Here is a 266,234-nt window from a genome sequence, read left to right on the forward strand (position 1 = left end):
AGCGGGACCAAAGACGAGGGTACCGGCAGGAGAGTTGCCGTGCCAGGTTTGAGAAGTCGACGTTATTAGGTGATTCCGTACTAAACGGGCTAGCGTGCTCCTTTGAGGCTGGAACTCCTACGGAGGTGCGACATCTCGATTTCTTGGCTATGGGGACGCGAAATCGACGACGTGCCCCCAGACGCAAGCTGGAACCAAAGCATGAGCCTAGACGTGGTACTAGTTGTAATTGGACAGTGCGGGACCTCCCATGTGACGTGCGCCTGTCGACAGCCTCCCGGGAGCGTGGCCTCATTGTCACATATTCACGACTTGGCAGGACGGGTTCATCGTATCAGGACTCGCAGACGTAAGCGATCAAGGCCAAGAGATATCGCAGCCTTCGCCAGAGGATGCGCGTCCTTCAAGTGCCGATGTTGAATTAGGATGTTCGGCCGTTGACCCGGAGTATTAAGCCTCTTGCACGCGCCGTTGTCGATCCCGAGCTGATCTCACCCGCAATGCGAATTTGCACACAAACACGAGCGGAGTGGAAACTCTTTTCGTGGCCTTAGGTGGTCGTTTCCCTTCCTGAACCTTCTCGGGGCAATTGTTGATTTGAAGCATCATCAAACGCGCCTTCTCACCGGAACCTTTCTCTGATGACGGGCGAGGAAACATTTTACCCAGCCGTTCACAGCGCGCTCACCAATACCCATTCGGACGGTACACTTCTAGAAGCCCTGCAGTGGTACGCCGCCCAACCTTCTCATCACACCCAGAAACTGCCAACGTTTCCAAGCTGTCAGTAGTCTTCTTGTTTTTAACAAGCTTCGCTCTTGTGGGTCTCGACCACGAGAGTCATGTCTTTTAACTTTCGCTTCATCCGTCACATGCGCACCACAGGCGATATGTGCACCTTTATAGCAGCCAGCCACCTCGCGCCAGCAGCTGCGCACGCATTGAGGCCACAACAAAGCATGTTCGCCGCCACTATACTTAGGCAACCCTCAGCGTGGTTTTGGTGTGACTGCCAATGATTCACGTGCGCCTGTGGCTGAGAGGAGTTTTCTCCGCCATGCAAAGGCATACGGCACTCAGTCTCACGATGTGTTAGTTGATCCCTGTTTGAGATCTGCAAATCCGGAACACTACCTTGTACTGTATGTCCCCTTCACGTGGGAATTGTCATCATATCTGGAGTTCATTTTGCGCCCGCAATGAAACCAAGATCGCAGAGTCAGATTGTAAGTTTGCGCCGAGAGATTTTGCATGATATTGAAGTCAGTGATAGTGAAGGAAAGTGAGCACATTCACACGTGATGTACCGGTGGTACATGTATAGGTGAGCATGCTAATGAGCACACCTGAGATCAATCAAGCTAGCTTGATAGCTTGATTGGAAGATTGATGCCAAGCCAATTCAATCAATCCAGCCAAACCTCATACAAAAACGCAATCAATCCAGCTGAGCTTTTCCGTGAGCTTGATTCAGATTGATAGCTTGATTGCCTTAAGTATATAGTAGATTTCGGTGATGAGGCAGCCCATGAGGCAGCTTAGATAGCTGTAAAAGCTCTATACTGAGCTTTTTTTGGTGTTTTAGTTACGCCGTGTAACATTGAGTAATATCCGATAGCTCCGTGTAACTAGCAGCCAGCGCGTCGTCTCATATAGTATACTCCATCTCCATCTCCATCACCCACAATACTATATACTTTTGGTGTTGCAGATCTATCGCCGTATACCTCACCTCATCGTCGCCCTCATGCCGCCCAAAAAACGCGTCTCTGATAGCGCTCCCTCGCCTAGAAAGCGCGCGCGCGGCACTGCGAGCCAGCCCGTCGCGATCGACTCGCAGTCATATCAATCTCAGCCATCTGCTCTATCTCCGCCGCCTCCATATACACATACTTTCGAGTCGCGATTGCGCGAGTCGCAGCCCGAAGACGCTATCGTCGCGCCCGCCGAGGGCAGTGAGCAAGCTACGCTCGCTCCGTCTTCTGAAGCCGCCGACGACGCTGTAGATGAGGCTTTTGACGCCCATCTCGAAGACAATTATGATGGCATAGATTGGGGTCGCCTTAAGCTGTATACGAAGCCTATCACGACGCACCAACACAAGCGGAGTTGGATCTATCGCCACGGCTATCGCGTCGCTCTTCTCAAAGATCCAACCCGCGTATTCTTCATCTGCCACTGGTGTTTCAAGCACAAGCTCACGGATATTGGTATTGGGATATACAATACAAGCGCAGCAGTCTCGTCAGCCGCGCGCCACCTCAGCGAGCAGAAACCTGGCCATAGGCTAGTAGCACCAGGCAAGACTCCAGTTGCTAGTGTTTACAACGCGCTCACCACTGCGAGAGTCCCTATCTCACAGGCAGTAGCTAATCAGATTAACGGGTTTAGCAAGCAGCGCTTTAGGTTTGCCGCAGTAGACTGGCTCGTCGCGAACAACCACCCCATCTCTGAGTTCGAAACACCAGCTTTTCGACGCCTAATTGCTATCGCCAACCCACTTGCAGAAGCAGCGCTCTGGAAGAACCACAAGAGCGTCTCCCAATACGTCATACGACTGTTTGACTGGCTCAGGCCCCGCGTTGTCCACGAGCTGTCACAATCGCTTAGCAAGATCCATATAAGCTTTGACGGATGGACAACGAAAGGCGGCAAGCGCGGGTTTCTCGGTATCGTCGCCCACTACGTCAACTCAGATGGCAAGCTCCGAGACCTGCCTATCGCGCTGCCTCAGCTCACAGGCGCTCACTCCGGCGATCGATTAGCTGAGGTTGTATTATCAATCTTAGAGCAGTTTAGCATAAGCGAGCGCACACTCGGTTACTTCGTCCTCGACAATGCCTCTAATAACGACACCGCTGTCGCTGCGATTGCCCACGAGCTTAACTTCAATCCTATACACCGACGCCTCCGCTGTGGCCCTCATACGATCAATCTGATTGGGCAGAGACTGCTCTGGGGCAGAGATGCAGACTCATACAACAACGAGGGAGTTGACGAGCTCGCCGACGAGGCAGCGTTTATAAAGGAGTGGCGAAAGCACGGGCCTTTAGGCGTACTTCTCGATATTGTCAACTATATCCACACACCGCAGCAGTACAATCTTTTTGAGAAGGCGCAGCGTACAGCTTACCGTGAGCTACCTCACGACGCAGACGACAAGCTCACGATACTACAGCCAATCAAGCCAGTAGTCACACGCTGGAACTCATACTTCGACTGTTTTGAGCGAGCTATAAAGCTCGCGCCGGCCATCAACGCGTACGCGAACACCCACATACAAAATACAGCAAAAGAGGATATCTACGCCGACTCACAGGGCAAAAATCGGCCTGCTGCTCCACAGTGGATGAGATCAGACGGCCTCACAGCTGCCGATTGGGCTGTTGTTACCGACTATATAGAGGTTCTTAGGCCACTTAAAGAGTGTACAAAGCGCTTTGAGGGACGTGGCGAGTATAGCTTTGGCGCGATCGCTGAGGTGATCCCAACGTTTGAGTTTCTACTCACTCAATTAGAAGCTCGCCTCCTCTACTACGATTGCGTAGTCCATGACGCTCACGACGAGGCACCCGAAGATCACCTTCCTATTAATCTACGCGCAGCGCTACTTAAGGCGAACGAGTACTACGCTAAACTCGACGACTCGCCAGCTTACTACGCTGCTACAATACTCCATCCTCGCTACAAACACTACTGCGATCAAGCGTGGGCTGAGAAGCCTGACTGGCTGGCGCTTAATAATCTTAATTTCCAGGCACTGTGGGCGGATTACAAGTCGCTGCCGTTACCGAGGCCTTGCTACACACGCGCACCGAAGAAACCGAGCAATATTGACGACGCGATTGACGGCATTATTGATCCCACACGCGGCAATACTAAGGAGGATGAGTATGAGCAGTGGAAGCGCGAGCCAATCGTTGGCAAGGGCACCGATCCTATACAATACTGGTTCGGGCTGCGCGATCAATATCCCAACCTTAGTAAGATGGCGCTTACTATACTCTCTATACCCGCTTCAAGCTGTGAGTGTGAGCGCGTCTTCAGTGAGCTCGGAGATCTACTAGAGCCTCGCCGACGCTGTATATCACCTGAGCTACTAGCAGCACTACACTCAGTACGACGATGGAGACGGGCAGGTTTTGGTGGCGGCGACAACGACGATATGGGCCAATCAAAGCTTACCGACGAGCAGATGGACGTTTTGTACGAGCTTAGCAAGTGGGTGGGCGAAGACGACGATCTAGATACATGGGACGACGGCTGAGACTCAACACCAAAAAATATATACAACTTTCCTATTTGGGAATCAAGCACCCAAGCTACCAATCAAGCTAACAACTTTCCGCCAAGCCAATTCAATCAATCCAGCCAAATCTCATACAAACAGCCAATCAATCAAGCCGGGGGCTGTCAGCTTGCTTGATTGATTGATCTCAGGTGTGCTAATGAGGATCACCTGGGTGACAGATATCTGCCAACTAGTATACCTACAAAAGTCACTGTAGGCGCCAGAAATGCCTATCAGTAATAGAATACTGGGGTTCACCCACACTGTCGCTGTCAAGTATTGTGTGTCACCCATATGGACGTTTTTGGAACGTGACGTCAGTGTTGGTGGCAGGTGGGGGCGAAGCGAGTCGAGCGGTTCCGCTGCGTCTACCCCGCATTGAAAAAATTCCGACATCCGCCTGGTTGTCACAATACCTACACACCAGCATTTTAGCACCATCAAAATTCAGGATATTTATAAAAGTAGTTTAAATCATTTCATCACAACAGGGCTCGGTGGTGTAGTTGGTTATCACGTCAGTCTAACATGCAGTTAGATCCACTGAAGGTCCCGAGTTCAAACCTCGGCTGAGTCATGAAAGCCGGAGCTCGTAAGAGCTTCATTCTTTTTTTTGCTATTTTTTGCAAAAATGAATTGATCATGCACCCTGAACGCGGAGACCAAGGAGGCCACCTGGGGGACACCTAGGTGTCATGAGATACTTGACATACTAGTGTACAAAGACGACTGTAGTCGCCAGACATGTTATTAATTGCTGTTTACCCACACTGTCAAGTATTTTTATGACACCTAGGTGGTGACATGAAACCTTAATACTTGACAGCGACAGTATGGATGAACATACATGGGCAGCTTAACGCGTTTGCGTAAAACGTTTTAGCTTAAAACGTTTTAAAACGCTTTAACAGCTTAAACTGTTCACGCGTTTAAGAAAATCCTTAAACGCGTGAACGATTTAAAAACGCTATAAGAGGCTTGGCGCCAAGCACCCCACCTTTGCATCTCAAAAACTCTGCAACCACTCCCCACTAACCTGAAATCTCAACAAATCCATTATCTATAACATGATCCATGGGCGAGCGGCGCACACGGGCGAGCGGCGCACCCCACCAACTTTTGCAACTTTAAAGCGATGCATCTCAACAACGCGATAATATTATTGCTAGATATTGATACAGTAGATTACTCTATATTAATAGTATCAGTCTTGCATGTGCGCGAGTTGTGCCCAGTCTCCTTGCACCTAGTGCAGCGCCTTTGAGCCCGCTGGCTGAGGCCTGATCGCGCTCCTCCTTGACGCTCTTCATGAGCAATCTGCTGGTCAGCCTCATTTTGAGCCAGTATATCCTCTCCAGCTCCCTTTGTGAGTACTCCATGCTTCTGTATACGCCTTTTAGAGCGCCGCCTACGCTCTGAGGCTGCGCTATTGGCCTTCTCAAGACTAGAGATCCGATCGCGCATCAGCTCAGCAGAGAGCATCATCACCTCGGCGCCCTTCTTTAGCTGGTCAATCGCCATAATAATTGAAGCTGGTGATGAGCTCTTGTGCTGGCGCACGCGCTCACGTATTAGGCTTGACTGAGCCTCAAGCTCACGCGCGTTGCTCGGCGTTTGAGCTACCCAGGGAGCCTCTGGCAGAGCTGCTGGAGGAGTAGGTGTACGCAGTTGTACATCTACCTTTGATAGAACAGCCTCTGGTTGTAGAGGAACAAGGCCTGCGCCGCGGAAGGCTGAGCAGATATTGGCTGGCGTGAACGCTTGATCAAATGCTGCCTTGAACGCTGGCAGAAACTCTAGCTTGGTGATGTGGTTGATGTGGTTGCGCATAAGGCTCTCCACCTCACGGCTGTACGCGCGCTTCAATGGCGAGAAGCAGCCAACATCAAGTGGCTGGAGTAGGTGAGATGAGTGAGGAGGCATACAGAGCGTATGGATATTGTTCTCCTTGCAGAGCTCCTGGAACTCTAGAGATTGGTGGCTCTTATGGCCATCAATAATAAGCAGGCGACGCGCGCCTACACTACGAGCCTGCGTGTGAGCGTTGAAGTGCTTTAGCCACTCAACTCCAAGCTCATTATTCGTCCAGCCATTATCGCTGACTGCGATCGCCCAGTCGCGTGGGATCTCAGCTTCCTTATACCAGGCTGATAGGTAGTACTGGCCAGCGAAGATGAGGAACGGTGGGACTGACCAGCCAGCAGCGCTGATAGCAGCGATCAGCGTTACCCACTCGCGATTGCCTGGCTGAATACTCTTCGGCCTGCCTCTCCTCTCTGCTCCTGTTATAACTAGCTGCGTTGTAATCTTGCCCATCATAAAGCCAGCTTCATCAAAGTTGTAGACGTCCTCATCGCAGATACCTAGCTCAGCCTTTGTCTCTTCTACAAGCTTAAACCACCTCTTTATTAATGTTGCATCCTCACAAAGAGCTCTCTGCCTATCGTACGCTTGGTTGAAACACGTCCGAAGACTGTCTGTACGCTTAACAAAGGTAGATGGCCAGTTGACTCCAACCTGCTCTCCACCACGCGCAGCCAGCAGCTTATCAGCCATATCACGTACAGCTGTGTAGGTAGGCGCAAATCCACGCAGATCTAGCTGAAGTATATAGCTAATAATCACCTCCTCTTCTCTCTGGGTAAGCTTCCTTGAGTTGGGCGGGCAATCGCGTCGGGCAGGTATACCAGCGCGTCGGCGGCGGAGCGTTGTTTCGGCTACGTTGTAGACTACTGCAGCAGTACGGGTACCTTGGATCTGGTGCGCATTAATAGATGAGATAGCAAGCTGAATATCTGCTTCATTTGATAGTAATTGAGTAGCGCTGCGTTGAGCCATTGTAGATTAAGATCAGTAAGGTGAGTAAAGTTGGTGGGGTGCGCCGCTCGCCCGTGTGCGCCGCTCGCCCATGGATCATGTTAGCATCTATTATCGTTATGTCATCGAATACCTTGTCAGCAAGTGCGATATCAACGCCACCGTCGCGAAGACCCGCAACGCCGCCACACTTTGACGCTGTTATACGAACCGAAACTGTCTGTAACACCAGCAATGCAAAGCGCCAGCGTTTGAAAAAGCAGTATGTGTGCAAACGCTGTCGCTCATGGTTTAGCAGTCACCGAGTAAACTCTATCCACCATGTTCTAGCATATCATACAACGTCAGAGTCTTCTCAGCCCTCGCAAACTTCTTCTTCGTCGTCGCAACCAGCTATCACTTCAGTGTTTAGGACTGTCTCTGATCAGACAATTATCCGCAACGCCTTCAATGAACAAGGGTATCGCGATGCGCTTGTCGGTCTTCTGACTCGACGTCGAATAGCCTTTTCATCAATCGAATGGTCTGAAATGAGGGATCTAGCGCTTGCTTGCAATCCATTTATTGAAGACCAGCTTATCACAAGTCGACGTACAGCCGTACGTCTTATCGCCTCGAATTATCAGCTTTATAAAGGCCATGTAATTAAAGGCAGCTTATCGACGGCTGTGAGTCCTATCCACATATCAACAGATCTCTGGACATCACCGTTCCGTTCATCTCTCCTTGCTGTATGCGCACAGTGGGTCGATCACGAATATAAGCTTCAGAAGGCTCTTTTAGGACTGCCAGAATGTCGTTACAGCCACTCTGGAGAACAGCAAGCACACTTACTTCTTCAAACCCTCGAGGAATATGGGATACAGTCTAGAGTTGGCTGGCATACGGGTGATAACGCAACATCTAACGATACCTGTTTGGAGCATCTTGAAACCCTCCTTCGAACTAAGCACAACGTAAGCATGGCTTTTAATATAAAAATCGGCCTTCGCTGCTTAAGTTACGCGATGGTGCTAATATTAACAAGGTTAAATTTACTGCTAAAGAGCGCCGTATCCGATGTATCGGTCATATTATCAATTTATCCTTGCAGGCATTCCTGCTTGCATCCTCTAAGGAGGCTCTTACCGCTGCTCTCGACGCCGTAACGGATGTTATGGGGGAAGAGCTTCTCGCAGAGTTTTCAAGCGTTCTTACTTCTCGACAGAGAAACCCTAGAGCCCAAGCCCAAGCTGTTCCACAAACCTCACAGAGACAAAGGTTGTCTCGCCGAAGACGCAGCGTTGATAGCCATGGGTCTGTTGATGAGGACTTTTGTGGTATTGAGAACATCTCTACACTACGCAAATTACATCAACTATGTGTCTGGCTGCGCAACTCAAGTATACATGCAGCAGAGTGGGATCGCAAGGTAGGCCTCCGCTTAGGGATTGACAATCAGACTCGGTGGTCTTCATGGTACTCAGTTATGGATCGGGCTATTAAGAAGATGGCTGCAATTAAGGTCTTTATGCACGATAACGAGAAACACCTTAACGAGATCCGTCTTACTTCTGACGACTGGGATATACTACAAAAAGCACATACATTTTTACAACCATTTGCATCAGCAACGCTATACGCGGAGGGAGATAAATCGTCTATCTCTCAATCTCTTTTGATTATGGACTCTCTTTTAGTCCACTATGAGCAGCAAAAGGTAAGCATTAACGTGTTATCCGAACTTTAAGTCTTCGGTTAACAGCTTTATAGATACATTACTCTAAAGATGAAAATGAGGACCTTCGCATGGTTCGATCGATCGAGATGGGCTGGTTCGTACTTGAGAAGTACTACAACATGACTGATCAGGTTCCGGTGTACGCTTCCGCTATTCTTCTAAATCCCGCAAGTAGAGCAGCATATCTCAAGAAGAACTGGCCAGCCGAATGGTACGAACCAGCTATTAACGCTGCTCAAAACTTTTGGGTGAATGAGTTTAAGGACGCTTTGCCTTTAGCTAGCCCTACAGCTTCTCAACAAATGGCTCCTCCTTTAAAGCAACGCGGTGCCGTTCTCGATCAGATTCTACAACAGATGTCAGTTGCGGCGGCAGATCAATCAAACAGCGACGATCTTAAAATTTTCGCAGAAAGTCCAGTAATACAAATCGACTGTAGCCCTCTTGAATGGTGGTGCCGATCGGAGCAACGGCAGCGCTACCCTAGGCTAAGCAACATGGCTATCTCTATTCTTTCTATCGCTGCAGAGTCGTCCGAGCCAGAGAGAACATTCTCAGGTGCAAGAAGAACCTGTTCATGGGATCGGTCGAGGCTCACTTGCGACAACATTGAGAAGATCGAGTGCATTGGCAGTTGGCTTAGGGAAGGCCACATAAAACCGTGTTCTCTCAACGGAATGGGTCTACCAATGGAACCAGAGCAAGATGACGAAGCAGAGATGATAAGGGATGAGGTAGAGGAGATTCTAGAATGGACATAACCCGGTCTTGGCATGATGTATCTTATATCGTTTTTGTATCGTTTATATCGTTAAACGCTTTAACGTTATAAGGATTTTTGCTTAAACGCGTTAACGTTTTAAGGTTTGCCAAAACGATTTAAAAACGATTTGCCCATGTATGTGGATGAACCCCTCTATGTCATTTCTAATAGGTATATCTAGCGCCTACGATAATTCTGGTATACTAGCGTGTCAAGTATTTCATTTCATGTTCATGTCACCCAGGTGAGACTTTCTTTTGGCGGGATGAATCGAACGAAGCATTGGCTGTTTCCTTTTTTAGAGATCCACCCACACGATCTGAAGAACGCAGCACGGTCGATGACACAGCCAAGCCTTTCCCGGATTTGACAAATAGCCTTTTTTGTAACGACAATGAAGCGGATGAACGAAGTTGTGTTGCGGCTAAGGCGACAAAAGCTATAATTGATTGTAAACAGTAAAATGTGTTTTGCATGAGAACGTGGTTGACACGTTAACTTAGTGTCTCTTCCTAATGTCGCGTCTCTCGTACGAATCCCATAGCCGTAACAGATCCACAAAGCTCAACCGACGAAAAGACCGAGAAAATTTGCTATCCCGTATAGCGATATTATTGTCGCTGTTTCAGTGCATTTTCGAGTGATTCTGAGATAGATTTGCTGTGTTCAGAATATTATTCGTGGTTTGCGGACATGCGCAAATATATGACAAATTGTGTCAATAATACAGGCAAAAGAAAGAAAGCTCCCAAGATGACGAGTAACGACATAATTCGTCTACCGGCGTCTTCTTGACTCACTGACACAAAACATCGCACAACGCCAGTTCGAGCAAACCCCACATACTTCTACTTAGTGCACCTTTATCCCTCTTCTCCACAGCTGGCTGTGGAGATGTAACTAAGAACTAAAGAGAGATCTAGAAGATCTATAATAATTACAGGACCAGATTATACACAATCTCTTGAAAGAGTACTTAATCTTTGTTTAGCAATTAGTGAAATTCAAATGCCGGATTCAACGACATAAGTTTTTTAGGGCACAACGAAGAAACAGATAGAGTACTTCCACCAAAGAGTTTCTAGATGCTCTAGGAGCTCAACCTCGTAGACTGATAAATGAAACGATGTGCACTTATGAGTCAGAGAAGATTAAAAGCAAGTAGGTGATAATTTATATACGTGCTACAGCGTGTATATAGAGGCGTAAATATAAAGAAAGAAGTTATCAAAGTTCTATCGTCGCAAAAGACTCGGCCACGTCGTTTCTCGTGAACCGGATAAAATACATCAAAACATCACAAGCATTAGTCAAATGAAGATGGTGCTTACAGTAAACTTCTTGCAAAAGTACTTCTATTTCTATTTCTATCTTTAAATCAAGTATCTTGCCAACTAGCCCAGGAGATCCAATCGACAATGGTGCTCTACCGTAAAGTCGTGGTTTGTTGAGATAGGTAATAATGGAAAGATGCTTGTAGTTCGCCCGAGTGGAAATGAGTGGACACACTCGTGCTTTACATGGTTGATAATACCTATGCGTGTCCAGCGGCGGCAGAGCCGGCATTCTCAGCTCCAGCATCTGCATTCGCGGCTCCACCCTTTCCCATTCCACCTTGTGCACCACCGGCTGCTGCAGCTCCACTGTTAGCTGCACCAGAGTCAGCAGCGCCTCCAGCATCTCCTCCAGCAGCGCCTCCAGCGGCGGCACCACCTTCTGCACCAGCACCGGCTCCAGCTCCAGCTCCATTGTTCTTGCCCTTACCAGCTCCCTTGCCAGCTGCATTAGGAGCGCCAGCGTCGGCAGCGCCTCCAGCATCTCCCCCAGCGGCGGCGCCAGCTTCGGCACCGGCACCAGCAGCAGCCCCGTTGTTCTTGCCCTTTCCAGCCCCTTTGCCAGCTGCATTAGCAGCGCCTCCAGCAGCGTCGGCACCGCCAGCTCCAGCTTCGGCTCCAGCTTCGGCACCACCAGCAGCAGCTCCGTTGTTTTTGCCCTTGCCAGCTTCTTTGCCAGCTGCATTAGCAGCACCAGCGTCGGCACCGCCAGCACCAGCGTCGGCACCGCCAGCTCCAGCTTCGGCACCGCCAGCAGCAGCTCCATTGTTTTTGCCCTTGCCAGCTCCTTTGCCAGCTGCGTTAGCAGCATCTCCAGCTCCAGCTCCAGCTCCACCAGCAGCTGCTCCGTTGTCTTTGCCCTTGCCCTTGCCTGCAGCAGCTCCGCCCATGGCAGCATCTCCGGCTCCAGCTTCAGCTCCACCAGCAGCGGCATTTCCGGCTCCAGCTCCAGCTCCACCAGCAGCGGCTCCGTTGTTTTTGCCCTTGCCCTTGCCTGCAGCAGCTCCGCCCATGGCAGCATCTCCGGCTCCAGCTTCAGCTCCACCAGCAGTGGCATTTCCGGCTCCAGCTCCAGCTCCACCAGCAGCGGCTCCGTTGTTTTTGCCCTTGCCCTTGCCTGCAGCAGCTCCGCCCATGGCAGCATCTCCGGCTCCAGCTTCAGCTCCACCAGCAGCGGCATTTCCGGCTCCAGCCCCAGCTTCGGCTCCAGCTCCGCCAGCAGCGGCTCCGCCCATGGCAGGTGCAGTGGCGTTAGCAGCACCAGCAGCGGCATCTCCGGCTCCAGCCCCAGCTTCGGCACCGCCAGCAGCAGCTCCGTTGTTCTTGCCCTTGCCCTTGCCCTTGCCCATAGCAGCTCCGCCCATGGCAGCATCTCCGGCTCCAGCTTCAGCTCCACCAGCAGCGGCATTTCCGGCTCCAGCCCCAGCTTCGGCTCCAGCTCCGCCAGCAGCGGCTCCGCCCATGGCAGGTGCAGTGGCATTGGCAGTTCCAGCATTGTTGGCTGCATTATTGGCGGCTCCCTCATTGTTTGCACCTCCAGCGTTGGCAGCTCCGCCATTCGCCTTTTCACCCTTCTGAGCGCCGGCGGCGGCGGCAGCGCCGTTGGCAGCTCCAGCATTGCCGTTGGCGTTGGCAGCCTCTCCAGCGGCTGCAGCACCACCGGCGGCGGCGGCATCACCACCAGCAGCACCAGCAGCACCTCCGGCAGCAGCGTCGCAAGCAGCTATGTCTGTGTTAGTTCAAATCGCAGTGAATGATGTTGGTATCAACTTACTCTTCTGTGCTGTGCACTGATCCACTGTCAATGTCGCATCACCACCATTTGCCGCGTTGGAGCAGCCATTGAACTGTTGATCACAGCTCCTCGCTACCGCAGCAGCCTCCTTCACAAATGTGTCACCCTTGACTTCAAAGCCACGGGTAGCATCGCCAGTGGCAGTGACGGGGGTGGCTGCGATACCGCCAAGAGCACCTGTGAAAGTTTGGACGTTACCACCAGCCTGACGACGATAGACAGCCGGCGCGCTGAAAGCGGAGCCAATAAGGGAAGCGGTGATCAGGGAGTATCTCATCTTGAAAATGGGTTGAAAAGATGAATGTAAGGGTGAAGACACCTGCTTCGTTGAGAAGAAAAGTTGGTAAGGGATTATAAAATGAGTGACCAGACTCGACAGAATAGATGCGAGATTGGAGACTGGATAACTTGGTAGTTGTTGATGATGGTAAGATATGATAAGGTGATGGTGCCTGGATACTTATACCGCGACCTGAGGTTCAAGCTCGCAATGAAGCTGCTTAGTCTGTACGCTTTGTTAGCAACCGTCCAACAGGCGTGTGCGACGCGCCGCGTGGTCCGATACTATTACGGAAGGCATCTTGGTAGATGAAACCACTGACAGCTGCCAGAACCGCCGAACATGCTTGTGACATTTCTCGAAGCCTCTCCCAACTCTTCAGCATGATGGACGATCATCTGGGGTATCGTTGGATGTGCTTCGCCCAAACAGGTTTGAGCGAATGGTATCGTCGCTCGTTGTAAACATTTAGTCCTGATCATTGTTTGAGAATCCTTTTCAGAATCGCATGAAGATGGTTTCGATTACGCGTGACGTTTCGTGTGCGCCCGTGAACGACCGAGGTCGATGGCATGTAAATTCCCAATACTTCTCAGCGATGCTTTGCGCAGTAGAGAACTCCCACTGAATAAGGTTGTTGTAAACCACGAGATGAAGTCCCTGGGTATTTTCCTGTATCACAGTGTATAAGATTCGTGTTGTATAGTCATATCGACAGATTCTCTGCGGACTCGGAGAGCTTGCGTAAGCCGGGATCCCTGTAGCAATCAAGCGCATCCTGATACAATTGGTGAAAGAGCTCCTGGCTGGCCGCAATGCCTTGCATAATTAACCAATGGCCTTCTTGGGAGTGATGACAGCAGGTACTAAGAATATTGAGAGGCTGATCAAACGCATGATGCCATGGCTTGCCGTGCCTCAAGCGATCGCGGGCGATCGTTTGCCTAGGTTTGCGGATTCCGGGCTTTCGAGCAGAGAAACCGGCAAGGCATGCGTGAAAAGGGCCGCCAGAGGTCGATACTATGAGACTGAATGAAGCAAGCATGTGACGAGAGATTGCTACGTTGGATGCGAGTGGTACGTAAACAGTCGATGGCTGGTGTAGAAGCGACGGGTTGAAAGCACAAGACGTGGCCCATGCATGCCAAGCCCTCCCCGCGTCCTGGTTTCCGTCTCCACCAGCTGACGTTTTTCTCCTCACCCGCTCGTGCCAGATGCTGTTAATTGGAATTGTCTCACACTGTTTGGAACAATCACGCTTATGATGCCCGCATAATGGCAGATCGTCAATAGTGACCGTATATTGTTCCCTCTAGCACCTATAACGCGTCTGTGTACCTGTCTTCTCCTTTATGCATTTCCTATCTTAGAAACAACTAGGGACAAGTGGTCAGATTGCTCATGCAACTCCGACTCTTGGCATAGGATGTCCTACTGGTCCGTCTCCATCATGCCCGTGTTTCGCAATCAGTGTATTCCACGGCATACCAGCACTCAACCTGACTCATCATCTCTCCCTACCATAGATGGCCTAAACTCGAATAAGCGAGGAATTCCTGAAGTTCAACCTTCATATCCGACAACGTGGACTAACAATCTATAATACGCTGCACACAAACAATGGAGGTTGGAAGGATATCTCAATTACGTTATGTATTACCTGGTATCGAGAAGTGTGTAGTCATCATAGCTTTTTAGGAGATCTAAATTGGTGAACTTAGATTTTACGGGAAAAATAAGATTGTGAACTTGTGAACATAGTGAGCAAGCGTCCACGCCGTGTATACATGGATGCCGCTTACCTGATTGCGTCATCAAAGGGGATTCCGCCAACAATTTGGTTTCCTTGATGACATATTGCTGCAAAAGTCAAAGTATCTATTAGCAAATCAAAGCACAGCAAAAGCGTATACTCACAGTCACGATTAATGGATTGCTGTTTAATGATCGTGACGGTGGTAGAGAAGGCAGATGAGGAGACGGCAGAGGTACTAGCGGAAGATCAGGTATGGCTGCTACCACTAGGATCGGATTCCCCGCTGCATCGCGTCGAAGGGGCTATGTCTAATCGCATGTCGTACAACATCCCGCTCACATGGATATATCGGTATGATATCACGCCCTGGTGGCAACCCTGGTAGAGCTACCGCGCCTCAGTGAGCTTCATAATAAGCTACGATTTCACCATCGCCTTCCAATATGGTATCAATAGTGGTTTCAACTATGCGAGCGTTCAATATAGTCTGTGTATATTCCGGAAAGCATGGGTGTCGCGGCGGAAGTATGGTTTGTGTTGAGACAAAAAGTGGACACTCTTTGCCACTGCGTTGATTGGTATAGATACCTTTCTAACAGTTTGCCTGTTTTCCATTGGGGAACATTTGGATTCTCTTGTACCATGATCGGAAAAGAGGAAGACGTTAAGACTGATTGTATGGTAGCTTGCAACTTGAGAGAGAATTAAAGATTATGGATATTGTAGGCTGCCAGATCGCACATGGAGCCAAGGCATACTAGAACTTCTACAAAGAGGACGTATGGTGATGGAAACCCGGCGGTGATACTTATCAAAGCGAATCTTGAAACTCATCATGTCTAGCACAGAATAATGCAAATCGTTTCATGCCAGAATACGATTGTTTTTCCAAGTGGCAGAGGTCTGTATATAGCGAGGCAACGTTGAAGGATCGATCATGGTGCGCTCGCGAAGCGTCAAAAGGGTCCAGAGAGCATGCAAAGATGCATCGGTGACAAAAGGAGTTCATAAGGTCTCGATACATCAATAATATGCGTCTCTCTAGCCTTGGAGTTTCCTGTCTCAACAAGGATCGGTACGCGTTGTAGATGGAGGTGGAACTGAGCCGTGACGCGTGACATCATCGTGTCTCATATCACTGCTTATTAAGCAGCCTAGCGCGTACTCTCAGCCTCGGCCACGCTTTCATCCGACCGTTCATCCCCCACATGCACACCTCTAATCCTAGCGTCTCACGGTTGGCCCAGTACTTGATACGAGATACGGGCATAGAAAAGCCACGCCTACCCCTACAATCACACCATAAATGACGCAGCACGGACTCAACCACTCAATGGAGCCGACCTCGCATACCGTTCATGTCGCTACAGCGTTATCTACCATTGCTGCGCCGCATAATAAAAAAATGCTTGATTGTGATTGCTCGTGAAAAGAGGCCTACCAGTGCCAATATGTAAAGCTGGCAAGGCTATGCGTTGCTTGCAGCGAAGGACCTCCAACGACAAATCAAAACAGACGAGGCCACGACATCGATGTGAAAGCGTGTTTGCCTGATAAAAATCGTTCACCGGTCCGTTGCAAACGGTTGTAGCAAACGGAATGCTTCTCTGATTGGTGCCCTCAGATATGATCACACCAAGGCAGTTCTGTGTCATTCTAGCTCTCTGTGAACCACTCCTCGTTAGCATCCAGTTTGGTACGAGCTTACACCACCCCATCCCGCCATAATGGCCACTCTCGAGACGCTACAGCGAGCGCTACTCAAGTCAGCAAGCGAATTCACACCGGCAGACTCCCCTAGACAAGCTTTATCGGACGAGCAGTATGCCACCGGCTTCTCCGTCTTCTCCCAAGAGCCCGGGCGCTCAACATACAGCGAATTCATCATACCCGAGCTATCCTACCTCCTAGCGCCTCTCCATGATACTGAACCCGAAACACGCATCTCGGTGCTGGAGATAGGACCGGGCCCAAAAAGTGTTTTTGGTGATCTTCCTCAGAGCTTGCGACGCAAGATCGAAACCTATACTGCTTTCGAGCCCAATGCGGTCTTTGCGATACAGCTGGAAGATTGGCTCAAGGGTAGTGGTGGGATCGAAAACAAAGCTCCACTTCCCGGTCTCAAACGGGTTGCTGTCCATCCTGTTGAGTTTTCCGATGTTAGCGATACAGAGAAAGACTATCGGCTCAAAAAGTATGACATTGTTCTGTTTTGCCACAGCATGTACGGCATGAAACCGAAGAACAGTTTCATTGGAAGCGCTCTGGGGATGCTTGTTGAAGGGGGGATAGTAGCGGTTTTTCATCGGGATGGCGCCCTACATATCGAGGGCTTAGTATGCCATTACACGGTTTCATTCCCTACTGGAGTTGTCGGCGTTCCAGACCGATACAAAGACTTGAACCAGTTCGCGTCTTTCGTGGCTGGGTTCGGCATGCAAGACGAGATGGCGAATACCGCAGTTCAAGCGCAGTGGAGAGCACTATGCCGTTCGATGGGTCGTCGGGACGGAGCATACCCAGAGTACCTTATTTTCAGCGCACCCGAGGTCATGACAGTATTTAATGAACACGCCGACAGTTTGCCAGAGTTGATGTGGCAAGTACCGCAAGGTCGGAAGATAGTCAAGAACAAAGAGGCTTGTCTGCACAGTCCGGCTTATGTTGCTCGACCAAGGGATGTCAAAGACGTTCAAATTTGCGTTCGGTGGGCGCTACAATATAACGTCGGCTTGACCGTTATCGGGGGAGGCCATAGCACGCACTGTCTCAGGCCTAACGTTGTGGCGATCGATATGAGCGGTTTCGACTCGGTACACATCCTGAGAGCCGTTGGAGACGAAGGCAAGCCAGATCCTATCTCTAATTCATTCGTCATCGCAGGGACTGGGTGCAAGACTGATGGTCTCATAAGCCAAGCCATGTGCGAAGGTTTGACAGTGCCTCTGGGATCGCGCCCAAGCGTCGGTGCAGGTTTATGGCTACAAGGAGGCATAGGACACCTTACCAGGCTCCATGGACTAACTTGCGACATCATCGTCGGTGCTGTCATGGTCAGCGTTAAATCTGGCGAAGTCTTCTATATTGGTAATGTGCCAGAACAACATCGGCCACCTGGCGCCTTTCTTCCCACGGACGAAGCCGATATCCTTTGGGCGATAAGAGGTGCTGGAACAAACATGGGGATCGTGACGAGCGTTACGTTCAAGGCTTTCCCTGCTCTACAATACCTGACAAGGAACTGGGTGCTACCACTCAACGATGAGATCGACGCACGGAAACGACTCAATCAGTTCGACAAAATAATCGCTGGACGACTGGGGCGATCTGAACGCCACTGTTCAGCAGATGCGTATCTGTACCATGAGGCTGGTCAATTGAGACTTGGAATGACCACATTCGAGCTAGTGGAGCCTTCTTTCAATGTTTCAGCTATCAGACATGAACCCATGGGAGAAATCTGGGGGCCGGTGACGGAGTCTAAAGTCGTTGATGGTTTGGAATTGTTCGAGGAAGAGATGTACATGTCTGGGATGCATGGCGGGCATGGTGGCGGCAAGACTTCTTCGTTCAAACGTTGCATACTCATGAAGGATATCTCGGAAGAGGGCATTGCTGCCCGCTTGATATCTGCTGTGGAAACTCGTCCGTCGCCGCTATGTTACCTCCACTTACTACATGGAGGTGGAGCGGTTCGCGATCTCGCAGCCACTGCTGTTGCCTTTGGATGTCGCACGTGGAGTTTCGCATGCGTCATCACCGGCGTTTGGCCACGCGATGAAGATGGCACTGCACTTGCTAACGCTTGTGTGCAGTGGGTATACGATCTTGCAAAGGACTTGTTGCCCTTCAGCAGCGGAGCTTACGGAGTTGATCTCGGACCGGATCCCAGAGATGCCGAACTCGCGGTCAGAGCCTTCGGACCAAACGGATCGCGACTAGGTCGTCTGAAACGTGATATGGATCCGCATGGGATGCTAGCGTATGCCTGTCCGTTACCTAAAGCACCACCACCCAAGCTTGTCGTCCTTGTCACTGGCGAGAGTTGCGCTGGAAAAGACCACTGCGCACATATATGGGCCTCCCTGTTCTTGCAACACCGGAACAATACGGAGTTCTCTGCCCAAGGCCCGAATTCGCGCGTTATGAGCATCAGTGATGCCACGAAGCGTGAGTATGCAGCGGCTGTTGGGGCTGATTTCGATCGCCTGCTGGAAGATCGTGCCTACAAGGAAGAGCACCGCGCACCATTGACAGAATTCTTTCAGCAACAGGTGCAGAAACGACCTCAACTACCCGAAGAGCATTTCTCGAGCACCGTACGCGATGCCACAGCCGCAGATGTTGATGTGCTGTTCATTACGGGTATGAGAGACAAGGCACCTGTCGCATCCTTTGCTCACCTGGTGCCCGAGAGCAGACTGGTTGAGATTCGTGTAGAAGCCAAGGAGCACACGAGAATTGAACGTGGAGCGGATACCAGCAAGTCCAGTATGAAGGAGCTGGAGCATCGGCCTAGCCTGATCTTCCAGAACGACAAGTCTGCAAATGAGCCTGCCGAAAGCTTCGCCAGATCCAATCTCATACCTTTGATTCACGATGACTTGCAGCAACTTGCAGACATGGTACGCTCAATACCCAGCTTCCCAACCCCAGGTATCGAGTTTCGCCACGTGCTTGACATCGCTCAGCAGCAGGGTGGGATGCGTCGATGTGTATCCTTATTGCAGACTCTGTTTTCTGGTAATTGGGACAAAGTCAAAGCCATCGTGAGCGTCGGAGTAGGTAGCCTCGTCTTTGCGTCTTCTTTGACCGAACGGGTTGACAAGCCTCTCGTTCTGGTTCGCGAAGAAGGGAAGCTTCCACCACCGACCATATATACGTGCAAGCCACGATCTCACATCTCTTTTGTGTCGTCTTCGAAGCAGAAGGTTACGCGTATCGAGATGGAGCGAGACGCCGTCCCCGTTGGCGCATCTGTTGTCGTGGTGGACGATGTACTAGCAACAGGTGAGACGCTTTGCGCGGTGTTGCAATTATTGGTTAAAGCCGGCGTTGCTCTTGAGGATGTTAGTGTGATGGTCGTTGCGGAGTTCCCGGTTCATCGCGGTCGCGCGTTACTGTATGAGCGCGGATATGGTAAGGTGAATGTGCAGAGTCTATTGGTGTTTAACGGAGTCTAGGTGGTTAGCTGGACAGCTACATCACTAGATCAGCGAGAAGAGCTTCTTAAATAGAGTTCCGGTCGCAAAGTACCTCTATCAGAGGTTTGGGTGGTCTGAGACTTGGCAACGTGATGGAAGGCGCGGCGGGAAACACGGGCCATGCCATGACATCATCGTAGATTTCCAGGCGCAGATGAGGCTATCTAAGAATTAAAGAATCGAGAATATCGAGAATTGAATGACTAGTTCAAATCCACTAATCTGGCTTGGATGTTTAGCCTATCTCGTGCTGTGGACTAGTCACTTGGTTCTGATGACGATTTCCAACTGTACCTAGGAGATGTAAGTGCTCTTTAGGTGGAATATGTAGTTAGACTTGGGCATAAATACACTCGCACTGTCATTGGGGAACGTGCGACTGTGATTGGTTCCAAGTGGTTCGCTCATGTTGTGAATTGGTACTAGAAGACCTCGGTTTCATCTACAGTCTACGTAAAAGTCATGACATGTACTTTCCAAGATTTCCGGCAATGGAAGACATTTTACTCTCAACCACCAAGCGAGCCTGTCTTGGCTTACTGCACAGGTGGGCAGTTTAGATCAGGGCTGTTGTTGTCAGAACCGGGATCGCAGCCATTCGGCCACTGCGGACGCTGACAGCCAGAGCCTTCATACCACTGCTCCCGGATCTTCAAGCTCTGTTTGAAGCAAGGAGAATCGGCACAGAAGGTAAACGGAAGAATCTTGTCCTTGGGCCATGACATTGTATCAGCGAGGCTGTCCCGATTCTCTCCCCACATCAGAGCGTCGATGGCGTTTTGAGTGGTTTCGCAATGAAAGCTGTTGTGTGGGGTTTTCTTTTCCCAAGTGAGCTCGACGTTGAGAACACCAATAATTGGACCGCCATTTGTTGCAAAAGCTAGTTCCAATTTGCTAGCGACGTAGCAGATCATGGTGCGTCTAGTGCCCGGGAAGTCCCAGTATGCGCAGTTGTTGTTGTCGTCTGCCATTGTCTGATAGATCTTTGCGACCATTCGGAACTTTAGGACGTCAGTCACTGCCGTTGATATGTGAATACGTCTGCACTTACTGCGAGATCCTGAATGCCCGGGTAATCTTGGTTGTTAAAATACGAATAGTGCACGGTGAGACTCGTCTTTGAATCCGCCTTGTACGTTGAGTGACCGTTACTGTAGACGACGTTGTAGAGGTTGCATTGCTCTTTGCATTCGGGTCGAGTAGTCTCGCAGTAGCCCGGGATAGAAATGCCTTTCTTTGCTATGCAGCAGTCCTTCAGCATACTGTAGATCCGGTTGTAGAGTCGCTTTCCACGGAAAGTCCCAATGTGGGTGGGGTTTCGGCCGATACGCAAATCGACGGCGTATCGGCCCTCCATGTTCGGAACCGGTCCATCGTCCCCGTCGTTGTTGGCGAAGCCTCCTTCTGGCGTACTCGCGTTTGAGTATAGACCCACCGACCAAGTCACGTTCTCACCGGTCTTGACTGCGAGTTCAGCAAGCAGGTCCTCACCACTGACGTACTTGTTATCAGAGCCCAATCCCAGTTGCGGATTGGATGTCACTGGCCTAGATCAGTAACGTGATTGCTTGCTTAATTGCCCAAAGTCACTTACCAACGGGGCTGGTATCAATCGTCGCAAAAGGTGGGGAGAGTGCGGAGGGCGTGGAAGCGGAGAGGGCAAGAGCCGACAGTAGGGCTATCAAGAAGAAGAAGGCGCACTTCATGTTGGCTAGACTCAATCTGTGTTGCACGAAAACACCTGGGCTGAAGGAATGTGAGGAAGGTGTGGTTTGAGAGAAATCAAAGGCTGTCGGAGCTGTGCAGTTATAGATGGCGGCAAGCGCTAGTGCCCCTCCACGACCCTACAGTTGGGCGAGTGAGAGTGAATTAGATGCGCCAAGACCATGGAGTCGGGGTCAGTGCAGGCACGACCTTCAGTGAGGAAGGCATGGCATCTTGTTGAATGCACACTCAGCTACGTACTCTGTGTCGAAGAACAAGGACACCTGCGAGGCATTTTAATATTTGCTGTTATCTGGAATATAGTGGGGATTGAGGCGGAAGTAGAATCGGGCGCATTCACCATCAAAGCACGCAACAACACCGTCCATTCTAAAAAAACATCAATCTTTAAGTAGCCTACTCCAAAAACGACCTCGTTCGATGTCATTGACTGTACAAATGGTCCACGGGTGATTTACACATGTCTACGACGCGTGGTTCAAGACCTGTCAATGGCGTACCGGCGTATCTGGTAGTGGAAATCGGTCTAGGGTAAACGCTTCTGCTATATCGTCTTGGATTTGCAGAGGATGTGTTGGTTATGTTGCACTCATTGGAAGACTGGAAGTCTTGTGCCTCAAGAGAACATTGGAGACGCATGCTTAGGTAAGCTGGGCAGATCAGTAAGCTGGGCACCCTACCGAACCTGACCTGACGCTCTACGCAATTGAGCCACAACAACGCAATAATATTAGATAAAATTAAGAGATGTAATTAATTATCTAGCTATGCATGAAGTTAGAGTATGCCCTTGAACGTGGCACTTCGTGCACGTCGGCGGCGCGCGCTGACGTCGCTCACCAGTCTGGTTCTGGTTACCCCCCATAACTACCCTTTCTGCCTCTGTAGCTATCTGCTAAGCCTGTTAGACCTAGAGCACTCTACTAGAAGCAATATATTGACGCTGTTGCTCCTAATTTTGTCGTTGGCGCTGATTATCTGCACGTAGCTTTTTGTTCTCCTCTGCAAGAATTACTGCTAATTACATTGCAAGCTAAGCGCTTTTAGCAAGCTGGCGTATCGCAACGCTTATTAGGCTCTCTGATTTCCGGCGTAGCCGCTCTTAGAGATAGCGCACCTGCTGCCGAAGCTCTGCTACTGTATGTGTTGTCTCTATCTGCGCTGCAGCGTTATTATCTATAGTTGTCTGTGGCGGAGACGGTGTCCTGGCTACTGTAAGTGACGACAGGATGCGATCGGGACAAGGAAGGACAAGGCCTGTTGCTTGGAAGCCTACCTAGATGTTCTGCTGCGTAAAAACCATTAGCCGGATCTGTTGATAGACTGTAAGGAAGTCTATCTTGTCAATGTGGTAAACGCCTTAGCAGGCGAGCTTCTCAATTTCACGTCCGTACGCCCGCTTGAGCGGCGAGAAGCAGCTAACATCAAGCGGCTAGAGAAGATGCGACGTGTAAGGCGGCATACAGAGAGTAATAATCTTGTTCTTAGCGCAGTAATAGTCGAACTCTGGCGTAGCGTAGCTACTGTGGCCGTCTAGGACAAGGAGACAGTATACCCTAGCTGTACGAGCCGCTGTATAGTAATTAAAGTGCTTCACCTACTCTACGCTAAGCTAATTAGTTGTCTAGCCGCTGTCTAAGACGCTAATAGCCTAGTCTAGTAAGAGCCTATTATACTAGCTGCTTTGGTGGACCTTGCTAGACAGGATCACTAACGGTGGCAGACACCAGCCAGACGCGTTAACGCACTCGATCGCTGTAACCCACTCGCGATTGCCTAGCTGTACGACAACTGCTCGGCCGACTCTGTTAGAGCTTGTGACTACCTTAGACATGCCAGCGACGCCTATCGCGAACCTAGTCTCGTCAAAGTTGTAGATATCTTGGTCTAGGACGCCGTACGTCTGGCGCGTCTCTTCTACTAGCTTAAACCAGGCTGCAATTGCAGTAGGGTCCTTATAGTCAGCCCGCTAACTATTAAATCTCCTGATCTACTTTGTCTAAAGCTCTGGGTAGCTCTAGACAAAGCGCGACACCTACTTCTTGCTAATAGGTTGTGGAGGTGGATCTTGGCCGCGCGCAGTGAGTAGAGCGTCTGCCATTCGTCGTACGTTAATGATATGAGGCGGAAAACCGCGTTAATTAAGGTCTAGGGTCCACTATACGAGAGACTGCCATTCAATAGGCGATAGCTTGCGGTTGACAGAGACTGTCTCTGATCGTGGCTGGACACCATGGATATGCGTGTGTAGTGTAGATTGTGGTATATCAAAAGCTTTCGCGAGAGCACGAATAGACTGTTTTGGATTATTATGATAAGAAGCTATAGCAAGGCTTATTCTGCCTTCACGAGAAGTCTGTATAGAGCGTTGTTGTCGCGGCATTGTGGTGGTTGTGTAGAGTGTCGGGTCAGGTTGGGTGGGGTGCCCAGCTTACTGATCCCGCACGTTAACTACGTTAGTTAGCCTCGGTACGAAGCCAACCGTGCTCATCATCTTCCCGTTGACAAGCTGCAGGTCGCCAATCGCGTTTCCCAACATGCGGTTATCGTCTGCTATACCCGTCTGGTCTTCTATATCCGGCGGGGAAGCCGTGACAAAGTAATGTGCGTGTATGCGCATATGTCCAGCTCCCTACCATGTACAACCAACCCCAGTACTTACCATGTCTACAGCTCACCTGATGCCTTCGTCGCTCCTCCGGGCCACCCAACTGTTCAGATGTCGCCCACAACGCGTTGAATTGCCTCTTCATCGTGCCCTAGCGACATCTTCCAGGGCCTGTCAAGCGTCCATCACGACAGGCGCTCGCGTGGACTATGCCGAGTCGGACGAGAACCGTACAGTGGCAGCAATGGGCCGCACAAAGTCGGGCACAGCGCTGAAAGTGCGTAAATACCCCACTTTCTTGTCCCTTGAAGATGAGCGCCTCTATCGCAAACAACATCTCGCAGCTGCATATCGCATATTTGCCTTGCGTGGCTTCGATGAGGGTGTTGCCGGCCATATCAGCGTACGCGATCCGATCTTGACCGACCACTTCTGGCTCAACCCGCTATCTGCCCACTTTTCTTTGATCCGTGTGTCTGATTTGATATTGGTCAATGAGGAGGGCGAGGTCGTGGAGGGAGACCAGCCGATCAATGCTGCTGCATTTGCCATTCACAGCGCCATACATAAACGGAGACCTGACGTGCATGCCGCGTGTCATGCGCACAGCGTACATGGAAAGGCATTCAGTGCCTTTGGGAGGGAACTGGATATGATCACACAAGACAGCGTACGTTTCTACAAGAGCCACGGCGTGTATAATCAATTCGGTGGCGTTGTATTAGCAAGCGAGGAGGGAGAGCGGATAGCCAAAGCGCTCGGTATGTACTCTGCTGCTATGTTGCAGGATACGCCTTTGCTAAGTAACATTCTTTCTAGGCGACGGCAAAGCAGCTATCCTGCAAAACCACGGCATCCTCACCGTAGGCGGGTCTGTCGACGAAGCGGCCTTTTGGTTCCTATCGCTCGATAAAACCTGCCAAGCACAACTCCTTGTAGACGCGGCGGCGGCTGGGAGCGGACACAAGCCCAAGATTATACCGGACCGAGAGGCGGCCGAGACGTACAAGCAGGTAGGAACGCCCGAGAAGGGCTGGCTGGCTTTCCAGAGCTATTATGATGAGATACTCGCCAAGACCAAAGGGGAATTTTTGGCCTAAGTTGATATGTCAAATCGATCACGCGCGGAGCTGCATGACTTGAGCTTTGCCTGATCATAGTCTGCGAACCCTGCATCTAAGCGTAGGAAACTTTCTATCCTTCTCCCACGTTCAACGGGAGGTAAGTGTGAGAAAGCCCTGTAGAGCTCTCGCCAAAATCAGGTAATCGATGGTTCTTCAGTTTGGGACGCCAAGGATGGGTACTATGGTACTGTAGAGGAGATAGAAAATCTCCGTTCAACCGGACCTCATCTGTATTGCGTATAGCTGTTCCTTGACATTCGCAAACTTGCCACGCCTTTCCTTAATACTTTTCGAGAGTCTTGTCGCAGTCAGATGGCTGGTAGTACGGACTAGATAGAAGAGCTCATATCTTCAGACAACACCTGTTACTTCGTGGTACGGTATTGCTGCGGCCACTGGCATGGTGCTGTTTCGGCGTGGTAATATTTTCCTGCGCGCGCCACCCTTGTACGATCATGTCTACTTCCTTCACCTCTCTTACATCATAGACGCGCAAAATATACCGCGCAGCCGCAAAGTACGCTAGTGGCTGAGCGCTGCCAAGGTGGTGAAGCCCTGTTGTGCTACACTATTCCATTAATCCTTTACGCTCACTTCCACCACAGGCTCAATTCTGGCTGCACACGAGAACTCGATACGCCTGAAAACCGCACCATGTCGCTCCTTGCGCTCTCAACCGAGATGGATATGAGAATCATCGGATATCTCGACAAGATCAGTTTAATCCGTATGGCGCGAGTCTCCAAGTACTATCAAAGCATCTGCGAACGAACCCTGTACAAGACTATTAAGATCAACCCAAGAGAGACACCCCATGGACTTAGAGTACTACTACTCACTCTTCTCCGTCGAAAGAAACTCCGGCTGTTAGTTCAACGCATCTCGGTATCCCTCCCAGAGCCGCACCAAGGAATTTCAGACCCAAATTACCGCGATATATCTTATCCCGAAGATCCCAAGGGGAGCCATCTTTACGATCAGCTTTGGAAACACGTCGTAGAGATCCGGGATGCTATAGATGCGCTGGTACTCCACCAACTTGCATGTACCCAAGAAAAGACCATTTGGCTCTCCAAGATCTTCGAGCCTTATCCACTCTTCGACGGGACGCTGTCGCTTATACTCTGCTGGGCCACAAACCTGCGTACTCTCCATATGGAATTATGCCTGGATCATCCGCTGCGCATGACTCGCCATATACTCCAGGACATTGATTGGGATTCTTCAGAACCAAGTAAAACCGGACGGCCATTCGCGAAACTCCAATCGCTGTCATTACAGGGCAAAGGTCTCTCTACAGTCCCGCTTGAGCTCATGGTTTTACCCAATATGAAACACTTGGTCGTAGAGGGGGTCAGCTCGCCTACCGCCCTATTGGTATGCCCTCAGCATATCGAGACGGGCAACCTTCGTAAAATCAAGCTAGCCAATGTGAATATCAATCCCGAGATAATCACACAGGCGATCCAAAATTCGCGTTACCGTGATTTAACCTGTCTTTACTTGAAAGGTGTCGGATGCAACCCCTGGGAAGAAGGTGGCAGCTGGGAAGTGTACGATTACCGGAAACTGAAGCTTGCGATGCTCGAAAACCTGCCGCTTCTGCAGGATTTCTCCTGGCAGAAGATGGAATGTAACGACGATCCAGATTTCACTGCTTTTGGGTCCTTCGCCGAATTCAAGAACTTGCTGTTTCTGAGTATTGACTTGCATCTGCTCACAGCCATACGTCCCGAGAAGACTCCTGGAGACAAGACGCCATTCCTGGAGGAGCTTCGTCAGAATCTACCATCCAAGCTGCGAAGCCTCCGCCTGTTCAACATCAGATTCGCCACCGTTCGAGCCCTGTACGCAGACTATTCGGCATTGAGGAACATAGAGAAGGTAGCCGTGCTCAACGAATTTGTGCATGCTATAAACTCGCACAGTATCCAGGATCTGGCGCTCTGGATCCGGTTCCAGAGGTTTTGGCAAGTGCGGGATGCTCAGACGGGTATTGCCCGTTATGAGCGACAGATCAATGTCTGTGTATCCGTCATGGAGTTTCTCCAGGCCGCGGCCGACGCAATGGATTACAAAGTACGGTTGGACTTCGTGTACGTTATGCATCCGGCGTTGCGTGAGAAACTTATTGATCTTGGTTTCGATGTCCGCGAATACTGTAAGATGGAATGAGACGGACCAGCTACGGTAGGACGTGCAGACGATGGTGATGATGGAAGCGGTGTGGGAGGGATTGAACCATCAATAGTCCTTTCCGGCAACACGTTCTGTACCTCACCGGGCTTACCCACTGTACGTGCTCACGTTTTGGTCTTTATGAGATCAGTGTAGAATGAAATTATAGCGCATACATGCACCTTATTGGAACGGCGCACGATGTACGAAGACGTGTACTTGTAGGCTCAAAAGAATACTGGCCCCTCTATAAGCAAATCAGATAGAAACTCGCCCATTATCAGATACTAACACACTTTTTCCGGGGTTCTAAGGGGATTTCTATAACTACAAAAAGTGTACTCTGTATTTAGAAAGGCAGCGCGCCCACCAATCCATACTCAGAAGCCAAGACAAGAATATGAAGATCATGAAGAGGAATTAAAACAGTGGCTAGATCTGCTGGCCCTTGGAGAATGGGTGTCGCTGGGCATCAGCGCTAGGTAAGGTCCAGAACTCGGACCATCGTCGGATAACTTATATCGTTGAGGTACGGTTGCTCACTCTTCGTGTCATCTCAGCACTACAGCTCCTTTGATCTCACCATACTAGCCAGGGGAAGACCGTGAGAGATGAGACCCTGGGTATAAGAACCTTCATGTTACCGTTTTTTTTTTCACATCCTTCTGGCTCATTGTTCCGATTTCATCTCATAAGCCTTTACCGACTCACCCCCTGCATCTTATTCCGTGTGGTATCACCTAGCCACAATTATGCGTTTTACAGTCGCCACCCTTGTTGCCGTCCTTGCATCTCTCGCAGCTGCTAGGACTTCTCCTCCAGGACTTCCGGACGGATGTACAGATCTCTCCGACGCCTGTAGCAAGGGCACGTCGTCCACTTGCACAATATCTTGCCGCAAAAGCGTTCCCCCAACCGATGAAAATCGCCTTACGACTATTGAATTGAAGGCTGGCTTCGGCAACTGTATCGGGTACGACCGTTTATCACAACTTTAGTCTCTTCGCTAATTCACTGCCTAGTTACTCGGCTAGGGCACAACAGCGATACAAAAAGAAGGGATATTGCTCTCCAACTTGGATTCAGGATTAGTTGTTATTTCAGAACCCTTATATCAGCAGTCAAACACCTGAGCAGCGCGATGGGCGGTTAATAACGCATCGACGGGGTGATGGTGGAAGCGATGTAGATGGTCTGGACAGTCATGCTTGGCAATACTGTTCGGTGCGTCCTCGGGATTGCGAATTGTATTCATTTCTTGGTCTTTGTAAAGTTAGACGGCGAAGCCATGTTAGCGTAGAGCGAATTTCAACCAGTGTTCAGCGAATTACCTCCAGCTTACTGGAACTTGGCGGATATGCTCTTGGCACATAAGCAAGCCAAGAGCCATAAGCCCTCTTTGACGAAAATCAAACGAAATTATCGCTTCCTCCAAGTACATGTCATCTCTCCGCGTACCTCAGCACTACTGTCCCCCTTACCCCGCCATACTAGCCAGCATGAGACAGTGGGACGTGAGACACGGGTATATAAACTTGCCTGTTGTTTTTATATTCTTCTTACTCTCCTGCAAATCACTCAAGCTCACTACTCTTAACTTATTTAAAAACCCTCTGCGAAATCAGACCTCGAACCTCATCCCTGCTTATCTGTGGGGGATAGTGGGTGCTGGAAGAATTGAAGGATTGAACTGAGGTTGTATTGTCTGAGTCTACAAACTGTATATGTAGGTGGGTGACCGTAAACAGCGCTAGTCCCAGATAGGCATTGGTCCATTACAAAGGTAAGTTGCGACTACAGGAGCAGAGCAGGAGAGACCCCAAACCGTGACATTATCACATCATATCCTGTGTGGTATAACCGAGCCAGCTATGCATTTTACAGTCGTCGCCCTTCTTGCTATTCTCGCACCTTTCACAGCTGCTCAGAGGTCCCGCTTTCTTCCAGCTGGATGTAAAGTGCTTGGTCCAGACTGTCCAAGTCGACAGACATCGTGTACGTGGTACTGCGGAGACCCCAAAGAAGTTTTCAAGAATGCAGCCACAAATGTCGGGGTTTGTTACAAGTACAGCTCTCTATGCCAAATCTCAGCTCTGGGCTTATGGCTAATTCTGTACCTAGCTATGGCCCTGCTGGGCGGGCAAAACCCGGAAAGACAAGTTATTGTGGCACACAATAGTAGAATTAGCTACGGTATCGGCATCTGGATGTCAGCAAGAAAGCAATCGCGCAGCGCTTTAGACAATTGACATCGCATAGAGAGGCGTAGAGAGGCGTATCAAAGGCCAAGTTGGAGCCTCGCTGCAAAAATACTGGTGTTGGTTGTGAGCGGTGGTTTAGGTGGCTAGTTGGGCAAAGAGCGATACACATCATGATCGATTCGAATCGTCGTATGCGACAACCAGTCATCGTGTATATAGCTCTCGGTCTTTCCGTTTTTGATTATACCGACATTTGTAATAATTCCAAATACGCTTCTGTTCCAACAACATAAGCTCGGCGCGTCCTCGTATTACCCCTTGAATTGCGGTTCGTCTCCCCGTAGAAACCCCGGAATGTGGTTCGTTTCCTCACGCGTCCTCTCAGCACTAGTATTCCGCTGAACCCCCTGTCCTAGCAGCGGTGAGAGATAAGCATTGGGTATATGAACATGCGTATCGTGACTGTATCTAGTTTTCTCTCAATCACAATTCAACTTTACGACAACATCTACCTCGGTTACGGGTACCACCTCTATATACTACATCATCTTTAGCCTGCTGCAGGACGACCAGCTATGCGTCTCTTCATCGTTACCCTCCTTGCTCTTGTTGCACCTATTTCAGGCCAAACATGTAGAGGAGGAGACGTTTCACCGTGCCCCACGTCCTGCACCAAGATGTGCTGGGATTCAGCCAAGGTTGGGTTCAATAGCGTACCGGGCAGTTGTCATAAGTATAGCCTTCCATCTTTTCTTTGAGCTTTGAGCATGTTCCTAATGTAGTGACTAGAAACGAGCCTGGAGAGGCTGCCAAGACGGGACGAGAGTATCAATGCAAGTAGCAGTTATTCCGGATTCCGATGTTAGGAATCAGGGATCAGGGATCAGGCGCACAAGTTGAAGCCTCGCTGTAGAAATTTGTTCTCATCTGGAAGCGAGGGGTGGTTTGAATGGCTAGTCGGGTCAGTAGGGAGAAACTCCCGAGGTCAGGTCGAAAAAGCTCGGTGGGGCTTTCGTCAAATCAGGCAATCGATGGTTTCCTACTTGATCTATCATTAGCCATGCTTATCTGGTGCTTCTTCTGCTACTAAAGGTATCGATATGTAGTGATTTCTAATGCGCTTCTCTTTCACTTTCACACTGCTTTCACTTTCATGATGATTCTATTGTGCCTCGCACCAACGCGTCATTGTTAAAACGCCTATTCGCTCTGCGATAAAGTCATTGTTTTGAGAGGAACCAGGTCCCCGCAGCCTAGATACTATAGCTACTCAACTTTGCGAACCACTCTCAAGAATCATCTTCGTTTTCCAACCTAGCAGATGTTCATAGTGGTATCATCTCTACTTCAAACCCATGTTTTCATACACAAATCTACAATGTCACCCAAGAAACCCATCAAAGTAACGGCCGAAGCCTGCCCACATCATCATCTCGACCACTCTCGCTCAGGCTACGGCGATGCACACGCTACAACAAACTATGCGCTACTAGTAGAACATGCTGTTCACCTTGGAACCGCCGGTTTAATCGATAAGATAATGGTAGCTGAGTTGACGAAGCCCATCGGAAAAATGCGTGAGCAAGGGATCAAATACAGTCATCGGTATCTCACCGCTCATCCAGACTACACGGGAGAAAACGCCGATATAATACCGAGCATGCAGCTGGCAATGAAGCATCAGAAAGATAGAGACGCGGCGCAGGAAAAGCTGCTTTAGGACTACCTATCATGCGGGGAAAGTTGACATCTCGGGCTGCCGCCTAGATGGGCATGGGAGCGGGATATCATCCTCGAGCAGCAGTGATGTGAGCATGTCAGATCGGAATACGATGGATCGAATGGGTGACATCAGCCTTTCTCACATCGAAGAAGACATGATGAGCGGCACTACCGAGTCAGCTGATCGTTCCTTTGCGGAATCGTCACTTCCCACTCTTCCTAACGAGGCATTTACGACAAGCTCGGGCCATGCTCATCCTTGTGCGGAAAGCACACACTCCGATGGATTCGGTAGTACCCAGCTTACCCCCACATCGTCGCTCAGTTCCCCCGTACAAGGCCGTGCCTTCCCAACCGTCATCCCAATCCCACGGCACCCACCCCTCTGCCTCCCTACGAGCTCCGACCCCACCCTCCCATTAAAATCCAGTCCACCCAGGAGTTCCCAGCTTGTACCAGCCATATCATTGTCTTCTTCTTCTTCTTCTTCTTCTTCTTCTTCTTCTTCACGCTCATCTAAGCCGTCTTCTCAGCGCACCCGGAACCGTCATACCCGCCATGTCTCGCCGCTTCAACCTCTTCTGGGCAACCCAAACTACGATGCAGTTGGCTACTACGAGGCCGCAGCTTTGTGCCGCGAGCGCGGGATCCCAAGTGGCGGTAACGTGAAAGAGGTGAGGAATGCGCTTGTTCAGGATGATACAAATGTCAAGTTGGGATTGGCGAGGGCGAAGGCGCCGTCGCATCCAAGGAAGGGCCATAAGACTGTGGTGCCAGGCAACGGGGAGGGGCATTGAGGGGGTGAGGTGGGATCAGGAGATGAGCAAAGAGAATTGTACTGCGTTTGCGCCTGTTTTTGAACATGGCAGCCATGCCGATGGATTGTAGGCGTGATCAACGATGAGGTTCGAGGTACCACAGCTTTGCGGGCGAAATAGCAGAGAAGGCGTGGCAATTGAATGGAATTGCCATATATACACATATCAACAAATTCCAAAAATATACATTAAACTTTCAGATCTTGTTGCGATGCCCGTCATGCATGTACCACAGCATTTTGAGCCGACCGGGATGCAAGAGGGAATGGCGACTGCCATAGTTGCAACCGCTTAGGATATCAAGCCAGATCCTGGAAAGTGATCAGTTGCATTTGCAATACTGGAGATGGCACAACAAGAGAACCAGGATGCAAGAGGGTGGGTACAATGTGAATACAACCCAGTAGAGGGTGTTGAGAATTGACATGAGAGGATGTAGATTGAAGGGATCGGTAGCTACTTCGACCAACTTCCCAACATTGGCATTGGACAATTTACATGAAATTCCACATCATCACCGCTACACCAACCAGTATCTGAAACCACCCCACACCAACTCCATGAGATCTCCCAGCATTATTGCCCGCCAAAGGTCCACTATAACTACCGTTCACTGGACGTGGAGTTCCTAGTCCTACGCCTGCTTCGAGCACAAGGCTGTCAATACCGCCGTCTACTTCTTTTAACGGAGCAACGAGTGCCATCTGACTCCAGCTGAACAGTGTGTTGCGCCCTCCAAATACGAATACTTCAAAGCGGCCTGCAAACTTTTCATCAATCCAGACACGACTGCCGTTCAGTATGTCTGTCTCAATACGCAACATGGCAGGGAGAGTGACGGATACAGGCTCATGCGAGGATGTAGATTGGTTCGTCCAGATACGACCTGGATGTCCGGGGTCGTGTCCATCATCTGAGGATACAGAACGCAAAGGGTATGGGAATCCGTCCGCGGTGGTGAAGATGAGTGTAGTGATGTCGCCGCTGGTGTTGGTGGAGAGCTTACTGAGAGAGAGCGAGGTGTCTGGCCCAGAAAGATTGAATGATGACGATACACTCATGGCCAGTGTATACGGCGGTCCATAAGAGCCCATTTCCAAGATTTGTTTCGAGTTGCCAGAGGATCCCCGTTTCCACGACACGAGTGGCGAGGTTTGCGACGGATTCTGCGCATTCGGTATCCGGCGATCGAGATTTTGTCCAGGGGCTTTGGGTGCCTGAGATGTCCGCGCATTAGCCGCTGATTGAATTACATGCGTTTTCCATGCATACCAAAAGTGCGGTACTATCCGATAGCTCTCCTTCGACGATCTTTTCGCCCCGAGCTCCAGCCCAGGCACGTGCGGCCATGACAGGTATACCTTCGCGCATCGCATAGTAAGCTTCAAGCTGCGTCGTGGCATCTGCACCGTTATCGTTCCAAGCTGCCAAGATAGCACCCTTGTTGCCGATAGCGTTGGGCTGTAGCTGCTCCGTGGTGTTGATGGGATTGTAAACCGAGGGTTCCCATTGCCAGCTTGGTACGTTCGCAAAGTTCACTGTCCGTGTAACATTGTAGAACTGCGGGTATCGAGCTGGTAGGATAGGCATATGATCATTTTTGAGACTCATGTATGCCCACCAATCCTCTGAATTGATTAGATCATAGCCATCATTCTGAAGCTCCACAGGATCCGATTGACCATACTGCCAATGCTGTACGATGACTTCCCTCGAGATGGTGAGGTTTTCAGAAGGTTCATGTGTACCCCATATACGCACTCGCTTCTGCGACGTTGTGTTGACGAAGTCTGCCATCTCGTTCACAAAGTGGATGTAATCATCTGCCAGAGTAGAATCATATTCGTCTGCGCCAATGTGCACTTCTTTTGTCTGAAACCAGGGAAGGAACTCTGACCAGATGGCTTTTACTGTGGGGATCGCGTCCGGATGGCTGAGGTTCAACAAGTCTTTTTTTGCAAGCGCAAGTTCTGGTTTCCATTTCGTAATCGCCAAAGCGTGGCCTGGTGCTTCAATCTCTGGAACGATTGTGACACCTCTTTGTGCGCAATGCCGCTGAAAATCTTCGAAATCGACGCGCGATAGTGTTTCGTTTGGACGTTGAACCAGGCCTCGAAGCTCGGTATTCTTTTCCGGGTACAACGAGAAATGAGAGAATACATCCTGCCACGTCTCATTGTGACCACGATTAAGCGGATAGTTGTCGCTAGAGTGGTAATGAAACTCTGACATCTTGAAGAATGACGCGTAGGAGCAAAGCTCTTTGAGGAAATCCTTGCTGTACCATTTGCGGCCTGCGTCTAGCATGAAACCACGTGTAGCATAGGCAGGCGCATCTACCGTCCGACCGTGTGCCAGAGATCCATTCCCAATCAACAACTGTTGCAGCAAAGTTCGTGTGCCCCAAAACATGCCTCGCGCACCGGTTCCGCCTATGTAAATGCGGCCATCTGTAACTTCGATTTCATATCCTTCTTCTGTCGCAACACCATTCTCGTATGCCAACTGGCTTTCATCACCCCGGAAAGACCCAAGATTGATACCGTCCGACTGAAGGCCATCGACGCGCTCCAACTTCCAGTTTCCACCTAACAGCAATGAAATGTCGGCGCGAAATGTCTCAGCAAATTCATAAGCTGATGGCGGGATGAGAGTCAGGCCATTCGCATCTCTTGTATCCGCAAAAGCGCTGTCAATGTATATCTTCGTGGATAACGTGTTGATCGAGATGTCAGCGCCATTGCTGCTGGTGTTCGATGCTGGCACTGGTGGGAGAGGTTGGAGAGCAACCACGAGCTCAATCAATAATACCAAAACCAAAAACCACATGTTGGACACGGGAGGAGGGAAGACATGATGGCGAGAAACAACCAAGGATGTTTATCGTGATACGACAGCCAAGGCATCCTAGTCGCTGTCAACACTCGCTTCGCCCCGCACCTGCGAGACCGATGTAACCTTTGCACCGACCAAGTAAGCACGGAATACGATAAGGCACATCGGACCTAGTACAAGAGGAGGGAATTGGAAATGGAGATGGCGGTAGCATGATGCCGATGAAAGTTGGTTTAAAGATGCTGCTTGCTATGCGTAGCTTGGGGCGGGCATAAACATGTGGAGTTCAACCCCCGGTCCTAACCAATACAGGATAGCGCGGTCATCTACTCCGAAGCCCTGGAGTTATCACTACGTCTTCGAAACAAAGACAAGTAACTTAAGATTCTTTTGAGCAGCAACCTTTATTTATCTAGGTATATGGCATGATGTGTCGTTGGTATAAGTCGCTGTTTATGTCTACGAGAACATGCATCCCTGAACACCCCTTAGTACGTCTTCAATCCGACATTTCGACACTTGAGCTGACCACAAGGCCCAGCATACCATGCCTGGGAAAAAATCCAAGACTTCTCTCTCCTCCACCAAGCACTCATCATTCCTCATCCTCATTCCCTCTCCCAAACACCTATCACAATCACATCCGACTAAGTCTCTCGCCATCCCCCTCTCCGCCTCCATTCCCATACTCATACCTGGCCCGCACATCCGCTTCCAGACCCCTGATAAATTCCTCAAACTCCGCCAGGAACTTCTGAAAACGCGTAATTTTCTTCTGCATGAAGAACAACTCAGCAACTCCATCAATCACCTTCTGCATGTCATTAAACCCGTTCCTCAGCGGAATAAGCTCATGGTAAGCTGACATATACATCCTATAATAAGAGACATATTGGGTCGTGAGCATGATACAGTGCGTGCGTAATATAATCAGGAGATCGGGCGCGGGCGCAGACGACAAGGACGGTGTAGTTCGTGGATGAATGGAAGTCGAGAAGCTTCGCGCAGCAGGGTTGAAACGCGGCATAGCTATGGTGTGTTGGAGGTGGAGGCGCTTGGGTTGAGCGGCGAACAGGTTTGGACTCTAACGGTATAGATTTGTGACGGTATTTATAGGTAGAGAGATGTGTGTAACGCGATTTGGGGAGTTGCAATCAAATTTCGCCTTATAGTTTGGTGGGTGAGGCGGGAAGTGAGTGTCAATGTGTGCAAACTCGACAGCACGTTGTTGGCGGTGATAGCCTTATGATGTTCAAGACTATTTGTTTGGGGTGGCGACACTAAATAGGCGAACTTGAGAACCATGAGTGAACGAGGGTCCCACTCAGAGATTAGCGTATGCGTTCCATGGCTGCAGCTCTCTACGTTTTATGCCCTTCCCGCACTTGACCTCGATACTTGAAATCACCAGACGTTCTTATGTAATTGTGTGTAGTTTTGCTGAGCTTTTTGTTACTAAGTACTTTGATGAGACACCAATTTGCACAAAAAAACAGAGCGATTACAGCTACAACTCCACCCTGATCCGAGATTGAACACCTCCACCAAACTTGAGACGGCAATTCGAGTGGTGGTAGACCACAAAGTAACTATAATGTTTCATTTGATAACAACCAAAGAACATTTGGACTCAAGGAATAATTGTATTAGTCCTGCTGTTGGATATATCTTTTGGACTTGTCTGAACAAAGTCACTCATCTTGATTAGGAGGGCCTCTTAGAACCCCACATTTGCAGGCTGTTATGGCAACTGACTACAACATCGACCAGGTACATTGTCACCACCACATCAACTTTGTTCTCAAACAAGAGACCGAAAACTTATGGCAGCGTCAGAGCAACCGATAACTACATTACCAATCGATAGTATGGTTTGAGTTGCCGAGAGAACACAAGCAGATTTATTTTGGAGGAACTTCATGGGGTTAACATTATCATATTGTGTACATGCTGTATATCACTGCGCAACTGAGAAGCTATATCCTAATCTTCATATCAAATAGCTAGATATCCATACCTCTAAACACCAAAACACCTTACGAGTGGTAGCGACTGACAGCTTCCACTGCAATCACCAGAGTGCAGCATCTTTATCGAAGCGTACAAGCTCCTTACCCGCATCTTGAACGTCTTTCCTCGCCTTCATCCGCATGTAGAAGATTGGGCAATCCTTCGAAGCACAGATGACCTCGCAGTGAACACTTCCCTGACAACGCTGGCATTGCGTCCAAAGTCGAGAGAAGCGGACCTCCAGCTCGGACACCTTGCTCAGTGTCTTTGTATATAGCTCTCCGATACGAGGTCTGCAGTTTTCACACACGGCGCCATCCTTTTCGTGTGCGGCGACAAGAGGTTTCTTGCAACCCATGCATGTCGATGTCTTCTTTGCAAATTTCATCAGACCGCCCATGGTGGGTGCGGCAACGGTGATGGAGCGTGTGTGGTCGCCAGTAAGGAGCGAGGCCGCCTTCTTTTCGCCTAGAATGGGCTCGAAAATTCTGCCCAATGGTTTGGCGAGTTGATTGTCGAGATAGTAACGCGTGTCAATGGGCAAGTTGTTCTCGAGAACGTAGAGTGGGTCCTCTGATTTCTCAAAGTTCTTTGCACCGGTGGCGGCCCTAATCATAACATATGCGACACGGTCACCTAGAGCAGGGGCAGAACCCGCGTCACGCTTTTTCATGCGTTCTGCCAGTTCCACGTGTGCCTGCTTGTTGGCATAACCACCCTTGCCGTCCTTGTCTTCTTGTTTCGTGAGGGCTTTGGTGATGACGAGGTTGGACATGTCGACCTTGTTCTGCAGAAGATCCGCGATGGTTTCTTTGACGAACCTGGAAATGTCAGCTTTGATGCAGCTGCTGGGTAGGCTTACTTACGCTTGTGCACCCTCTGGGTCTTGATCGATCAACAACATGCGTAAGGAAGTTTCGATGACCGTTTGCACCAGACGACAATTGTCACGACGGACTGTCTCAATACCCTTGGTGTCCATCTTGTCCCACTTATGGGGATTTGTCCAGTAGAGACCAGCGTATCGCTTCTTGTTGATGAGCAGGTAAGGGAAGTAGACCTTTTCAAACTCCAGCTTAATGGGCTTGAGGAACTTGGACGTCACGTATGTGGCAGCCTCCTCACCCAATTTCATAGCTTCTTCAAGATTTGAGGTACCGAATTTGACCATGACAGAATCTGTGTCACCATAGATGACCTCCGCGTCATGTGTGTACCCGTTGGCAATGTTGTATTTGGCCTCAACCTCAGCCTTGGTCCTTTCGATCATCTGACGACCGAAACTGGTGGTACTACTGGCAATAGCAAGACAGGGTAGCTTACCATTGGTAGCGCCTGTTAAACCGTAGACGGAGTTTGCAGTAACCTTCAGGGCTAATTGACGACCGTTCAGCACAGCCTTCTTGAAAGGGTCGGTCTCAGTCGCCAGCTCTCTCTTGGCTTTCTTACGTGCGCTCAGCACTTCTTCCAGAATTTCTGTCAATAGCCCTTTCCTCGTCTTTGCTGTACAGAACATGTCCCCGTGTGGTGTAACAATGTAGTCTTCGTCTTTCTTCATCTTCAGCTTCTCCACTGTCTGCTTATCGAGCCAAGTTGTGTAACAAAGGTTGTGAGCTTGCATGATACTGGGGTACAGGGAGGCGAAATCCAGAGTTGCGACAGGGTCCCTGTAATAACCACGTTTAGGCTCAATGACCGTGGCACCTTCATACTGATCATTGCTGTCGCCTTGGTTGGGAAGATCAGGTATGATGAGCTGATGATCGAGGGCTTTTCGGAACAGTTGACTGATGAAGCGGATTTGTTGTCCTCGGGAAAGAATGTAGTTGAAAGGCACACCTGTAACACGAGCCATTTCTGTATAATTGACCAGACACATCAGTTTGTCGAGCAGTCGCTGAGGTAGGTAAGCATCCTTCAAACAGTATACAGCCAGACGCCTCCGTGAGTTGCAGTCGCCGTTGAACAACTCTGTGATCATACTGTGATGTACGTCCTCTTTCTGCTCCTTGAGGAAGTGAGCGCACACTGAGTTGAGCGTATAACTTCGCAGATGATGGTCTCGCTGGATGAGTTGAAGCAGGTCCAGTTGCAGACGACCATTGGTGTTTGTCGTCTTAGTATCTCGGTTTCCCAACTGTTTGCTCGAAAAGTGCGAACTTTCAACCTTGGACTGCACAGTCTTGAGACGGGTCCAGTAAGGGAATTTCTGTAGCTTGAGATGCTTCGCCCGGTCGAGCAGATACGGAAAATCGAAGTTGTTGATGTTGTATCCGATGATGACGTCCGGATCGACCTGCTCCACGAAGTCGCGCCACTTCATCAGCATCTCGCCTTCGCTTTGATATGAAAAGATCTCCGTCGAAACAATGGGGCTGACCGTGTCCAGACAGAACACGTTCCTGACAAATGGCTTCTGTTCACCGTATCTTGTAACGACATTTGCGATCTGGATGACAGGGTCGACGTTCGCCTCTGGAAAGATACCCTTGCGACCAGCACACTCGATATCGAAAGAGAGAACGCGGAGGGGTGCGAGCTTTGCCCATTCGCCTTCGGATGAGTGGGCAATGAGATCTTTGTAATGCACTTGTGCCTCGAACTGGCAATTGGAATGTCGCTCGCGGGGGTTGATCATCCTGTACTTTGATGCGGGGGCCTCAACCCAACACATTCCGGTGACCGATGTATCGATCATAAAACGCAGCACGTATGCAATATTATCGAATGTAAGGATTCCGTCCTCTCTGGCAGGCCAAAGCCGTTTGTAGTTGGCGTTGCCCTTTTGTACCATCATCCGCACACGGTTGATCATCTTGGGGTCACAGACGGTGATCTTGAGATAGGGGCTCTTCTGATTGCCCTGAAATCGCAGGATGTTCTCTCTCATGCACATCTGCACTGATGCTATGACAGCCGAGTGTTGGTTGAAGTTCTTTTGACATTCACCCTCGAGGAAGAGCTTGTAACCTTCGCAGTCTTCCTTGTGGAAGTCGATGGGAGCGGCAACGTAGAAGTAGTGCTGGAAGCCTGTAACGTGAAGGAGGACGGAATGGCCATTCTGTAATGTCCGAGTTAGCATGAAGTCATCTACATGTATACAGTTTGCGCACCTCTGTCACACCAAACAGTTTTACTGTGGCCCTTCCGCCATTCAGCACACCCTCTTCGGCGTCTATCTGCTGAAATGTGAGGTTATGTGTCATCTCACTAAAGTCTTCTGGTATCGCAGGCCGGTGCCATTCCTGGTCCTTCTCTTTGTTGCCCTTCTTCACTGACTCGACATCTTCTGCCATCCTCTCCAGCGTTTCCTCAAACTGGCTTGGTGCCGGCTGGCTCGAATTGAAAGAGCCATTTGCTGTCTTGATTGGCGCTCTGCTCCTCTCATTGGTATTTTCGAGTTTCAACTTCTTTGAGGAGCGGGGCGATAGTTGCACGTTGTTGCGCTTGCCAGACGTTTCGGAGAGGGTGCGCTTTGACGGCGCTTTTGAGTCTGTACCCGCCATTGTTGTAATATAGCAGCAGAATTAATACTACGCGGTTGTGATATGCCCACGGCGATGGATACAATGTTTGTTGTGTGGAGTAGATGTGGAAAGTGCCTGTGGGACAACGCGACCGCGTAGAAGGCGCGACGTGCATCCCTGCTAATTGATTCCGCCACGCTAGCTTCGCCTCCCGTCCCATTCCGCATTAGCTCCTACACTCCACCATGCCCCTCCTCATGTCTCCCTTGGGTCTCCCCATGCTCTCCATTCGCGCTAGAAAAACTGCTCGGCCAGCCGCGATACACGTATACTCATGTTTAGAATTAGTTTATCGTTACGTAAGTGACGACGCTCATCGCGCTGGCCTCACCTATCTTTCATAGTGAACTCAAAGCATCGTGGACATCAGTGCCTCGTCCACGTAATACTCTGTTCGGATGTCGTAGCTTTGGTCCGGCCCACTCCATGATGAAGTTCCGTCGGCCTTGGAACTTTTCCACAACCACATTATCAAGATGTACGCTCGGCCAGAACAAGGCGCCAAGCCTTCCGAGCAGGGCGGCCGCCAGGTGACGCCGTTATGCCATGTCTATAAAACCTACTAAACTCCTTCACTCTCTGCCAAACACTACTGCTCTATTTCCCACTTAAATTGACCTGACTCTCCAACATACTACCGAAAAAGCTTCGGCAAACAACGACTCTATCCCCACCATGGCTACTGAGAACGACCAAGTCATCGTTTCCCCTTTCGAGACTGAGAAAGATGTCGAACAAGGATATCACTGTATCTCTCAAGCATTCGGCGCTCAGGCAAAAGACGGACTTTGGATGATGACGAACCTTGGATGGGACACCCCAGAGGGAAAAGACATCCACACAAAACGTTTGCTGCAACGATGGCAATCTGTCAAGACGAACAAAGATGGAAAACCCAACACCGTTTTCCTCAAAGCAACCCTCCCTGATCCGAATAACCAGGGCGAGAGACGTGTCGTTGGAGTTGCCATCTGGCAGCAATTTTCCTTTGTCGACGGCTACGGCGATCCATTCGACAGCGATGTCTCCGAGCATCTTGGCCATTTCGGCGAGCAAGATGGGCGTTTCGTACAGCAAATGACTCATTCGCTATACAAGAGACGCATCGAGTACATGCGTGAAGTCGAAGCGTCCGGTCGCAACCCTCCTGCAATCTTCACTTTGGACCTGTGCACCGTAGACCCGGCATACCAACGCCGCGGTATCGCTGGTAAGCTAGTTGAAGCAGGTCTCGCCGAGGCAAAAGCACGAGGCGACCTGGAATGCACTACAGAGGGTAGTGCCATGGGAAGAGCACTATATAGGAGAATGGGGTTCAAAGACGAAGAGGGTAAGGGTGATATCCAGTTTGAAGTGGATGATGAGTTCAAGACGCGGAATATGCCGCCCAACGTCTTTCTGAGGACCCGTGCTTGATGAGGTTTCCATGTATAGCAGATTCGTTGCCCCGTTACCGCGGCTTCGCGCATATAGTATACAATACGACACACGAGTATGACATGTTTTGCTCGCGGGCATCTCCGTCGACCATGGCTCCATAGCTTGTTGCCGCTTGGGGAAGGTGGGATGTCTTGCTGCCGTGAAGTGGGGGCATTAGGAACGTCGAACAGCTACCCCGCCAAGTATTGGAATGTTATGAGACATGCAGCTACACCCAGCCCCTTTCTGAATTATCTACTTGAAACTTCGATATAGTTCCCGGGGCGTCTTCACAAACCTCTCCCACCACTCGCTTTCACCCTGAATACCTTCTCCATTCTACACAGAAGAAGTGACGTACCCCGCGTCCCCAACCACCCACCATGCCAATCGTAGACATCCACACACACATCTACCCTCCAAAATACGTATCCCTCCTCCAATCCCGCACAACAGTCCCCTACATCCGCACCTTCCCCGAAGCCCCCAACTCCCCACGCCTCATCATCCTCCCGGGCGAAGACGATGCCTCCATGCCCTCAACCTCGCGCGGCCGCCCCATCGGCCCCGAGTACCACGACATCACACAAAAAATCGCCTTCATGGACCTCCACAAAATCGACAAATCAGTAATCTCCCTCGCAAACCCGTGGCTGGATTTCCTGCCTGCGGAAGAGGCGGCGGCTGCGGCGAGGGAGATCAATGATGATGTGGATGGACAGTGTGCGAGATATCCGGGGAGATTGTACTTTTTCGGTACATTGCCGTTGTCGGGGACAACGGAGAAGATTGTCGCGGAGATTGAGAGGCTGGGTACGTTGAAGTACGCAAGAGGTGTTATCATGGGTACGTCGGGTTTAGGACAGGGGCTAGATGATGAGAAACTCGATGCGGTATATGCGGCGCTCGAGAAGAACAAACAGCTCATTTTCTTGCATCCGCATTACGGGCTGCCGGCGGAAGTTTACGGTCCCCGCGCCAGCGAGTACGGACACGTGCTACCGCTTGCATTGGGTTTCCCGCTCGAGACGACCATTGCGGTGACACGCATGCTGTTGAGTGGGGTATGGGATCGGTTCCGCGGGCTGGATGTTTTGCTTGCGCATTCCGGGGGTACGCTGCCGTTCTTGGCGGGTAGGATCGAGAGTTGTGTGCTGCATGATGGACATCTCAAGAAAGCGGGTAAGACTCAGAACAGGAGGGATGTATGGGATGTGCTCAAGACGAATATTTTCCTGGATGCGGTTATCTATAGTGAGGTGGGGTTGAAGGCGGCATTGGAGGCGTCTGGGTCGGATAGGTTGTTGTTTGGGACTGATCATCCGTTCTTCCCGCCGTTGGAGGAGGGAGTCGAGGAGTGGCATAGTGTTAATGCTAATTACAAGGCGATTTCTAAGACGTTTGGCACAGAGGATGGGAAAGCGAAGGAGGTTTTGGGAGGGAATGCGGTGAGAATATTGAGGTTGGAGTAGATGGGCTTGGAGATAGAGTAAAAGATTTGCATAGGGTTAATACTAAAGCTCTCTGGCCATACCATATATGTTGAGGGAAACAATAAGTGAAGTAAAGGTCAACGTCATGCTTATGTGTTACCAAATTGACACTAGGTTAGTTCTTCCCATCACGCTCATTTGGCAGATATCACGATTGAAACTGTTGACTGTAGGCGTCGGTTGGGCTGGAGAAGAGAATGTTTGTTAGCGTGTGCTCTAGATTTTATCTACTTGTTTTTTGTTTACCAATACCCGGCATTGGTGAGATTTCTTGATGCCCGCAACCTGATCAGACCTCATGCCGGGTTTCTTCCTCGTAACTAGCATTTCCCGAACAACCATACCATATGGCTCACCAAACTCAAGAATCAAGTCTCACACCCTACCGTCCCTCCTCATACCTTCTCCTTCCCCTCCGCAATCTCCACCAAAACATCAAACAACGCCCTCATCCACTTCTCCTCGCTCTTCGATGTGGCACTGACAACGCGAATGACATACTTGCCATCTAACACCGTACTCGTCAAGAAAAACTCGCCCCTCCTGTTAACCTCCTCATACACGCTCTTCGTCCTCGCATTCACCGCCTCCCGATACTGGGCTTCAGCATCGGGTTGGAAGTCGTTCGTATAGGCCTCATGCCTCGGGTCTGGCTGATCCGCTTTTGCGTCCCGCGGCATCTGTGGAAGGATCTGGAAGCTCACAAGGCCAAATGCTGGTTTAGTCGTGATTCTGAACATCTCTTTCTTCGATTCCAACAAGTCTGCAAAGTACTCTCCGAGCTGAATGTGCTTGCGAATGAAAGCCTGCAGTCCGGAGACACCGTAGCTCCTCAATACGAACCAGACTTTCAAACTGCGAAACCTCCGCCCCAGTGGGATCTGCCAGTCGCGGTAGTCGGTTACGAGGCCTTGGTCTGAATGTGGGTTACGCAGGTAAGACGGTGTGATGGAGTATGTGTCCATGAGGTCCCTCCTTTTCTTTACGAAGAAAGCTGAGCAATCAAAGTTGACCAGCAACCATTTGTGTAGATTGAAATTGAACGAGTCAAAGCTCGAGATTGGCTTGCAGAGATGCTGGTACTCTGGACACACGAGCGCAGAACCAGCATACGCAGCGTCGACGTGAATCCAGATGTCAGGGAACTCCATTGCGAGAGCCGCGATGCCTTCCAAGTCGTCAATAGCGCAGGTACCCGTGCTACCAATTGTGACGGTAAAGTAAAAAGGCTCCAGACCCTTTTCACGGCAAGATAAGATAGTTTGGCGGAGAGAAGAAGCCGTGACGCTGTAATTCGTTGATTCAGGAGCAGCGACGTTGCGGTACCGTACCCCAGCTATCATGGCCGCTTTCTGTGTGGAGGAATGTGCGTGCTCGGAACCTAAGGCTACTAGCTTACCCCGGATATCAGCCGCTTTATCCATTCGGTCTTCGCCCTCTGGCATGTCGCCGAGTTTACGTCTGATGACGCGTTCGCGGGCGGCGACGAGTGCAGTGAGTACGACTTCACTGGCGGTACCCTGAATGATGCCGCCGCCTTCACCGTCACTGAGAAACTCTTTCGGTAGATCAATCAGCTTGGCAACCCAATCCATAACAATAGTTTCAAGCTCGGTGACGGCGGGCGAGCAGATCCAATTGAAAGCTGCGGCGTTGAAGGCCCCGCTATACATGTCGCCGAGCATGGCTTCGAAAGATGAGTTGCATGGGAAGAAAGCCATGAATTTTGGTGATTGCCAGTGGGTAAGGCCTGGCATGATGACGCGATCAATGTCTCCTTTGATGGTTTCCCATGATTCGCCTTCGGAGGGTGTGCTGGTGGGGAGTAGAGGGCGTAGGTAACCCGGGCTCACAGATGGCAGGACATTCCGAGATTCTAGCGTGTCGTAGTAGTTTGCGACTTAAGAGATGTTAGTATATGGATTTTGAGGGATCAATGGTGACATTTACTTTCGTCAATGGCTCCTTTTGCCGCTTCTCGGAACTGCGAAGAGTCCATGGTGGGGTGAAAAAATCGAAATAGATATTGAAACTCCAATCAGAAGAAAGGAAAAAGAAGATATTGATATGAAAACTAAAAGAGATTAAGAGACCAAGTGTGAAAAGTACATATATATGCCTCCACGTGAAGTTTACGCCCACGAGGGTACATCCACGGATGACGCCGAACTGCCGATGTCGGTATTTCCGCGCTAGCTAGATCGAGGATTTCGCGCCCTACGGCTTTAGTAATAGACTAGTTTTGGGGGCTGCAATTGCGGAAAGACTACCGAAGGGCGGAACGGAGGTGAGACATGGCAATACGATGGTGGATATTGATGAAGGCTGACGGAATAGTTGCCGTGTATACACTTCAGCCGATGATACTTGGGTATACCTAACGCCTTGCTAGAACTACAATTGATCTGAAAGTGGTTTATCCTACTATTCCCTTAGTACCGCTTACCCACTTCTACGCCGAGGTTCTCGTCCGGGTTCGCAAAGCCACGCGCCCTAGGCGTAGCTTTGCCTGTCACGTCCTGGGGTGCCTCGCCCTTGTACTCCCATCCGCCGTCTTGGGAGAAGAAGTCGACTTCGTCAATAATGTCCCAAACAACGTCTTCAGCAATTTGCTCCTTGTAGCGATCGCCAATGGCCCTCAGCTTACGACCATCGGGAACCTGCTTCTCAGTTGAACCACCGTTGGCCATTTGTGTGTCCAGCTCCCGCTGCTTGATCATCTCTTCAGGCGGACACCAAAAGTCTGGACCAAAGTTGACCTGGGCGACACCGCCGTTGAAAAGGGAGATGGCTGGAAGGTAGCCCACCATGCCGTCGTCAAACCCAGTGCGTGCGCCAGCTTTGATGGCCTCGACGGACGGGATGCTTGCTGGTGGAAGGAAAGCCAAAAGGTTCTCGAAGGCGATGCCGACTTCCTCGCCGTTCTTGTAGACTTTGATGTGCGAATGTGGAAGCGAGCGTACACTGACGTCCTCATGGTTCGGCGAAGGATGTATCTTGGGAACGGGACCACGGTCGTGATAAGCTTCGACCATCTTGGTGACTTGGTAATCGAGCTGTTCGAAGTAGAAATTGCCCTTGTAAGGCACTGGTATACGATCGCGAATAATGTCGATGGGCCTATCGAATGGATCCTGATTGCTGACAGTGTCGAAGCCGTCACCTAAATCTACAGCGGGGTTGTAGATGCCTTCGACAACCTTGCGATGCATTGATAGCGATGGTAGTTGGATCTCGAGGCCGATGACGTCGCCTTCTTGGACATGCTGGTCTACAACATACTCAACCGGCATAGGCTTGCCATGAGGAGGTCTAGCTTTCATGTGCTTGCTCTTTGCGTTCTTGGGTAGTGGCTTGAAGATCTTGGAGGCACGCGACCGATGTTGAGCTTCGAAGCGGGCGTCGGTGATGCCATAGCTGTAGCCATCAAACCCCACAGGTCCATCTAACGGAGCCTCTCTTCTCGCCCATCCCATCCTCACGTGAGGGCCGGGCTTGATCTCTCCCGTCTTGGGATCAACGGGGTCTTTTGGACCGTTTACTGGTATGCCACGTAAGACCTTGACCTCATAGTATATCCTGCCTTCTCTCGCAACCACGTTGCCTCTTCCCATGCGCCAGCCCTTTTCCTGTGATACAATGGTCGCGGTCTGGTCAAAGTGAAACCATCTATCACAATCCTCGTGGCTCATTCTCGGTCCATATGGTCTGGAGTCGCTCTGCCTGTAGTATTGCTTGTGACGGAAGAGTGGGTCGGCGACGCAATGTGTGTACTTGTAGCCCTTCTTGTTCCAGGCAATATCGTGCGGTTTCTTGAGCTCAGTGACGCCGTCGGGTGCATACATTGGGTTCGGTTCGTGTGAGACCATGGCACTGTCCTTGGGCGCTTCGTAGTCGGTTGGTCTGGGCTCTGGGATTGAGTATCTCATGGGAGAGTCGGCGGCCGGACGTTCTTTCTTCGGTTTGGCATTTGGAGTGTTTTGCCGGGTACTTGCTGAAGCTTCACGTTTCTTAATAGTCTCACGCTTCTCCCTCTGCTCACGCGCAGGAGCTTTCGGTCGGGCACGCGCTGCAGCATCTGGATTAGGGTTGAGTGGAGAAGACACAGCGGGCGCATGATCTTCCTCTAGTGGTCGCCGCATTGGGGGTACGAGTGTAGGCGTGTTGGAACGCGAGGGAGGGTGAGAATCGGCCATGTTTGGGTGGATATAGCTGGTGTTAAGTCGCTACAGCTATGTTGACGGAAGTCGCGATCGGCCGCTGAGATGTGCAGCTTCTACGGCGGGCCATTTGCACGCGAATGTCAGACCCCACCAAATTTTTGGCTCCCGCATCTCGAACTTTTACGAATCACCGCGGCGACTTTCAGACGTGCAATCTCTGGATCACAACTTCACAAATTTTTCGGAGGAAAGTGTCGCACTTCTAAGAAACTACCCACGACTCTCTTGTAACCCATCATGCCGAAAGCACCCAAATCGCCCGCTCTGCGCGAGCAACGACACAACCCTCTAGCCGAAGAATATGCGCCCTCGGACCCATGGAAGAACAAGGCGCCAAGACGACAAAAGCGCAACAAGAGCGACAATGAAGACGACGAACAAAAGTATGTCGACTCCAAGAGTTCGCGCAAGATTCTGGAAATAGGAAGAGAACTGGAAGAGGAGGATGCGCGGGAAAACAAGGCCCGAAGGCCTCAAGAAGCGAACCCAGCCTTTGACTTTGAGACACGCATGGGCGAGGATGACATGGGCGGCGACGATTTGGTACAGGCCGATGATGACGAAGCATGGGGCGACGACGATGAGGAGGTCGAGGAGGTTGAAATTGACGCCAACGACCTGGCAGCGTGGAACAAATTCATACCCACGGACGATAACCCTATCGTATGGCCGGGCGAGGAAGCACAGCCCTCAGGACCAGGCACAGATCTCGCTGCGCTTATTCTTGAGAAGATTGCTGCACATGAAGCCGGAGGCGAAGTACAAGAACCACATATTCAAGGCGGTGGTGACCGAGAAGACGCCATTGAACTACCAGCCAAGGTGGTCGAAGGTACACCACACTCATTGCACAAACTGATTACACTGCTAAGCTTGCACAGTATACTCAAAGATTGGCTTGATCCTGAGCCGCTACAAGAGCGGGAAACTGCCCAAGCCTTTCAAGATCCTCCCTACAATCCCCGCCTGGGAAACCCTCGTCGCAATTACACGCCCCGATGACTGGACTCCGAACGCTACCTTCGCTGCCACCCGAATCTTCGTTTCAGCAAAGCCACAGACGGCCCAGATCTTCATGAACACTATTCTGCTTCCGTTAGTGCAACAAAACATCCGGGAAACACACAAGCTGAACGTACACTTGTACAATGCGCTGAAGAAGGCCCTCTACAAGCCCAGCGCCTTCTTCAAGGGTGTCGTCTTCCCTATGCTTACCGATGTTTCCTGCACACAGCGCGACGCCGTCATTGTAGCCTCGGTCGTAGCCAAGATCTCCGTTCCCGTCCTACATTCGGCTGCCGCCCTGCACCGCCTCTGTGAGATTGCCGCCGAGCAAATGTCGTCTGATCCCGATGCCGCCGGGCCCTGCAATATTTTCATCAAGACGCTGCTCGAGAAGAAGTACGCGCTGCCCTTCAAGGTCATCGATGCGCTCGTCTTCCACTTCCTGCGCTTCCGAGGTGTGGGAGCAAGCAGCGCCGACGCCATGGATACGGAGTCTGTAGCCGGCGATCTAGGAAACACGGGCAAATTGCCAGTCATCTGGCATCAGTGCTTGCTCGCTTTTGCCCAGAGATACAGAAACGATATCACAGAGGATCAAAGAGAGGCTTTGTTGGACTTGCTGCTTACGAGAGGTCACAAGAGTATCAGTGGCGAAGTACGGAGAGAATTGCTTGAGGGCAGAGGAAGAGGTGTTATGATTGAGCCACCAGCCGTTGGTATCGACGGCGACGACACGATGATGATGGCTGTGGATGCATGATCCAAATGCTTTTCATTTTTGTTATGAAAGACCACGAGCATTTACCGGCGTTATAGGAGCACTCTGTGCTTGGGAGAATTCATCATTGTTATATTCCACACCTTGGATTCTTCACGTGTAGAAGATTCTCAGGTAGGCATGAGACCAGTCCAGTGTAAGTTACTGTCGGCGCAACAAATGTTCCGCCGTCCGACTAGACCTGGCTCGGTGACATTCTCCAACGCCCGCGGAACCCCGACATCTCACGTGTCAAAATGTAAGCTCAATGGAGGAAGTGATGATGCCATTGCCTGCGCGTCACCCCGCTCGAGCTTACCTATCGATAAAGCTATATAGTGGGTTGAGACAAAAGCAATCAACGACACTACAAACAGGCTACAAAATATAAAAGCATAACTCGACCCGAGTTGCTCACTTAGATTCACAACCAACCACTCATCCATCTTAGCTTACTGATTCTCTTTATACATTTTCTGTGGTTGTCAAACATACACAAATAAACAATATGCCTCACGCAACCGCAACCGTAAACGGTGTCGTAGTCGCAGAGACCGATACCTGGGAGGTCGTCGACGGAAACATTTATGTTAGTCTGCCGTCGTCATAACTCCCCCTCTTTCATCAAAATTCCATCTTTAATCCTCGTCCCCCCTGACACCCCATAGTTCCCACCCGATGCCATCAAGTCTTCCCACTTTAGCCCAACGTCGACCAAAACACACTGCCCTTACAAGGGCGACGCAAGCTACTACACAGTGACGACGAACAAGACCGAGGTGAAAGATGCGGCATGGTATTATGCGACGCCAAAGGAGAGTATGAATAAGATCAAGGGGTTTGTGGCGTTTTACAAGGGGAAGCCTGGGGTTGAGGTTAAGAGCGAGTGAGAGAAATGATGGGTGGATAATATGGGATGGAGAGAGTCTGGGATGTATTAGCTGAAATGGAATTGAATTGGATCCTAAGAAACGATATTGCAACGTGTTGGTGATACTAGATATAAAGACTGAGGAAGATGCCTGCTCTACGTGCACCCGGGCGAAGTTCGGAGTTTGTCCTGACAAAGTTCGGACTTACGAGCAGACACCTCGCATCGTAACCTTTACTGCAAACCACCGTCGCAAGTAGGGACATTATTCGGTTCCGCATACCCTTGAATCTGGCTCGGGTACATGGGCTGTCTAGAAATCATAGGCGGATCAAAGGATACTGAAGCGACTTATTATCTTCCCTGTTCCCGTCGGTGCCTGGTACCCGGATCCGCACGACTTTGCCTGACGCGATGCCGAGCCGCAACAGGCCCAGCCAGGCCGTGACATGTTGAGCTGAGTAATGTGTGCGCAACTGCGTGGTGTGCAAAATTCTCCGTGGCGTTGTTGGAGTTCCTCGGACGCAAGACGGGATGAGGTTTGGGGTACAAGACCACCACGGTATCACGAATATGAGCATCAAGGCGTGGGATTGAGCGGGTGATCAGCCACGATAGCTTACATTACTCCCTGGCTTACGGCGCGCACACGCAAATTGTTCGCGTGTGGGCGGCTTACGGCAGGTATCGCTTTAATTGGAAAAGGCTTATCTTGTGGCGGACGAGCAAAGACCCCTGGTGGGAGGTCTCGGTAGGGCGGGCGTTCCGTCATCGCTAAGAAAAAGTTGACTTCCAGTCAGGGTACATGCCAGACAGCCATTCCTCAACACCTTTTGTTCGCCCTTCCTTCCCTATCAATTCCACTTTGCCATTGATTTCCTGAAGCTTGCTCGTAGCTTCGTATACAGCAATGGCATCCAACATGAGGCCGCTCGCCACCGCCAATGCCTTTGCGCAGATTCAGCTCGCTGGACGCAGGACCTTCACCACACAGCGCCCGTCGCTTATCGCCAACAGGGCACGATGGACGCCCCGGCCTACCCAGCATCAAATTGTGCAGCGCCAGTCTGTCCGCCAGCAGTCGAACGGAGCGCCCAAGCCGAAGCCCAAGAGGTTCCGTATGCTGCGCTGGACATGGCGTCTTGCCCAGTTCTCTGCTATTGCCGGTCTTGGATGGGTCGGATATGGCATTTACGAGACACGCAACCCGGCCGATCAGCCACCGCCTGACCCAAGCAAGAAGACGCTCGTTGTTCTGGGTGAGTAATGGCTCAATGGTGTGGGCGCAATTGAACTATGTCTAACACATGACAGGTACCGGTTGGGGATCCGTTTCCCTCCTGAAGAAGCTTGACACGGAAAACTACAACGTCATTGTCGTGTCGCCGCGAAACTACTTCCTCTTCACTCCGCTCCTCCCTTCATGCACTGTCGGCACCATCGAGCACCGCTCCATTATGGAGCCCATCCGCAACTTCCTGCGCCACAAGAAGGCCCAGGTCAAATACTACGAGGCTGAAGCCACCAAGATTGACTACGAGAAGAGGGTCGTCTACATTAGCGACGACTCGGATATCAAGGGCGATGTCTCTAAGACCGAGGTGCCTTTTGATATGCTGGTTGTCGGTGTTGGTGCCGAGAACGCCACCTTCGGTAGGCTACACGCGCATTGCCATTGTATTAAACTGACAAAGAACAGGTATCCCCGGTGTTAAGGAGAACGGTCTTTTCTTGAAGGAGGTCGGTGACGCCCAGCGCATCCGAAACCGCATCATGGACTGCTGCGAGACGGCTACCTTCAAGGATCAGTCCGAGGAAGAGAAGAAGCGTCTGCTACATATGGTTGTCGTCGGTGGTGGACCTACCGGTGTCGAGTTTGCCGGTGAACTCCAGGACTTCTTCCACTCTGATCTGAAGAAGTGGTTACCCGAGATTCAGGACAACTTCAAGGTCACCCTCGTTGAGGCTCTGCCCAACGTCCTCCCCATGTTCTCCAAGCAGCTTATCGACTACACCGAGAAGACCTTCAAGGAGGAGACCATCACCATCCGCACAAAGACCATGGTCAAGAACGTAACTGAAAAGTTTATCGAGGCTGAGTCCACTGGTCCCGATGGCAAGAAGCAGCTCGAGAAGATTCCCTATGGTCTCCTCGTCTGGGCTACTGGTAACGCTCTCCGACCCATTGTCAAGGATCTCATCAACCAGATCCCCGCTCAAAAAGATTCGCGCCGTGGTCTTGCCGTCAACGAGTACCTCGTGGTCAAGGGTACTGAAAACGTCTGGGCTGTCGGTGACTGCGCTGTCGCCAACTACGCCCCCACCGCCCAAGTCGCCGCCCAAGAAGGTGCCTTCCTTGCCCGCATGTTCAACAACATGGCCAAGACATCCGAGATTGAGAGCGAACTCAAGCAGCTCTCCATTGCCCAAGAAACCGCTCCCGGAAAGGAGGCCCGTGACAAGGTCTTCAACGAGATCAAGGCTCTGCAACAGAGACTGAGGCGCATCAAGCAAATCGGACCGTTCGAGTACTCCCACCAGGGTTCGCTCGCATACATTGGCTCCGAGAAGGCTGTTGCCGATGTCTCGTGGTTCGCCGGCAACATCGCTTCCGGTGGTACCATCACCTACATCTTCTGGCGCTCTGCTTACCTCAGCATGTGCTTCAGCACCCGCAACAGGATATTGGTCATGCTTGACTGGGCAAAGGCCAAGATCTTCGGACGTGATGTGTCACGTGTCTAGATGAGAAGACATCAGTCTTCCTCGGCATCATCCCTATCCTGTTTCCTTCTTTCCCTACCGCGCAGATTCCTTAAAAGTTTCTACGTCTCTGTCCTCAGTGCAGTTTGGGTAACTTGTTCTTTCTCTCCCTTTTGAACCTGTGAAATATGAGCCACTCTCCCTACGTTCTCTTCCTCTTTTATTTGTTTGTTTAGTTGTAAGAGTAGAGTATACTGAGTGGGTCTTTTGTTTCTGTTCCTGTCTTGTCTTGTTGAAGTGTAATTACCTAGCAGCGGACTCTTCGGGTTCTTCGGTGTCCTTTCCTGATAGAGCCCGGCGTTTCGGTAGGGGGTTCCATTTTGCATAGCGAGCCATTCTTGTTATTCTTCTTTGGACTTGCGGGGCTATAGACGTTTTGTATAGCTTATATGAAAGAGATGAAGATTAAGAAGCCGTGGAATAGATGTATTTCTGTATCGTATGAGTGTGATATTTATATATTCACATATGTATTTTTATTTGAAGTGTTTGCCAAATTGTGAGTGATGGCTGTGCATTGACGAGAAGAAAGTGGAGTAGGACAGGATTGAAAGTATAAATGAGATTTGGTTATAACTATCTAATTTCGTAGATGTAGGATGTTGGAGACTTCGTTATAAGTAAACGCCTGTCGTGTAAAGACCTATTCAACAATGGACATGGAGAGATATAAGAATGCCGCATAAAGAAAACCCCCATCATACATCAGAAGATGGATATGTAAACCCCCATTCATCAATCAATCCCACAAAACGCCCATGATGCATGCAAACAAGTCAACGAAACGATGTGCTCATCTAAGATCTACCGTGGACTACCCACAGCCCCATAACTCCTCGGACTAGCATGTCTACTCGTGCCCAACAACGCCCTTGCCTCATCCAACGCACTGCCCCTGCCCTTAATTGGGATACTCTTACTACTCCCACCGCCACCACTAGATGACGATAGCGAGCCCTTGCCACTCACAGGGCTCGTTTCCTTGGGCGTGTCTGCAGGCGTATGTGTCCGACTAACATTCGGTGTCGCCGCCACACTAACCGCAGGAGCCCACCCGCGCATCCATCCACTGACTCTGCGCCAGTGCAGACTCCTGCGTACCAGCCTCCCATGGTCATCCACGGTGATGATGACCTGGTCTTCATGGCCGGGTACAACGGACCGGCCCCTAGGCTCCGCATCACCGAAGAACCAGAATTGCAACCCGACCGCTGCGTCCATGATGAGGACGCCGGCGGCGCCGAGAAAAAAGGGTGCGGCGCGTAGGACCCAGGCGTCGCGGTCGCTGCCGGTGCTGGGGTCGACCCAGCCGGCGCCTGTGCCGGGGGCGTACGAGTACCAAGCACACGGGTTTGTGAGGAGTGAGGTCGAGTAGAAGAGGTTGCCGAAGAAAGCGGCGGCGAAGAGGGTGGGGGGAGAGGCCGGCGGTGGAGCGACGGATTTGGTTCTTGTAGAGTTGGGGGAGACGAGAGCCCAGGTACAAGAATGTGCTGGACCAGGAGAAGATTTTGCCGGCGAGTTCGGAGGCGCTGGTTGTAGAGGAGGTTGTGGAGACGGTGCGGGCGCGGAGAAGGGCCGGGGCGAAAGGGCTAATTGGCGTGGCGGTCGTGGGGGTTGCAGAAGACGGCTATGAGGAGGGTGATGTAGAGGACTGTTTTTGGTGAGGGCATTGGGGAGCTGGATGCGGCTACGCGGCGGACATGTGGGTTTGGCGATGCGCCTGAGGGCGTGGTACCGCCCTGCCACGATGACTCCTTGGGCGCAAAGTCTGGAATTCTGAAAGAGCCTTTTGTATTTGGGCGCGGCACGTCTTTCGCTTTACTTTCCGGACGCTTGCTGTCTGCTGAGTCCTGCGACTTGTTGGACGGCGCCTTTTGAGGGCTCCCTATGCCTACGCCCTCGAGAACCTGATGCATGGCCGCACCCCCAGGGCCTGAATTGCCGCTCGCGCCAGAACTACTCCAGCGTCCCCAGACGGGGCGCAGAGGCCGTCCGTGATGTAGCATCTCATACCACACCCACTGCGAGCACAGGCAGCAGTCGACAAAGACATAGTACCCTGCTATGATAATCTGCCATGACGCTTGCCCTGTGAACAGACATCCCAACAGATTTGTCACATCACCCAGCAGCCATTCGGTCAAGAAGAATGCGCTCAACCCCGATGTAGATTTCAACTTGTGGTTCTTATATATTTGAGGCAGCTGTGCGAACAGCCATGATATGATACTGCACGTGCCGAGTAATGTAGAGACGAGGGCGAGATTCGTAGGTACGCAGGTATGGAATGTCGCGGAGAGATGGTAGAGGAACGCGTTGGCGGGTTCGCACGCTGCCGGTAACGGGGGCTCTGCTATGTGTAGGGGGGATAGATAGGGTGGCATGGTGCCATAGATCGGTGTGGGAAGCTGGTGGGAAGTAGCGATACGGATTTCACGCGTGGTTTTCTAGGGGTTTGCTGGAAAGTGCTCCCCAGGCTGCGGCTCTTCTCGCCGTCTCTTCTTCGCGTCGTGGCAGTGTAGGCACGGCGATTAAATGGTGATTAAGTTGGTTGGAACAGCCACCGGGGCGCAGATGCAACCTTGGACAGCACAGTCGCGCGCTCCGTCCAAGAATGGTAGCGAAGTTGGGCTTCTACGACGACTATCTCGGAGCCAATAGTGCGACTTGAAGTTGGCTTGTTCGGCGGAGCCCTGACGTCGGCGTACCGATGGGTGGTTGAGAGGGCTGGGGGCACGAGGACAGGATGCTTCGCAAAAGCAAGCACTCGAACAATGCAAAGAAGGAAGTTGAAATGTGAAGACGAGTAATAGAGAATGAAGCGAGTCAAGACGTCAAGAAGCAAAGACACGCAGCCAGTCCCTTGGCCGTCAAGAGTCATCAACCCCAGGGCCAGCCACCAGTAGCAGCCGCAAAGGAAGCTCTCCACACTGTTAGACGACGCCCCAGCGGGCTCGCATGACCGGACACGACGGCGGGCATGGCTAGGCCAGGCAATCCGGGAAGCGATAATGGGTAGTGTGACTTGGGCGTGTGGGATGTCATGGCCGACAGATAAGAGCTTATCTCGAGACCAAGACAGTGCACACACGATCAACTGTCCAGGGATCTGGGCGAAGTCGCTTTTCGTCCATTGCCGCCGCTCGCGGGCCCTGGAGGGCTTGGCCATGCAACTCATCTCAGCCTGCGTCGGAGCGGAACAGGCACCGACTGGCTCCTACGACTCTAGAGTTGCACCGCCAGATCTTCGTATCCCGACCTTCGGATGGAGTTTCTTACTTGAGTCGTCATGTTAAGGGTCCTGCTGCTCCTGCTCCTCCTCCTGTGCAAGGCCCACCTCCGCCATCGGGCTGATCCTTCGCTTCGGCCTTGCTAACGCTTAAATCAACTAATAAATACCACTAACATGGCCTCCGAAACGTAACAAGAATCCGCCCGTTGACCGCTGACGTACCGACATGTGCGTGAACCATGTGGCTACTAGTCCTCACATGTCTGTTGTAAGCATGCATGTGGGTGGCTGCACTTGTAAAGGGCCATTGCACACACCGCACGGGCTTGGAAACATGCATGATGACGCCTCAAGGTAGAAATACTTAAATTCGCTTGTGATTAATAAGTAGGTACATTCGATGCTATCACGATATGAGCGTGTGACCATTGCACCTTCCCCGCCGATGGAAGCCCAACCTCCAGCGTCTAGACAGTATTGCGATCATCTTCGATCCTCGAATATGCGCCAGCCTGCTTCTGAGCCTTCCATCGGGGACTGCTTTCCATCAGCACAGTTTGGTATGCGATAAAGGCCAACCCAACCGACTTACTAGAAGAAGTTCTTAAAGCCCACAATGCCCGCCGCCATGGCCGCATATCCGCCCAGCAGCCTCGACCAGTTGCCCTCTTGTCCGACAGCCAACGCAACGAGATCGTATACCAAGCATCCGCCAAAGATCCAGTCGCTCATGCTTGCTGCCGCGGCAAAGCCTACACCAGTCGCGACCTGCACGAGCGAGCTGGGCTCAACACCAACAAAGTAGGCTGCCGATGTGTTGTGAAGGAGGTCCAGCACACCGATACCCGCAAACGTCTTTGCGACAATATGCGTTAGGAAGTTGGGCGTTGAGCGTGTGTCGAGCGGCTCGAGAGCCGTAGCGATATAACCGACTTGTGCAAGCGTATTGATGATGACGAAGATATTGGATGCCTCGAGATTGTTCGCATTCCAGAAGAACATCCAAGCTGTGTAGTTGTCAGTATTTCGATTCCCTCACAGGTCGCATCCAGGTAAACGTACTTCCGATGCAGAAATTGCCCAAACTATACACCCATGCGAACTTGTTCATCATGGCGCACTCCTGCGCATTTCCATCTTGCTTCCATAGCTTCCACAGCCAGACCAGCTGGAAGATTTGTTGTGGGAAGAAGAAGGCACCGATGAAGTATGGGTATGGAGAAAAGGCCGCAAGATTCCGGTTGTGGATATCCATCATATTGGGCGTGGAGAAGATGCCATATTGTTGCAGTGCAAAGTCGTACACAAACGATGCTGGCGCAAGGTAGCGCACCGTGGATTGTGTGTTACCCATAGCGGTTGTCGTTGTCGTTGTTGTTGTGAGTAGGTATTGGAAGAAAGTGGGTATCACGAACAGACTCAACTGCAATAAGTAGCTAGAGTTTTAGAAAATCGATGTAGGGAAGATGGGAATTCAAAAATAGCAGATGCAGCTTGTGCTTCTTTGTACAATGTCTGCGTCGCGCGTCTTTGCTGCGCGGAGTCGAAGACGTCATGCTTAAATGCGCCATCTTTCCAGGGTCCGGTAAGCCCGATCCGTCGCCCACATCGTGGCCATCATCGTCGGTAACACGGCGCAATGTTTTGCACCGACTTTGGTTCGGACTATTCGCGTATTGTTGATGTGCCCGGGGATGGAGGCTAGGAATGCCGAGGCCGAGTGGGCTACCTACGTACTTCTAAGGAGAGTCAGCGTGTTTGACGACAAGCTGTTGCTGCTCCTGCGACGCATGATGCACACGCGTCAAGATGAGCTCAACCCATGGCACCAGGTGTGTATAAACTGATCATTTGCTCCCCTGGCGACATCTTGAGTATAGGGGCACCTGGCTGTCATAATATACTATCCAATAGGCATGCCTGGCGACTACAGTGGCCTTTGTACACTAACATGTCAGATATTATGTCACCCGGGTGTACACGTATACCCGTCGCCTTCACGCACTTGAGTCTGCGAAGACTGGGTAGGTGCCAGTGGTACTCAGTGCTACGATCCTGCTTATTGTGGTGTGCAATACTCACAGCTTCCTCCGGTTCGCGAGAGGCAGTCACACAATGCCTCTCACCAAGATGACATACATCTCTTCCTCAACCAACACGCCCACGGTACATCCATTAATACCTACCTCAACATTCGCACAACAATACATCCGTTATGAGTCTATCTTCTATGGAAACTGGGAGGGATAGAGCTGACAGCTCGTCCGTAACAACTGCCATGGACCTAGTAAGATTAGGCCATGACGAAGATATACCCCCACAGTATTACAAGATATCCACTGGGGCACAGGCAAAGACTGGTGATATCGCCTTCTGTCTTTTGAAAGCCGACATCCAATCTTTTAAAGGGCCGGTTGATGCCCAGGCGATGCATACGTTGAAAAAGAGTATAGTCGCCGTAAAACGCATACGAGGCCGCAACAACGGCAAGATTGACGAGATCCTGGCATTCTTACGTATCAAGAAGTATCTCTCTGCACAAGAAGATAGCATGATGACTCAAAGCGTTCGACACAACATTGTAAACTTGACGGGCCTAGACAGGAAGTGGAAAGAAGCCAAAGACATCCGAAACTGGACTTGGCTCGCCATGGAAGCCATCATTCCTGGCATCACCATAGAGGATCTATTCCAAGGACAGCACAAACTCGGCACAACAGTCAGAAAATACATACCTCACACATTTGCGCTGGAATTCTTCCTACAAATCGGCCAGGCGCTCGTATTCCTTCACGAAAAAATGAACTATGCACACAGAGACATCGGACGCGAGAATATACTCATCAGCATCGCACACCCAGCACAATGTGAGGCTGAGAATACGGAGCTTTGCACGCAACATCTTCCGATTGTCAGATACGTCCTGGTTGACCTCGAAGCCTGCGGCAGAACCGAAGATTCATTTCGAAATATCTGCAATAAGCAAGATGACGTCTTCACATTTTGTTACTTGGTCAGGCAGTTAGCTGATCATGGGGCTGTAGAGGGAAGTGATGAGTGGATTGCATTCCTAAAGTCTATGAGGAAATTCCCGCAACACAAAAATATTATCGAGTTAATGGTGCTATGGGTGGAAAGGGTGAGGGCTATGCGAGACGAACAGGCGGAGGTCGAGAAGGAGGACGTGGCAAAGGTGTTGGATTTTGTAAAGGAGAAAGGTGGGGAGAAGGAGGTATATGAGAAGATGGATGTGGTTTTGAGAGAGAGGCGTAGTGAGTGAGCTAGGAACGTTGTCGGGGTTTTTATATCCGGATATCCTATCTTTCCTGACCATCGAACCTTTTGGTTTCGGAACAAAACTCCCAATTTATGACATCCGGATCCTCTAGCACAGCATTAATTTTAGTGCTACCTGTGGATAAAGTGCCACGCCGAATCGATGCTGTGCCATGGTATTTGCATCGGCATGGGGTAAGCATCTGGCTCGGGAAGGAGCTAGCCCCGGGAGCCACTGACTATAACTACCGAGAAACCAAGACTTTGCTCAAGCTGATACACATGATCTTTCGGATCATCGACAACATCAACAAAACAGGTAAGCCCGCATCTCCCTTGTGCTACTCTAATTCACACCTACTGATCACAATACAAAGTAAAAGGATGATACCTACTATAGGTTCGACCATTGCGCAACCTGAGCATGAGTTGTATGCTCGCACAATCAACCTGAAGTCTACCTACACACGCGAACGCCTACTCCGAGCGAAGCGAGCTGCTGCATAACTTTTGTGAAAGCGTGGTCAGCTGTATCTCGTTAGGCGCACAGGCCTTTCTAATGTCCTGGACACGGGTACACGAGTTCACTTTCTTCCCGCGACTAGGTACGTACCATGCATCCCATGTACATATATGTAAGCTCAGGGCAAGAGAAGATGACTAACAGGATGCAGTGGAGCCTTCAAGCCCAGGCCCATGTAATATTTTGACGTCACACTACATAGTTATCGCATGTAAAACAGGAAAGGATGAATTCGAACATCTTACTGTCCATCATTGCCCTGGCTGTAAGGTATCTTTCTAAAAACATTAGGCGGCCGCTACCCAACTATCATGAGCCTGAACAGGTGAACAGAGATATTGTGAAAATAAACTACCTGTGTCAAGCGGCCAAGGACAGTTCACTCCCGTTGCTTACACGGTATGGCCGCTGGAGAGCCGCGCACAGGTACCGGACGGTTCCGGGGATGAGGTATACGGAAAAGGGATGAAATCAGCACTAACCACATTGATCCAACAAATGCATGTCAATTATTGAGCCTAATATCTTACGGATGTACTGGGACAGGAATCTCGGTCGAATTACAAGAAGCTAATATAAAAACAACGTGCTTTCCCGTTACCGGGTCGCAGCCAGCATCGACATAAGCACAGAACCTGCTGCCATCGTTGTCAAGCAGTTTCTCGTCGCATCGCAGCCCGTACCACATTTCATCACACTATGAGGAACCTATTTCTATTTGCCGCCCTATCGGCGAATGCACTGTCAGAGGCTACCTTTGAGCCGTCACACTTTAACGTCACTGAGGCACTGCTTCGAAATGGCGTCCATGCGTCGGTCATACCCAAAGCTTAATGTAGCTGCTCCGTAGCCGTATGTTATTGAATTTCTACCGGAAATCCTAGAGTGTACTAAGAGACCTTCCAGTGTGAGACCTTGAACCGCATCTTTGGTGATGATCAAGTGGATATGCAATCCGAGTCTGTATACAAGGCATTTGTTAGTGCCTACTGGTCCGACCAGCAAAAGGTCATGTCGCCCAAATGCGTCTTCAAACCGCAGAAGTCCCTAGATGTATCCACAGCTATTCTCGTCGCTCGTCTTACGGATTGCAAATTTGCGGCGAAAAGTGGTGGACACTCCGCAGTAGCAGGAGGATCGAACATTCAGGATGGAATCACGATCAGCTTCGAGAGGATGAATCAGACAACACTGTCTGCTGATAAGAAGAGCGTATCATATCAGCCTGGCCAGACTTGGGCTCAGGTATATGACAAATTGGCCAAGGACAACGTGGGCGTTCTTGGAGGGCGAGTTGCTGACGTTGGTGTTGGTGGATTGACCATGGGCGGAGGTAAGAGCTACATCATGTCAAGTTCATAATCAAAAGTTTCTAACATCTCACTCTAGGCATATCATTCTTCTCGAGCATGTATGGCTTAGCTTGCGATAACGTCATTTCGTACGAACTGGTTACTGCCTCTGGACGCATAATCAACGTCGACAAAACCTCATATCCCGATCTTTACCAGTGTTTACGAGGTGGTGGCAATAACTTTGGTCTTGTCACAAAGTTCACTGTAGTCGCCATTCCTAGGCAGGGGAACATGTGGGGTGGAGCGCGACTCTACCCTGCAGCCGTGAGCCCTGCTGTTATCAAGGCTTACTACAACCTCGGTATGAGCGCAACAAAGGACCCAAAGTCCCATCAAATCGTGTCGTTTGGCGTCCTTCCCCAGGTTGGTCAGGTATCCCTTGTCCAACTGGACTATGCCGATCCAACTGGCAACGCTTCTGTATTCTCCGAGTATAACGCGATCCCAGGAGCCATACAGGACTCTACAGGAATCAATAGCCTTTCGAATTTGACACGTGCACTGGGTGTCCAGCCTGACTCAGGGTCTCGACAGTTGTTCCGCAGTTGGACTGCCAAGCTGGATGAGGACATGGCGAACACTATCAAGAACATATACTTCGAGGAGCTCCCCAGTATTCTTAACGCAACAAGAATTCTTCCCGCTCTAGCCCTCCAGGTTCTCACCCAACCGATTATAGAGAAGACTCATTCGAACGGAGGCAATGTACTCGGTCTCGACCCTAAAGGTGGACCCCTTTTATTGGCCTTGATCTCGATATCTTGGGCCGATAGTGCCGACGACGAACGGCTTCACCAGTTCACAGCGAGAGTGGAGAAGCGCGCCGTCGCCGCAGCAAAGGCCAAAGGCAAACATAACGACTACATTTACATGAACTACGGAAGCCAGTATCAAGATGTTGTTGCTGGTTATGGTTCAGCTAACAAAGCTCGAATGATTGCCGTCTCTCACAAGTATGATCCGCATGGTGTGTTTCAGCAGCTTCAGCCGGGTTACTTCAAGCTCAATGGTGCGCCACAGCTTGGGGCTTGAGGGCAGTCACACTGAGAGGTCTCGGGGTGAATTTTACATGCTACAGATAATATTAATACACTCCGATACATACTCATTATCTAATCGACATGTTCAGTGGGGTATGTCTTATACCGTGACCTGTAAGGTGTTAGTCCTCTTGCGATTGCGAACTTGAATCTGTAATCTCTCGAGTTGTCTGTGTGCGCGCAGCTCGTTGAGTCACCTTCACTTGCAATGTCCTACTATCATGTTTTACACAACCTGGAGTTTACCGGTGAGCCAGCCCAACGGCTGAACATTAGCCAATGAGATCTAATGGCAGCACCGAAGTCATAGTGAAGCTGTATCCAGAAAGAAGAGTCATGCCGCCTTTCGCGAGCGTTTGCAAACGCGCACCGAGGCGCGTTATCTCCCGACTCTCCACCTGGACCCTGGATTTGCTCTAAATTTGGATTTCTAGTGCCCCCCCCCCCACGCGCAATTCAAACACCAACCTCTCACCTCTCACTTCACATCATCCTCAACTTTTTCAATACCACAGTCGACTCCATCTCTAAGCCTGCCGCGAGTCTCGACCGCCGCCATCTCAGTATGTGAACCCACGATGCTCAATTAGTGTTTACTAACCTTGTCTGGAATTGTCATCATGTCTGCGCAACCGGGTCACGACCACGTCCTCAATGGTGACAGCAACTTCGACATGGGCAACTTAAAGACAGAGATGATACTATTGCAAAAGCAGTTGTCAAAAATCAACATCAGCTCCTTGGTAGCGGAAATGGTCTCCCTGGAGAAGAAGAATACAGACGAGGCCGAGCAAGGACTTGATGCCGAGCTGAAGGAGGTGGAACTTTCGATAGACGCTCTTCACAAGGCGATCGCGTAACTCACCGTCGTTGCCGCTGCTTTGGCCGCTACTAGGACCGCGGACGAGGAAGAACAGAAGGAGTCGCAGGATGTGACCACGGTCGATGAAGAAGAGGAGTCGGACGGTAGGGCCTTGTAAGGCTTTACCCACTACGACAGGGCTTAGCCATCTATTCTAAGTATGTGTTCTTGGGAATGGACTGCTTCGGCGCATCAAGAATATTAAGGATACTGGAACAGCACATGATATAGTAGCCTGGCACCTGGCTGCCTGATGCAATACCAAAGTCGAAAACACCTATGCCAAATACATTAGTGGAATCTTCAGATGCTTGTCTCTCGCAAATTACGCTACCAGTACTTCTAAAGCACCGCGAACCTTATGCTTAGAAGGTTTCTTCGTATCCTTATCGCCGTCATGGCTCGTGTATACTGTGTTCACGTAAGGTTAAGAATTCACATGTCATCATTGACTGGCTACTCTCTCACCTGCCAGTACCCAAAAGGCATTAGTACGTCTAGCGTTACACCCACTAAGGTATATATACCGTTCTTTGGCCATCCACTCTCCTCCTCTTCTTTTTCTTTTCTTGAGCTCAGCGTTCACGTCTGCTCCCTTTCGGTTAAGCGATGAAGGGGTCTACTCGCAAGCTTCGCAGCTCTTTCCAGTCTATCATCATTTTGACTCTGAACATACATTCATTAGATGGTTCAGAGTTTCATTGCGCATCGCGCAGTAAATTAACAGGAGATCTAGGGATCTATTAAACAACTCGGTCTAATCTATATGCGACTATTAGGCGCTACTATTAACTTTGTTCGTTCGCCAGGGGAGCGGCCTCTAGAGTACGTACTACCCAGGGGATACTTAATCTTCATAGATCCCCTATCACAAGCAGCTTTAGTTGTTCGTGAGCTACAGACAAATTTGGAGTGCTTATAGCACCCTTGTGCGTCGAGCAAGAGACTTAACCTACACTTCGGTGAGGATCAGGTTAAATCTGAGCTGACTCGCACCCTCATTCTTTTTTCGTTGATCTCCTTGCCTTTTCGGCGGGAATTGAAGAATAACAGATCTTTTGCGGTCGCATGTGTGGAAGACTGTATTGTTCTTCTCTCACTTGCTTCTTTGGTGATTGTCGAACATTGAGATGAGCGTTCTCTTTCACACATTGAGGACTATGTTGCGCCTTAATAGGCGTGCTATTATACAAGATCCAGGGTGTCATAATCACGGACTACAGTGCATTTCCGACATGTAGAAGCAATGGGTACAAAGCTACTCTCTCTGGAAAGTTTCTCATGACTTGGTAAATCATCTAGGTCTTTCTCATATTCCCTAGCTTACTTTGTGACTGCAAGTGGATGACTACTGTTGATTTCCATCTCAGCATCTCCCTCCCCGGCCACCCCGGCCAAATCCACCACCGAGACCGTCACCGAGGTCATCAAAGAGCCCTGCACCGCGCACTCCATAGCGACCTCCAGCTCCGCCAATGCCTCCTCCAAAGCCTTCAACAAGCGGCCCACTGAGCCCAACAGGATTTTCCTGGCGATACTGTCCTTGACGTTGAAGAGGCTGACGTCTACCAATCCCCATATCCTCGCCGAAATCTTCCTCTGCGAATCCCATCTGACCATCCGCAGGCATCTGTCCGCGGTATAGCATGCGAAACAGTTCAATTCCTCTATTTACTTCATTGAGAACGTCTTCGAAGTCCCCTGCTGTGTAGCGCTGTCCATAGCGGCGTCTAGGACCACCGATGACCAAGTCATTCATATCCACCCCACGGCCGACACCACTAGAATCACCAAGTCCGCCTCGGTGGAATTGGAATCCTGCTTGGCCTCTAGGGAAGGCGTTGGGAAGATCATGATGGCGCGACCAGCGATCTGCTACTGGTGGACACATGGCTGCCCCTCTACTTCCACTCATCGTGTGCGGTCTATCAGTACCGAACATACAGGGCCTGTAGCTTCCATCGTCGAAGTCGTATAGGCTGTCGCTGTCTGAGTCGTCTTTGAGGGGAGGCATAGAGCGTCGGCGCTGGGAGTTGAAGATATTGCGGCGGTCGGAGGAGTTGGTGTTCTGGTAGGGGTTGAGGGACATGTTGGTTGTTAGGTTGAGAATTGTTGCTTGATTTCGTTGATGCTTATTGTTTTGAAGACGGTATTGTAGATGTGAGTGAGTTTTTAGGTCATGAATAGAAAGAGTGGTAAGATTCTGAGAGAGGTTTTATATACGGGCTGAGGGGCGGTTTGCAGGAGCGACATGTGAAAGGAGACATGCCACCGGGCTACAACAGTGTACACGAAGTAGTTATTCGTAACCATGTTTAGGGTAGAGACAATACATAATCTGTGAAGGCCAAAACGGGAATCTTGAACGCGACTATCGTTGTGATGGCGTCTTCCAAACACAGCAACATGACAGCGCACAACACGAGGAGAAGGGGTGTGAAGTTATAATTGTTTTGGAATCAATATCATCAACAGCTCACAAAAGGTCATAACAAGCAATCATGACCTCAAGCCCTGATGATTAATCACTGCCGACATCAGCTTGCGCCGTCACTCCATGGCCCTTTGTCACAGGAAATGGCGTCATCTAGATCAGTTTCAATAACATCAACTCCAGCTAGACCCTCGATCAACATAACTTGACACATGTGGCAAACTCTTCGATATCACAAAGAAGATCACATACTTCTGCTCGTGTTGAACGAACAAGACAGCCCCTCAGCCAGTACTGCACAACTACTCGCTCCAACTCTTCACGTCTGCCATACCATGAATACTAGAATAAACACAAAACCGACCCACGCCGAAATTACAAAGAAAAAAAATATAGATATAGAGAAAGCTCAGCCATGAATGAAAGGGTTATAGGCATACTCCCAAGACAAGTCAGCCTCGTCTCCCTCCCTGCCTCCACAACCCAACCCAGGAATCCAGCCTCGTGCGGGGTCAACGCACTCCAACGCACCCAACCACCCAACACTCACACAGTCACCCGCACCACTGACCGGAAACCCCCTGTATACACACCAAACCCAGAAAAGAATGCACGACCCAGAGTACAGATATGCAGGTCGCATCACAGTGCAGCAAGGCAAACAGAATCCTGTCAGGGCTATGCGCCGCCGATGATGGTTTGCGCACCGTTTTTGTTTGCCTCGTTTCTTGGGTATGCGGCTCTGCTGTGTACCGTACCCGCAGACACGCATGCATGCCCTATATTTTTTTTGTTAGAATTCTTAGGCGACGTATGAGTGTGGGTGTATGTCGCGAGTTCCCGGTCAATAGTCTAGCAACACGTGCCTTCTCTGCAGCGCCTCTCTTGACCAGGCGACCAGATCCATGGCGTTGCAGGACTGGAATTCGCTGTTGCCGCAATGGCCGCAGCATCATCAACTATGCCATAATTCGCAGAGGCCGACGCTGATGCTGATGCTGATGCTGATGCTGATGCTGATGATGATGCTGATGCCTTTTCTCCCTGCCCATTAACCCCTACCGCCACCGGAAACCCGCGGCTGAAGTCCACAACAACAATGCTTCCGAGGGCGCTGTCGTCACCGGAATTGTACGTGCGCCCCGGCTTGACCATGTAGATGAAATAGTTGCCATCGAGGACACCGGTGACGCTTTTGGCAAGTGGTGTATTGCCGGATGGTAAGGCTGGGTTCATGATGGTATGCAAGTGCTTTGAACAGGGGCAGTGGGATGCTGGGGGTGGCCACATGCGGATTGGGGAGTGACGATATCGGGTTGCGTTGTCGATGAAACCAGGTTGTTGGGGGTGGATGGGGGCTTTGGATTCGGCGTTGTTGCCGCTGTTGCTGTAGGTGTATTGAAGGCCCATTTCGCGTCTTGAACCTACGCGTAACCGGAGACAGGGTGGTTGGGAGGGGCTGTTGCAGCAGCGATCATCCTCTACAAGGTCGAGGAACGATGTACATGCGTAGTTGTATGCTCTGAATTTTGTCCTTGCGAGCATGAAAGAACGGCGGGTCGTGTCTGTGCTGGAGAACTCGGGGTGTTGATTCCAGCTGTAGAGGGCTGGCGTAGGCTTCCAGTGGGGATGGTTTGATGAGTCTATCAAGGGGACGAGTGGCTCGTTTTCAGGTAGTAATTGTTCGTCGAGCATGTCCTCGAAGTCTTCACCGAAGTTCAACTTAGTGACGTAAAATGTACGGGATTGTCGCGAGGATGCCTGTACCCACTCTCGTCGTGACTCAACAATGACAGTATCGTTTGTGCATTCGTCAATTTGCAGTGTTAGATCGGTCCATGTGTCGTGGATAGGTCCTTCTTTATGCTGTCGACGGTAGAGACGCTCATCTTTCTCCACCTCATCCGGCAATGGCGAGTTGAGCGGGAAGCGAACCACATGGTAAAAGGAAGTGTAGTCAATCTCCTCGACCTCAGAGGACTCTTGATTAGAAACAGCGTAGAAGTGGTTATTGTGTATCTCGAAAGCGATGGTAGAGCCAATGTCAGATCCGTGAAAATTTTCGAGCAACAGTGGACGTTCACGTCTCGGTAATGGAAAGTTAATATCTAGAGAGATGCCTTCGATTTCCCATTTACGCTCCCCATCATCACCTCTACCAGTATGCGTAACATAGTAGAGATAACGAGAGTTGTGCCTGACAAGAAGCCTATCACAAGCAGCAAGTGGTATTCTTTCAATGACTCTTTTGTCAGTTGGACAGTCGGGCGCGGTATTGATAGCGTAGATATAGCTGGTTTCCGATCCCCTGATCTTGGTGCAATAGATGGCAAGAACTCCCTCGGAATAGTTAAGAAGCCGAATCTTGCATTCTCCGGGGAAGATGGGATATCTTTGTCGAATAATGCTGACCAGATCAAGAATACTACTCGACTGGGAACGTAGATCCGAGACACGAACCACCTCACCATGCAGCACGCATATAGTCCCTTGTCGATACGCAAAGGTGTTCCCGTGACCCAAGCTGCGAACAGAGAAAGGATGCGCAGTTGACAAAGCGTGTCTTCTGTCATAAAGAGATTGAAGGGCTTGTTTGTAGGTGATCTTTTCTGCTCGTGCTAACTCTGCCTCTTTCGTATATGGATGGTTGATCTTTCCAGCAGCGTCAGCACTTGATAAGCATGATGACCGATAACGGTATGCTTACTTCGACTGTACGCCTGGCGATCGTTCTTTCGTCTAACGAAGCTCTCAATCGCCGACATGTCTGGCCGATGTGGAAAACGTCTTCAATGTCCAAATGCGAGACAACACAAAATATCAGATCAAAGGGGAGCTGATCGAGAGAGACAGTCATGAAACGCGGACAAGGGCTGGGGATGAGGATGTGAATAAGGCAAAGAGGGCAAGTATGCAGGGTGTATGTAGGTGATGGGCAAGAAGAGGTATATTATGTGTACATAAGAGCAGTATCCGAAACTTGCATGCATGGACCTTAATCAGCCGGTAGTACTTCTCGGGAACGCGCTGCAGACACAGACGTTCAAATACTCAATGTCTGCGGAGCCCCATCGCATTCCAAGGTTCAGAAAGGCCAGACCGGAGCATGTAAGGGCAATGCATAGTTCCGGCGTCTTGTGGACCAGGCTGAGATCTGCGGGGTTGAGGCTCTGTGTTCAACTAGGCCAGCCCTACGTGCCGTTAGTGATACAATCAGGCGAATGAGATAGAAATGCAAACAGATCTAAAGATTTTGTTGAGACAAAAAGTGAACACTCTTTGCCCATGCATTGATTGGTACACATACCTTTCTAACAGATTTGACCATTTTAGCGTGGTATTGAAGCTGTCCGGCTGATCAATATTCGAGCCTACCACTATAAGGCTCTGCTCCCTAGAGCTAGATACTATGTACCAAGAGAGACTAGCGTACCTGGGAAAAGTTGTAAGTTAACCCCCACTATGCGGCTCTGCAGCGGCGCAGCTCCGGCCACGACGTAATCTGTTTGTTGTTACGTCGGCCTCAGCCTTGTTGTCCACCGGATTTAATGAAGAAAATGGTAATCAACCCTTTAAAATTTAGATTATTGAGAACATTCGTACTTTCTATAGCTGTCTACTCTTGTTTCCAAAGCTATCCATGAATAAATCTTGTCAGGTTTCGATTGCTGCTCCAAGGCTAAGCCGCGCTTGCCAACACCCAGCCCACTAGAGCCTGCCATTTTCAGCCTGATAACATAACCGGTCATAATATTGCCTTCTATTCCAATACTATACAAGTGCATCATGTATGCGGCGTTCAGAACCCCGCTCTTGGATTAGGCGCGGGTAACGCCCTTTGCCCTGGATATGTAGTATGTTACGAGCCCAGACTTCGTGGAACCGGTTCATCCATCGAGGTGGGTCATCATGTATCGAGTGCATCGATCCGGTTCCGGTATATGCAGCACTCAAGCAGACTGAGAGATCGACTGACAACTGGTCCACCAGGAAGCACACGGAGCACACCGTTGATGCGATTGACTTGGCTTGGCTCACACAACCAGCTCTTGTAACCAATAGAGCCAATCCTGTTGGATGAATCGATGTATTGGCAGCGCGGGAGATGCATAAAGGTCCAAGTAAAAAAAGATGTCGTGTGGTTGTGCGCTGCTCTGTTGCACCACCACACGAGCGTGACCAACTGGCAACGACCAGGCTGGCTTGCACCACGTTCAACAACGTTATACATCGTAATATACAGCGTCGCGCATGGTAAGCCAACAGAGGTAACCGTTAAACTTGTGTCGGGCTGAGATACTGAGGGTCTGTCAGGAAGGCGATAGAAAGAAAGCGTCCTAAACCAGTTCCTCATTGGCTCCCATGAACGGTAGTCTGCCAGGTCAAAAAGAAGGACGTAGGACTATACCACATCACTCTTCAGGACCAGCTCGTTGGCGAGCTTGGCCCTCCCAGCCACGGAGTGGCCAACCGTTGGGCAAAGTCGAGTATGGCGGCAGGATATAGCGTCCTTCGCAACTTCCTTGGTCTTTACATTGCAGGTCACATAAGCCGAACACTTTGCAGTAGCACTCCTCGGCGAAAGGGCAGTGGACGGGGGGCTTGCCGAAGATGACTGTTGGAATTAGTACACAGTACAATGGGTGATGCAGAGGAGACCAAAGATGGAGACTCACTGTGCCAAGAGTATTCAAAGACGCGTCCACTGATGGCATCACCTAGCCCAGTCTCCATGATCCAATCACGATACCTTACATAATCTTCTTTCTTCCTCTCCCTTATCTTCTCCTTGGTCGCAGCAAATTGCGCGCAACAGCTCACGCCCACTGCGCTAGGAACCTCCTCTCCAGGAAACAGGTGCTGGAAAGCCTGCTTATAGTCCCCACCAGCATGTACAGCCTCCCTATGCTCGCCTTCTTCCGCAAGCGGCTTGATCTCGGCCGGACAGCCCAGCGACCATGCGCAGCGTATATTCACATAGCCTTCTTTCTCGAGATAGGGCAACTGGAAATGGCGAAGCATGGGTAGGCCGTCGTAATCTGGGTCATCGTTGTGCCATTGATAACGGTTGGGATGAATGAAGAGTACGTTGTCGGGAAGGGACGCGTAGTTGTCTATGATGTAGCTGGCAATGTGATATTAGCTTGGCGAGTCGCTATCGGGGCTTATAAGAGGGACATACGTTAGGTAGACCATGCTCTCTCGCCCCTTATTCTTGGGTACCGTGAGCGGTGCATTTGGGTCGTCGACGCGGTATATGTTCTTCTCCCACTCTGGGAAATATTCCTCTAGCCACGTTGCGTTCTCAGACTGCTGGCTAGCGACAACAATGGCAGTACGACGTAGTTTTGCACCTTCATTGGCCTTGAGTGGTTTCTTTTCGACAGTAGGCGATGATTCGTTGGTCTGTTGCTCGTCGTACAGTTCATCGGGTAGGTGTGTCAGACTGGCGGATCCAGCTGCAGTTGCGCGTTGGTCCCAGAGCTCGAACTTCAAATGAATGAAGAGCGCAGTGAGCACGACAATATTGACAATAACGACAACATTTCGAACAGTTATTAGACGAGGCATGGCGCCACAAAGTAACCTCGGTGCTTGCACTACGGTTTCATGCGGAAGCGTTGCATCTGGGGAAGTTCACATGCGCGCCAGGGGAAAATCGGCGCTAAAATCGAGCGCCAGTCATCATACGGTTAGTCAGGGTCCAGAGACCGCTCCCCACCGCGAACTCCACAATCTTTCCAAGCTAAGGTACTACTGGGCATTTGTGAGTGGTACTGGAACCGTACACTTTGTGTCATGCTTCATCATTCGTTGGTTGCTCCATATCTAGCCTATATTTTTCCATCTCTCGAACCTGTTGAGGCTCACACTCGACACATTGAACTAGGTGTAGATCTCTTCGGTGAGAGCGTTCAGTTCGACGCCTTCCTTCGCAATGTCCTCTTCCTTGAGGAAAAGCAAAGGCATCTCAACGAGTGTACCCTTGATGGTGCTGAGTACCTCCTTGACCTCACGTACACCCTGCTCGCCCTGACTGAAGTTCTCTGCAACAACATGGCCCCACTTGTACAATGAGGGCTTCTTGTTCTCCTTGGCCTTCTGGTCTTGTCCGAAGAAACGGGAGTAGTACTCATCGTACTGCTTCCAGTTCCTGACTTCGTCCGTGGGCACTGGGTGGAACACCTTTCCGAAAGCTTGTGTGTTGGTGTGCGCCCTCCAGTTCCACATGCCCAGGAAATCGTCTGACAACGGGTCGACGACTTGTCGGTCCTCATCCGAACCCCAATCGTATTTGTTGGGTATGCCGATTGGTTCGTAGTTGGCGTCTGGACGCTCCATATCTTGGGGCTTGAGTAGACCGAGGTGCTTTCGGAAGATCTCTCTTCGCAGACTCGCGGCAAACTCCGACGCGCGATATGGCTGCCCATTCATTTGCGAATCGATGGGCTTTGGATCCTGGATGATAATAGCGATCTCAGAATCATGGTCGCCCAATTGAGAGCGATCGTTGAGATTAGCAGATCCGCAGATGACAATCTGGTCATCAGCAATCAGAAGCTTGCTGTGAATGTACAACTCCTCAGACACGAAAGCGTCCATTTCAGAATCGGGGCTACCTTCCCAGGGCACATTGCGGATGTCTTCGCCGCCAAGCATGTAGCACTCGCTGACGGTATCCCAACGCCCGTCGCCAAGACCCTGACGACCTCCGACCTTGCTGGCCTCTTGTTGGTAGCGTTCATAATCACCTTGATTGCCTTGTTGAGCTAGAGGAGGGGCTGAGGAGCCTTCCATCTCGTAGACACCATACTCCTGCGTCGGCGGTGGGCGATAGGCTTGATAGTCGCGGGCACTGTCGTGTACAGCGTCAAAGCCTTCTTGGGCTCGGTTGTACGAGACACCGCTGCGCTCTTCAGTTTCTCGCATGACCTGACTGGAGTTGATGCGATCATAGCTGCGAAGGTTGTAGAAACGGATGTAGTCCATGGGGTTGAAGCCAGCCTTGGCAATCTCTTCGTAAATGGAATGGCCTCCGCGGTTGATCGAGTCATACTGGACTATAAGAAGATTTCGTTAGCAAAGGATGCCCAGAATATATAGACGACTGCGGGAATGATGTCTTACACTCCATGATGGCGCGAGTACCAAGTGCCTCGTCGAGCTTCAGGTCGCCGGCGAATGCAGGTACCGAAGGAATCAGAATAATCATCTTGTACTTTTCGCCATTTTGAGCAGCGCGAACAATGCGTTCGACGATGGCTGCGCCGATTTTGTTTCTGATCGGCTTCTGCTGGTCGCCAGTAGCAGTGATGAAGAACTGGTTTTCAATGTACACAAAATGCTTGCTGTTGCGAATGACCTCGCAGTAAGCGTTTTGAATCGAGTGCTAATTATAGTGTCAGACGGACATTTTGCAGGGCATGACTTATTACTGACCTCAGTGTTGACCAGATTGTGACTCCATTTGGCAGCACTACGCGCGATTTGGCACTCGACGCCGCCTCTCTGAGCGCTGTGCTCGACGTGAGACTGTTGCTGACCCTGACTGGACCCATGTTCGTACTGTTCAAATTTGCTTTGCATCTTCTGGCGCAGTCCACCTGTGCGGCCGAACAGTCCTCGATCGCCTTCTTCGCCACCGAATCCGCGTTCGCCCTCCTCTTCGCCCTCGATGCCACGCTGCTGCATGGGAGGGGGAGGGTAGACACCGCTCTGTTGAGCTCCGCTGCTGGTTTCGGGTAGTCTGGCATATCTGGTAGCCTTCTTGCTATACTTCTCGTCATAGATGAAGTTCCAGCGCTGCGAGAAGTGTGTGCGAAGATCCTGTACAACGGGGCCAGAAAGACACAAGGCGACATCAGACCATCCCATACGAGAGCTCTCTGTTCTGTCAAGCTTGTTGTTCTCCCAGTTGGACACATCTTGGAAGTCTATCAGAAGTTAGCGCCATTGGACATGTGTATTTCTGCCACAAAGACAAAGGGTAAGAATCAGTCTAGGTAGCTTCTGATGTTTAAGATCACCAATCAAGGTAGGTATTCACTGATATACTCGACCAGCTCCACATGGTTACGCCAGAGAGAGCCAAACTTACCGAGCATGCGGGCGTTGTTGAAATCCTGGCCCGGGAAAACGATTCGGTCGACATTGCCGGGATGCGCGTCCGCGATCGAATGCTGATTTGTGTCCCAACGTCCATAGCAGAGGTCCAGCCCTCCCATAAAAGCAGTATGACCGTCAACTAGGCAAAGTTTCTCGTGATGTGCCCAATACATGACAGTTCCTTCGTGTGCTCCGTAAAGCGCCTTTAGGCCGTCTCCCGGAAGCTGTACGAGCTTTGCTGGTGACAAAGACATGTTCTTGAGGGAAGCGAATAAATCCGACTGTAGTACGGCCGCGTCCGGCAAATGGTCGGGATGTCGGAAAACACCGATATTGGGGTGGAGATCTTCGAGATGGTGCTTCGTGTGGGAAGAGGAGACTGTAATGGGTGATGCAATCAGCGGATCTGTTCTTTCCCACTCTTCAAGAGACTTAAATATGACATCTAGACCGAGCCGTACAAGGCCTTTGGTGAACCAATCCGTCGAGTTTGGCAGGAGAGAGTGAAGGTAGTTGGGCAATATTGGGTTAAGTAACTTACGGGTCAGGGCTTGGGTAACCTCCTTGTATACAATGATGTTGACCTTCACGCCGCGTTCGGCTGCTGCGTGCAGCATTCGATCGACCCGGTACTGTTGGTTCTTGGCTGGAGGTCGGCGAAGATAGAGCTCTGGTGACAGCCACCAGTCTAAGATCCATATCGACTCCTTGGCGCGCTCCAGTGCTATACTAACTGCATACATGTAGCTACCTTTAAAGTGAAATACGAAGTCAGTATACTCCTCAATTCCAATTCGTTGCTAGAGACTACTTACAACCATCGACATACCATTTGGCCTCGTTACCATGTCGTTCAGGTGCGAAGCTCAAGAAGCGATGTTGTTCATGGTACTCTTGCCCTGGCTGTGGCTGTCCACCCTGCTCGTATGTAGTCGCTGCTGCCGGAGGTTTCTGTGCGTGATCGTCACCCGAGATGGCGTCCTTCAGGTCGGAGACGAAGCCATGAAGAGGGTCGTGAATCTTCTTGAAGAAAGACATGCCGCCGCTGCTGCCTTGGTTCGACGATGAGGGTTGGGATCCGGTATTCTATAAATTCACTGTTAGACGCCTGGTGGTAGTAGAAAGTCAATGGGTTAGAAGGGCGGATGAGGAGGGTAGGCGCGGGTAGTCAACGCTTGGACTACGGTAGTGGGGCAATTGCAAGATTCCAGAGCTCTGCTACGCGTACACTGTACCATGACCGCATCTATGTACCGGTTGCATGTTCCAAAAGAAAGTACTGACCTCTTTCTTGCCAAAGCCAAAACGCCGACCCACGTCGCCGAGTAGGCCGCGGTCACCCTCTTCACCTTCACGCGTGTTGTAATCGCCGTACGCCAAATCTTCGTCTCGACGAGACATGGTGAAGGTATTGTAGTATTGTAGCTACCACTTGTTCGCCGCAAGTCGGTGGATATACGAGTCTTGTGTTGCGTTGCTGTTGACGCGCAGAGGCGGAGGTCACGGTGCTCAGCTAACTTAGACCCCGCTTCATAGCCTCAGTGCAAACGGGGCATGCAGGGAACTTGCCAGCTGAAACAGACACCAACACCAATTGATTGCGCCCACATCCGTTGCACTCCGTTGGCGCCCTGTCGCTGTCACAGCGCTTGGGTTCGGGCAGCATCCAACGCGTGTCAAGGCGTACTGTAGCCCCCACTACCCCTCATAGGTACATAGCTCTTCCTCGTATCGACGCCATTCAGGGTGCTCTAGTTACGCCTGCCGGCCGTTTGCAGCAGTTTGCAGGATATAGTGTACTACACATGTTGCTACACCAAGCTTAAAGCATTCTACCCAAGTTCAGATGCTTACACATCTTATGGGTCCGCAACGGCAGTGCGGCACGCATGTGCATGACGTAGTTGCGAGCCGTCGCCTGCTCCAACAGCTCCTCGGCAGCTCGAGAGCTCCTCATCTTATCTCCCCGCGCCGTTACACACACGATTGACATAGTTACTATATATCGCCCTCTATATACTACATAATGGCCTTTGCTCCTCGTCTTGCATCCTCTGCCAGATTGGCATCTCGTGCATTTGCTTCTGTACAACTTACAGCACCACTTGTAGCTTCCCGGGGCTTCCATTATACATCCACTACAATGGCACAGCATCCTATTGCTACCCTGAACGTAGGTTTTGTTGAGTAAACAGTGAGTGTTGCTGACTCAATTGTAGGAGGAACTCGTCCCCCGCCTTCCTCCTTCTTCGCCCACTCTTTTCGAGGCCAAGAAGAAGAAGAACCTATCTTTTGAGGCCATTGCGAAGCATGTTGGGCGTGATGAAGTTGCAATTGCTGCTCTCTTCTACGGACAGGCCATGGCCTCAGCACAAGACATCAAGAAGCTCTCAGAAATTCTAGACATTGATGCCGGAATGCTGGAGTCGCAATTGTCTGGCTTTCCTAATCGAGGCAGCACTCTCGACATGCCGCCAAAGGATCCCACCATCTACCGTCTATATGAGATTGTACAGAACTACGGACAAGCGTACAAAGCCGTTTTGCATGAGAAGTTTGGCGACGGCATCATGAGCGCGATTTCATTCAGCACTAAGATAGAGAAGGAAACGGACGACAAGGGCGAATGGGCCAAGATTACGCTGAGGGGCAAGTGGTATGTAGATCTAGCCACATACTGGCGCATTGCTGACAGTTATGCAGGCTGCCGTACTCCCGATTCTAAGTGGCTTGTAGTTCCCATGGGATGAAATCTGTATTGCTGTTCTTCAATCTTAGTAATAGCCCTCAAAAGATAGTTGCTCCTGCCATGTCTTCACCGCAGTTGAGGTGATGTGTCCATGCCATTGGCCCTTTATGTACTTTGCGTACATGTAGGCGCTATCTAGGCACGTGATGTTAGCATTGGTTTTAGTATACTGTCATATCTCTTGGTTGACTGGCATACTTGCTACGCAAAGCCTCAACCTGTTTCTTTTGTGCCGTTGATTAGGTGGCGTCGATTGTGGGTAATACGGTAACCTCGACCGTCCACAGTTCTTTCCTCTTTCAAAGCCTCCTTCACCTGCTAAAAAGCCTAACCTCACTCACGCCGCCCTTATGTAATAGTCTATAACCCCAACAATTCTTCCCTTATCTTCTCCACACCACCAACACCACCAATCCCACAATCGCTTACACGCCTAGATAGCCAAGCTCTCGCTCTTCGTCCACCTGCTCAGCAACTGCTTGCTTCTGTGAGCAAGCGGCGGTAGTTCCGACGATCGCCTTATTTCCGCTTTCAGTTGATCACTATACATCCTACATTCACTCGACAGACAGCTGCAAGATCGCGTGAGTTTATAGATGCTCTCAAGCACGCCAGCTGTTGCCAAGACCGGTTAGTTGACAAAGCTCTAGCATACAGACCAACCAGCTACATCCACGGCTGCGTGCGCTCGAATCCCACGAAGTCACGATGCCCGTCGTCGTCGAGCCCACGCGGCGCTTCAAATGCACCTATAAAGACTGCAACATGTCCTTCGACACAGAGAAGACCATGAGAAACCACAAGAAGAACTCTGACGAACACGAATACTGCGTCAAGTGTGATGAGGACTTCGACTCCTACGAGGACTTTGCCATGCACAAGGTGTCGCGTCCTTACGAGCACGGCAAAGCATGTGGCATCTGCGGTGACGAGTTCAAGAGCAAAGAAGGCCTGCAGCGCCATATCGAGATTACTCACAAGGTCGATCAAAAGCTCGTCTGCATCGGCTGCAAGAAGGCTTACTACCGTGCATGTCTCTTCATCGAGCACTTGGAATTTGGTCATTGCAGCGTCATCACAGCATCACAGTTCCAAGGCCACGTTGTTCACAAGTATCTCATCACTGAGCTGTTGAACAACAACAGTGCATTGGAGCGTTTCAGGCAGAAGACTTCAAAGTATGAGGCGGCCGTTGACTACGAGGAAGAAGGTGGAATCGATCTTGACGATGATCCATTGGACGACGACGGAGAGATGGACAAAGTCATGTTTAAAGCTATGAAGCCCAATACACCCGTAGATGCACCGCCTACCTCTGCCTTTGTTGGTCAGTACCCGCCCTTGCCTAGTCAGGCTGCTGAGTTCGAGATTGCGTCCAGCCTTGGTGGCATGTCTCTGGATGGCGACGACGTGTCCGATACGTCCACAGTCATTGGCTCCCAGACCGCTCTCTCTCGTGCAGATTCAGCACGCAGTACCTACACTCCAAGAGGTTTCTCTGCCGCCGGATCCAGTGTTGCTTCCGATCGGGAGCCCAAGGTTTGGGGTGATCGTAAGGGCAAGTCAACTATTGCAAAGCTCTTCCCGAACGCTAAGCCCAAGCCTACACCCAGTGAGTTCTCCATCATTGCACATGACGAAGCTATGGAGCACGAACACGGCATCAACATTATGCGCACACGCTTCTGGGATCCTATGAGCAGCGACTGGAACCCCGACAAGTTCTTTGACTCCTTCATCAACAAGTACAACTGTCCCTTTGTCTGCGAGTAAGTCCAGCATCCCAGACCCAATGCTTCCAAGTAATACAAAACTAACACATGTAGACAAAAATTCGACGCAGTCTGCGATCTCAACGAGCATATCCTCGGAGACCATCGTCTAGTTCGTACAAAGTGCCCGAAATGCCTCAGATACTTCAAGTCGGCCACGGCGCTCATGGCACACTGCGAAGCTCGCGGCGCTCGTTGCAACGTCAACAAGTCGGGCGACTTCGGCACGTTCCTTGATCGCATGTCAGGTGGCTTTCTGGGTGTTGAGGAGAAGGTCCGTCCTGAGCACCTCAACACCCAGCCCTTGATGCTGAGAAACGAGGAAACGGGTCATATGGAGCCGTATCAGCCGGTTATCGCTACTTATCTACAGTACTCGGTCACCACACCCCCTGATTGGAAGGATCCTGTTCGTCCGTCTGTGCAGATTGGCGGTATCCCGGTCACGTCTTCATGGTAGGAGGGCGAACGCCTGTACGTCGGCGACGATGGGTTGAGGCGGAGCTTGGGGAAGGAATTTCGAGGTATATGGAATCGGTTGCATGTAGGTGCATGCTTCCCGGGTCTCAAAAGTTAGTTCACTTCACGGTACTCTCCTTTTTCATGTGGCAAGTGCCTTTTTCAGATCACTGTCTTATGACAGATAGCTCCTAATCAAATGATATGAGCTCTATCTTCTTCCCTCTTGCAACGCCTGAGTGACATGAAATACTTGGCATACTAGTGTACAAAGGATACTGTACGCGTCAGACACGTCTATTAGGTGCTTACCCACACTGCCAAGTATGCCATGTCACCCAAGTGCTTGAAAAAGAAAATACTGTGAATTCCAGATGATGCAATGCTGTGGTATCGAAATGCCCCCTTTCCTTTTCAACTCCAGCCGTTATATCATACTTTGTGATACGAGTAGAAGAAAGAAAATAATTAGTCCCTTCTTTCATTGAAAACGCGAACAATTCCACTATACCCTGTCTCATGCCCGCGCCGCCATCTGACCCATTTCCCACGCCAAACTCAGCGGCTCCAACGCACGCTTATTGGGCGTCGTCGACGTAGTGCTGGTGAAGTTTAGACTACCCATGTCGCACCAGTTGACACCATTTGTCTTGACGGGCTGTTATCAACAACGTTAGCAAAAGTACACACTTTGCCATGATACAGAGGAGGACTTACCAAGCAACTCAAATGCTTACACCAACTACAAGTATTCCTCCACTCATAAAAGTTCCTCAGCAGCAGTATAAACCCTATAAAGACAGCGACGAGCCCGCCAGCCCTAAGAACCCACCACGCCCACCAAAGCGGCTTCCTGCCCTTGAAGAAGCCCACGGGCTGTTTGGCAAAGGCGGAGATTTTGGTTTTACTTTCCTCGGCTGTCGGGGCTAGGGGCTGGGTGTCCACTGTTGCGTATGGCGGCTCGTTCATACCGGTTCGCGCACGCAGACTCTGCGGGGAGTGGATGATGCAAATACCCAATACCAAGCCCATGCAAAAGCCGCCAATGTGGGAGAAATTGTCGAGACCGGGGAGGAGGCCGATGACGAAAGCGATGGCCATGTCGAGGAGGAGAAACAGCAAGTCTTTTACGGGACTGCGGCGTGTGGACCAGTTGTACAGTAGATCCAACATAGTGAGAGCGAGGATACCGAATAGCGAACCCGAGCAGCCGACGGATGTGAGGCCTTCAGGTGCGTAATTTCCACCGAGGACGAAGCCAAAGATTCCAGCAGAGAAGTACACGAGGAGGAAGCGGAGGGGGCCGATTTCTTTTTCCATGTCGCGGCCTAGAGTCCATTGGAGGAGCATGTTGAAGCCGATATGTATGAGTCCGGCGTGGAGGAAGATAGGCGTGATGAATCGCCACCATTGGTTGGGCTCGCGGCTGTGGTCATCGAATCTTGTGATGCCGGTTTGGTCGGGGACACCGCTACCCATGCCGCAGAGTTCCGCGAGGGTGCATTTGGGTGCGTCGGCGTTGATGGTTGTGGTGTTGGGACAAGGCCATTCGAGGACGGGTGGGTTGGCTTCGATTGCCTTTCTGATGTTGTGCATGCAGGGTGTGAAGCGGGCGCCCATGTTGATGAGGACGTAGGGTGAGGGGCCAATCATGATGTTGAAGGTTGGTTTGGTTTGGATGGGTGATCCTGTTAGTATGCCTGTACATGTTGTCAGCGCCTGGTTTTACTTTGCCCTTGTTTGCCCATGTCCACACAAGTATGTTGACGTACCATTCTTTACCAATTCTCCAATGAAGACGCCTACTTGTACGGCTGTGAGTATGTATACAACCCACGTCACTCGCCCACTAAATAAGCCCTTCTTCTTTTTGCTCTTTTTCCGTGCAGGTTGTACGCCCATGCCGTAATACTCGGGATCGTTATTAAATCGCAGTGGGGCGTCTCCGTCATTCTTGTGTTGATTCTGTTGATTCTGCAGCGGTATTGCGTTTTGGTCGGCAAACGGATCTGGTTGTCGCGCGTACGGGTCGTTGATATGTGCGGTAGAGTCGTATTGTGTCGGTTGTTGATAGGATGTGTTTGAGTACGATGTATCGATGGGATAGCCGCCCAGGGCACCACTACTATGTGTTTGCCCTGGGTATGGCCGGTCGTCGAAGGGCGAACTGACGGGGGAGACGGATTGCTGTGTGTGGTTGCCTGGCGTGGGCGGTAGGGGCGCATCATTTTTGTGTTGCGGCGGGCCGGAGGGATTGAAGTAGTCGTTGGCCGCCATGGTGGATAAGCGCTCGTAGTCGTGAAGTTATGGAAAGCGTGGGATCGTAAAGGAAGTCGCGCGAGGGAAATGCGCAATGAATTATGAGTGCGACACTCGTTGAATGCCGAGAGTGTGAGTTAGATGGACTATGACTGCACCGCTACAGGTCGCGGGGATGGAGAAAGGATAGAACCTTGCGCTGGCTGAGGCGACAAAGGTGGCCACGAACAAGTCCAGGGGGTGGTTTGACGTCTCAGAAGGCTAGAAGGGCCAGATGAAGGGTTCCAAACCGTGTTAATCATGCGGGGGCGACACACACGACAGCAAACGATTACAGTGAAAACGAGCGTGGTGAATGCGAGGCTGAGATTGAGTTTGCGTATTCGATGCCGAGTGATGTGCAGCTCAGCCCCAACTCACAGCTCGTGTTGAAGACGGTACGCTTGGCCTGACTACTAAGCGTCGATGTGTGGCGCGGGTTTGCTAATAATACCCGTCGTGCATTAATGTGGACAAAGGGTGACCAGTATTAGGGTAAACATTAGGACTTCTGTGGCAACAACGGGCACCTGAAGGACTTCTTGATTCTACACAGCCTCGAACAAGCTGTCAAAAGTGGGTGTATGCCGGGGCAGCGTCTCTTCCGCGAGCCCCTGGAGCTTATGGCAGTTACCGCTAAGGCCTCGGTAGGGCGGGGCTTAACGATGCCGCATGAGCTAGCCATGATGCGCTAACCACGCTCGCTCCACTTGTATACGCGGACTCTGGCTGAGACATGCGTCACCCCTCGAGGACAGGCAGGGCAGAAAAGTCAGACATGGATCAGCAAATCGAGATTACCTTCAGATATGGGAGAAGAGATGGTATTGGTGTTTCTATCTACAATGGCGGCAGACTCTCTCTGCAATTCGGACACATTAGTCGATACCGCATCCACCCTTCCAAACACCCGGCATGGAAAATGTGTCGACAAGGCGTAACCATGTATTGTCGTCTCTGCAAAATCATGCTCGTGCCGCCCATGCCCGTAACACTGGCTTCATCCGCACCTGCAGGTATAATCGGAACTTCAATGTCGTTGGCGCAGATGCTGCAGTCGAACACTTTCTTGCCTTTAGACCTGGACTCTCCCGATGCTTTGATTGAATCGCCATCTGCGGCCGATGATGACGGCGCATCGATCGTCGAAGGCGAGTCAGGAGACGTGGAGACGTTGAGTGGCAGAGCAGCGCCTTCTTCGTCCTCGCGTAAGATGGGGTGATAGTCGTAAGCCGGTGGTGCCCATCCTTCCCTAACGAAGAATCGTGGGCCTAACACCTCCTGGCTTGCCAGAACCACAACCTGCACCCAAACCCACCCCACCAGAACACCCATCACTCTCCAGTCTGTCCTCGCAAATAGTACGTTGTCTTCTTTCATGTAGAAATACGCTATAGGCATAATCCGTGCCACGCTCGTTCCAACAACATAGTCCCAGCGTAATGCGCGCCGACAGTTCCGCATAATGTTGCGGTAGATTTGTGGTATCCAGAAAGATAAGTAAATGAAGGAAACTACATCAAAGTAGATGGCACGGTAGGTTGTGCGGGCCGTGGCGAATTGAATCGTGATGAAGAAGAGGACTATCAACATCAGACAGAACCGGCTATAGAGTGCGCCAAGTTCGGCCCGGGGATTCGCGTTTGCGTTGTTCGTGTTAGCTGTTGTTGTGGTATTGTTCGCAGCCGGCGCAAGGTCTTCATCGGGATCGTCCTGGTCTGGTGCAATGATGATTGGAGTTGGCGGACGTGGCCGAGCTGCGGTTGCTGGTAGTGGCAATCCCTCCTCAGCAGAAGGTGCTGGAGTGGCAGTCCGAGATGCTGGAGCAGGACTTGGCGTGGCTGCTGCTTCTTGTCTTTCCTGGCGAGCCCTTTCTGCAGCTTGAACAGACCAAATATCCATTAAGAAGCGGAGGTGGGTAAGCACGGAGAAGAGGGCTATGAAGGCGATGCTGTACAGTGCCAGCTGTGCAGTACCAAGGAACAGGTACATGAAGATGAGGATCAGGAATGTAAACCCATCTCCCAAAGCCATCATCGCAATGGTGAAGAAGCTGACTCTGCTACGCATCGATGGTGTCGCTGTCTCCTTCATTTGCTTGATAGTGAACGAGAGTTGAAAGGCAAGACTAATGGCAAATGCAAGAATGCTGTGTCTTGCCCTGACGTTGAAGTCCTCTGTCTTCGCTCCAAGCAGATGTTGGGCTTCCGACGGTGGGAAGTCTGGGGGACCCTTGGACTCAATGACGAAACCACAGTCTGGCGAGAACCCGACCATAGACATGGCGTGTAGAACATGCTGAGAGATGGGCGCTCCGGTAGGAAATCGTAACTCGTGCTCAAACCAGTCCATATCGACGTTGTACTGACTCGGCAGTTCTTGCAGATACAGCACGAACTCGCAATGATGGCCTTGAAACAAGCCCTCGTTGGTCCCTTCGGCTGCAGATGTCCACGGATTCCACAAAGGGAATGTTCGCTTTTCTTGTCGTTCGATGGCTTCATGTATGGTCCAGTTCAGGAACTCTTGCGACGTCGAATACATGTATGGCGACATCTGCATGTGGGATAAAGCGAAGATGCCTGCAAACCTATCGCTCGTAGTAGTTAGAACAGCAGTCCCGCTCTTCATGAAGTGAACGCCATGTGCCACGAATTCCCACCAGTTGCCTCCAAAGCTGTCTTTATCGCCAATGACCACCTTCGCGCTGATCTCAGATATGGTCTTGTTCTCGTTTCTCCGCATCTTGTCTTCCAGCTCTGTAATGTGCATGCGCAACGGCCCACCTGTCCCTGTCAGGTTTCTGTCGTACTCTATGAGGTGTCCGAATGGATTGTCTGGGGTCACCGAAGCATTGCCCATATCGCTAGGATGTCGTATGCGACTGAGCGGCGAGCGCGTCCATTCGCCTTGCACATATCCAGACAGGTTCCTATATACCGGCATCACGGGCTCGCCTTCCTCGGGCGGGCCATCCAGCATGCGTTTCCACCTATCTCCCAGTATCCGCTCTGACTGTACTCTTGCCTTCTCCCTCACAGGGTCCAACAACTCCCATGCAAATCCATCTTCGTCGCGCAACCCAGTGACATTTAACCATTTGTTTTTATCCGGCTTGAAGTCGCCGTATCGCGTCGTATTGAGCACGCCGAGTTCGTAGTACTCGCGGTCGATGACCTCTCGGAATCGTGAGCGAACATTGAACGCAGGCTGTTGTGGTTCGGGCGAGTTGATGAGAAGTAGGAGGACTATGAAGAAGAGGAAGGACCGGGGGTCTCTTCTTACTTCCATCGGCGTGATTTCTTAAGACTGTGAGCCGCCATGGAGTGGCGCGTGTTAACAGATGTAGGTAGGCGTAGAGGTCAGTAGCGCTCCCGAGACCAAGATGACGTGCGCTAGTTCCGAGGCGCACGTCCAAGACCCCACTCCTGGGCAATGCACCGCTTCAGGTTATATCAAAACTGTTAAGAATATGTTAGGTTCAGTCCAGGTCGGCGAGGTGAGGTTCGTGGAGTAAGCCCGAGCAGAAGGACCGACGCGGAATGATGATCTGTCATGTACGTCCTAAGATCATCATAACAACAAGTAGATAGAACAATAGCTCTTAGTGAAGTTCAATCCAATACAGGGTTACCTTTCGTACCTCTACTCGGTCGCCTATGGTAGTCATACCACCAGAGGAGACCTTGTTCTAACAGGTTATGAGCCCGGTTGCCTAACCCAACGTTATTGTTTTCAAACACCTACCCGAGTCACGAAGGACTCAGATTCAAGAAGGAATCAAAACATCCACCCAAGTCACGAAGGACTTAGATTCAAGAAGGAATCAGAAAAGAAAAGAAGTCGTGTACAACGCGGTTAACACGCAATCACACTTAAATACACCGTCTCTACACCCGAGAACCGATAACGACTGCACCGCCCGCAGAATATCACCCGGATCGCCCGCATCGCCCGCATCGCCTGTATCGCCCGCATCGCCCGCATCGCCTGTATCGCCCGCATCGCCCGCATCACCTACACTCTTAGCATCATACCACGTACCTTGCTCGCATAATAGTCTCACCAACTCAAAACACACAAGATGGCTGTAGAGAAGGAAGAATGGAAGATTCCCCAACTTACAGCTGAAAACCACGATACTTGGTTCCGCCGAAACAAGGTCAAGCTTAAGGGGAAGAAAGTCTTCTATGTCTGCGAGAAAAACCTGGTACAGCACTGCCAAATAGCAATAGCCGGTGAACTAACGGAGGCTATGGAAGAGTTGGAAATTGCTGAAGCAGACAAGCATACTAAGATCCGCGTCAACATTGAAAAAAGAGACAAGTACCTAGAAGATGAAGCCACTGCAATCGATCTCTTGTTTCGGTCGCTTACTGAAGATGACCAAGCCCTTATTGACGAATACGACACTGCCTTCCAGTTCTGGGCCTACCTACAAAAGAAGTACACCCAAACTGACGCCACAACCGCCAACATTTACATGACCAGAATTCAAACGTTCACATTCAATCCTGGGAACACAATTGTTGGATCATGGGAAAAGCTAAAGGAATACCGACGCAAACTCGTAGCAGCAGACGCTGACACCAACGGAGCTTACAAGGACTCTGCACTACTACTCGTTCTTATTAGATCACTCCCGAAAGAATTTAAGACTACGATTGACACCTTAAACGCCCAACTTAACCTTACGGTTGAACAGAAACTTAAGTTTCTGGAAGAGAAGGAGGTTCGAGACCAGCAAGACGCCGACGAAAAAGCTCTCCCAGCATTCCGGAAGACGGAGAAGTATGTTCCGCCTTACAAGCGCCGAAATCACAAGAGCTCACCACTATCGTCTGACTCCGAATCTGGTACTAAGTTTATGGTCCAATGCTTCCTTTGTGACGGAGCCCATGGCGTACGAGACTGTCCAAGACGTGAGAGAGCTCGAAAGCTCCTTAAGGAATACGACGCTAAGAAATCATCTAAGCCGCCTATTAAGACACTCAAGCAAAGGAATTCTCACAAAAAGACTGGCAAAGCATATGGAGCCGAAGAAGTCAATTCAGAGTCAGATGAATTATCCGAGACCTCAGACTCTGAACCCGAGGAAATTGAGACATGCCGTCTCTCAAAAGACATTGTCGGTAAGGCCTCTCCATCTACTTGGGCTGCCGACACTGGCGCCTCCTCCCACATGTCTGACCAACCCTCATTGTTTAGACGAATGATCAAGATCAAGCGAAGACTAGTTCGCGTTGGAGGGGAGAATTATATGCAGACTGGAAAGGAGAAGCTCAAGTGGTGTGTAAAGACGGATCGTCGACATGGTTGTCAGAAGTACTGCTTGTACCTAACCTTGGAGTCAATTTGTTATCAGGGAGAAGAATTTGCGCAGCAGGCCTGAAGGGTCGTTTCAATTCACACGTACTATGCTTCAAACTAGGAAAGGAGATCATTATTAAAGCAACTATGGACGACGGCCTCTACGTAGTGTCACACATTGCCGATGGATACCACGAGACAGCATTCCTAGGCACGGAACCCCATACACCAGTTAAGAGCGAGCTTAAGGTTAATGAAAAGGAGAGATACCTGCTGTATCACAGACGTTTCGCACACCTAGGACCTACAAAGATTGCCAAACTCCACGAAGTTACAACTCTCCAGAAGAAGATTCAAGTTCCAGAGAAGATTGAAATCTGCGAAGTGTGTTCCCTGACAAAGATGAAGAACAGCATCCCTAAGCAGCTAAGAGAGCACAAGGCCACGAAGCTAGCCTTAGTACAGTTTGACATTGCTGGACCCTTTCCAACATCTCTACGAGGAAACAGGTGGTTCCTCCAAATTATTGATAGCTACACGCGGAAAAACTGGGTTATCCCGCTGAAGAAAAAGGGAGACGCACAACGGGAACTCCGAATCTGGAAGACCTTTGTAGAACATCAAACTGGCGAGAAAGTCAAAGCTGCTGGAACCGACAATGCACCAGAACTTCTACAGCAAGCTGAGGAATGGAGAGTTACACAAGGCGTGGAAATTCAGCCTACAACAATTGCTTCCTCACACCAGAATGGACCAGCCGAGCGAAACATCCAAACTGCTGAAGCTGATATGAGAGCAATGTTGAAAGACGCTGGTTTACCAATTGAGTTTTGGGATGAAGCTGTCGAAGCAGACGCATACCTACGCAACCGTACAAACACAGGACCTATGATCAATGGAAAGCAAGTCAGTCCTGAAGAGGCATTCACAGGAACGAAACCATCCATTGACCACATCCGTGTATGGGGGAGCAAATGCTATTCGTACATCAACCCTAAAACGATTCCAGCAGACCAACGACATGACAAGCTCGTGGACCGTGGCAGAATTGGAGTATTTATGGGATATTCTGAGACAACAAATAAGCAGTTCAAGTTCTATTCGCCAGAGCTTGGATACACCTCAAGGACAAGCCGATTGTCAGTGGACGAATACACCCCTGGAGGGAAAGTTGAACTACGACTGCGAAACATACCAGCTGGACCACAAGGAACGCAGAATACGATGCCAGACCGAAAACCAAGAGGAAGACCTAGGAAGGATCTAGAATTATCTCCTGCCGAACGAATGGAACCAACTCCTACCGAACGAATGGAACCATCTCCTGCAGAACCAATGGAACCATCTCCTACCGAACCAATGGAACCATCTCCTGCAGAACCAATAGAACCAGTTTCCGAGAACCTAATGGAACCATCTTCGGCAGAGCTAACTCATGAACCAGTGAAGCGTCACAGAGGAAGACCAAGGAGGCTAACTACTATTCCTCCTACTGCACCATCTGATGAGCGGGTTCCTAATCTTGTGAACGAAGAGGGGCCCGAAGAACCGTGTACCCAGTCTGTACGAGAAAAGGAGATTCCACGATACTTCACTAGACAAGCCAAACGGAAGAGGTCTAACGAAGAGATTGTTGAGGACGAGAGATTTAGCAAGATCGTTAAAGCTATGCTAGCCCAAGTTGGCCTTACAGAAGAGCAAACACGACTATCTGAGAAGGCTTTCGCAGCAACCGAGATCGCAGGAATCCAGATCCCCCAGACACACGAGCAAGCTATCAACGACCCAAAGTATGGAAAGCAATGGAAAGCAGCAATACTTGAAGAGATAATCGCGTTAATAGAGAATCGAACCTGGGAGGAAGTTCCAAAGCCAAAAGACGCGAACATGGTTGATTCAAAGTGGGTTTTTACAGTCAAAACGAATCTCGACGGGACTGTTGAGAGGTTTAAGGCACGCCTTGTGGCAAGAGGTTTTACGCAAGCACACGGAACAGACTACAACGAGACTTTTGCCCCGACAGTCCGCATGGACACCTTACGTCTGTTTATGGCCACTGTCGCAGCGGAAAACCTGGAATGTTTCCACTTTGACATTAAGAATGCATTCACAGAGTCGCACTTGAAGGAAGAGATCTTTCTTAAGCAACCCCAAGGAGTAGAAGTCAAAAAAGGATACGTCCTTAGAGTTCTCCGCAGCTTATACGGACTCAAACAGGCTGCTCGCGACTGGAACTTGTTGATAAAGAAAGAACTTCTGGCATGGGGATTCGTACAAAGCCTCGCAGACCCGTGCATGTTTATCCACAAAGAAAAACAACTCCGTATCCTCGTCTACGTTGATGACATTGCTGCTGCTGCAAAAGATCGAGCTCAAATTGATTGGTTCTACGAGAAGCTTTCTGGAAGATTCAACACCAAGAACCTGGGGGAGATTCATAAGATCCTTGGAGTACGAGTTACGCGAGACAGAAAGCGCCGCACAATCTACCTCGATCAAGAACAGTACCTACACGCAGTACTTGACAAGTTTGGAATGTCTAGCAAACAACACAGAGACAAGAAGATTCCATCTGCAGATTACACTTCATTTAGGCCAGCCACTGACAACGACACCCGAATCGACATCACTGAATACCAGCAAGTGATAGGGAGCCTTATGTTTGCTATGGTTCTTACACGTCCAGACATTGCATTCACCCTCGGAAAGCTAAGCCAATACATGAGCGATCCAGCAGAACACCATGGCCATGCGTTGAAGAACCTGCTACGATATCTAAGGTCGACAGTGACATTGAAGCTACGCTACGGACCAGGGGAGTACACTCGCAATTTGTCATCTACTCTGATGCTGACTGGGCAAGCGACATGGTAGACCGAAAGAGCGTTTCAGGGAGCACTGCAATGTTCTACGGAGGTCCAATATCATGGTCTAGCAAGAAGCAACGGTCTGTTGCAACGTCAAGCTGCGAATCTGAATACATCGCACTATCAACATGCTGCAAGCAAGGCCAGTGGATTGCTCAAATGTTTAGAGATCTTGGGTTCCCAAAGTACATTGGAAAAGACACCAACAAGGTCCAGATGCTAGGAGACAACCAGGGTGCCATTGCACTTACAAAGAACCCTCACCTTCACGAAAGATCAAAGCACATCGACGTCTGTTATCATTTTATCCGAGACCTAGCAGAACAAGGCAAACTCGATGTGGCCTACGTTCCAACTGCAGACATGGTGGCTGATGGAATGACAAAGCCATTGCAGCGAGTCGCATTCGAGAGATTCAAGAACCAATTAGGAGTTGTCCTTGGACCGGACCTGCCCTGAGGGGGAGTGTTAAGAATATGTTAGGTTCAGTCCAGGTCGGCGAGGTGAGGTTCGTGGAGTAAGCCCGAGCAGAAGGACCGACGCGGAATGATGATCTGTCATGTACGTCCTAAGATCATCATAACAACAAGTAGATAGAACAATAGCTCTTAGTGAAGTTCAATCCAATACAGGGTTACCTTTCGTACCTCTACTCGGTCGCCTATGGTAGTCATACCACCAGAGGAGACCTTGTTCTAACAAAAACACTTATTTGCATTATTTGCAACCATTCACGTTTGTGAGTATAACAAGGATAGATCTGTAGATTTTTTTTTATCAAGGGGAAAGAGGGGTATTGATCGAATTGTATACAGAGGAAAGCGTCCAATATTGCTTCTTCATGACCTAGCCTAACACCTGCAAACGCCTCCATGCTTCTGAGCCTGCAACTTCGTACGCGTGAACCATAATTCTTCTAAAAGGGCATGAGAGCTGAAGTGAAAAGCCTACTGCATACTACCAATCACGGGTGGCGCCGACTCCAGGTCAACACGTTGGACTGTCTGGAGCAAGTCGTTGCTGTTGCGGACGAGGTTGCCAAAGTACTTGCGGGCTACCTCGGTTTCTTCCCTAGCCTTGCTCGTCTCCTCCTTCTTGAGCTGCAGCTTTTCAACATTTCTTTGCAGACCGATGCGAACGTCGTTGGCGGGACCCTTAAGTGCGCGGCGAACCTCGGAACTGATGCGGAGGGCGTTGGAGTGCGTGTAATCGATTGCTGCTAGTTGCTGAGACAGTTTGGCGCTTAGTCGGTGAGGCAGTGACTTTGGCACTGATGCCAGGACGTAAGACACACCGAGGGCAACTGTTAACGTTAGCATTAGTCCAACTTTGCTCGAGTTATATCCACTTACCACCAGCGATGAGACCAGGGATGATCAGTCTCCGTATGTTGCTTGTACCCATGACCTTGGCAGCACCAAGGGCGCCATCCACCCATCCGACACCACCAACTAATCTGCCACCTACGACACCAGCAACAGTCATGGCCATACCAGCACCTGCAGCCTTTTCTTGTCGTTCCCAGAGGCTCGCAATGTCAAAGAAGTCCCACAGATCAATGTCAATGTCCACCTGTCTAGCCAAAGCATGCACTGACTTCCTGAACATCCGCTCAGGGCGGAACATGACATCGGCATACAAGTTGTTGCCAAGATGCAGGACACCCAAGTTTTTGATACCGTTGTAGCCCTGTACGGCCTGAGCTCGCGCGTGCTCTTCGCATAGACGAACGCTTTCAGTGACTTCGTGTAGCATGGAGTCTCTGATGTCTTCGGCATACTGGTAGGCTGAGAAGAGTCCAGGGTATTCAATGCCAAGGTCTTGTTCTGCCACCTTTGCGATGCAGTTGTTGAGCGTATCCCGGGTATGGCCGTAAACTTCCGAAGTTGTGTCTTCCACCATGCGATCCACTGCTTCTCCAGCTTGTACCCGCGACTTCTTTGACTCTTCAAATTCAGGCTCGAGCGCTTCAATCTCTTTCTTTACGCGGTCCAACTCACTCTGGGAGACGTCTCGGTTCACTGTAGCGAGATTGTTCATGTCTCCCAGTAGGTTGAGAAGATAAGTCTTCGCTGGTGCTAGTTTTGAACGTGCCCTCTTCTCCAAGACGAATCGTCGCAATGAGGCCTCTAGGTCAGCGAAATCCCGCTGCTTCTCTGCCTCCTTGCCCTTTCCTTTGTCGTTGGGGTCGTCGTCACCATCGCCATCTGGAGGTCCGCCTGCACCCATTGGGATCGCGTTACTGGAGACAAAGTGTACGAGTTCGCTGGACTCCTTGAAAGTCGCCGGGCTAAGTCCGTGTACCTGCTTTAGAATCATCTGCTGACAACGCTTCTGGTCACGAATGGTGTCGAAACCGTTGACGACCATGAACATGTAAGCCTTCTCTCGCGCTGCAGTGAAGATGAAGTTCTTGGCAGATTCAGTGAAGTGGTTTGCGGCGGAGACAACGAAGACGACGACATCGATTTCCTCTTGGCGAGCGAAGACGGCAGTTGTTTTGATGGAGTCGGCGTTCAGTCCCGGGGCATCGATGAGGGCAATGTCGACCACGCCGTTGTTCAGGAGAGATTCGTCTACATCTCGAATGTCCTTGATGTAGATCTTGCACTGCGAGAAGTGGTCACTGTCGATGACAATCTTCTCCAAGTCCTTCAGGTCAAAGACAACATAGGTGCTCTCGTCATTCCGGCTGTACGTACAGCCGATGGGGATCGCGTGTACCTCTTCAACCATACCGTTCTCCCGGAAGTCAAGAACCTCGCAGAAGATACTTGTGCATGGCTGCTGGTCCTCGGGCAAGACCTTGCGTCTGAGTAGAGCGTTGCAGAAGGTGGACTTTCCCGCATTCAAATCTCCGGTAACCAGGACTTTGCTCGAAGTGTCTTCTATGCGTTCCTTGAGAGAGAAGAGATGGCGTATGCTCTGTTGAATTTGGCCGTCCAGAAGCGAGGCCACCGAGTTCTTCTCCAGCGAGTGCACCAGGTCCGACTGTGTCCGACCGCCCATGCGCAGCTCCAGCTTCAGGACAGAAAAGTCGTGAGCCAATTGTGGGGTGACCAGTCGAGGCTCGTCCTTGCGTTTGTTCTCAGCCGCTGAACTCGACTCGGCCATGGGGTCGTCTCCGATGGTCGTGCCCGCTCGTCGTGGACCCCGCGGTCGTTCAGGCGAACGCATATCCGGGTCGAAGTCGCCTATCGCAGACTGTGTGTGGTGCAAGCCGGGCCGTGCATCGTCTCGGAGGAGTGCCTTTTGCTTTTCGGTCGCCTGGACGGAGGGGTAATGTGCGGGCCACTTTAGATTCATCTCTTGGAAACTTTTCAATGTCTCGATGGTACCATGAATTGCGCGGCCAAGAGCATTCTTGTTCTGGTTGTATCGTAGTTGGAGCACATGGCTGCGCTGTTTCTCATGTTCGGCATTGCCTGGTCCGCCGGACAGGATGGGTGTGGGTGAAGGCCTGTCCTCGCCAATGTTGGAACGCCAACTCATGCCAGAACCCTCGCCGTCCTGGACACTTCCACCATAACCCGAGTCCTCGTCTAGCATAGATACGAGGCGGGCGGCGGCATCGCTGGTAGTGTTTCCGCCGCCAACGGTCATGTAGCCGGGGCCTACATTACGCCGCGGGACAAAGTCATCGGACACTCCACGGCGGCTCCTGGACGACTCTCCAGGCGTAGAGGGTCGGCTGTTGCGGCGGTCGGGATTCATCGGGCTATGTTGGTATTGTGCGCTATAAGGAGGAGCGCATATCGTATTGTGAAGGCGAGAATGCTACGGAGAGGGAGGGAGGCGGTCTGGTGAAGAATATGCGGAGAGAACGTCAGAGTTGGTGGTGCACACGCCACCACAACGGCAGGGATTGGCTGGCGTGCCAACAAAGTCCCGGTATGTATGAGCCCACTATGCGGCGGCTATGCCATTCGTACGCATCTATTACACGTGTGAGTTGTCCAAACCAGATATATCACTTGGACTTGAAAGTTGTTGTGCTTGGCTCCTAGTATGGTTGCGTAGGCATGCAAATTCTATAGCAGTGCAGTCCGACCAAGGCTCGGCATCGCGATAGCAGCGAGTCTGTCTGCCTAGAAGCACATGCCAGTAGAACACCAACTACCTGACGTTTACCGACTAGCTCGCAAATCATCACATTGAATAGAACACAGTGAATCTGTTGTATGCATTTATTCACGAGCTAGTTCGTATTCGAGAATTTTGCAGTCTATCCTCGTACATATCTCGTTGGACCGAGTAGACGTCAGGCGCTACGTGCTGGGTCCCACCTCCAGTCCAGATAACCTCTTCCGACGACGCTTCTGCGCGCACAAGTCGCCGTCATGAACGTAAGCCGTAAATCCTGGCTTTGAAAGTCTCACCAGCTGATATACATCGCAGATCGTAGAATGGGCCTTCGGAAAGCGCATGACGCCTGCGGAACGGTTGCGGAAACACCAACGCGCACTCGAGAAGACGCAACGAGAGCTAGACCGCGAGCGCGTGAAGCTTGAGAACCAGGAGAAGAAGCTGGTAGCCGACATAAAGAAGAGCGCAAAGAATGGCCAAATGGGGCCGCTCCGAATACAAGCAAAGGACTTGGTTCGGACGAGACGGTATGCCAGCCTGCTGTGTGTTGCGCTGCTGTCAATGTAGGGCTAACACTTGCTCAAGGTACATCCAGAAGTTCTATCAGATGCGAACGCAACTGCAGGCTATCTCTTTGAGGATCCAGGTATATCTATTTGTATGGATGCGCCTGAGAGCATGTGGCTAACACTGGGTAGACAGTTCGCAGTAACGAGCAGATGATGCAGTCCATGAAGGGCGCAACAAGTAAGCGCATTTGCCAGTCTCTCTGATATCATCTAATACCCGCTAGCACTGCTTGGAAGCATGAACAGGCAGATGAACCTCCCTGCGCTACAGCGCATTGCCATGGAGTTCGAGAAAGAAAACGACATCATGGACCAGCGACAGGAGATGATGGACGATGCTATTGACGACGCCACTGGCATGGAAGACGAGGAGGAGAGCGAGGATGTTGTCAATCAAGTCCTGGATGAGATAGGCATTGATCTTGGCCAAGCTGTAAGTGCAGTGGCATTCACAGCTGCGCAATGGCTAACGTCACATAGCTGGGAGAAACCCCGAGCGGATTACAAAAGAACGCAGTGCCAGAGGCCAGGGTCGCGCAGGCCATTGGGGGTGGAGGTGCTGATCCCGACGACGATGACCTTCAGGCTCGATTGGACAGCTTGAGGAGGTGAGGATGAAGTGCTCGGCACATGATAAGCTATGGTCGCGTTGTGTTCAGGGCTACATCTGACAGCATGGGTGTGAAGACTGAATCCATGTGACCATGTTCCATATTCAAGAGCGTTGCGGCCAGGCGTCTTGTGCAGAAAGTCTATCATTCTGGTATTTGACCCAGTGTTCAATTTCAAAGGGCAAACATTGCCCATGACCCATGTGTTGTCCATGACTGCGTTGGAGGTAAAGCCGCCTAGTCAGTCTCCAAGCCGGCCCCACGCTACGCGCCGGCGTGCATGCATTTGAGCCTAGATCTGGCTGATCTTGCCCAATGTGCTGGAATTGACGAGGCCCTTTGGGCAGCCTCGGAATCTCGTATTCGAGTTATAACAGCCGTCACAGGGTCTCTTCGCTGCCCGTTGCCCACTGCCAGCTTCATTCACCACAGCTAGCGGGGTAGAGGGGTTCGCCTTCTTTGATAGTGTACAGCACAGTGTTCCGATCCCCGCACGTCAGCCAGCTTGCTTCGCAGTTGACACGGCCACACCTACGCCTGCACAAGTCACAATCTACCTACCCAGTACCCGCTACCACAATCACACTATCCTTAGGCTCGCCCAATCTGCACCCTGGACCCTCTCCGCGCGCGTTGTGATCTTCAACTTGACGCCTTCCACTTGCGCCAATTGATATTTGCGGTTGCCCACCCCGCCGTGAACCTTCGACGTCATCACGCCCTAACGACGACCTCTCTTGCAACGCTCCCCTTGCGTCTGTCTACATCCTACAAGACTTTAATATTATTGTTTTTCGAACCTCGCTTATCCCAGCTCCTCACATCAAACGTCCCCACTCGCATCCCCTCCACCGCTCCCCGGTAAACAAGCGCTATCGCGATCCACTCAAGCTGGCAGGCAACAGGCGCCGGAGCGCCCAGGGAGGCTTGCTCTCGAAGATGTTTGGGAACGCAAAGGAGGATGAGGGTTCCACCGTCGAAGCATCTACCCACAATGACGCGCCCAAGCCCGCGACTACCGCGTCCGACAACGGATCTGCAGGAGCAACCAGCACCAACAGTAACGGCTCCTCCTCCACGGACCGTAAGCCGAGTGACGGCTCTCAGCCCGCCGAACGGAAACGACGAAGTAGTGGAGTGTCGCGTGCCCGTGACATGTTTTCCAGCGCAAAGCAGTCACTACATCTCGGCTCTTCTCCCACCTCCCACTCCAACAACGCCATGTCCGAGAAGCCCGCTACTCAAACCCCCATGCAGAAGCTGGGTAAAAGCGATGCTGCCCTCAGCGTCCCCCAGGGTTCCCTCAACAACTCTGCCGGTGAGTCCGCGCCCGGCCCGCGCTCGACTTTCCGCGTCGGTGTCACAGAGGACAAGAACAAGAAGTGCAGACGGACAATGGAGGACACACACGCATACCTGTACAACTTCCTGAGTACCCCGGCACCCTCGTATGGCGCTGACAAGGTGCGCTCCGTATCCGACGCGAGCTCCACTTTGTCGGATCCCTCGTCGCAAGCTGTAGTCGAGACGGACAATGGATATTTCGCCATCTTCGACGGACACGCCGGTACGTTTGCCGCCGATTGGTGTGGAAAGAAGCTTCATTTGATCCTGGAAGAGACAATCCGAAAGAATCCCAATACCCCGATACCCGAACTCCTTGACCAGACCTTCACTGTAGTCGACCAGCAGCTAGAAAAGCTTCCTCTGAAGAACAGTGGTTGCACCGCCGTCATTGCAGTATTGAGGTGGGAAGACCGAGTTCCCAATTCACAATCGTCTACAGGCTCTGTTCTCTTTGCTCCTGCGGCAGTATCAGCTATCAAACATGCAGGCGAAGGCGAGGTCAAGGACGGCGCTGATGCTGCTGCTTCAGCTTCAGCTTCAGAGCCTGTAGCTGAACAACAAGTAGAGGCGAGGTTGCGAAATGAGGCGAGCCGACAGCGCGTCTTATACACGGCCAACGTAGGCGACGCCCGCATTGTCCTCTGTAGGAATGGCCGTGCACTTCGTCTCTCATACGACCACAAGGGCAGCGACGAGAATGAGGGACGCCGTGTCGCTAGTGCTGGTGGCTTGATTCTCAACAACCGCGTTAATGGCGTACTTGCTGTAACACGAGCACTGGGTGATGCGTATATGAAGGACTTGGTAACCGGGCACCCGTACACCACTGAGACTGTCATTCAAGCCGACCAAGACGAGTTTCTCATCCTCGCTTGCGATGGTGTAAGTACTGTACCGTTTTGAAAGTAGAAGATGCTAACAATGGTAGCTCTGGGATGTCTGCTCCGACCAGGAAGCCGTAGACCTCGTCCGTCAAGTCCACGACCCCCAGGAAGCTTCGAAAAAGCTCGTCGATTACGCCCTCGCGCGCTTCTCAACGGACAACTTATCTTGCATGGTGGTTCGCTTCGACAACAAGGCACTCCGACAGCGGAAGAATGACGCCATGATGGGCGTGGACGGTGACCAAGCTACTATGAAAGGCGGAATTACCGAGGCAGACGCGATTGTGGCACAGGCAAGGAAGACAATTGGAGAGCCAGAGATATCGGTTGAGAAAGCAGCAAAGGAGATCATCATGGAGGAGGCTGAAGCTGAGCCCGGTCCCGAACTGAGCATGGATGCTGCGAAGGCGGCCAGAAAACATGACGTGTAATTGGCGAGGGCCCAGATCTGGAGCATGGATACACAGCTTTAACAAGCCAGCGTGGGTAAGGTTAGGGGGGAACAAGAAGGGCGTATAGTATTTATGCAAAGGCTGGCGGCAAAGTATGGTTTCTAGCGTACATGGGCTCTCCCTAGGTACCTCTCTTCCGTACACATTTTCTTAGGTTAGCCGTATCTCAGGTCTGAGCGTATGTATTCTATATCAAAGCACAGTAGAAATGCAACTACAACATTGGAAACGAGTGAATTGCTCTGCTAGCCCCGCATGTTTGCGCATTGACTTAAACTGCGCTAATGACGATCGATCGTGGGGTCTACCTCCACCACCTTCGCCAGCCCAGTCGAGATATTTCGCGTTCCGTTAGCCCAGGCCCCGCTGTATCTACATCCGAACCCGAGATAATTGGAGTCACAAGCTCCATGCGGCTCCGAGGAGCATCGCTGTAAATGACCATGTCAGGCGCCGACGCAACAGATTCAGCGACCAACGCCCTCAATAGCGATGCGCGCCCGGCCTTCGTGACGCCCAGGGATTTGCTCCGAGCTCCATTACCACCGAAAGAACAACCGCGCCAACTGTCGGCTATAGATCGCGAGCAGCTCGACGGCCTGGTACGCAGCCGCCCAGACTGCGATTAGACACGGCCATGCGCTGACACGAGGCTAGAAAACCATCAGAGCCTTCCTCAAGGCCAGAACCAGCTATGACGTCCTACCCATAAGCTATCGCTTGATTGTCTTCGACACAGCCCTGCTGGTTAAGAAGAGCCTGAACATCCTCAATCAGAATGGTGAGCCTACCGTCGTCGCCATGTGCACGTGGCAGGGTAGAGCTAACCGCGACTCAAAGGCATAGTTTCCGCGCCTCTATGGGACTCCAAGTCGTCCACATTCGCCGGACTGCTCACTACATCCGACTACATCAACGTCATACAATACTATTGGCAGAACCCAGATGCTTTGACAAAGGTCGACCAGTTCCGCCTAAATAGCCTACGAGGTATACAAGCCGGTCATGTCTTGTAAAACATTTCTCACATGAACAGACATCGAGAGATCGCTGGGCGTCAAGCCCATAGAAACCATATCGATACACCCCGACCGTCCCGTCTACGAAGCATGCCGCAAAATGCTCGAATCGCGCGCCCGGCGGATACCCATAGTCGACAGCGACGACGAAACACATAGGACCATGGTTGTTAGTGTCATCACACAATATCGTATATTGAAGTTCATTGCGGTAAATGTAAAGGAGACGCAGAAGCTGCGGAAACCGCTTAGGGAGCTCAATGTCGGTACATATGAAGATCTTGCGACTGCTTCGATGGACACACCCGTCATGGACGTCATTCATATGCTTGTAAAAAAAAGCATATCGAGCGTGCCCATTCTAGACAAAGCAGGTAGGTGATCGCATGATCTTTTTGGGAAGTAATATTTACAAGAGCAGGCACTGTCCTGAACGTTTTCGAGGCTGTCGATGTCATCGCGCTTATCAAGGGCGGTGTATACGATGACCTAAACATGACCGTTGGCGATGCGCTATTGAAGCGCTCAGAGGTATGTGGCCCGATAGATGTATATGGATGCGCGTTTGACACTTTCAGGACTTCCCTGGTATCTTTACATGTTCGCTGAACGACAACATGTCAACAATATACGACACAATACGAAGGTCGCGTGTGCACCGCTTTGTTGTAATCGACGAGAACAGCAAACTTAAAGGAGTTGTAACTCTGAGTGACGTTCTCGAACATACACTACTGGAAGGCATGGAGGATGAGTAGGATGAATCAATTCATGACCTCTTGTCTGCCTGGCAGTCGAGGTGGCTGGTACTCCATGGGCAGAGGACGAGGCGCTGCGACGACTGAAGCCCACTACCAAAGGGAGCTGAGACTTCACACTATGCATTACCAACAACGATGCTAGAGTCAAAGGTAAGTGGGACGTTTTGTAGAGGAACAAGGACAACTTGAGAAGGAATGTATGCATCAGAGGTGATCAAACCACTGGTCATCGAGTGCAGTGGGTGGCAAACAATAGATCTGTCCATTGATTGTTCAGAAGTATTATAAATAACTTTGAATCATCATCTCCATATTCAAAACCTTGATTAGAATACACGTCCCTGTAGTTCACATATTTGAGGCCAGACATCTGATCATATCTTGGTTTTCATTACAGTCGGTTCTTAGCAGCAGTATGCTACCTCCAATAAACTCAAACTCCTAAATTCCTTCCGGCTTCTTTTGCCATCAAAGAGAAACATACTTTCAGAAATCTCAAAACGCCTCAATCCCAGCCATCTTAACAATTCTTGCACCCCTGCTCTCCGAAATCTCACCCCTACTCACACAGGCTCTCATGTACTCCACAAACCCCCCCTCCTCCATACTCTCTCCTCCCAGTTCAGGAAACAACTGCGTTTTAACTTTTGCCACAAGCGCACCCGACACCTTTCCCATTTCTTCTTGCATCTGTAAACCAAGGACGTGACGTGTTTTACAAATTAGGTGCTGGTCGGAGAGACTCCAGAAAGAGAGCTCCTGATACAGTGCCATGACGAGGGTTTGGGAGGGACGGTGGCCAGTTAGGGCGGCGTAGCAGTGGTGGGGAAGGGAAGGGGGGGTTAGTGGTGTTAAGAGGATGGAAGGGGACCGGATGTGGACTGTGGTTGGGGAGGCGGGGTTTACAAGGACGGGGATTGCGGTGTGGTAAGTGACTTCTTGGGGGAATGTGCTGTGTGTGTTGTCTTGGGGTGAAGGGGTGTTGTTACATGGTGTGGGTGTGTTGACGTGGCGGCGCCAGGTGGTGAATGAAGACGAAGATGAGCTGGAATTCGAGGAAGGGACGGGGGTAGATGCGCCTGTTGGGTTCGCTGTGGGTGACCAGAGGGATGTGGAGCTAGTCGCTCCTAGTGTGGTTGTGGTTTTGCTCGCACTGTGGTTGTGTAAGAAGCTGGATATAGAAGGGAAGTTCAAGGTCGGGAGGGTAGGCTGAAGATGGGGTATTAGTTGTCGTAGGGAGATGGCGAGGGTTTGAGAATAAAGATAACTTACAGCAATCAAAGATACTGAAGCAGAGGTACGAGGTGTGAGAAAAGGGTTGACGATTTCAGTCGAGGCTTGACTGCCTGTGTTTGCGGTCTGACGAATAGGCTACAATCCTTGTTAGCAAAAGGGTTCCTACATCAAGTTTTGGGAGAATAACATACAGTAGTCGGTCTATCCTCCCTGTCCCCGTTCGATCCGTAATAGATCATATCAACACAATCCTCACATCCACTCTTTCCATGCTCTTTGCACACCGCTCCAGTGCGCCAATTACACAAGTAAGCGATGGTCTCTGGAACATCGCACTTCTTACAGCGCTCATTCCGGAACTTGTGCTTGCAAGTTTCAATCAGCTTATTTGAAGGGTCCTTGGACTGGAAGAAGGATTTAACGGTCGTCTTGATGTTACAGTAGAAACCGTGCTTCTTAGGCTCTTGGATGAAGGGGACAAGTGTAAGTTCAGTATGACGTTGATTCGAGGAATCTTCGCGATACTCGTCGGCACTCGCAAGTGAAGGGTCGGCACTCGCGAGTGAAGAATAGAGCCATTCTGGGTGTGCAGGCCGGATAGCTTCTGAGACGGAATTCGACTGTGACAAAGACGACGAAGACGATGATGATGACACAAGAGATGCAGGTGGTGTAGCCAGAGTTTGCGCAGGAGCTACTGTGTGGGTTTGGCAGTGGTGGACGTCTTTGTATGGAAATACTGGGAGTGATGTGGAGTCTTCTGTATTGGGGAATGTGAAGTCATAGCGCAGTTCACCCTTACGATCATCCAGACTCTGCCCTTGAACAATCGGCTGATAACGCATATACTTGCGCTTGTGGTTAGGGCGCTGCATTTCCTTCAAAGCCTGTTTAGCAAGGCCCTCACACAGCTGGTGGCGTTGCACTTTGCGATTGGTCATTCTCTAGAGGCGAGTTCGTGGGCAAAGAAGACTCGATGCTTCTAAGACGGCTCCCTCAGTTGGGGCAATAGGGTAGAGGCCCTGGTAGGCTGGCTGTATCTGGGTTGTTGAGTTGACCATGCGCTGCTTGGTGCGTTATCGAGGGAGTTGAGTAGAGGCGAAAGTGAGTGCGAAGGCGGACTATAGCTCTGCTAGACATAAGTAGCTAGGGTCCACGCTAACGCATTTGTACGTAGAGTGTAGCTTAAGGTGCGACTGCGCATGTTATGGGGTTTAATCACTGTAGTAACGAGACCCTGTTGCATTTGCTTTCACCAGCCTGTGGCAACCTAAATACAACGAGAGAAGAAACAAACGCTGTACTAGTCCTACTTGAACCACTTGAGAGCGCTGTTTCGGGTCCTCCATCTTTCATATTTAGATTATGCGTCCCATTGTTGATTTTATTTTTGGAAGACGTGACCACTTTTGTTATGGTGGTCTTCTACCGCACGCATCTTGTAGCGGAGCATGCAAATGACAAAGCCTTTGTTTGACTCGATATCTCGATATCTTGATAGTGTAAGATGACTCGAAAACCTGTATAACTAGACCCTGAATGTGTCTTTATTAGGTGAGGCTACTTAGTAGCAACTTATTAATACATATCACAGTTAAAGATAGTCGGCATGATTATAGTAGCTCTTTTAATTACAAAATGTAAAACGCCTATATAGAACAAAGTAGTATTTACCCTTGGTCGTGATTGATATATAGCAGTACTCCTGAAATGTAAACTTGTGTACTAGACACATTTATTATTATAAAGACAGCTTTCAAAACTATAGCACAGGGTATCTATTACGTGATGTTAGTTAGTATATTGTACAAGTTAAGGTGCTTAGTATCCTTGTTATACTAGTAGACTCCTTTTTTCTTATATTATGGGTGGTCCCTTTAAACAGCTATCAACTTCATGATACTGTCGTTATATCACCAAATAAGGTTCATATGGTACCCGGAAGCAATAGATAGAGGACACAAAGCTCAGTGGACTTGAACACGTGAATGACTGCCATGTATTACAGTTGTTAGGGGAAGATCAAATATTGCCTCTCAGTTTCCATCACCGAGTTCCCAGACTGTGGCAATAGTGATGAGGCACACCTGTGGCTCAGTCTAAAAGCTCGCTGCAAGCCCTGGTCAATTGCATGTGCTTATGAAAAGCGAACTGTCTTACATGTATGCAGCTGTACAACCGCCGTTTGCTTTTGCTTAATCAGCTACCGCCTCAGCATGTGATGAATTCTACCTGACAATCTCCTCTTACGTGCGTATCTGCTCGCCTCGGCTTGTCTCTACCATGTCTTCATTACGTTTCCCTCAGTAGAGATACGGGATAGAAGCACCACCAACTAGTCGCAGCCATGAAGCGCACTACTAAGCTACCAAAAGCAAGTTGAAAACATTGTATGGACATCAAGAGGCCACGAAGATGCGTCTTAGACGTATCAAGCTCATGCCATGCAACCATAATGCACACAACATCGGACAAGTGTCTCCATTGATCCTATGTCCCGCATCTGCATGCATAATCTATATATAGTGCCCAATGCACTTGTGCTATTATGAATCCTTAGAACAGTCTAGACTCGAAAGCTGCGTCTGAAAACATGTGAAATGTAGCAATGTTCCCGGTGTGCTGCTAAGATATTGCCATGTAAACTCCGAGCTATGAAAGTTGACAAGGTAAAAAAGACCAGTCGGTCCGATGGTGGAGAAGTATGTACAGTTGAATTGAAGTTTGTTTGCCACCGCGTAGGAGAAATAGTGGAACGGTATGATGTAGCCAGAAAACTCTGGCTTACCCAGAGACTTCAGCAAATTGTGGTCATGGCGAGAATTTCCGGTGAGAATGGTGGAGTAGATGAGCTTGCGAGAGTAGAAAGAATTTGTTGTCTGGACCCACTCGGTTGGAGATGCAAGAAGTGACTGCTTACGGCCGAGTTTAACCGGCAAAGTTGTACTTTTAGAACCGCCAGGCTATGTTCGTGTTGAAAAAGTAGCCTTCAGCATAACCATGTGATTCCATGCCCAGGTCTTGTGGCGAAATTATAACTCCATGCCGTCGAGATCTCGCATCACGCAAGCCATCTGTGCTCGTTTCGCAGCCTCGGCAAGGAGCGCAGCCTGGTTGAGGTAGTTTGTAGTCTCGGCTGCAGTTTGGCCTGCTCCTGTTCGGTTTGGCTGGTACTCAAAGCTGGGGTGTCGCTGTGCCTGGAGGCGATGTTGGGGTTGGAGTTGTTGCGACTGCTGGTTCAGGGAGCCAAAGTACTGTTGGTTCTGGGGACTCGTTGACGGAGAGACGGGTGGGGCAGACGCTGTTGACGAGCGTGAGGCAAGGCTGGAGGCGTTGCTGTTGTAGCTTGCGGTCGAAGTACTTGATGACTGAAGGGCAGTGAAGGCAGGTCGAATGGGCGCGCCATATGATTGCTGCGAGTAGTTGGACATGTTGGCGATTATGGGTTGTACACGTGTTTGTCGAAGAAGTTGAGGGGTGGTGAGGAGCGGAAGGGTAAAGGGTTCAACGACGGGTAAGGTGACAAGGTGGGTTCAGGGTTGATTAAGTAGACAGTGGTGGAGCCGTGGTAGCGTAAAGGGACGGTCGATATTACCCAGTATTGGCGATCCTCGGCGTGAACCTGGTACAATCACAGCGTGCTGGTCTAGATAACGGCGGAATGAGGCTGAAATCGGCAGAGCGTGAGCAGAACAGGATAACGCCAGGAGCAAGGAAAACTCGAGGAGAGCACCTGCAACTTAGGGCACCAATGGGTCGGTATTACTTGTACCGCGGCTCGGATTTGCTAGCCTGTGGATTTCGTCACTATCAAATCTGCCGACGTATGTACCCTATGCCATCGCGCCAGCCACAAGCTTTCCTTTAGTTTGGTCGGATTACCCCTTCTAGTCAGACAATTACTCGCCCTGTTCACATCATGCCCGTACGTCCTCGTCGCACCTTCCCCAGACTCGCTACTGACGCATGACGGCAGCTCGTCCTAATTTCAGGTTCCACATTCCCCCCCTCCATGCTCCCCCCGCCAGATTTCGCTAACCCACCAAAGGCTTCCCTTCTGCGGGTAAAACCACAAGGGCCGTTCAACTGAAAGACTACTTTGAATCAAAGATTACCAACGCTCCTGCTGATGCGCGTGTCTCGCGACTCAAGGTGCACCTCATAAACGACCAGACGCTTGGTGTGTCGCGCATCGTCTACCATACGGCCAAAGCCGAGAAGGACGCACGTGCGGAAGAATATTCGGCCGTGAAAAGAATCTTGTCGCGCGATGACATTGTTATTGCTGACGGCTTAAACTATATCAAGGGCTTCCGGTATCAGTTATACTGTGAGGCCAAGGCCCTACAAACACCGAGCTGCGTTGTCAGTATACTACGGCCGTATGGGGAGGCTCATCGCTGACAGTCCTAGAGCTGCACGTAGGTACACCAGCCGACAGATGTCGCGAGAACAACAAGAAGCTACTCGCCGACAAGGAAAATGACGGTGGATACGACGAAGAGGACTTTGAGAACCTGATCTTCCGATATGAAGAGCCCAATGGCATGACAAGATGGGACAGTCCCCTCTTCATTGTAGTAGAGGAAGACGAGAAGCCGCCATGTGACCAGATATGGGAAGCCATGGTAGGCAGTGACGGCAAGATGAAGACTGTCAAGCCGAATCTGGCGACGGTACTGGTACGTACCTCTAGCGTCCCCGACCACACCACCTTCTGACATTTCTTAGAAACCCGCGACAGAGCAGAACTACCTCTATGAGCTCGACAAGACCACGTCCGATATCCTCGCGCAAATCATGGTATACCAGAAAGACCACGCTGGCGAAGGAGGGGGCGAGATAGCCGTTCAAGACGTCGAGAAGCCAATTGAACTGCCTGCGACACCAATGACCTTGCCGCAACTCCAACGCATCCGTCGCCAATTCATCACCCTCAACCGACAACACAGCTTCTCGAAAGCGAGGATAAAGGAGGTCTTTGTTGACTACCTCAACGCCGAGTTCCTTCGCTAGAAGAACGCTCCCCAACGAGGATGCATATAGGAGGAGAGAGTCTAAGCGGATCCGGTCACGACGCGGAGAACGCTTTGTCGCTAGGCCGCCTCGGAATATTGGACAGATATTGGGTTCATGGATCTTTACGTCTACCCCCGTTAGACTTCGTTACATGAATCGCGCTGTGGATCCGCGAGAAGACGCCTGCAACACATAAACTCTGCCAACAAACAATTCTTCACAATCATTCCCCCGAAACATTCCGACCACCACCCCCACTATACCCCGACTTCGCCCTCTCAGTTCGTGCTGATAACCTAGCCATGTATTATGTACCCCGCTCGCGCGCATGGAATGACATCGCGTGATACTCCAGCACACCCCGCATTACGCCATCCCGAGAGTCTCTCCTTGTATACGCCCCCAATACCACCCCAGCGATCTCGCTTCGCGACAAAGTCTCACACGACAGCGCTGAGGATCCGCGGCGCCTTTTCGAGGGGACAGAGATGTAGATTACGCGATTGGGTGGGATATGTGGCTTGGGATCTACCTATCACGTACATGGGCATAATGCACTGTGTACCGTAACTGTTATGCCCATGTCCTTGCCGTTACTCCCCAGGCACAACACATCGAGATGCATGACGTGAAGCCGTTTCCACATATGATCCTTGTGATGCCTGATTCGGTCGTGATGGGGTATGGGATTGCGAGTGCTTCTCGTTATAGGCTGAGCGGTGTTGATCTGCCGAGTTAATCCAAGTATTGATTACGTCTACTGTCTAGATACGTCGTTATCTGTCTGTTCCTTTCTTAGCAGGTTTCTGTTGTCGCCCAAGAACCCCGTTCTACATACTCGATATGCTGGCTGAATCTGACCATTCCCTATTGATCACTTGCACCTCACATTATGTAAACACGCCACTTTTACATAAGAAAAAAAAGGGTTCCAGAAGCACAATCTATCAGCCCCATCCCTCTTAACCCCAGACTTTTCCCAGACCCGCATTATTTCTTCCCCACGTGCGTACTATGTGGGTCCTTCCTCTTCCAAGATTTTCTTCTTTGCCTTTCCTGGTGATCCGCACGTCAGTCCACACACACACGCTAGACTGGGTGCGGAAAAAGTGGGTGCGTGCTGTTGCAAAGCGAAAGCTTAATCGTTTCTTGGGGGCTTTCCTTTTATCCGAGCGTTTCCGAGGAGCGGCACAGGGTTGGGGGACGGGTGAGACGGTGACGGGGTTGGGGACTCAAAGCTGGGGTGAGATGGGGATGTGGCTGAACTGGTGGAGGGCATGGTACGGATCAATTCGGGGATTTTTGGTCGGTGGGTGGAAGAAGGGGGGATGATCTGGGGTGCAGGTGTGAGATCTGTGGGTAGTAGCGATGGAGAGCTCGATAGTTGCGCACTTTGTAACATGTTTTATGGAAATTCATTACATTCAAGAATAGCAGACAAAAAAGTGCTGCAAGACTAAATAATGATAGAAAACGTTAATCAACCCCTGCCTCATTTCGATAGCGACTGTTTTCGCTCCTGCAAAATGCGTGGTATCTCAAAGCAGACTGTGTGGCAAAACAGTATCAAGAACAACAAAATGACACCCCAAAGCAGTATATACACAAATCCCTCGTATCGTCAATTTCGTCGTGAGATTCGTCATTGACATGGCAGTTACAAACCGCAATAAGCTCCATCGAGCGCTGCTAGATTCGCCGTGGTGTCGTAGTCTCCAGGAATCATGATGCCAGGGTACAGTCGATCGCTACCAGGCGTCGAACCGTAATCGCAAGCACCGGTGCCAAACTCTTCGCCGCTCGTAAGGCTCTCGTCGCTAAAGCTGAGAACACTTTGTGGTGGCGGGGCTTCAGAGCTGTAGCTGCTCCAGTTCCAGACAGTGGGTGACCACGTGGCATTTGCGGATAAGGGAGCAACATCCAAAAGTGCGTCGGCTCGTGGGCCTCCATAGATGGTGTCGTAGATGTTTGTTTGGCCATTGTCTAGCGATGAGAGCATACGCTCCCAGTCCGATGTTGAGACTTCGGTCTTGATGCTTGGGCCATTCTGAAGAGCATAACTCGCCGATGGGTCACTAGCAAAAGATAGGTAGTCGATATTGCGTTGTTGCTGCTGTCGCTGTTGCTGCTGGTGCTGCTGCTGGCTGGCTGACTGACTTGTTCGACGCTTGTTAGGCATGGAGAAGGATGCACGATGCGAAAGAGGGCTCAGTGTTGGTTCTGAGCGGGCCACAGGTGGCTCTGATTGTATGGAGGATAGGCTTGTAGACGATGGGTTGGCATGTACGGCCAGATTGGGTGAGATGGCAGGAAGGGTTGCTCGACGAGGCTCGTGAGCTTCCTGACGAGAAGTCTTCATCGCACTTGGCGAGAACCGCGCTGCAAGGGCCTTGAGTGACTTGTGGGTAGCACGGAAGGTGTCCAAAGGTGCTCCCATATGGCTTTCAGAGTTGTGTCGCGATAGAGGGGGTGCTGGCATCGGCTCCATAGGAGGGACAGCTACGATGTCACAACCCACCCACCGAAACTCGACATAGCCAGCAGCGTTTCCCTGCTCGAGCATGTCCATGACAGAGCAAACAAGGCGGTTGCTGTCCCTGATGAGTTTGCCTTCGCGGGCAATGTTGACCATCTGAAACAGGAGGCCAAAACCTGCTTGTACAAGCACCTCATTCCGGTTGAGACAAAACGAGAAGCTCAGCCTGCGTTCGTCTAGGAGCTCGACGATCTGAACAATGTGCTTGCAGGCATCGCCAACGGCTACTACAGCCGAAGAACCCCTATCGCCAAGGTTGGCAGCAACTGCTGGGCGATACACCAGCGCCCTGATATGGTGGTAGGCAAGGGACTAGTCATGTCAGCATACCGGGCATACAGTGTGGCGCAGTAACACATACCAACACAGGGGCTCTGCTACTGGTCACATTGGTACTTGGCTTGTCTTGTGCAAACGTCAACTTGAGATGAGGCGCGAGGTTAGTTTGCCAGTCCTCAAGCTCGTCTGCAAGCGCTGCGATAGTGCGGAAAGATATTTCGTGTGACGCAGATCCGGGGTAAAGTTCCGTGATGACCTTGGAGAGAATACGTGACAAGCGGAAGAGTGCCAGTGCGCTCGAAAGCTTGGTGTATTCCCCCGGGAGGGTCGGCAGGAAGCCCTTCTCGGTGACGTATTCGTCATCGGCATCTACCGGATACTCGCAGTGCACATCGTCCTCTCGGAGCAGCCTCGGGAGGCCAAGGTGTGCAGCGGAAAGACTATCAAAGATCAGCAACACGGCGGTGAGGTTTGAGGGGCAGGCAACCTACCAGTCAACCGTGTATAGTGTCCAAAATACCTTCTTTCGAGTTTCGCTAGTTAGCGCATCAAGTGCAAAGCGTTTCTGGGACTGATGTAAGCCAAGACGTTGTGACAGTCCTATAGCCAAGCCCTTGTATTTGAGCAGCCGAGAGTAGTCAGCTCTCAGCAGGCAGAAAATCTGGGCAAGGATAAGGCACTGCAGCGTTGTGATGTCATTTTCCATAAAGAAGCTTTCAATAGCACTCTGCCATTGGGCTTCGAAGGATTCAATGTCTTGACCATCGCGTGGCTTTTGGTGGGTTAGTATTGGCTTGAGACACTGCATATGGGTGATACGTACGTCACTGGACAGCGCAGCGATTCCGAAGACGAGGTTGAGTTGTGCGATTGCCTTCTTGTCGCTCATGGTATCTGGACTGGCAACATATTGCTCGTAGAGGATAAGGAATGCCGGTCGATGAAGGATTGGAAACAAAGGCGCCCACTCCTGGAAGAAGATGTTGATCATTTGATCTGAAATGAGACGGGGAGGGGCTTTGAACGAAACAATGCGCTGAGAATGAGTGGGAGTTCGCTTTGCGCCTGCGCCGAAGAAGACACTCGAGTTGATATCAGTCGACAGTCTGCCTGTCTCTTGCGCTTTTTGTTTGAAGGCCTCTGGTAAGTGTTAGACGATGCAGGTGATGTAAAGTCGTTAGGAACCGTACCAACAAGTGTTCGCCCACTCGAGTTGCCTACGAAGAACGAATCGTTGTTCAGATCATCAAGCAGGTGCGGTGCCTGCTGCACTTTAAACGTCTCATCCTTCTCTTGTGATGCCTCCCGGATTTCATTGGAAGCAGGTGAAAGTGTCGATGGTCGGCTTGCAGCAGAAGGCGCGGATGGAGAATGCGAATGAATACGCGATAGCATGTCAATCTTCTCGTCCTTTTCGTCGAGCAATTCCTTTAGTTCGCGGACCTCTGCCTCTAGTACGCGCACGCGCTCCTCCAAGGATTCCGTATACCCTCTAGGGAAGGCGCGACGGCTGAGCTTATCGCTCGTCTTGCACTCGAATCCGACGTTAGTGCATTGGGTGCAGCTGGGGCGGATGCCGTCGCATCGTATCTTCTTTGAGCGGCAGCGGTCACAAGCCTGGGCGATGCGGCTCTGACAGCTTGAGCCGACTTTGATCACTTTCATGGGCAAAATTCCAGGCATGGTGGCGGTTGTTGGTTGTGTGTCGGCAATACGGTCATACTATTCGTCTGAGGCCCGATGGGCGGTTCACTGATCAGTCGTGTCACGTTCTGTCATCCGCTGCGCCGGTGCTCGAGTATGGATGGTCGCTGGCCGTATAGTTGGTCAAGTTGGGCTTCGTTCCCGACAGGCGCGTATCGTCGTAAGCGTACCAGGCTCGAAGATGGCAACCGAAATCAACAGAGCGAGTGCATGCGATTTGCAAAGGCAGAGAGACAGACGGAAGAATCGGGGACGGCCTGGCAAATGTACTGGTAAGCTGCTAACTGCGACCCTGGCCTAGTCTTTCTCTGGGGAAATTTGTGGGTGCAGGTGGCTGCGGGGCGGAAGGGCGCCATCCCATCATGGAACAGACGATGGGCATATACTCGCCGACACCTCTTTCGCCTACTATTGGCCGCTAAACCTTAACGCTGACCCTGCTGCCATGCGACATGCAGGAATTGCCTTACTCGTCAGATTTACGACCGTCTTCTTCCGCGTCTATCAGCACCTCCGAATCGCGGACACAGGACAGACTGGAACGAACGTCTTGCGGGGTTGTGGCTTCAGCGACAAAGAACGCCTAAGCATCGCCATCATATCATTGGAGATGCCGGTCCGACCGCTGTCATTGCACCACCTGCCCGAGTGAGTCAACGAGCCTCGTCTATGAGGACTATCAGCACGGCAGCCAGCCGCTCGTTTAAAAGGATGGTCCTTTTTGCCGCCCGTATGATCAATGAACACTTTACACACCACATGTGCTGATTGTTTCCAAGACACCAGTACGGTATAAACTAGTCTAACACAGCCGCACCCTAATTTTTCTAGAAGCTGAACAACGTCGACTAGAGACCATAGGTAGTCTCCGGTCTTGTGGAACAGGCAGCGTTCGTGGAGGATGCAGGCTGCTTATATATATCGGCTGGGGGCGGATCAATGACGGGCAACGCGGGAACCCGCTTATCGCGCCTCAGCCCCCAAACGTGTTGTAACATCTTCTTCTCAGCCTGATGGATAACTTCTTCGCGCATCAATACTCCTGTATCGAGAGACCCTGTGTATAGGGCTTGAGGTAAGCATGTTGGACGCCCTCAACAATGGCCGTTGTTTCGGGATGGCGGCCACGCGAGCCGTGTGATGCTGTGCCACATGCTTCATTTAGAGTCATCGCAAGCAACATCTGTCAAATTTGCAATATTATACGGCAATTGCAGTGGCCAGATATATACGCCGAGCTTCGGCGGGTCTTCCCATGTTTGAACTTCAGCATAGTTGCACAGATAGTCAAGTATGTACATGCGATGATTAAAGAAGCTGAAATGAATGACCGGCGGGCGATGCTTCTATTGATCTTCTACGATGAATGAGCTTCATGTCGTGTTCCTGGCCGTTACCGTTTTAAGGCGACTTGCATGAACCTTCGGGGTTGTGTGGGAACCAGATTAATTAGAAGGGTTACACGACGTTATATGAACTCGTGCCGTAGACCCTTGCGAATGTGCAAATGTGGTGTTCACCAGGCTTTTAAGAAAAGTCGTCTTCTTCATCTTCTGCTCCTTCGTCCATGCCTAGATAATGTATAACGACCTTTGAGTCTAGGAGTTTAGCTTTCTGTATCCAACGTTAGTCTAAATCATGTATAGCTCCGCAGATCACATTCAGGGACAGAAGTATAAACGTCTAGCTTGTCAAGCACACTGCCGGTCTTGATGCGACACCACATGAGCTAGCAAAGACGTTCTTCGGGCTGCATCACTCATCCCAAGGCAGCCCGACAAATGCCATACTGCTGTCCGGGGTACTTGTAATGCGGGGTATAGGGAATGACAACGCTTACCTGCCTGTCAAGAGTGAGTAGGGCTCGCTCTAGCATATCTAGCTCCAGACTTCGGAGTCGCTCCGCCAGTGTCCACGGCACATCCCGTATAGTAGCCTCGCGCTTAGTGCGTGCCGATCCTTTGAGCGTCTCGATCTGCGCGTCAACGCGATTCTCCAAAAGTACTGTTGCGCGTAGCTGGAAGACATCCCATGCTGGGTCCTCTTCGAGTTGTACACGTAGCTTGACAGTATCTAGCTCCTGCTCCTTCCAGAAAGATTGGATTTCTTTCTTGCCGTCTATTGTCTGTCGAATCTTGAAGTCTAGACCGTCTTCTTCGTTCACTACAACAAGCCATACATAGTCGCTTTCCCATTCTATGGCGCCGTTTTGCTCAAAGAGGCGGAAGCCAGGTGCGGCTGTCGAAACATACATCTTGGCCGGTCTTAGTGGATCATCGTCTGGGATGTCAAGGTCCAAGAAAATGACTTTGGCAGTCGTCATTGTTTCTTCAACGAAGCCATACGAGAAGATGTTTTCACACGCTCCCTTGTCATCGCCGTACCTAAGTCTGTTAGGGAGGATACTACCATGCTGATGATGACGTACGTGATGGTAATCTCCCCGCCTTGCGCGATGTTTTTGCCATCTCGAAGCAAAAGCAAAGCGTTCCCGTCGCGATCAGTCTCGTACAACGCGGCTGTTGCATCGCCCGATGCGTGGTTGGCCATATCGATGCACGGTACCATGCAGTCACCGACGTCTGGAAATTCTAGTGCTCTAGATCTATACATGGCGTCCACACGCATCCAGTCATCGAAAGTCACCATGCCGCTGTCTTCGTTCCACCAGTACTTGGCACACCAAGGGATAGACTCGGTAGCGGTGCGCAGCTTCTCGAACTCGCGCAGTAGACCATTGAGTTTAGCGCCAACAGCAGGCTTAAGCGTGGTCCCTACGAGAAGTTCAAGTTCCTCTTCGGTCCAGAAGGTGGGAAGCAGCTCATCTGGGAGGAACTTGACGTATTCGGTAAGAGGGTTCAGAACACCGATATCCTTGGTGTCTGGACAACAGATGGTTGCTTGAAACAGTAGAAACGTGAGCACGGCACCTCTTGTTGTCTGCTACTTGTCAGTCTCATATTTGGGACTTCAACACCGTAGAGGTTTGTCACACCCTTCCAAAGTCACCAAGAGAATCGAGGAGGTCGTGAAGATGGTGGTCCACTTTTGCAATAAGCTCTATGCTTCGCAGAGATATGATCAACTCCTTGGGAACAATCAGGAGAGGCTCAACGTTGCCAGCTTGGAGGGCTTGGCTGGCGACGACGGTCGATCCTCTGTCTTCATAGCCTGGTAAAGGGCCGACCTTGACGCCATTGAACTGGACACCGTGGAAAGTGGCCCATGTAGGCAAGGCGTCGACGGGCTGCTTGAGCCATCCCTCTGTCCTGCCTCGTCGTATCATAGCAAGGACCAAGATTGTGGTCAAGTGTCGGGGGTGGATATGCGTCTCCCCTACGCAACGGCTGTGTTGGCAAGGCTAACCAGGTGGCACAACAGATGCAATAGCGGCTACACGGCTGCATGCAGAGGGCACGATCGTGATGTGAGCTGGCCCTTAGCGTAGTGATACAAACAAGTCTACGATTACAGCATCAATCGAGATGCCAGTAGCCAGTATTCTTTTGGACCCTGTGAGGTCATGCAGCTGAACAGCTACAGGGAGGTAATCAAGACACAAGACGTTTCCTAAGAGACGAAATCAGTCACTATTCTATCTGGGAGAGCCATGAAGTTCCAGGCCGCAGCCGCGCATGCATGAGCACATGACGGGCCATGCGGCGGATGTTGAGCAGGGAGAGGCTCACGTCGTGCCGTGTTTTGATTGCGCTCGGGCCAGGATGTCTAGAGTTGTTGTTGTGGCCAGGGCGGTCATCCCGAAACCGTGGAGTGGAGCTAGTGGTAGCGTCCGTGCGCGGTTGTAAACAACAACAACATTGACATCTGCTTAAACCTCGAGCCATCCGCTGGTCACACATCTTTACAGCTATTGTTTCCCCAAAGCGCAGCAGGAGACGCAGACGGCATTCACGCCCACAGCTCCAGTCCGACAGCCTCTCCTCAATTGCCCTGCGCTGCCGCCATACCGTGCATTTGTTCCAAGTACCTAACAAGTCACGCCTCCGCACCCGTCCCACCACGACATCATCGCAGGTACCGGTCGACCTTTCCTCCACTGAAACACGCATTCCGAGAGTCGCGCCTTCTTCTTCCAAATGTCTTCACCACGCGAGCGAGTAGGCAAAATGCCCCGCGCTTCCACGACTAGCTACGGCCAGGTCATCGAGGTGAGCATCACAACAAAGGCCCAAACAATGCGCCCTGAACCTCCCTTCTGATGCATGCGCAAATTAGTATATCCAAGACAGGCTCTATCTCGCATCTTACACATATGCGCCTGATGCCTCGACACCCTTCCCGTACCCCAAGCAGAGCCAGTCGCCTTCCAAGCGGTCGTCGCGGGCACATGCAGGCCCCACTGCTACTGGCCACAAGGCGCATCCCCCCGTCTACTTCAGCATCGACAAGACGCTGCTCTACAATGCCTTCCACGGTGACTTTGGCCCACTTCACATTGGTCACCTCTACCGGTTTGCTGTCCAGCTGCACGAGGTGTTGGGAGACCCCGCAAACGAGGACCGCCCAGTAGTCTTCTGGAGCGGTGCCGACTCGAGGAGTAAGACCACTCCGCCCTAACCACTCGGGTGCCGATATTAACATGCATAGGTCGCGCGAACTCGGCCTGTATCCTGGCATGCTACATGGTACTCATCCAGTCTTGGCCACCGCATTTGGCGCTGGCGCCCATTGCCCAGATGGACCCGCCGTGCATGCCCTTTCGTGACGCCGGCTACAGCCAGGCCGACTACGTTCTGAACATTCAGGATGTCATCTACGGTGTCTGGAAGGCCAAGGAGGAAGGTCTTTGCGGGCTCAAGGACTTCAGTTTGGAGGAGTAGGTCCGCCATGTTGCATCCACTGAACATTACTAACATGCTCAGGTACGAGAAGTTTGAGCGGGTCGACATGGGCGACTTCAACTGGGTCACCCCCAACTTCCTGGCCTTTGCGTCACCACAGCAACAGCCCACCCACGAGATCCCGACTTCCTCGCCCATGTATGCGACGCTTCCATCCAATATTGCCGAAATCCAACGATCTGGACTCCCTGGCCCTTTCAAGAACGTCCTCTCTCACTTCGTCGCTCGCAATGTCGGCCTCGTAGTCCGATTGAACTCCGAACTGTACTCATCCTCGTACTTCACCAAGCTCGGCATCCAGCACTTGAACATGATCTTCGACGACGGAACCTGCCCACCTCTATCGCTTGTTCGCAAGTTTGTCAACCTCGCACATGAGATGATCACCGTGCAGAAGCGTGGCATTGCCGTTCACTGCAAGGCTGGACTAGGGAGGACTGGCTGCCTCATTGGAGCTTACTTGATCTACAAACACGGCTTCACTGCCAACGAGATCATCGCCTACATGCGCTTCATGCGTCCAGGTATGGTCGTTGGACCTCAACAGCACTGGCTCCACCTTAACCAGGGCACCTTCCGCGAGTGGTGGTACGAGGATACCATGAAGGCCAAGTATGCGCAGATGGTGCCATCGACACCCACCAAGTCACCACACAAGCAGCGCCTTGCTAGCAACGGGCAAACCTTCACCCCACCCAACGGGTCGCAGAAGCGTTCAGCGCTCGGTGAGATTGAGTCGAACGAGCGAAGCAATTCAGGGCACATTGGCGTGCTAGAGGATAACCTGCCTGCACCCACACCAGGGCAGCCGCGGAAGACTAGCAAGCTTTACGGCAGCGTGCGACAATCACCTCAGCGCATCGATGAGAACGAACCCTTTACAAAATCGCACACAGAAGTCAGGGCAGACATCACTCGCTTTGATGGCGAGTCAGACGAGGAATTCCACCTCCGTCAGATCGCGCGGCGAACATCATCGCGCTCACCAGCACGGTCACCAACCCACAAGGAGAAGCAGCGTCGTGCTTTCAGCACCACATCCGTCGTCCAGACCTCGGTAACGCATACCTCTTTCGGCTTTGGTGACGAGAGTGACCTCGAGAACACTGCACCAACTGGCCGGCCAAAGACACCCAAAGAGAAGAGCGGAAACGGCAGCATCAGCATGAGCAAGATCCGCTCGAGCCCTGCACGACGAAGCACAGACGGCAAGTCTGGTGTGCGAAAGACCAGCGGTCGTGTTGGCAGCGTTGGCAATGCCATCTCTCGCAGCACGAAGTCATGAGCAATGTTTCTGGATCTCACCTTCCCATCTTAATTCTGGAGTTCTAGCATGGCGCCTTGGAGCACGACATCCTCCATGACCGTTGTTCGTTTTTCTTCTCCTCAGCCAGTTTCCTCGTCGATCAGCATTCCCCGTGGGCTCGACGCTACATATGTCTGTGGGCTGGCGTTTTTTATCTGGATCACCAAAGTGTGTGCATAACGGTGTTGTTGGGCTATAACCTTTATTTTGGAATCTCCTGGGGCGGTGGGGGCGCATGGGTGCTTAATGTCTTTTCTTCTCTTTTCCCATTGTCTGTCTCGTTTTTCACCAGTCACTGTTTCTTGCCCACCACTACATTGGTTGACTCTTGTCTTGTCCCTTTTCGCGCGGTAATCTTGGCCTGCGGATATGTTCATGACGTGTATGAGTTAATGACAAACAGAAAGCATTGTTAGTTTTAAAACTTAGTACTATTACTTTCCCAACTACGATACAAAAACAAAGACTTTGTTTACACACACACACACACACACACACACACACACACACACACACACGTCTAGTACTGTGCTGCTTATTTAGTCAATTAATAGCTGGATGATGGTGATCTTCGCCTGGTTGCCAGAACAACCTGACTAAAAGAAAAGGAAGTTTGGTTTGCAAAAAGAAAGTCTGGACAGACTAGTGCATCTTTGGAAAGCATGAACTTGATAGATTCCCATCAATCACCCATCCGTCTTGTGGACGACCAGCACGCGACTCGAACGCGCAACCTTGGCCTTAGGAGGGCCACGCGCTACCATTGCGCCAACCGGCCGAGTTGTGATTCATGAAGGTAAGTTGTGGGGTAGGATGTATATGTAGTTGGATGTTTGTGTACGACATTGCACACGTGCAGCGTGCATCGTTCTCAGTAGATATTCAAGAGAATGTGGATTGGTAGCAGTACAAAAGACTTTATTGGGATTGTGTAAAATTTCTCTCCTTGGTACAGGAAGTGGAGTCAGGGTTCTTTTTACACCATGGTTTTCGTTCAAGGTGGGGATTGATGGATGAGTTTGGCCGAACGATGCAGGTAGAGACGAGGAAGAATACCAATACATTCTTCCCTAGATGTCTGGAAAGGGCTTGTTTCATAATGATTACTTTATGTATATTAAGAACACTGGGTTTGGCTGCACTCTATCGTCGTTCCTTTATTGTATTTGTAACCAGACGACGAAAATTAGACGATGACGCCATCTTCAGTAGCTTTTTTGGGGGATACGGAACGCGGTCCTTGACTTATGTGCATGCCCGGCTGCCGAACACAAGAGAAGAGTCATACAAAGGTGTACATAATATACAGATCCAAGACTGTCTATCATACAGAAGTATTTTCGTTACAAGAAGCCTCGATTTGATCGTCTCAGACGTTGCAAAATTCATCTGTGTGCGTTGCATTTGCCATCGTGACCGACCGGGAAGCATCGGCGACTGCGGAGAAACAGCCGAGGAAACTGCGTTCTTTGTGTTTGTAGGTGTGGAACACTGAGAAAGCACATTGAATATTTTCGGAGTTTTCAAAATGGTATGTGGGCGGCGTGTTGGACGCGACGGTTGATTGACTGGTGTGACAGGTGCACGCGGACTCTTCCAGTTTTGCATCGGGCATGAGTAAAAAGGAGGTTTATGCACAAGTCCTCGAGCAAGCGAGGTCACTGTTCGATGGACAGAGGAATTGGGTAAGGAAACGTCGTTTTCTAATGTTATAGGAAAGAGCGTGGAAGTATGAGTTTTATGGCTTTTGTATGCTAACTCGTCTTCGCAGGTCTGGTAAGCCAACGTCTACACTATATCATGACTGGCGCGGTCTTTGTTATTTATATCGTCTAACACACATGCGACAGTAACTTCTCAAATACAGCGTCTCTGCTCTGGCACGCTTACCACTCCCTCCCTTCACCATCATCATCGGTAAACTGGGCTGGTTTCTACTTCACCGACCCAGCGAAAGAGACGCGCCTTCTACTAGGCCCTTTTCAAGGGCAGGTCGCTTGTCAGAGCATTGCGTTTGGGCGCGGTGTATGTGGGACTGCAGCTAAAGAGGCGAAGACGCAACTTGTCGAGGACGTAGACAAGTTTCCAGGACACATTGCGTGTGATGGGAAGAGCAGGAGTGAGATTGTTGTTCCTGTTGTACAGGATGGGAAGGTGAGTTTAGTTGGTTCAATTCGGGGATTGTGGAAGGAAAGTGCATAGATCAGAGTTGCTAATAAAGTGCAGGTAGTGGCAATAATCGATATTGACTGTGCGGAACTCAACGGGTTTACGGAAGAAGATCAGGAGGCATTGGAGGAGTTGGCAGAGTTACTTTCTCAGTCGTGCGACTTTTGAGACTGAGCTATTCTCGTAATTGCGCGACCTCTGAATTGGAGGGATTTGGGTCATTGGGTCTATCAGACGGAAGGTTTTGGGTGTGTCTTTTGCTCCACGGGTTTCGGGAGGTCTTCTGCGCCAGGAAATATTTCAACATGGTGTCCTGGCGTTGTCCGGCTTGGCGGAAGTATGTTATCATCGTATTCTGCGCATACTGCGTTACCGCTCTTCTGTCACATGTCTCTGTCAAAGCGTTACGAGCTACGTAGGGTTCAACAGTTCTCACAGCAATGTTCGTATGAAGTTGGGTACGCTCTGGCCTCCCAGTTCGAAATCGGCAATGCAAAGCCGACCCGTATTCGATGTCATCCACGTTTCGGCGGTGGTCCACGGGATACGCATTTCAAAGGTCGCCTATCTCGTCATCGCGGAGGTTCCATTGTAGAATCGTCACCGCAGGTGGGGCACGATAAGTGACATACACTGGTGGTCTCTGGCGTTGTTGTATCTGCCATGGATGGGTACTGGTGAAGCTTGGAGCAACGGGTGCCAGGGGTTCGGCCCTTGTGATTATTCTAAAGTGATAGTCGCTGCGATTAAGTTATGCATCCCCGTGCTCGGAGACGTGTCGACTCTTCGGTACAATGCGGTTAAATAGTAAGAGCCGAAGAACGTGCGAGATAAGCTGTATTGCAAATCTTTTGTCGACCGAAGGATGGAGTAATCTTGAAGATTGATAACTGAATAAGACGTTTACATATTACTCGTACGAGCTCGTGATGATTGTCTTGCAGTCGTACGACAGGCCGTTAAGATGGATGTGTCAGGTTGTTGTCCTTAATGCGCAAACAAAGCCATCTTGAAAGTTTCGGTGAGCACCTGAGGTCAGAGGAAATATTTCTGGGTAGGTTGTCGATAGGCTGTTGTTACCAAAACGTCGATGCTCCACTTTTGTCACATCACGTGCGGACCCGTTGGTTGATCTTCGCGTGTTCATGCAAGAGCAAGCCCACAATCACACCGTCACTCCACCACGATGCCATCTTCAGACTACACGGCGGTGGCAGGTGGCGCGCTGAAACTCAAAGGTGTTGGGGTCGACAAAAAGAAGAAGAAGAAGAAGGCTAAGCCCGCCGCGGATACGACCAAAGCCAGCGAAGAAGCTCCTACCGACGTCGCGAAACGACCCACGTCAGACGAAGACGCGTCCAAATCCCACTCGGGTACGCCAGGTCGCTCTCTATCACCCGAGTCTGCGGAACGATCGATAAGAGAGGGCGGTGGCAGACACAAGACCGAAGCCGAGAGACGATACGATGAAATGCGACGGAAGAGGTTGGAGGAGAGGATGAGGAAGGAAGGCGTCAAGACCCACAAAGAGAAGGTGGAGGAGCTTAACAAATACCTAAGCGGCTTGAGCGAGCACCACGACATGCCGAAGATTGGTCCTGGCTAAAACGCGCTCGGAGCTGGGTGGCTGGAAGCCCTACACAGCTTATATACTGTACACAGGCCGGCAGCCAATGGGAACAGAGTATCCTGGATATCTACCACAAAAGATTCCCCTGACTAGGCCATCCGAAGACGCGGAAAGAACGGCTTATTGTCTTACAGCACATGCGTATGCGGGAACGTCGAGGGATGCAGTTCATTCTGCATGACTCGAACAGCACGGGTACTACCAGAATAGGATGAATGGAATTGATAAATGGACACGTTGCTTAGTACGGCGCTGATTGTCTTGCCTTGTTTAAAAAGTATGTTTGTATACAACAATGTTGATGGAATTCATCCCGTGATCTGATGTCAATACCAGGGTTCAATTTCCGCGATTTGGGCATTCACAAGGGTCCTGGACTTGTATGCGGTACAATTCTTGGAGCTTGCGACCGTCCCGTTGGTGACTACCAGATGGTAATCTTCACATCGGTCAGCTACCGGTATGCTTACCGTCCGTCGTATGTGAGCCGCCCAGGATGGCTTGAATGGCACCCCACAAGCCAGGCTCAATACTCACATGCGGGCGGTCTTTCTCCGAGAATCTGGTAGGGCCGGGACATGGCGCTGTTTGGTTGTGAGCACCGTCATGTGGGTGGTACAGCGACTCTCACCGCCGAACAAACACGGCAAGAAATCCGCGATGTCGTGACAAGACTCACACCAGCGTGCAGGAAACTGTGATTGGCTTGTAGCTTTATTATTACACATGATGTGACTTTGAAAGCCGGTTCACGGATAGGGTGGCGGGAAGGGCTAGGTGCGCGCTTCCTTAAACTACCAGATACGAGCACCTTTGAGAACTGGCTATCTACCAACAACGCTCGGGTCACCCACGATACGGCTCCGGCATATGTTCCCTGAATCTTGGCTTCTTTATTGGCTAGACATGAGCTGCATGTCTGTACGGGCTACCGGTAATCTGCAAGCCTGTGAAAGCTACTTGATCCAAGCGTCGCAGTGTGGCGACATTCACTCCGCATGCCCAGAGTATAGTGAGCAAATTGACCACCCCGAGTACAGTGGACCGCAGAGGTTCCGACGCGGGGTAACGTTACATACTCCTTCAGACACACACACACACATGTGCCCATCATCATTTTCCTTCTACCTGCTGCATTTTCCGTATCTGGACTAATATACTAAACGGCCTTTGTTCACAAGTGTCGTTCTGGCGAAAGCCCGAGGCCATGGTCAGATGCCAAAAGTCAGGATAGTGGTTCGCACGAGCTGCCAGTCGCGGCCCTTTGTCGGGGTCTGCCTGCGCTAGGCATTCTAGAAACACTCCTCATCTGGACACGCTCCGGAAAAGTCGTCAGCCTGCGATAGTGGCTTGCAGTATGATGGGCTGTCAAGCATGATCCACCTGCCCAGATTGCTTAGCGCAGCGCCAAAAGGCTCGATAGCTGCTTGCTTGAGCGTCAGCGAGGCTTGTCTCAATGCCAAATCTCACCCTTGAGCGAATTGGGAGGCCCAACGCCCCGTATCACCCTGTCGCGTGCTGCTCAAGTGACATGCCATCCGGATGAAAGCGATTGCAACAATAATGCTGGGGAAATCTTAGGGACCATACCCAGCCTGCCCGGCGTCAGCGTCACCACGACAATATGGCAATCAAGCGGCTCCAAGATCGTCCGGAAGCAAGCGGCTTGGGAGTGAGAAGCAACACCCCACGTCGGCTTGACGGAACTGCAGTCATAGTAATAACGAGATGCCGAAGTTGTGGTTGTCGCTCATCTTACCCCAGTCGCATGAGCTCACCCTTATCATGCACCCTGGGTGAACTTTAGTCTGGCAACGGCATCGCCGCTGTCCCTGGGGCCCTTCTATTCGCTAGTCAATACACATCTTACCACCAGCATTCCAGACGACCAGAGCTATGCCCCATTTAGTCTGCAGCCTGCTGTTTGCCGCTAGGGCCTAGCCCATGTTCTGATGTTGTGCTCGGTGGCCGGGGTAAGTGAAGGCGCTCGAAATGGTTGGAACACCGTCACGGACCTGATAATATAAAGATCATCCTGGTACTGCCTTTTACCTGTCTACTGGGACAGTCAACTTTCGCCCTCTCTTTCGCACCTTTGTGCTTGCCGTGCTACTACGCACTCTTCCTTGGTAGACCCAGGCTCAGCCCTATCATCTGCCTGTCCCTCCATACTAGGCGCATCGAGACCCCATCATGCAGGCCCACGACAACGAGAAGCAGCAGTTTGCTGTCGCTGGCGAGTCGCCCTCCGACCACGGTGTTGGCGATATCCACGACACAAAGGATCATGCCATAAATGAGGCTGCCGGTGTCTACGGATCGGCCCAGCGCGCCGAAGAATACGGATACGTGCAGCGAGGTCTCAAGTCTCGTCACATCCAATTCATCGCTCTCGGAGGAACCATCGGAACCGGTCTCTTCTTGGGTATCGGTGGTGCCTTCGCCAATGCTGGTCCCGTCTCTGTTCTCCTCGGTTACACTATCACTGGTGTCGCAGTCTTCGGTATGATGCAATGTCTCGGAGAGATGGCCACATGGCTTCCTCTACCCGGTGCTATCCCCCAGTATTCCGCTCGTTACGCCGACCCTGCTCTTGGTTTTGCCGTCGGTTGGAACAACTGGTACAACAGCTCCATCACCCTCTGTGCCGAAATCTCTGCTGCCGCCCTGTTGATCAACTTTTGGGACACGGAAGAAAAGTAAGCAAGGCCCACTCAGGAGCAGGGCAACATATACTGACTTCAGTCGCCAGATACAACCCTGCAATCTGGATTACCCTCATCATCCTGCTCATCATCGGCCTGAACATCTTCGCGGTGTCGATTTACGGAGAGGCCGAGTTTATATTCGCTTCGATCAAAATCATCACAATTCTAGGTCTCCTGATTGCCGGTTTGGTCATCATGTTGGGCGGTGCTCCCGACAAGGACAGACGCGGCTTCCGGTACTGGAAAGAAGGTGCGATGAAGGAATACGTTGGCACGGGCAATACCGGACGATTCACTGGTCTCTGGTCCACACTCGTCAACGCAGCTTTCTCGTACGGTGGTGTTGAGATGGTCGCCGTTGCCGCTGGTGAAGCTGCCAACCCCCGCAAGAACATCCCCAAGGCTGTCAAGCGTGTCTTCTGGCGTATTCTCTTCTTCTACGTCCTCGGTTCCTTCGTCATCGGAACTACTATCAGCTCCAACGACCCCCAGCTCACTGCTGATGGTGCCAAGGGTGCGCAGAAGTCTCCCTGGGTCATCGCCATGAAGAATGCCGGTATCCCCGTTCTGCCCCACATCATCAACGCTGTTATCTTGACATCGGCCACATCATCCGGCAACGCCTTCTTGTACACTGGCTCCCGTTACCTGTTCGGTATCGCACAAAACAAACAGGCTCCTCAGTTTCTCCTCAAGTGCAACAAGCAGGGTGTTCCCATCTACTGCGTTGCAGTCACAGCCTCCATCTCTTTGCTCACTTACATGAGTGTCAGCACTGGCGCCAGCAAGGTGTTCGCGTGGTTCCAGAACTTGGTCACAATCGCCTCGCTCTTCACCTGGTGCTCCATCTGCTACACATATGTCTGCTTCCGCAAGGCTCAAATCGCCCAAAATGTGGACCGCAACGAGCTGGTGTTCCGGAGCAGGTTCCAGCCATACACTGCATGGGCCGCTTTTGTATACTTTGCTCTGATCATCTTCTTCAACGGTTTCAAGGTCTTTACCAAGAAGAATTGGGGCCCAGACGAGTTGACCGACTTCTTCACCGCCTACATTGGCATTGCCATCTTCGGTCTCCTCTTTATCTTCTGGAAGGTCTTCAAGCGCACCAAGCAGGTCAACCCGGCCGAGGCTGATATCTGGAGTGGAAAGGCTGCACTTGATGCCGAGGTTTGGCCTGAGCAGATCCCGCGTAACGCTCTGGAGAAGTTTTGGTTCTGGCTTTGCTAGTCGAATGTTGTTATAATCGGTTTTGTAATGTCGATATTGGGGGTTGTTCCTTTTTTCTCTTTGCACGAGAGTTATGAATAGATGTGATAAGCCTTGAGCTGTGGGACACGAATCAATACATGTATGTACTCCATGCAACTACAGATGGTAATGTGAAGAACGAAGGAGAGCTTCTGAGTGCGAGGTGATGAATCTCCACATAGTTAGTCACTCGTGCGTAGCCACGCCCTATGGTTTTGCCGACGGCAAACTATGGGGCGCCTTACGGCATGCTCTCCACTGACATGCCAAAAGCCGACGCGATGATCGCCACACTTGTACCTTGGTGACCCATCACATGTTCGGAGACTTTCACAAGGCTCTTGACCTTCTAATGCCTTCACATGCAAATGCAAAATGCAAAATGCAAAATGTAAAATTCGGGTGATTGCTTTGCGCACATGTGCGCCAGCACTTCATTGGTCTAGTGCGTGTGGCTGGGTGCGGCGTGTTTCCGCGACACAGGTTCGTACAATCTCTGCAAACCTTAGATACGCCACGGTCCCAAGCCTTTTCCAGCGACGTCGAGTTATGGCTACTATAATGAGACCTCGACGTCGCAGATTATGCACGAAGACACGTCCAACGGTGAAGAAGACATGCGTCGCACCAGACTGCCACGAGTACCTGGTCCGTTAAGGCCATTTATCCTCCAAATCGGTGTTGGCGCGTATTTAAATTCCGCCCTGTCGGCATCTTCCAGGCACCAGTCTTCGTACATCAACGTCTTCTTATTAATACTGTACTTTTTGGTCCTTGTCCGGACTATTCGTCTTGTTATCGGAAAAGAACACGCGACCACTAGCACTTTCCGTACAGCTGTCGTGCGTAAGCCTGAAGCCCGGAAACTTCACTAGCTGGTCCCGATAACTATACGCTTCGGTCCTCGCGCTAACCGGACGCCTTGATGACAAAGATGGAATTGCACAGTTAGCAAGAGCAAGGAAAGTTCAGAGACGTTATGCATGGGCGTCTACATTCCATAGACTATTCGAGAAACTGTGCGCCCAGCTTTACCCATAACGCTGCCGCCACGAGGACCCTGAAACACTATGACAGACCGGACGAATGAAGCCAGCGACAAACCCGGCGCGCGATGGAACTTGTCCGACCAACTTGTCAACAGCCCGGACTCTGAGCTACCCAAAAAACCACAGGACCAACCCTTGAATCGCGCTTGTGAGGCATGCCGCATCTCAAAGGTTCGATGTCTCATGAATCCAGACACGAGCTCGTCGCAATGCCAACGATGCGCCAAGGCCAATCGGACTTGCGTTTTTGCGCCGCCTGCTAAGAGGAGACAACGAAAAAGAACAGATGTGCGAGTAACGGAATTGGAGAAGGAAATACAGCAGATGCGCAGTCTCTTGAAGACAAATACCACCAGATCATCCAATGACGTCAGCGAACATGAATCTGAAGACGAGTCAGACGACCAAGCACATACAGGAGAAAAGAGAAAACCCCCGAGCGTCCAAAGTCAATCGGCTGGGACGACGTCGACGTATTCTGTATTTACGGCCCCCGTCAGCACAGGACCAATGGCCGATGCTGCCGTCACTGGCGCGCCAACAGACTTTTTCGGGTCTTCTGAAAACGACATAATCGATCGCAATGTTGTCTCTGAAGACATGGCACGGGAGCTTTTGACTATCTGGCGCAATGAGCTCGTTACTGCTTGTCCGGGCATAACCATACCTAAACATTGGGATGTCCTCGATCTTCGGTCAAATAAGCCGGCACTGTTCCACGCAATCATGGCCGCAGCTGCTCACTCAAAAGGCTCCGCTTTGTCAGACAGACTCCATGAGGAGACAGTTCTCTTGTACGCTCGATCTGCGTTCATCAAAGGGGAGAAGTCAGTCCAAGCTATTCAGGCGCTGATTGTCACTGTTTCTTACTATTCGCCTTCAAAGACGCCTGGCCACCTTCAGATTTACCAGTGGGTTAACATGGCAGCATCAATGGCGCTCGAGCTGGGCTTGACTTCCAAGCCCAGAACGCACGAACAGCTGCCTAAACGTGCGATCAGAACACTACACAAGATCTCCTCACCAGAGGAACTACTTGAGCACTGTCGTACTATCCTGTTGCTATACATTATCAGCGCGGGCTTTTCGATGAGATTGAAGCGACCCAATATCCTACTCTTCAACAGCTGGATGGAAGAATGTTCCAACATTCTAGAAAAGTCGAAGCTTTTGGATGACAAAAGGATCCTCGCGTGGCTAAAACTACAAAGAATAGCTGATGAAGCTAATACCGCGTTTGGCTTCGACGATGCGAGTACTAGTTTCACTCTCTCGGAACTGCGGATGCAAATCATCCTGCGCATCTTCGATCGGAGGATGCAAGATTGGAGGAAGTCGGTCCCCGACGATGTCATGACACGTAGGTTATCTAGACAAGCTTCTTAGGTGTGCTTTGCTGACCTGTTAGTGAACCTCGAGCTAGAGTATCACGCAGATATGCTTTCCATGTGGGAGTTTGGCATGGACGGAGGCCGCTATGATGGTGAGTCGTATGCTCAATTGAGCACCTTCGAGACTAATGTCATATCCTACCAGTCATCGAGTTCAGGAACAGATACGTCACTCTGCCCGCGTTAGACGACGACTGTGTACAACCAGAGTCCCTCCTCTCCCGATCAGCCCTCCAAATCAACGCCACTACCAAATGCATAAGCGCAGCACATGCCATGCTAGACAGCTTCATTGCAGTCCCAACCGACAAATTACGAAAATCACCAAACGCCCTCTACGTCCGAGCGGTTTATTCGCTAGTCACATTGCTGAAAGCCGACTATGCCGTCGGAACCGACGCGGAGATGGGCGAGTTATTCGAAAGCCAGAACCTCAAAGTGCAATTTTATCTTGATACGGTGCTGAAGAAAACAAAAGAGGCAGCAGGACCGCAAGAGTGCCGAAACCCAAGTCACTGGAACTTTTTGCTCGAAGCAAAACTGAAGAGCTGGTGGGACGAATACCGGGAGTGGCGGAAAGAAGGTAGAGACCAAAAACGAAGAAAGACAAAGTCAGGCGACGATAGCGATCCAACGACTGGAAACCAAACACCAGCGTTTGTAGAGCCCAGTTCACAACATGGAACAGCATCCCCAGTCAACCCATCGCTTGTCACCACATCACAACAACAACATCAACATCATCCTCATCCCCCACAAGCACTACAAATGCCAAATTTCAACATCACAAACTCGTATCCTACCCAGCCAACGTGGAATACGAACGAATTGGGCCTCGACACAACAACCCCAGCACAACAACAGCCTGTGGGTGACCAAGCAGCATACACACATGAAATGGGAGATTTTTCAGCCGCGTTTCAAAACGGCGATTTGTATCTTTGGAATGATCTCACGGCTGATAACTTTAACGGGTGGGTTCCGCAGAATGGGCCATACGGGGGGATGGGATTTGGGGGGATGAATAGTCAGGGTTTCTGAACAATATCCTCGTGGAGCGGTTCATTTGACGAGTTTCTTGTAGAAGTAGTTTTCCGATTTAGGATTGTATAATTTTACCGTTGGAAATTATCTGTGGAGTTCCTCTTGCTCAACTCATTTAGGGTACAAGCACTATCTTGCGTTTGCTTTCTTTAGAATTTCTTTACTTTTCTCAAAAGATCATGTTTTAAATAGCGTACACGTATGACTTGACAGTTGTCAGGTACGGTGGAGTTTCGCAAGAACAGCCGCCGATCATGGCGTTGTGCATTCTGAGATTTTCAAATTTGCCGAAGATTCTCCACACAGACATGAGAAGTTTTGCGATCAGTTTTTAGTCCATGCCGGCTTGATGATGACGTTTTTAGAAAGAAAGAGTCCGTGGAATAGGAAAGTGGAGGAGAAGGAAAGTACAGCTTGCAGCAGAGGATATATATACACTCTGCCAATACATCTGTCCAGGTCATCAGGATGATTAATATTGCATTTCCAAGATCTCGGAAAAGGGACATAGGAGACGAGAGACTTTTTTAAGAACCAGAGAAAGTCAGCATCGTACCTTCTTGCGATCTTTTTTTCTGCATTCATAGAAGATATAAGTTTTCAGTGCTGTGTAGAAGAGATCAGGGGAAACCCCTAGGATAATCGGTTCATATACGCTCAGGCTGGAGCTTTGTAAAGCAGAACACACATATCCATAGTGCGAGATTTTTAGCCGGACTGGGCAAGGAAACAGCATGCCAGGAATGTCGATATGGTTGAGTATCGCGGGAGTGGAGCCTAATATTTGGACGTTGGTGACTGTCGGATCGTGAGTATCGGTAGAGACGTCGGCTGCTGGACACTTCGGCCCGACTTCGGCCCACCTTGCGCAGAGCTTAGGTATACCTTCGTAGCAGCTATGTTCGTAGACAATCAATCACCATCACCGAACAGAATGCATTCCTAGTTATCGTTATTTCCTTTCAGCACTAGTGCTATAGACCTTCCAACAGTGACAGACTTTTAAGAAGACGAAGAAGAAAAGGTTACAGATAAGGAGGAAATCAGGAGGACTAGCTGTCAAAGGTATTTTATCCACATGAACCTCTCAAATCATGTAACGTTTCGTATGAATTTTCTGGAACTTAGCTCTATAAGAAGGGCTGATAGATTATTTCAAGAGTTTCGGAATGTTGTATAAGTTTATAGTGGAAGTCGGAGAGCACGCCAGTGGGCGTGATATATTTCTAACACCCTGCTTTCCAATCATGAATCGTGTTTATGTTTTTTTGGAACTTTGACCCGATCTCCAAATATACTATTGGAACAAGGTCCCTCTAGTAGTATGACTACTATGGATAACCGAGTGGGAGGAGGGACAAGGCGGGGTGGCTGCAACGTACTGTATTGACTATCGTATTAAGTGTCGCAGACTCACTCTGTTGTGGTGGGTGCTATTGCCCACCGAGCAGTGCCTGCCACACCAGCATATCATGTGACTCCCAAGCACCTTCTACCCTGGACTGAACTCAGATATTCTCAACATATACCAATGTTTTAGAAATTTCGGAATGTTATGAGGATTTATAGTAGAAGTAAGAGGACAGCCTAGCGAGTATAGTATATATACACACAAGCCTTCCAGGCCATTGCTTCTAGTGGTGATTGTTTTGGAACCTGAAACCAACACAGGTTTATCCGGTTCATGTTTTGGAAAAAAGTAGAAAAAGTAGGAAATAGAAGAACAAGAGGTAGGCGAATGCGCTTTATCCATATCAGCCCTCACGCCATACATCATGCAGTCGTTAATTTTCGAAACCCGTGCCTCACATAGTCTCTTTGACACTGATTCTTTAAAAAGAAGTAGTAGAGATAGACATAAATCAGATAGAAGTAAGAAAGATAGAATATTAGAATATATTTTTATACAGCTACGGTGGCGTCCCTGGCCATGATCGCGTATACTTACATTTTGTTGAGAATATCTGGGTTCAGTCCAGGGTAGAAGGTGCTTGGGAGTCACATAATATGCTGGTGTGGCAGGCACTGCTCGGTGGGCAATAGCACCCACCACAACAGAGTGAGTCTGCGACACTTAATACGATAGTCAATACAATACGTTGCAGCCACCCCGCCTTGTCCCTCCTCCCAATTGGTTATCCATAGTAGTCATACTACTAGAGGGACCTTGTTCCAATACATTTTCAGTTTTCTAGAATTCGAACCCAACATTTTGAGGATAAATGGGATTTTAGATATAAGGAATCAAAATAGAGTATGTAGAGGACAGGAAGAGGGACAGACTACCACTATATATTTTAATCTTCACACGACAGGCTCCCAGGTCATCAACCTCGCCTTTTTTTTAATCTCTGGAACCCAACCCCAGCATGGTGTACGAAGCGTCCTCTTTTTGGAAAACAACAGATATAATTTTAGGAAAGTGGAGCAAGAAGGATAGATTTGCGCAGAGAGGCGAGGTTTATATAGCTTAGTAGAACACCTATCCAGTCATCGTTTTGTCCGCTCTGTATTTTAGGGAAAGTTAAAAGATTCTAGAAAGTCTCTCAGACAGCATAATTCTTGTTACTTTTCTTTTCTTTGTGTAGACAGAGTAGGTCGGGCTAAGCCCATAATTGCATCATGCCCTGTTTTTTTGTACGCACAGCTCCAGCTCTTCCACATAAGAGGTATGTCCTGAAGTTTGGAATATATTGTTGGTAGGCCTTGTACGATCGTACGGGGTGAATAACAACAACGAGGTTCTTCTGGTGACTGGTATTGGTATTCATTTGTCTACGAACATAGCTGCTACGAAGGTACACCTAAGCTCTGCGCAAGGTGGGCCGAAGTCGGGCCGAAGTGTCAAGCAGCCGACGTCTCTACCGATACTCACGATCCGACATATATAATTTTTAAACAAAATGCACACTTCAACCTCCCCGTGGGGTGTAATTCTCTTCTATTTAATTTCGAGGCCCAGATGTTGATACGGCTAAGGTATCGGAATCACCTTCGTTGCAACGAGTTGAAATGATTGTGATTGTTCTTGTTGTTCTATGGAGGTGGAGGGAGGTCGGCAGTAAGGCAGCAGCCAGAGCTCGGACCACACGGCTTAGTCAGCCGTGTAATCCAAGCTCGTGCATGCAGCAACCAGCTGCCTTATCTACCGCAGGTTCGATTCCCAACACTGACTATCTTTTCTTTTTGTGCCGGGAGATCAGATCCGTCCCCAAATCCTCCAAATCTGTAATAATATCCTGCTGCCGAAATGTAGCTAGTTGCCTATCTCGGCTAGCGCTATACGCCTTCCTGTATGCCCTTATGTCCTCCTCTTGTGTCCTTCGTTATCGCGCACACGTGCCCGTTGACTACTTGGTGCCTTCAAGGTTGCTGAGCTCGGTGCTCTCGGTCGTGGGCTTGGTGTTGCGATCACGGTTGACCCACCCTTGCACTCGGAGGTTGAGCTCGTTAGAGTTGATGAGGTTCTCTATCGCGGCGTTGCAACCTGCCTTTGTCATAGAGTCTGCTGGGTTGTCGCGACCGTCGATCCATCTGATATCCATGAGTTCGCTGCGCTCGTAGGCTTCGCGCATTGCCATGATGTCAATCATAAGGCGTTTCTCCTTGGTGGTGCCGAGCTTGACAAGGCAATCGTATAGCGATCGCGAGTCGGTGCATACCACGATGGGACCTTAGGTAAGTTGAGTCGTTCCATGACCATATCAATGGTGCCGCCGATCGCGACTGCGATATCTACGCCGTGCGCCATCGCGTAGATCTCGGAGGCGAGGACGCTCCTGGTGATCCGCTTGCATTTGACTGAGGACCAGTGGACGATGTTGCCACGTATCCCGAAGTTTGTGTCGCTTGAGGTGACTTCATTGCCGAGTACGATGACGAATCCCATCTGGGAGCTCATATCCTTGTTGTTGGCAAAGGACGCGTCGACTAGGGTAAACAGCTTGAGGTTGCGTATGTCCAGAGGTACGTAGGTCAACCCATGGCAGAGGTTCTTCTTTTGCCATTCGATGCGTTTGTTTAACTTGGATATTTCTTCTTTTGTAGGCTCACTCGCTTGCGCAGCAGCGGCGAGGTCGAAGCTTGCTTCGGGTTGACAGATTGTCGCGATGTAAGCGCCACGTGCGCGTTGTTGAATGTACGTCTTCTTGTCAGTTGCGATCTCCAGTTTCTCACCTTGTTTCTTTTGGCGTAGTGTGATCACGCCGTCTGTTGTGAGACTAACGACGCACCCGTTAAAGTCGATAGGGTTGTTAGTAGTAAGAAACTGCTTCTCTTTGGCGCTGAAGCGCAGCTCCTTGCTCTCCTTATTGGCAAACACGTCATCGGACAGACCGAGCGTGTCATCAGTTTGCATGCCGACAATACCAAAGCCTAACGCCGTTGGCTTGGTGATTAAGAGGCACGGGTCATAGGTTGATGTTTCCATCCCGAGTGTCGTGGTATGGTGTTTGAAGTAGGTTGACCACCAGTACGCTCCTGCCTCGGCGATGCCGTACAGCGGCTTCACGACCACCATGATGGTGCCTTTGGGGTAGACATTGCGGAGTTGCGTGGGAAGATCCGCGATGATCGTGCGCTGGAGATGGTCATCGGCTTGCGTGTACGCCTGCGTGATATCTCGAAGCCATAGCGTCATGCCCATTTGAAGCAGTGAGGGTGCAAGCGCGATAATAATGCGCTGACTGGCGCGCTGGATCGTCGGGCTTTGTGTGAGCACAATCCGTTTTCCATCATCGGCATAACCCTGAACAACGAGGCGCGATTTCTCGTACGGCTTAGTGGTAGTTTTGCCTTTGACCTCGTTGACAATCCGTGACTTAAAGACGCGGATGCCACCATGGCGCTGAGGGTCATACTCCTCGAAGCGGAACACTCCGCGAGTGATCAGCGCGTCAATCTCTGCCTTGGTGGATAGTTCGAATGGTTCGCCTAGGGTTGTGATCTTGCCAGTGGCACGCAGCTTCTTGGACAGCACTAAGTCGTCCTCCTCGCGTTGCGTGAGGTTGACGTCGTTGGTCTCGATGGGAGCTGGTTTTGGCTTGTTTTTGGAGCCTTTGGGGCGACCGCGCTTTCGTGGAGGTGGAACTTCTGTCTCTGGGATAAACTCGTCATCGTCCGCATCCCCGCAATTGTCGTTGTCGTCGTCGTCGCGCGGGATAACGGTGGAGTTGTTGCGGTGGTATGGCTGCACCGATGTGACTCGAAATGTCGCCTGCCTGCCGTCGACGTCGACAATCGCGGCGGTTAGGTCGTCGTTCATGGCGATGAGGGTATGGGGACCAGTCCAACCGCGGTTCTCGCGCCAAACCTTTACGCTGCTCTGGATCGGGAGCTGAAGCGTTTCAATGACGTTCGGTCCGTTGCGTGTCGCAAGTGCGTCGTTCACCTGGCGTTTTGCTTTGATCTTGCGGACCTCCGCCATCGCGTTCTTTATCGCTTTCGCGCGCGCGCTGATGGATGGTGATGGCGGCGATGTCTTGGATAGGCGGGGGTAGGTGCCAAAGACGAGGAGAGTAGGCACAAGGCCATCTGGACCAGCAGTGTCGTTGACGGCTTTCACAGCCATCTGGAGGAGGTGTTCAGATGACGTGTCGCTGTCTATGTCGGCGGAGATGACTTCGAAGGCACGGCGGATGGCCGCATGGTACCGCTCCACCTTGCCGATGGAGTTATGCGCCTCGACAGGCACCTCGTCAACCTCGATGGCCATTGTCTTTGCATTGTTGACAAACTCCTCGCTCGCAAAGTTCTTGCCAGCGTCGGTGGCTATGACATCAGGCGGACCAACGTACATATCGATCCACATGGCGCGGAGTGTGTCCCATGTTGTGCTTGCTTTCATGTCGGTGAGAAAGCGCGCTGCTTGGAAGGCAGTTGCTTCGTCAATAGCATGAAGTACTGGCCTCTGATTAATGTACATCACGTCGACGATAAGTCGATAGTTGAAGTTGATATCGTCGCGGAGGGTAAACCGAAATCGTCCTGGCGCCTTGCCAGTAATCTGACATTGGTGACAGAACTTGTTGATCTTTTCGATGGTCGCCGCATCGACTTCGTCATAACCTGCTCTCGCGAGGACCTTGTAGAGTCGTCCCGCAGCTGGATGACCAAAGCGCCGATGGAGTTGCGCAAGCTCTACCTCGGTGAGGTAGTGCGTCGCGGTCTCTTGGTCGTCGAGCAGGAGCCATGGGTGTCCCCATTTGCGCACAATGGGGTACTCCCGTGACTCGTGTACAAGCACGTTGTCAACATTGTTGAGGTAGATCCCGTGGCGGTCCATGTCTGCAAGGCACAGCAAGAAAGGCGTGTTGGTCGGCATCACCGCAAAAAGTATAACGCCGAGCGGGGTTTTGACCTTCACCTCGCCAAGTGAGAGACACTCTGGGTTATCTCCAAATCGAATTCGGTGGCGACCTGCCGTGGACTCATTGATCGTGGCCGATGGCTGGAGGCGTTGCAGTGCCATGACCTGGGTCTTTCCTGCAGTGGAGACTCCGGCCGCGCCGGTGTCGGGCATGATGCCTTGGAAACAGTGAGCACCATATCGGTGATCGAAGGTGAACATGTGGGTGCCTCCTTTGCAGTCTCCGACGCGTATGGGTCGATCCCAGTGATCGCGTGGGTCGCCGCGGCGTCGTTGAGGTTGATGGTGAGCGCTTGCCCGTCGATGGTTCCGCAAGCAGCGGTGTTGAATTGTTCATGTTGGAAGTACGCATCGAGGTCATCAACGCGGTTGCCGTCGTCGTCCTCTGCCTCGTCATGAAGCTCGATGCCTTCGAATCCGGCGAGGAACACGTCGTAGTCGTCATCGAGATCGTGGTTTTGGACATAAGTCTTGAAGCGTTGGTGCGACTCATTGCGCTCCTCGTGTGAATGTCGCGTTGACCAGCATCCTTGTTTGCCGCACACATAGCACTTTTTATCGTGCGAGCGGCGGGGAGGGTATCGCGGTCGTGACAGCGTCGGTCCGCGGTTGAAGCGACCGGTGCCATAGCCTCGGGTCTGTCGCGAGGTTCGTCGTTTCGGTTGTATCGTCGGTTTGTGTAGAAGATGTCATCGTCTGTCTGTTCATTGTCATAGTTGAACTGCGTTCGAGCATGCGGGTGACAGCGTTGCCAGTTACCGACGGCGTTGCGGAGCTCTGAAGCGACTGCTTCAAAGGTCGACGCAGGTCGGATCAGGACTGCGCTGCAGGCTTCGACACCCTGGCATGCTGACACAAGTTGTCCGGTGAGGCTTGACTCGCTGAGTCCATTCTGCTGAGCCATCGCTTGGTACAGCTTGTGGAGCTTGTCGATGAGCAAGTCAAGGCATTGCGCAATTGTCTTGTCAGGATTACTTGCGATGACGTCCTTTAGCATAATGGTGCGCCATTCGTTCAAGAACAACTGGTAGTTCTCGGTAGTGTGGAAGTAGGCGCCCAGTTTCGCGATGATGTCTTCGTATCCAAGGTCAAGTGGAGCGATAGATTGGTAGTAGTAAGTTGACGCTTTGCCAGTAAGCATAGTGGAGATGGCTAGCTTGTAGCGGTCAGTTTGGCCAGGTTGAATGCCGACTTTGGCGCAAAGCTCTCGAAAGATGACCAGTTTGTGACTGAGCACGTCATACTTGTCACCACTGAACTTATCGTTGTTATTGTACAGCTTCGCGAGGTTTGTGAGTGCTGTCACGTTGAGTTGAGCTGGCGACGGTGAGTACTGTGCTTGTGGGTATCCTGTTGGTGGCTGCGGAGGGTTAGGGTAACTGTAGTTGCTGTTTGTGAGCTGTCGACACTTGAAACCGTCGACGAGTCGCATAAGCTCAAGCTCGTCGTCAGGCCATATCGGGCACGACGAGAGATGGAGGAGGTTGTACAGTTGCGTTATTACTGTGTCACGACTGTTGATCTGGATGTAAATCCCTCGGTGTCGGAGCAATTCCTTGACTGCTTTCCGGAGCCGCACGTCGACCGCACTTATGATATCTTGAGTCCAATCCTCGAAGGACTTTTGGAACTCCTGGAGGATGAAGAGGTCGAACTGTCCATCGTCTTCAACTTGGACGACCCAATCGAGGACGACAGTGTTCAGTTTGTCGGTGTTTATGACTGTGTCGGTCGGGTCGAGTTCCGCGTTGACATACTCACTCTTGTGCATCTCGGAGTACCACGATCGGTACTTGACGCTCTTGTATGGTGCCATGGTGCTGAAGTCAGTCGATTGTTTGCTGTTAGTTGCAGGCGTTGTCAGTTGTTTTTGTGCGTGGTTGACGCAGATCTTTTCGTTCAAGATCTCCTTCAGGACTGTCGGCGAAAGCGCTACCTTGATAGGTAGTCTCTGCGGGCGGTGCTGTACTTCGCACTCCTTGCTACTGTGAGGTAGGAGGAGTCGCTTCTTGGCCAAGACTACACAGCAAAAGAGCTGATGGGTCTCCTTGTCAGATATCTAGCCGATCTGTGGTGTAGCAACCACTGATCAGTGTTGATACGGCTAAGGTATCGGAATCACCTTCGTTGCAACGAGTTGAAATGATTGTGATTGTTCTTGTTGTTCTATGGAGGTGGAGGGAGGTCGGCAGTAAGGCAGCAGCCAGAGCTCGGACCACACGGCTTAGTCAGCCGTGTAATCCAAGCTCGTGCATGCAGCAACCAGCTGCCTTATCTACCGCAGGTTCGATTCCCAACACCAGAAAAGTCGCACACATGGCTTGTTCCCATTTCTATTTTTTGACACTCCATCATCTACTAAGTTATTGAATTTTTGAGTTCAGAAAGCTCTAGAGATATAAATAAGAAGAAAGAGGAAAGAGAGAAAGAAAGGGTCAAATAAGGTTTAATTACCGTATCCTAGCCCTTGGTAATCGGTATCTGTGCGCTTTGACTTCTCCCCAGCCAACATTGCCATGACTGGTACAGGGTTTAGTATCAAAGAAAGTCTTTATGAGTAAAAACGTGGAAGAAAGCCGTGCCATACGGTATTCAGAAACAGTTTTATGTTATGATTTAGCAATTCTAAGATCCAAGGACCATGGGATTTTGGTGAAGAAAATTTGAAAGTAGGCTCATACCAACGCCAGCGTGTAGTTTTTCATTGACTTTCAGTTTGCAGTTTTATGCCACCACCCAAACCCCAGAGCTCGGCAAAGAATCATACTTCGATTTGTTGGTCATTTTAGTTTCAGCACCAGAAAGTCCGCAGCCATTTCTCGTAGCACTCTTTTTTTTCGGAACAGGAAAAATTCTTGGAGCCTGCTAACAAGCAGCGTATTTTGGAAGAAAGAAAGTGGTACAAAAGTTGGTCAATTAGTAACTCAAGAGAACGGCAGAGACATCTAAGACAAGGAGATGACCTGTTTAGAAGGGCACATCGGAGTGATCCACGATGTTTTTAATCGCAAGAAAAGAGAGTTGTGTGGGTGTGGGTGTGTAAAGCAGGGAAGAAGTAGAACAGCAGAAGACAGATATACGCTTGATCTGCTCGTTTGCGGCAGCTCAGAACATGAACGATACAATCATGGTGTTTTGAGAAAGACACATGGACCGTCAATTTCGGATTTCAGACCGCCGAGTGGGAAAGAACAATGATTTCATTTCCCCGCCGCGCAGACACCCACTTATGTCTGGGGCCACCATCACCTTTGATACCATGAAGTCGCTCTTTGGAAGGTCCGAGCGGCAGATGAAAAAAGGGCACACAGGGGTACAAACATGCTTGAATCATCAGCCGTTTGACATGCGTTTGCGACTTCACAGGCAGCGGTCACGCAACCACAGTAGTGACATCATTGCATACTGATCTACAAAATCTACAGAAAAGCAAATATGTAATTACGGATCAGTCCATTATCGGTCTGAATATGTCATTACCATAGAAATGTAATGTACAATTTAGAAGGTTTACATCTTCTTCATATCACCCTCAACCCAATCGATAACCTTCTCCAGCAACGCAACATCAGCCTTGGCTTGTTCTAGCGCCTCCTTGCCCTCGACCACAAGCGAACCTCCACCCGAAGCTAGCTCCTTCTGAAATCGCGATGCCACCTGCTTCAGCACATCCAAGTAATGCGACTGAATGCCGTGGTTCTTGTCTAGATCCTTGATACCCAGCGTATGGTGAAGATGTTTAGCCTGAAGCAACAGGTAATAGAAGTTGAGGGCTGCGACATAGAAGCCCAACTCTTGGCGGAACTGCATCCAGGAATCTTCTAGGTTGGTGCTGTCGGCATAAGTCTTTGACAGATCGGGCCATAGGAAGGGAGCAACTGTGGAAATTGCGACCGGGGTTGCGAATATGTTTGTTTCTTCATGTTCGTCATCTCCCGATTGTACCCGAGGGCCGTTGGCTTCCAAAGTCTCGCCTTTTAGCCACGACACCGCACTTGCTTTCAGGTTCTCGTAGGGACAATGCTCCAGCGTATCACGGATGAATGTCAAGCGAACGAGATCATGTGGATGAGAGCGCAAAACGGTGGTTGTGAGGTAATGCGCATGGCCTCGTAAACTCGGCGACGGCGAGTTTGCCGAAATTAGTGAGATCGTCTGCAGATATTGGGCAAACGACTCGTCATCTTTGGGCTCTCCCACGTTGTTATTCTCAAGCGCAATCAGACCAAAACTAAGGACCGTGTCAAGTAACGGCTCCGGCTCCATGCCGACAGTTTGAGGTCCTAGCTTTCCGATAAAGTTGCTTAGTATGGTTGCGTGTTCCGGGAAGATGGAAATTGATGACGACACATCCTGCTTGGCTGAAGCATATAGTTCTTGTTTAACGTTTTGAGCGGCAATGAGTAGCAAGGCACCCGTTCGTGAAAGTGGGATGTCTGCTGCCGTAGCTGGTGGCTCATCCTCCGTCCCGGGAATACCTCGCTTTTCGTCCTCAGAATCCATTACAGTACGCAACAGATCCTCGTAATTCAACCCAAGGTCATCTGTCAAGGCTAAGATTTGTCCAAGTATCGCGACTCTTGAAGTCAAATCCTCGTCGTTGGCGAAGCGATCTGCATATTTCTGATAGTTTGGTTTATTGGGTATCCGACCAGGTTCATACTTCTCCATCAGCCTGCTCGCCCATGATAGACCTGGCACATCGTCGTCTGATGTCAAAGAAAGTACATAGTCTTCGAGAATATGCGTGAGGAAGGACTGTAATAGGCGATTGACCAATTCCGTCTCTTCGCTACTGGGCGTATCGCTCTGTGCTTCCGGGTCTGGCTCTGACTGGTTAGTGTTTGTTCGTAGTAGTATGCCGCTACTCCGTCTTGATGGCAAATGTGGCCTCTTAGTGCCGGACAGCGTTTTGACGAATTTAACGGCCGACAACGTGAGGTCTTCGATATGCGTGTTGGCCCTGTTGTAGGCGAGCAGGACGGCTTGTAGACTGGTAGAGAGGAATCGGCTTGGATATTTGGTCTTAACACGTCGATGTAAGGTCGCCAGTATATTTAGAAGTACTTCGAACTTCAGTACGGCAAGTGGTGGGACGATGGTGGCCTGGAAAGCAGGACTTGTGCTTGATTCACCAACTCCAACCTCTGGTACTTTTAGCGTACTTTCGCTTTCGTCCTCTTCGTCCGTAGTTTCCCGGGGTTCTTCAAACTCCAGTATTCGCAGTGCTTCCGTCACCTTGAGAATGCATTCTCTGGGGTTGCCCTTGGCAGCAATGTCCTGCAGACACTCCTCCGACAAGGGCAGCAATGGAAGCAGCAGATGTATCAGGTCCCAGCCAATTGTAGATGTGAGTTCGGCATCTTGAAGGACCTGGTGTAGGACTGGAAGGTTCTCCTCGGAGAGATTGTACTCGATAATGGTAAGATAGGTGATGGGATCCGTGACCGGTGGGCGTGAGGCTAGAAGCGGATGTTGATCCTTTTGGGCAGGATCCGGGGCACTGGCCATGACTCGTTCTCTTCAATGGATGCTGTAGTGCAGTTGTGGTGACTGCCAAGTAGCCAGGTGAGATTGGGTGGTATAACGTGTGTCTAAAGTGATGTTAAGACAGTAGATGTCAGGCAGTGAGTGTACCTGGAAATGTTGGATGGGGCTGGGCCCTGACGCAATGCCTGCCGGATTCGCATACTAGCCCCCGCTTCTGCCAAGACATTCACTCTTGCCAAATCCACCGCGACACGATTCGCGCAGCTCCGAGTATCGCCAATCGCAGCGACACTTTGCCCGCCATGGAAGAAAAAGAAGAAACCAACGAGCCTCTCGATCTTGTGCGCCTCTGCATTGACGAAGTTGTCATTGTGAAATTGCGCGGTGACCGTGAGCTAAAAGGAAGGCTCCATGTAAGTCTACGCGAAGCTCAGCTACCTGCAAGAGAAGGGGGACTAACGAATCGACGCAGGCATACGACTCGCATTGTAACCTCGTTCTTGGAGACGTTGAAGAAACGATATACATGGCCGAAGAGGAAGACGACGACCAGGAGCCCCGTGTACGGACAGTCAAGAAGCAGAGTGAGATGCTGTTTGTAAGAGGTATGCTGAGTACACGGTGCTTGGGAGAGAAGGCAAGGCTGACAGTACTATAGGCGATTCAGTAGTCCTCATTGCACCGGCAGAAGGAACTTCGCAATAATAGTGCCGTATAATTACTGGCCGAAGCAGAGTATGAGGCATGGGCAAAGACACACTTGGCGCACGGCATCAGCTGCCGTAATAAGGCAACGACCGGAACACAGACGCTATTGAGATACCCGAATATGGAAGCACCTGGGTGCACTCCTTGGAGGTTACAAGCATGACCAGGAGAATCGGTAGGCTGCATGCTGGGAAGCATATACCTCGTGTGAAAGCACTGGAGCAAGTCACTTGGTTCGCGTGTTACCTTGTTCAAAGAGATTCCCACAAATGCAAACACTCGTCTTTCAAAATGCACAATTCCATCTCAGAACTTACCCTACAAGCCGCGCGGTTGGTTGATTTCTGTCACTCATCACAATCACAAGGACAAAAAACACATTCTTGAAGATGCAAGTATTAAGCGCTTTTCATGACTACTGAAAGGTCAAGATTACGAGCTCATCGTGCCGCCGTGAAACGCAGATAAGAAACCCATCATGCACATAGTGCGATACCGTGACTAAACTCCTGTGCGTCCAAGACCCACCGATTGCCGAAACCCGACCATGAGAAGTGACCAAGGAGAAAAGAAAGAAAAAAAGACGGCCACCGAATGACGGTGTGCCACGTGAGTTAGAGAATTAAGCTAATAGATGGGAGTGAGTGTTCATGACCTCGTTTCATCGTGATAGGGTCCGCAGACGCTGTCCAATGCAAGAAAATACAGTCGAAGTGAAGTTGGTCCGTTGCGCTCCTTCACCCGTCCATGAGAGGGGAGGATGCAGCAAACGGTAGGGTGTGGGATGAGAGGGTCGAACGAGCCGTTGACGGCCATGGAAAAGACTTAGGCCGGATAACCATAAACACCATGCGCCGGATGTCCGAACGAAGGTTGGACCGAAGAAGACTGATGTTGAGCGTGTTCTAAAAAGCCGCCAAAGCGCCGTGTGTCGGAGAACAATAAGCAAGAATGAAGGAGATTCCGGTGGTGGCCATGCTGATGCTGGGGTTGAGCCGTAGCCGGCCGGTGGACATGGACTGCTGTGGCCTTTGCTGACGGGTGTTGGTGGACCATCTCGATGAGATGCGATGTCACACGACCCCTATGAGCCTTGTTAGAACGCAGTCAAGTCAGAACCACATGCAGACAAGTGTATTCACTTTCGCCTCCAGGTTTGACTCGCAGTGCTGTCCCTCGACAAGAAAGGCAGCGAGAAGCCCTTTGAAATCTCCGTCTCGACAAAGACGGAAGCACGCTTGTAACGCTTGTCTGTGTACTTCTCATACACAGCAGCATGGTGCTTCTGAGGGTTCTCACAGCACTCGAGGATGACCGAGATGAGCTTTCGGAGCTGACCCAGTGTGTATCCTGAGTAATGGACGTGCGCTTGCGACTAGGACGAGTTAGTGTGGTCAAGAGTAAAAAAGCAAATATCGACGTACCCAGTCACCCTTCTTCAGCATGAGGCGGGCGAGGCAGTGAGCACCGGCCGAGAGGAAGCTTGGGGCACAACCCACGAAGCGCTCATCCATGACGGTAATCTCCAAGAAGTACTTGGACAAAGTACGAGTCTCCAGGTCATAGTCGTCCGCTTTGCTGATGCGGCGAAGGAAGCTCATTGGACCGGGCCATCCAAGCTCGAACTGAAGCATGCTAAGCATGAAACGCTCTGCCTTGAGGACCTCGTCGGCAGTGTACGCACCGTCGACCATGTAGACAATCTCCTGGACCGACGGGCAGTTGATCTCTTCATACTTGGCAGCAACGAAAAGGGCAGTGGCGCCAACTAGTTGCAGCTTGCCAAGTGAGACCACCTTGCATGACAGGAAGCGGTCAACGTAGTTGACGGCGAGGAAAAGCGTCTCAGGTAGTAGAGTGAAGCGGTTGTGTACCTGAACGAGCCAATCCATGAGGACTGATCGCATCGACCACTGGATCTCAGCCTGGTGGTCCATGTATGTGGCGTTGGGCTTCATCTTCTCTTCGAGAGCATGCATATACTCGAAGATCTCATCGCCATACTCAGCAACCATGGATGTGTCCCACTGCTCATCCTCAATGTCTTCAGCGGAGCGGTTTGCCTCGACAAATATCCTAGCAGCTTCCAGCTCGCGTAGTGTCTTTGCGGTGACCCTCGGCGCAAGGACGGGGTTGACGCCGCCAGTTGTGTTGTCGCCGCGTGACCGACCGGTGGTGGTGAAGCCTTCTGTCTCATAGTATGTATCGGTCTCGTCATCCTCCTCGTCCCAGTACTCGTCTTGGTCATGGCCAGTGAGATCGTTGGCTTTGGCGAGCTCCTCGTTGCGCTCTTCTTCAAGAACGCGTGCCTGCTCTTCAAGAGCATCGAGATACTCGTGCCTGTCCTGCGCCCCGTTCTTCGACTCGACCTTGTCCTCCTTTTCAGGGATAGTCACGGACTCTTGGGACTGTGCTGAGGCACGGTCCATTTTGGGAAATGAAGATGGCTGGGTCTGGCCAGGGAGGGCCTGTCGCGAAGATGCAGGCGCAACTACCGTATCGACAGTTTTTGACTGGGTCTCTTGGAACACGGCGGTGGAGGATTTCTTGGAGAGAACTTTGCGGGCATTGGCTGCGGGCAGGCTAGCGTCGACGGTGATGTGCTTTGGTACCGAGGACACGACCTCACTGGTCTCGATTGTTGTGTTCGCCTTGGAGATGATGTTCGCCATAGGACGCTGCGCTGGTTTCAAAAGCGCGTTAGACTTTGTGACGTCCTTGACAGAGACTACAGCGGTATCCTTCAAAATCTCAAGTCCCTTCTTCTTGCCATTGACCTGCGTGTCATCCTTTGCTACGGGCTGGCGCGTAGTGTTGCTAACGTCACCGAAGACGGTTCGCTTGGCTGCGGCCGCCTTGACGCCTCCGACTTGCGCCATGGCCGACAGTGCTGGTGTTGACTTGTTGCGCGAGTGCAGAGTTTTGCCGGCGGGCAACTGGGGTTGCGCGTTCTCGTCGCGTATGCGGAGAGCCCGCAGAGGGCGTTGCGGCTGTAGGAAAAGTCTGTCAGCAACCATGGCAAGGAAGGAGCGGAGTCCCGTGCAGCTGAAATAGAGCTGAAGACAACGGCCGCGCGTAGCAAGTACAACGTGACGACGCTGACAGGCCAGGTAAAGGCGCAGGAGGAGTTTGTAAGCTTACCTTTGCATCCATTATGCGGTTAGTGTGTTGATTAAAGACAATAGTCTTGGGATGTATGTTGTGATGAGTGACCGTTGCAAGAGACGTTGTGTGCGATAGGGGGCAGCAGGGGACTGAGCGCTACAAAACAGTGGCCGATATAAAGAAACTATCCATCTAAGTTGGCGGCGATGAGATAGACGGAGGCGAGGTCGTCGAATGGCACGAAGAGGGGTGTTGTCGACAACAGCTTGGAATATATACGGAGCTTCGAGCGCGATGTTTTGATTGTTAGTAAATACAGCTAGCCCGAGCTTCCGTCCAGGATGCCGGCACGAGCCCAGCGACGGCCTAAGCGACGGGCGCTCGGGTCGCTCCTGACGTCGCGTCATATCCGAGGCTCGACGCGGGACCCCAACATCACCAGGAATCCATCTCTTTAATGCGCCGCACCGCATGTTTGCTTTGCACAGATGCAAACTTGTCGACATGATCGCAATGCACTCAAAAGCGCCCCGTGTGGATTTTAGCATGTCCCTACAGCTACATGTGCACTTACGCGTATGTGCCTGGAGTGCCTGATTTCAACGCGCCAAGACGTCATTGCCTCAGACTACCACACGAAGTCACGTGCCGGCTGCCCGATGACGGCCCTCTCTGAAACATGTTGTTTACTGCGCCCATTACCATAACAACATGGCAGATGAGTCTGACGTTGTTATTCATGCCCTCGAATGCGGCCGCGACCATTGTGCTGGTCTCGACCGCGCAGAATGGACCCGCCGCCCGCCGCCCACAGCCTATGGGCCAGCGCACTGCCACGGAATATCAAACGGCAGCCTACCCTTAGTCTTTGTTAACGGCGCCGTTGCCACAAGGGATATGGATTAAATAAGGTAACTTGTCTGGAGAAGGGGGGGCCATGGGCCTTGGGCCTTGGACCATGGGCGCGCTGGCTCCCGGCTTGTTATCGCATGTTTCCTTTGCTTTGTCCCCGCCCTGCGTACTGGCCGAGGGCCTCACCGACAAACCCATGTGGACCATTGACACACGTAGCGAGGTCGCATGGAGCCAAATACGCACACAACGTCTTTTCAAAGGGTCCGCGACCGGGGTTCCGACTGAAACTTCTTTGCGCAAAGTGCGGGAGACGTACAGTCGTTGCTCGACCCCTCATCGTTCTAGAGACTGTCCAAGCTTCACGCCGCCACGGGTTTGCAAAGGTCGCATGTCGCGCTACGTACGTCGCTCGTGCACATGCAGGGTCGCAAATCCGGAGCAGAGATAGCCAGCAGCGAGATACGGTGAAACCATACATGTCCAGAGCGGCGCGCATATGACGACTATGCGCCGACGGATTACTGTACTTTGCGCTACCATCGTCATGCTAGGGTGGGTCCGAGGCGATCAGACGCTGTCGAGGGGGGAGGGGGGGCACATGTATGTAGACATAAAATCAAAAGGTCGCGTATTTCACAAAGCGCACAATTCCTGTCGGAATCTTGCGGCGACTCGTACAGCGACAACTGTGTGCAGTGGGAAACTACGCATGCAGGTGTGTGGTGTTGATTGTCGCACGAAAGATCTCTCCAATAGACGCCCGCCATCAACTGCCAACGAATCCACAGCGCTTCATCACCGGCGCTGGGCACCGGAAAGCTTCTTTAGCCTTCCAGCCATGTCTCTGTGTGAAGGCGATCCAGAATATGGTGACTTGAGCAAGTCGTCAAGGTTGCGCATTGTGCGGTTAGGGTGCCAACGCTGCCATGGCTCGTCCGCTTGTTGTTCACATGGAACGTACGCATGCATTCGGCCACCAAAGCAGCGTATCAGCTTATTGGCCATGTCTGATGTTGAGCAGCAGGAGTAGCCTTTACCAAGTGCTACCGTCATCCACAAGCGATTGAGTTGTCCTGTAGCATGCATCCTAGGCTCATTCAACAATTGGGCGCATAGCTGCCGCCCGGAGTCATCCCATGTTTCGACATGGCAAGACAGCAGCACATGGAAGACTACGGGCATCTGAAGCACAGTATGAATGCAATGCCTTTCTATGTCCATTTGCGTGACTGAAGGTTGCACGTACCCCGTAGTGGACCACTAGGTACATAGATGCCAGTCGGGTACTGAGGCGCAATCGCATATGGCGAGAAAGGAGGATGCGCGGTGCAGTGTAAGCCATTTTTGGACATGAGGATTTCATCTCAATTAGTTGTAGATGGATGGGCAAAGGCCAATTCGCGGTTTGAGGCGCATCTGGAAAGTGCGTCGTGACCTTGGAGCGGTCCTAGTCGGGGTTGTCTTTAAGTGCTTCGCTTCGGAGCCATTGCTCAACCCACCTCCACGCTTCTCCGTGCCAGTCCAACACCACCACCTCCCTCTCGTAAGTGCCCAACCTTGTCATCAGCCTACTATTCCATCTGGGTTCGCGCTTTAGCACTCAGATAGTCTCAATCCTGCTCTGCGCATTGCGGCCGCTAACCTGATGCTGGCAGCCAGCGGCGGTTCACGGATTCACATCGAAGCGTCCACATTGCCTGGCCAGGTCTTTGAGCACTACTACTGGTATGTATATCTCTCAATAGGGTCCTGCGACCGACTTGAGTTGTACATCTTGTTGCGACGCGGCCCCTGAGTCCCCAGCGCTGCCCTCCCTGTAGCCCGTCACCGGGCAGCGGTGACGACCTCCCCAACCAGCTCAAGCCCAGCCCAGCCTTGGTGGAACAACATCAGAAGCATCCAAGATGCCATCAAACATCATCGAGAGCCATCTGCTAACTCGCCATGCTACAGATTCGACGCCCGTTTATCCTTCCCCGACCGCCATTCGTCCCAAGTCGTCTTTTGCGACACCGGCAGGATCGGTGCGCCCCCAACCACATACACCCACAAAGACTCTCTTTAGAGGCTTTGGAATACAAGACCAAGACCGGACATATCGGTCATGCAAGTTCCCAACATGCTTGCTGAAACCCGGGTTGCTGGTACACGCTTCCCTGAGGTCGAACAGCTCATAGCGGGCCGACACCACGACGCCATGCAGTCGCCTCCCGACTATGACATGATGGCTCAGCGAGAAGACTCTGGCATCATGGATGTATATCCGAGTACCGAGACGGGCTCGGCGCATGGCTCCTTGTCGCCCTCTAAGCAGATGCCCAAGAAGCACGTCAGCTTCGAGCTACTGCTACCCCAATCGCCAGCCCACAAGGCTCGTTTACCGATGCGAGTTGATATCTACCCCCATGATACGACAGACTCCATCATTACCACAGTCAAGAACTTCTACGGTCTGTACGAGCGCCGAGGCGTCATCTTTGAGGACCGCCATGGCAATACGCTCATCGCGCGCTTCGAGAACTTCGAACACGGCATGACTATCTATGTTCGCGTCTCTCCAGAGAGTATGGACGCCGAAGACTACTCTCCTGATCCCAGACAGCAGACCATCTCGCCCCGTCGCCCTCGACTTCATCTTGATGAGGCCTTCCAGATGCTCCCGCCCCACCATCATCAGCAAGCGGGCTCCAGATCAGGATCCCGTCATGCGCGCCAAAGTCACTCACCTCAACCAGGTCGTGGCCGAAGAAGCGTCTCCGCCAGTAAGCGTATGCGCACTTCTGCAAAGAGTCGCGCAAACAGCTCGCATGGAAGCTTCGCCAATGGTGACGACTACAGCGATAGCGAAGGCGAGCATGGCTCTGTGACCAGCTCGCGTCGCTCAAGGAAAGAGCCCCTTGCAAGTGCTGAAATCAGCGTTGACAACATCGTTGAAGGCGGCCGCCGAAAGCGAGCCAAATTTGACAGCTCGGTAAGTACCTACAGAGGGCATGTATCGTACAATAGTCTGACACCCGTTCCTTCCACAGGAGCTGCCTCTGTTCGTACCACCTCAAGTTCCTATGACTGCTTCCTTGTCGTCCGTGTCTCCTCAACGGCGTATCAGCGGCAATACCGCTGGTTCTCCATACTCTGCCAATCAGCAGACTTTCTCATACTCGCATCCACTGCCTTCGCCGCAGAGTTTTGGCCAGGGAGAAAGCTCCTACCTCCAAGGACTCGTCACACCCTACTCTGCGTCTAGCAGCCAGGCACAGGGATACAAGTCACGCGCTCGAGGCTCAGGACAACACGCCCATTATCGCTATTCCGGTAGCGGTGGAGCTCTGCCCACACCCGATACCACTCTTGCGAGTATTAGCGTCATCTCTGACGAAGACGTTGCCCGCCAGCTTATGCGCTTGGGTGATGCCTCCAACTTCTCCAATCATCGTACTTCCACTTCCACGCTTGACGATGCCTTCAGCGGAAAGGCCGATGCAGCGTCATCCAGTGATGAGAGCGCTGATGGCAGTGACGATGACAATGAACTTCCCCCTCTTCCATACATGGCTCGTACAATGCACGACCACACTCGTGTTTACGACGGGGCCGAGAGCAGTGGGGAGGATTATGAGGATGATCGGGACGGATCCTTCAAGGGCGCCAGTGACGAGATGATGCCCGATGAGCACAACAACTATCGTGTACAGTCTGGCGTCATCAAAGCTCGTTCCGTGTCGAGCAAGTCTGGCAAGCATGGCAAGCCTCGCGCAGTCTCGAAGAGCAAGAGCAAGGTCAATGGCACCAGCAAAACACCAATGTCGCCCTCTTCTCTTCCGTCACAATCAAGGAAGGCATCTAATGCATCATTGAACTTCCAACACCAGCTCGGTGTCGATGAGGAAGACCTTTCCAGCAAGCCTCGTTGCCAACGCTGCCGTAAGAGCAAAAAGGGCTGCGACCGTCAACGACCCTGCCAGCGTTGCAAAGATGCCGGTATCAGCGCCGACGGGTGCGTAAGCGAGGACGAAGGTAACGGTAGAAAAGGCCGTTACGGACGCCACATGGGTGTCTCAGTCAAGAAGAACTCAACATCGTCAGCGACGTCAATGGCTCCTCCCCCAATGTACGAATACAACATGCCGATGGACGGTGCACACTCGATGAGCATGTCCCTGGACAAAAGCAAGAAACGCAAGAGGTAGGGAGATGTGTTGCGAAGACAATCACGTTGGGGTGTTGGATCGGAGCGATGTCGGCTTGGCTTGGTTGCTTCTGCTCATCCCGTATCTCCCTGCACATTCATTTTGGACATTACTGTTAGTCGCATGCCTCTCCTCTCTGGAGTCTTGGATAGCGAAGCTCCGCGTTGCTTTGGCGCCTTCTTGTCCCGCTCCTTGGCGAGGGCGGTAAAAGTGTTTTTTCGCGCTTTATTTCTAGCAGTACGCACCAAGGAAGCGAAGCGAAATTTGAGATTGTCACGGTGTTATAGGATAAGACCGGGCTGGGCTGGTTGAGAGGCATGGGTTCCTAGGGGGCAACGGCTGGGTTAGAGGTTCTGGGTGTTGGAAGACGGGTTTGGGTCATCCATGCTGTCCGCTTTGGCGAGCGTTTTCATATGTTCACTCCTTTACGACTTCGGTTGGCACTGTAGCGAAATCTAGTCGACGATATTCAATGATTAGCTTATTAGAACAAGGCGGTCTCTGATGTGACAGGAGTGACGTTCAACCCACTTATGTCATCTGTATGTACATGTGCGGCACGACCCCCTGCGCCGGTGAGGATTTGGTAACGGTTGCACAACATTGGTGTGATTTTGAAACGCCACAATCACACCAAGCTCCCACAGATGCATGATGCAACAAATCACTGCACTATTGATATCATTTCGATTTTCTACATAAACGGCTCCAATCTTCCAACAGGCCCGCACTACAGTATTGGTCCCAGAACACTGTCAGGCTATTTTGAGACGAGAGCCCCAAGCTTAAGTCGGCAGGAACGGGCTCGAAGTGGGGCGGGGTGGCTGACAGGGATCGGCGCGAACCAAGCTGGCCTTAGAGGCTGTGCTGCCTGCAAGCAATTATCCCTCGCAGTAAGGCGTACGACGCTTTCGCTCGTAAGACGCAGCCTCGTCACCTCGTTGTCTGCTCCGCCCATCTACTCGCCCTGTCGCCGGCTTCTCTCTTCTTCACTACCAGGCGAGGGGAGGTTGCGTGACGACTATTGCCATTGGGAGCCGATTACCTCCTTATCAGCCACAGCTGACCTCTCGGTGCCCCGACCGCCGATCCCCCCACTGAACGCGAGCGCGATGGCCGAGGGCTCCATCAAGTCCAGGATTGCAGCCCTCAATCTCGAGGAAGTTCACACGCCTGTACCTGGTACAAAGCCAATCTACAGCTATGACGCTGCTACTTCCAAGAAGAAGCCACCCCCGCCCCCACCCAGTGCGCGCCCACCTGCCTACTCGCGCCAAACCGTAAACAACCCACCAGTGCTCAGTAATGCTCCTACATCAGCGCGACAATTGGGGAACCAGCCCATGATTGGGAATGAAAGCCCGCAACCAGTCGCAAAGGTTTCTCCGGCACTGCCTCCCCGTCCACCTCCCCGCACTTCCGGTACACCCAAACCGTCACCCGCGCTGCCTCCGCGCAAAGCCTCAGAAACGAGTGTGCGCCGGCGCGAGTCTTCTGAGTCTATATCCACGGTCGCGTCGGGAATCTCAACACTCTCCCTAGGCTCTGCGAAGACCAATGGCACCTACCACAGCAATGGCAGTACGGGCACACTGTACCAGGTCAGGGCTCCTGCCTTCGATCCTGCTAAATTGCCTCCTCTGCCGCCAAAGAGAGCGCCTGAGGGGGAAAGGAAGAGCAGCGCGACGTTGAATGCCATGAAGAGTAAACGGGACTATGTACCTGCCCAGGCCCTTCCCCCAAAGCTCAACACGCCGAGTAAGCATTCAATTTACACAGAGAGCTGGTCCAAAGAACTTGACTGATGTGCACTATGTACAGACCTTCCAGCGCGACCGTCGTTGCCTCTTAGACAGTCTACCGTTTGCGAGCAATCACCTCGGCCTGTACCCGCCCTACCACAGAGACAGTCTTCAAATGAGACATCACAAAAAAGTAGGACAATCGCCCCACCACCACCGCGACGCTCAGCGTTGGAGATGGGCTTCGGTAATAAAGCACCTTCCCCTCCTCCGGTACCCTCAACCCGGCCCCCAGCAATTACATCAGACTCTGTGCCGACTCCTGGAGCACCACCACCCGTTCCACGCTCATCCAGACCCAATCTCGAAGCCATCATGGCCTCCAAGCCCAAGCCGGGTGCCGTTGCGAGCTGTCTCAAATGCCGAGACTTCTCAGGCCCAGATAATCATGCCGCCCAATTCCCGCGTACTCAACTTCCATCTTCGGATGTAGGTTGGCTTGCTCACCAGCTTTGCGCCCCATTTACATCTCCAACAGACAAGGCAAGGGCCATCTTCACTTGGCTACACCACAATGTTGATTACGATGCTCACTCGTTCTTCAATGGCACTGTTTCGCCTACTACTCCAGAGAAGACCATTGCCTCGGGTCTTGCAGTATGCGAGGGATATGCCGGCCTATTCGCTGCTTTGGCTCTGAAAGCCGGCCTGGAGGCTATGGTTTGCTCTGGTGCCTGCAAGGGCTATGGCTATGCCCCACTCGAGCCCGGACAGCCCGTGCCACCCTATCAATCGACCCACGCTTGGAATGCCGTCAAGATTGACAACGGAGAGTGGAAGCTTGTTGATCCCTGTTGGGGAGCTGGGCATCTGGGGTGTCAGATGCGAGGCGAAGGGTATGTCATACCGGTTCTGCCGTTTCCTCTTAGCTTCAGTTCTTTACTAACTTTATTTAGATACATACGGTCCTTTAACCCGAGCCAGTTTATCATGGACAACAACGAGTTTGGGTTAAAACATTTCCCTGGGGAGGCATCCCACCAGTTCCGTACTGACGGGCGTATCGTCTCATATGAGGAGTTTATGCGGGATGATCAAGGTGGGCGTGTACATGTCTTCGGCGATGCATTCAAGGAACACGGTATAGGCGAGCGAACCTTTGAGCCATCACAAGCACAGATCAAGGTAAATGATCCATACGCGCCCGCGGTGGTCCGTTTCCAATTCTCAACCATCTGTCCGCACTGGGATAACGCCCGTCACGGCAAGGGTCCGCCCTATCTTATGCTCCTGAGTATTGCTGGAAGAGATGGTCGCAAGCCAGACTACGTACCTTTCAACACTGACGGACACACGTGGTGGCTTGACGTAGCTCGAAATGAGCTTGGTGCACCCGGCCAAAAGATTGGACTTAATGCAGTCACGGTTTTCAATGGCAAGGACGCTCGGGGCATGAGCGTTAGCACTTGGAACAACAAGACAGCCTACTCATGCAACTTTGGCTGCGTGGCGTCGTGGGAGCTTGTCTGAGACCCATAGTCGTCAGTCTCAGCTCATGGACGAAAACTTTGTTCAATGGCTCGAACCGCGTCCACAACATACAGGCTTCAGGTTTTGAGTGCGGAGCCTTGAATGACATTGACGTCGGTAAATTTATCAATTCATATACCCTGGTTTTTGGTTCATGTTTGGCAGTTTGTATAGGCTTGTTGTAGTTAATTAAGTTTCTATGTAACGTGGGAGTTTACCAATACATAAACGCAGCACAAATGTATCACAGCATGTGAAGATATGCAGCCTTACATCAGCAGCCGTTAGTGGCTGATCTGTGGCTGAATCCTGGTGCCTTAGCTCGATCCGCGAAATAGTGCACCCAGGTCGTGAGGTAGGAACAGGGTTCGCGCGCACGCACTCGCACCCTCGTCCTACTTGTCCAACATTCGTCCGACCCAAGTCGCCTTTCCCTACGAGCACAATTTACCCAGGCCGTACTTTTCATCTCTACTTGTCAAATCCGCCACATATTGGCCGCTCCGTCCTCTGGGAACTTTCACTCTCGCGTTGCAAGGTCCCCGCCCGTCGCAGGGCCTGGGGAAGCATCGCTCGCTCTCCTTCGCAAACATGGCGACGGGATTTGTGGGCCTCTCAGTCGCGGTGACGCTACAGAATCCCCAGGGAGCTGTTTTGGTGGGCGTAGTCAGTGGTGTTGACCCGCAGACGTCTACTCTGACGCTTCAAGATGGTATGTTGCTCGGTCTTGTATTTTCCAGTCCAGCTCATTTCGAGCTTGAGGCAACATCTCACCATGTAGTGCCGAGGTATACGAGCATGTTTTGACCGACTATCACCATGTACTAATAGACTTTTAGTCTTCTTCCCGAGTTCTGGCCACCGTTTGGCTTCGTATAAAGTAGAGGGGCATATGATTGCGGACATCAAGGTCAACACCCCTGCGCCTGCTCCTCCCCAGCCTGCTTCGTACTCTCAATATGCGCAATCACATGCGCAGCAAAACCCACAAAACATTGGCCAGCCAATGCCGCACATGGTCAATCAACCGTCGTCAATCCCGCACGCTCACCAAACCTCACGTCAAACCGTCCCCCAACCAGCTCAAGCTGCACCCTTCGTCGATCCTGCCATACTCAGCATGGGAAAACGTACATCCAGGGCTTCCTCTCTCATCCAGCCCGTGGCTGCAGCACCGCAAGAAGCTCCCGCCACGCCTATTAAGCCTATGACTGCTGCGAGCGCCGCCACTGTATCGAATAAGAAGCATCACAATATCCGAAAGCCAAGTGCGGCTACGCTAGAAGGACCCTTTTCGTCGCTGGATATTGCGGATGCTGAGGAGGCAGATACTGAGGCAAAGACTGCTCAAGCTATGGCTCGCAGGGTGAGCATCAATACGACTAGAACTGGTAAGCCTATGGATGATTCAAGTCCACAAAAGAACGACGACGCTGGCAAAAAGACTCGGAGAGGGGGCAAGTCTCGTAAGAAGGAACTTGCCGCTCAAGAGAGGAAGAACGGATTGGGCCCAGATACCAGCAGGAAAGGGTACGTGCGATTCTTAGATATGGGACAGGCAGAACGAAAGTATGTTCCACAGAAGCTAACTGATAATAGCAAAGGTAATGGTTGGAGGAATACCCCCATGCTACAGGCTGCCGAGCAACCAGAGACTAGGACACCTGGTGTTATTGGCGGACGGGTCGGCCTTGCAGCAGCAAACGCCTCGAACCGCAAAACGAAACGGCAGCAGGCTCTTGAGGCAACCAACGGCTGGGCTACAGAAGACGCAACCGATATCCAGGAACTCCCCGAGTTCGACTTCCAGAGCAACCTCTCCAAATTTGACAAGCGGACTGTGTTCAACCAAATTAGAAATGAGGATACGACTGCAGATGAAGATAGACTTGTCAGCTTCAATCGCTTAGCCAGGCCTGGAACACACGGCGGGAAGAACCTACACCCTACAGAGAACGTATTGGACCGAAAGCTGAAAAGCACAACCAATACAAGCTCCGAAGAAGAGTCGGAATTTGGTAGTGGGCGCAACTCTAGACGAGCAATGTCAAGGGCTTCCGTTAAGAGAGCACCAACAAGGCAAGGCAGTGCTGTCGGTGTACAAGCAGACATGGACATGATGGGCTCTGGCGTGCTCCGTGCTAATCGCTCGTTTATCAACCGACCTTACGCATCTTCTCATGCGACTGGTAGTCCTAGGCCTGGACGTGTTGCTACGCCTCCCGACTCACCTCTTGAGTCCAGCTCAAAGGGCTGTCTACGTCTTATTTCGAATAATCGCAAGTGTTTTGCCATCACCCCTGGTAGCATGCTGGCGGTCGAAGAGACCGCAGAGGTGGAGTTTGGGCTTACGGAAGATCTCATCGCAGAGAGTTCCGGCCGAGGTATCGCTGAAGTCGCACTGACTGCCATAAACCCTGGTGGCAGACGACTCGCTCGCGACAATCCCAATCCCAACCCTGTAATAGTTGTGCTGGCAGGCAATCACCGAGGAGGCGCGCGGGCCATAGCAGCAGCACGGCAGCTTGCTCAACGCGGCCCGAAAGTCATGGTCGCCCTTCTCGGCTTCGAGCGCAACGCCGACTGGGACAAGGACATACGGCGACAAGTTGAGCTCTTCCGGAAATTCGGGGGTTCGGTGCGCGCCTGGAAAGAGACGGAAGAAGCTCTCAAGCGGCTCCAAGCACCACCCGAACTCATCATTGACGCTTTGTTAGGTCGTCACAAGGAGTTCGAAGCACTTGGTGATGGAGACCAGCGAGTGGTTCTAAGCATTGTAGGGTGGGCGAATAAGTCGCGTGCTGCCTGCCTCGCAGTCGAAACGCCATCAGGCTTAGGTGGCTTAACCGGCGAAGTCTCCATTCTTGAAGGCGAGCCGCTCGAAGTCCGCGCAAAGTACATTGTATGTCTCGGTGCGCCGCGAACAGGGCTTCTGAGAGCACTCCAGAATGGCGCCGGACGGGATCCTGAATGGAACATCTGGATCGTCGATATTGGGGTTAATAAACCCTGGCGCAGCGCTGGTATCAGTGGCGGCAAAGGCATCAAGTTCGGTGAGCAGTGGGTCGTTCAGGCGAGATTCGAAGAACCGCCTGCTCTTGTCGATGGCGGTCGCGCCTAGCACGTCGATACCGATGAGCCTCCCAAGTTGGGGCCCTGGAGCCAGAGCGACTGGAGAGCAGAGAGGCCTAAAACAGCCTCTTCACACTCTTCAAATCGCCTGAAGGTAAAGAAACTCCTTCAACAGGCTGTCCTCAAGAAACCCACCGGAGAACCAGTACATAGTTTTCTGGAGTGGATGTCGTTTCTTTGTTTGATTATTGTTATGCATTGCGTGGGCGTCTATAGGTAGGCAAGCGGATGGCTGGGAAATTCGTTGGGTTGCCTAGGTGGTAGGCTTCCCAATTTTGTTACGATGACTATGTCGGGATGAGATGGGATGGGGTTTTCATGGGCTTGTGGAATATGGATACCTCCAAAAGTAAAAGGATCATCTTCTGGCTGTTGGGTAAAGTTGAGATGGCAACTAGCTAGCTACTAGTTCAGCAATTGTAGCAATATATGCATTGGTATAAAATGTCTTTCTCTTTCTCCTCCAGTTTCCAGTGGTACATGTATGTTTTCTCGCTATTCTAGGGGGTTTCAGTTACTCAATTAACTATTCCTATCTCATAGAGAGTCATTTATGATAATCAATCTCGCTTCCTCTAACCTTTCCCACGAGAAGATTAACATATCAAACCTCTTTCTGTTGCGCGACTTCATGTTCGCGCTTGCGGGATAGCGAACGACCTAGGTGGGCGGCTAGATTCGGAGCAACGAAAATGACAGAAGTCTATATATGTTGGTGGTAATCTCTATGTATCATAACATGCTCAAAACATGCTCAAAAATTCAAAGCCTAGACCCAGCACTCTTCCACCCCCTCTCCTCCTCCAAACCAGCAACAAACCCACATACCCTCCTCACCAAATCTTCCACCACATCCTCTGGATCCCCGTCTAAATTATGATGTGCACCCTTTACCACACCACCATCCTCATCATCCACAACCCCACCTCCCTCGCGTATAATCCGCGTCCATCGCTTTAGCAAAGCCGCCCTATCCACCTTCTCCGGTACATACGGATCCAGCTCGCCTAACAAAAAGCACACGGGCGTCGTCGCCGGTATTCTCCCAAACGTGCTCGCAAAGTGTTCGTCTGAAAGGTCGCTGGAAAAGTAATCGTCATCGCCACCTTTCGCCAGTAGAGAATACGCTCGATACGCAGTCAACGGGCCACCCATTTCTTCCAGCACACGATTGCCCTCACGCGACAAAACCTCACTCCCCTTGCCTTTCTCCACAAACTCCCTCGTCTTGCTAATCGCATCCGCCAAATCCTGTTTCGCCTTTCCTTCTTTCCCGAAATCCTCCCATGCCTCACGGTCACTGACGCCACCCTGGAGTATCACGCCATCCAGGCTCTCCCGCTTATCATAATCTTTGCCTACGAGGTACTCCATGATATCCTGACAGCCGGTTGAGTGGCCCATGACGACGACCTTTTTCCCTGGTCGGAGGTTCTTGAAGTACGAAACGCATTCGTTTAGTTCGCGGGCGTCGCGTGCGAGGGAACCTGTGCCCCAGCCTTTGTATGAGGAGGAGAGGAGGACTTCGGAGAGGGTCCATGTTGGGGGGAGGGATTTTGCGATTTGCGTGGGGTAGGGGACGGTGAGGAGGCCGTCGGTTAGGCCGCCGACCCAGAGGAGGGTATTTGGTATGGTGGTGGAGGAGGAGGAGGAGGAGGAGGAGGAGGGAGTGGGCGCGTGCTCGAATGCGATGCGACGTTTGGAGTACTTGTGGGCGATGCCTGGGTGTGCCATTGTTGTGGTTACTGTGTTGGGGGTGGGTGTTGGATAGTTGTGGGCATAAAAGGAGTTTACAAAGCTGTAGCGGAGGAATTATCAAGGAGTAATGACAGAGTAAGGAGAGGATTGAAAAAAAAGCAGCTCGTGTTATGAAAGAGAGACGCGTTGCGTACTCAAGTGGGGCATTGGATGGTGGGGTAGCTCCTCCAACGCCAAAAAGTCTTCGTTCGTTCTATGCTTCGTGACTTTAAACGTGTCTAAGTTCGCTTAGTTGTGTACATGTAAGTTAGCGGCAAGTATTTCAGAGCAAAGCATACAATGGCACCACACATGTTGAGAAATAATTTCCATAAATCTAGCAACAACTTTAGTATGATTTCAACTCTTGCGTAGTACATCGTCTCCAACGAGCCCCCATGGGATCATGAAAGAGTGACAGGAATCAGATTCTCATCTCATCCTGAACATACCCGCACTGAAGCTACAGTGACCCCTTCTTGTATCGTCTCCCACACTCCCAGTATAGACTAACATGGGGTGCGAGATTTACGGAGCCTGCATGCGCTGATATGCGAGCTGATTACTGGCATGAATCCATGCGACGGTGCCTGAAGAACAGTGACTAATGCAAGTTACAGCATGGGATGGACCATTTATCGATATCGGTGCCAACGCACTGGCGGTCGCTTTCTCTGATCTTGTCGACCAGACATGCCGTAACCGGACGGTTGATGGCGACGCATGTCTTGCTCGGTCGTACGGAAGAGAGTGGCTCGCAGCCAAAACGTGTAAATTACCAGTAGGACTTGTCCCTACGGTATTATGAAGCAAAGGATCAGTCATAGACGTTGCTGGTGCCGATCTGGCTGGCGAAAGCCGTGGACACGCTACGAGCGTCATCATCCTCGAAGCCACCTAGTCCAGCACGCAGACCACGACTAGCACCAAATCCAGTGCCAACGTTCGGACCCTGGCGAGTAGACTCGACAAATCGGTTGAGGCGGTCCGACTGACTGAGAGATGTGGGCTTGTTGTAGTCGTTCAAGCTCAAACCAGAAAGGCTGATGCCTCCAGGCGCATCGCTGCGAGTATCCGTAAGCTCGCTAGCAGCAACCGACTCGCCAGCAACGCTGGGAGGTGCGCCATTCTTGCCCTTGCCGTTGGGACGACCCGGGAGAGGCCACGACTCCTGGAAATTGGAGAACATGGGAGGGTAGTTGGTGGGAACACCGACACCACCAAGCGCAGAGGAGTGAACCGAGGACACATCGTCCGGAATATATCCGACAATGGAACCGTTGTCGTTGTACTCTTGGCGAGGCTTATTTCCGTTGAAGCCAGTGGCGGGTCGACCAGATGTCATGGCATTGGCGTGTTGGTAGGCCATCTGGTAACGCTGAGGGCCACGGTAGGTCTGCTTTGGGCGGCTAAACTGCAGAAGTGAGACCTGCAGGTTGGTCAAAGGACCTTCAACCAGGCAGTTGCGCTCCTTGAAGTGGAGAAGAAGGTAATGCCACAATGGGTGCTTGGAAAGGACTTTAGGATTACCCAGGATGACAAGACCGTATTTCGCACGAGTAAGAGCGACGTTGAGACGTCGAGGGTCGCTCAAGAAACCGATGCCCTGGTGATCGTTGGAACGGACACACGACAGGATGATGAAGTCCTTCTCACGGCCCTGGAAAGCGTCGACCGAGGCAACCTCAACTTCCTTGTAATTTTCCTTCTTGAAGCTACCCGTTGCCTGCATGGAGCTGACAACATAACTGCGCTGACCTTCATATGGGGTGATGATACCGATATCGCCAGGCTGTACACCGGCCTTGAAGAAACGAGTGACAATCTTCTCGACATTCTGTGCCTCTGTACGGTTAAGGTAGGAGGTTCCAGAGGCTGATATTTCCTCTGCACCGAGGTTGGACCAGAACATCATGGGACTGTCGACAACAGGCCAAGGAAAATCGACATCACGACGAATACGCTCCTGCATCGTGACACCATTCTGGAGGGAGCCTTCGTAGAACATGTTGGAAGGGAACTCAGATAGGCATGGGTGCATACGATACTGAACCTGGAGTCGGATCGGAGAGCATCCCAGGATAACAAGACGCTCGAATAAAGACTGGTTCAGTCCAGCGGTGGCTGCCTTCTTGTTCATGATGACGGGTCCCAGTTGTTGATGGTCACCGACAAGTACGACCTGCTTACATCCAAGTACAAGTGGGATCATACACTCTGGCTCTGCGGACTGTGTAGACTCGTCGATGAGGACAGTGCGGAACTTCATCTTGGAGAGACGAGGATCACCAGCACCAACACACGTGCAGCAAATGACATCGGCTGCCATGAGGATCTCACGTTCAGCTGCGCGAGTGAGCTGCTTGAACTTCTTCTCATCCTGACTTGAAAGCTCGCCCACGTCGCTCTTCAGCTGGTTCAACTTGTTGAGCTCGACGTTGGTGTCGTTCATGCGAACCTGCTCATGGAGGGAGAGGAAGCCAACAGGAGACTCGACATCCTCTCTAGACTTTGCCGTAACACGAACAGTCTTCAATCCAGTGAGATGAATACGTTCGCACAGCTGATCAACAGCGACGTTGGAAGGTGCGCAGACCAGGACTTGGCTTTGGCTGATCTTGCACAAGTGGTAGATGATGGTGGCTGAAGTAACCGTCTTTCCTGTACCGGGCGGGCCTTGGATCAAGCTGAGCGGCTTCTGGAGAACGCTCTTAACAGCATTGATTTGACTAGCGTTCAGCTCGGGAAGACCTGGGACGCTGAACTTGCGAGGGATCTGGATCTTCATGGGCGCAGCTGCAACCTCGTGACCAAGGAGACGGTGGAAAATGTAGCCAGATACGCTCATCTCGTCGATGGCAAACGTCTTCATCGCGTGCTGCATTCGGTCGAAGGATGTGGCCTTCCAGACGTAGTCGGCACTGAAGTTGTGGGTACACTCAGTAGGGACTGACTTGTGATCGCCCTTGGTACGCAACTCAATTGTAACCTCGTCAGACTGGTTGTTGGGGATCTTGATAACGTATCCAACGCCTTCCCAGTGAGGGCGGAGTTCTCCGGTGTACCGCAATCGCATCTCGTCACCAACTGCAAGCTTTACGTCGCCCAGTTCGAGTTTAGGGAGGATGAAGCTAGCCGTGTGCTTGTTGTTCAGGGCCATGTCCCAGCGAACTATGAGGTTATCCTGTGACTGCGATTCCTTCAACTTGCGGTCATAGTCGGCCTCAATCTTGACCAGGGGACCGAAAACATTCTGGTACTGGAAAGCGTCGTCATAGCGGAGCAAGACCTTGGCAATAACCTCCTCTTGGCCAGCGCCCTTCTCCAGGTCCGCAATGGTGGCGTTTGCATTATCTTTCCATAGCTCTTCGAGTTTCGCAATGGTCTGGGGGCTGAGGTGGCGGGCACGGAGCTGCTCTTGGTCGGTCGGGGCAGGTACGAGCCAGGGGAGGAAGGAACGATCTTCAATCAGCGGCTGCCAACGTGACGTGTCCCAGTTCATGTCCTTTTGCGAGGGCATGGCAGCGCATGGCTGACGGCAGAGGAGAACAACAACCGTGTCTGATTTGGCGGGGATGAAGCCGAGGAGAAAGACATTCTTTGTACCGCAGTTGTAGCATTCGAGAGTTGTGTCGCCGAGAGAGGAGGCGGGGTGCAACTGGACTTCCTTGTGACGGGCGCGGACGAGATGGTTGATGATGTGCGAAGACGACGAGTTACCGCGGGCACTACAGAACCACTTGCTGCAGGCAAGGCACTTGACAACACTGCCGGCATTGTGAATACCACAGTATGCGCCTAACACAACAAGTTAGTATGGACATCCGACCGTATATCTGCCACTTCCAACGTACAGGCATGTGCCGGGAGTTCGACCTCAGCGTCCTCGGCCCGCATGGCAGACTGGCCGTTCCTTCCACCGACAGGCATGCTGGCCATGCTCTCCAAGTCATCTTCGTCGTACTCTTCGTCGTCGTCGGCGCGTCGCCTGCGTGAAAGACCGCCGCGGGCGAGGTCGCCATCCAAAATGCCCTCGTCTACATCGCCGGCGTTAATAGTGGCGGCCGAATCGGATACCAGGTGGTTGCCCATGTGCGTGAAGGCGCCCTCCATGGTGGCAGTTTGCGCCTAGGGCTCCCTCTAATTATAGATATTTCCTATCTTCGTGGGGTTTGAGTCTTTGTTGGCGAGGCTATCGCTGCCGAGTTTATCGGGGGCTGGAGAAAATATTTAGGCTGAATGTTCACACCATTTCCAGCGCGAGAAGATGTTGTTGCGCGTGCGGGTTTGCGCGCGAGATTTGTTAGTGTGGCGGCGAAAGATTGTGTTGCAGCGAGGCCATACCGAAGTTCAGCGGGGTCGGAGGTCGGAGCACAGATCCCTTAGCGCCGTTTGAGCCTGAAGCAATCATCCAGCCAATATCTCTTTCTCTCTCACATGGCCGAGCACTCAGTTACTTTCGATTAGTTCCCTCCAAGTCAGTCTGATACTCATCAATTTCGAGTACTTGATTCATTCTCTAGTCCTTGAGTTCAAGACTGTGATTGTCGTGAGTCCATGGTTGCTGATACTCACCTCGCTTTACCACATTCTCTCATATTTCACTCCCTTCATTGCATTGCTACATATAGCAGACAGCAATGAAATATCCTCCGTCCGGGAACCACTATATCGGTGGCGCTCAGCTATACATCATATGCCGCAGAGCCGCATTTGTGGATCCTCTCACTCTGGTACAAAGTATCTTCGAGCGACAGCTAGCCGTATACGCCATCATACTTCCCAAGTATTCACCAGCTCTCCATCATGCAGCATCTTTCTCCGCGCCATCAATGCTACAGAACCTGCAGGGTTTGTCGACAACCCCGAAACCTTTAGTCAAATGACCTCCAACCATTCTTACTAGGAATCGCTAGCATAAGATAGCCATCCAGAGTACATTGCATCTCTTACCGAACCCATACTTGTTCAAACTGTATCTCCCCTCTCTTGAACCATATTAGTCACTACACAGAGGACGGCATCGAGATTACGATATCGGTATACCGTATCTGGTAGAGCGAGCTTACAGTTTCTAGGAGAATCCATCATGTACGAAAGCATGAAATCAAGCTCATGCAATCGAAATGCAACTCATTATCCAAGCGAGGACACCCCCCACGCCTGTGTAACCGAATGACAGTATTTTACCTGTATCATACAAGGCGCTGTGCCTACCCCTCCATCATGGATTTCCGCAAAGGCTCCTGCCGGCGCTACGAACACACAAGCACTCGCACCGGAGAGCATTCTGATGCCCCACATCTCTTCTACATATTTTGCAGCCACTGCAACATCAGCTTAGTTTAATTCGTTCCGGGAAACAAGGTAAGAGCGTGCCGTGCGGGACTGGCCGGGTGATCGATCAGGACTCGTCTATTTGGTGCGGGGTGCAGCTCTCGCATGCAACTTCCACCACTGACATCTGTCACCAAACTGGATGTCCAAGTCGACCAATCAGCCATGCAGCTTGCACAAGGATGGTCCTGGTGAAAAATACGGAAAGAAGAAACTACAAGTATCAAATGGATTGTGTTGAGCATCTCGCGGGAAATGCGGGCCAGATGATAGAACAGTTCGTGTATGCATGTACTCACCCACACTCCTTGACGCTCGCGCTTCCTGATAACAATTCAATCATATCAACCAGGGATACCCAAGTTACGAACGGTGTCTTCAGACAAGACAAGACCACGCTACGCATCGAATTGGTAGTCTCCGATACCTTCCTCATCCGATTCGCTGTATGGCTCAACCATTGGGCTAGCCTTTGGCCATTCGATGTTACCGAAACATCGATCCGAAGAGAGAGGACCGCTTTCCAGCTGGATTACCAGGGGGTATACTGTATAGATGCTTGATGCATCGATCGTCAGTGCCATCACCACAAGTATCGATTATCTTCAAGCCGCCTTGAGCGCAGTCACTGACGGCCCATTAGTGCGCATTGAAAGTAACTGCCGGCTTTTGAGGTGGTCAGGCATATGTCAGAGTACAAATTCGTCCACATTGATGCTTGTCTTATCCTGCCGATGCGACCGAAACTGGTCCAGAACCTACATGCATCTCAGCTGCATATCCTGAGAGATTCAGGAGCTCACTTACATCATTTTGTAGGATATGCAATCAAGAAAGGTATTCATACGCGTCTATCACTGCAAGAAGTGCATGTAGCACGGGCAGAAGTCAGTCATTGTAAGAGATGGAGCAGCGACGATCGAATAGCAGAATGAGGCTTCATGCCTCCGCATGCATATGCATCTCCAATGACTTGGAAGTACAACAGGACACCGATGTCGAGCGCTACAGCTGTCATAAGACGACGCCTTGCATCTGGACCATGCAAATGACCAAATCCGCAAAATAGAAGGCCTTCACCGGAGGTTTATGAGGCTGTGGTACCATCGGCTATCAGTTCATGCGGAGCCCCCACAGCTTGTACCACGTTGCTCAGCGTCTTTCCAATGCAGGTTCGCATGCTCGCTTGCGACTCAGCCGACCTGTTGCGAGATATGGCGACCGATGAAAGCGTAACCTTCCGCAAATTGCGCAATGATTGACATGTATGCAAGTGAGCATGCAGCTTGCTCGCAAACTGACTCGATATTCGGCCAGAAAGCAGCAATCTACCTAAACGAAAAGGCGGACCAGGTTGAGACGACATACGGCGTCCAGCGCGCTTATCCTGCAAATTGCGGAGTTTACCAAAACCGCAAGTCCTTACAGAACAGGATTCCGCCCCGCACAAGCGAGCCATGCCCCAGAAACGATCTGCTTCTATTCTTGTGTAGGCGAACACAAATGACTTGCTTACAGAAGCAATAGGCAGCAGCCTCTTTTTTCACAGACCAAGAAAGCACGGTGATACAATCTGATCTAGGTCAGCTTGTCACATTCTCGAAGCGGAAAGCCTGCAGTGCCAGCCTCAGCAGCCATGCATCTGCAACGCCTGTACCACGTAGCCTCAGATTGTGCCAATCGGCCCTACTTTATGTCGTACAGCAACACGGACGCAAGGCACAAGACCCATGCCACAACACGCGAAAGTCTGTCGGTCATCTATCCGAGGAGATAAGGCTTGCGATTAGTATGGCGCAGACTGTCCACATACCATGCCCGCATCACAGCGAATCCTAGATACAGGTAAAAACACGCCGTATATCCATCTCGGACCCCACCACGCTTGCCTCGTGCTCGGACAACGCAGCTAGACTAAAGAGTAAAGGAAATCGCACACTAGCCTAGTAATGATAGCATCACTCGCATATGTTCTGCATGGAGACATGCGCCTCATCTCCGATTTCCCACACAAGTAGGAAATTGATATTCGTGTTATCCACGGCGAACAGAAACTAGAAGCCTCATTTTCTTCGTACTGCTCTCGGCTGGCGCGCATAGCTTGAGAAAACATGTCGATACTGCAGTAACTGCCTTGACTTCTTGCTAGTGACCGCGCAGCTAGGCACGCCTTATCATCACCTAGTCCCGCGTATGCTGTCAGACAAACAAAACGCTCGGACCGCATCTTGCACGTTTTCATTGACGTGCATGCTGTGCAACATAGCATGGCCCGAGCACGCAAGCACGCACGCTTAGACGAGCGGGGGAGGATTGCATGGTCGGCCATGTGATGTGATGGATGTGGTGGCTGCCGTCATGACTCGGTACATGGACGTTGTGGTATTGTGTTACGAGACTAGAACGCCCCAGCCTGCTCCGTAGTAAGTCGGATGGGGGCAGAGGGACAGAGCACAGGTAAATAAGACAGGGGTATTATTTTGGATATGCGACAGGGAAGAGGGAGAAGCGCGCACAGCCTTTGCTTACGGACGACTGCAGGACCGGAGTCAGGGTGATTGCGGAGGTTTGCACAGCCGCAGGTGTTTGTTGCGAAGGGGGCTTGCGGGTGCAGATGGAGAGAGAGCTGTGCCGTGGAAGGCGTATGGAAGGATGACGGGGTCACGGTCGTAGCCGTGTTGTTGACCTCATTGATCTCATACTCACTTAGTTTCCCTCTACTGTCAGCTGGATAGCCAATTCCCTTTCCCATTCACCGCCCCTCACCTACGCCTGATTCAATCCACAACAGTGACAGCTTCTATCTAAACTACTCACCGCTCCCACCCGCTCCCCCACCCGTCCCCATTGAAAGAAAACCCTTCGCTCGTAATCACCCCTTTAACCTCCGAAGGAAAGAAAAGTGAAGCAAGCCACAACAGACCCCTCCCCCATAGAAAAAAAAACTCTCCAGAAGAAATCCCGCTTCCACGGCCAAACCTCCGGAGCCTCGCCCACTCCAGCCCAGCCCAGCCCAGCCCCTCAGGGGATCTCTTCCCCGTCCGTTCCTCTTTACCCTTACGCCGCATAATCGAGTTTTCCGTCCGTCTTCCGTTTCCCGTTAGAAATTGCGTGTACCTACCATGCTAGCCCAGCGATAATATTATTGTCTGTGCTTGCGGGGAACGAGATACCCACTCTTCCGCTGCCGCCACTGCCCGCCCGCAGCGTTTCAGCGCACGGTACGCAACGCACGCACGGCTGGACATGGGGAGCGTGTGTGCGTGGGCTTAGCGGAGCGCTGTTGGCTGCTGCTGCTGGTTTTCCCCCCCGAAGCGGGTGGGCGGTTCCCGCTGGATGGGAAAAGTAATGTGTGGATGGATGTTTAAGGAAATGACCGGTTGGGAGGGGAAGGGGAGGGGGGAGCTGCTGGGAGCGGGGGGGAAGGCGGTGGGTGAGGCGGTGCTGGGTTTTGGGGTGTGGTAATGACGGTGAGGGTGTTTGGTGGCTCTTTTGGTGTTGTTCGTAGACGTAATAGAATGGACAGATTACCTATGCTATGACGCTCTGTTCTACTGTCTTCCCTCGGAGACGTTGTTTACTGAGTAAATCGGGCTGTCATCTACCCACACACATACCGTGATAACAAAACCCATTATAATCCATTCACACCACGTCTGTCCGCCTCTCACCACGGACATATTTTCCGTCTCCTCTCAAGCCCTCTGTTCATAAATAATCATATTCAAAACCAGCATAAAGCTGCCATCATCAACCTTCTGCATCAAATCGTGCCGATACAATCGCCTCGGCTCGGCAGACCGACCAAAAAGCTGCATCGCTCGTGTGGGGTTCACATTCGTCTAACCATAACTCTTAAGCCGAGGGAAACGTAGCATCACATCATGCGCAATGCGCAGCGCATGCATCAACTCACGAGAAAAAAAAGCCCGTGTGTGAGCGCGTGAGCATCGCAACAACAGCCTTAGCAGCACAGAAAGATGCGCTGGCACTGTCTTCACACACACACACCTACCTCCCTCTCGTCTCAATCAGAATTGCAATTGCCGACAGGGACAGCACGGTAATCATCCACCAGCGCACGTACACGAAACATCACACATGATCACCAGAAAAATTGTCGGTTCATCATCGTGTCCCCAATCCAAGGCTACGGGCACAAGAACCGAGCTGGCCTAAGCAGAAGCGTTAGTTGCTAAATGCGCCGAACTAGCCTAACCAACCAGACTAAACAAGGCCAGCGAATTGCCGAAACATGTCAGAAGTGAAGCTTGGGGTTAGATACCTAACTAGACAGAAAGAGTGACAGCACGAGCTAGACAGAGGACGTGCAGCATCCGCAGGTGCCACGTCAACGAACGTGGATTTCCATTTTTTTTCCTCTGTGTGGTGTGTGTGCTTGCTCCCAAAAAGAAGACTAAGAGAGACTTTACTTGGGTAGGAATGTTTCACACTAGAGCCCAGCTTGCTTACCACATGATTGATGTTCTTTGCGGCTCCGAGACGAAAATGGGGTTGGGCAGGTTTACATGTTGCAAGGCGCTTGCTTGGGTATGGGCGGCGCACCGCGTTCGTTAGCTCTGCATGTATGCGACGGCTGTTTTCCTTTCGTAGCATGGATTGTTGGAGGGGGGTTCCATGCAGCTTTCCGGCGCAAAGGAACTGACGTACTATCTGTCTGTTCACTTGGGAGATGTCAGGTCATCACAGACAGAACACAGCAACAAAGGAAGCGTTGGAGACAGTAATTTGAATGTCAAAATTAAAACTTCGACTTGACGCATCGCTGCGCGGAAGCTTATGGTATCATTTCTAAATGTTGAGTGGTATCTTCCTGATTGTGTGATTGTGTCCCCCGCCTTGTGATGATCCCATGCAATGCCACGCCGATGATGACCCCATCCGTATTTCCCAAGCCACAAAAGAAGGCAACATTGGCCGATGCACCCATTTCCTTGCAAGCAAACGAAAAATGCCCGGCCCGGCCCATGTAAACGATTTAGAAAAGAAGCCCCCAAACCATGTCCTGCATCGAAGCTAACATTGGCCTACAGCCTATCGCATCCCAACAAGCACAGGTCCATTGGGATGCGATGAGAAAGGTAAGTTGAGAGAAAAAGAAAGGAAAAAATAAAAACAAGATCAGCACCGCACCACCAAAGTCCCGCACGACGGGGCCGAATGAACTACGCAAATGCTTATTTGTCGTAAAGTCGTAAAGCTGCCAACAGAGGAAACAAAACAAGATGTTGGAAAAAAAAGGTCTGTACAGGGTAGTGCTCGAGCAACGAAGCTCCATGAGGAACAAAGCAAGTCTATAGGATATCGCCAAAATGCAGTGAAATAAGGTTGCTCGCCGGCAAACCCTGTAGAATCCCCATAGTGTTGCTGCGCCGATGACCGATCTGAAAACAAAGTGTTGGTCAAGAAAGGGTATATGCTAGAATGGAAGGAAAGAAAATGAAGCGATCGACGTCCAGTAGGACGATAATCTGGGATAACTTTTATGAGCTAGGCGCCGAGACCGCGATGGGTCCCATGTCAGGCACTGTTGTTCGATGGATTCTCGATAGCCGTCGGAAGGAAGCGCTCTATGCAGAGTCGTTGCGTAATGTTTCAGTCTCCGATCCGCGGTTCGCATTTGTTGGTGGTAGGGAACGGAATTAAAGGCCGTATCCCTGGCTGTGCCGCAAGGCCAGCCCGAAAGCAAGGAACCCAAACGCCGTAGGTTACCAATACAAGTCGCTGTAGAAAATGATGGTGTATGGTACAAATGCAGCTGACAGAACTTGCCGAACGGCCGCGTGGCGGCGTCGTCAGCTGGAAGAGTGGCGTCATCCTACAAGCTTTTGCTATCGCTCAAAGGTACTCGAGCGGCTAATTGTGTCAAAGTCGGATTCGCGCGACTCGCTTCCGGTGCGCTGCTGCTCATCTTTGCGTCTTCTGCGCTCACTGGGCGCACGGCTAATCAAGCGCCTGACAAAGTTGCGGCTCGATTTAGCGCTTGTAGGCTCTTGAAGCGGGCTGGCTGGCTCAATGGACGATCCGCAGGAAGCGATGCCTGAAGGTTCGGGTGCATCGACAATGTCTTGCTTCTTGATTTTGCAGAACAGGGTGGAGAACAGGTATTGCTCGCCATTGCTGTCGTAGAGCGGGAGATGGCGGTAACCCTGTTGGATGCTGTTGAGCTTGGCGGTAAAGGTAGCAAGAGGGGCATGGTTGGTTGTGCGTGCATCGAGCGAGTTCCAGACAGTCCAGCGGACGAAGACAAGACTGGGATACCTTGTCGTGACTGTCATATCAATTTCGTTACCAAACTCGGGGTTGTACCCATTGCCCTCGACGATGCGAGTACGCTTGCGCAGAGGGTTGCCGATCCCGGAATGGCCGTTGCGAGCTGACGCATCCTGTCCACCAACACCAGTGGCATTCGCACCCATGTCTTCTGCACAGTACATCTCAAACTCGACATACGGGTTGATGTTAGCTTCCTGGCCTAGACCGCGGGGGCGCGGTAGCTGTTGAGCGGAGATGATCTGCACAGTGAACTTGACTTCCTTCTTGGGTGCCTTCTTGTGGTCGATGTTGGGTGACTCCAGACGGAGCGCGGCAGGCTTGAGGACGTAGCCCGTGCGGTCGTCACCACTCGCAAACATGGCTTCGTTTAGCTGTTGGCCAAGATCGTACGTTTGCCAGTTCAGAGCAGCCATCTGAACACCGCGACGCCAGCACTTGAGAGGATCAAAGTTTGACGAGTTGATGCGGAAAGCGTGAGGGTATACACGCATGAGGCACCGCATGTTGTGTTCCTCAAGCAGGTGCTTTTCGCGAGCTCCAGGCTTGGTAAGCTTATCGAAAGCTCGCTCGTTGATCGAGAAGACGTGGTTGTAAGTGTTTGCACTTGCACTAGCGAAGTCGGTGAACTTGACTCCTTTAGTGTATACACCGAGATTGCCAAGCTCCCTTGTAATGTTACTAGTCTTGTTCTTCTTCGGCTTGCGTCGGTCATCTGCAAGCTCGGTGGTTTCAGCGGTAGTCACATTTGGGCTGTCGCTGTCTTCAGCTGAGCTAACAACGGCCGAAGTGGGCAGCGTGTTGTTTGAAGTTCGCGGTGTCGCCCAAAACGTAGCGGCTCGCTCTGGCGGGCTAAACGAAGAGGGACTGGAAAGAAGAGGCGAGTTCGGAATAAGGTTGTCGTTCAGATGCACTGGTCGGGACCAGGGAGAGCTGTAGCTGCGCTGTCTTCGGGACGTGATTTCGCCCACGAGAGCCCTGGTATCAAAGTCTTCACCAGCTGCGGCCTTGACTTTGATCAGAATTCGATGCTTCAGTTCCTCGGGGCTAGGAAGCGACTGTGACTCAAAGTCCAATGGCTGAAGAACCAGCTTGTCGCCGAATTCTTGGATCATGATCTTGGCCATGGCGGATTGCTGGATCGCGGAGCAGTGCACTTCAAGCGAAAGAATGACCGGGTAGGGCGACTCTGTAAAGGCGTATTTGTTGATGACCTTGATGGTGTCCTGGAACAGGATGCTCTTGGTCAAGGTGCGGCCGTGCATCACAACGGGGATGTTGTCAGCGCCGTCCCAGCAGTCAATCTCGAGGCACCGGCAACCCTTCTGAAGCGCGGTAATGTAGGCCTCAGTGCTTGACTCGCCTGCGACTTGTCGACCAAGAAGGTATGTGTTGTGAGAGCTGGAGATGTAGTACTCGTTCAAGGGTCGGTTCAGCTCTTGCTTCTTACCGACCGACCTGAGGGGGTGGTTGGCAGCAGATGTGAGGTATGTCTGGAAGCCAGGGAAGTTCATCGACAATGGTAGTGGGACTTCACCGCCTTCGGTTGGCGTGGCAGTCGCCCTTGGCCTTGTAGCGCGGGCAAACTTTTCAAAGGTGGCCGTCCAGTAGTCGAGATCTGTGTTGACATCGATGCCTTGCTCTTTCTGCAGGAAGGAGAAGAAGGTGACCTTGTCCATTTCAATCTTGGATCCTGAGGTGTAAGACTTGTAGATCATCTTGATATCCTTGCGCTCCTTTAGGCGTCGGACAAAGGACAGAAACTGGGATTGGTTAAGTTTTCCGGCGTCCAGAGTATCGGCCTTTTGGAAATAGGCGCGGAGTGTCGCTTCGGTGCAGTTGATGTGCAAGCTGCGGCACAACTCAACAGTGCTAGGGAAGTCGAGAGATTCTTCACTCTCGCCTCGCTTCTTCATGGCACGTTGCCAGACGAGCTTAGCGCTCTTGTCAGCAAAGCCAAGGAGGCCGGCCATGAGGTCAATGCGGTTGCGTGATACTGACTCGAGCGTCTGGGTCCACATGTTGAAGATGCCGACGTCAGGTGCAATCAAGTGCATAGTCCTTATGCGGCCTTTAGAGCGTGTGGTATCGGTGTAGACGATGGTAAACCAGTAGGGCGCCCAGTTCTCCGAGAGACCACACTCCTCGCGGTAGTGCTTGGCCTCTGGACCTGAGCGGATCTCCTTTACATCATCAATGTAAAAGGCCTTGGAGGGTCTTGAGGGGTCCCAGAAGACCTTTGCGGATTCAAGGTCAAGGCGTAGGTTGATTTCCTTCTTCTCTTTCTTGGTAATCTTCCTTAGGACGGTTCCTTGTTCCAGGCGGGCGTTGCGTACGGGGGCGACGACGGCGGCGTCTGGGATTGAGCTGATGCTGGGGGTCGAGTTGGAGATGCCAAGGCCAAGGCAGGGCTCAAAGGGATCTTCAATGGCCTCTTCCTCCTCAAAGGCGTCAAAGTCGGAGAGGGGGGCTTCGGCGTCGGCGGCAGTCCTGCTGTCGCTGCGACGGCGCATAATGACGGGACCAGAGCTCTTGTCGCGCTGTGTGTTTGCGTTGCCGCGACGGAAGCGGTTGGGGATACCTTGTGCGCCACGGCTCACTCGTCGAATCAGGCCAGGGCCCTTTCCGAGAGCTTCGGCCATGGCCGAAGGCGACGAGGTGGGAGCTGGTGAGGCGACGGGGGGCGGTAGTAGCGACTCGGGAAGGGTGTAGGAGGGAATGGCAGGCAACGAGGATGAGACGGGGACGATGCCTTCGGGGGTGGATTGGAGGGAGCCATTGTAGTAGGAAGCAGTCAGAGCCGGACTGGCACGGGCTGGGATGGTGATGGCGCGGTGGAAGGAGGGCGAAGGTGAAGGCATGCGCGGTCGCGCATACGAGTCGTGGAGTAACGACATGTTTGGTGACAGGCAAGGCGGAGCTTCGGGTCGTGTGTGCTAGTACTTCTTCATGGCGTGGGTGGTGATGACGGGGAAGGAGCGTGTTGGAGGGCGGGCGCCACTCTATAATAAAAGCAGACAGGATCAACAGCCTGCTGGGTCCTGGAGGTGTCGCTCAGGCTAAGAGCTGGTTCGCATCGTGAGACTGACGGAATGAAAGCGGCTATGACGGACTGGGAGTTTGAAGCGCGCGCTGCGCGAAATGCAGACGCAGGTCAGCTGGGATTACCGTCTCGTTGACTTGCATGCAAGACGCATGGGTAATTTAGGATGGAGCTGGATGTCCTTCGGAGCAGTCGTGGGGGTTGGCAAGCGATTGGGCAGACTGGGGCGGGCCCGTATAAGCAGGCTCAGTGGGTGCGGTAGTATGCGGTATGCAGTCTGCAGTCTGCAGTCTGCGGTATGCGGAATATGCGGTCGTGTGCGGACAAGGCCTTCAGCTGGAGGGCGAATGCTTGGACTTGGTGCGTGTTTTGGCCGTAGTAGTAGTCTAGTCGGCAAACGTTGTTGTTGTTGTTGGGTATGATTGTGATTTGATGTGGTGCGGAATGGCCTGAGGAGGGAGAAGGGTAGTATATGGGCAACGGTGACGCTTGGCGGCCTCTTAATCCAGGAACAGACAAGCCGCACACCGAATTTTCAGCTAAATCTTACAACCACACGCCTCTACCTGGGACTCCTGGTCGCTCGGGCTCACGGCCGCCTCGACGCAATTCGGGCTCCGAGGGGCCTTCCCTGTTTGTCTCCTGTACTAGCGTTCCTCAGTGCGCGCCGCGACACTGGTTAGGGCCCCACCGAGCAACGGTGTCTTGTATGACGCAGCCGGCTCCTATAGCATGGGGCCCGCCAATCATGACCTCTTCGCACCCACATCGCTGCAAGTCACAATTCGCTGCTACATGCACTCTGTCCAGCGACAGCGACAACGACAGCGTGCAGCAGAGGTGGTGATCAAGGACGGTGTCGGCGTCGAAAGCGACATGCACTGCCCTGCCGGGTCCCGTGGTCAGGCAACGACCAAGTCGCACCACCAGCACGCAGTATTACAGCATTTCCAACAAGCGCGACACGGTATTGTCAAAGTTTGCCGTGACATCCGGCCAACGGCCCTGATGCTGTTCGTTGTGCGCTGGCCCTGCTGCGAAACGATGACTCCCCAGCGCATGCCCGTCGCAATGAGTCGCTCTCGAGCAATGGGCAATATCCAAGGTTCTGCCCAGTAACGCCGACGCTCAACCTTAACAGCGAGGATCAATTGGTAATTGCCGCCTACGGCCGATGCGCAACCAGAGCAGACGATGATAGCAGTGCACGCGATGGCGAATTGTGGTCCGCCCAGTGCCCAACAGTACCGCTGACTGGCTCTGTCAACAACGATACGGTGAGTGCTGGTAACACGAAAGCAGCAAGCAGGCTGAGTAGCAAGTAGCGGTCATGGCTACCGTCCATGACTATGACTATCAAACAAAGCGTCCATCCACTCGCAGACGCCGCATGTGTGGCTGCCCTCGAGCTTCCTACACGTGGCGCGCGGGAAAGTTGAAACAAAGTGCGAAGCCGGCACTACGGTACGATCATCATTAGACGGTTGCTGACGGCGCAAGAGCAAGGTCAGGGATCCGCAACTATGCCCGTCCAAGCCCAAGTTTCCCTCGCCTTGGCTGCTTCACAATTATAGCACGTCCCGCACATGCTCCAACAACTGTGAGTCGCCATGGCGCGACACACTGCGGTACGGCTAATGCTCACATCCGCAATGCTCTGCCCTGCCACCAAACCCACGTCGTCCGAGCGTCGTGTGATTTGCCCTGGACACCGTGGGCAATCTTCTGGAAGCACTGCGACGCACTGAGCCGGCAAGCCCTGCAAGCCCTGCGAGCAAGCAAAGCACTATGCCCCTGAGCTCCGACGCCCACGCGCCAATCAGCCCACCGCGCCCCCGCACCGCAACGCTGTCGTGCCGCCTTGCTGGACTTTTCCACTTTTCCCTCCTCATCCCGAGCCTGTCCATGTGACCTGGTGGCGGTGTGATGCCTTTGTCTTCATCCTCGAATCCTGTCCAATCGCTTCTTTGACCAACATCGTCCTTCTCCAGCACATAGCTCTCGTGCCTTCAAAGCCTTGCTCGTGCCTCGTAAATTACCCAATTGCACATGTATGTATTCGGACCTTGGGCGCCAGCGACCGCTAACCAGCAATCACTGCCGTCCGCTAAAGCAAGGATGCCCGGCACTGTCTTGTCACAACTGTTGGCTCAATCCATAGGGCTCCCCCAGGAATATTCCGTGCACGCAGCTATGCCTGCTCTGAGCCCCCTTCGAAACATTCGCAACTGATGACATGCATAGCGGTAAAGGTGCGCCGCATTAAGTATCGCCGTTCGCATTGCACCGTGTCAAGGCATATTACCTCCGCATATTTGTGTCACCGTTACTGTGTAGCCTCCCGCTTTGACCACGTCCATCACTACTGGGAGCTGCACCACTGCCAAACAGGTGAGTCACGGGCGATAAGATTCCTACCTAGGTATTCTGCATATCCTTTCTGAACGTGCTTTCCCAATGTGACACAACTGCTCTTCTCAAACGAGCGCCGCCAAGAGACCAAGAGAACCACCAGCCTCACCACCACACTACATCCGCTGAGGACTTCACATCCCAGCATCATCCCACTCCCGTAGATTATACTAACCTACCAACATAGCACCACCACCACCACCACTATACACACAGGCCCTACTGATTCCCAGTCATTTGACACATGCAAGGCCTAGGAGTGGATTAAGCTTGTGGAGCTACAGTCTAAACACTCCCGTCTTCCCTTTGAAACGGCCGCCAGGCGTGCACCTATCACGCTCATCACCGTTTGTTAGGATCAACAATGTCAAGGACCTCGTCATCGGTGGCCGGGGTATCGTAGAATGAACAAGACCCTCTGAAATTTCGGATCACGTTGTGCCCGCCTGAGCTCGTTGTATCTGGTGGGTAACAGGGTGCCCGTGCACGTGTGAGCCGCTCTAGCGTACTGCGGGACGTTGTGGTGGTATCCACGACCCTGGAAGAGACGAGATCGTAGGATGCGTTGTTTACCAGAGCTGCATGTGTTGCCGACCGCCTTTCGAACGCCTTGGCCTCAGTCTCTGCGGGTCCCTGCTCGCCGCTGCTCAATTCGATGCGGCTGTGGAAGGCCGGTGAGCGTGCGTTGCGGAACCTCGGTGGCGCAGGCGGTGCTTGCTTCTGTGCGTTGTGCCTCATGTAAGAAGCGAATCGGACTTCCGTATTGGCCGGTCGAGGGCTGGCAGTGCTGACAGCCCTAGAATGTCGGAGGTACATTGAAGAGGCATCCTCTGAGTAATCCACCAAGTTTCCACCCGCAGCATCATGTGCCGATTGTACAGTTGACTGGTCGTCACTCCCAAAGACAAACGTTCGCCAATTCAGCCCATCATTATCCAAGGTTTGAAGAATCGTCTGATTTTGTATCCCTTGGCAATTGGCATCCATGTCGATGCGTCTTCCGACTCCCCGCTTCAGAGAAGGCAAAGAGGCGGAAATTGAGGACGGACTAGCGCGACTTCCATCGCCTCGACTGGCAGTGGCGTACTGTGACCAATTCGCTGCAGCTTCACTATCATTCCTGGCTGTGGAGATAGCCTGCAAAGTGATGTTTCCGGGCTGTGTGGCTGTATCAGAGTGGCTTGATGTTCCATCAAAAATGGCGAGGTACCTTTTCCAGGGTTCTTCATCGACGATTACGAATATGGCCGAAGCCTCTTCAGCACATGATTGCTCCATCTCAATATTGGCCTGATGCATATGCTCTGTTCGGGACATGGGTGCCAAGTCTGATTCGTCAAAGGTTTGCGTTTCACCGATCTCGTGGTTGCCGGGCGCGATACGAGTACGGCCACCTGCAGGGCCCCCGAAGACGAGACGCAAAGGACGCGCATCACCATGACCATAGTGCGTGAGTCGATAACCAGGCGTAGAGTTCTCGACTGATTTAGGTTCCACTGCAGCATGCTGAGCATGCAGCTCGAGCGGGTTGCAAGCGAGCATTCCTTGCTCAGAAGCATCTCGACCTGGAGGACGTCCATGGTGCCAACCAATGTGGCAGTACTGAGCATTCTCACCGGTCAATGGTGCAAGGGGACTGTGAATAATCTGCTCGGAAGCATCACATGCTGCATGAAGCTGAAGGTTGACCGGTGATGCAGTATCCAGCTTCTCTGGGTGTTGCAGTGCAGGTGGGCTTTCTTGGTCGAAGAGCATAGGGTCTGACGAAGCATGAGATTGCGCATGCTCGTCCGCTTGGGTAGAGTAAGTGTTCTTCAATGCATCTGCGCCGATTCGGATTTTGATGTCCTCGTCTTTGCCGTGCATGGCACCACCACCAAAGGGCCTGACAAAGGCCTCGCCCACAGCATGAGGCTGTCCTCCACCGAAGTCGTCATCTTGTCTTCTTCTTGGAATAGCACAGTGGCTTCTTGATTTTCTCCTACGTTTACCGATCTTATCGTCCTCGTTTGATAGGAATCGTAGGCTGACTGGTTTAGACGGATCGATGCCGACCCAGTCTTGCTGTGCCAGAAGTCTCTTCCTCTTTTCCTCGAGTAGTTGGACCTCGGGATTAGCCCTTGTAGTCTTGCGTTTCCTGCCACGAAAACCTGTCTGGTCATTGTCTTCCTTCACGTGACCTGGACGACCATATAGCAGTTCGTCACGACGGACCTTTTTAGTACCCTGTGAGTCATGTGACCAAGCAGGAGGCCTATCGATGGAACGTTCAAGAGATAGTCCATGGGGTGGCCCTCGAGAGTGTCCCATAGTGGAACACGCGCCGTTTGGCGTAAGGTCTGGTACCATTCTCCCACTTCTGTGCCTCGCTGAATGACCAGTGTGTCGGACCGAACCAGTGCCAAACGAAGATATCCCTAAGAGTCCAGGATCCTCGCTTTCGCGCAGATAGTCCGGGTAAAAGGGCGCAATAGGCGAGTTAGTCGCATTGTGAAGGTGGGTTCGCGCTTTTGCGAAGTACGCTCTCTGTTGCTGCAGGACGCCTGAGTTAGCTTTCTTGGTGCGCTGCAATGAACCTCCCGTCCAGTTCATGGTCGCGGCCTAAGAGGTGCTATGGGAGGTGGGCAGGATTCCACGTAGGCGCCTGGTCTTTGTGGAAGCTGGTCCTCGTGCCTGCCTGCCCATCACAATCAGCTCCTTCCCCATCCCCTTCAACATCAGCACACGCACTTTGTATTTTGCACTGCCTACCTACACATCTTCCTCGGGAGGTTCTGCTTAGGCATCACGCGCAATACGTGCCCGGATATGGCGTGCCGGTCGCAAACCAACCACGAATGAAGGGGCCCACCCACCCTCTTCAGCTTGATCGGCATCTGCGTATCTCCCCTCCGCAAAAATAGTGGAGCGCCGTAGATGAACCGAGTCCCTGCGACGGGAACCCCAGGACGTTGAAAATCTTTCACGTTCACGTTCGTAGTGAAGGGGGCGGAAGCAGGGACCGGATGGGCGTGGCGCCGCCATTGCAACGTCAGACACGTGTAGCAACATGTGCGCCGAGTCTTCTATCTGTGTAGTACCGAGGTCGCCCGCAGTTGAAACACTGGAACCACACCTGGGGAAAACGTGGAGACGTGGAGAATACTGGGTTGACAATCAGAGGTCGACTCTGTCCCCGGATCGCCACGCCGAACTCCTTTCATCCGTCTCTTTGCAATCAAAAGCAATCCACTCGGTTGCAACAAGGGCGCTCGATACATGCCATGGCACTACCTTCTCGGCACCATTATCGGATCACTGCTCCATGCAGCGCGGATTCCCGTCTTCCACGGGGTTGCGGCATGGGGAAGCGCCTCTCGCATATAACGCCTGACTTGAGTCGTTGCCAGGCGTATTCTCCCAAAGCGGTAGTGGTGTTGCAAGCACCCATATGCCTCAGTGCCTCTCTCACTATGGCAGTTTCATGGTCGTTTGCAGGCTGTGGGAAAGTAGGTGCAGTCGCAGATATTGTAAATACGTTACACCTACTCAACCTGGCGGCCTGGTCAGGCCCTGAGAGCTGAGCGCATACCTGCTGCCGCAGTCGATTCCATACCAGCTCGGTAAGTTGCGGTGTATCTCCATGTACAGTTACGTCAAGCGTGAAGTGTTACAGGCTGTGACTCTTGTTGTGGATACTCCTTCTGCTGGCGACCCACTGCATGTACGCTGGATACTACATATGGCTCATCGCATGCGCCTATTGTACTCGGGCAGCATGTGAAAAACAGTGACAAAAATAGTGCCCAGGCTATTACACATACAGGCAATTGCTGGGTGAGTATGCTTTTTAAACGCAGCTGCTTGATGAAACGTGCCGGCTCCCAAATACGAGCGTCTTCGCCAAAAGGGTTGGCACGTCTGCCGAGATAGCCTATGTTTGAGCCTCAAGTTGCCTCATCCAGTTCCCGAAGCTTGGCGAGAACGACCGCCGACTTGTTCTCGCCGGCGACTAGGGACAATCGATCCGCGCTCATGCTAAACTGCACACATCGGGTCATATTCAAGGTTACCCTCAAGGCTGCCCTGAGTCCCTGAGGCTCTTCATTTGCGGACAAGGCAAGCCGATGGTGATGACCACTCTTGAGGCGCAGCGGCCATATGCAAGCTAATCATCGCTGACATCATAGCGCCGAAGTTCCTCAAAATTCTGCAACACCGTTCCACACGAACATCATCAACCGCGGCCGTCTACCACATGGCGCGCATAGCACGGCAAGAATCCGAAACGGCCTGGTATGCACGAGGTCCTGAGCCGCGGCCGCATACCCACTGTTATGGCAACCTGCCTGGGCGTGCTTATCGAGTGGCCATCGAGAAACATGCCACAATCTCGTGCTTGTTGAAAGCGCACGCTTAGGCACAGCCTACCGCTATCCAACTCCCATGTCGCAAGGCGGCGTCCCTTGCTCTGATTGTGACGGATGACGACATCGAACTACGCAATTCCATCCAACAGAATCCTGAGCGATAGGCGCTCTACTCAGGGTCTTGCATTGGGACGTAGACGTGCAGAGTCTTGCCGCTAGAGTTGCCATCATATGGCTAAAGTGCATGTTAGCAAGAGATAGCCCTCGTTCCTTGAATATAAAATATCTCTGTATTCTTCGCAAAAACTTACTCATCCATCAATATACCCACCTCCGCATATCCACATACCCACATATCCACAGTTCTCTCCACCTGATTGAGGGGTTTTCTGGAGAACCAAACTCTCTGCCGGGCTCGACTGCTATAAAGGCCATTAATCTTCCCACGTTTTCTACCTCCAAGCCCACAAAGCAACAGACTTGTCCACTTGCCACGAGTGAACACTGCTCAAACTCTTCGCTTTGCACTATCACTGTCCTATCAACTTTCACCATGTCGACAGCTTCTCTTGCAATCCCTTCCACAGGGAGTCGCTTCGTGCGTCGCCTCTCATCCACCGAAGCCACCCGCGAGAACATCAAGATGGGTCCAACCGTCGTCGTTCCCCCTCAACATCTCATGGCCCCATCAAACGCAGCGGAAGTTGCCAGCGGCTTCGAGACGGCTAGACGTCATCTTGAGACCCCTGGATCACCTGGCTACACACCTCCCGAGACTTCAGTTACCGACAAATACGCATTTGCTTTCGGTAAGCTAGCGGAAACACTCTCTGACATGGCCCATTCTAATATGCCACAGATATCGACGGTGTCCTCATCCGAGGTGGTCGTCCAATCCCGGAAGCCATCGAGGCTATGAAGATACTCAACGGCGAGAACGAATATGGTATCCAAGTACCGTACATATTCGTAACCAACGGTGGTGGCAAGACTGAAGCCGAGCGCTGCGTTCAGCTCAGCAAGCAGTTGGAGATGGAAGTCTCGCCGGGACAATTCATCTGCGGTCACACTCCCATGAGGGAGATGGCAGAAAAGTACAACACCGTTCTCGTCGTCGGTGGTGAGGGCGAGAAATGCCGTATTGTCGCCGAAGGTTACGGCTTCAAGGATGTGTAAGTTTACTTTGCCATGCGCTCGCACAGACAGACACTAACAATGTTCTTAGCGTCACTCCTGGAGACATCATCAAGGACAACCAGGACACTACGCCGTTCCGCAAACTTACAGAGGAGGAGTATAAGAACTCGCGAACCCGAAATTTTGCCGAGGTCGAAATTGAGGCCATCTTCGTCTTCGCCGACTCCCGCGATTGGGCTTCAGACCAACAGATCATTCTGGACCTGCTCATGTCAAAGAAGGGTCGTCTTGGCACTAGGTCAGCCAACTATGACGAGGGTCCACCAGTCTTCTTCTCACACAACGACGTCGTCTGGAGTGCTTCACACGACCTTACTCGCATTGGTATGGGTGCTCTCCGCGTCTCTCTCGAAGCTATGTTCAAGGCCGTCACCGGTCGCAACCTTGAGACAACCGCCTTTGGTAAACCTCAGATCGGCACCTTCCAATTCGCTACTCGTCTCCTCAAGGAGTGGCGCAAAGAAACTCATGGCATCGACGCGGCTCCTTCAACTGTCTACTTCGTTGGTGACACACCCGAGTCCGACATCAGGGGTACCAATGAGTACAACGAGCACACCAAGGACGCCAACTGGTATTCGATCCTCGTCAAGACCGGTGTCTTCCAAGACGGCACCCAGCCCCGCTTCGAGCCCAAAGCTATTGTCAACACCGTTCTCGATGCTGTCAAGCATGGCATGGAGCGCGAGTACAAGAAGGCTCTCAAGGAGAGTATGATTGCCACTGGTGTGCTTGAGGACTAGGCTGGCTGTTTTCGCTTCTTCGTTTCTTCTCTAGTTTCTTTTTGCATAGCACTGGCGCATGGGTAGTACCTCGTTTGATTTTCTTTCAAGTGCGGCGGTTGCTGCTGTAGATCATAGCTTCTACAAACGTAGATACACTGCACACTTATGATATACCATACTGGCATTATATGCCACGTCATTTCAATCGATCGTATGACATCTCTCACAGCTCGCTCCCTATCACTGCAGTTGCTGCCCTCGTGCTTATCCATATGCCCCTATCGGCGGTATCAACCCCACGTGACAACCCTCCACAGCAACCTGACGTACCAGCGCCCTTGCACATAGCAACGGCAAGTCGATCCGGCCATACTCTCCGGTTGCACCTGCCCCTCGATTCAACCGCTACCCCCGAGGTAAATACCGCAGAATGTCGATCTCCATTGCATTCGTGCATGCGCGTGACAACGGCCGCGTTACCCGGAACCTTCCATACAACACAACAGCACCAACACCAGCAACCCAGTTTCTTTCTACGCCGCAAAAAGCTTAATCGGGAACCAAAAGTGTCTGTCCAATCGGCCCGAGGTTTGCTGCTGCTTCAAATTCCGCCGGCTTCTCGTTGGCTCACGGCTCATGACGAGTTACCCACCGCCATAGCCATCTCCCATTGTTCATCATCGACATCAGGCCACTTTTGTTGGTTGTGGGTTTATTGGTAGGTTTAGTTTCGAAATTTGCTTGCCGTGAATATCCTCGCGGCAGATCAAGATTGCGCACTTGAACAAAGCGGACCAGGTAGGGAATAGTTTTAGGTGGGGTTGGTTTTTGTGAGCGTGAGTACTAGTGGTGGGGGATTCACGTCGTTGAACCTTTCCTATGCTGGACATAGCTACGTACAGTACAGTAGCGGACTAGACTAAACGAAACTAAACTACATGAGCAGTAGGCGCAGATGCGTGTTGGTCGGTTCCGCACGACATAAGCGGAAGTTTGTGCAAAAAGAAGGCCACGTTGTATCCCGGTTTACCTTATTCAGAGGCAAGCTTTGGAAAGTCCCATGTGAGTTTGTCTGTCTGTGTGGATCCTGATCAAAAGGCTAATGAAAGGACTGAAAATCTACGTTGTGTTGGTTGTTTCAGATGGATGTGAACCTGACAACGGTCAAGGTCGGCGGGACAACATACGTACGTAGATTACGACGATGCTAATGTTAATGATGACCATAGACGGGAAGAGATAGAATAAGCAAATTACGGGCATCGCAAATCGGGGACTCAGGACGGCAGGAGGGAAGGGGGGACGGGGATCCGTGCCGTAGGGCAAAGATTCCCAATCTTGCGGTCATGTAATTGATCGTGCACGTCGCAAACATGTCGCTGATGTCTCGGACCCGGGAAGAACACAAGCCCGCTAGGTCGACTAGTTCCCAAAAAAAGACACTCGTCGCACGTTAACCTTCGGCGCAGCGTCGCCATAGTTGAAACTCTTGACACGCCTTGTCAAACTACCTAGGTACTTTGAGACTTGGTGCACGAGTCGTCAGCCAACCCTCTTCAGCTCCTCTATATTGCGATGCACGCGACAATTACTCCAAATGCGCGAGTCGGGGGCAGAAGAAGGGTGATGATCCGGGGTCAGGATTACGGGCTTCTCGTCATCACCAGGGTTTCTCCTCGGAAAATTTCTTCTCTCCAGCGCACAGACGGGGAATAACCCTGAGTTTCATTAGACTGGGTGGTATGTGCAACGAGGATAGCTGGTCATACCTGAGGGTCCAAATTGACAGGTGCAAGGGCCCTGGACCCCGTCAATCCTGTCCATCTCTTTCCCGGCTCGTCGAGCGAGGTCGACTTCCGCTTCCCCGCTGTCGCGTTCGTGCTGTGGTGCGGCTTTAACCCAAACCGACTCCGTAATAAAGCCAAACTGGTTCTCCTTAGGAGCTTCCGGACGCGCGAGGAGCTCCGGCTGGGCGCCACGATTGGGCCTTGTTGCATGCGCGTGAGAGGTTCACAGTAGTGAGGGCGTAGATAGTAATAGATGGGGTATCTGAAGCGCCCCAGAGGTCCACAATGGAGTGTAAGAAATATCTTCTATACAGACGTCTTACCTTGGCTGCTGCGCTTTCTCCTGAATGATTGTCGCGCACCATGTGGGCTTCCTGGTCCTTGTCCGACAGTAGTTATTTCTTTCGCTTTTCGCTGACTACTCACCTGCACCTTGCCTATATAGCATACCTTGCTTTCTTAGCGTAGTCTAGCCTACAGGTGCCAAAAGAGGAATGAGGGCTAGACATGGTGTTGGGTTGTTGGAAAGATGAATAATTTTGTGAGACGCCATTCTGTATCCCATAGACCTCTGAAACCACCTCAACCAGATATCCTCTGCTTGGCTGCCCCCTATATGTGCTACAAAGCACTGTATCTGAGCAAAAAAAAGTCTGATACTGAGAGCTCCCAGACGGGGAATCTACAGCTGTTAGTAAGAAGAATCGAATGGAGAGTCTAGAACTGCACTTACCGAACCCCGGCCTCCGGCGTATCGTCCTGAGATGACAAGCCGAAATACTGACCACTATACTATCTGGGATGTGGTTTCCTGTTTGATGAAGTAGAGGAGCCACTATTAATATATAATGAAGTGAGAGAATAGAGACGCAGTTCGACATTGATGAAGTGAGGGAACGGAGACACGGTTGGACATTGATGAAGTGAGAATGGAATATATTGATATATATGTTATTACAAGGTGATAGATAAATACTATTAGTGGGCCGTTGAAGTCTACTTTAATAGCCTGTTACAAACGCCGATATCGATATGTTGACAGACTTGCTGAATGGCCATATGGTCGATTGCTTGAGACCATGAATCTATGAACTGGTCTCCCATTCAGAGGTCTGGTTGTACGCATCTAAACTGTAGAACCAATCTAGCTTCTTGTATATCGCTTCCTCCGTATAGTCTTCTGGGTTGGCATCTTTAGGTCGGAATCGCGGCTCCATGGGGTCAATGAAGATTGTCGAATTGTCGTATCCCCACTTCTCCAATTGCGTAACGTTGAAGGCCACCAACATGCTTTTTTCTTGTTAGCATTAGAATTGAAGAGACAATATGGAAGCTTACTCATGGTCTTCGTGGATGAGGTTGTGACAATGAAACATGTATACACCTTTCCATGGCGCATATCTTGCCACAACCCTGACAACCTCACCCGGAGCGATCCAAATCACGTCCTTCATTCCCGCTGCCTCATATGGCAACACCACATTCCTGCCACCCTCGCGAGACAAGACCTGGAAGTCAACAAGATGAATATGAACAGGATGGGATGCATTGCCCCCTCCGTGTCTGAGTTCCCAGATCTCATCCTCGCCTAGGGTCGGCCTTGTCAGGATACGGTTCTCGATATCCGCCCAGCCCACGCCGTTGATGACCCAATCGCCATCAATACGTGAGAACGTAAAGTTCTTGGTGACAGCCGTTTCCGGTGCGGGCGGAATGTACCGGAGGTTTTCTGGTATTTTACCATTGTTGGTGCAGTCGGTCATTTGGTCGCCAACGATAAAGCGCATGATACGATCCGTTGCCGCGTAGTCGAGGTTTCCGGTCATACCGCACTCGTTAAGCATGGTGATATTCTTGCCCGCATAGCTGGCAAAGTCGACAATGATCTCGTAACGCTCACCATTGGCGATCCCAATGTGATTTGTGTTGACTGGGTGGGAGAAAAGACCTCCGTCGGATGCGATGACATCAAAACCGATAGTCTTGTTGTACTCGTCTTCTTGGAGGGACAGATCGAAAGCTTTTGATGTTAGCAAAATGATCTTCACTACAATGGTACGGCAGAGCATACATCGACTAACGGCACCGTTGAGCAGACGGAAGCGATACTTGCGTGGCTCGACGTTCAAGAAAGGCCAAGGCTGACCGTTGCTATCTGAGAGTTAGTCGTAGAATTGGAAGTGCTATAAGGTTTGCTTACACTTGGAGAACATCACCCCAGAGACCAGTGTGGTTGTGCTCTTCGTCTACGAGAGAGCCATCGGTGGCATATTGCTTCGCGCTCAAGGACAATGGTATATCGTAATCGCCAGCTGGAAGGTTAAGGGCTTGCTCCTCCTCGTCGGTTAAGATATAGAACCCCTCAAGGCCCCTGTATACATTTGTGGCAGTCTGATACTCGGTGTGGTCCTGAAAAACCGTCAACGGATGCTCAAATAGGGTACCTAGATACAATCGGGTGCTAGGGGATGACTAACATGATACCAGATTGTCCGGGCATTCTGCGCGTTGGGATAGTAGTAATCTTTGTACTGGCCGGGTAAAGCATAGTCCGCGGCCCAACCGTCGAAAGGAGCACGGTTGTACTGGCCGTGGACATGGACTGAAGAGTTTGTTGGGCTGTTATTGGTGAATCGTACCACAGCCTCTACAGGATGAGGTCAGCGCTGACTTGCAGGGGCGAATCATCTCAGGCTTACGTCGGCCTTTTTGCATCATAAACGTCGGTCCAGGTTGTATGCCATCATATGTGTATAGGGTAGTAGCAGGGAGATCAGGATACACCTGCTTTTCGATAGCCGTGACTTCGACCTCGTAGTAGTCGATGACGGCACCAGTTTCATTGTTTGTGTAAGTACTATTTCTTGTTAGAGATGAAACGAGCTGCCTTACGTCAGTTTCACTACTCACAATTTCGGTTCTTTCACGGGAGGTATAGGCAAAGGATGATCAAACATCCACTTATATTCCGGGCTTTTCCATTTAGTTGTTTCGTTATTTGGAGGGAGTGTGTCTGGTGGGTAAGGAGCGGCATGTGAGCTTATTACTAAACAGCTAAGCAAAGCAAGTAAATGAGTGACTGTTGAAGGGAACATGTTGAGATGGTATGCCTTTCAGACTGAGGGCATCATCAAGGCATTTCCAAGGCTATAAGAGAAGTTGGAGCAAGACATTGTGTGGAGCCACGCCTATTGATCGGTAACGACATAAGATATCGAAGCCGATCATTCAAAAGACACAGCCAGCTGCAGGGCACGCGAGTGTGGCAGAGTGAGGATAAAAAGCAGGGGCGCTTGTGGCTTGCTCGAAGATGTTCGGATGTGGTGCTTCCGCTCATAGAACCGGGTCCGTAATCTCGGGTGAGTACCTCTGAAGTGGACAAAACTACATCTTACGGGAGGCTCATCTGAAACCAATGAAGCTAAGTAAAAAAGGAACGCAAGGGGACATGCGCCATTGATTTCATATAATAGGGGTTACGAGCAGGTACGCCGATAATATAGAATATAGTGAGACCATCTATACATGACTAGGTGGAGAGCGTGTGATGGAGGGTTAACAGCTGTCGTGGCTGAAAGCGTGATGACGCCTCCCCCCACTAAAGGCATCGTCTAAGCCTAGACAGGATGCGCTAGCACAGCCTCCGGCCACGCTCCTTGCTTCTCGACGGTCTTTCTCGTCGAAACCACTCCACGTATACATGATCCAGATTGCCACCACTTTTCTAGATACACACCATAGAGCCTTTAAGCATGCCGCCGACTGTTTGCGTCGCCGACCTGTTCCCTCAACAGTACAACTCTAGATGTAGTGGTGAAAGAAGACGCAACACTTGCTTTCTGCATGCTTTTCTTTGCGGATTTGCTTAGTACCCACCACGAAGTTTTCGATATCAGAAAAAATGAATATAATTAGCAACTCTACGAAAAGCCTTCTTGCGCCTCTAGTCAGCCATGCACAAGGTGATTGCCAGACATCGGTATCCCTTGCCGACGCGTGGTTGCTACGCCTGGTGCTACGGCCTCGGATACCACGTTTTGTGCGGGCGCACAACATGCTGTGTACACAGGATCTGCGCGATTCCCACTTTATCTGATGCAGTTTGATAGAGAAGCTATAAATTGTCATGGGATTTGATATCGTTAATCGGTAAATATGTAGATGTCGGTCGGCCAGTGAAGACTGCCAAAAGTTTCGGCTCGGCTCGGGGTATTTGCACACTCTGTTCGACTGACCACACTATCGATCTATGCGGTGTCACTTTGGAATATGGAAATGCATAGAAAATCAAATCGCCGGCCCAAGTATCGAATCACGACAAGGAGCTTGTAAAGCTTGCCGACTGGCTCATCAAGGTAGTGCAACTCCCCAGCATTGTCTCGAGCAGCTGCCACGGGACGCGGATCTCAACGCATGTGTCACCTGTATTAGAGCTTCCACGCATTGCAAAGGCTTTTCCACGATTAATCAAATTTGAGACGATCAGAGCCACTATGGAAGTCCTGCACTAGCAATCTCTAAAGCAGTGCTGTAGTTTCGATCTAGCTATACATCCGACTGTTCACCAGGCTCATCTACTTCTGGTACCCCAGACTCGTTCGCCCCTGGTCTGCTAGACTCATCTGTCTCTGAGGTGTTAAAGCCAGCATTTTCAAGAGCCTGACCGACTTCCTCTTTCCAATCGGAAATCAGTTCATCAACTCCTTTCTGTTTATCTCCCAAAAACTTCTCACGTTGCTCCCAAGGTCGATCCGAGAATTCAGTCCAACCTGTCTCAAGATTCCCTTGGAAAGAACCCAGCTCCACACCTTTTGTAGAGCAGTTGTTCAGTAGTCCGGTTAGGATGGTTTCGTTCTCAGATATTTCCTGTAGTAAAGGAGCTGCCGCTGAGGTATTTTGTATTTGCTCTTTCCAACGGTCGCATGCGAGCATCCAGCCTTGAAGCATACCAATGGACCTGCCGATATGGATCCGCATGTTGACTATGTCATGCTGTACATCGAAATATTCTCGGTCTTGGCGTATTCGGCGGGTGCGTTCCGATAACTGAGCTAAAGTAGACAACATGATTCAAGAGTATGATGAGAGAGGAGAGTGAAAATGTTTGGATATGATGCGTATTAATATATGCGGATATTATTGATTGTTGTTTGCTACTTGCTGTCATGGGCACAGATGTTCAGATTTGGTCTGAGGTCATCTGCTTATTGTCAGTATGGAGTCTTCGTTCCCCGTCGTTTGCTTTGTCATATACCTCCAGGATGAAATTCATCAGCTTACCACTGTTCATCTTAGTTTGAATTGAGACAGGGTATGGCATTTCTCTCGAGATTTTGTTCTTTGAATCAAGTTCATTTAATTATATCAATATGTACTATCGTTACTCTATGTGATAGATTGGTAGCAATCTGAAGGTTGTTAGGGCGAAGCCTGAAGCGTGGTGAAATGGTGGTAGTGAGAAGGCCGAGGTAGTGGTTTCGCGCTAAGTTAGATCGGCCAAAAGTTGGCGGCGCGTCATCTCTGCTCACATTTCCAACCCTTTGCGCCTCTGCTCAACACGACTCGACATGGGCAAGGGAACCGACAAACTCTACATTACCCACTCGGAGTGGTCGTCCTCGGACGCCTTTGGCAACGCGCGCGGCGCCAACAGCTCAAATAGGATCTCTGCTGCCGGCCTCTCGTCGACGTTCAAGCGCCTGCCCTTCAATTACTGCGCCGTCTCGCTGCAGCCCTTCACAGACCCCGTATGCACGGCGTCGGGTACCATCTTTGATCTTACCCATATTCTCACCTGGCTGTCGAAACACCCGGACACAAACCCTGTCGATGGAACACTATTGAAGCGCGCCGACCTCATTACACTCAACTTCACCAAGAACGAAGACGGCGAATATGTAGACCCAGTGACGTACAAGGTCTTTACAGACAACACGCACATTGTTGCGCTGAAGAAGAGCGGCAACGTGTTTGCATGGGACACTGTGGAAAGGCTGAACATCAAAGCGAAGAACTGGCAGGACCTGGTTAGCGATGACGAGTTTACGCGCAAGGACATCATAACACTCCAAGATCCGCAGAGTGTCGAATCCAGAGATTTCAGCTCATTCAAGCACGTCAAGGATGGAGATACTGTTGTGGCCGAGGCAGACAGCGGTGTGAACAAGGAGGCGCTGGGCAACGCGGCCAAGATTCTCAAGGCGAAGGAAGCTGTCGCAAAAGCGCGTGAAGCCAGAAAACGAGGCACAAATGCATCCAAAGCCCTTGCAAACGTCCCCAAAAATGGCGCCGCAGCGTCGACCATGGCAGCGCCCAAGAAACCCGCCTACAACGCGGCCGTCTATACCTCTGGTAAAGCTGCGGCATCCTTCACGTCGACCGGCGTCACACCACATACCTCGGGCGAACGCGCCCTCCTCTCCGATGAAGACTACATGCTCAAGCCGAAGCGTGTCAAGAACAAGGGTTACGCGCGCATATCCACCTCTCTTGGCGATCTCAACATTGAACTTCTTCCCGAATATGCACCGCGCGCAGTATGGAACTTTGTGAAGCTAGCACAAAAGGGATACTACAGCCACACCATCTTCCACCGAAATATCAAAGGCTTCATGATACAGGGTGGGGACCCCACAGGCACAGGAAGAGGCGGCCAGAGCATATGGGGCAAGCCTTTTGAAGACGAGTTCGAGGGTCCGGAGAGGCATAACGCGAGAGGAGTATTGAGCATGGCAAATAAGGGCAAGGGTACCAATACGAGCCAGTTCTTCATCACGTACCGCGCGGTACCGCATCTCGACCGCAAACACACAATTTTCGCACGAGTAGTAGGCGGACTGGACACCACCTTGCGCTCCATGGAGATTGCAGAAGTCGGTGAGAAGGACAAACCAGTCGATGATATTGAAATTCTGGATATATCCGTCTTCGTAGACCCCTTCGAGGAGTGGCAGAAAGAGCGCAAAGACAAGGAAAACAAAGAACTAGAAGCCGAAGAGATCAAGAGGCAGGGTGGCATTGCTGACGATAAGACAACTTGGACGGGCAAGCGCATACGTGCAGATGGCACAGTTGACAACAGCAGCGGGGAAGGCCTGGGCGTAGGCAAGTACCTCCAAGCCGCGAAACAGGAGATACAAAACCAGGGTGATGATGAGATAATCGGCTACGTGGATGAAGAGGAGGATGTGGCGCCCGTCAAGAAGAAAGCCAAGACTGGTGGCTTTGGTAACTTTGATGCCTGGTAATGCTTCACGGACCAGGACTTTGGTAGCATGCTACAAATGATACCCCACGATGTCTTTTCGGATCCAACATGCGAGGCCAAGCAAATATCACCGTTGAGCAGCCAATGAGACGCGAACAAGTCCGCCGAGTATGCATCACATCAGCTGCGGAAGCTGACTATTCGAAAGAGTATGTTAGGCAACAATTCACGGCATGCGGAATTACTGCTCTTGACTCCGTCGGCGATAATGTAAAGCCTAAGGCATTACACGAGGCGGCATGAGAACAGTAAGCCCAGCCCAATGAGCGCGAGGGTGGCGGGCTGAGAGCTGCCGAAAGGATTGCATAGACGATGATGCATAATGTAGATAATCGCTGGGGGTCGTAGGCTCATATCCTATCATATCCCGAGCGCATTGCTTATACATCGGTGACGTACATGTAGTCGCCTGTGACTACAAAGCGGGGAGCATACCGATAACAACAATGATGTTGTAAACTGATGGTGGGTGTAGATAAACAAAGAGGCTCACGCCTGACTATGACGATTGCCTCCCGCAGTTAAATACTGAGAATATCCTCACCATCTGTGGTTGTTGGCACTTGCATAACATCGTTGCTTTTCTTACTTGTCCATAGTAACACACTCTTAACCTAGCCAACACAACCATGCCTTCAGACATGCCCTCTACTTGTCGTGCGGTGGTATTAGAGAAAGTCGGCGCACCTTGGACTATCAAGGAAGTCCCTGTCTCCAAGCCCGAGTCCGGCGAGGTCTTGGTTAAAGTACTTGCCTGCGGTGTCTGCCACTCGGACAGCTTCCTTCATCAGGGCCACCTCGGAGATAAGGTGTTCCCCCGTGTTCCTGGGCATGAGGTGATTGGGACGGTGATTGCCGTTGGCGATGGGGAGAAGAAGTGGAAGGTTGGGGATCGCGTTGGAGGAGGGTGGCATGGCGGACATGACGGGCTATGCAAGGCGTGCAATCGCGGTCTGTTCCAGATGTGTGAGAATGAGCTTATCAACGGAGTTAGCAGGGACGGCGGATGTAAGTCTTTGGTTCCCGGTTCCCACTTATGCACACGCTTGAAGTTTACGTTTACGAGAACATGGCTGATGCGGGTCTAGACGCTGAATATTGTACCCTCCGCAGCGAGGCTGCAGTACGTATTCCGGCCGATGCGGATCCGGCTGAATACGCGCCTCTACTGTGTGCTGGCGTAACAGTTTTCAATGGCATACGCAACATGCACATTCAGCAAGGCGATACTGTCGCTATCCAGGGTCTTGGTGGGCTCGGTCATTTGGCGCTCCAATACGCACGTAAAATGGGCTACCGCACCGTTGCACTTTCTTCATCTGCCGACAAGAAAGACTTCGCGTTCCAATTGGGAGCAACTGATTACATCGATACGTCCAAGGAGAGTGCGGCAGATGGGCTCCAGAAGATGGGTGGGGCAAGCCTCATTGTCGTCACAGCGCCCAACCCCGAGATCATAGGTCCATTAGTCAACGGCCTAGGCCCACTAGGCAAACTACTTGTTCTCGCACCCGTGGGTGACGTGCCGATCAATACGGTTAGCCTGGTTATGGGAGGACGCTCGGTTCACGGGTGGCCGTCTGGCCACGGACTCGATAGCGAAGAGGCGATTGATTTTGCAGAGAAGCAAGGTGTAAAGTGCATGATTGAAAAGTTTCCGTTCGACAAGGTGGAGGATGCTGTACAGCACATGCAGAGTGGCAAAGTGAGATTCAGGAGTGTCATCGTCATGGAATAATGGAACAGTCTACCGTCTAGGCTGAGATTCTGGGCTGGAACAGGTTCAGTAGTAGTTTGGATGATGGAAACATTGAGCAGAACCTTACAAGGCTGGAATGAGACCAGGATGAAGCTTGCCAGAACAGAAGTGACAGCAAACTATAATCCACACAATAAGGAAACAGTGAAACGGTTGTTGTTCATGCAATGTGTCGTACCGGATTGACCATTTGGTCTAGCTAAATGGCGGAAGTTCGGGATGAAGGAAGTCGTTCGCCATGAGCGGGCGCGGGTATCGAGAGGCTCAAGCAGCATCCGCCAAGGCGTCTCTGGTACAGTGTATTTCCTATGAGCATGGCAAAGCCAAGACAAACAAGACACACAGCATTGCCGCCGAGAAAGCTAAGTATTTGCATTGCACTGTCACCCACTCTGGGCAAGCCCCACGTGAGAACGCACGCAGGCCTCAGCCACGCAGCCGCCAGCAGGCTTCGCGCCCGGAGCCGCCGAGCTTTAATATATGGCTGCGCGATACGTATCTCTCACTAATAGCTCCTGTACGACTCCGCGTACCTGCATCTGAAGCGCGGTCGCGACATGTAACGCTTGCACTGCATCGCTGGGCCAATGAGTGAACCAAGGGCGCGGCGTGCACTAACGCTGGCAAGCTCCGTTGTTTCAGAAAGTGAAATGTCGGCCATTCGCGACACTAACACAGGGTCTGCCGGTCCCGAAGTGAACCTGCCAATTGCTCTGCAGAATTGCAAAGGATTAGTCGACGGGGTAAGAAGGTGGGTGATGAGGCAAGGCTGGCGTTCCTTGTAGATCTGGCTTAAGATGTACCGCGTCCCCGCTGCAGGGCCGCGCGAACGAGCCTTGGTTGTTGACCGACTACACCATCAACAGCTCTCTCCTTTCTGCTGCTTCTTGTGCTCTTTCTTTTTCCTTCTTTTGCATCAACACTCTTGCATAACGCTGCGCGTCCTATTTTTAACCCTCGTTTTCGACAAGTACCGCTCCTTGCAGGCCCGGCGCCAGAAAACAAACGTTTAGGCTTCGGTGTCATCATTCACTTCCTTTTACAAACGTCGTTCGAGAAACGCTTTGTTTATTTGGTACTAGTTATACCTTTGTCCTCACAGTCACACTGCCGTGTCAGAAGATTCTTTTCTTACCTGAATCGCACCGTCCGAGTGTGGGCGTAACACCACTGTCGGGAACGCTTGACAGGAAAAGGGTCCGAAATTGGTTGTCCACAGCAACGCGCTAGATTCAGCCATCGCAGCCTCACATCAATCCAACATTCCGGTACGATTATTTGAGATCGACTTTCCAATCTGTACACAACGCAAACGGCCCGCCAGTCTCGAAAACGTCATACCATACATTCAAACACCAGTCGTCTCAGCACACCCGGAAGATCTCCTTGCCTTTGCAAGGACGCCCAAGCTTGGGGAAATAAGCCGCTTGTACATTGGCATTAGGAGCTTGCACGGCTATCTTTCAGCCTTGGGTTCATCAACCTTCTCTTCACATTCCCACACAAAACCTTACCATGCTGCCCACATCATTACGCGCAGCCGTGCTGGCTCTCGCCTTTGCATGCAGCACAGAAGCAGCAACCGTTTCTCTTGCATCTTTCATCCCACGGATCGATAACCTACCCACAGCCTGCAACACTGTCTATAGAACAGATATCTCCGGATGTACCGCCGATGACTTCAAGCCTGGCGCAACATGCACAGATGCATGCGTGCAGGGTCTCTCCAAGATTGGCGCGAGCGTGAGCGACAAGTGTGCAGGTGTAGATGCCGGCGAGTTAAGCATCATCGGAGTGTTCCAGAATGGCTTGGGCATTCAGAGTCTTTGTCCAGGCGTCACAATTCCCGCCATCAGCTCAAGTGGCGCGAAACCAAGTACGAAGAGTTCGACCGGGGCCACGACTACACAGGCGCCATTGCGTACAACTCTCACAAGCTCGGCAAGTACAGTAACATCGACTACGTCAAGTTCAACCGACGATGGAGATGGGGATGGAGATGATGATTCGACAAGCTCAGCGCCTGCACCAACATCGACTGCAGATTTGACCCTGGACCCCAACACGAGCGCGGTACCGCCAGCATCCACTGCGCAAGCTGGATCGTCGTCATCAGATTCAACGCCAACCAGCGCGCCCAACGCCCAATTATCAAACTCGGACTCGGGCGGTGGGTCACCCTTTGACGTTGTAGCCACTGGTTCGTCTTCTCAACGAGAAACATTCGGCACAGCAGCGGTAGCCCTATTCGCAACAACATTCTTATTTGTCATGTGCGCATGATTGCGCTGCAGCGTTTGTTTCTTTTGTTTCTGCATGGCTCATGTGGCTCACGACATGGCGTTTGGGATTTGCATGTTTGTACTATATACCCGCATTGGTGGAACGATCAGAGGACGATGATCGGAACATGACAGCCAGCTGAGCATGTCAGTGATAGTGGCAAAATACTCGTGTATATGCCAAGGAGAAGAGGCAATGTCTAATGTACCGTGTACATAGCAAGCAAGGGGGGCACCCATGGGCGAGTGTAATGTGATTATGAATTAAATGCACAGCCATAGTACCGCCTCAGGCCACAACTTGGCGTCTACTTTACCTGCTTCACCGATACATTGATTGTTTTCACACTACTTGCTTGAAGTTTATGCATCACAAGCCCACGTGCGGGCTTTCGGGGATACGACGACACCGACTAAGTACTAACATCATCATCCCTGCGAGGTAAGCGAGTCCCGGAAGCCTAGACGTAATCGACCTTTTCTTGTGGTTGCACTCTTCCTCAGCCCTCAGCCCTCAGCTAACCTGGCCCCACCATGCAGGAGCACAGTCGGGGACCATGAGGAGAACATTATTGTTGTGTTTCATCCACGGCTTCAAGGTATGTTGTGTTTGTGATGGTGTATTTGATCAACTACGTCATCGCGGGGCCACAGCACCATGTCTCGGCCCGGCCGCTGCCCCGTCCGAGAGTAACAGAGGCGAGATGAAGGATAAGAGCAATGCTAATGGCGCATTCATAGGGCGGAGACGAAACGTTCCGAACATTTCCCAGTCATGTGAAGGCGCTGCTGCAGCACGCCCTGCCAAAGGTCACCGTCCTGGCCATTACCTATCCACAGTTCGAGACGCGAGGCGACTTGCACGAGTGCGTTGGCCGCTTCAAAGAATGGCTACAGAATAAAGTCATAGACCTCGAGGTCGCCAATTCGACGCCTTCGCCTACAGTCGACCCTTCTGTGCGCACCATCCTCGTCGGTCATTCCATGGGCGGCATCGTTGCGGCTGAGACACTTCTCTCTATTCTTGCCGACCAGCCCATTCACTCGCAGTCGAATTCGCAGACGGCGGCAGGATCCACGGGCTCGCTATCTGACCACTCGACGCTTATGTTCCCGTATATACAGGGCATTCTCGCCTTTGACACACCATACTTGGGTATAGCGCCAGGCGTGGTTGCACACGGCGCGGAGAAGCATTGGAATACAGCGAGCTCGGCGTATTCAGCCTATAACAGTCTCGCAGATGCTTTCGGATGGGGCGCTAAGGATACTGCATCGGGTGCCGTCGATACAAGTAAGATGCTTCCTGCGCCCTCGGCATCTTCCACCGCAGACGTGGCATCGGCACCACTGTGGCAGAGATACGGCAAAGTGGCCATGTTTGCTGGAGCTGCGGGTGCGATAGCAGCAGGTGGTGCAGCAGCCTATATGAAGAAGGATCAGATCACCCAAGGCGTAACGTGGGCAACATCGCATTTGGAATTCGTCGGAGTCCTGGCCCGTCCCGAGGAGATGCGGAAGCGACTAGAGAAGATTGTGAAGATTACCACGACCCAGGACCTCGGTTTCTGTAACATGTACACCACCCTCGGCCATGCGGTAAACAGCGAAAACAAGGAACACGGTTGGACCGGAAAGGTCGCCGGAAAGGACCGTACCTTTTGCAATCTACCCAAGGGGTCGCTCAAGAATTACTTCATGCCCGCCGTCAACGACAAAGCTACGGCAGAAACCTGGGCTCACATGTCCATGTTCGAACCCCGTAACAACCCAGGCTACTACACATTAAGCGAGACAGCCAAGGAGAAGATTATCGAGTGGACCGAATCGACCGACTGGTACGAAGAGAGCGAGGGCCCATTGACGGGCGAGGTGGGCGAAGAAGCAGAGATTGTAGAGCGCCAAGAGGTGGATGAGCAGATGCAGAAGGAGGCGGACAGGAAGCAGGCTGAGGAGGAGGAAGAGGCAAGAAATAAGGGAGATATTGATGCATTGGAAGTGGACGGCGGGTTTGTGGATCTGAAAAAGGGAGCTGAGGCTGCCGAGTGGGAGGATGAAGCGAATAAGAGAAAGGAGCTGTGAAGGAGTGTAGTATACGCTTTTATCCTACGACTTATAAAGTACGGAAAGCTGGTCAAGTGTGAAGAGATGCTGAAACTTGTAATCCTAGTCCAAAATAACATGGAAGGTTCTCAAATACGTGTCAGCTGAATACAACGAAATGCTCTGGATAACCGTTACCCACTCACGGTCGCCTGGCTGGATAAGGTCAGGTCGAGTACGTCTCTTGGAACCTGTGACGACTTTCATGGACCCGATAACGCCTATCTGGAAGCCTGTCTCGTTAAAGTTGTGGATGTCCTTGTCGAGGATGCCATACTTGGCTATGGTCTCTTCAACCAGCTTAAAGCACGCGCTAATCACCTCTGGGTCTTCCTGCAGCACTCTCTGCCTATCCTTTGGGCGATTGAATGATATCTTAATCTTATCTGAACGCGTTACGAAGCGCGTAGTCCACTTCTTGCCAACAGGCTTCCTACCACGAGCACTCATAAGTTTATTAACCATATCTTCCACCTCGCACAGCTGGGGCGCAAATCCTCGCGAATTAAGGTTAAGAATATACTGGACAAGCGTCTGCTCTTCGGTAAGAGTGAGATTATGGCGGGGGTTGCGTAAATCTGGTTTTGAGCAAATTCCGTTATATCGGTCAATTAACGTAGACTTTGGGATTTTAAAGGCTTTAGCAGCGCGTCGGAGGCTTGAAAATTCGTTATTCTTATATTTAAGAAGAGCTAAATCAATTTTACCCTCTTGATTAGTTGTATTCGCATGTCGTTGTTGGGGCATAGTGTGAGAAAGATAGTTAGGGTGGTCTTGGCAAAACTGTCTGGGTCGATGGGGTTGTCCGGGTCGATGATCAACTACGTTGTATGGTTTTGATTTTAGGTAGACATGGTATAAGGTAGAGTAGAAGAAGGAGAGGAGAAGAAGAGGATGAGGATGGGAAGATATAGAACCTGCCAAGGTCTCATTTATAAACTAGATATTTTCAGGGCGGGAGGAGAGACGCATTTATCGTGTTCTTCTCTTCTTTTAGTAAGAAAAAAGAACGGAAGAGCAGACATTAAACGGTTTATCGGGGCTTTTGTTATAGCAGGAGAGCATTTTGGGTCAGAAAGGAGAATAGGAAGGAAGAAAGGAGGAAGAGCCATATTACTCGATTGTGAGTGCTTTCTTGTAAATCAGATATAATTTTGAGAAAGAGGAGACACATATGCTAGAGCGTCTGTGCCTTTTAGTAAGAAAGAGAAGCGGAAGAGAAGACATGATAAGTTTATATCGTAATTTTCATATAGAGAACCTCCAAGGTAGAGCAGAGAAGTATTAAAAGCAAAATAGGGAAGAAAAACCATACTATCGTCCACTGTTCATTTTGGTAATACTAGCTTTTTGAGAAAGAGGTAAGACACACATGGTCATGGTGGTGGAATGTTTTAATTAAGAAGAAAGGGCAGGAAAGCAGACATGTGTTGGAGAATGTCAACTTTTAGAATTGAGATCATTTTTAGGCGCAATGTTGTGGAGAGAAGAAGAGTAGAGAAGCAGAAAAGTAGAGTGCTTTTATACCGTTAGAACTAGCGCCTCCACGGAAACCAGGGAAACATGGGCCAGTCAAGATAGATTTTAGATTTAGAAATTGTTTTAGAGCGCTGTATGTAGATAGAGGCAAGGGGAGAAAACATAGATGCCATTTTCACCTTTTTAAACCAGCTGTCCTTTTCACAAAAACAAAAAACCACACACAAATTGGCATTGAAAGATTTTAGTAACTGTCGGATCGTGAGTATCGGTAGAGACGTCGGCTGCTTGACACTTCGGCCCGACTTCGGCCCGACTTCGGCCCACCTTGCGCAGAGCTTAGGTATACCTTCGTAGCAGCTATGTTCGTAGACAATCAATCAGAATCACCGAACAGAATGCATTCCTATTTATCGTTATTTCCCTTTACGCACTTAGTGCAAAGCCAACCAACAGTAACAGTTGTTTTTAAGCATTTTTGAGGTAGAGGAGGGGAAGGGAAGCCATAAGTCTGAAGTAGTTAACGTTTAGGAAGAAAAGACACACATGTCCCAAGACGACACGCTATTTTAGAAGCCCATCTTTTTTATAAGGAATTGGTGGAATAGAAGAGGAGAGACAGCATAGAGAGAGGCTTATATACGCACTCTCCGTCCTCTTCTCTAGGGAGAGACGCGGGAAAGAAAACATATAGGTCCTTAACCTTGGTATTGTACGCAATGTTTTGACGGAGGGAAAAGCTCATAGCCTCAGAGTTGGAGGTTTTTTGTTCCACAAGGTGCTCCGCATATGCGACGCAAACGCTTTAGTTTTTATAGGAGAAACATGGAAAACTTTTTGCAGTAAAGATTTTAGAGCCCACAGGAAAGGGGAGAAAAGGGCTGGACATGGGAACATCCAAATGCTGATTTATTACCGCACCGCATTTGGTGGTGTAAAGCGACAACGAGAAAGAGGGACAGACGCTCCCGGGAAAAGTTTTTATACGCGAGCAGTCGAGACCGCAGAACAAACCCCATGACTTGGTTGTCCTGTATTTTTGATAGCATGTAAACAAAAGCAGAGATACCCAGCATGTTACGTACTTCTGCAGGTTTTCAGAACAACAATCTCCAGCTAGAGGAACCGTCCTCGGTGTTGTTCAACGTTTTCACCTCCTCTCCAGCGGCATAGTCAATCAGTACGTCCTTTTTTGCGCAACATGCGACCTTGTTGTTATCATTTTAGTCGCTTCTCCACACATAAGAACATGATTGAAGTTGTTTTTGCGGGCGACAAGGACACGGTCATATCGCCGTGCTCTGGCATGTTTTGGAAATCGAGGTTGAATGGTGTTGATAGAGGAGAAGCGATGAGGAGACAGAAACGTTTAGAGTAGGGGATTTAATATGTGTGGGGTGTTTGGCGAAAGCCATTTGGGACATAGAGGATTGTTTCAAGTAGGTCTGACAGTGAGGTAGACAAGAGGTCTCAAACATGTGGGTCCAACTCTTGGTTTTGATACCAGGGGAGAGACGCCGTCATTTTATTGTTCGCGGTTGATTTTAAGTCACCGGGTTTGTATTTTTAGTGTTCGAGAACGAGAAAAGAGGAAAAAGAGGAGCATAGTATGTAGAGGGTATGAGTTTTCACATCGTGCGTTTCACTTCACACGTACGGAATCATGTACGGCTGTAAACAGCAGAACACACTTCCATGGGCAAGGACTTTTTCGGTTTAGAAAGAACAAGTATTTTTTTTTAAAGAAAAGGTAGTTTTACACACTTCAGCTACTCCCACAGCATCCACGTTCACAGCTTTTGGAAATACGCACTTTACAAACACGTACACGCGAGCAGGAAGGAGAAACCCTCCCGTTAACCTCCATCCGTAGTCTTTTTGAAAACCATAACCCTAGCCAAACAAGTGCACAAGAAGATCAGAGCCAAGTCATCGATGACAGCAGCTTTCAATTTCAGAACGCGTAATTTTAGACTAAAGGACTATGTGGTGAAAAAAAGGAAAGACTCCAAGTGTTTTGGCAAAAGTAGGCCGTGAAAAGGCCAGGGAGAAAGCCATAAGATGGGCAGATTGCGATTTTAGAAATACAAATTTTGGAGTATTAATGTGTGCTGGAAGAAGGAGAAACACATCGTTTAACACATACAGAACCAATTTTCGCAATGCGGTCTGCGTAGTATATATGCGTAAAGAGGAAGCAGGAAATGTTTGGTGTGCAAGCATTTATATGCGTCCTGGCTAGCGGTGGATACTCCGCTATGACCATGTTCCCCGCCTTCTGCGTTGGCTGGTAGTCGCTGCATTCACACGTGTGCATCGGGTCATTTGCTTCACGTACCAGTGATACAGGTTCTGGGATGTGTGGCGCCGCTCTGGCATACCACCTTTCTTTGTCCTGTTCTATAGAGCTATTCGGCAGGAGTGATGCCTCGTCTCAAATAATTTCCAATCACTTTGCAATGGAAGTTCACGTTTCAGTTGTAGTTGATTGCACTTTTTAAAGTAGATACACACATCGAAACCCAAGCCAAAGTAACATCCAGGACCACATCAACGCCGACTCATGCCCATCACCCCTACAAACACCTCGTCATGCACCAACGCTCTAATCTCCAGCCGTGCACCGTGTATGGGAGTAGAACCAAGGAAAGTAAGAAATCGCTCAAAATACTAGAGTCTGGCTTTCGCACTTTGGTCTTGGGGGCCCGAGTGTAGTTATTCGCGCATGTTGACGACGCAGCGAATGCAGTCGCCAGCCTTCATGTCACCAAAGGCCTGGTTGATCTTGTCGAGTGGCTGTCGGTGAGTGATGAATTCGTCGACCTTGAGGTCGCCCTTCATGTAGTCGGACACGAGGCCGGGGAGTTGGGTGCGGCCCTTGACACCACCGAAAGCGCATCCTTTCCAGACACGGCCAGTAACGAGCTGGAACGGGCGAGTGGAGATCTCTTGGCCAGCAGCTGCGACACCAATGATGATGGACTCTCCCCAACCCTTGTGGCAGGCCTCGAGAGCGGCGCGCATGACATTGACGTTGCCTGTGCAGTCGAATGTGTAGTCGCAGCCGCCATCGGTCATCTCAATGAGCTTCTCCTGAATGCTCTGCTTGCCGAGCTTGGTAGGGTTGACAAAGTCGGTTGCGCCAAACTTCTTTGCCCACTCCTCCTTGGCGTCGTTGACATCGACTACAATGATCTTGCCAGCCTTGTTCTTGGCGGCTCCTTGGATGACTGATAGACCGACACAGCCAGCACCGAAGACGGCAATATTTGAGCCTGCCTCAACACCACCCTTTCCGGCAGTAATGACGGCAGCTCCGTAACCGGTGGTGATACCGCAGCCGAGCAAGCAAGTGCGATCCATGGGTGCGTTCTCGGTGATAGCGACGACTGAGATGTCTGCTACGACGGTGTATTGCGAGAAAGTGGAAGTGCCCATGAAGTGGAGAAGGTCCTTGCCTTTGCACCTGAAGCGCGATGTGCCGTCGGGCATGACACCCTTTCCTTGTGTGGCGCGAATCTTACCGCATAGGTTGGTCTTTCCGGATTTGCAGAACTTGCACTCCTTGCATTCTGGAGTGCTGTATATTGTTAGACAGTCTTCAGTACTTCTGTGGGTGGAATGGCGTACTATAGAGCGACGACGTGGTCACCGGGCTTCACATTGGTGACGCCCTCTCCAACTGACTCGACGTAACCAGCACCCTCGTGTCCAAGGACAATGGGGAAGGCACCCTCAGGGTCCTTGCCAGAAAGTGTGTAGGCATCTGTTGGTGTTAGAAACTACTACTGAAAACACATGGTGAGGGCTATAAGCTCAACATACCGGTATGGCAGACACCAGTGTAGTAGATCTGGATACGGACTTCGTGTGCTCTGGGGGGGAGGACCTCAATCTCCTCAACCGAGAGGTCCTTGCCGGCTTCCCAGGCAACAGCGGCCTATTCTCCTGTCAGCTCTGCTTGTTTCTGACGTCGTATGATTCCGTCTCCGTTTCGACATGGGACCCGCTGCTCCCGCTATGGACCGAGTTTCGCAAAGCTTCTGCGGGTCCGCATGCCAAGCTTCCCATGCGGTCATAGGAGTTGAGCGACAGAGATTGGAGGACGACGCGACTTGAGCACCTTGAGTACCACGCCGAACGTACCTTGCAGGTAATAGTCTACAAGAATGCTTGTTAGCCAATGATCATGGTCGAAATAGGCGGCAAAGTAGGTTGCGGGGTCGTGGGGCTTGCCTACCTTTCCAACAGTGTCTGCGGACATAGTGATTGTGGTTTGAATTGAAAGGGCTATCTCAAACGTGTACAAGGACTTCAATTAAATAGAAATCAGGCTGAGGGGAAGTACAAGCTACTCCGTACTGCGCGAGCGGCTCCGGTAGCTTTTATGTGAGCATGTGGGGTTGCGCCGATAGCACAGCGTCATTCTGCGACGCAGCCCCTCCATGCCCCTCATTCGCGGGCGCGGTTCGGTATACATCGCGCGATGCTCGCCCTTGAGGCTCAAACTCGTAGCTGGCTCGGAAAAGTCTGGTTGTCACGGCTTCTAGACGCGTTTGATGACTATTGGCCGTGCAAGACCGGGCATCTTAGCCACATGTGGAGAAGTGGCAGCTTCCCATGCCTCAATTGTTCTTCGGCAGTCGCGCTGCGGACCTACTTGCCGCTTTCGGATGATGTAAACGAAAGACTGATGTGTAGACCTACGCCATTCAGCAATCCATCTCGCACCGCGATACCACGCTTTCTTCACCTTGGTGGCGCCCGTGCCCTGATACTACTGGCATAATCATGCGTCTGGACCAAAGGACATGACACGTCCAGTAAGCATAATGTCTTGGTATAAAGCTAACCCTCATAATCGAACCCCTGCACCTCGCTCCAAAATGCTTCATACCTTTCGCCATAGCCGCTCAAGCCGTAGAGTGCCCTGCAAGTTGCTTAGGGTCCTCTTCTACAATCTTTTCCGGCGTTGCCGCCCTACTACCGTCTATCGAAGAGTCCTGGGTGCTCTTGCTCCTACTTCGAAGTCTTCCCCAACTCATGACCCTCTTCCGTTCTTTCTCCTGCCCTTTGACACCGTGACTCCACTTCCTCCGAATAGGCGGCCGTGTGCCATCCAGCCCGATCAAGTTCCTCAGTTCTGACACCTCGGCATGGCCTCGTGTAGTCTTCATTCTATGCGCCCATGTGCATTCTCCGTTCTCGAACATGAACTCTCCGCCAACCTGCTTAAAGTCGCCGCCCTTTAGCGCTTTTCTGCCTGTGCTGAGGCCTTGAAATATTGATTGAACCGAGTTGATGAGCAAGTGAGTTTGCATGTATTGGGGCTTCGAGCCGAGATTATAGGTGCGTGTCATACCCAAATGGTCGTAGAGCTTGCGCGTAGGTTCGGCGTAGATGGGGAAGGGACAGCCCGTGGCCTCAATGTACATGGGTATGAGATCGGGCCTGCCGCATCCGATGACAGTGATGGACGTAGGTGTGGGTAGCGCAAGGAGGTCTTCGGGCTTTACGGATGAAGCGAGCGTGCGGATGTATTCCTGACAGTTCTGCAGCCTGTCAGCCCTCGTTACCCGTACTTGGTACCCGTGTAACTGTAATACATACCCCACAGAAAAAGTGCCGTATGAAGATGATCAGCTGTCGTGACGCGACATGCGGTGCCTGGTAGATATCCTTGAACGGTGTGCTTTTGCCTTGGGCGTCCAGTATGAGGAAGTCGCCGACGGCGCTCAGGTCCTTTTGTGTCGGTATGTCGTTGTTGACATGGGCGGTACCCTCAAACTCTTCCTGCTCTTTCTGCAGGACAGGTGTCTGGCTCGAGGGTGAGAAGGGCGGAGTCGTGTTATCGGAGACATCCATCGAGGGCTTGGGGTCGGCCATGTGGTCGGATCGTGAATGTGGTGGTGAGGGTAGTTGTGTGGGTGCTGGTCGAGGTACTGAAGTCACAATGGGTGGAGGCACAGTCGCGGCCGTGTTACTATCTTGAGACTCCATGCTGAGCTGGCTATGGAAAGATAGGGTTGTTTCTACGCTCGGGCATCTAGGTATTATACCGCTTCAGCTCGTGGACGGAAGCAAGCTGGGCCGAGGCTAGAGGCTGTTACAGGATCGATCAGCAGCCGCGATACGGAGCAGCGTGTGTGAAGGAGGTAGTGTACAATCTGCAGCGTCAGCTTTCACTGCAGGAATGTACATGTCCAGGCGATAGATATTTCAACAGAAGAAACATCCGAAACATGCTACACTTGCGACACGCTCTGAGACACGTCGCCCAGGTACGAGCACATATACGTCAGCGGCTCTCCAGGCCTGCTGTTAGCTCCCGCTGTAGTGTCAGTGTATATGCGCGTCTGGAAAAACGCCATCCCTCCAGTATGTTTGGTCATCTGTTCTTTTCGCGAGCGTGGCTGCTATCCGATGTCTGAGTCATGGCTCAAGGCGTGCGCGGGTGTATTACGCTGTGCGGCTGCGGCCTGTGGAGATGTGATGCCCACCCTGTCTCACTGTCACGCTCTTGCGCAGGGTCTGGCGCTAACCGAACGTTCCTGAAAGGCGCGCGACCACCATTCATCCCATCACTAAAACATCACCATTAAGTTTCAGGGGACGTCTTTCCCAGTAATTCCATTCGCCATTCAATTTTGCTCTACCCAAGTGCACGACTGTCGTGCTATCATGCCTGGCCGCAGTGCCCTATTGGCCTAACCAATGTACACCTCAGCCCAAACGCTATCGTCATCATACGAACCACTATGCACCCCTCTGCGCCTCCACCATGGCCAGCTTCGTTTTGATGCGATGAAGCGAATCTGCGTACTTGGTGTAGTTAGGAAAGTCAGTGCCTTGGCAGTCTTTCTTGACCTGCAAAGCCCTGACACCCGCCACCTCAGCCATCTTAAAGTCGCCCCTGTGCTCGCAGACTAGCGCGATATCAAGAAATCTGGTCAAAGTTAGCGGGTTTCCCGTGACTGTAAGAGGGCTGTGGAGGTGATATAGAATACTTGATCGTGTATCTAAGTACCTAATAGGCGTGTCTGGCGCCTACAGTGACCTTTATACACTATCAAGTATCTTATATCACCCGCGTGGTACTCACACTGCGGCCAACCTGGCAGTATAGTCACCCTCGAACGTGTGAAGAGCCGCCATCTCGAGCAGCTTCTGGACAAAGTCATCCTGCTTGGCCCCCTCGGACAAGTTAACGCCGCGAAGGAATCGGGTCGCCCTCTCCAGCTCCTGGAGCCTGTAGCGTCTCTCGGCACTCTGATAGGCGAAGGTCGACTCATCCTCGTCTTTACCACATGCTGGGCAGTCGCAAACGAAGCCGTAGTGCTTGCAGTCGTACGAACGCAACGCCTTGTCATGCAGCATGTCGCAGTAAGATAGGGTAATCTCTTCGTCGGTAGCCACGTCTTTGATGATGTGAATCGTCTCTTTTCCAATCTTTTCGTTCCAGCTAAAACATGCGTTTGGGTTGCAAGCATGGTTGAATCGCGCGGCGTACGGAAAGATTGCCGCACCCGCGTTCATCTCCATGCAGTTTATCTGGAAGACGCTGATCAGAGTAGGTTCCTTGCCAATTCTCGCTGCATGCTGCTCCTCGATTCGCTGACGCTCCTTGGGCTGTACTGATTCATGGATATGGGATGGCCACTGTTTCGGATCTTGACCATGACCGGAATGCAGAGTGAAATATAGCTTCTTTTGTTCAGGCGTCAGCTCTTCGAAGGCCTTCTCGATGTCGCATAGCATGTAGTCGGCGATAGGGACTATCAACAGTGGATCCTCCACTAGGATTCGGGTACCGCGCGCGATGGGTTTCAGTGCAAAGCAACCGTAGCCTTTGCCAGGAATCGCCCGGACTTCATAGTACTCATTGCCTGCTGTGCGGTGTCAGTGTCTGTTCCCTGGCGATCGTCTGAAAGATTCCTGTGCAGAGCATACACTACGTACCTGGAGCTGCGGGAAGACTGGTAGACTCCATTGTAGTCGTGAGGATGGCAAGGAAAGAACGGGTCGATAGTATGGTGTTGTTGCTTCTGTTTTCCGCAGTGATAGCTGTCAATGGGATTGCCCGCGTTTGCTGTGCGTTTGCTGCCAGTAGGCGGTGAAGATCGTGACAAAGTGAGGTGCTTTGGGCTTCACCTTCACATTACGGGCAGCCCGCCCACTATAGACACGTAGCACAGGTTCCCATGCTGTCAGGTAAGAGCGCAGCACATCTCTCGCCGCGCTGGTGGATTGAGTACAAAAGAGATTGCTAACAAACGACTTCGTGACCGCCATGGATTGGGATCTAGACCTGAAATCATGCGGCCATTCAAACCGATACCTATCACGAAAACGCAATCCAGATCTGTTCAGAATTCCGAGAAGTGGCTAGGCCTTGATTGTGGGCCCGCTACACACTTCATGTTCGTCCACAAAAATTGCGGCCTTGGTTTGGAGATCAGCAAAACGTGGAATAATCTCAGCTTTTTGCCACCCGTGGGACATGAAATACTTGACAGTTTAGTGTAGAAGTTTACTGTAGGCGCTAGATACGCCTATTTTGTGCTTACCTACTCTGTCAAGTGTTTCATGTCACCTAGGTCCCGCTCTTACGAACATCTGCCGGGCTTGGCCAGGATCTAAAACGGGCGCCCTCGGCGGGCCTCACTGTGTGACTGTGGCGGCGCCACTTCCCGAGCCCGTAGGATTGTTGATATGAAGTCGATCCTCCGAACTACAGCCTTGCCAACTGAATCAGGCCCGAACGATCGCCATATCCATGCTTACATGGGCCCTAAGTAACCGTGATCGTGGGTAGCTAACCCTGGATAGCTAACACCTGTTTTGTAAATTACCTCCCCGTTTTTGATGTTGCGAACAACTCCGCGGATCCCCAGGATACAATCAAATTAGGGTATCCACTGACGAGTAACCAAGAATGGTATGGTGCTCCCTTCTTCCCAGACCCCACTCAGCCAGATAAATCCACGGTGATATCAGGACTATGCAGAATCTATCGCCCGGACAAGTATGCGTGAGCTGCATGTCGAGAGCACCATTATCACCTCTATATTGTACCATTATAGTCATATCTGCTATATATATTCCACATCGCTTGGATGTTGTTTAGTGTTCCCTGATTAACACTGAAGCTTACGCAAGCTAAGGCAAGTAGGCTCTGATGTGCTACTCTCATTTCACGATGATTGAAAGAAACCAAGGACTATATTGACTACAACAAGTGTTGTTGTCCCTGTCGAGATGTTCTAAACTCCTTGATACATCAACTTATTTCTACGTTTAGACATACAAGACTGTAGACAAACCACTCAGGGTGGGTCTGCATTAGATAAGCTTATTCGCCACACGAAAGCAAGGGAAGAACCGCTGGGTGCTTTTTGCTCGTGCACTCTGCAGTGACTCTGAATATAAATTTAGGTGGATGCCACAAAGGCTTAAGGATACTTTCAATGCTTTCTTTGCTTACGCGGAAATGTTGCTCGTGATCAGCATCTTGATCACACATCCGTGTTGGCATGTGTTGTTGTTGCTGCCCGAGCAGGGAACAGGGGAGCAACCCCAACACCAACACCACTGCACAGTACTTTCGAATACGGCAACCATGGTGAACATAGATGTATATTAATACTATATATATCACATCAGACTACTCGGTCTTACCAAAAGCCCATAACTACAACACGTGAGCAATCCAAAACATAACCAAAAAGTATGGATATCCAGCCATACTCTCTGTATTCACCTATTCCGGCAATGGATCCGCAAAGAAAGACCAAGAGAATCCCAAAGGCTTTTGTCTGTCCTCCCCCACGTTGCAAGCCCTTGATTACCCGAATCCCGTCATCTTGCAGGCAGCACCCGATACAGATTTAGCGCTACACAAGCTTTTTCGCTACCAGATCGTGTCAGTGCCAGCCCCGTGCGCCCGGCTTTCTGACTAACTGGACCACTCGTTGGATTTGCCTCGGTGTCATCATCTCCTATGGTCCCGGCCCGAACCCCACCATATCGCTCGCCTGTTATATAAGTGCCACTGGTAAGAGATGAGCTGGGAAAGGCAGGAAGAAAGACTTAGTGTACCAAGATTATTGTGGTCAATCTTCATTTGTTTATTGCAAAAGAGAAGTAAGCGGGGGTCTTCCTGTTGTAAAGTGGTATGCAGCCCGACTAACGACATGAGTGTGGGCGACATTACACAGAGAAATAGAAAGCATCGTCGTCGTCCTAAGGCTCATCGATTTCCATGTCCTCATGGTTGTCGTCAACATCATCCATGTTCTCCCCACTACTTGATGAATCGGATGACTCGTAGCTGAACTCTCGCACCCTAACCACGAGCGTCTTATTACTCTCTTCAAATGCTTCGTTCCACTCCGCCATGCCGGTCTTCTTGTTACCAACGAAATAGAGATAGCTAATCTCTTTGGCTATCTTCTTGACCTGCCGCTCTAGTCTCTCATTTTCCTCCTGTTCATACAGCCTCGCTGCAAGGTCTGCATCGGCCTGTAAATCTTCGGAGGACAGCGAGTGCGACAAGGGACTACGTGGCGGAATGGGTCGTGTCTGCCCGCGCGCATTCCGCTGAGCTAGGCGGGCTTGGTTTATGCTGTATTCGTACACCTGGCGACTGAGCAGCAGCGATAAAGGAATATTCCAGAATTCTTGTGCGATTGTGTATTCCGGGCCCAGATTGTATTTGCTGCGTACCGCACGGTCCATTGTAGTTCGCTCATACCAGCCTTGTTCAAGTCTTTCCCTCTTTCTTGTCTCATTGCGAAGTGTCTGCACCGCTTGGCGCAAGCTCGGGTTTCCTTCCGTTGTTTGCGCGCACCGGCGATTTTGGTTGTGGTGCGGGGACAGCGTTGTGCTGCACCTGGAAATGGGCGTGGTGGTAGAAAGTGCGCCTGATCGCTCCCACCATGCTGCATAGGCTGCAACTTGGGCCTCAGGGATATTCGTGGGGTAATACGCCACCATAGAGTCACATGCCGGACACAGCGAACAGGTCTCGGGTAAGACTGCTGCTGCCTGGGTACGTTGGAAGTCGAATCGCTCATGCGCAAAGTTCCATGCCTGCTCACGTTCCCAGCGCAATTGCTCGTTTCTTCTCGCTCTGTCGAGTCGGTCTCTTGCAATATGGTACGCTTTCTTTGCCCGGTTCCACCGCTGGGTGCGCATGTAATCTGGTGGAAGCAAGCCGCCCTCGGTTACTACCTTCTGCAATGCAACTTCCGTCTTTGCTTTGGCCTGAGATACAGCACACGGGGAGCACCATGGTGTATGTTGTGCGCTGGATGGATGGATATTGTGGCCACATTTGCTAGCAAACCGCATCTCGTGACCGTACTGTGAAGAGGCATATGGTTGCTTCTGGACAGGTAACATCGACGCCATGTCGGGCATATATGTGTCGGGCATGTATATGGGCATTGTGGGCATAAACTTCTGGTTGATGTATTCGGTGATTGATGTTCGCGGAAGAGCTAAGGTGCATTATTAGAAGTGCAAAATGATAGTACGGGTCGCGTGTGTGGTGAACCACGGATCAGCGAAGGGACAAAATCGGTATATTACAACAGTGAATAGTGAGGCCAAGGGATGCGTGCAAACGTGAATGTTGAGTAAAGATGTTAGATGGGCTTCGGCAGTGCGAGGGACCAAGTCAAAGATGTACTTTCGTCTATCTTCCTAGTGAGGCGTGGAGACTCGTAAGCGGCCATCGAGGCTATGATCGCGTGTGCTCGTGATTGGCCTGTTGCCTTGGAAGTAGCACGCGAGCAGTCATCGACGGCTGCCCGTGCACGCTAATACCCACTTCGCTGACAGTGTCAGTGGGGGTTTCCGACTTCAGATGAGCGCGGCAGCCGACAGTGTGATATGTGGCACCGGAGGCCAGCCTCAGGCATATATGTATTTGGCCGCCCAGACGGTACCTAGGTAGCTTTCTAGATGCATCGTGAATATCGCTGAACATGGCCGCCTTCACTTGCGCAACACAGCAGACGCCACCCATGTCGGGCTTCCATTCCACCGATCGGAGACTCACCTTCACCTGGACTATGCGAGTGGAATTTATCGTAGTGGTCTCATTTGCGACCTTGTCCACACCACGGGAGACATTCCCCTTTGAAGACAGCATCTCTAGTCGCCTGGACCGTCAAGGAAGATACTGCTTGAATTCCTATTGACTATAGCGAAATCGTGTGTATACCGCCATTCACCGCAAGATCAATGCGCAAATTCCGTTTGTTGATGGATCTGCGACGCAAACGAAGGCGACCGGTAATCTTAAAAATCTTAAAAAGCATGTTAATGTTATGTTCACTGCGACAATGGGACTTGGCGCCCTGCTCAAGAAGCGCAATTCAACTATCACCTTGGTCGCTCTCCTCATTGACTGTTGACTTTAGCAACTGCAAACATGGCGCCGACGCAACCCGCAGTGCCGCAGAGGTCTGTGTCTTTCAATCCTGAGGCGGCCACTTTCAGTCCCAGCTCTGTCAACCCTACGACAACGACTGCGGATACAGACCCAACTCCGCCAAAAGTTCAAGAGCATTCAAGAGTCCCGGATATGTTTGGTGGTGAGTTCCCCAATCCACATACTTGAGCCGTTGGCTAACAATCACGAAGAGAAATGGCGTTTTCGGTCAAGCAGACGCGGACGTGCTAACCGCCGTCGCTATCAAGGTGCAAGAATAGCATATCCGCTTCGCAGTACGGCTCGTACACTTGAGGGGGTGCAGCAAGGTAAGCACAGAACGAATGAGAAGTAAAAGTTTGATACTGACTCAAACAGATGCAGCTCCTCGCGACACTCTTCCTAAAGACAACATCAACATTCCCATGCCGTTTCCTCCCCTCGGATTGTTATGTTCCGCACGTCGTGGACCCGACTTCAGTGCACCCCCAGTTGGCGAACTGAATGCGAACCTTGGCTTGTCTGGTGCCAAGAGAACTGACACTACTAACGACTCGCCAGTACAGTCACACGAGTTACCAGGATCTGATGCCGATGCCCTAGCCGGTCTCGATGGCAAGCTCATTGGACAAGCGCTGAACAAGCCCATGACCGCTAACGACCTAGCCCGGTACCTCAACGGCTTGACTGTTCATCAAGGAGGCCTGATTCCGCCGTCTCAGGGCACTCAGTATGGTTATGGCACACGTCTTCCGGAGATAGAGGCTAGCGAGGACAAGGCTACAAAGATTGTGAAGCCGCCTCCTGGTTTTGGTCGTGTGCAGTCAAGGAGGATTCCGGCTGGAGAGTCAGGCGCTGCAGTTCTATCTGTCATGGATCCGCAAAACGTACCTACAGGTCCTGCTGCAATGACCCGACCCCGACGCTTCAGCGACCTTCCCCAGTTTCCGCAACATGCCTCCGGTTCTGGACATCGTCGCCGTTCGCGAGCGTACACCCGCGGCAAACGTACTGATCAAGGCCCAGAGCCATCAGCTGCCGACATCTACCCTGAAGATGCCAACGTAACTCGCCGCTCTTCATACCTCCAACCTGCTGTTCCCTTCCTCTTTCCCAAGGCTGAGCCACTCCCTCAGTCACATTTCAGCGCCGAGGATCCTGTCAGCTGGCCAACTCCCGCAGAAGTGGATACACTTAATCTAAAAAAGCCACAAACTCCCCGTTCCCTCATCCGACTCTTCGACCAGAAGTTTGGCAACGAAGCTGCCGCCGCAGCTCTCCCTGCGCCCCCTGCGCCCTTCGACATCTTCGCAGACCACAGCTACCCCACAAAAGATGACTTCAACGCCGCTGACGACGAAGTTCGCTTCCTGCTGTCTTCTATCCCCACCTTCTACTATCAACAAGAAGTAGGCCAGGCTCAGACTCAGACTCAGCATCAAGACCAAGGCACCGCCTATCTCACCTGCGATACTCGCCCCCTTACCCCCGAACAACTCACGGGAGCACGTTACGGCATCCGCTACCACGGCATCGGTCTAGGCGATAACTGGAAGTGTCTCGAGGTCAAAGAGGGCGAGCCTTTCCGAGTGCGTCCTCGTAACCATGACGGTTGGGGCAGCTGGGAATGGGCCATTCGCAAAGGATGGGCCAAAGAGTGAGTATTTCCGTCTTGTAGAAACTATATCTGTTTTCTGAGACGAAGTGAAAGAAAATGTTCTTTTGCTAACCTATGAGAGATTCGGCGGCAGGATTGCGGCTTAGGGGCTTACATGGTAGCATTTCCGCTAGGCTTACAGGATAAGGCTGGCTCGCGGTATGGCTTGGGATTGGGCGTTTAGGTTAGGGCGTTGGCCGCTGGCTGGATGACCTGGGGAGTCTTTTCTTATCTGGATACCTTTTGCTTCTCTTTTGCAGAAGAGATGAGGGGGTTTCAGAAGCGATGCTTAACTTCGGCCATATGGCGACGAGATTTCATTTATGATGATGCATTGGGCTGCTCCCGATCTAGTCCCATTGGACTATTCAATTCATGAAATTCATAGCTGATGTCATTTTCCTCTTTCACACCGTGACATAGCAAGGGTGGTAAGAAGATGTCAATTAATAGTTCGAGTAGAGGACAACTGGGACATCTGTGGTGAAACGTGTATGAAACTCAACACCTTTTCCAGCTGAAGTAGCAAGAAAAATGCAGCGATAAAGCCAAGATGTAATTTGTCATGTCTACAGTACTATCACGCCCCTGCGCCCCTCGCAAGCATAAACCCGTGTTTCCATGCCGTGCCGAAAGTTAACTATGATCACCACCGTCTAACCGGCCCCTCAAATGGGGTCAAAATCCGTTTCTTGACTAGCCCTCTCATTGTCAAACGTGGCACCGTAGCGGCACTGATAACGCACCTAATTCACGATGACGGATTAATATGCGCCTTCAAGTTCAAAGGCTGGATACCGTGTTCACGGGGCGTTGCAGCGCCAGAGTCTACTTGGACCTGAGGAGTGCCCATGCCAGACAATGGACTTACCGCGCCAGAAGGTGCAACGGGTATCTTGATGTCCTCGGGGCTACCGGGGACCATTGATTCGGGAAGGTTGGGGATCTTGATGCGTTTGGCTACATTGTTGTAGGACGAGGGGATGATCTGATAAACTGTGAGCAGGAGTAGTGAGGGAATGACGGAGTAGCACTGGTACTTACCTCGATAATCTCATCGCGGGGGAACTGCAGCTTGGGGATATCGGCTGCATTACATGCCATGAGATAACCGTACAGCACACGGAGTACGGATTCGTGGGCAATGATGAGAAGATCGTTCTCTTCGCGTTCGAGCTCGAGAATGATGGGTTCCATGCGCACAGCTAGGTCGTGGTAGGATTCTGCACGTGGGTACCGGTGGTGGTATGGATCTGCCTCGTGCTTTGTGACTTCATCTGGGAATTCCTCGCGTATCTTTGCTTCAGACATTTTTTCGCACACGCCTGGGTTCATCTGGCTCATTTGCGATCGTTGCCTGACTCGGTAGCCCATGGACGCTAGAACTTCTGATGTCTGGACAGTTCTCCGACGTGTTGAGGTCCAGATAGTCAATGGCTTCAAGGACGCGTCTGTTGCTCCAGATTCAATAAGCTTCTGCTTCTCTTCCTCGCGGTACTGCAATAAGACCTCGCTCATCTTCTTTGCATAGTCGTGCCCTTCTGGTGAAAGATTGGCATCGGCCTTGTAGGAATCCTCCTCCCGTGTGGTTCCAGCGCGAGCAAAGTAAGTTTGCCGCGACTTGATGTGAAGGTTGAGCAAGTAGAAGACAATTCGTTGGGAAAGGTATCCAAATGCGCAATTGTTGACTACTACTCGCTCGCCAGCGTTGATCATCTTGATCCAGTGCAGATCGGGCTCTTCCATGGTTTCAAAGTGCGGTATCCGTGCATTAATGCGGGCTAGGTAGTCGTGGACTGCGTCTTCATCCTTCCACCCCTGGTAGTCCGGCGAGGAGATTTTGACACGACGAACGTTTTCCTGGATGATGCGCTCATCGGTGCAGTGTGATTCGATAAAGACTGTCTGGATGCCGTTCTTTGCAAATTCCTTGGCCAGTGATCGCCGGCCTTGGCTGATAGCATTGACGGCGTCGTAGATGGCCACTTGGCCCTTGTCGTTCTCCAAAAAGTGGTAGATATCCTCACGGCACTTCTTCAATATCTTGTTGCGCAACAAGACAGATTGTGGCGCTGCATTTAGGAAGAAGTAGTCCTCCGGCACGTCATTGTCCGGACCTAGAGTAGCGCGACGATAGTCGCCAAGATGAAACACGTGAGTCTTGACACCCAGCCACCGAAGGTAACGGGCGAGGGCAACGGAGGTATGAGTTTTGCCTCGAGCAGGCAGTCCACAAGTAGCGATGACTATTCGCCCGGAATGGAAGAGGCGGCCCGATTCTGTGCTATAGAGTTGAGCGGGCGCCATTTCTTCCTTGGTGGGTAGATCGTGGATTGCGTCGACATATGTACTAGACCGCCGCCTGAAGCGCGGAGAATTCGCATATATCTCTGCGGTGCTGTTCATGATCAGTGAATGTTCGCAGCGTTGGTACTCGGATACGGCCACGGGAAGTGGGGTCATGCCACTTACAGTAGGGTGTCCATGATTGCGAATGGTAAATTCTATAAGAATAATGGAGGTAGGGAAGAAGCGGATTTTGAAGAAGAAGAAAATTGACCGATCATCAAACAAAGTAAGGTTGGGGGTTGATGGTTCAAGAGGGATACGAGTGCAGCTAGGGACCGGGCGTTGATATAAGTTTGCCGAGACTTGGAAGCGGATAAGGTGCGACAGTCAAGCGCGGCCAGTCTACCAGGACACGTCGCAGAGGGTCCGAGGGTCCAGGCAGCGTTTTGAGGGGAATGTCGCAGCTAGCTCGCCCAAAAAGCAAAGCTCAACGGTTCAATGTGAAGTCGGATGGCGCAGTGCATGTGGGTTAGCGTTCGGAGTCGATTACAACAGACACGTGATGGTGGATTATGTCATCAGGTAACTTTTCAAAATGTTCACCCATATCGTCACCGTCCAAGCGACCGGAACGCATCACAGCACCCAACAATCTGCTGCCATTTCCACACGACCCGTGCCGGCCCTCCTGCATCGTAGGGAGTTTCTAGTCCGACGTGCACGCATATTTCCACAATGGCCACCCCGCTGCAATTTAACCCGGCAAAAGAACAAGCCATCGCTGACGTTCTCTCGCAACCTCGCGCCGCCAACACAGGCCCGTTCGCACAATTCCAAAATGTATACGACGCATTCCTAGAGCGGAGAGAAGCATTGGGGCTCAGCAACCCTGGCACCGTCGAGAACATTGCGAGAGAAGTGCAGCGCGATGTTTTCCTGAACAACTCGAGCTTTTCTGGCCTGCGCGCCGAGCTCACAAAGGCCTTCAGCGCAGCCCCGCTATTCCAGGTTGCGCATTCGCTATCTATGGGATCTCAGGTTATGCCGCCATACTCTTATATGGTTCTCTATGGATCACCAAGAGTTTGTTGCCCAAATCTGCAACAGTCTTTTCAAAGCTGATGATACCAGGTTTTTATGCAAGGAAACCTCGACAACGAGCTCGCCTTCTCCGGACGCTTCAACTGGCGCTGGACGTCAGCATTCGTCACCAAGACAGCTGTCCAGCTCACGTCCCAAGGGAACATGGTCTCGTTCGAGAACGACTACACAGGTGCAGATTTCTCCGCTTCGCTCAAGGCCGTCAACCCCTCCATACTTGACGGTGGCATTACTGGTATGCTCATGGCAAGCTATCTTCAGGCCGTCACACCAAAGCTATCGCTCGGCATTGACGCTTTCTGGACACGTCCGGCCATGGCCTACCCACCCGAGCTCAACGTTTCGTATGCCGCCCGCTACAGGGCTGTTGACTGGATGGCCTGTGGTCAGATTATTCCGGACCGGGGTGTATTAGAGGCTTCATACTGGCGCAGACTCACAGACAAGGTGGAGACAGGTATCAACTGCAACCTCGCATTTGCTGGAATTGGACCTGGCGGACCCATGGCTGGCCCACAGAAGGAGGGCAATGTTACGATTGGTGCCAAATACGACTTCCGCCAGTCGTCATTCAGGGCGCAAATCGACAACCAGGGCAAGGTGTCGTGTTTGCTGGAGAAGATGATTGCGCCGCCGATCCGCGTAACCTTCTCTGGAGAAATCGACCACAAGCAGGTACGTCATCTTTGACTTCAAACTTTGCTACGCCATGCTAATAAAGACGCAGAACGCCGCCAAGCTCGGTCTGGCTGTCGCAATAGAAGCCGCCGACGAGGCTGTCATGGAACAGCAAGAACAACAGGGCGCCGCAATGTCAGCCGGCTCAATTCCCTTTTAAACGCCTCTCCACACCCATGTACCGACTATAATACCATGACTCTTCTCTTTGCTGTATTACCACGTTTTCTTGGAGCGAGCGCAATCTGCGAATGTCTCCATGCCACCACTCGCGGATTGGGTACGGTTATGCAAGCGCACCGCTTGAGTGACAGTTTGTTACAGCATCTCACTGGCGCACGGTTCGCATCTGATGTCTATGAGCATTTGGTAGACCGGGACACGGCGGATTACGTTTGTGCGCCAGATGAGTACGAATCTAGACGCTGTATTTGTAAGTATTGTTACATAGCCGACAGGCATGAAGAAAAGAATAAATGTACAGAGAAACTTCATCACTATGCTGAAGTTATGGTCTCAATAACGTGACGCAATACATAATCGTGGAGTCGAGAAATATAGTACAGATCATTACGGCATCATTTTGGCCGCCTGTATGCACATGTTACAGTCCCGTCCATGCACCGTTTCCAATATCGTAGCAAGACAGGTGTGAAGAGCCCGCCGCTCATATTGAAGCGACCACCAGTCGAAAAGCGCTCAATCAAGACAATGGTTTACAAAGCCGGCTTTGCGCCCTGGGGTTGACCAGGCATCGGCGCACCACCAGGAGCCATAAACTATACATACGTTAGCAATTCGCACCTTATCAATCCCACATCATCCCGCAAAAAATGGAATAATTTTTAGCACATACCTCGTTCTGCGCCCGTTGCGCCTGCAACTCAGCCCTCTCCTGCTCAACAATCATCTGCTCTTCACTGTACGCCAACGCCCACGGCACACCCAGCAGCAGAGCACTCGTGCTCACAACCCACAGCGTCTTGCCGCCCATGCTCAGTCCCGACTTGAACCACGAGGAGATTGTGGACGCTTTCGACGAGACGGAGCGGCGTGTGCTGGCGGGGATCATGTCTTGCAGGGCAAGGATGCGCTCGTAGAGCGATTCGTCTGGGTGCAGCGAGTGGATGGATGAGGTGTCGGACTCTGAATGGACCCCACATTAGCATTCATTCAATCATTAATCCGCTTATATCTTTTGTAGGGAACATTGAATCACAGAAAGAATTCTTTCGGGAAAAACATGATCATTTGAGCGGGGTTTTTCTCTTCATACCGGAATCGGTGTCCCATTCATCGTCGTCGTGCGGGCCTTCCTGCTCACGCACAAACTCCTCGTCCATGACTTCTTCGAGTTTGACCATCTTGGCGGTATTTGGGGGGCTGCCGGGTTAGACTGGTAGGGTGGAGGTGGGGTGGATTTGATGGATGGGCGGCGTGGTGGTACGTAGTGGGTTCGTGGTGTTGGGCCGCGAAAGCTGTTTGTGCTTGCGACGATGATTGCGATGATGAACTTTTAGTGCATGGACCATGTGCGCGCTGCGCTAGGCTGGGGTTCTACCGAACGGCAACTTCACCACTGCATGACGTATGGATGGGATTGTATTCGAATTTCCCAGCATTTGCAATATATCATTAAAAGCTTGCCGGAATTTAATAGGTCGTAATGACTATAAAAGATCAAACTAATTTCATAGTAATTTTCCAGTAAATGCAATCTGTTGTTCCCAAGTCGCACTCCATGGCACATCTACCCCGTCATTAGCTACTATACTCAAGATCACTTTAAATTCTAGTAAAGTGTCCATTTCTATTCGCTTAGCGATAAGGTGTTGAAAGGTGGATTCATGTGTCTACGGTTGATATGACGATGCACCCGCAAATGCTGCCTCCAGAACTTCCCGATAGCTCTCAACCTTGCGTGGACTTTACGGACTCAATATGATTCAAGACCCATGGCCGCACGCGTGAGTTTCCGACCCCTGAGCACATACGATCCTTTTCTGTGCCGACCCTGTGCCCTCACGTAGTAAGATTTCAACATCTTGGCCTTATTGTCAAGTTCGGACGAGATGTATCTACTTTGGAAGCAATAAATGCCTGGGCCATTCGGCGCGTCTTTCAAGATTTAGTCCCAATCTCTGAGGTCTACGGATGGAGAGTAGTCGAGCGCGAAGTTTTCATATATATGCAACTCGTCAGGGGCCTACACCCAAACAACAATGGCCCGCCCTATCTTTCGATAACAAGTATTCCATATGTAATGATCTTCGTGCCATCATATCAAGATTCTGCAACCTCCACGATAGTGATGTTTAGGGTCAAATAGGTGCGACATCGCTAAACTTCGAAAGGTTCCATAAATCACGGCCTTCCGCCGGATTACTGCCTGAAGCGCCTACCACTCCTGAGGCCATTTCCCACACGAGCCGTCTTCCACGACTGGCTTTCCTGGCTGTGGCGCCGGCATGTTCCTGATCCACAGACGATTGAAGATCCCTGGAGATACTTACTGCCGAACGACGGTCCCATTGTATTTACGCATGGTGATCACCACCGAGCCAATATCATCGTCACCGCTACAAGTCCCACTAAAGTAATTGTGATTCTTGACTGGGAATAAGCAGGCTGGTACCCGGAATATTGGGAGTATTGCAAAGCCTTGTTTACGGCTTCATATAATGGAGATTGGCATGAGTACGTCGATCGGTTTTTGATCCCCACACCGTCCCTGTGGAAGCATTCGATTTTTACACATGCACCCTCGGCAAGTTTTGAGCTTCAAATACTTAGAGCGAAGGTAAGGTTTTCATTAGCGTTCTTGATCAAAACGGTGGATCTTTTTGCGAGTGCTGGAAGAGCAAAACAAATACAAAAAACAAGGAGCCTGCTTTAGACAGGACAAGCGTTCAAGTATGCAAGTTTTGCAGCACAGGTCCATCAGTTCAATCTCATTTGGGACTGGTCATAAAAAAAGCAAAACAAAAACATACAACAGCGGGGATTCGCCAGTGGTCACCCACCTGACTACTAATCCGCCGGTACACCGCTTGAGTACCGCTGAGCGAACGGGAAGCGCTATTGTCGATGTCCTATGGTCGTATGTGAAAGATCTGCTAGCTGCTAGCGTTATGACCAAAGGTAGAGATGGAGGTGGAATGCAAAATGGCAAAAACATACAACAGCGGGGATTCGCCAGTGGTCACCCACCTGACTACTAGTCCGCCGGTACACCGCTTGAGTACCGCTGAGCGAACGGGAAGCGCTATTGTCGATGTCCTATGATCGTATGTGAAAGAACTGGATAGATTTTGGTATATAACAGACATTAACAGTAACAGCACATTACCGGAAGCATGGCTTTTGGTATCCTGCCTGTGTTGATGGAATAACATGGTGGCGACCATCAAAACCCGAAAGATAGCATAAAATATAAAGACAAATAATTGCAGATTGTCTACTTCTCTTTTCATCTATGTACATTCATCGTCTATGTACCAAAATCGTTTTTTGTTTTACCCCCACTCTGTCCCTCAGCGACGCCTTCCCAGCATCTCAACTCCCAATCCATCACGACCCTCTGACTTTGTAATCTGCTCGGCAGCCTTGACAAGGTCGTATGTAATGTCGTCGCTCACCACACTATCCTTCTTGTACTCTGGGTGCGACTGGACGAAATGCCTGATCCACTTCGCCGCCGTCCAGTACGTGCCGTTTGCGCGCTTGCGAATCAAGTCGAGGTAGGTAGCGAGATCACAGCGCGTCTCGACATCGACGTTCATACTATTGAGGTATGATTCGACGAGCGGGATAAGACCAGGGAAGCCGTCACCGTCTGACGTGGTCTGTCCATTGATGACTTCATTGATGGTCATTTGTGTGTATTCGTCCTCGATAGGGCCAGTGGGTGTTGTTGGTCTGCTGAAGGTCTCTGCGGGCGTGGAGGTGCCCGTGCCGCTTGACTTGTGTGTCGAGAAGGGGTCCTTGCGGAACCAGAATTTCTGAGTCGATACGGCGTCACGGATGTGTGCTGTTTCCATGTTCTCTGACACGAGGGTGATGGGAATGTAGAAGTTGAGGTTGAAAGAAAGGATTGCGCGCGTGAGTAGCACAATGAAGATGGAAAACGCTGCATTCTCGAAATCGGTGATTTGGATTTCCATGGGTCGGAATTCGACTCGCCAGCCCATATCGGAGCCTGCTGGCGGTGGCTTGAAGCGCATGTGCTGCCAGTTGGTCGACTGCAGATTCTCAAAGTGATCGGCTTTAGTGAGGTCCAGCTCCTTGAGGTCTTCGGCGAACACAACAATGGGATCCCGAATGAAGAGGTGGGCGAAGTGGGTTGCTAGCAGGTCGTCCATGCCACCTTCAACTAGGCGCTTCTTGATATCGGTATCAATGATGAGATCCGGGTCGAGGTACTCAGGCCGGAGACGCGGATCTTGGGATATGTACGTTGAGTTGGATGCATAGCGGGACTTGGGGAGTCGCCAACGGTCGTTTTGCAACGGCTATCACTAGTAAACACGCGAGTTTCTGCCACAGGATTTCAAACGTACCTTCTCTCCGAGTTCCTCTGGTGTGCGATCATCAACTGCATTGCTGATCTGGTTCCAGCGCACGTCGGTGTCGGCCAGGAAACCCTTGTAGATTGGCGTCGCCGCCGTCAATGCAAGCAAGATAGGGGCTATAGGACTGAGCTGGTCATACATTTTTCGTCCTTCTTCAATATTTTTCGCTTGGAACGTGATCTGTAGACAACAACTTCCCATGCCGAAAGCCATGGCATCCATATGGATGTAATTGTCTTTTGCAGCACCATTGCGGACGTCATCATCTTCCGGCCAGTTATGCAAATCATAGTTGACAGTAGGATCTTTCCAGGGCCACGGTGTGTTTTCATCTCTGAAAACTGGTACATTGACCTGTACTTTTCTGCCTCTCCGCCAGCGAATGTTTGCCGCTAGAGTTGGAAAGCGGATATGGGGGTTCGCAATCTCATCGGGGACAAACTGGGAGCGGAGCTTAGGCCCCGAAACAGGATACGAGGGCACAATGCAATCGGTCGATCCAAGACGGGGAAATGTTGTCAACGTGATCGGGAACTCGGTCTGGGCCATATGATCCTTGGCTATGGTTCGTCTGACAGATGTGAGCTACCGAATGATCGACGATCGGAAAATCTTGTCTACCTCCACTTCATGTTTGGTTCGACATCTAGCAGATCCTTGAAGCCGATGCCCCATGGCTTTCCTGGAGTCGCTTCAAGCATGAACCTTCCAAACTCGGGGTGGAAAACGGGGGCAGGGTTCTCCTTTGCCCTTTGACAGTCAGTATGATGAAATCAAGTTTGATTCTGTAGCCTCACTCGGCATTTCCGGCCTGGAGGTCAGGCACTCCCCCTCCCTGCTGCAGAAGCTTCTCATCATTGGCAAGGGCAGCTAGAATGTCTGCTTGGCGTAGTGACAGTCTGACCTTGCGGTTGTTTTGATCATAGCAAACAACCAGGTACTCGATCTGGAGACCAGTTAGTTGCAGATTCTGTACCAGGTGAGTAACCGATGATGCTTCACCTCATCTCCCCAAAGGAGCGCGTCCCTCTCCTTGGCTTTGGCATTGCGCCATATGGCGAGCAGTTGCTGTCAATCACATTACTACACATGTCTCTCAAGCCTCACAGTCGAGCATACTTCAATCCCCCATGACCTGACCTGGCCGGCAACCTTCTTGGCGTCGGGCCAGTCAAGAGGCGTTCCAAGGGCACTTGATATAACATTAGCGAGGGCAGGCAGCGATAGGCGTGGCACGGATCTCACAGCAGACCCATCCCCAACTTCTGTAAGGCGGTAAGTGATGCAATGCAGGCTGGTGCACGGGCGGGCCGAGGTGACGTGTGAATGGGTGGCTGCTGGTCTTGAACGGCGATTGCAGGAGGCCTTCGGGGAGCACTGCAGAATATGGGCGTGTTAGCGGGGTTTGGCAGAACACAGGGCTTTCGCAGATGTGGTCCAGCCGCAGACGCCGCAGTTCCCTGCGTAATCGGGGATTGTCAAATAACGGACAATGGGGGGAGAAGCAATTTCTACATCCCCCGCCGGCACACGGGCGATCATGTAAAGACTAGAGGGGTGTAGTGATTATTAATGCGGGCGAGATGCTATGCCCTTTCCGAAGAAGAGAACCCTGCCCCGACACGCTTGCCTCTTTGGTAAGCTGGACACGACAGCAACAGCAAGCTCGCTGTGCCACTTCTGCAGTGCACACAATCCATCTTCCTTTGCGCAACATTGTTTGGGCATACGGACAGCGAAGCGCGTATGCACGGGCTACGGAACGGCGTGTCTCACTGTTGTCTCCAGAGTATGTGCCTCGCCTACCGTTATCATCAACCACGTGCATGCAGTCGTTACGGATTTGCGCAGCCCGCCGACTGGATTGAGACGAGCTGGAGGGCTGCTACGGAGACGGGGATGGAGAGGGGGGGATCGATCTCGATCATGTACGTCGAAAAGAGCCGTTACCGCGGGCCGTCGTGACATGACATCTGCAGCGCCACCAAGGTTGACCTGAGAAGTGAAAAGACGACGAGTCCATTCGTCGTCGGTGTAAGCGATCCCGTCTGATGAGTATTTGGGCAGAGCGACCGCCATTGCGGCACTGCACGACCAGGATCGGCTGCTGCTTCGCGTGCCGCACCCAGCATCGTCGTTGTACGAATCGCCTTGCATGCCTTGGGACACTGGCTCGCAAGCTTATCGTTCTTCCTCGCTGCTCCGGGCCTTGTGCAGATTGATAGACCGCAAAGTACGACCCCGATGACTTGTTATTGACATATGATACAATATGCGGGGAGCCTCGCCAGGTGCCCGCAGCACGCAGAGTTTATATTGGGAGGAGCCTGCGTCAGCATGGGGGATAGCTATCGTCGTACGAGGGGTCCAACTCCTGTTTCCGCCCGTCATTTGGGACAGCAATATATCACACTGGGCTGCACATGGTCTGACAAAACGTGGAAGGGTGAACATGTAAATACTGAATAGCTTTTACCTTGATAAGCCTAGTAGCCAGTGGTATCTCTTTACAAACGCCGTCAAAACTGCCTCAAGGCCTTCGTACACTTCTAGTAAAGTGTGTGTCGTGCCAAAAATGCCAGGCAAAACATTGTCATCATCAGACAGTAAGCGCTTGCTAATGCGCGCCAAAGCGCCCAGTCCTATGATCGAGCCACCCTAGAAGATGGTCATGTACAGAGAACGCCAACAGCCATTCCATAGGCCTGAAAGCCCCCATGTATGTGCCAAAATGCAGCCGCTGCTACTAAAAGACAAGCAAAGAAGTAGGCTGTAGTATGCGTAAAACCCTAGCGCACGAAGCCGACGTGTAATTTTCGAGGACCGCGAGCCTGAACTCGGCATGCGTCGACAAGGGCGTGCTTCCTTCCGGTTGGTAACGCGCCCCTCTGTCCTCTTCACAATCGTCGATGTCCGTCAGCCAACTAAAATACGACATCACCGAATCATTACATGGTACAAAGGTCTGGTCTCTAACAAGACAAACTCGTAAATGAAACCCTCCTGTAAATGCAAGCAAATTTCTGCGCCAGCGCTCCTGTGTGCCGAAAATAACTCGATGCCATCCTTGGATCAAGGCAAGTATCGATGTGAATATGTACTGGTGGGTGGGTGGCCGAGGTTTGCGTGATTATCCGCCGAGTCCGATAGACGTCTACACAACGCTTTCGGAAAGCCCGGTAGCTAGTGCTACATCGTCATACGATACCGGAGAGCCGTCACATCGTTGGTGAACCGTGATCAACAGATTTGGGTCGTAAGTTGGAATGCGTCATCGCTTGCTTGCCGCCCATCTTGCGGGTCAACTTTGCATAATCTAGATGGAATGTTAGCCAATAAAGCACATGCATGATATTGCTTTGTACTTACGTAGACCACAAGCATTGCACAGAGTTCGGGCACCATCTGGCCCTCGTCGCCACTCTGGCGTCTCTGCTCGATTGCAACTATGACATCGGCCTGGGGGAGCAGCTCGCTATTGATCTAGTCAGCATTTGTGTACCACTGTAGACTGGAGAAGACTTACGCCTCGTTTTCTTGTCTTGTTGTCGCCGCCGGCGAAGCCACCGAGTCCCTTGGTGTCGTCTCCATAATTGCTGCTGTTGTCATCATAACCGTTGACCGGTCGATAGCGCGGATCTTGTGGGGGTTCCACGATGCTTGCTTGATGATGATTGAAGACAACATCTCGCATGCGCTGGAGAGACATGTGAATCCTCTCGCTTTGCTTTAGCATATCGTCCACTTCTTCTAATCTTGGCATGGATTGTGGTGTTAAGCCGATACGCTGGTTCTCGTGCGCCCGTTGGCGGTAGATTTTTGAGAACTCAGCAATGTTCCCAGATCCATCGGCCATCTCGTTTAATGAGGCCTCTAGATCGAAGCTCTCGAGGTGGCGCTTCACTGATTCACCATAAGGGGCTAGACTTGCACGGCCAATCTTCTTCTCTTCCAGACGAGCCATTTCCGCGTTATCTTGCCATGTTTGCTGAGGATATCGGGGCGGAGCAGAATATGTTGAAGATGCAGGGGGGTAGGCCGAGTTGGGAGCACTTGCAGACTGGGCCGACGGAGGATAGCCAGGAGGATATTGTGAATAAGGGTGGTGCTGGCTCATTGGTCCCGCTGATGGAGGGGCAGCGCTCTCGTAGGTGGCTGCGGATGGCGGATATGATGAATAAGGAGGGCGAGCAGCGCTCGTTGGTGGGGATGGCGCGGTTTTGAGTGGATGGAGAGCCGGTAGCTTCTGGGTGTGCTGGGGAGTCGAATACGGTGGCCTTGGTTCGGAATATGGAGCACGAGGGAAGGACTCTTGCTGTGCCTGGGGTGGTAGAGGTGGGCCTGCTTGCGATGTAGGAGGAAATGGGCTTCTGGAGTGCGAGAATGGATTTGATGGTCCCTGACCGGCGTGCTGAAGGTCAGACGGCGAGTGGCGGGGCCTTTGGGTAGCAGGAGAAGTATTTGCAGATGGTGCGGGATAATGTTGAGGAGCTGAGGTGATGGATGAAGGTGGAGGCACAGTGGTAGAAAACGATAGTGACGGCTGCTCAGAGCCCAGGGCCTCATGTATCGATGGAAGCGACTGGCGCGGTGTCGGTCGCTGCGAGTCTTTTTCATCGCCAGACGTCCGGCGTGATTCGGGAGGAGACAGCAAGCCTCCAAGCGAGCCGGGTACTGCGCTGGCGATTGAAGACTGGTGATTGATGTGCAGATGCAAAGGTCCGCCATAAGGGTGTAACGGGCTGGACATGGAGACAGCCTGGCGTTTCCTCTGGTACTCGACCTCTTCGCGCTTGACTCTGTCGGCATCCATGTGGTTGATTGAAGGTAAGCCGATGCTACGGGCACAATTAGCACGGGCAGGATGGGCGGTCGGGAAGCGACGATGGGCGACGGGCGGAATCAAACAACATACCTTTGCCTGCTTGGGGCTTCTAGAGTTTCCATGGTGGGTCGTATGTCGGGTTGATGTGTGGGTGGTGCGCTCCGGGATGCGAAAGCGAACTGCTGCGGGTGAGCGATGGCGGGGGATCGTGGGTCCCGCGACGTTGATGTGCCTTCCCGCACAACGTTTTCCGGCGCCCAAATTTGGAGTCGTTCCTCGAGGTATCGGTTCAGCCAAGCTCTTTGGTCACAACACACACACGATGGTGCAAAAATCCACGCTCTTGTTGATCACGGGGGGTTTTCGGTTTTTCTGAGCTCGAAGCGGCAAAGTCTTTCGGAACGTCGTTTTTGTTTTTCTCTTCCCAACGAAAGTTCGGGTCAGTCTTGTCGAAGGCGGTGGTGGTTCCCCGGTTAAACGGTGGTTGCTGGTGGTGCTCTTTCTGGACTTGATGCTGTGGCTGACGTAGTGTCGCAGGCACGACTGGGCGGAGGGGTCGGTTCAATCTCAGCACACCTGGTGGCCACTTGTTCCGTCTCTTGCTTGGTTGCTTTTGATGGCCAGAGGCGGGCTTGGTAATAGGAGGATGTGTGTTTGAAGCTGGCAGGTGTGACGTGGGCGGAAAGGCGGAGCAAGGCCAAGGGCGTGATGGACTGCAAATGCAAACTACTCGGAATTCAGTGCCTTGTCTATGCCTGCAGGCATGGTGTGAGAGGAAACGAGTGCTAAGACAAGGCACAGTGGGCTAAAGCAGATGCGATCGGAGATGAACCGCGCCGGCAGCGAGTAGTGGCTCAGTGTGACGAGAGCAGGCAGCTTCACGGGCAAGGGTAAGCAAGGGTAGATGGATACGGCACGTCTGTTTGCCCCAGCAAGGATGCGGGTGGAGCAGGCGGTAGCTGGGTGTTCAAGATGCAACACTCTCGCGCTCCAGCAGACTCCCAAAGCGTCGCCTCCTTGGGCAAGGATGGGCAGCACGCCAAAGCCGGCCCTTGCAACGCTTGCCTGATCGGACTTGCATGCCCCTAAAAGCAGCAGAGCGTATTAGGGAGGGGGACGCGCAAAGATCAGCGCCAGCGAGCCTCGTTCGTGGGCCCCCCGTCGGTTGGTCAGCAACAGAGGGGGGTGCTGGGTGGCAGACTGCACTTGCAAGCTCTTCCAATCTGTTCGATCCGCAACCGTTACGACCAGGGACAAGCATCGCGACCGCCATCCGCGCAAATGGACGCCCCGCGCACACGAGGTGAGATGCGCCCAAACTGCAACGGGAACAGCCCGGCGCTATGGAACGAGTTATCGTTGTGGCATGCAATCGAGATGCAACCGAGCGCCCATCATGCACCAGCCCCCGGCACCTATCCACGCCCATCTGTCACTCGGGGGCTTGGCCGCGACAGCCACAGACCGTCATCCGCAAAACCACCCGCGCCACGTCGGAACACGGTGGAAACACCTGCTGGACTATGTGGGAGCCGGCCTGGAATCCTAGAAAATGCTACATGGACGGAGTTTGCCAGACCCCGAAACTGCGGCGCCGTTGGGCCCCAACTAGTCAGAACCCTCCTCGATGGTGACTCAGGCAATTCGCGCGCCCTCGCCATCGAATCTGCATCCATCAGCCACCCGGGAATCTCCACCGAGCCAGGGGGAGCCGCCCATGTTGAATCGGTGGCAATGCGATTAGTGCAGCGGGGCTGCGGCCGTCAGAAGCGCCTACACACTCAAAGGCAGTGAGTGCCGAGCGCTGCCTGCCATATCAGATCGCTTTCATCGGCCCGGACCTGACCTACACGACGACTCGTGAAGAGAAGAATAAACTTGGTTACTTTTACCACCATCAAGTCGAGACAGACGGACGCAGAGCCAATAGTCTCGCCGCCATTCCTGTCAGACCACCCGTTTGCCACTGACATGCAAAATCAGCTATTATGCGTCATGTCTCTACTACGTCAGAGAAGTGATCCTCGGACACCATCCATCAACGGACCTCACCCGCATCACGTGCACTTACTACACACTGTACACTTGTCAGGCCTCACGTGTATCGAGTCAATATCACGTGGTTTTTCGTCACTATCACGCAGCCGCCGCTCATCTGCATCTGCACACCTCCACGCACGTCCGTCCTTGTGGTCCGCTCATTTGGTCCGCTCGTCTCGTGTAACCGTGGATCGCAACTTCTGCGCCAGCCGTCGTGGTTGCCTTCGCGTCTACTTGCCCACACGTCTGCCCGTGTCCGTGCCTGTGTCTATCATCGACTATTGTCAATGCGCTGGCGCTGGCGCTGTCAAGCCAACAAAAACGGTAACCGAACCAGCCATCTCTATCACGCTACCAACAAGTCTCCGTTGCGATTTAGCTGCATTAGCGGGGCCGTAGGTCATCTAACCCCAAGCTCCTCATCTGTCATCACTCACGTAGAGTCACGACTCTCAGCTCCAATTCATGCTACAACCCTGCACCCCATGCGATCAGGACGCATTTCCATCGCCAGCGCGCTCGTGTCATCCTGCAGAGTCAGTCATACGTTGCCGTCTCTGCTCGACTCGCATCTCGCAAAGTATTACGGAAAGTGTATCCATATGCTGACGACCGTTGACTTGGGGCCGGCCAGAGCGACGCTCGGCCTCATTGTTCCGCCCAGTGATGATCCCTTCGGCATGGCTTGAGATACCGAGTGCAACACTAAAGATGCTTTCACAGCTGATCACTGCAGGCAGCAACCCAGCCATGATATGTCCCACAGCCTGGGGCTCCTGGTACATACTACATACTTACGCACATGTCAAGTACGTACTCTGCTGCTCGTGACTATCACGCAGCCGTACCTGGCCGTGTCATGGACGGGCCGCGCATCAACGCGATCGGTGGCTTGCAACGTCGAACCGGCGCAGAAGGCTCGCTTGCGCCACCATGAGCAATCATGACCAGACCATGTTGCCGGCCGCAACAACTAAATTCGACTCACCGTTTGACGCCTTCGCAGCTCGCGCCCGATTGACCATTGTCCGATACGCTCTCACATTCGCATTTCCACGCACCCGGCATCTGACAAGCACCGGTTTGCGCAGTGTTACATGATGTCAAACCAAAACCCTGCACGCATGGCCGTTGTCGCGCCTAATCCATTTCTCCCAGGAACCGTAGCGTTTCGAAACGCATGTCATTACGAAATCTGACAAGACAGGCAATTGATTCTTGGGCCGCAACACACTGGCCCACAACTTCTCGCTGACATGCAGCACGATCCGACAAGTCCGCAGCACGATCCGACAAATCCGCAGCAAGGTATAGGTGCCTCAATCGCCGCGTGTACGTTTTGACACGGTTATATGCTACTTACGAGGAAAACGTGAGCATGTCCAAACGTTACATCTGCTTGACACAGATGAGTGGTTGCTCGCAGATACATGGGCCAACACCCAAGACCGGACGTGTTCGACGTATGCTAAGGACAAGTCGATACAATCTGACAATTACGGGGAGTGTCCAGAGCTTGGTCAGGATTTGAATTTGGACCCTGTTCTCTCGGCATAGCCTCAACGGCCGGCATACCTACAGTCACCCGCACAACTTGCTGCATTCTGGCTAATTGCACTTGATCTCCAGATGTCGAGACTCTTGGCCAAGTCGTTGAAACAGGAACGGCCATCAAGTAGCTGAAGGTCATGGAACAATTCGTCGCATCCAAGCCTCCAATTAGAAGGTGCGACGCATAGAAGCTTGCCTGCAGCTTAGCGATCCTTCGTCGTCCAGAAGAATGCCCCACAAAGCCCACAAATTCATTATTGATAAGTGAAGCCCCACAATAGCTCCAGCACCGAGTATTCACGAGTTTCATCTATTAGAAGATTGACTTTGGCAGCACATGTCATGCATCCGTCTCCATGTCAGGATGGGGCATCGGAGTCGGTTTCATGAGCTGAAGCCCTCGGCAGATGGTGTGCGTGGGCAGAAATGGCCGGTCTTGCGCAGCCAGGGTACTTCGAAACGGGTTCAAAACATTATTATCGGTGAGCTTTGATGCTCATGCATCCTTCACATGGCATGTCACTCGCCGCGGCGTAGTCATCTCACAAAAAGCACATATCCCGTGAATCCATCCCAGGACCGCAAAAGTCGCCGCTGAAGAACGAATCAACCCCGACGCGCATGCAGAAAATGCAATTAGATATACCTATCCCTGCAATAGCATTCTGTGCTGACTCGAGATCTTCCATTGCTTACCTCGCTTAGAGCGATCTCGATCTCCGTTCGGGCGCACCCTTTTCGTCTCACACATGCACCTTAGCGGATGTCAGCCTAAACAGGTCTAATGTACCGTCCCCGATTCGGTCGCCTGCCTAAGCGACCTGGTCAATCGACCAGTGCGCCGGTTGAGATGCAATAAAGGGTATTGCATCGTACGAGTCTTGACGCAAGCCCTGGAGTTTCTGCGAGTCGTGTTTCTAGAATCAGTTCCTGTTCGAGCTTGGATAGCTGGCCTCTTCTCGGTCATATCATCCAGCTGGCATGTGATTGATCATCGCATCTAGTGGACATGCTGCGAGTCTGAGGCGAAGCGATTTTCACGCGGCACGATGCGGGCAAAAGAACCGTTCGACGTCCCATTCTACACAGGGTCCGTAGGAGGATGTCATCCCCTCTACCTTTTCTGGCCACGTGCATCAGACATGTGTTGATCAGAATATTGAGCCAGCCTTTATAGCCTAGCAGGTGCATGGGTGGTTACAGGATCAGAGCCGCTTATTTCGCATCAGGTGCCCGAGGCAATTGTTGCGAAAGGGATGCCCTTCTACGTAAGCAGACAGTGCTCATGGCAGTTGTCGGCAGATACATTGCGATCCTGCAATCGGACGGAAGGACAATTCTTAGCTGAGAATCTCTCAGGGCGAGTACGTACGTAGGCAAGCGCAAAGGCCCTTCGGTTGCTTTTTACGCTTGAGCCACTTTGCTCCGCTGCTTCCATGTTAACCTGAGAACGTACGACTTGAGGCGCTTGTGGCCCATGCGACGTGTGGGGAAACTAGAAACTTCCGCTATGCCAGCAAGTTGTGAAGGTGACCACCACGCCAGTACTTACAGTATACGAGCTTCTTGCCACTACATTTTATGCAGCATGATATTCGCATTGATGCCGCTGTCAGTTCGACCCTGTACGTATGTAGGATACAACTCCACACCACAGGACTGGCGAGGTTGTGCATCCCGGGAATCTCCAGAGGTGAATCAGCTGACGCTACGAGTGCATATACGAAAGCGATCGATCAACAGCATTCCTTGGCTGCGCATACTCACATAAGTCGTTCGCATTGCGAGCATAATGGTTAAGACTCCAAGGCACGTTAAAATAAAGGTATGCCAGGTTGTGATGATGTATGGTTCTCCTGCATGCAGCAGATATCGGATGTCGTAAGATGCAAGTTACCTCAGATCTATAGATCTATAGATCGCAACAGGGTTGATATAGCAAAGGTAGCCAGTAACCCATGGAAGCCACGGTCCAAATCGCAGATGATCTGTGAGATCTGATACTGCATGCAAGCCAGACCTGCAAAAGATCCATGACGACATCGGTCTGCCCCTCCACATCGGACCCGTGCAATGCATAGAACGTCCAAGCCCAAGGTTCGCGCCTTCGAAACTGTTTGCCAGAACCGCTCAAGGGACTACCGTCATTCGTCAAGCCCGCTGCGGGAAGCTCTTGACTCCACAGGCCACACGAGCTGGTCTGGACGCATATTCTCAAAAACGCGAATGCGAGGTGCAGATCTCTGGGGCCACCCGCGTGAGACGGCGGGAGCTCCCCCCCCCCACATCGGATTCGCTTTCCTCTACAAAAGATCCATAAGCCCTGCACCCATGTGGGAGCCTGGTCGTACATTTGAGTCAGGGTTAGACAGCAACATTCAACCAAATATACCGTTGCCTTTTTCGGATGGATAGCTGACGTTTAAGGACAGCGCTACACTTGTCACGAAACGGCTCGCGGCACGTTACGCTACAAGCAAATTGGTTGGTTTTCACTCAATTACCTGCTGAGCGCAGCACGACGCCAATTTATTAAAGCGGCACGTCATGCACGAGCTGCTGCTGAGATCGACGAGACGATAAAGTTCATTACTACACCTGCCAAGCGTTAATGGAAAACTTCGCAATACGCGCATACCTCGGCACACGATACTGTATGGAGCCGAATCTCGTCGCTTTTTCCACAGGGTCCAGACTCCTCATCTTCACTGTACCGGTAGGTATGTGTTTCCTGATTCCTATGCCAACCCCTCTTAATCAAAGCCACCACCACGTCAATCAGCCAGCGCATCAACCCTTCATCAGCCACACCGCAACAAGGCACCCCAGAACGTGCTTCACGATCCAAGGACCGCGCCATCAATCTCCACTGATCTCCGCGTAGCTGCGCATCATACTTGCTTGTTTTCGTTAATCTCCTATAGAGTGCGCTCTCGTGCGACGCTTGTACCAAACTTTCGAGCGCTATCAGCATATCTCGGGCTGCCCTGCAGGACGGGGGCTTACTAGTGCTTCGTCTGGACACGTGAAAGCTCATCGTGCATTGAGAGATCCTTCGTCACAGGCCTTCTGATGATATGCGGAGCACAAATGTTGATCTTGCACTAGAGGATCCGGATAGATGAGGCTCCGCGATCATCCTTTAACCCTAGACATGGATTGCTCCCAATCATCCCGTTCGTTTGGGCACGCAAACTGCCTCCTTTGACGTCGGTCAACCCAAAGTAGCCGGCTGCGTCATGTTCCTGGCCCGATGTGAGAGATTAGATTTGGCAAAGCATCGAACGATACCGGGGACACGCGCGGCCACCAGCGTTGGCTAGTTGGCGCCTACGGGGCGAGACCCAGGCGAGGCTCGTGAAGAACAGGAAAGCGAAATGGCCAGCCCGATTGCCATGGGTCTTTGTATCAACACCTACATCGCAAGGAACCCTGGATATCTGATAGTCGCTCGTGTCTCTACTTTGACTATAGCACTGACTCAGGGCTGCTGGGCGTGCAATAGTCTACACACAAACTTCCGGAACAAGACTATCATCGGAGAGTCGTAAACACCGTCCGTTGCCTTCGTGTGTGGGCTTAAAGATGGAGCAACTGGACACGAGACGCGTATGCCTTTGTGAGACTAGTTTTCAGCGTGGCTGACTGGCCGCACAACAAACAAAAGTGGCCAAAGGCTACAGTAAAGAGCACGATAGGGAATGGTTGGTTGCGTGAGATATCCTACCGGTCGTATTGTCGGCGGTCTAACATGAAGAGATTTTTAAGAATCGTCTTAGCCAAGTTTCACGTGGAAGGTAGGTCGAAAGAAGATGCCGTGACTCGAGGCACTATGGTTGTCACCAGTTTGACGATAAGAAGACAACAGGAGGGTAATATCGTGATAACGATGCCGGTTAAACTCGTATTCACTGTTGGTTCTAAACAAGAAGAATGTAACAATAGTCAACGTCAATTATTGACTATCGGGATAAACTAAGCGTAACGCTCAAACTCACAATCCTTCCCACGCACACTCTCAGCTGGTATACACGCTACTGCAAACAAACACAAAGCTTAATATTCCCCCATTGCATACGCAATCTCTGCAGTCCCACGCTCTCGGGTTATTTCACGCATGCAGGCAGGATATGCTCGGGCAGATGAAAACGGGGCCTTGACTCGAGATATTGGTCCGTTGTCTCTCCCATTGTTTTTGATTTTATGCTGCCGAGCTTCCTACCGGTAGTGGTCGTCTGCCTCACTTCTCTACCACATACCCGGTAGCACATCATGGGCCACGTATTAGGTAGTATCGAGCCAATATCTTTGGGATACTTGGTACGAGGCGCGCTATGTTTACCGATCTACAACAAGTTTCGGATTTGATTCTGATTCTGGTTCTGGTGCATTCGCTTGGCCTTGTTTAGTTTATACGGGGATGGGATGGACAGACAGGCATATTGACGTCCAGGTTCGGCCAGCCCTACAAATCAATCACGCGGGACGTCCCGTCCAGCAAACCAGGGCCCCCAGCACCAGACCCAGACCCAGACCCAGACCCGACAAGACAGAAACACGCAAACGTATGAGGAAAGTAGAAAAGAAACCGAAAGTGTGGCCGATATCTTGTCTAGATGTCCCGATTGGGATACCAGCTAAGATAGGTATCATGGGTGTGTGATTGTGGGTTTCGAGAATATCGGTGTCACACGACCGTCTTTGCGTGGTATAGTTGGGTGGAGTCGTCGGGGGGAAACGGAAAGGGGAGGGCTGGTTATGCGTGATTGATCACGATGGGAAGGGGCGGTGTGCAGCTGTTTTGCTGGCGGTGTGGGGTTGGACTGGGTTCTGGGGTTTGGGGAGTGAAGAGTTTTGGTTGTAACAAGGGGGAAGGCAGGGTATAAATGGCGAGGGAGATTTTGATAAAGTAGAATGGGGGGTCCAAGGGCACTATGTTATGTGTTTTGATGTGCGGGGTTATGCTATGCGGCACTTCCTCGAGACATTCGTAAATCGCGTGTCGTGCTAGGCCAATAATGAATTGTTAGATATCTGGTCCTCGCTCTTGTAGTTGGTGAGGTTGTATGCTGGACTTAATGGTAACGAGGTGAAGTGCTATGAGCCTGTAGAGTCCTTCTTCGCAGATTTTTGCTGGGGAAACATGGCGACGCAGTTCGGTGAGAGCTCGAGTTCCCCTCTATAGTTACACCCAGGCGTGTTGTTAAGATTCTCCTTCATCTTGATATAATCTACTCTAGGTACTCTAAGCTTTTTGCTTTTGGCACGATCGGAATTTCATAGTCTTCGTTCGTCTCTGATACTAAGGCTGAAATAATGAAACCGGTCCGAACTGCTATTCGTGACTCCCGTGTCAGTATATATGTTCTGGGTAACCATAATCGTCATACTGACATGCAAGTAAAGGATGAACTCTATGTTTCAGTGATTACTAGGCGAAAATGTGCGAAACAATACCTTCTATCTCATCGTGAATATAAGCTTCCGACCGGTTTGCTTGCTAGCGGAGGCATATCGGCAGGTCCATAAGCATAGATCGTCGCGCGTCGTTCTCGTCCAGATACTCTCTCGATGCTTTTCGCAAACACGCCTCATGGCATGTGTGCACACCAATAGTAGCTCTGCTGAAAAACTTCCTGCCCTCTTTAGGCACGTTGTGCATCTGCCGACCGAGAAACATTTAACATGCAGAGATATCTACTTGATTTAGACGGGCCTATATGAGAAGGTCGATGAATCTGGGTTCGTTGATGTCCTGGCGCAGAATCTCGTCGAGTTTGATGATATCAGTACGCATTTCCTATAAGACACCGCTCGTTTCCTACGCTGGGAATATATCGGCTTGTTCTCTATCTCCTTCTTAGAGAGATAACCGTATATCATTGGATTATCTACGTTATGGAAGTGCAAAATTTTACTAAGGAATATCATGTCAACGTCTTTGTAGGGGTTATTAGTATCGACATATCCGTCTGATTAACCCAAATTGATAGTAGTAAGGCTTTATCAATCTAGAAAAGATCTGACTACCCAGCCGTAGAGACTTCGTCGAAAACAATTATATTCACCAATCGTAACGTCGACTCAACGACTTCGCGCATCATATCCTTCCCATTCTTCGCTGTAATTCAAGTCGAAGCTGTCATGTCTAATTAGAGCTTCTCTCAAGTAGCCAGAATGCATTATGCATAGCCATACCTTAGATTTGCCTAGCCGTAATACTAGCCAGTGTATAGATTACTAGTAACATACTTGTCAACGAGCGAGCCGGCTCGCTCAGCTCGCTCGGCTTGGACGTTTTGACCAAGCCGAATGAGCTGAGCGCGCAGTGCGCGCTTGCAAGCCGAGCGAGCTTAGGGATAGGCGCTCGCTCAGTCAGCTTGCTTAGCTTGGTTGGATGGAGCGGTTGGAAACTTGGGGCTGAAGGACTTGGTGGAGGGGCAATCTCACGATGATTTTTAGGTGTAGTGCGTAAGTTCGAAACCTAGTTATAACCTAAAATACACTCTTTTTTGCTATATTTCTAGCAAATAAGCTACTAAATTTCCGGCTAACGGCCTGGCAACAATATTCTCCTTCTGCGACACTTCACTTACTACTTATCACCCACCACACTCACCTATACTCCACCAACGCGTCTCTATTTGCAGCTATTATCTACCTCGCCGTTGCTATAATGCCAGCAAAAAGAACATGCGTTAATGCTCTAGAAATCGCGACAACTTCGAAGCGCCCTAGAGTCGCAGCGCGTCATCGCGGGACTGCCAGCCAACCTGTGCTAGTCGATACTCAGCCATTCTCACCATCTCCACCTCCTCCACCGCTGTCGCCGCGTCAAGCTCTCGTTGCCGCGCCACAAGCACCAAATTTTGAAGCGACCCTCCGAGAGTCGCGCGCCGAAGAGACGATCATCCCACCACCTAAGGGCAGCGAGCATGCCACTGTTGCAGCTTCAGGAGCAGCTAGCGAGGCTGTCGACAAGGGTTTCGTATAGGTAGAGGACAAATACGACGGCTTTAATTAGAGTCGCTACCCAAAGCACTGCAAGCCGCCCACATCACTTTCGAACCGAGCAAGCTGGGTATACAGCCATGGCTATCGCATCGCCTTGCGCAGCAACGTCGCAAAAGTTACGTGGATCTGCCACTATTGCTATAAGCACAAGTTCACTACTGTTGGCCGTGGCATACATAACGTCTCGCAGTCTCCATCAGCGCCAGCACGTCATCTCGGAGAAGACAAGAAAGTTCATGGCTTGAAGCCTCCAAGTAAGCGCACTACCGTCGCTCCTCGGAAAGAAACTCTCCTCGAACGCGCCCTTCAGAAGGGCTGCTCTTAGGCTGTTGCCAACGAGCTTACCAACTTCAATATACAAGAGTTTAGGCTTGCGGCCGTTACCTAGCTCGTCGAAAACAACCTCCCACTCTCACAATTCGAATCATCGTCTTTTCGCAATATGATATAATTAGCTAGCGTAGAGGCAGAACGAGCCTTGTGGGCATCTTATAACAGCGTCTCACGATACGTTATACGCCTGTACAACTACCTGTTACTAAAGGTTATCGCAAGCCTTTCAGAATCAATGAGCAAAGTCTATGTAAGCTTTGACGGATGGACGACAAAAGGTGGCAAGCGCGGTTACTTAGGTATCGTCGCCCACTACGTTGATAGCTCTGGCGAGCTCAGGGACTTGCCTATTGCGCTCCCACAACTGACAGGTGCCTACACCGGCGAGGCTATGGCTGAGGTCGTGATGGCAATATTCAAGCAGTTCGAAATCACTGTGGGCAAGCTCGGTTACTTCGTCCTCGACAACGCACATAACAACAACACCACGATTAACACTCTCGCCTTGCAGATAGGCTTTAGCGCTACTGAGCGTCGCCTTCGCTGCGGTCCTTATACGCTTAATCTCATTGGCCAGATGCTACTCTGGGGTGAGGAGAAAGAGTCCTACGACAACGAGGAGACTGAGCGCGTGAACGAAGCTGAGAATATGGCTACTTGGCGAGGCGATGGACCATTAGGAGTGCTTGTCGCGGTTATTAACTACATCAAAACACCACAACAGTACGCTCTTTTTGAGAAGTATCAGAAGCTCGCTATTAGGGACCAGCCTGTCAACGCGCCAACAGAACAGCACAAAATCAAGGAGCCCGTTAAGCTAGTTGTTACTCGCTATAACTCTTACGTTTCGTGTTTTAAGCGCGCTGTTGAGTTGTAATTAGCGGTTAATAGGTACGCCAACTACCATATTTAGAAGATTGAAACTGAAGACGCGTACGCCCGAAGTCGTAACAACAAGCTGCCTGCAGCGCCGGATTGGATGAGTTCTGATGGGATCAATGCCCATGACTGGCAGGTGATTGCTGAGTATATTGATGTGCTTAGGCCACTAAAACAAGCTACAAAACGGCTTGAAGGCCGCGGCAAAAGCGGTGCTTTTGGAGCAATCGCTGAGGTTATTCTAGTATTTGAATACTTACTTGGAGTCTATGAGGACCGCTTGCAAAGCTATGAAGACGTCATTTATGATGAGCATACAGAGTCACCCGAAGACCACCTTGCTATCAACCTCCGCGCTGCCCTAGTTAAAGCCCGCGAGTACTACAACAAGCTCGACCTCTCGCCAGCTTACTATGCTGCTATAATCCTTCATCCTCGCTACAAAAGCTACCTTGACGCAGCGTGGGCGGATAAGCCTGATTGGCTAGAGAGCAGCAACCGCAAGTTTCAACATTTGTGGGCGGAGTACAAAAGCTTACCGAAGCCGCGCTTACGCTCTAAAGTTAGGCACAATGATATAGAAGACGCTATTAACAGCTTTATTAAGCCGGCAGGGCTTACGGAGAACGAGGAGGATGAATATGAGGCTTAGAAACGCAGCGAACCGATCGCTAGCGAGGGCGTCGACCCTATAAAATACTGGGTAGGACTCCGCGATCGCTACCCCAGCCTTAGCAAATTTGCTATCGACATGCTATCAATCCCAGGCTCAAGCTGTGAGTGTGAGCGCTTATTCAGCGAGCTGGGTGACCTCCTCGAGCCCCGTCGGCGCAGCATTTCTCCGCAACTTCTAGCAGCAATACAGTGCGATCGACGATGGATAAGAGCTAGATTTGGCAGTGGTGAGGTGCCTGTAAAGGAGGCTATCAGCGATGAGGAGATGGACGCGAAATACGGTGTACATAAGTGGGATATTAGCTGAGAAACTCAACACCAAGGTTTCTATATAACTTTCCTAATCGGGACTGAGCCCATCAAGCCGAGCGAGCTGACAGCCCTGTTTCAGCCAATCCGAGCGAGCCGAGCGAGCTGCTGGCCTCCGCTCAATTGGCTGAGCAAGCCAATTGGCTGAGCTCGCTCAGCTTGCTCATTGACATCTGTGACTAGTAAATATGTTTTCCTGTACCGCCGGCGTCTGTGATAAGTATTCGCCTAGCGTTGTAGTTCCTATGATTCACCTCACGTCTTGATGCCTAATTCACCACAAGGGCTATGAAGTAGCTCTGTTTGAGGTTGAGCCTGTTTTTCAGCAGGAGTTCCGCAAACTTGAGCTAGCCCAGTTGCTGTATCTCAGTAGTGTGAATAGAGCGTAACACATCACAGTGAAGATTACCGGTCCGTATGTTACCTGCCAGATAATTTCTGGGGACGACCTGTGGTTGCTCGAACTCGTCTCTGCCCAGCGCCCTTCGAACGAACTCCTTCTGTTCGCATCCCTCCTTGTTGCGCTTGGCAGCTTGGATTTATCTGCTGGAGAGTCTGGAACCAAGTAGAGTAGCAAGCAGACGGCCTGGAGGTTGAGCAAACTTCTTCAACTGCAAAGGATTGGGAGGGGTAACAACACCAGCCGACGAGAACAGATGGAATGCTGATTTGGACCCATTCAACATCGTCTAGGTAGCCCTCTGACTGCTTGATAAGCTTCCTGATCTCCTCTCCCTGCCGTTGGTAATCGATCGGAGCTCCCACTAATTCTCTGTATTGTTGTCGTGTTCCAGAGAGATGTTATAATTGGGGCTTTTGCCAGCTTTTGTATCCTTGTTCTTGCCGGCCTTAACCTGACGACCTATATTACGCATCATCTTAATTTTTTTAACAACAAGACAAACCTGTTGTACTTGCGGGGTATCCAACTAATCGAACTCCGAGGAAGCATTCGTCAACCCTTGACGATGCTCTCGTATATCAAAGGCAACCGAGTGTACTTGTTCAGTTTCACAGGGTCTTCCTCATTCTTGTTACGAAAACTGAAATCCAAGAGGAGGGGTAATACAGTGTATGCACCTAAGACATTATCCTAATGGACTTAGCATTTCAGTCTACTACCACAATATAGCATTTGTAAACTATGTTCTGTATCATTAGGAATGTAGACATTGTTTGCTTCATCAGTCGAGCGGATTTGTATATTGAGATGATGGACTATTTTAGCATTTTCGTGCGGTTCTAAGCCTTCGTTATGTTCCCTTGAAGGATCTAGGATTGCACTATAACACTATGGTATATCGCTATACCTTTGCAAGGCGGCAGTGTAAAGAACATGGGAGCTAGAAAGCTCGTAGTATGCTCGAAGAACGGCAGTTCTAGTAGCCATCTGCTGCTGTATCCCTGAACTGCGCTTCACGTTCGTCAATGTGTTTGCCGACATGAATTCTCCATCGCTGCAAGATGCGCTGTTGGCTTTCTGGGTACTTTGGTTGTATCTTCGCACGAGCATTAGGACCTTCTTTGCCACATACCCTACTATTTCAGGCCCTTGCCCGGTCGGTCTTGGAAGTTTGAAACGAGCAGAAGCTACTGACGTAATTCGATATCGATGGCCATGGAGACGCGATGATTTTGCGAAGCAGAGTGGTTGTATTATCCTCCTGTTACGTGCGGATAGATTGAACGAAGAACTTCGTGAGCAAGAGTTCCTTCTTTGAAGTATCCCATAGGACTGTGTCTTAGGATGTTTCATCGCAATGTGATCCTACCAAGATATGACTAGTACCCGTGTAGTAATCAAACAACGGTGGTGCTTGTGTGGAGTTGAGCCGTACTATCAGACACAAGCCAATAGTAATTTAAAGTTATCGGAAATTTTTGTATCAAACAGACTCATCTATGTCGCAACTACCAGCTAGTACCTGTGTCCCGTGCTACTTCGCAACGTGAGTATGCTTCGGTAGTATTTGAGGTTGTGGCTCTAGATGAGGCTTTTCGCGCTTGAGATGTATCCAAGAGCTGTTATGATATAATCGTGTGATATTAGCAAGAGATCGGTACCGGGAGGCTCGCAATCATATATGGGCGTTGACTGTGGGTGATAAGAAAGGGCTAGGGTTACGCGGGCTAGCAACTCAGAATTTGGACTAGCGCGTTTCTTTCACGGTCACCACTCAGCCCGCCACTGGCTCAGAAACTCCTAGTTTTTTTTGACGACATCCCGATTGTGAATTTGAACTTTCCAACACAGCCAGCATCTAGTCTACGTCTATCCTTTGAACTTACAATACCTGTAATGACTACAATGTGTGTATATCTCACTATGTCACTGCCTCCAAAGAAATGACATATTCTAGAGTGATGGATGTCCGCCTCCACACTCCAGCGATTCAACCTATACCTACCTCCCGGGATACACGTGAAGAGATGGACGACTAGAAAGCGATGTGACAGTATTGCGGAAATGCGAAGAGAAGACAAGGCGCAGTGTAACAGTGACGGACGCATGAAGAATGAAATGTTGGGATGGAGTGAGTTGATGTGTACTTGGGGAAGTCGCTCTAGGCATACCTTCCAGTCTCTCCATGTGTGCCTTCCAGTCCCCGTAGGCGTACTTTCCTTGTACGCACAAAGGGTATGCGCCACTTTGGGATGTTTGTTTTCTCTTGGCGCGCATAATTGACAATATTGCGATAACAGCACAGCTGAGGTTTGCATTACGACAGCCGTAAGCATGCGAGAAAAAGCGTGAGAAGCGAAAAGCGAAAAGCGATGGGGATGATTGAGATGAACAACCGTGGAGTATCGGTGTCATGGTTCCGACGTCTCAATCCCAAACATGGATATTGATCGGCCATGATTTCTTCCATGCCATCAGTCAGTAGCGCCAATGTCGAGTGCAATGGATAGCCATGTATAGGCGGATATGGCAACATAAACAGGAATGGTACTCACCATGATGGTCGGCCGGATGCAAGTCATTCTGGCCGGCGTAGTCATCTCCACAATACGATGCGGCCATCCGGTCTGGAACGCGGCGGCGCTACGGTACAGCCTACCACGGTACGGGAGTGCATCCGTCAGGGCTGGAGCAAGGCAAGACGGAACGAGGGGCGGGAGATCGTCCCCGCCCCTCTGTCAAGTTGCGAGTGCCATACGTCACAACCAGAGCATTCATAGTTTTGACAGGTCTCTGGTCCAACGACAGAGAAGTCGATGGCTGCATGTCATGGGGCTGGCTAGAGCAATGGCGCGGTAATGAAGTGCAGCGGAAGCCATGCGGCTGAGACAGGGATCCCCTCTTGCGCACACAGTCTCATCTCCCGAGGCGGGTTCAAGTTCAGGTCAAGTTCAGGTCAACTTTAGGTCGTCGTCGTTTCTACATCCGTATTCGCATCCGTCTCTTCCTGTGTCTTGTCGATGCGCGGAATACATGGACGCATCCCCCACCGGCGACGAAATCTCCGATCGATTATTCTCCGTCGACATCCTCGAGGCCATCGCCTGCACAGTCGGCCAAGCAGGAAAGCGTGTGGCCTGGAATAGCCCACACTTGGCCGTATCCGCCGGTTTGCGACTAGCCCCCCCGTCGCCGAGTGCCTCTATCGTACGATTTCTCGAACCACCCAACGCTCTTCACGCTCACTAAGACGCGCAAAGTCCCTTTGCACCCTGGCTCCGTTGCATGCTTGTGGCAGGCGACTGCAGCACGTTGCGGCCCTACTCCACACGCCTCATCGATAGCACGAGCTGCAGCTGTCGGATCTGCCACCCGCAGTCGCTGGTGAATCCCTTTGCTCGGGGAGTGGCATGATCTGGACTCTCTAGATTGTGTGTGCGCCGCAGTTGGTAAGACAGCCTTTCAAGTGCGTTTTGCCTGTTTTTGCTCTTTTCTGCCCTCGCTGCTTTCCACATATTTTTTTTTGGCACCGTTGGGTTTGATACACACATTGTTCCCCCGTCTCCGTCGCTCTGCCGCTGCCGCCGTGTTCGCCGTTCTCGCGCCCATGGCTGACGAACCTTACGGCAGCCCCGACGACGGGCTGGAGCTGGAGCGAATCGCCGTGCGTGACGCAATAGCTTCGCCCATCTTTGATCGCTGTGCTAACAGGAATGCGCACTTCAGGTCGGTCCGTACTGCGTGTTTGACGACTTCAGACTTCCTCCGAGCCCGCCGCCCATGTCCGAAGCCAGGCCGAACACGGACAAGATGGAAGACCCTATGCTTTCGAGCGACTATCCCTTTGCTGCAAACATGCCCGGCCCGTGGCTCACAACTGCCGGTGACGACCTGACGCTCACTGCACCCGCTGCTGAAATGGCCAACTGGAACGACTGGATGCATTTTGATCCCCGCGCCGCCGCTGCCCAGCCGTCTCAGAATAATCAGCATGTCGAAACCAAGGCCGCGAATCCACAGGGGCCTGCCGCGTACCTGGGGCCCGCTCACCAAACTCACCAAACATCGCCCCAGCCCAACCCTCACCAGCACTCGCAGTCGCTGCAACCCACCAACACACCTACCACCGCGCCCATGTTCACTCAGTCGCATGGCTTCACCTTTGGCCAGGGCTCTGATATGCCCCAAGCTTTTGACTTTGTCGCAAACGACTTGAGCTCGCCGTTGACGGCCGACATGCAGCATCAAAACGCCTTCTATGCGAACCAGCAATGGCAACACCACCAACACCACCAGCCGTCCGACAACCCGCTCTTCTCTCCAGCCCAGTACCAGCAGTCTGGCTATGGCGGGCCACCACCACCCGCCTCAACCCCGAGTCTCCAACATAGCCCCACCTCGCTAAACAATGGACGAGCAAGCTCGACTTCGTCGCATTCATCACCTGAACCTGCCACCACTAACTCAAGGAAGAGGAAGTCGTCCGAGTCGGATGAGGGGGATGATGATGCGCCGTCAAGCAAGAAGGGCGGTGGTCCGCCCAAGAAGACTGCACACAACATGATTGAGAAGCGATATCGGACTAACCTCAACGACAAGATTGCTGCTCTTCGTGATAGTAGGTCCCTCTCTCATCTCACCCTAATGTACCAGCTAATCATGCCTCAGGTGTCCCAAGCCTGCGCGTCATGTCGCGGCCCAATGGCACTGAGGAGGATGATGACCCCGAGGACCTGGAAGGACTCACACCAGCGCACAAGCTCAACAAAGCAACTGTTCTATCAAAGGCGACCGAATACATCCGCCATCTAGAGAAGCGAAACAAGCGCCTACAGGAAGAGCTCACCACAATGAAGGGCCGAGTTGAGAGCTACGAGAAAATGTCCATAACCGGACCCATGTCATTACACGGAAACCTTGGCACCCCGGATGGTTCGCGATATCATGAAGATCCGTTCGCCGCACAACACGGTATGCCCATGTCTGCGCCACCACCGCAAGGGATGATCCCCGTGCCAGACAATATTGCTGCTCTTCAACGTGGACTACCTCCACAGCAGCACTATGCACCCGCATATCCGCCGGGCTACGGCGGCCGCCAAGCACAGGGAGCCCCTATGGTGAACGCACGGCGGAGCGGTGCGATGATGGGAAAGCTCATGGTTGGCTCTCTCGCAGGTCTGATGATACTAGAAGGACTTATGGAACACGAACAGTCACAAGAAGCGCCAGCTGGCCGTGGCTTGTTTGCTCTTCCCGTCAATCTTGTCAGCATCCTAGCTCCTCGCGTTTCCCTTGGTGCATCATCGGCTCAGGTTCCTCTTGCCAAGGTCCTCCTCATCTTCGGCGCCTTCTTCTACCTCGTTGCACCCTGGCTTGACTTCCAGTCGAAACCGAAGAGGAAGTCTCCGCCCGCTGTTCTACTATCCCCCGCGCCATCGCTTGCATCTCCAGTCGAAGTACGTCGAAAGGCATGGCTTACTGCAATCCAGACGGTATGGGTACCTCAGCACAACTTCATCCTCGAAGTAGCTGCGTTGGGCCTGAAAACGCTCAAGCTCAGCATGCGCAGGATCATTGGCTGGGAAGGTTATGCGCATCTCACCGGTATCACCAAGGAACAAGAAGCCGCTCGGGTCAAGGCCTGGGAGATTGCACTAGACGCTCAGCTTACGGGTGGAGACGCCGAGATTAGCAAGAGCCGACTTCTTCTTACATTGATTGCTTCTGGCACACTACCCGACACCCCAGCGCGGCTCATGCTCAAGGCTCTTCACATCCGTATTGTCCTTTGGGAAATTGAAAACGCTGGTCACGGCTCCTGGTGGTTGCTTGATGGCCTGAGTGCAAAACTGGCCCGAAGCTATTGGAACGTAGCACGGAGTGAGCATCGTATTGCCGTAAACACGTCAAAGCAGAACAGCGAGGCCGCACCACTGCCGGAACATCTTGCTGCACTTATCGAGAAGGAGTGCGATGAGGTCCTGGTTCCTGCCGTCATTCAGCGTGCATACAACCTCGCTTGGAACAAACCAAGCGCAGAGCAGACAACAGTAGACACATCGATGGACGCTGTTGTCGAAGACTTTGCCATCTGTTCGCCTTTGGATGCACTTGCCGCTTGGTACTCTAGCCACACGTTGAATAAGGGACTCGCAAGCACACTCGCTACAAAGAACTGCTTGCCCAAGGCGGATGTCCTTTCTAACCTCGACCTGGCTCTCCGAGTGGCACCACCCAACTCGCAAGCTCACCAACGCGCACTCGTCGCCCACGCTGTTGTACTAGACGATGAACGTGACTCCTACATTGCATCGGCGCTCAAGATCCTTCCATCATCACCCAAACCAGCAGATGCTGGCTTCATCAACATTGTTGGCAACGGCTTTGTAGCAGTCGATGTCCGCAAGGCTCTCACGCTAGCAAAGTGCCTCTCCCTTGTTGCCTCCGATACCCCCGAAGCCCACCGTCGCGCCGTCTTCGTCGTCAACAACACCTTCCTCCCAGAAGTCACGACTACACTCCTCAGCTTTGTTGCTGCGCAGAAAGTGCTCATGCACTTCATAGCAGACAGTGCGCTGAAGACGGAAACTAGCTGTGGTCTGGAGAGGATTGCTAGTTCACTAAGGATGTGGATTGGGCATGACACGGGTAGGAGGATTGGACTAACCAACACCACCAGGGCGCGAATTGTGAACAGATGTCTTGATGCCAGCAAAACCTTGGTTGGCTTATCAGATAAGAAGAAGAAAGAAGAGGGGGATGTAGATGATGGCTACGTAAGTGCTAGTGTCAAGGACGACTAGCTGTTTGATTTGGCTTCTGCTTCGTTTTTTTCTGTTCCGTTGTTTTGATGCGAGTGTACGCGAATGGAAAACGGAGACGAGACATGGGTATCATAACCCCCTTTGGCGTTGGCGTTGCTATGGTCAAGCTATCCTAAGTATGGATATGCATTTTTGTGAGATTAATCTCTGGGTTGATGTAGTTTTGCAGCGTTTTGGGTCTTGTGGTCTATAGGCTGCTGTCTTGTTATCATTATTTATATTGCCATCTAAATGGTTTGTCTGTAGTTGACCATAATCTTGCCATTGTATGCAAGAGATGCCGAATCCAATGCATGTCATACAGTACCTTATCTTGAACTGTTGGTGTTTCGTCATTCTCGTGAAAGCAAGTTGAGTCGTCCCAACTCATGCGGCTCCAAAATGAGGGTGGTGTCGAGGCTGCATGTTCTCGAATACATCTATCCTTTGGAATCAACACCATCTCTCCTTTCTCACATTTTCCATGCCTTGACACTGTTCATAACCCGGTATTCTCACTTTCCTAACGTCATGCAAACTTTGATATTTCCACCCCTCTTTCATCTGCTTCACCCAAGCATACTCCTCTTCCTCCCCCTCAACCTTACATCTTCCAACCGCCTCAACACGCTCTTGGCCCCCTTGCCCATCTCACCATACGCTGCGAGCACCTCTTGAAACAGCGGTTCTGCAGCCGGATGTGTAGCCGCAAATGCGCGTTCAAGGACGTATAAATCCACCGCTTTATCTTCATCTTGAATCGACGCGCTCGTCAGACCGAAGTCGATGAGGTAGACCGTGCCGTCGAGAGAGTCTGCGTCGGAGGAGGGTAGTGATGGTGGTGTACGTAACATGATGTTGCTCGTAGTCAAGTCGCCATGACAAACACCTAGGTTGTGTAGTTTACCCACTTCTGTCCCTACCAGACGCATTAGGTTGTGTATCTTGTCTTCTCCCTCCCCTTCATTTCCATCTCCCGCCCCATCCTTGTCTTTCTCCTTCCTCTCCTTCGCCCACGCATCCAATACCCTCCTCACAGTCTTCCCCTCCACAAATTCCAACACCAACCACCCGGTTTCCCAATCTGCGCCCAGTACCCCGGGTACATTAACCCCATCCCTCTTCACTCGCACCAGACTGCGTGCTTCGGCTAGTAACCGCTGTTTTGTGAGGCGTCGGTCGAGCGTGGGGTGGCGGTAGGGTTTCGGGGGCCGGTATTTTACGACGACGGGCGTTGAGGGGGTGAGAAAGGTAGTTTTGTAGACAAGGGCTTCGGCGCCTTGGGTTATGGGTGTTAGAGTGGCGTGAGTGAAGGGCGGAGGGAGCGTGTGGAGGGGGCGTTCGGGTGTTGTTTCGGGGGTGGTGGGGGAGTTATTGGGGGACGATGGGGGCTTCTGCCATGGTGATTATGGTATAGTTGTTTAATCGATAATTCTACACTTTTGTTGTCGTCGTCAATATTGTTCGTTTATTGTTATCGCTCAGTGCATACAAATCTCGCGTTATTAACCTTGGGAAAACTTCCCAAACTTTTTGTTCGCGCGCAGTTCGACCCCGCGTCAACCACACCAAAACCACACACCACACCACCAACCGCATCGGACCCACTCCACTAGCAAGCACGAAAAGTCCCAACTACCATACTCCATCCCCAAACACCTGCTCCCTACAATCCACACCTCCCTGCCAAACCTTCCCAGACAAGTAATTCGTCTACCGTACCAAGACCCCTAATGCCGCCTACATCAGATCCTATATCCACCCACCCATCCACACAATGACGCCCCGAAAAATATCGATGCCTAGTTACCCACCCACCCCAGCGATCGAGTTACCTACCTACTTACAGCACCTAGGCAAACCTGCCTAACCAGGCCCCATCAAATGCGATCATCAGTCAGCCAGCCCTACCGGTACGTACCAATAAACCGCTGTGTCGATCTGGTGTTGCGTGCGTCCCTACGCGACACGCGAGAAGGGGGTAAGGTACCGTACGTACCGGACAACGGATCATGCGGTCAGGCTGATCATCCACTGCCCAACCGGCCTTTGCGGAGAAGCAAAAGCCATCTTCCAGGGCAAAAAGAACCGAAATGAGAGCGCGGACGGACGGACGGGGTTTTGGGTCAGAGAGGCTGGAGGTGAGCATTGATGTGTGGTTCCGTTTGCAGATCGTGGTCGTCGCGCGACGCATGTATGCATGCGTGATGACGATGATAAGTCATGATGCTAATTCCAGCGAACGCGGATGCATGACGGGCCCAGACAATGTGTGCGGCGGAACTGCGTGTGTGATGTAAGATGTGAGGCATGCAGTGCAAGACTTCGGAATAACCTCGTGAAGTCCTCAGGATATCAAATCAAGTGAGATCAAGTAGAAAGGACACATTGCAGTATATACCCGCCTGAGTCGTGTCGACAGCAATGATGGCTGCTTGAATGCTATCACTATTGAAATCAAATCAAACATCACACGGTGAAGATTGTGCAAGTCAATGTTGGTAAGCGAGTGTGTTTGCATTTAGGTATCTCATCCTACATGAATTCACGCCACTACTTCTGTCCTACCCGCTCTGCAAGCCAAAATGCATGCAGTAGCGAGAGTATTTGCTATTTGTTTTGTTGTTGTTGTTGTTGTTGTTGATTGATTTAAAAAACCCAGTGCACCAGTCCTCCCTCTTGAACAAAAGATAACACGCACACAACACGAAAAAGCCCAAGGAGTGCAAGAATCTCTCGGCCACAGGCAAAGAGATCGTTGCCCGTGAAGCATGTCCAAATTTCGCCCGTTCAATCCCATACAGAGCTTGCCACCATGCTCATTGAAAACAGTTCGCGTCAAAGTCAGAAGAGGTGAAGAAAGAAGAAAAAAGTCAAATGTGGACGGAGAATGAGGATCTTTCCATTGTGCTGGGAAAGAGACGAAGGATAATCGTGATATTCGATAAACAACAAAGCTGACCTTTGGTCAAATGCAAGAACAGAAAGAACAAACGGGCAAGGAAATGATCGTAATGCCGTAACATAGCGCGTCCGAAGGCGCCACAGTAATATTCACACGGGAGAAAGTCCCTGATGGGGTTTGTCCAATCCGCAGACCTACTTAGAACACGGTGTTCTTGCGCTTCTCAGCGCTGGTAAGGACGAGCTTGGGCATGCCACGGCGTTGACCGTTCTCCTCTGGGCGGATGTCGACCAGACCGCCCCCGACAGACGCGCCATCATCGCTGCTAACGCTATTGGCAGTGTAAGAGCGGTTGACGGAATGGTCGCGGGATCGCTCCTTGGAAGCCTTGCGCTCTGAGCCAATGGCGCCGTTTGCAACAGCACGAAGGCTGCCAATGCTCGGCCTTCCGGAGAGGCTACCGCTTCCTCCGCTGTGAACACTGTCGGTGTCGTTGTCAGAAGAAGGAAAGTGCTCGCTGTCTGGCGAAGCGCTTCCACTACCAGTCTGGTGAGCACGGCGTCCGATGCCAGCTCGTACAAGACTGCCCACAGCCTGGCGGCGTTGGCGGGTAGCAAAGTTCTTGCTGCCCTCGTGCTTGGTAGTGGGACGTTCCTTGAGCTCCTCGATGGAAGGAGGGTTGCGAGGCTGACGCATCGGGTGCTCTCCAGCGCGTGCTTGACCAGGACCGAAAGTGCCGGTCATGGGGGTAGCAGGGAAGCCACCAGGACGGGGGAAGGCTGAGCGAGGAGCCTCGGGTGTCTCAGCACGGCCATCGACAGCAAGAGAAGACATGTTCTTCTTGTGACCACGGCGGAAGGCATTGGCGGATGGCGGCGGAAGCGGAACAACATCCTGAGGCGGGGTGTTGGACTTCTTGGGCGGCGAGGAGCTGCGAGTGGCCCAGGGGCTGGGGTTGCTCTCGTTGGGAGGAGACACATGGAGGACCGGTGTGTCAGTCTTGGGCGGCGAAACAGCAAAACGGGGAGTCGGCGGAGGCGGCGAGTGCGACAGAGCCGGCACGCCGTTCTGGGCAGACATGTCGTGCTGGTAGCTCGGGTCAACAACGTACTGGTACTGGCCAGTCATTTGGTTGAAGACGAGGTAGACACCGGGCTGGTTAGTCTCCTGGATGGCAGTGTTGCCAAACTGCTGGCCGTAGGCGTTCATCTGGGGCGTGTACGGCGTGTTGGGGTACTGGTGTGACTGGTACTGGCCTTGCATGTTCATGTTGCCAAACTGCTGGGTGGTCAAAGCAAGCAGTTGCTGTTGGAGCTGCTGCTGCCTCTGGGCGAGGTACAGCTCGGTGGCCAGAAGCTGGGCGGCGACATTGGGGTCCATCTCGCCGTCATCGAACTCGAACGAGGGAGGGGCCAGGACCTGGTTGTAGAAGTCGGGCTGCTGCTGGTGCGACTGGTTGAAACCGGAGCCGATAGCAGTCTGGGGCATACCCTGGTTGGCGCCATTGTACTGCCTCTGGGAGCGGTTGGCGTTGTTGGTACCCTGGTTGTGCTGGGGCTGCGAGTAGGGAGCCGAAGCAGGAGGCTGACCGACAGTGGGAGTCTTGGGCGCAGTGCGGAGGCCGGCCAGGAGGTGGGAGCGGCTGGTGCGAGGCGTGGCAACCGAGTCCTCAGCAATCGAGGCAACCTTGGGCGGCGAGGCGACACTGAGACGCTTCAGCTGAGCACCCTTACCACGAGACGCAAAGCTCGAGGTGGGGCCGCCGAATCCGCCCTGGGATTGGAAGTTGTTGTAGGTCATTTGAGCAAGACCGCCAGCGTCCATGCTCATTGTGGTGGTGGTCTAAGAAGAGAGTTGCGGACAAAGGGTAAGGCAGCAACAAAGAGTATGCTTAATGCACGCGAGAAAGGATACAGAATCGAAGATGATGCACGGCGCTCGGGAGTCGAACGAGGCGGGAAGAGGGAGCGTGGGCGCAGATCAGAGGCCGGGCTGGCAGTGGGCGGCAAGGTTGGTGGTGGTGGTGGGCAGACGGGCCTTGAAGCTGGCGATTATGGGATTAAGGATCGTACAGATCGGGTTTTTGTAAGGTAGCGTTTGTTATCGAAAACCGGCCGATGGGCAATGTAGTTGGAGCTATTAACAGGTGATGCGTCGGCTGGCGAGCTCTTCTCTCGGGTCGGAGCGACGGGGCTGGCGCGCTCGCACAATCTCAGATTAGGCGGGGGATAAGCTGGTCCAAGGCAATCGGAGCAGGTAGAAGATGCAGAAGCGGCACTGGATGGGAGAAGAGAGCGAGGGAGAGAGAGAGAGAGAGGTAGAGGAAAGGGCGAGATGGAGGGGCCAGGAGAGAAAAGTGACGAGCAGCGAGGAAAGACGGCCAGTGGACGAAAGAGAGCGCTATAAGGCAACGGGGCTTGTGGCAGCGGCGCTGCATCGGGCTTAGCGCACTTGCAACCCCCTGGACAGGCTGCAGAGCTGGATGCATGGTTGAAACACTGGGCCTGATGCGCAATAACGGAGGAGGGACCGTTCCTGCGTGCGTGTACCCTAGATGCGACCTTCTGCCTTCATGCTGCGTTGCTCTGCTACTGTATACAAAGCGTTTGGCTGCTGCCGCAGTTTCACAGTGATGAGGTGAGGCTGCGGGATGGGATGCCATGGTCGCTCCTTCCGCTCACGGCGAGGGCGCGGACGTAGACACAGACGCGCCTTCCACAAAGTTACCCGCTTGGCGCTCTGGCAGCAGCGCCGTCTGACTGTGTCCGTCACTCTACCTGCTGCCCCAGTGCTCGGCGTCTCATTGCTCGAGCACGGCAGCCCACAGCACACCGCAACACGCGCTGCATTGCATGCGTAGCGTCTATCGAGACCATATAGGCCACTCGTTCGTAGCGTCCCAGTAGTCTGCCAACGGCGGCTATGCCACGTCGCACCGTGAGTGGCCAGTGCCGTCAAGGCCAGTCTGCGGTTGGCCTCGATTGTCTTCAGCCACGAACAAGACGGTCTAAATTTACCTCGTCCAAGCCTGCGCTGAGCGCCGACGGGGTCCTCGTCGGCACCACCAGCGCTGCGGGCGTCTTCAGTCCAGCGCTCGCCCTGCACGTGACGGGACGTGACGACAACACCGACATGGCCCGGATGGGGAAGCCTGGGAATCGTGGCCGACATAATGACATACAATACCGCACTACTGCCGAGCTCCTGCATGCATGAATGCCGTCGCTCAAACCTCCTGTCAGCTCATCAAACCTGCTCGTATCTTGCGTGCCCAATATCCTATCCATGCCGGGGCGGGAGGAGCGTGTGGTGGTGTGCAGACCCTGGACCTGGCCGCCAGTCACGCTTTTATTGCAGATCCGGTCATGCTCTTTGCTAGCTTCGTACCAGACTCCCTTTTTGCCCTCTTTTTTCCACGTCGCTGCCCGTCGCCTTCCGCCGTCCTTTTCGCGCGCCCTCTCTTCGCTGTCACTAGGTGCTGCGCCGCCGGGTCTACCCTGCTGGCTCGGCCTGAAACTGTCGCTCAGTCTCAGCTAACGCGGCCCCGTACAGCGCTCCCTCATCTCGCTAATCCAAGCCCTGCAGGAACACCTGCCAAGGCCGGTATCCCAAGTCGAAACATGCTCTCGGTGTTGCTAGCCTAGCGGTTGGGACTCGGATACGCTGCGAACCTGGAAGGCCGCTGTACGGGGCGTTGTGCTTAAACGCCCAACGTGCAGTTGTGCGGGGAGTGTCTACTGTCTGCCATGTGTGTTTCTTCACGTCAAGCTACACACACACACACACACACACACACGTCGCTCACCTGGAGAAAAAACACCAGCGGGACAACCGAACGCACAGCCACGTCCCCCCACGACTGCTCGGCGCCACTGGCAGTCGGGACCACCACACTATCGATTTCGGAACCGACCCTTCTTCGAATCTACCGACGTCGCCAGACTCTAGACTGTCAGAGCCGCCAACATTAACGCGTAATGCAACGCCATGCTCAACTGACTAAGCACACATATGCCGGTAGAAAACATCAGCATTGCACATTCATTCTGTAACACCACAAAGGCAACAACGGTGCCTGAAGTGAGGCACACGATGAAAACGAAGCAGTACCAAGACGCGCGCAGCCAAATACACTGTACGTGAACAAGGGCTGTGGCATCGCTTCCTAGAACCACGAAGCAAACTACGTAGGTGGCCTCTCGAACAGACAGCATCAGCTTGCACAACATCTGCGTCGCGCTTGAATGTGTCTAGCAGCGTCGTTTCATGAACACGATCTCCGCGTCACTGAATCAACGGAAGCTTTAGTGCCGCAACGCTGCAGTTTCGAACGCGTTCCGTGCTCCTCCGCTACACGTTGCAGTCTACCGACTAGTACCTTTACCACTGAGCACCTTTGTGCCATTCCCATCCCAACATCGCGCATACCAGTCTGTCGTCGCGTCTAGTCGACTTTTCCAATCTCCTCGGACTTCCCTTGCTGAGTTGTCGTTTGGAGCGGAGATCGGCAACATGTTCAAACTCCGAACTTCATTCGAAATTCGGCCTGGTGGTCGTTGCCTCTGGATACACTCTGCAAACTCAGTGCAACGCATCGCGCCGTGTCTTACTGCAGCTGCATCGCAAAGCGGTCCGTTTGGAGGAAATAGTAGGGAACAAAAAGGTAAAATACGACAATATGTTTTGAAGTACGACAGTAGCAAAGGCAAAAGGTAGGAAACTCATACCAGCATGAAAGCAGTCCTGCGTGAGCACGTAAGAAGGGCCGACGCGTATTAGTATCCAGTGAAGGAGTTTGGATGAGGCCAAACCTTATCGGCTTCACATGATCCGCTCATCCAGACCCACATGATTCGGAACGCTCAGAGCAAGAAACAGAAAACAGAAACTACTCACTTCTAGTCACCCGAGTGTTTCCTCCAGTGGGAGTTCGCCGTTGACCACTAGACCCATCCGAAATGTTTCCCCGTGTTTGAAACTTGGCATTCGACCACTGATAACACAGTTTAGAGGACCATCTCCAAACATTATAGAGTTCAACTCCCTCAATTCCGTCGCAACCACAAGGCAAACAGCGTCCGGTGAGCCTCAAGCTTCGTCCTTGATGGTAGTAAGATGAAAGGCATACCGAAGAAGGCACTCAGGCACGCTTGATCACCGAGTATATGAAGGATGCTGCCCACCACCATTTGCAAGGCAGATTTGCCGGCCATTTCCCATCTAGTCTTCAGTTTGCATCTTTTCCGTTTTTAATATACCTAATAATTAACTCCTCGACAACCTCCTTGTTCATAATTCTTTCATCTCTCCCAAGTACATATTATTACCGCCATCATGCTCTTCTCCAACATCGTCTTCGCCGTTCTCGCCCAGAGCTTGACCGCATCCGCTGCCACCATGATGGTCACGGTTGCTGCCAACAACAAGTTCCAATTCACCCCCAACTCTGTCACGGCCCAGCCCGGTGACACTGTTGCCTTTGTGTTCGCCGCCCAGAACCACAGTGTGGCTTCCTCCGACGCAAACACGCCCTGCAAGCCCCAGGCAAACGCCCTCTTCTCCGACTTCCAGCCTATCGCCGGTAACCCCAAGGGTAGCCCCAACGCCGCCAACGGTCGTCGCCAAACTGCCAACTCGCCCATGTTCATGGTTCCCGTCACCGACACCCAGCCCATGTACATCTACTGCCCCCAGGCCCAGCATTGCCAGCAGGGAATGGTCATGGTCATCAACCCCCCGAGTGCCGCTGTTGTCGCACAGTACCAGAACAAGGCTGCGCAGGCCAAGAACAACGTCGCTCCCGCCGGTGGAATCAACGGTGGTCAAATGATCAACAACGTCGCCGGAACCAACCCCAAGAACGTCCTCGGCGCACAAGCTGGTGACGCCGCGACTGGCAAGGGTAAAGGCAAGGGCAAGGGCAAGGCTGCCGGTGCTCTCGCTGCTCTTCTCAAGGGCAACTAAAGAACGAAAAATCTAAAGGCGATGGAGTCATGGAGACTTGAATGACGATAATATTAATGATCAAAAGTTTTGGGAACGTATATAGGAAAGATAATGATTAGTCTAGAACAGAGGTTCAAGCGGAGCAGAAAGAGTCAGACATGTACTGTATATAATAATTCATGTCCTACTATCATATTCTTCCATTTTACATGCATCTGTGAGGTTGACATTGATTGTTCCGACTTGAGTCTCTGTTGGCCGCTTGTGGCGGTGACGTCACTCAGTCTCCTCCACACACTCACACTTGCAGCTATTGTTTCATCACAACTCACTTTCACTTCGCATATAGGTATCGTTTGAAGTAAGTAATACGTGTCCTGGTTTGCAAGAACAATACCATTACGTTTAACGCACCCGGATGAATCTATTTGAGCCCATCTCGTCAGCACGGTAGTAATACTAAGAGCTGATGATAGTAATCAACCCCCAAAGACCTAGTCAGCCTGTATGCTCAGATACTTCCAAGTCAGAACAATAGCAAGCAGAATCCGCTCATCCCATGCCACCTCTACATACCACGACATGCCACCCCCATCCTGCCCACCCAAGTACAATGGTAAGCAGCAAACAATAGCTGCTGGGCAAGGCACCGTCACCACCCCCCTCCCTCTGTGAGATACAAATTCCCATGTATCCCTGCCTTCTGAACTCAACACAACGTTACTCTAACGATTTTCAAAAGCAAAGCAAAGCAAGAGTTCACAGCAAACAACTACTTCACTCAACTCCCTTTACCAAACTCCCCAACACGGAAACAGATCTAAAACCATCAACTACACACACAGTCACCATGTCTCTCCTTCAAACCCTCACCGTGCTGCTGATTCAGCTCTACACCTTCACCACATTCGTCTCCATCGTCTCCTTCATGACTTCCATCTCCACCACTACCTTCGCCAAGGTCCTCAACATCATCGACATCGACATCGACCTCACCAAGACCACCCCAAAGCTCCGGTCCCGCTTCTTCAAGACCAGCACCTTGTTCCAGGACGCTGGCAAGTCCGTTGCCATGCCCATGGCCGTGGTCCCAGGTATTCTTGAGGTCGACGGCTCAGGTGCTTTTCCACAGTGCACGCTTATGTGAGGTACAGAAGAGGGTGTCGAGGAACTGTGAGCGCTGGTCGTTTACAGGGTTTTCTGGTATGTATGCTTTCTTCTAGACTTGAAAGTAGGTGACTGACTTTTTGGTGTAGATGTGTGATTGGGTGGTTGGGAGGATAGGAGGATGGCATTATGAGGAGTGGTGGGATTTCGGGGCTCGCATTTGGAGGTTCGACTTCGCTATATGGTATGATTTTGTAGGAGTATCTGGCTGTGGAGGGTGGTGAATGGCGGTCTATATCGTGCGGATTATGGAGACATGCTACTTTATTTCGTCGGCTCTACCTGCTCTGCATTGCGTGTGTATCAGTCTTCACCTTATCATCAAGTGATTTTCCTCGTAGCCTGAACATGGTTCACATGCTACCACGCCGTTAGTTGGACCTAGTGATCAGCTAAGAATATACAACGTTGCTGATTTTCCGTGACAAAGTGACTGGACAGCTTGCAAAGCTCGAGCGAATATCTGAACGAGCACAACACATCACCCGACGCTTAGGAGACATCAATTCCAAAAAAAGCCCATAGATTTCATTCAATTTAGTGTGTAGTAAAGCCAAGACTCATGCAGACAAACGCGTGTGTACCAGCAACTTCTCCCCCTCCCCTTCAAAGCGGAAATAAGCGAAAGACAGCTTTGAACAGTATCCGATCATTGACTCGAGCTTGAAACAAGTTGTGTATGATTGATAGCTTCGACTAACTGTGCATACTCACCTCCACCCCCATTCTGCCCCATATATTCCTTCAGGTCTGGTGTGGCCCAGTCGGGTAGGGCTTCGGTTGCGGACGTGGAGGCGGGGTGTTCGGTCTCTTGACGCTGCTCTGGTGTGGTCCAGTCGGGTAGAGCTTTGGTTGGGGATGGGGAGGCGGATTGTTCAGCTTCTTAATATTGCTCTGGTGTGAAGCAGTTGGATAGCGCTTCGGTGCAGGACGTGGTGGGGGATTGTTTGTCGCCGCCTTCGAAGCCGATACCTTGTTGATGGAATGGTCGTTCGTTGAAAGGTTGCTGCTTGCATAGACGATAGCCACACCAGTTTTGGCGTTGGCACTTGTGCAAGGGTAGCTTAGAAAGCGAATGAGCGAAAGCGTGGCGCTGCATGCGAATGAAGAAGCCTGGGTTTTAGTAGAGGAAAATACAGGAGAAAAATAAGATATAACAACGTATTACGAGGTGCACCGTGAGAATACACCCGTGGAAAGCTAAAGAAGATAGCTCGGACCTGCGTGAAGAGATGACACCGATGATGCCTTTTGCAAGCTCATGTATGTTCAGGGTCTCGAATAAGATGATCAACGTGTGATGCAACATCTTCCCGAGTAGCGCAAAGAACGATGAGCTTGAGCAAGCGATGTCGGCAAAGCCAGTAAAGCCATCCCGATATAGAAACCAGATGCCTGTGCAAAGCGACAAGTGGTAAACGTATAGGGGAGCAACAATAGCCATGCTGTACGTACCCTCACGGGCGTTCAGAGCTCTAAGAAGGATGTTCAACGTGTGATGAACAATCCTCTTAAGCAAGGCAAAGAACGATAGCCATGAGTGGGCAAAGTCGGCAAGGCCGTCGTGATGTTGGCACCAGGCATATAGATGAGGTAACAATCGAAGGGCGCATGAGGAGACGATACTAGCCATGCTGGCTGTGCGCCCAAAGGCGTTCGAAGCTGCGGAAAAGATGTTCAACGTGTGATGATCGTCTTTTCCAAGAAGTGCAGACGACGATAGCCATGAGCGAGAATAGTCGGCAAGACCATCATGATGGTCGAAGGGATGGTGATGGTGTAATGCTGGGTTCATGTCGTCGCTATCGTTGTCGCCGCAGGTCGCCGTCATGGGGCCCTATGGAGATCAACGGGACCGCGACACCAAAGATTGTGACCAAACTCGTCATCAGTTTGAGCACACTGGTATGCTCACATCTTGCCGCTGATACATTGGGAATAGATGCAGCGATGGAAAGCGCGTTGCATGTAGCGCAAATGCGGGTACGGGGCTTGGGAGATGCTTCGACGTAACCTGTTTCGCAGTATTTGAGCTTGTCCCGCTAACGTGTCCGTGCACCTCATGCCCGGATTCATCTCATGCCCCGCCGAACACCGACGCGTGTCTCAATACTACAACTTTGACGCGCAATAACTCCACAACTATGGCTCCGATTGATGAAGCGATTGCAGATTTAGAATCGCGCGATCCAGGAGAGAAATTCACATTAAAAGAAGTTGCTGAAAAATGGGGGGTTAACCGCTCAACGCTAGGGCGAAGATGGAGGCGCGTGACAGGGCCTAGGAGCGATGGATACGCTCAGCAGCAAGCTATCGGCCCACAACAAGAGTTAGAGCTTGTACGATATATCACTAAGCTCACTAAGCAAGGCCTACCTCCTACAAGAGAGATGATCAGGAATTTCTCATCAGAAGTAGCCCATCAGCAGCTCAGCGAGAGCTGGGTTACTCGCTTCATTAACCGACACGAGATCTATCTTATCTCAAAGTGGACCACCGCCATGGATCGTACGCGCCACCTGGCTGATTCTGAGTCAAAGTATAGACTCTACTTCGAGCTGCTGCACCAGAAGATCACCGAATACCACCTAGAGGCTCGAGATATATACAATATGGATGAAAAGGGCTTCCTTATTGGTATGATAGGCAGGAGTAAGAGGATATTTAGCAGGCGTCAATGGGATAAGAAAGAGGTTCGAGCATCTCTCCAGGATGGATCACGCGAGTTTCTGACACTCCTGGCCTGCTGCTGCGCCGATGGGAGCTCGCTGCCTCCAGCCCTTATCTACGCAGCTAAAAATGGAGCCATACGATCGAGTTGGGTGGAGGATATTAAGGCAGGAGAACATGAGGTCTTTGTCTCATCATCTCTAACAGGCTGGTCAAACAATGACGTAGGCCTAGCTTGGCTAGAGCAGGTGTTTGATCGCTATACAAAGCAGCGATCAGGGAGATGGCGATTGCTCATCCTTGATGGCCATGGATCTCACCTCACGATGGAGTTTATCAAGTACTGCGATCGCCATAGGATCCTCCTCATGATCCTTCCTCCCCATTCGACTCATACGCTCCAGCCGCTCGATGTAGTGCTGTTCAAGCCACTCTCTCAAGCCTACTCCAACGAGCTCACTAACCATCTCTACAAGGCTCAAGGCCTCATTCCAATTAAGAAAGGAGACTTCTTCCCACTCTTCTGGAGAGCTTGGCAGGCCTCGTTTAAGCAATCAACTATATTAAAAGCGTTTGAAGCTACTGGTATATGGCCAATAGATCCCAACGTTATCCTTCGTAGATTTGCCAGCACGCCAGAAGCTGAGAGAAGCTCATCTTCAGGGCTCTCTGATCATGACTGGAGAAAGCTCGATCGGTTAGTACGAGCTGCTGTCAATGATAGCCATCAGTATGAGGCAAGAAAGCTGCGCTCAAGCGTTCACCATCTCTCTGTGCAGTATAAGCTTTTACAGCATGAGAACGAGGGCTTAAAGGAGGCTCTTCAACATAAAAAGAAGCATAAGAAGAAGGGCAAAGCTCTTGACCTTCAACAGCGCCAGGAGTATCACGGTGGCTCTGTCTTCTGGTCTCCTCGCAAGATACGCGAGGCTCGAGCTAGAGAAGTAGTACGGGAGCGAGATAAGATAGAGGAGAAACTCCAAAAAGCACAGGCCAAGAAGCAGCGTGAGGAGGTTCAACTGCAGCGTCAAGTTAAGCTCGAGGAGAAGCGTGTAGAGAGGCAGAGGCTCAAGGAGATAAGGGAGCTTGAGCGAGCTGAGAAAGCAGCTGAACGCGCGCGCAAAGTTGAAGCTCAACACCAGAAAAAAGCCACCCAACAAGCTCAACAACGCAAGCGTAAAGCCTCAAGAGCGCCCTCTTCTAAGAACAAGCGTCAAAAACGAGCGATGGAGGATAGAGCTCGCGATAGAGTTGCATCTCCTCCATCGCCTCCACCACCAAAGACCACATCACGTGGCCGCAACGTCAACCTCCCACAAAAATTCAGATAGTACAAGTTAATCGCAAGTATCTAATTACTGCAATGCTATGTTTTTATTAATATTAAGCTATTGTGTGGTGTTGTACAGCTTCAAATTTGAGATCGCTAAGATGGTGTTCGCGGGGCATGAGATGAATCCGGGCACAAGGTGCACGGACACGTTATCTCAGCCAAAGCATCGTCAGTAACGCTTACCTTATGAATCGAGCCAAAGTGGTTGTCGGTCATCTGTATCGTGTGCTTATGGATGTGGGTTTGTAGAAGGTGAGATGGTTTGCGCTGTTATCAATGAATAGAGCAGGCAGCAGCGCCAAGCTGGCTCAGGCGTTTAGTGGGGCGATTGCGGCTGATCATCTGACCGGAGCAGTTACCCAACATTGAATCATCCCCAGGTTGGGCACATCATCCTCCATCGAAACAAAGTTTTCGATGCAGCAACTTCCAATCTCCGCGTAGCATTTTTGCTTCCGGTCTTTCTCAGAAACTGCTACACTTCGCAGTAAACATGGCTTCGCAGCCCCAGCAATTTTGGAGCGAGTCCGACCAACGGTGGTTGAGGTCAGGTTATGACATAAATTGCCAGAAAGTATTTCATGAATACTATGACGGTATGCCATTGATTCACTGTGAACAGAAGTTCTACAGCTAATGCAGTTAAGCACTACAACAACAGTGGGCGTTTTTCAGATGGGCAGAACGAAACGATTCTTCCTATGTCTCTGGCCCTGCCGAATATCCCCGCGGGGAAGGACCACGGGTAAATGGAACCCACAACATCTCAAACCCTATTCATGGCACGAATTATGAGAGATTGGATCCATGTATAGCTTTTCCTCAATTGCGAGCGTGGGCATACAGCTGACCTTTGTGCACAGCCTACTACGTTCGACACAAAGACTTTTTCCAACCAGGAAAAGTACTACTGTCTTCCTATTTCGGGTCGATTAGACTTACTGATCGTTTCCAGGTGTTCTCGGTTCTTTTCACAGAGTCAGCTGGTAATACAGCCATGACTAACTACAAACGTGATGATATTACAACGATTAGGTTTGGGGAAATGGTTCACGCCCAAATCCGACGCTTCATCGTTGTCCAGCAGAAACGAGAATTCTGTTACGCTCTGTGAGATCATACAAAAAACTTTTTTAACTACCGTATCTAACTTTAATTAGCCCAATCTTCACTTACAACAAACAAGGGACGAAGAAACCCGGTGTGGTACCGTCTGAACACGCCATAGCTTATAGCTATGGTTACGAGCCTATTTTACTACCAGGGGAAGCGCGACTTGAGAAAGACCCAATATGCATTGTTTCAAATGATTCGGAGCCCCTGAGTACAGCGTCAAGAATATATTTCGGTATTCATCATCCTATCCAATATAATGTTAAGGTGAAGGATCTTGGGTACGTTGTGCCAGTTGACTTGAGCAAATTACATAACTATTGGATAAAAGAGGGCCCTCTATATGAATTAGAGGTTACAGGACAAGACGGTTATTCAGCGACAGCGACGGGAATCTTTACCCAGACGCAAAACTCAGCCTGGACACATCAAGAGAACGAGAATGTCAGTTCCAATAATTGTAAGTTCTTCCTTAAAATGATTGCCAGCTTACTTATTTCATATAGACTTTGAGCCCGTTAAGAATCCGCGCGCGTTTTTCAAGAAAGGTCGGGTTTTCGAGTCTTCACAATGGGGATCTCAGTTGTCCGCAGTAGTGAAACCCACGCCCACTCATGCTGTCTGTCTACCGATATTCCAAAAAGGATATGCATATCCAAGTAGAGAACATGCGGACATAGTGTTCACTACCGAGGCATATACCCAACAAGAAGTCAACGATCAGAGCCCTAATCGAGCGATATATGTCAAGAAAGAAAATGACAATGTCCCGATCCAATCAGATATGTGTATGGATTTTGCTAAACCGTATACGATGGAGTACGACATTCAGGTTTGCAACATCGGGCGGGTGTTTGGAGACTCCGTAGGGTATATGGAGAAGAGATTTGCGGAAAGCTTAGGTTTGGCCAGGTCTGAGTGAAGACAACGGTGATTCTTCGGCCGTAGTTCAGAGCACAAATATGACCTGAATGGCTTCTTCCAATGTACGAAAACACAGCTGTATTGCGACGCCCCATGCCGATCGCAAACGATATCTATCGTAGTGAGTCCCGCGGGAGCGAGTTTCTTCTCGTGGGAGTCACACCAGTTATGCTCAATTCCCTCAGCCTCACGCACAGCCTCAATTGCAGGAAACGCCATCAGCTGCACAAGTTGCGGAATGACAACGTTCGGTTGGCTCGTTTACGCCAAGAGAATCGTCCTGCTTACCGGTTTATGAGGATGCAGCCTTCCTGCATGAACAGCGAATCAACAACCTGCATAAATACCATACGCTACGGACGAACACACCTAGCTTTGCCTCGATGACCGATAGGCAACCCGCATAATAAATAGCATAACATACCACCTACGTGTTACAGCTTATTTCCCTCCATTTTTCGTGTCCCTCTGTGCGCAATGGCCGAAGTGATGGCTGCCCTCGGTGGCGCAGCAGCGTTCGCTCAACTATTCCACTATACTATCGTTCTCTCTACCACTGCCTCAGCCTTGTCTCATAGCATACGGCATGCACCGGAAAAGATACAAGCTTGGTTGAATCATTCAACGGTTATGATTTCGATACTAGATGAAGTCCAAGGCACAGCCACCAATCTTCATCCAGCTATGGCCGGCCTAATTTGGCAGTGTCGTGAAGATACCACCAGGCTTCAGTCTCTGTTACAACCTTTCCTTACAAACGGTTCCAGCCGAGTTCCGTCCAAGATCAGTCTGCGTGTGTTCGTGGTGCGGAGGGAAGCAGAAATAGAGCGAACAGTAGCCTCCTTCCGGAGTACCTTTAACACGTTGGCTTCATATCTGAACGTGTAAGTTGGGTAGAGTTGTTGTTACTTCCAGCCGTCTGACATGCTCTACCAGATTATCTCTCAAACAAACAATCGCCCATTCGAGCACACAAAGCGGCGGATCTGTTGTGTCTCTGTATCAATTCCGAAATGGAAGCGTTGCACAGAGCCTTCTCGCCATGCTATCATTTTTCGACAATGCTAAAGTCTCCATGCAATATCTGCGCAACATGTTTGACCAAGAGTCTCTGTATCTGGCAGTGGCCGATCTGCTGTCAAAGTCATTATTGCGACAAGATCTTCCAGGGGACGCTATCCAGATAGATTCATCGGCACAAGAAATCATTCGGTCGGAGCTCATGATGTCCAATGATGGCTCCCGACACCTTGTATTCGCTATCCAGTCATTGACTAAAGGGTTTCGTGAACACCTTACTCGACCACGGACACTTCGTCGAGTTTCCAGCCTGCACATGCATGTCTCCACTGTACTGAATACTGCAATGGAGTCACCACCTGAACTTGTCAACTTTGCAGGAGCCGCAACTCTGGCTGTTCATTACTGTATGTACTTGATCACAATGGGTTACTTCAAAAAAGCCTTGAAATTCGTCTTGATGTTCCAGAACTGGGGTGAGCGTGTGCTGCATGCCCATTTCGACGCGAAAACATCACTGCGGGCTAAGGAAGCCGTCGCACGTGTTTTACAGGGTGATAACGATACTGCTCTACATATTTTTCATCGCATCAACCGTTCTAGGACCAGAAACCTCGGGAAAGACGACATTCGCACTCTGCATAGCATTAACGGGCTAGGCCTAGCCTATCATGCAGTCGGCGACAACGAAAGAGCAGCACAGTACCATCAAAAAGCTCTAGTTGCAAAAAACGCGACCCTAGGATCAAACGATCCAGATACTCTAGTCACGGCAAACAACCTTGGTATAGTTTTGCAGAGTCAAGGAGATAATAAAGCCGCCCATAAGTTGTTTAGCCGCTCGCTCAAAGGCTGGCTGCAGACCTATGATGTGGACGACCTTTTGGTACTCACAGCAAAAAGCAATTTGGGTATTGCACTTCATTTTCAGGGTCTTCTTGAGGAAGCTGCCTACAATCATCGCTACGTGTTCAGAAAGCGGTATCGTATATTGGGCGCGACTCATCCCGAGACGATCAAAAGTAAAGCCAATCTTGCTATCACGATCAATGAGCAAGGGCAGCATGCGCAGGCCGAAGTACTTTATCGCGAAGCTCTCACTTCCTTCCAGGATGAGTTAGGTGACTCACACCCAGACACCCTGAAGACACACACAAACCTTGCTACTGCCCTTCACGACCAAGGCAAGTTCGATGAGGCGCATTCTGTTCTGGCTTCAGCGATACCACTCATACGGACAAAATATGGGCGAACGCATGCTGAGACATTGGAAGCTATAGAATTCCGATCCATTCTTCTGCAACACCTGGGAAAGTTCTCCAAGGCTCTTGATATCGCTACAGAGGTATATGAAGTCCGCAACAAGCAATATGGGTACGATCATGAGGACACACAGAGGAGCCTTCGCCATGTGAGAGACTTGGCAGAGGATTGCGAAGAAGCGCATGTTATGCAGAGGTTTTCTTCAGGCATGGCGGTTGTGGCCTGTTAGTCGGCTGTTCGACTCTACGCTTCCAGTTTGTTGTGGCATTTTTGTTTCTTCTGATACGACCATTCGCTTCGATTATTGTTTCGCTGGATTCATTGCTTTACAATTTTAGATCCGTCTGCACCAGCGTCTCACTCAGCTCCCACAATCGCTCTGCCAACTTCGGATCTGTCGCGTATGGCATGGCATCGCACATCTGACAGTCATGCAGCAACACGCCTTTTGGCTCTGATAATGAGTTAGCGGCCATATATACTTGGCTGCTAGCAAGCCATTACTTACCGTTCAGAGCTGGATCAAGTGCTGCGACCATTACAGTAGCGGCACCCTGGTCATGATTCTTCCAAAAGCGGCTGGTCTTTCTGACCGCCGCTTCTTCATTAGCATCTAGGCCACGACTCAAGCCAGTCAATATCGCTTTCCATTGTTAGCATGACTGTGGCAAGTCTTTTTCTCGTCAATTTCTGCCAGATCGAGATACTCACATCCAGGATGTACAGCGTAACTTCTCACACCCTTTGGCCCGAGTTTGTTGTCTAAACCCACTGAAAACAAGATATTCGCCGTCTTCGCCTGCCCATATGCTACCCAGCCATTGTATCCGTCATCTGCGTTCTTTGCAAAACATGCCAGCAACGGCCCATGTCTCTCTTCTTCAGGTACATCTTCATTGCGCTTCTCAAGATTGTAGTCTGATAAACGCACTGGGCTGATTTGATGACCGAGGGATGTCAGATTGACGACCCGCGTTGCCCCTGGAGTCGATGAGGAGGCAGAGGACAGGAGTTGAGGTATGAGCAGGCTGGTAAGAAGGAAATGGCCAATGTGATTCGCGCCGAATTGAGCCTCTAAGCCCTCCTTTGTAGTCTGACGTTGCATCGTCATCAGACCGGCGTTGTTGATGATTATATCCAATTGGTCGGTCAGCTGTGCTACTTCCTTTGCGGCGCTCTTCACGAACTCTTGAGACATCAGGTCCAAAATAACGATCCTGACATTCGCGTTTGGATAGGCATCTTTGATGGTCTTGACGACTTCTTCTAGCTTAGACTTGGTGCGCGAAGCGAGGATGACAAGCGCGGGACCTTGTGAGGCGATGGAGAGGGCTATCGAAGAGCCGATACTCTCAGGAGACACGCCAGTGATGAGTACTCACAACGTGTTAGTTTAGTCCTCAATCTCTCGAAGTGAACTCAAGTAGCTACCATTCTTCCCGCGGATCTGATCAGCGAATGCCTTTGCAACTTCCAGACCACCAGTTTCTTTGTCCCACTCTGGATGTGTAAGGGTCGCCATAATTTCTCTTGGAGATTTTCTTTATCACTTCGCGGAGGATTTGTCTTACTACAGCTTTGTTTACTACATTTCTGCCCCACACAAGTCTGCCGTCCTGATCCGACACCTTCACTAGAGGTCCGAGCGTTATCGCACCAATCATCAGAGTAGTATTAGTCAACTCAAGTGATCCCCAGGCTCGGTCAGGCATCCTAAGTATCCATCACTCATACATGATTCATCCAAAACAAGCTAGCTGCTAGGGCAATAATGGTGAACTTTGCGGGGTACACTGCGGGGAAGCTCAACTCATCGGGATGTGGGGCATATACATCAACCACTTCACCACTTCGTTAATCCAACGTCACGCATCAACATCATTTTAACCGGCAGGTGGGATGATACCCACAACTTCACGATAGGTACCTGGTCGCTTCAGGGGGTCGATACATCGCGAGAGGCCTTGCAGTATGTCGCGCCACGACCCACCAGGTCGTCGGATTCATCTCGCCTTGGTCAGAGTAATCGTGGATAGGATTAGGTTGGCTGGGATTCGGTAGATGTAGGACTTCTCGGCCCCACGCTGCAAGATTCATTGCACCTGGTCGGCGCGCTCTGGCGCCTGAAGTCTTATCTCCAGTATCGCGTGTTGTGTAACATTGTTTTTCTTGGACTTGAGTGAAGCTCAATAGATTCTGCATATGCCTCTTCGTGCAAAGATAGACGAGACAAAGCTACCAAAGATGTCTGCTTTGGAAACGAACGGAAATGGTATCCATGCCAATGGGACAACGCCCAAGACAGGCATCAAAGTCATCATCATCGGCGCAGGTACGCTGCTCTACAGTACAGAAATATTCGGGTTGAAATCTGACCAGTCCTTTCAGGTTTTGGTGGTCTCACGGCGGCCATTGAGTGTGTCCGCCATGGTCACACGCCTGTCATCTACGAGTCGTTTCCCGAGCTCAAGATCCTTGGCGATATTATAACCTTTGGTCCCAACGCTGGCCGCATCTTCGCGCGATGGAGCGACGGTCGTGTCGCGCGCGACATGCGTAGTATTTCGATTGACCTCACCGACTACGGCTTCAACATCCATAAGTGGGACACTGGTGAGATTGTCCTCAACCAAAAGACGCCGCCACGCGACGAGAAGGCGCCCATGTTCAATGGACATAGGGGCGAGCTGCACGAGATTGTGTTCAACTACGCCAAGGAAATTGGGGTGGAGATTAACCTCGGGCATCGCGTGAACGAATACTGGGAGAACGGCGACGAGGCTGGGATCGTGCTAGAAGATGGGACAAAAGTCAGCGGTGATGTCGTCGTTGCTAGCGATGGCGTGAGGAGCAAAGCTAGAACGTTGGTGTTGGGTTATGAGGACAAGCCCAAGAGCAGTGGCTATGCGGTTTGGAGAGCCTGGTTCAGCAACAAAGACATGCTGGCAGACCCTGAAACCAAGCATTTCTGCGATAACGGCGACACCTTCAACGGCTGGATCGGTACGTGGCCACATGAGCTAGCATCAACAACACCAATACTAACCCAACACTAAAAACAGGCCCGGACGTCCACTTCCTCTTCAGCACCATCAAAAACGGCACAGACTGCTGCTGGGTACTCACCCACCGCGACTCCCACGACATCGACGAATCCTGGTCCTTCCCCGGCTACCTAAAAGATGTCCGTGCCGTCCTCGAAGGCTGGGATCCAATGTGCTGGAAAATCGTGTCCAAAACGCCCGAATCCAAACTTGTAGACTGGAAGCTTGTTTACCGCGATCCCCTCCCTAACTGGGTATCTGGATACGGGACCGCGCCAGGCCATGGTCGCATATGTCTCTTGGGCGACGCCGCGCACCCGTTTCTGCCAACGAGTGCGCAGGGCGCGACACAGGCGCTTGAAGACGGCGTGACGTTGGCGGTGTTGTTGAGGAAGACTGGGAAGGGCAATGTGAGGGGCGCGTTAAGAGCGTACCAGGATGTGCGATATGAGCGTGTTAAGGCGGTGCAGAAAACTGGCGAGACGACAAGAGATATGTGGCATAAGACAGACTGGGAGAAGGTCAAGAAGGATCCTACATTGATCCAGTTTCCGAGGGAGGATTGGGTGTTTTTGCATGATGCTGAGAAGCATGCGGAGGAGGTGGGAGATGAAGCTATCAAGAAGGCTAGTGCTACTGCTGTGGCGTCGCAGGGTATTCTGGAGGGACGATGATTGGTCGTGTATATGGTTGACTGTTGTTACTAATTTTGGCGAATGCAAATATCGATTCTATTATATCCAGGTGCTACGTGATAATCTTCCATTGATCAGGTGGGGGGCCGAACGATTGCAACCACGATCGTGAAAGCTTTGTTGATGTGGCCAACCTCCAGATCTTCACTATCATTCAAAGCCAGATGTCGAATATGAAACCAAAGATGTATTCAATTTAGAGAGAACATACTTCATTTTACATATCATATGTGCTCCAAAGTGCCATCACAGCTTGTCTCAG

General features: G+C 51.4%; 99 protein-coding genes across 99 annotated transcripts in view; 53 read left to right on the top strand and 46 right to left on the bottom strand.

The window, feature by feature from the left end:
- Positions 1–1,747: 1,747 nt before the first annotated feature.
- PtrM4_084540 (Dimer-Tnp-hAT domain containing protein) lies at positions 1,748–4,267 on the top strand (the record flags this gene model as incomplete). The annotated part of the gene is made up of 1 exon (XM_066106639.1): positions 1,748–4,267. One exon carries the CDS (start codon positions 1,748–1,750, stop codon positions 4,265–4,267), a length of 2,520 nt encoding a protein of 839 aa, XP_065963577.1.
- Positions 4,268–5,476: 1,209 nt separating this feature from the next.
- PtrM4_084550 (uncharacterized protein) lies at positions 5,477–7,129 on the bottom strand (the record flags this gene model as incomplete). Its single annotated transcript, XM_066106640.1, has 1 exon — positions 5,477–7,129. One exon carries the CDS (start codon positions 7,127–7,129, stop codon positions 5,477–5,479), a length of 1,653 nt encoding a protein of 550 aa, XP_065963578.1.
- Positions 7,130–8,576: 1,447 nt separating this feature from the next.
- PtrM4_084560 (uncharacterized protein) lies at positions 8,577–9,589 on the top strand (the record flags this gene model as incomplete). Its single annotated transcript, XM_066106641.1, has 2 exons — positions 8,577–8,807; positions 8,861–9,589. 2 exons carry the CDS (start codon positions 8,577–8,579, stop codon positions 9,587–9,589), a joined length of 960 nt encoding a protein of 319 aa, XP_065963579.1.
- Positions 9,590–11,125: 1,536 nt separating this feature from the next.
- On the bottom strand, positions 11,126–12,160 carry PtrM4_084570 (Atrophin-1 multi-domain protein; the record flags this gene model as incomplete). The annotated part of the gene is made up of 1 exon (XM_066106642.1): positions 11,126–12,160. The coding sequence occupies one exon, from the start codon at positions 12,158–12,160 to the stop codon at positions 11,126–11,128; it is 1,035 nt and encodes a 344-aa protein (XP_065963580.1).
- Positions 12,161–12,664: 504 nt separating this feature from the next.
- Positions 12,665–12,997, bottom strand: PtrM4_084580 (uncharacterized protein; the record flags this gene model as incomplete). The annotated part of the gene is made up of 1 exon (XM_001940260.2): positions 12,665–12,997. The coding sequence occupies one exon, from the start codon at positions 12,995–12,997 to the stop codon at positions 12,665–12,667; it is 333 nt and encodes a 110-aa protein (XP_001940295.2).
- Positions 12,998–16,483: 3,486 nt separating this feature from the next.
- On the top strand, positions 16,484–19,939 carry PtrM4_084590 (Apt, Adenine-guanine phosphoribosyltransferase and related PRPP-binding protein; the record flags this gene model as incomplete). The annotated part of the gene is made up of 1 exon (XM_001940259.1): positions 16,484–19,939. One exon carries the CDS (start codon positions 16,484–16,486, stop codon positions 19,937–19,939), a length of 3,456 nt encoding a protein of 1,151 aa, XP_001940294.1.
- A 557-nt stretch (positions 19,940–20,496) lies between these two features.
- On the bottom strand, positions 20,497–21,666 carry PtrM4_084600 (uncharacterized protein; the record flags this gene model as incomplete). Its single annotated transcript, XM_001940258.1, has 3 exons — positions 20,497–20,961; positions 21,012–21,502; positions 21,555–21,666. The coding sequence occupies 3 exons, from the start codon at positions 21,664–21,666 to the stop codon at positions 20,497–20,499; spliced, it is 1,068 nt and encodes a 355-aa protein (XP_001940293.1).
- Positions 21,667–23,360: 1,694 nt separating this feature from the next.
- PtrM4_084610 (uncharacterized protein) lies at positions 23,361–23,519 on the bottom strand (the record flags this gene model as incomplete). Its single annotated transcript, XM_066106643.1, has 1 exon — positions 23,361–23,519. The coding sequence occupies one exon, from the start codon at positions 23,517–23,519 to the stop codon at positions 23,361–23,363; it is 159 nt and encodes a 52-aa protein (XP_065963581.1).
- Positions 23,520–24,537: 1,018 nt separating this feature from the next.
- On the top strand, positions 24,538–25,393 carry PtrM4_084620 (class II aldolase-adducin domain containing protein; the record flags this gene model as incomplete). The annotated part of the gene is made up of 2 exons (XM_001940257.2): positions 24,538–25,054; positions 25,113–25,393. 2 exons carry the CDS (start codon positions 24,538–24,540, stop codon positions 25,391–25,393), a joined length of 798 nt encoding a protein of 265 aa, XP_001940292.2.
- A 678-nt stretch (positions 25,394–26,071) lies between these two features.
- PtrM4_084630 (uncharacterized protein) lies at positions 26,072–27,592 on the top strand (the record flags this gene model as incomplete). Its single annotated transcript, XM_001940256.1, has 1 exon — positions 26,072–27,592. One exon carries the CDS (start codon positions 26,072–26,074, stop codon positions 27,590–27,592), a length of 1,521 nt encoding a protein of 506 aa, XP_001940291.1.
- A 755-nt stretch (positions 27,593–28,347) lies between these two features.
- PtrM4_084640 (uncharacterized protein) lies at positions 28,348–28,687 on the top strand (the record flags this gene model as incomplete). Its single annotated transcript, XM_001940255.1, has 2 exons — positions 28,348–28,568; positions 28,618–28,687. The coding sequence occupies 2 exons, from the start codon at positions 28,348–28,350 to the stop codon at positions 28,685–28,687; spliced, it is 291 nt and encodes a 96-aa protein (XP_001940290.1).
- A 779-nt stretch (positions 28,688–29,466) lies between these two features.
- PtrM4_084650 (uncharacterized protein) lies at positions 29,467–29,774 on the top strand (the record flags this gene model as incomplete). Its single annotated transcript, XM_066106644.1, has 2 exons — positions 29,467–29,660; positions 29,717–29,774. 2 exons carry the CDS (start codon positions 29,467–29,469, stop codon positions 29,772–29,774), a joined length of 252 nt encoding a protein of 83 aa, XP_065963582.1.
- A 1,400-nt stretch (positions 29,775–31,174) lies between these two features.
- PtrM4_084660 (uncharacterized protein) lies at positions 31,175–31,516 on the top strand (the record flags this gene model as incomplete). Its single annotated transcript, XM_001940254.1, has 1 exon — positions 31,175–31,516. One exon carries the CDS (start codon positions 31,175–31,177, stop codon positions 31,514–31,516), a length of 342 nt encoding a protein of 113 aa, XP_001940289.1.
- A 1,314-nt stretch (positions 31,517–32,830) lies between these two features.
- PtrM4_084670 (Chb, N-acetyl-beta-hexosaminidase) lies at positions 32,831–35,165 on the bottom strand (the record flags this gene model as incomplete). The annotated part of the gene is made up of 2 exons (XM_066106645.1): positions 32,831–33,553; positions 33,609–35,165. The coding sequence occupies 2 exons, from the start codon at positions 35,163–35,165 to the stop codon at positions 32,831–32,833; spliced, it is 2,280 nt and encodes a 759-aa protein (XP_065963583.1).
- Positions 35,166–37,242: 2,077 nt separating this feature from the next.
- On the bottom strand, positions 37,243–40,687 carry PtrM4_084680 (PolB, DNA polymerase elongation subunit (family B); the record flags this gene model as incomplete). The annotated part of the gene is made up of 3 exons (XM_001940252.1): positions 37,243–38,002; positions 38,048–40,242; positions 40,295–40,687. 3 exons carry the CDS (start codon positions 40,685–40,687, stop codon positions 37,243–37,245), a joined length of 3,348 nt encoding a protein of 1,115 aa, XP_001940287.1.
- Positions 40,688–41,383: 696 nt separating this feature from the next.
- PtrM4_084690 (putative GNAT family acetyltransferase) lies at positions 41,384–42,124 on the top strand (the record flags this gene model as incomplete). The annotated part of the gene is made up of 1 exon (XM_001940251.1): positions 41,384–42,124. One exon carries the CDS (start codon positions 41,384–41,386, stop codon positions 42,122–42,124), a length of 741 nt encoding a protein of 246 aa, XP_001940286.1.
- A 386-nt stretch (positions 42,125–42,510) lies between these two features.
- On the top strand, positions 42,511–43,599 carry PtrM4_084700 (metal-dependent hydrolase TIM-barrel protein; the record flags this gene model as incomplete). Its single annotated transcript, XM_001940250.1, has 1 exon — positions 42,511–43,599. One exon carries the CDS (start codon positions 42,511–42,513, stop codon positions 43,597–43,599), a length of 1,089 nt encoding a protein of 362 aa, XP_001940285.1.
- A 416-nt stretch (positions 43,600–44,015) lies between these two features.
- On the bottom strand, positions 44,016–45,619 carry PtrM4_084710 (GadB, Glutamate decarboxylase and related PLP-dependent protein; the record flags this gene model as incomplete). The annotated part of the gene is made up of 2 exons (XM_001940249.2): positions 44,016–45,520; positions 45,571–45,619. The coding sequence occupies 2 exons, from the start codon at positions 45,617–45,619 to the stop codon at positions 44,016–44,018; spliced, it is 1,554 nt and encodes a 517-aa protein (XP_001940284.1).
- Positions 45,620–46,052: 433 nt separating this feature from the next.
- PtrM4_084720 (Ash2-trithorax family protein) lies at positions 46,053–47,816 on the bottom strand (the record flags this gene model as incomplete). The annotated part of the gene is made up of 1 exon (XM_001940248.1): positions 46,053–47,816. One exon carries the CDS (start codon positions 47,814–47,816, stop codon positions 46,053–46,055), a length of 1,764 nt encoding a protein of 587 aa, XP_001940283.1.
- Positions 47,817–48,080: 264 nt separating this feature from the next.
- Positions 48,081–49,608, top strand: PtrM4_084730 (bystin; the record flags this gene model as incomplete). Its single annotated transcript, XM_001940247.2, has 2 exons — positions 48,081–48,675; positions 48,725–49,608. The coding sequence occupies 2 exons, from the start codon at positions 48,081–48,083 to the stop codon at positions 49,606–49,608; spliced, it is 1,479 nt and encodes a 492-aa protein (XP_001940282.1).
- Positions 49,609–50,113: 505 nt separating this feature from the next.
- On the top strand, positions 50,114–50,495 carry PtrM4_084740 (uncharacterized protein; the record flags this gene model as incomplete). The annotated part of the gene is made up of 2 exons (XM_001940246.1): positions 50,114–50,194; positions 50,274–50,495. The coding sequence occupies 2 exons, from the start codon at positions 50,114–50,116 to the stop codon at positions 50,493–50,495; spliced, it is 303 nt and encodes a 100-aa protein (XP_001940281.1).
- A 903-nt stretch (positions 50,496–51,398) lies between these two features.
- PtrM4_084750 (Ndh, NADH dehydrogenase, FAD-containing subunit) lies at positions 51,399–53,221 on the top strand (the record flags this gene model as incomplete). Its single annotated transcript, XM_001940245.2, has 3 exons — positions 51,399–51,735; positions 51,791–52,129; positions 52,176–53,221. 3 exons carry the CDS (start codon positions 51,399–51,401, stop codon positions 53,219–53,221), a joined length of 1,722 nt encoding a protein of 573 aa, XP_001940280.2.
- Positions 53,222–54,043: 822 nt separating this feature from the next.
- On the bottom strand, positions 54,044–54,460 carry PtrM4_084760 (uncharacterized protein; the record flags this gene model as incomplete). Its single annotated transcript, XM_001940244.2, has 1 exon — positions 54,044–54,460. The coding sequence occupies one exon, from the start codon at positions 54,458–54,460 to the stop codon at positions 54,044–54,046; it is 417 nt and encodes a 138-aa protein (XP_001940279.2).
- Positions 54,461–54,828: 368 nt separating this feature from the next.
- On the bottom strand, positions 54,829–55,623 carry PtrM4_084770 (putative pq loop repeat protein; the record flags this gene model as incomplete). The annotated part of the gene is made up of 1 exon (XM_066106646.1): positions 54,829–55,623. The coding sequence occupies one exon, from the start codon at positions 55,621–55,623 to the stop codon at positions 54,829–54,831; it is 795 nt and encodes a 264-aa protein (XP_065963584.1).
- Positions 55,624–56,938: 1,315 nt separating this feature from the next.
- PtrM4_084780 (uncharacterized protein) lies at positions 56,939–57,825 on the bottom strand (the record flags this gene model as incomplete). The annotated part of the gene is made up of 3 exons (XM_001940243.1): positions 56,939–57,008; positions 57,064–57,478; positions 57,534–57,825. 3 exons carry the CDS (start codon positions 57,823–57,825, stop codon positions 56,939–56,941), a joined length of 777 nt encoding a protein of 258 aa, XP_001940278.1.
- Positions 57,826–58,749: 924 nt separating this feature from the next.
- Positions 58,750–59,751, top strand: PtrM4_084790 (S-TKc multi-domain protein; the record flags this gene model as incomplete). The annotated part of the gene is made up of 1 exon (XM_001940242.2): positions 58,750–59,751. The coding sequence occupies one exon, from the start codon at positions 58,750–58,752 to the stop codon at positions 59,749–59,751; it is 1,002 nt and encodes a 333-aa protein (XP_001940277.2).
- A 1,467-nt stretch (positions 59,752–61,218) lies between these two features.
- On the top strand, positions 61,219–62,657 carry PtrM4_084800 (GlcD, FAD-FMN-containing dehydrogenase; the record flags this gene model as incomplete). The annotated part of the gene is made up of 2 exons (XM_001940241.2): positions 61,219–61,603; positions 61,660–62,657. The coding sequence occupies 2 exons, from the start codon at positions 61,219–61,221 to the stop codon at positions 62,655–62,657; spliced, it is 1,383 nt and encodes a 460-aa protein (XP_001940276.2).
- Positions 62,658–63,285: 628 nt separating this feature from the next.
- On the top strand, positions 63,286–63,645 carry PtrM4_084810 (Tymo-45kd-70kd multi-domain protein; the record flags this gene model as incomplete). Its single annotated transcript, XM_001940240.1, has 2 exons — positions 63,286–63,521; positions 63,561–63,645. 2 exons carry the CDS (start codon positions 63,286–63,288, stop codon positions 63,643–63,645), a joined length of 321 nt encoding a protein of 106 aa, XP_001940275.1.
- A 1,248-nt stretch (positions 63,646–64,893) lies between these two features.
- On the bottom strand, positions 64,894–68,726 carry PtrM4_084820 (Herpes-BLLF1 multi-domain protein; the record flags this gene model as incomplete). Its single annotated transcript, XM_066106647.1, has 3 exons — positions 64,894–65,595; positions 67,024–68,591; positions 68,669–68,726. 3 exons carry the CDS (start codon positions 68,724–68,726, stop codon positions 64,894–64,896), a joined length of 2,328 nt encoding a protein of 775 aa, XP_065963585.1.
- A 1,647-nt stretch (positions 68,727–70,373) lies between these two features.
- PtrM4_084830 (DUF3431 domain containing protein) lies at positions 70,374–71,532 on the bottom strand (the record flags this gene model as incomplete). Its single annotated transcript, XM_001940237.1, has 3 exons — positions 70,374–70,576; positions 70,638–71,086; positions 71,144–71,532. 3 exons carry the CDS (start codon positions 71,530–71,532, stop codon positions 70,374–70,376), a joined length of 1,041 nt encoding a protein of 346 aa, XP_001940272.1.
- Positions 71,533–71,847: 315 nt separating this feature from the next.
- PtrM4_084840 (phospholipase D Active site motif protein) lies at positions 71,848–75,468 on the bottom strand (the record flags this gene model as incomplete). Its single annotated transcript, XM_066106648.1, has 6 exons — positions 71,848–73,022; positions 73,090–73,351; positions 73,402–73,895; positions 74,060–74,818; positions 74,883–75,153; positions 75,352–75,468. 6 exons carry the CDS (start codon positions 75,466–75,468, stop codon positions 71,848–71,850), a joined length of 3,078 nt encoding a protein of 1,025 aa, XP_065963586.1.
- Positions 75,469–76,210: 742 nt separating this feature from the next.
- On the top strand, positions 76,211–76,792 carry PtrM4_084850 (CynS, Cyanate lyase; the record flags this gene model as incomplete). The annotated part of the gene is made up of 3 exons (XM_001940235.2): positions 76,211–76,240; positions 76,287–76,723; positions 76,771–76,792. The coding sequence occupies 3 exons, from the start codon at positions 76,211–76,213 to the stop codon at positions 76,790–76,792; spliced, it is 489 nt and encodes a 162-aa protein (XP_001940270.2).
- Positions 76,793–77,524: 732 nt separating this feature from the next.
- Positions 77,525–79,048, top strand: PtrM4_084860 (uncharacterized protein; the record flags this gene model as incomplete). Its single annotated transcript, XM_001940234.1, has 2 exons — positions 77,525–78,585; positions 78,643–79,048. 2 exons carry the CDS (start codon positions 77,525–77,527, stop codon positions 79,046–79,048), a joined length of 1,467 nt encoding a protein of 488 aa, XP_001940269.1.
- A 516-nt stretch (positions 79,049–79,564) lies between these two features.
- PtrM4_084870 (GlpG, membrane protein) lies at positions 79,565–81,324 on the bottom strand (the record flags this gene model as incomplete). The annotated part of the gene is made up of 3 exons (XM_001940233.2): positions 79,565–79,705; positions 79,765–80,747; positions 80,820–81,324. The coding sequence occupies 3 exons, from the start codon at positions 81,322–81,324 to the stop codon at positions 79,565–79,567; spliced, it is 1,629 nt and encodes a 542-aa protein (XP_001940268.1).
- Positions 81,325–82,185: 861 nt separating this feature from the next.
- Positions 82,186–84,636, bottom strand: PtrM4_084880 (RING-finger-containing ubiquitin ligase; the record flags this gene model as incomplete). Its single annotated transcript, XM_001940232.2, has 1 exon — positions 82,186–84,636. One exon carries the CDS (start codon positions 84,634–84,636, stop codon positions 82,186–82,188), a length of 2,451 nt encoding a protein of 816 aa, XP_001940267.1.
- A 793-nt stretch (positions 84,637–85,429) lies between these two features.
- On the top strand, positions 85,430–86,737 carry PtrM4_084890 (UBN2 multi-domain protein; the record flags this gene model as incomplete). Its single annotated transcript, XM_066106649.1, has 1 exon — positions 85,430–86,737. The coding sequence occupies one exon, from the start codon at positions 85,430–85,432 to the stop codon at positions 86,735–86,737; it is 1,308 nt and encodes a 435-aa protein (XP_065963587.1).
- Positions 86,738–86,802: 65 nt separating this feature from the next.
- Positions 86,803–89,981, top strand: PtrM4_084900 (uncharacterized protein; the record flags this gene model as incomplete). Its single annotated transcript, XM_066106650.1, has 2 exons — positions 86,803–89,474; positions 89,519–89,981. 2 exons carry the CDS (start codon positions 86,803–86,805, stop codon positions 89,979–89,981), a joined length of 3,135 nt encoding a protein of 1,044 aa, XP_065963588.1.
- A 488-nt stretch (positions 89,982–90,469) lies between these two features.
- Positions 90,470–93,236, bottom strand: PtrM4_084910 (Dynamin-N domain containing protein; the record flags this gene model as incomplete). The annotated part of the gene is made up of 2 exons (XM_001940231.2): positions 90,470–90,825; positions 90,875–93,236. 2 exons carry the CDS (start codon positions 93,234–93,236, stop codon positions 90,470–90,472), a joined length of 2,718 nt encoding a protein of 905 aa, XP_001940266.1.
- Positions 93,237–93,862: 626 nt separating this feature from the next.
- On the top strand, positions 93,863–94,296 carry PtrM4_084920 (Snf7 domain containing protein; the record flags this gene model as incomplete). Its single annotated transcript, XM_066106651.1, has 3 exons — positions 93,863–93,868; positions 93,921–94,135; positions 94,194–94,296. 3 exons carry the CDS (start codon positions 93,863–93,865, stop codon positions 94,294–94,296), a joined length of 324 nt encoding a protein of 107 aa, XP_065963589.1.
- Positions 94,297–94,327: 31 nt separating this feature from the next.
- On the top strand, positions 94,328–94,789 carry PtrM4_084930 (Snf7 domain containing protein; the record flags this gene model as incomplete). Its single annotated transcript, XM_001940230.2, has 3 exons — positions 94,328–94,355; positions 94,402–94,610; positions 94,658–94,789. The coding sequence occupies 3 exons, from the start codon at positions 94,328–94,330 to the stop codon at positions 94,787–94,789; spliced, it is 369 nt and encodes a 122-aa protein (XP_001940265.2).
- Positions 94,790–95,727: 938 nt separating this feature from the next.
- On the top strand, positions 95,728–97,450 carry PtrM4_084940 (PTC1, Serine-threonine protein phosphatase; the record flags this gene model as incomplete). Its single annotated transcript, XM_001940229.2, has 2 exons — positions 95,728–97,017; positions 97,064–97,450. The coding sequence occupies 2 exons, from the start codon at positions 95,728–95,730 to the stop codon at positions 97,448–97,450; spliced, it is 1,677 nt and encodes a 558-aa protein (XP_001940264.2).
- A 464-nt stretch (positions 97,451–97,914) lies between these two features.
- On the top strand, positions 97,915–99,248 carry PtrM4_084950 (transcriptional regulator, contains C-terminal CBS domain protein; the record flags this gene model as incomplete). Its single annotated transcript, XM_066106652.1, has 6 exons — positions 97,915–98,073; positions 98,129–98,252; positions 98,312–98,461; positions 98,508–98,864; positions 98,912–99,021; positions 99,069–99,248. 6 exons carry the CDS (start codon positions 97,915–97,917, stop codon positions 99,246–99,248), a joined length of 1,080 nt encoding a protein of 359 aa, XP_065963590.1.
- Positions 99,249–99,746: 498 nt separating this feature from the next.
- Positions 99,747–101,428, bottom strand: PtrM4_084960 (DUF1421 multi-domain protein; the record flags this gene model as incomplete). The annotated part of the gene is made up of 3 exons (XM_001940227.2): positions 99,747–100,460; positions 100,524–100,622; positions 100,679–101,428. 3 exons carry the CDS (start codon positions 101,426–101,428, stop codon positions 99,747–99,749), a joined length of 1,563 nt encoding a protein of 520 aa, XP_001940262.2.
- Positions 101,429–103,519: 2,091 nt separating this feature from the next.
- On the bottom strand, positions 103,520–103,918 carry PtrM4_084970 (Tymo-45kd-70kd domain containing protein; the record flags this gene model as incomplete). Its single annotated transcript, XM_001940226.2, has 1 exon — positions 103,520–103,918. The coding sequence occupies one exon, from the start codon at positions 103,916–103,918 to the stop codon at positions 103,520–103,522; it is 399 nt and encodes a 132-aa protein (XP_001940261.1).
- Positions 103,919–104,406: 488 nt separating this feature from the next.
- On the top strand, positions 104,407–104,891 carry PtrM4_084980 (uncharacterized protein; the record flags this gene model as incomplete). Its single annotated transcript, XM_066106653.1, has 3 exons — positions 104,407–104,412; positions 104,464–104,479; positions 104,536–104,891. 3 exons carry the CDS (start codon positions 104,407–104,409, stop codon positions 104,889–104,891), a joined length of 378 nt encoding a protein of 125 aa, XP_065963591.1.
- A 143-nt stretch (positions 104,892–105,034) lies between these two features.
- PtrM4_084990 (uncharacterized protein) lies at positions 105,035–105,503 on the top strand (the record flags this gene model as incomplete). The annotated part of the gene is made up of 2 exons (XM_001940225.2): positions 105,035–105,169; positions 105,219–105,503. 2 exons carry the CDS (start codon positions 105,035–105,037, stop codon positions 105,501–105,503), a joined length of 420 nt encoding a protein of 139 aa, XP_001940260.2.
- Positions 105,504–107,163: 1,660 nt separating this feature from the next.
- Positions 107,164–107,505, bottom strand: PtrM4_085000 (uncharacterized protein; the record flags this gene model as incomplete). Its single annotated transcript, XM_066106654.1, has 1 exon — positions 107,164–107,505. The coding sequence occupies one exon, from the start codon at positions 107,503–107,505 to the stop codon at positions 107,164–107,166; it is 342 nt and encodes a 113-aa protein (XP_065963592.1).
- An 853-nt stretch (positions 107,506–108,358) lies between these two features.
- On the bottom strand, positions 108,359–110,004 carry PtrM4_085010 (uncharacterized protein; the record flags this gene model as incomplete). The annotated part of the gene is made up of 4 exons (XM_001940224.2): positions 108,359–108,761; positions 108,813–109,093; positions 109,145–109,461; positions 109,512–110,004. The coding sequence occupies 4 exons, from the start codon at positions 110,002–110,004 to the stop codon at positions 108,359–108,361; spliced, it is 1,494 nt and encodes a 497-aa protein (XP_001940259.2).
- Positions 110,005–111,784: 1,780 nt separating this feature from the next.
- On the bottom strand, positions 111,785–113,311 carry PtrM4_085020 (SET domain containing protein; the record flags this gene model as incomplete). Its single annotated transcript, XM_001940223.2, has 3 exons — positions 111,785–112,409; positions 112,454–112,965; positions 113,021–113,311. The coding sequence occupies 3 exons, from the start codon at positions 113,309–113,311 to the stop codon at positions 111,785–111,787; spliced, it is 1,428 nt and encodes a 475-aa protein (XP_001940258.2).
- An 841-nt stretch (positions 113,312–114,152) lies between these two features.
- Positions 114,153–116,172, top strand: PtrM4_085030 (CDC14, protein-tyrosine phosphatase; the record flags this gene model as incomplete). The annotated part of the gene is made up of 4 exons (XM_001940222.1): positions 114,153–114,194; positions 114,262–114,583; positions 114,634–114,862; positions 114,909–116,172. 4 exons carry the CDS (start codon positions 114,153–114,155, stop codon positions 116,170–116,172), a joined length of 1,857 nt encoding a protein of 618 aa, XP_001940257.1.
- Positions 116,173–117,721: 1,549 nt separating this feature from the next.
- On the top strand, positions 117,722–118,530 carry PtrM4_085040 (GAF domain-containing protein; the record flags this gene model as incomplete). The annotated part of the gene is made up of 5 exons (XM_066106655.1): positions 117,722–117,724; positions 117,774–117,878; positions 117,909–117,969; positions 118,061–118,347; positions 118,420–118,530. The coding sequence occupies 5 exons, from the start codon at positions 117,722–117,724 to the stop codon at positions 118,528–118,530; spliced, it is 567 nt and encodes a 188-aa protein (XP_065963593.1).
- Positions 118,531–119,548: 1,018 nt separating this feature from the next.
- On the top strand, positions 119,549–119,968 carry PtrM4_085050 (DUF1754 domain containing protein; the record flags this gene model as incomplete). Its single annotated transcript, XM_066106656.1, has 2 exons — positions 119,549–119,572; positions 119,642–119,968. The coding sequence occupies 2 exons, from the start codon at positions 119,549–119,551 to the stop codon at positions 119,966–119,968; spliced, it is 351 nt and encodes a 116-aa protein (XP_065963594.1).
- A 2,217-nt stretch (positions 119,969–122,185) lies between these two features.
- On the top strand, positions 122,186–123,930 carry PtrM4_085060 (LysP, Amino acid transporter; the record flags this gene model as incomplete). Its single annotated transcript, XM_001940219.2, has 2 exons — positions 122,186–122,691; positions 122,745–123,930. The coding sequence occupies 2 exons, from the start codon at positions 122,186–122,188 to the stop codon at positions 123,928–123,930; spliced, it is 1,692 nt and encodes a 563-aa protein (XP_001940254.1).
- A 1,091-nt stretch (positions 123,931–125,021) lies between these two features.
- On the top strand, positions 125,022–127,432 carry PtrM4_085070 (C6 zinc finger domain protein; the record flags this gene model as incomplete). The annotated part of the gene is made up of 4 exons (XM_066106657.1): positions 125,022–126,360; positions 126,409–126,483; positions 126,537–127,061; positions 127,152–127,432. The coding sequence occupies 4 exons, from the start codon at positions 125,022–125,024 to the stop codon at positions 127,430–127,432; spliced, it is 2,220 nt and encodes a 739-aa protein (XP_065963595.1).
- A 3,353-nt stretch (positions 127,433–130,785) lies between these two features.
- Positions 130,786–135,618, bottom strand: PtrM4_085080 (uncharacterized protein; the record flags this gene model as incomplete). The annotated part of the gene is made up of 5 exons (XM_066106658.1): positions 130,786–131,055; positions 131,109–132,530; positions 132,600–133,960; positions 134,002–134,353; positions 134,422–135,618. 5 exons carry the CDS (start codon positions 135,616–135,618, stop codon positions 130,786–130,788), a joined length of 4,602 nt encoding a protein of 1,533 aa, XP_065963596.1.
- A 1,694-nt stretch (positions 135,619–137,312) lies between these two features.
- PtrM4_085090 (Kinetochor-Ybp2 domain containing protein) lies at positions 137,313–139,313 on the bottom strand (the record flags this gene model as incomplete). The annotated part of the gene is made up of 1 exon (XM_001940217.1): positions 137,313–139,313. The coding sequence occupies one exon, from the start codon at positions 139,311–139,313 to the stop codon at positions 137,313–137,315; it is 2,001 nt and encodes a 666-aa protein (XP_001940252.1).
- A 281-nt stretch (positions 139,314–139,594) lies between these two features.
- On the top strand, positions 139,595–139,997 carry PtrM4_085100 (LSM1, Small nuclear ribonucleoprotein (snRNP) protein; the record flags this gene model as incomplete). The annotated part of the gene is made up of 3 exons (XM_066106659.1): positions 139,595–139,705; positions 139,765–139,897; positions 139,951–139,997. The coding sequence occupies 3 exons, from the start codon at positions 139,595–139,597 to the stop codon at positions 139,995–139,997; spliced, it is 291 nt and encodes a 96-aa protein (XP_065963597.1).
- A 1,141-nt stretch (positions 139,998–141,138) lies between these two features.
- PtrM4_085110 (Cyclin) lies at positions 141,139–143,153 on the bottom strand (the record flags this gene model as incomplete). Its single annotated transcript, XM_066106660.1, has 4 exons — positions 141,139–141,375; positions 141,425–142,192; positions 142,304–142,990; positions 143,142–143,153. 4 exons carry the CDS (start codon positions 143,151–143,153, stop codon positions 141,139–141,141), a joined length of 1,704 nt encoding a protein of 567 aa, XP_065963598.1.
- A 631-nt stretch (positions 143,154–143,784) lies between these two features.
- On the top strand, positions 143,785–143,970 carry PtrM4_085120 (uncharacterized protein; the record flags this gene model as incomplete). Its single annotated transcript, XM_066106661.1, has 1 exon — positions 143,785–143,970. One exon carries the CDS (start codon positions 143,785–143,787, stop codon positions 143,968–143,970), a length of 186 nt encoding a protein of 61 aa, XP_065963599.1.
- Positions 143,971–145,605: 1,635 nt separating this feature from the next.
- PtrM4_085130 (uncharacterized protein) lies at positions 145,606–146,025 on the top strand (the record flags this gene model as incomplete). The annotated part of the gene is made up of 2 exons (XM_066106662.1): positions 145,606–145,685; positions 145,914–146,025. Coding segments are annotated over 2 exons (192 nt in total), but the record flags the coding sequence as incomplete, so codon positions are not given.
- A 54-nt stretch (positions 146,026–146,079) lies between these two features.
- Positions 146,080–148,147, top strand: PtrM4_085140 (zinc finger containing protein; the record flags this gene model as incomplete). Its single annotated transcript, XM_066106663.1, has 3 exons — positions 146,080–146,931; positions 146,990–147,646; positions 147,830–148,147. The coding sequence occupies 3 exons, from the start codon at positions 146,080–146,082 to the stop codon at positions 148,145–148,147; spliced, it is 1,827 nt and encodes a 608-aa protein (XP_065963601.1).
- Positions 148,148–149,259: 1,112 nt separating this feature from the next.
- On the top strand, positions 149,260–151,419 carry PtrM4_085150 (CYK3, protein involved in cytokinesis, contains TGc (transglutaminase-protease) domain protein; the record flags this gene model as incomplete). The annotated part of the gene is made up of 3 exons (XM_001940211.1): positions 149,260–149,905; positions 149,969–150,785; positions 150,846–151,419. The coding sequence occupies 3 exons, from the start codon at positions 149,260–149,262 to the stop codon at positions 151,417–151,419; spliced, it is 2,037 nt and encodes a 678-aa protein (XP_001940246.1).
- A 591-nt stretch (positions 151,420–152,010) lies between these two features.
- Positions 152,011–154,540, top strand: PtrM4_085160 (YjeF-N domain containing protein; the record flags this gene model as incomplete). Its single annotated transcript, XM_001940210.1, has 3 exons — positions 152,011–152,131; positions 152,259–152,949; positions 153,019–154,540. The coding sequence occupies 3 exons, from the start codon at positions 152,011–152,013 to the stop codon at positions 154,538–154,540; spliced, it is 2,334 nt and encodes a 777-aa protein (XP_001940245.1).
- Positions 154,541–155,313: 773 nt separating this feature from the next.
- Positions 155,314–155,955, bottom strand: PtrM4_085170 (DUF1749 multi-domain protein; the record flags this gene model as incomplete). The annotated part of the gene is made up of 1 exon (XM_001940209.2): positions 155,314–155,955. One exon carries the CDS (start codon positions 155,953–155,955, stop codon positions 155,314–155,316), a length of 642 nt encoding a protein of 213 aa, XP_001940244.2.
- Positions 155,956–157,105: 1,150 nt separating this feature from the next.
- Positions 157,106–160,218, bottom strand: PtrM4_085180 (Superfamily I DNA and RNA helicase and helicase subunit; the record flags this gene model as incomplete). Its single annotated transcript, XM_001940208.2, has 2 exons — positions 157,106–160,086; positions 160,143–160,218. 2 exons carry the CDS (start codon positions 160,216–160,218, stop codon positions 157,106–157,108), a joined length of 3,057 nt encoding a protein of 1,018 aa, XP_001940243.2.
- Positions 160,219–167,477: 7,259 nt separating this feature from the next.
- Positions 167,478–170,816, bottom strand: PtrM4_085190 (1-phosphatidylinositol-4,5-bisphosphate phosphodiesterase 1; the record flags this gene model as incomplete). The annotated part of the gene is made up of 1 exon (XM_001940207.2): positions 167,478–170,816. The coding sequence occupies one exon, from the start codon at positions 170,814–170,816 to the stop codon at positions 167,478–167,480; it is 3,339 nt and encodes a 1,112-aa protein (XP_001940242.2).
- An 878-nt stretch (positions 170,817–171,694) lies between these two features.
- Positions 171,695–172,081, top strand: PtrM4_085200 (uncharacterized protein; the record flags this gene model as incomplete). Its single annotated transcript, XM_001940206.2, has 1 exon — positions 171,695–172,081. The coding sequence occupies one exon, from the start codon at positions 171,695–171,697 to the stop codon at positions 172,079–172,081; it is 387 nt and encodes a 128-aa protein (XP_001940241.2).
- Positions 172,082–173,716: 1,635 nt separating this feature from the next.
- PtrM4_085210 (uncharacterized protein) lies at positions 173,717–175,966 on the bottom strand (the record flags this gene model as incomplete). The annotated part of the gene is made up of 1 exon (XM_001940205.1): positions 173,717–175,966. The coding sequence occupies one exon, from the start codon at positions 175,964–175,966 to the stop codon at positions 173,717–173,719; it is 2,250 nt and encodes a 749-aa protein (XP_001940240.1).
- A 2,310-nt stretch (positions 175,967–178,276) lies between these two features.
- On the top strand, positions 178,277–179,663 carry PtrM4_085220 (Hydrolase-6 multi-domain protein; the record flags this gene model as incomplete). Its single annotated transcript, XM_001940204.1, has 3 exons — positions 178,277–178,532; positions 178,583–178,895; positions 178,949–179,663. The coding sequence occupies 3 exons, from the start codon at positions 178,277–178,279 to the stop codon at positions 179,661–179,663; spliced, it is 1,284 nt and encodes a 427-aa protein (XP_001940239.1).
- A 2,854-nt stretch (positions 179,664–182,517) lies between these two features.
- Positions 182,518–184,389, bottom strand: PtrM4_085230 (SufI, putative multicopper oxidase; the record flags this gene model as incomplete). Its single annotated transcript, XM_001940202.2, has 7 exons — positions 182,518–182,722; positions 182,771–183,452; positions 183,504–183,583; positions 183,633–183,841; positions 183,910–184,079; positions 184,132–184,289; positions 184,343–184,389. 7 exons carry the CDS (start codon positions 184,387–184,389, stop codon positions 182,518–182,520), a joined length of 1,551 nt encoding a protein of 516 aa, XP_001940237.2.
- A 1,588-nt stretch (positions 184,390–185,977) lies between these two features.
- Positions 185,978–186,409, bottom strand: PtrM4_085240 (uncharacterized protein; the record flags this gene model as incomplete). Its single annotated transcript, XM_001940201.1, has 1 exon — positions 185,978–186,409. The coding sequence occupies one exon, from the start codon at positions 186,407–186,409 to the stop codon at positions 185,978–185,980; it is 432 nt and encodes a 143-aa protein (XP_001940236.1).
- Positions 186,410–186,999: 590 nt separating this feature from the next.
- PtrM4_085250 (PpiB, Peptidyl-prolyl cis-trans isomerase (rotamase)) lies at positions 187,000–188,679 on the top strand (the record flags this gene model as incomplete). Its single annotated transcript, XM_001940200.1, has 1 exon — positions 187,000–188,679. The coding sequence occupies one exon, from the start codon at positions 187,000–187,002 to the stop codon at positions 188,677–188,679; it is 1,680 nt and encodes a 559-aa protein (XP_001940235.1).
- A 649-nt stretch (positions 188,680–189,328) lies between these two features.
- Positions 189,329–190,437, top strand: PtrM4_085260 (AdhP, Zn-dependent alcohol dehydrogenase; the record flags this gene model as incomplete). The annotated part of the gene is made up of 2 exons (XM_001940199.1): positions 189,329–189,707; positions 189,788–190,437. 2 exons carry the CDS (start codon positions 189,329–189,331, stop codon positions 190,435–190,437), a joined length of 1,029 nt encoding a protein of 342 aa, XP_001940234.1.
- A 1,536-nt stretch (positions 190,438–191,973) lies between these two features.
- Positions 191,974–192,741, top strand: PtrM4_085270 (Mucin multi-domain protein; the record flags this gene model as incomplete). Its single annotated transcript, XM_066106664.1, has 1 exon — positions 191,974–192,741. One exon carries the CDS (start codon positions 191,974–191,976, stop codon positions 192,739–192,741), a length of 768 nt encoding a protein of 255 aa, XP_065963602.1.
- A 556-nt stretch (positions 192,742–193,297) lies between these two features.
- PtrM4_085280 (uncharacterized protein) lies at positions 193,298–194,822 on the top strand (the record flags this gene model as incomplete). The annotated part of the gene is made up of 3 exons (XM_066106665.1): positions 193,298–193,339; positions 193,482–194,633; positions 194,718–194,822. The coding sequence occupies 3 exons, from the start codon at positions 193,298–193,300 to the stop codon at positions 194,820–194,822; spliced, it is 1,299 nt and encodes a 432-aa protein (XP_065963603.1).
- An 84-nt stretch (positions 194,823–194,906) lies between these two features.
- On the bottom strand, positions 194,907–195,590 carry PtrM4_085290 (uncharacterized protein; the record flags this gene model as incomplete). Its single annotated transcript, XM_066106666.1, has 1 exon — positions 194,907–195,590. One exon carries the CDS (start codon positions 195,588–195,590, stop codon positions 194,907–194,909), a length of 684 nt encoding a protein of 227 aa, XP_065963604.1.
- Positions 195,591–199,037: 3,447 nt separating this feature from the next.
- On the bottom strand, positions 199,038–200,586 carry PtrM4_085300 (S-(hydroxymethyl)glutathione dehydrogenase; the record flags this gene model as incomplete). Its single annotated transcript, XM_066106667.1, has 5 exons — positions 199,038–199,902; positions 199,953–200,088; positions 200,148–200,262; positions 200,469–200,483; positions 200,563–200,586. 5 exons carry the CDS (start codon positions 200,584–200,586, stop codon positions 199,038–199,040), a joined length of 1,155 nt encoding a protein of 384 aa, XP_065963605.1.
- Positions 200,587–201,235: 649 nt separating this feature from the next.
- PtrM4_085310 (AhpC-TSA-2 domain containing protein) lies at positions 201,236–202,322 on the bottom strand (the record flags this gene model as incomplete). The annotated part of the gene is made up of 2 exons (XM_001940196.2): positions 201,236–201,874; positions 201,933–202,322. 2 exons carry the CDS (start codon positions 202,320–202,322, stop codon positions 201,236–201,238), a joined length of 1,029 nt encoding a protein of 342 aa, XP_001940231.1.
- Positions 202,323–203,078: 756 nt separating this feature from the next.
- PtrM4_085320 (SET domain containing protein) lies at positions 203,079–204,312 on the bottom strand (the record flags this gene model as incomplete). The annotated part of the gene is made up of 3 exons (XM_001940195.1): positions 203,079–203,268; positions 203,425–204,211; positions 204,282–204,312. The coding sequence occupies 3 exons, from the start codon at positions 204,310–204,312 to the stop codon at positions 203,079–203,081; spliced, it is 1,008 nt and encodes a 335-aa protein (XP_001940230.1).
- Positions 204,313–206,564: 2,252 nt separating this feature from the next.
- Positions 206,565–207,770, bottom strand: PtrM4_085330 (uncharacterized protein; the record flags this gene model as incomplete). The annotated part of the gene is made up of 1 exon (XM_001940193.1): positions 206,565–207,770. The coding sequence occupies one exon, from the start codon at positions 207,768–207,770 to the stop codon at positions 206,565–206,567; it is 1,206 nt and encodes a 401-aa protein (XP_001940228.1).
- Positions 207,771–208,761: 991 nt separating this feature from the next.
- PtrM4_085340 (uncharacterized protein) lies at positions 208,762–210,422 on the top strand (the record flags this gene model as incomplete). Its single annotated transcript, XM_001940192.1, has 3 exons — positions 208,762–208,924; positions 208,974–209,090; positions 209,140–210,422. 3 exons carry the CDS (start codon positions 208,762–208,764, stop codon positions 210,420–210,422), a joined length of 1,563 nt encoding a protein of 520 aa, XP_001940227.1.
- A 747-nt stretch (positions 210,423–211,169) lies between these two features.
- On the bottom strand, positions 211,170–212,904 carry PtrM4_085350 (Fructose-2,6-bisphosphatase; the record flags this gene model as incomplete). Its single annotated transcript, XM_001940191.2, has 3 exons — positions 211,170–211,406; positions 211,463–212,816; positions 212,891–212,904. The coding sequence occupies 3 exons, from the start codon at positions 212,902–212,904 to the stop codon at positions 211,170–211,172; spliced, it is 1,605 nt and encodes a 534-aa protein (XP_001940226.1).
- A 538-nt stretch (positions 212,905–213,442) lies between these two features.
- On the top strand, positions 213,443–214,646 carry PtrM4_085360 (Porin-3 domain containing protein; the record flags this gene model as incomplete). Its single annotated transcript, XM_001940190.2, has 3 exons — positions 213,443–213,790; positions 213,839–214,483; positions 214,536–214,646. The coding sequence occupies 3 exons, from the start codon at positions 213,443–213,445 to the stop codon at positions 214,644–214,646; spliced, it is 1,104 nt and encodes a 367-aa protein (XP_001940225.1).
- A 556-nt stretch (positions 214,647–215,202) lies between these two features.
- Positions 215,203–215,850, bottom strand: PtrM4_085370 (mitochondrial import receptor subunit tom22; the record flags this gene model as incomplete). The annotated part of the gene is made up of 3 exons (XM_001940189.2): positions 215,203–215,265; positions 215,343–215,632; positions 215,763–215,850. The coding sequence occupies 3 exons, from the start codon at positions 215,848–215,850 to the stop codon at positions 215,203–215,205; spliced, it is 441 nt and encodes a 146-aa protein (XP_001940224.1).
- A 2,169-nt stretch (positions 215,851–218,019) lies between these two features.
- Positions 218,020–221,136, bottom strand: PtrM4_085380 (glutamate-cysteine ligase; the record flags this gene model as incomplete). The annotated part of the gene is made up of 5 exons (XM_066106668.1): positions 218,020–218,997; positions 219,046–219,628; positions 219,679–219,807; positions 219,855–220,003; positions 220,990–221,136. 5 exons carry the CDS (start codon positions 221,134–221,136, stop codon positions 218,020–218,022), a joined length of 1,986 nt encoding a protein of 661 aa, XP_065963606.1.
- A 1,139-nt stretch (positions 221,137–222,275) lies between these two features.
- On the bottom strand, positions 222,276–224,004 carry PtrM4_085390 (ARG80, Regulator arginine metabolism; the record flags this gene model as incomplete). Its single annotated transcript, XM_066106669.1, has 4 exons — positions 222,276–222,373; positions 222,427–222,532; positions 222,584–223,895; positions 223,973–224,004. 4 exons carry the CDS (start codon positions 224,002–224,004, stop codon positions 222,276–222,278), a joined length of 1,548 nt encoding a protein of 515 aa, XP_065963607.1.
- Positions 224,005–226,385: 2,381 nt separating this feature from the next.
- Positions 226,386–226,674, bottom strand: PtrM4_085400 (uncharacterized protein; the record flags this gene model as incomplete). The annotated part of the gene is made up of 2 exons (XM_066106670.1): positions 226,386–226,451; positions 226,510–226,674. The coding sequence occupies 2 exons, from the start codon at positions 226,672–226,674 to the stop codon at positions 226,386–226,388; spliced, it is 231 nt and encodes a 76-aa protein (XP_065963608.1).
- A 7,475-nt stretch (positions 226,675–234,149) lies between these two features.
- On the top strand, positions 234,150–236,351 carry PtrM4_085410 (Dimer-Tnp-hAT domain containing protein; the record flags this gene model as incomplete). The annotated part of the gene is made up of 4 exons (XM_066106671.1): positions 234,150–234,461; positions 234,498–234,741; positions 234,943–235,685; positions 235,734–236,351. The coding sequence occupies 4 exons, from the start codon at positions 234,150–234,152 to the stop codon at positions 236,349–236,351; spliced, it is 1,917 nt and encodes a 638-aa protein (XP_065963609.1).
- A 4,545-nt stretch (positions 236,352–240,896) lies between these two features.
- Positions 240,897–243,892, top strand: PtrM4_085420 (DUF2014 multi-domain protein; the record flags this gene model as incomplete). Its single annotated transcript, XM_001940184.2, has 2 exons — positions 240,897–241,704; positions 241,755–243,892. The coding sequence occupies 2 exons, from the start codon at positions 240,897–240,899 to the stop codon at positions 243,890–243,892; spliced, it is 2,946 nt and encodes a 981-aa protein (XP_001940219.2).
- A 598-nt stretch (positions 243,893–244,490) lies between these two features.
- PtrM4_085430 (uncharacterized protein) lies at positions 244,491–244,746 on the bottom strand (the record flags this gene model as incomplete). Its single annotated transcript, XM_066106672.1, has 2 exons — positions 244,491–244,495; positions 244,548–244,746. The coding sequence occupies 2 exons, from the start codon at positions 244,744–244,746 to the stop codon at positions 244,491–244,493; spliced, it is 204 nt and encodes a 67-aa protein (XP_065963610.1).
- Positions 244,747–246,995: 2,249 nt separating this feature from the next.
- Positions 246,996–248,627, bottom strand: PtrM4_085440 (Med15 multi-domain protein; the record flags this gene model as incomplete). Its single annotated transcript, XM_001940182.2, has 1 exon — positions 246,996–248,627. The coding sequence occupies one exon, from the start codon at positions 248,625–248,627 to the stop codon at positions 246,996–246,998; it is 1,632 nt and encodes a 543-aa protein (XP_001940217.1).
- A 3,504-nt stretch (positions 248,628–252,131) lies between these two features.
- On the top strand, positions 252,132–252,682 carry PtrM4_085450 (Atrophin-1 multi-domain protein; the record flags this gene model as incomplete). The annotated part of the gene is made up of 2 exons (XM_066106673.1): positions 252,132–252,618; positions 252,657–252,682. The coding sequence occupies 2 exons, from the start codon at positions 252,132–252,134 to the stop codon at positions 252,680–252,682; spliced, it is 513 nt and encodes a 170-aa protein (XP_065963611.1).
- Positions 252,683–253,593: 911 nt separating this feature from the next.
- Positions 253,594–253,890, top strand: PtrM4_085460 (Mating-C multi-domain protein; the record flags this gene model as incomplete). Its single annotated transcript, XM_001940179.2, has 1 exon — positions 253,594–253,890. One exon carries the CDS (start codon positions 253,594–253,596, stop codon positions 253,888–253,890), a length of 297 nt encoding a protein of 98 aa, XP_001940214.2.
- A 2,164-nt stretch (positions 253,891–256,054) lies between these two features.
- On the top strand, positions 256,055–257,911 carry PtrM4_085470 (TolA, Membrane protein involved in colicin uptake; the record flags this gene model as incomplete). The annotated part of the gene is made up of 1 exon (XM_066106674.1): positions 256,055–257,911. The coding sequence occupies one exon, from the start codon at positions 256,055–256,057 to the stop codon at positions 257,909–257,911; it is 1,857 nt and encodes a 618-aa protein (XP_065963612.1).
- Positions 257,912–258,910: 999 nt separating this feature from the next.
- Positions 258,911–259,948, top strand: PtrM4_085480 (uncharacterized protein; the record flags this gene model as incomplete). The annotated part of the gene is made up of 3 exons (XM_066106675.1): positions 258,911–259,023; positions 259,074–259,486; positions 259,533–259,948. 3 exons carry the CDS (start codon positions 258,911–258,913, stop codon positions 259,946–259,948), a joined length of 942 nt encoding a protein of 313 aa, XP_065963613.1.
- Positions 259,949–260,992: 1,044 nt separating this feature from the next.
- Positions 260,993–262,462, top strand: PtrM4_085490 (kinesin light chain; the record flags this gene model as incomplete). The annotated part of the gene is made up of 1 exon (XM_001940176.2): positions 260,993–262,462. One exon carries the CDS (start codon positions 260,993–260,995, stop codon positions 262,460–262,462), a length of 1,470 nt encoding a protein of 489 aa, XP_001940211.2.
- Positions 262,463–262,559: 97 nt separating this feature from the next.
- PtrM4_085500 (FabG, Dehydrogenase with different specificities (related to short-chain alcohol dehydrogenase)) lies at positions 262,560–263,755 on the bottom strand (the record flags this gene model as incomplete). The annotated part of the gene is made up of 4 exons (XM_001940175.1): positions 262,560–262,687; positions 262,742–262,876; positions 262,945–263,610; positions 263,665–263,755. 4 exons carry the CDS (start codon positions 263,753–263,755, stop codon positions 262,560–262,562), a joined length of 1,020 nt encoding a protein of 339 aa, XP_001940210.1.
- A 722-nt stretch (positions 263,756–264,477) lies between these two features.
- Positions 264,478–265,951, top strand: PtrM4_085510 (UbiH, 2-polyprenyl-6-methoxyphenol hydroxylase and related FAD-dependent oxidoreductase; the record flags this gene model as incomplete). The annotated part of the gene is made up of 3 exons (XM_001940174.1): positions 264,478–264,565; positions 264,622–265,236; positions 265,296–265,951. 3 exons carry the CDS (start codon positions 264,478–264,480, stop codon positions 265,949–265,951), a joined length of 1,359 nt encoding a protein of 452 aa, XP_001940209.1.
- Positions 265,952–266,230: 279 nt separating this feature from the next.
- The window catches only part of PtrM4_085520 (uncharacterized protein), a gene marked incomplete at both ends in the record, with an annotated part of 156 nt that continues 152 nt past the window's right edge, over positions 266,231–266,234 (bottom strand). Inside the window, one exon of the mRNA XM_066106676.1 lies at positions 266,231–266,234. This exon is cut by the window's right edge and continues 152 nt beyond it. Within this exon, the coding sequence (XP_065963614.1) occupies positions 266,231–266,234 (4 nt within the window).

The sequence above is a fragment of the Pyrenophora tritici-repentis genome, chromosome 3 (assembly GCF_003171515.1).
Source record: "Pyrenophora tritici-repentis strain M4 chromosome 3, whole genome shotgun sequence".
NCBI classification, from domain to species: Eukaryota; Fungi; Ascomycota; class Dothideomycetes; order Pleosporales; family Pleosporaceae; genus Pyrenophora; species Pyrenophora tritici-repentis.